Consider the following 235,328-nt stretch of genomic DNA (forward strand, 5'->3'; position numbering starts at 1 on the left):
AGCTATGGCACACAAATAAGAAAGAAGAAGAAAATGGACCTGAATGAAACTTAAAAGTGACCAAGCCTGTTTAAGAATTTCTACAGCAGGAAAGAGAAATGTGTTTCTATTATTTGCACCGGCCTGTAAGTACTGTTTAGTCATTTAGTCGTGTCCGACTCTTCGTGACCCCATGGACCATAGCACGCCAGGCACTCCTGTCTTCCACTGCCTCCCGCAGTTTGGTCAGACTCATGTTGGTGGCTTCGAGAACACTGTCCAACCATCTCGTCCTCTGTCGTCCCCTTCTCCTTGTGCCCTCCATCTTTCCCAACATCAGGGTCTTTTCCAGGGAGTCTTCTCTTCTCATGAGGTGGCCAAAGTCTTGGAGCCTCAGCTTCAGGATCTGTCCTTCCAGTGAGCACTCAGGGCTGATTTCCTTCAGAATGGAGAGGTTTGACTGTCTTGCAGTCCATGGGACTCTCAAGAGTCTCCTCCAGCAACATAATCCAAACCATCAATTCTCCGGCGATAAGCCTTCTTTATGGTCCAGCTCTCACATCCGACTGGACCTAATGGTCAGGGGTCCCTTTACCTTTACCTTTAAGCCTTATTTATGGTCCAGCTCTCACTTCCATACATCACTACGGGGAAAACCCTGGGTATTTTAGGAAGCCAGGAGCATCTGTTTTGTTCTTCTCTGCAAAAGTTGCAGAGCATGTGTCAGGTCTTCGGTCCATCCCGGAAGCACATTCTTAGGAAGCCTCGGGCTTAGGGGTCAGATGTGGCCCTCGAGGCTTCTCAGTCAGGCCCTTGGCACTCTCCCCAGGCCACTCTAGCTTTTCGCCTGACCCGGGGGTGCCCTTGAACTCTGATCATGCCCCTCGCATGTCTGAATGGAGGATGGAGAGGGGTTTGGTTTGGTTTGGAAGAAGCCTTTTTACTGGGTATAGTGGGCGAAGAGATACCAAGGGAAGATAAATGACTGTTTATGTACGCAACAACTGCGGCAAGAATTCTTTTAGCCCCAAAATGGAAACAAGAAGAAGTACCAACGAAAGAAGAGTGGCAGGTGAAGATGATGGACTTTGTGGAACTGGCGAAGCTGACAGGAAAAATCCGAAACCAGCACAATCAAGTATTCCAAAAGGACTGGAGTAAATTTATACGATATCTGAAAGATCATTGTAAGCAATTAACAACACTAGCAGCATTACCCGAAGACTTGTAATGAGAAGTTTTCTACCTTTCTATATTTATTAATTTTTTTAGCTATTTTATCATGCGTGTAAATGGAATTGGAAAACGTACAAAATGCAATGGTATAAAGGTTAATTTTGAAAGCCATGAGGCAGGAGGGAAGGAAGTCGATAACCCCTAAAGAGCCAGGGAGGTAAAGTGGAGTGTAATGATGTGAATGTATATGATTAAATGGAAAATAAATAAAAATTATTTACAGTATATAAAAGAGGAGGACACAACTAAACAACAACAACAACAACAACAACAAAGGAGGATGGAGAGGAATTTGTGCCTAGAAAACCAAGTCACAATGTACATGCCCCACCCACTTTTGCCTCTGGCCCCGCCCACTGCTGCCACATGGCCCTCGGAAGGCGGGATAGAGGGCAATGCGGCCCCCGATCTGGAAAAGATTCCCCTAGCTGAGCAGACCCACCATCCAGCGCAGCGAAAGGAGGCAATAAATCTTGCGCCAGGAATGCCCAGCTGGCGTTTGGGAAAAGTCCCAAATAGTTATCTGAACTATTTATTGTTCGGACTTGTAGTAAAGTCGGCAGGTGGGGAAAGTGGAGTTGAAAAGCAGGTTTTGCAAGAAGACGTCATGGGAGATCTGGGCAACAATTTTGCTTCAGCCGAAAGTTCAGGATCAATCTTGCCCAGCCGTGACCTTCAGCGAGAAGAAAGCATCTCGAAAGACTGGATCGTTGTAGACTATTGCTCAGAACTCTGGAGCGTAAATTCACATCCAGATTTGAAGAAAGAGGTGTGGAGAACTTGGGAATGTTTTCGCACAGGACAGGCAGGGGAACCTTAGAATCATAGAACTCATTATCTATATATAATGAGTTTTTAAAATATTTAGAATAACTTTTTCTTTAAAAACCTGAAGCCTTCCTTTTAGGAATTCCAGGTTCCGAAATCCCAAGGGAACAGAAAAGACTATTTATGTATGTGACCACAGCTGCGCGGATGTTATTGGCTCAGAGATGGAAAGAAGATAAAGTCCCTAGCAGAGAAGAATGGCAGATCGAGTTGATGGATTGTGCTGAAATTGCAAAAATGACAGGGAGAATCAGAAATCAGGAAGACCAAAATTTTAATAAGGAATGGGGGGAATTTATAATTTATCTTAAAAACCATTGTAAACAGTTAAAATTGTTAGTAGGATTGGAATAACACTTGTAGTTTAATGGTGAATTTTTGGACACAAGGGAGAGGTAAAAGATCTCCATTATTATAAAAGATGCAGGATCAAATTATTAACCAAAGGGCCCATAAAGGGGAGGAAGGAAGTTCAGGAGACCCTTGAGAATATTGTTTCTATGTTGTATGTTGGATATATAACTGTAAAATCTTCATCTGAAAAACCAAATAAATAAATTATATATATACCCTGTTTCTCCGAAAATATGACGTAGCCATAAAATAAGCCATAGCAGGATTTTTAAGCATTCAAGGAATATAAGCCATACCCCGAAAATAAGCCATAGTGATAGGCAGTTTAACCTTGTAGGTTAAACTGTACCATACTTAATTAAAAAATAAGACATCCCCTGAAAATAAGACATAGTTGTTGTTTTTTTGAGAAAAAAATTAATATAAGACGGTGTCTTATTTTCGGAGAAACACCCCCCCCCCCTGCAACATCAGCCAGAACTGCTTTAGTTGCAATCTTAGTTTTAAAATGTATTCATTTCTCCCCATAAAATTTATACTCCGTTTGCTTATAAAACATCCCCCCTACAAATAGAATAGAATAAAATAAAATAAATAAAAACTACTCTTTTAAAAGTTCAGAAGATCAGCAATGAACTAAAACAGGTCGAAACACCCACCCACCTTCTACATGTCCGGACAGGCTCCTTGGAGAGGAAGGGAGAAGAAGAAGAAGAAGAAGAAGAAGAAGAAGAAGAAGAAGAAGAAGAAGAAGAAGAAGAAGAAGAAGAAGAAGAAGAAGAAGAAGAAGAAGAAGAAGAAGAAAGGTAAAGGTCCCCTGGACGGTTAAGTCTAGTCAAAGGTGACTATGGGGTTGCAGCGCTCGTCTCGCTTTCAGGCTGAGGGAGCCGATGTTTGTCCACAGACAGCTTTCCGGGTCATGTGGCCAGGGGGACTGAATCACTTCTGGCACACGGAGAAACGTGACGAGTGCCAGAGCGCACAGAAATGCTGTTTACCTTCCCGCCGGAGCGGTACCTATTTATCTACTTGCACTTTGACGTGCTTTCGAACTGCTAGGTTGGCAGGAGCTGGGACTGAGCAACGGGAGCTCACCCCGTCACGGGGATTCGAACTGGCGACCTTCCGATCAGCAAGCCCAAGAGGCTCTGTAGTTTAGACCACAGCGCCAGCCACGTCCCTATTATTATTATTATTATTATTATCATCATCATCATTATTATTATTATTTCTGGTCCTGCTCCTTGGATGTACAGAGCTCAAGCCTGCTCTGTCTGGGGCAGGAGGACTTGTGGATCAACCCAGCCAGGCTGGTATTTTATTCTCTTAACTAGTATCATGAAGCCCGTTAAATTAACGGGTGCTAGAATTAATTAGCAGGGTTCCCCCCCCCGTTGACTCACCCACCGCCATGACCTCAGCCCCTCACTCAGTCCCTTCCCCGCCCCCTGCCCTAGCCACCTGCCTCCTCAGCTTCCTCTCTCCCTCCCCATTTCCCACCCTCTTTTTTCTACTCCTCTTTTTTTTTCTCTCTCTCTCTCTCCCCTCGCTGGTCCCAGTTGCAGCAGCCCTTCCAACCCCCCCCCCGAAATCCACACACACTTCCAGGGACTAATTCCCCATTCCCCTTCGGGTGCGCCCACCCGCCCACTCTCCTGCTTTGCCCCTCAGTAACGGCTAAACAATCCTTCAGCCCAGCAATCGCATCACTCGCGGCTCGCACGCTCTCTCTATCCACCCCCACCTACCCTCCCTTTCCCTTTTGCCGGCACACGCCTGCCTCCTCTCCTTCCCCTCTAACAGAGAAGAAACCAGGAGGAAAGAGAGAGATCCTACCGTAGCGCAGCAGAGGCAAGGGGAAGCCACACACTTTTTTTTGTTTTGTATGGCTGTGTATATGCAAGCATGTAATCTCTCTCACGGTCCTGGTTTATCCCGTCCGAAGTCTCTGCGCTCAAAGTCCCAACGGCTGTCCGTGGGGCACATGCGCAGTAGCGCAATCCCACGGACACAGGGAATACTGGACGCAGAGACACTTGCACTTTATTATATAGGATAATATTGAGAGTTGTCTGGGGGACAGATCCTTTTAAAAACACACAGGCTCAGAGCACACGCTGCTCACCGTCTGTCGATGGTTTGGTAACACTGCTTGATCCAGGTAAAGGAGGGCACCTGGCTGCGAGGAGTGGCTCCACTCAGACACACCAGGATGTAATTCTCGGCGACCATCAGCTCCAGAGTCCCGATGATGTACCTGCGGTTTGAGGCAGGACAGCGACGTCAGAGCCCGTTTCAGAAATGCAATAGATATGATGCTACTACAGCGGTAAGAATGTTACTCGCCCCAAAGTGGAAAGAGGTCCCAGCAAAGGAGGAATGGATACAAAAACTCATGGAATATGCAGAAATGGCGAAACTTACCGGAAGAATAAGAAATCAAGATAAACTTTTTATCAAAGAATGGAAATGTTTTATTGAATCTTTACAGATAAATTGCAGACAGAAAAAAACACTGGCAGGATTATTGTAATAACCTGCAGTTTCAAAAGAGTATATAAAAAAATGAGCAAATTAAACAAATTTGGATATGCAGAAGATATTAAAAAGTAAATTTAAGAAGCCGCAGAAAGAGGGGGAGGAAGTCGAGCATTGAAATGTTGAAATGATTGTAAAATTAATGAAATGTATAAATCTGGAAAGTGTAAATAAAAATGTAAAAAAGAAGAAGCATTTAACCAAGAATCGTAGCATCCCCAGCAGTCCACCGCCCCAGCAACCCTGGCAGAAGCCCTCTTTCCCGCCCAGTTTTGGGGGACCTGGTGGCTCTCACCTGAAGAGATTCTCCATGATGTATGGATAATCTGGGATGGAGCTGTCGGGTAAGTCACATGAGGCGAACATGATTATGGCATTCAGGCCTTCTCCAAAGTAGCCTGGGAGGGAAGAAGGGGAGAGGTTAGCTGGCCGCAGGGCATCCTTTGGGAGGAAGTGATCACCAGCCACACTTTGATTTGTGTCTGCCACACGGTGACGGACAGGTTGGACGCAGAGGAGCGGTGGGAGGAAGCAGCTAGGGAATCTCCAAGGAAAAGAGGCTCAGAGCCCAGGGATTTGCGGTGGGATCAGTGGTCAGAGGGAGAAGACTGGGAAGAGGAGGCGTCAGAAGTTGGAGGGTCAACAGGGGACTCAGTGACATTAGTCAATAAATTGGGCTTTGAATGCATTATAGACATGCAACACCAGATGGCACTGGAGAGCAAAAAAAAATCTAGGCAATTTCCCATAGCGTTTTTTTTGTCATAATGATTTAATTTCTGACTTATTTATAGTGGTTTTTCCCCTGTGTGTAGATCCATCCAGGGTTTAGTGAGCAGGAAGAGGCTGTGGAGGAGAGCAGTGCAGAACCAGAGAACATAGCTGCCAAGTTCTCCCTTTTTTTAAGGGAAATTCCCTTATGCTGAATAGGCTTCCTCGTGAGAAAAGGGAAAACTTGGCAGCTATGCCAGAGAAGGCTGGTGAGAAGGGGGCTGGGCAAGAATCCAGGGAGTCTCCCCCTTCTGCTGTGGCCAACTCCCCTCCACCCTGGTCTCTGAGAACACGCAAAGTAATGAGAAAAGCAGAACAGAGATTAGTTGTGCTCAGTTTGAGACTGCGTGGGGGAAACCCGGGAGAGGAGGAGCCTTTGAAAGGCTGGGACCTCCAGTCCTCGTAACTGGTTCATCAGGGCAAGATGTCTGAGGAAGATGTTGCTGAGACCACTGGGCATGAGCTGTGGTTTGTTTTCTTGAATAAAGAGTCACTGAGTTTTTTGTTGCTGGAAAGGCTTGACAGCTTGTGGCAGAAGCTGTCTAGAAGCAGAAACAGGAGAGACCAAAAGGCAGAAATGAGTCTGGCTGGTGAAAAAGCCAAGGTGTCTCTTCTTCCTGCTGTGATTAGCTCCCCTCCTTCCTGGTCTCCCAGAACCAAGAGAGGCATGAAGTTGAAGGAGCAAAGGCAGGCATGCCGGCGTAGTCTCAGATTGCTTGGGGATAACCCTGGAGGGGATTTAGGCAGCTGTGGGGAGGCGGGGAATCTTCACTCTCGGCATCTGCTTCATAGGGGCAAGGCCTTCCGAGGAAGAGTTGTGCTCACTAGGCCCGGCACTCCTGAGCCCACCTTGTTTCTTCTCCTAAAGAGTTAACGTCACTTAATCCATGTGATTTATTGCTGGCTGGCTCCCTGACACGCCCCCTCAAACCCAGGTTGCCTTTCTTCCCGAGCTGAAAAACCCCAGGATGGGGTAGAAGAAGAGCATAAGAAGAGCCAATGGGGCCAATTTGGTCCAAATGCCACTTAGGACAAACATATCTAGATAGACTGCCTCTGAACCTGAAAGCTCCACAAGAACTTATGAAGAGCCCTGTAGCTGGATCAGGCCAGTAGCCCCTCCAGTCCAGCATCCTGTTCCCACAGTGGTCTACCCCATGCCCCCAAGGGAAACCCGCAAGGAGGACGCAAGCACCACAACTCCAACGCTCCTCACTTGGGTCCCCAGCAGCTGGCATTATTCCTTACCTCCATGAGAGATGACTTTCTTGTAGGGCTCGATGGCACCCAGGTCCACTTTCTGCTCCCGCTCGTCCGTCAGGAAAATCCGCCACTTGCGCCCGTCTTGGCCCTTGATGTCCACCACACGGCCGGTGCAAAACTTCTCGGGCAAGTTGCCATCCAGCCTCCGGGCTCTGGGGAGATCGTCTGTGCACATCGGACAGAGCAGCCGGGGGGGGGGGGGGAGGACCGAATTTGAATCAATGTCAGGCAAAGGATCTGGAAAAGCCTGAGCAGAAGCTGGCCAGCTTATTCGGACAGCGTTTCCCAAACTTCGCAGGGGGTTGGACTAGATGACCATTGGGGGTCCCCGTCCAACTTACAGTTCTATGATTCTATTAGCCTGTTTTCTCCCCCCTCCCCCAGTTTCCTCGGGGCGCAGTCATGTGCGGCAGCCCGTACAGACGCCCGTGAGAGCAGCAGCCCATACGGATGCCTCGCAAGCGGCGCCTATACGGACTGCACACTCCCTTGGCTGCTCTACAGCTGGGAGGAGGCAGGGGCCATCTTGTCACCCCTCCCAGAGTGGCACCCGGGGTGGTCCGCCCCCCCGCCCCCCTTGCTACGCCCCTAGGTGCAGTGGATCCCACAAACAAATCTCTTTCCGTTCTGGCAGACCACCCGTTCCCACGCAGGGCCCACCTCCCTGGGGTATCTGTCTTTGGAGAACCTCAAACTCACACCCCTCACCTTCCCATTCGAACTCGTGCCCGTTCTCAGAGCCCTCCTGGAGCTCGCTGTCGGACGGGGTCTCCAGCTCGTCCACATTGATGTCCAAACTGCCTTCCGGCGTGGCCTCCAGCCCCTCTCCAGATTTCACCGAGCTGAGATCGGGGGCTGGGAGTCGTTTCTTCATACGCCGTCGACCGCAAAGCTCTAGGGTGTTGGGGGCAACTGGTGTGGGGCGGAGGAGAGGAATGGGGGGGGGGAATCAGAGGTCAGAGGCTGGATGCCTGCTTGGCATCCAGAAAGACATTGATTCAATCCCCAGCATTGCCGCTGTAGCTAGGGGTGCAGCTCTCAATTTTGACTTCTCTCCGTTTAATAGAATCATGGAATGATGTTGCCGCAGAGAACTCGACCAGAGGTCATCCAGTTTAACCCCCTGTAATGCACAGCTTTCCAAGTCTAGCTCTTTAGGGCCTCCTACACAGGCTGGCAGCAGCTCTCCAGCCTTTCCCCTAAAAACAATGCAAGATTCTAGTCCTCATGGTTTTAAATAGGGGACACAGGAAGTGTCCATTGGTCCATCCAACTCAGTATTGTCTACACAGACTGGCAGCAGCTCTCGGGGGTTTTGGGCAGGGGGGATAGTCTCAGCCCTAACCAGGAAGATGCCAACGGGGGATTTGAACCCGGGAGCTTCTCAGTGCAAGCAGCTGCTCTAGCACTTAGCTATAGCCCCAACATTTTTGCCCTGAGCTTATCTCCCCTAGTTGGTGGTATTTAGAATTAGATTGTCCCTGTATTTGGAAGACCTACAGTTGTACCTTGGAAGTCGAACGGAATCCGTTCCAGAAGTCCGTTAGACTTCCAAAATGTTTGGAAACCAAAGTGCGGCTTCTGATTGGCTGCGGGAAGCTCCTGCAGCCAATCGGAAGCTGTGGAAGCCCCGTCGGACGTTCGGTTTCCAAAGAACGTTCGCAAGCCGGAACAATTGCTTCCGGGTTTGTGGTGTTCGAGAGCCAAAACGACTGTACTTTGATATCATTGCTAATGCAGAGCTAGGAAGCTAGGAAGGAGGGAAGCAGGGTCTCTGTTTCCACTGGAGGAGAAAATGAAGAATGTGGACCAAATATCCTAGCATCCTGTTATCTCCCCGTGGCCAACCACGTGCCTCCAGGAAGCCCAGAAGCAAATTATGAAAGCTACTCTCTTTGCCCATTTTCTGAGGTAGACTTCCTCCGCATATGGAAGCTCCACCAGACACCAGACTAAACATCAGGTAGGATGTTTAATCTGACGGTAGGAGCCATTCGACAGCAGAGCGGTCTCCCTCGGGAGGTGGCGGACTCTCCTTCACGGTGTTTTTTTAAAAGCAGAGGTCAGATGGCCACCTGAGAGTTAAGATTCCTGCATTGCAGGAGGGTGGACTAGATGGGCCTTGGGGGTCCCTTCCAACTCTTATGATTCTGTGATTTAGGCCCATGGACAGGTCAAACTGAGGCACTGCCACTGAGGTAGGGGGACTAGAGAGGGGCCTCCGCATGCCAGAAGGAAGAGAGGGAATCCAGAAGGGGAGATAGCCCCCCTGCTACCCCAGCAAACCCCAGCAACCACCTGTTGGGTCTCTTACCTGGACTCATTTCTGAACTGGATTCTTCCAGATCCTCCTCAGAGATCTCCTCTGGAAGAGGCCTGCAAGGCAGAAAAGAGAAGGGGCCTCTAAGATAGACTGCTCTTGGGAATGGAGGCTCCGTTCCTCCATCTCCTCCCTGTGACACCTGCCGTCACCTGTGTTTCCCCGGCATGTGGCTTACCGAGGGAATTCATCGTCCTGCCATTCCTCCTTCAGTTCCATGTCCTTGATGTTCACGGCCTCATCGGTGGTGTCTCCCTGTTCGGCAGAAAGAGGTTCTGCGGCTTCCTTCTTAAACCTGCAACAGACAGAGAGAGAGAGAGAGAGAGAGAGAGGGAGAGGGAGAGGGAGAGGGAGAGGGAGAGGGAGAGGGAGAGGGAGAGGGAGAGGGAGAGGGAGATTGGTCAACAGCCTAGTCCGGCAGACATTTAAGCAGAAGTTCCTTTTGGTGCTGATTTCCAAAGAAGCTTGGTAAAAATTGAATGGTGATGGCTGTGACCTTTCGCACCCGGAGCCCCTCTGTCCAAGGACGTCTACAGAGCTTGTCGGGATGTGTGTGAAAAGGGGAGGGTGTCTTTGTGTGAATATTTGTGTGTGTGTGTGTGTGAGTGTGTGTGTGTGAGTGAGAGAGAATGGAGCATTAAGAACTGTTGCGTGTTGGTGTTTCGGTGGATGTGACTATTCATTACGATTATTATTTATTAGATTTATATACCACGTTTCTTATCTGTTTATAGTTTTTATTAAATTTTCTGTTTTACAACTTAGAAAATTCATTTAAAATACCAGTGACTTCCCTTCTTCTCTTTCCATGGTTCATTTTGCATAACATAAACCCCTGCATATTTTATATTAGCTAAACCATTCAGTATTCCATTATTACATCCATCAAAACTTATTTACACTGTTGAATTTATCTTAATTCTGCCCATGTTTTCAAATATACAGTACTGTACCTATTAGGTCCATAAATTACCATATAGCATGTGTTCAACACAAAAAAGCAACAATTTGTTGTTGACAAAGGACAGCTGGGCGTATAAAGGGCCCCATTACCTTCAGTAGCTTAGGGCCTCATCAAACCTAAATCTGGCCCTGACTATACGTAGTTCTTCTCCCCACCCCTCTTTCCTCCCTCTGTTGTTGAATTTCGGGCTCTAGCACCCAGAAGACCTGCTCTTGGGTGCAAAAGCAGTTGCACCTTCTCCCTCTGTCAACAACCCCTGCCTCGGTTTCCCTCCCCTTCCTGCATCGTATCGTGCATTGTAAGCTCCTCGGGGCAGAGACCAGCCTCCTCATTCTCTGCAAACAGCCGCCGTGCAACGCCAGAAATGTTATTTAAAACGACAACAGCGATAATTAATGTCAATAATATTGGCGATGCATTAGAACAAAGCCCAAGCCGTCAGGAATTACCTTTCACGTGAATTTGGCCTCTGGGAGCTACCAGTTCCCCAACTGGGTAACTCAGGAGGTTAAGAACTGGGAAGAGAGAAAGTCTGCTCTGGGTAATCCCCAAAGCTTTCTCGTGCTAAATATTCACCGCAGGGCTGGTTTTGCAGCCGTGCGCCACACCCAGGCGGAGGAGAGGCTGTTTGCTCCCGTAGCAACCTGGCAGATGGATTGGCAGTCTTTGTACAAACTATGCAAAAACCAGCTCTGCGACGGGAGGCGGACCCTGGCACGGCGTTTGAGTTCTTGAGCGCAAGGTGAACCTGAAAGGACAAGCGGCCCTGCTGGATCAGGGCCAAGAGGCCTAGCCATTCAGGAATCCTGTTTCCCACGCTGGCCAATCAGGGAAGACAACAGTCGGCCGAATGCCCAGCCTTCGATCGAGTCGCCTGTTCCCAGGGCCAGGCGATTCAGAGAGGTAGACTGCTCCTGAGAATGGAGGCTCCATTCCGCTAGCAAGGCTTTGTCGCTGACCTCTCTCCTCTTGGTGTTAGAATCATAGAATCGTGGGGTTGGAAGGGGGCACAAGGGTCATCTAAATCCAGCCCCCTGCAATGGAGGAATCTTTCGCCCCTTGAGGTTAAGAGTCTCAGGCTCTGATGCTCTGAGCCATCCTAGCATTTGATAGGTTTCAAAGTTTATTTTATTGTTAAGGATGCAGTCCCTCGACGAAACTGCCCAGGGACAGACCAAACTCTAGGCCACAAGATGTGGGTGGCAACTTGCGACCTACAGAGTTTCACAAGGGGATGAGAGAAATTCACTGACCTGCTGCTGAGATTCCAGATTCAGGGGCAGTCTAGCACTCCTTGTAACTTTCCTAGAGTTGCCTGAGTGTCTGCTGGTAGGCTAGATGGGAGCCTTACTTGGCCGCAAAGATTCCATTTGGACATGGAACCGTAGAGTTGGAAGGGACCTTAAGATATCTGAAAATGGCAATCACATCTCCTCTCTCAGTCTCCTCTTTCCCACACCTGACTCCTTCAAACGTTCCTCATCAGGCTTGCTTCTTCCTGGTTCACCGGGGGAATGCACTAAGCGAAAGTGGCTGCAAAACACCTCATTCCAGATTGGTGATCCGTGTCTCACAGAGCCTCCCAGACATGAATCACGCTCCCCTCCTCCTCCTCCTCCTCTCTGGACAAGTCGAACAGGTCCTAACACATCTGCTCGTTGAAAAGGCAGAGATTTATTCGGCTGACGTTGTGTCCCAGGAACAGTAGCAGCCAGAGAGACAAAATGTGGTTTATTTATGACTTGCAGAGGGAGCGTGGTATCTGTCATAGAGCAATGGAATTGTAGAGTTGGAAGGGACACCTGGGGGTCATCTAGACCAACCCCCTGCAATGCAGGAATCTCAGCTAGATCATGCATGACAGATGGCCATCCAACCTCTGCTTAAAAACCTCCAATGAAGGAGAGCCCACGACTTTCCAAAGGAGCCCATTCCACTATCTAACAGTTCTTACTGTCAGAAAGTTATTCCTGATGTTTAGTCGAAATCTCCTTTCTTGCAACTTGAAGCCATGGGTTCGAGTCCTCCCCTCTGGAGCAGGAGAAAACAAGCTTGTTCCCGCCTCCTTGAGATATTTGAAGATGGCTCTCAGTCTCCTCTTTTCCAGGCTAAACATACCCAGCTCCTTCAACCGTTCCTCATCAGGCTTGGTTTCCAGACCCTTGATCATCTCGGTCGCCCTCCTCTGCACACCTTCCAGCTTGTCGACATCCTTCTTAAATTGCAGTGCCCAGAATTGGACACAGGATTCCACATGTGCCCTGACCGAGGCAGAATAGAACTGGAATATAACTTCCCTTGATCTGGACACTAGACTTCTGTTGATGCAGCCTAGACTAGCATTAGCCTTTTTTACTGCTGCATCACACGGTTGAGCTTGCGGTCTGCTAAAACCACATCACAGCAAAAGGGGAGTCTCATGACACCTTATATTATGGAAGGGGCGGAGAACCTTCTTCAGACCTGAGGGCCGCATTCCCTTTTGAGGACCCTCCCAGAGGCCAAATGTCAGTCATGGGTGGGGCTTAAAGCAACAATGGGCGGAGCACTGGAAGCGAATTTTACTTTAGTATAATAATCTAATTTCTACACAACAATAATTAAAAGTTCAGAAAGTTGAAACAGGAATAGACCAGAAACAGAACTCACATCAACTTTCCAAACATCTGGGTAGGCTTGTCTAAACAGCAATGTTTTTTAGTAGGGCTGGGCGATATATCAATATATCATCCAAAACCAGTTTGAAGTCCATATCGTGATATCAGTTTCATAATTTTTGACCTGGCAATATATTGCAAATCATGACGTATGTCTCCTATGCAAAAATAGGGGGGAAACCAGATTATCGCCCAGCCCTGTTTTTTGGCAGACCCCAAAAAGACTACAGTGAATTCACCTGCTTGATATCAATTGGCAGGGAGTTCCAGAGTTGACACGCTAAACAATCAAATCTTGCAAATGCGGAAGAGGTATTATGTAGCAGCGCCAGTTCCACTGAACCAAGTGGCCCAGGAGGCGTTTAAGGGGTAAGGCGATTTTGTAGGTAAACTGGTCCCAAGTTGCTAAGGGCTTTGTATATTAATAGTGACACCTTTGAACTTGGTTCTCTCCCCATTTCATCCTCGCAAAACAACCCCGAGAGGTAAGTTAGGCTGAGAAGCTGCAACATGACCCAAGGATGCCCCACGACCTTCACGGCCGAGTGAAGATTCGAACTCTGGTCGCCCAGACTGACTCTCTGTCGACCCTACGAAGTGGGCGTTGGTCCCTAAGTCACTTTGGATGGGTCCTAAATGTCGGATGTGGAACATTTATATTCATGGCATCCCAAATTCTGCAGAGCCAGGATTCGGCGTGATGATTAACCCTTTAAGGTGTGGAGCACGAAACACGGACTGAGGACTCCTTCCTGTAACTTGCAGAGCAGTGAATTATTTCCTTTCTTTTGGCCTTCTTTTCTCTGTCACGGTTATAAACCGACCTGAGATCTTGTGACAAAGGACGGTATATATAAATCCAATTAATAATAATAATAATAATAATAATAATAATAATAATAATAATAGAATAATAAAGGCATCTGAGCTAGAGGTGGGCTTATTTTGAACCTCCCTTCGCAATATCACCAAGAACCCCTGTCTTCCAGCTGAGATTTGGAAACTGAACAGGAAAGGGCATAGAAGCATAGGAAGCCAGCTTTTACCTGGCCAGAGCCATTGTTGTCTACTGCACGGACCGGCAGCATCTCTCCCGGGGACATTCCCAAATCTACCCGGCACCTTCTGCATGCAAGGCAGTTTCCCTTGCCCACCGAGTAAGCCCCCCCCCTTATAAAAAACAAAACCAAGCTTTCAGCCACTGAGGTTTTGAGGAAAGGGCTGTTTCAACAGGAGCACGGGAGGATCGAGGTCAGTATTGCCCACACTGGCCAGCAGCAACCCCCCAGGATTTTGGACAGGAGTTTTTTTTATCCCCCAGCCCTACCTGGAGATGCCAGGGGTTAGACCAGGAGCCTTCTGCACTCAGAGCAGGCTCTCTGCCTCTGAGATCCCCTTGCGAATGGGATCGGACTCACCTTTCGGAAGGCAGAGGCGCATCATCTCCAACGTAAGAGCCCATCAGGCCCCACCGCGAGGACTAATTCGAGCCTCGCCTGCTCCTAATAGGAGGTCAAAAACACAAAACAGCAACTCTGGGGTGTTCCAAGATGCCGGCGTACAGCCTGGACTCGTCCCAAACTGGTTTTTCAGCATGATTCAGAAATGGGCGGCTGGGTCCTAATGCCGTCACAGGAGGTAAAAAATAAATAAATTAAAAGTAAGATTTAAGGATGGTGAGAAACAAGGCAATAAGAGCAGTCCTGGTGGCCAAGGGCAGTGGCCTGTCTAGATCAGCTTCCTGTTATCACAGTGACCAAAGAGAATCTGGGTAGACTGCCTCTGGGGGTGGAGGCTCTATAAGTCCCTGTAGCTTCACTTCTCATCGAATCATGGAAGGGACCCTGAGGGTCATCTAGTCCAACCCCCTGCAATGCAGGCATCTCAGCTAAAGTGAGGGCCAGACACTGAGGTCCAGCTCCGAGGGCCGTCTGGCAGTTCCCTCGCTGGGTGCTTTAGGTGAGATTCCTGCATTGCAGGGGGTTGGACTAGATGACCCTCAGGGTTATGGTTACCAGACGCCCCCGTTTCCCGGGGACAGTCCCCGGATTTACAAATCTGTCCCTGGGCAAAATCCGTCCCCGGATTTCATTTAACGTCCCCGGATTTATATTTTAAGTGTTGTAGATTTATTAGTAGGGAATGAATGTTGTGTGACTGGTTCAATGGCACAAGACACGCCATATGGGGACTTCCGGCGAGGCGCCATGGTGGGCGCCACGGCAGCGAGCAGCTCCTGAAGCCAGCCAGAGCCTACTGCTCTACCACGCTGGCTCCGGGCTGTTGAGACTGCCGCTGCTGCTGCTGCCACTGCCAAGGGGGAACCAGGAACGCCCGGCGCATCAACTGGGGGAACCACTCCCCCCCCCCGTGACCCAAATCAAGCAGGGAGCAAGAGTGCCCGGCCTCCCGGCCGACTGCCCAGCGGCAGTCTGGGGCCAGGAAAACCCCGGAGCCGACACAGGGAGAAGGAGGAGGAGAAGGGAGAGAGAGAAAGAAGGAGGAGAAAAAAAGAGGGGAGCCCCAACCTTGCCACGCTGCAGAGGAGGAGAAGTAGGAGAGCACCGTGAGGGCAAGGACACATAGCCAAGCCCATGCGCGAAACCGAGGCTACTCCACGGTGGCTAGCGCTCCAAGAGAGCAGGCCGGGGCCCAGAGGAAGGCTGCGCAACAGAGGAGACTACAGAAGAGAAGATATTACTTCTTTTTTAAGAACAAACAAACAAACTATTTTTAATAACTTTTTTTCTCTTAAAAAAGAAAAGTGTCCCTGCATTCTTTGGGGGAAAATCTGGTAACCTTACTCAGGGTCCTTTCCAACTCTACGATTCTATGATTCTATGAGAAGTGAAGTTACAGGGAACCAGGCAGAAGAGGGCCTTCTTGGTAGTGGCGCCTGTGGAACGCCCTCCTGTCAAATATGAAGGAGATAATCTATATGTCTGATTTTTAGAAGACATCTGAAGGCAGCTCTGTATCAGGAGGTGTTTTTAAATAATAATAATAATAATAATAATAATAATAATAATAATAATTTATTATTTATACCCCACCCATCTGGCTGGGTTTCCCCAGCCACTCTGGGCGACTTCCAACTGAATATTAAAAACAGTACAGCATCAAACATTAAAAGCTTCCCTAAACAGGGCCGCCTTCAGTTGTCTTCTAAAAGTAAAATAGTTACTGATTGCCTTGACATCTGCTGGGAGGGCATTCCACAGGGCGGGTGCCACTACCAAGAAGGCCCTCTGCCTGGTTCCCTGCAACTTCTCGCAACGAGAGAACCGCCAGAAGGCCCTCAGTGCTGGATCTCAGGTTATTACAATAATCCTGCTGTTTTTATCAGTTTGCAATTTATCTGTAAATATTCAATAAACAATTTCCATTCTTTTATAAAAAGTTTATCTGTCTTGTTTCTTTTTCTTCTGGTAAGTTTTGCCAATTAACGTTTTCTGTTTTGTGGTGTTTTTATATTTTGCTGGCGGTAGCCCAGAGTGGCTGCGATACAAATAATCAAATTATTATTATGGTGATGATTAAGCACATTGGAGGAGCACATCAGAGGAGCATCCTGCTCTCACAGCGGCCAAACTCCCCTAAGAAACCTGGGAACCAAGTTTAACCGAACAGCAAATAAAAATCGACCTCTGAAAACATTTTCAGTTCTCGTGCTCTTCAGCAAGTGAAACAGCTGTAGACTTTCCAGCCCCCCACCATATTTTCCAGACAACGTTCAGGCTTGTTGTTGGGGGCTTCTGATGTTATTTACCACAATAGCTAGGAATGGAGCCTCCATAGGCAGTGGGAGTCTACCTGGGATGCCAGACATGGTCTCCATCTTCTCCTGTTTTGTTCCCAACCCTGCCCCCTAGTGTTGGCTCGTGGAGTAGCAGCACTGTCAAGTTTTAAAAGCCCTTTTCCGTCAATAAACGGCTCACTTCTTAGGCAACCTTGTGAAATGTGTGTTTTTATGACTGACATGCCACACATGTATCTGTGTCAGGAGTGTCCATGCTTGGATCCAATTTACACCCCCAGTTCTCGATCCTGCGCATGTTTTGCTCTGTCACGGATCGGGGTGAAAATATCCTCCTGGGGAAAAAACTTTAGCTTCCCTGCATTCCCTAGCAGGAATCTCAAACCTTCACCACTACCTGCACGAGTGGTTAGGAATTCCACAGGTGCAGCTGGCCTCAGCCCTGCACTTCACAGCCAAGAGGAAAAAAAGGGTGTTGTTGTTTTCTTTCTTCGTTCCATTTGTAAACCTGGCCTTTCCTTCCAAGGAACTCGAGGGGGCGTGCATTTTTTTTCCTGCGCCCCCTCCCTGCTTCATCCTCACAACAACCTTGTGAGGTGGGTCAGGCTGAGAGACAGCAGCTGGCCCAAAATCACCCCAGCGAGAGCTTCGTGGCTGAGTGGAGATTTTTGAACCCAGATCTCTCTGGTTGCGATCCAACGCTCACCCACCCTGGTTCTCAAGATCTGATGGATTGATCATGGGGAGGGGGTGGGGTCCTGTTTGATCAGTGAAGGGTGGTGTGTGTGTGTAGGCGGGGCCAAACCAAGTGGTGGGCGGAGCCAGAGCCAAAAGTGGGTGGGCATCCTTTTCTCCCTCCCTCTCTCCTCCATCACCTTTTCTGTCTTCTGTCCTTCTGGTCTCTCTCTCTCTGGCACCGTTTTCCACCCAGAACATCCACCTGCCCTCCGGTGTGATAAGAGCCCACCAAGCAGTTAACATTCACTGAATACAGTGGTGCCTCGCAAGACGAATTTAATTCGTTCTGTGAGTCAATTCGTTTTGTGAAAAATTCGTCTTGCGAATCACGATTTCCCATAGGAATGCATTGAAATTTCTTTTTTTGCCCATAGGAACGCATTAATTAAATTTCAATGCATTCCTATGGGAAACCGCTATTCGCAAGACAAATTTTTCGCAAAATGAATTCGTCTTGCGAGTCACCATCAGATCGCAAGACGCATTCGTCTTGCGAAAAATTCGTCTTGCAGGGCATTTGTCTTGCGAGGTACCACTGTATTTTGACTAATGGGTATATTGAGGATGGATATATAGATTTTTTAAAAATAGGTGTTGTTTTTTTAAAGAAACACAGTATTCCTAGACATCTGATCTCCCAGGAGCTGGCACAGAAATAAAAGACCAGATATATTCTAAAATAGAATGTATATTTGAGAGCAGGTTCTTTGTTGTTTTTATTCATTAGAAAGTGTATTAAATCCATTTCAAACACACTCCACAACAGCATGCTAGAGACACACAGAGGCAGCTGAAGTCTTTGGCCCGCAGTGAACCCCTCCCCAGGCCCAGAATCTTGCACTCCTGGAAGTGACGGTTCAGCTTCGTCTGCAGAGGCTGCCCCGGCACGGAGGCTAAAGGTCTTGTCATACTTTCCCCTCTGGCCTGGTCCAACAGGTCTGGAAGGTTTCCCACAAAAGCCTGCCTGACCTGTTGGACCAGAGGCAACAGTGAGACAAACAGGGTTTGTGTGTCCCGCAGATAGCAATGCCTGTCTCTAATCCCTCTTGAGACAATAGCCGATCTCCAGATCAACAGCTCACTGGACCGTTTTCTTGCCCTGTTTCAACGAGCCTTGGGCTCCATGGACCAAAACTTCCTGCTCTTAACGGCAGATGGAGCCACCTTGGAGCGAACCGGTAGACACGAAACCCTTCCAAAAGCCAGACCTGCCCTGGGACTCCCATTGACACAGGTCTCCCTGCGATCTAGAAAATTATACTTGCGGGCATCTGCTCTGCAATCCTTTGTCTCTAGCCTTTGCCATTAGTGAACCCCATGCTCAAGCTCTGTCTCCCCGAGCCGGAGAAATGCTTTGTCCAACCATCTTCCCGCCCAAAATCCTTTCCCCGCTGCCTCTCATTCTTCCGCATGCAGGACCATGTGGCAGAGAAACATGCTGCACGATGGATTCCCCCACGTGCGTGCATTCGCACGCACAAACACACTCACACACCCCTGCTAGAGATATCCCCCGGATTCAAAGGAGTCCGTTTGGTGTCCGGCATCACTTCTTCCCCGGCTCGTCATCCGTGGAGGAGCGAGCCGCGGCGATGCGGCTGAACTTTTCGAAGACGGCCTCCGCCGACAGTTTGGGGAGTCCGCGGTCGAGGGGGCACTCGTCCACCAGGCTGTTCATCGGCGTGGGGGGCAGCGGGGCGTCATCGTCCGCAGCCAGGTCATCCCCCAGGCGGTGTGGCTTTGCGGGGTCCTTCCTGGGGCCGCCGGCCCCCCGCTCTCGCTCGCAGGTTCCGGCGCCTCGGGGCTCTGGCCTCGTCTTGCTGCACGGGCCTGTGGCCTCGGGCTGCATGGCGGCAGGGGCGAGGCGTTTCCACTCCTGCAGGAAGTCTCGGACGATGGGGAGGACTTTCTTGCGGGAGGCGGTGGTGTTGCCCTGGTGGTAGGCTCGGACGGTGGCGTATGGGCTCTCGAGGGGAGACAGGCTCAGGGAAGGGCTGCTGGAGGCTTCCAAAGCTCGGCAGATCTGTGGAAACAGAAACACAACAGGCCCAAAGGCTTCAACTTCTGATGCCATCTTAGAGCCACGGCTTCCACAGCCTCAGTATCTTAAGGGCTGCCTCTCCCCATACGAACCGACCAGACCCTGTGCTTCTCATCCAAGGCCCTTTTCTATGTTCCCTGTTCTCGAGAGGTTCGGAGGGTGGCAATACGAGAACGGGGCCTTTTCTGCAGTGGCCCCATGTTTGTGGAATGCTCTCCCCAGGAACCTTCATTACATGTTTTCAGGCACCAGGCAAAAACAGTCCTCTTTAGCCAGGCCTTCGGCTGCTAAATAATCTATGGCCTGTTAAAGCTGCAGGGGGAGTGAGGACTGTTATTATGATCATTTTATTAATATGCTGTGTGTTCTTATACTTTGTTTTATATTTTATCATTATGCTCCATAAAATGTGTTCTTAATGTTGTACACTGCCCAGGGATATTTTGATAAAGGGCAGTGTATAAATCAAATCAAATACATCAATAAATCTGCAGCTCCAAGGAGCAGGACCAGAAATAATAATAATAATAATAATAATAATAATAATAATAATAATAACAACAACAACAACAACAACAACAACAACAACAACAACAACAAAACAAGTAATCCACCTCTGTGGCACAGTGTGTGTGTGTGTGTGTGTGTGTGTGTGTGTGTGTGTGTGTGGCTGTTAACCAGAAAGTTGCTGGTGTTTGTTTAATTTTTATTTATGCTTTTCAAGCTTATACATTTCACTAATTTTACAATCATTTTTATCATTTCGAAACTTGACTTCCTCCCCCCTCTTTCTGCGGTTCCTTATTCTGCACATCCAACTTAATTTGCTCTTTTATTCCCCTACTTTAAATATATGCTCTTATAAAACTGCAGGTTATTATAAGAGCATATAATCCTGCCAGTGTTCCTATCTCTTTACAATTTATCTGTAAATATTTAATAAACCATTTCTATTATTTTACGTATAAAAAAGTTTGTTTTCTTGATTTCTTACTCTTCTGGTAAGTTTTGCCATTTCTGCACATTCCATAAGTTTTTGTATCCATTCTTCCTTTGCTGGTTTGAGTCCACCCAGGGCAGGAGATCTGCACTGCAGGGGGATGGACTAGATGCCTCTAGGGCTCCCTTCCAACTTTTGCAATTCTATGATTCTATGATTCTGGCTCGAATCCATCCTTCTATGTCCTGCACACACAGCTGTGTTATGGCTGCTGCTGGGGAATTCCAGGGGAGGAACGGAAACCCTCTTTCGGCTTTCAAGGGTGGCGATACCGCAAGACCAAAACTCACGTGAAAATTACTCTCCTGGGCCTTGCGTGTAACGGCAAAACTGCAGAAAGTAACGACCATTGGCATTGGAGATATTATGATAACGGCACCACCCAAGATCTCTCACGACCCTCCCAGAGCCCGGGAAGCAAGGCGGAGGGTTGAAAACCTCTTTCCACAAAGGGTTTCCCCGCTGCAGCAAGAGGTTTTGTTTTTCAGCCCTTTGCCTTGCTCTCAGGGCTTTGGGAAGGTCTTGTGACATCCCCAACAACCCCGTGAGTTTCCAACACTTTGGTAAGCGAGGCTGTCCTGCCCCCTTTCTATTTATTTATTTTTTCATCGCTGTGCGTGCAGCGGCAATTGTGTGAGTGAAATTACTTGCGTTCCTACTGTACTTATTCAAACCTCGGGTTCCCACACCCCACACCCCCAAGACCAAGACTCAGGGAGGCCTGCGCAAATTAGAACCACGCAGATGAAATACAGAAAACTGAAAAACAATGGTTCAAAAGTTATGAAGCCCTCACAGAATTAAGTGGCCATAGATTTTGGGCTCCTTGATCACTGCAGATGGTGACAGCAGTCACTAAATTAAAAGACGCCTGCTACTTGGGAGAATAGCAATGACAAACCTAGACAGCATCTTAAAAAGCAGAGACATCACCTTGCCAACAAAGGTCCGTATAGTTAAAGCTATGGTTTTCCCAGTAGTGATGTATGGAAGTGAGAGCTGGACCATATAGAAGGCTGATCACTGAAGAATTGATGCTTTTGAATTCTGGTGCTGGAGGAGATTCTTGAGAGTCCCATGGACTGCAAGAAGATCAAACCTATCCATTCTTAAGGAAATCAGCCCTGAGTGCTCACTGGAAGGACAGATCCTGAAGTTGAGGCTCCAATACTTTGGCCACCTCATGAGAAGAGAAGACTCCCTGGAAAAGACCCTGATGTTGGGAAAGATGGAGGGCACAAGGAGAAGGGGACAACAGAGGACGAGATGGTTGGACAGTGTTCTCGAAGTCACCAACAAGAGTCTGACCAAACTGCGGGAGGCAGTGGAAGACAGGAGTGCCTGGCGTGCTCTGGTCCATGGGGTCACAAAGAGTCGGACACGACTAAACGACTAAACAACAACAACAAGATTTTTTAAAAACCAAATCAGTTAACATGCAGGTCACAAAACGGTTGCTCCGTATGCCTTTCGCTGTTTGGATATTGCTGTGCCCGTACGCTTTTGCAAGAGGGCTTTCATAAACCAATATTCAATACTGAAAATAAATGTGGGTTCCACGACGGGAGAAAGGGTTGTGAAAAGGTTAAGGAAATAAAACGAAGCAAGCAAATAGAGAGCCTTAGCTCGGCAGCAGAGCATCTGTTTGGAGTGCAGAAGGCCGTCTGCGGTGGCGCCTCTGCGCAAGGCTGTGAAAGAGGAATGCCAGCCCAGACCAAAGTCCACCTTCTGGCCCCCGTCTGCAGGATGGAGGGGGCTTTTCTCCTACCCGTTGGTCCCACCCTGAGACCCCCAACCACTCACCTCGATCAGAGAGGCACAGGCCGCAAGGATCGGCGCAGAAGGGGGAGCAGAGGCGCTGGAGGCAAGAGAAATCGCCCTAAGCTGGGCTCTCTCTCACACACAGCCGGCGTGGAAGTTTCTAGGACTGTTGATAAGAGCCTCTTATTTTAGTGGGTTTTTTTACAGCCCCTTTTGGAAACACGGAAGTCAGCCGAGGACAGCAGCCCCCAGATGGCGGTGACTCACTCCCGCAAGAGTTGTGGGCTGTCCGCGATGTCAGGCAAATCTAGAAACAGCGGCCGCAGGATCTGAGCCTGCCATCACCATCCGGGGAGAGAGGGAAGTCCTCTCGATGCCAGATTAGCCTTTGCCAATAAAAGGCAGAGAAGGGGGGAGGGGGGTAGGATCAGTCCAAAAATATGCCTCCACAAAGAGGACGGCCCCTTGTCTGATTCTCTACGACCACAAGGTCAACTCTGAGTGGTCAAAAGCCCTTCTTTGGTGCTTTGACGCAGGGTTAGCTCAGATTTTCTGGGCTGAGGGCCAATTCTGTCCTTAGCGTACCCTTTGGGGGCCACGTGACGGCTGCAGGTGTGGCAGAATGTGGCCACATGATGCCACAGGCACTCACCAAATGATCTTTGCAGAATACATGTTGTTTGTTTGTTGCATTTAAACCCCACCTTTTTTCTCACTCCAAGTTGCTCGAGGTTGTGCCCGTGGTTCTCTCCCTCCCCCTTTAATCCCCACAACAACCCTGTGAGGTAGGTTAGGCAGAGAGAAGACAGCGACTCAGCCAAGATCAGAACCAGAGAGCTTCACGGCTGAGTGGGGATTCGAACCCGGGTCTCTGTCCCGGGTTCTAATTCAGAACTCTCATCACTGTGCCACGCTATATCCCGTACAGCAGAGCAGTGGTTGCAAATGCTTCTGCATAAACTAGCATGGCAATTCTTAACAACAACCCTGCAGGGTTGTTCGTTTTGAAGTTGCAATTGCTGGGGGGGGGGGTTAACGGAATTTACGCGGGTCCCAGAGAACCAAAATTTAGCTGGATCCAAGGTTCAAGGAGAATACATGCCAGATCAGGCCAATCCTAGACCAGGATCCTTTTCTCGCAGCAGCCATCCAGCCCAGTACTGTCTGCTCTGACCGGCAGCATCTCTCCTGGGTTTCAGGCAAGAGATAGTTCCCAGCCCTATGTGTGGATGCTGTTGGATATTGGACCGGGGACCTCCTTAGTGCAAAATGAGCGCTCTGCCACATAGCTACAGCTTTTCCCCTAAAACTAAAATTATAAGATTCTAGTCCTCATGGTTCTGAATGCTGATCTAAAGAGCAACGCAGGAAGCTGCTTCCTTCAGACTCAGATCACAGTCCCAGTGGCTCCTCAGGGTTGCAGGCATGATTTTTGCTGCCCAAGGTGGAAATCTTGGGGTTTGAACCTGGGAGACCTTCCCCCTAAAGGTAAAGAGACCCCTGACCATTAGGTCCAGTCGTGACCTACTCTGGGGTTGTGGCGCTCATCTCGCATTATTGGCTGAGGGAGCCGGCGTACAGCTTCCAGGTCATGTGGCCAGCATGACAAAGCCGCTTCTGGCGAACCAGAGCAGCACACAGAAACACCACATTTACCTTCCCGCCGGAGCGGTACCTATTTATCTACTTGCACTTTGAGGTGCTTTCAAACTGCTAGGTGGGCAGGAGCTGGGACCGAGCAATGGGAGCTCACCCCGTCGCAGGGATTCAAACCGCCGACCTTCTGATCGGCAAGCCCTGGGCTCTCTGGCTTAACCCACAGCACCACCTGCGTCCCCCAAATTCTAGCCTGCCTTCTGGTTCCAAAAAGCATTGCACCAACCCACCCCAGAGAGGAAACCCCTGAGCCATACAAATCCCTGACTCTGCGAGGCTCCTTTGACAACCACAAGAAATCTAGCCTTTGGGGTCATCATCGGGCCGGCTCTGTGGAACTCTCTGCCACTAGAGATCCAGCAGGCCAACTTTAAAACACCTGCTGAAAACTTTTCTATTCCAACAGGAGTACATCCTTCCACAATGCTTAATTCATGTCCGTTTTTAACTTTCTAATGGATTTATGGTATGGTTTTATTGCTTTAAACCGCTTTGACATACAGTGGAACCTCGGTTTACGAACACCTCGGTTTACGAATTTTCGGTTTACGAACGCCGCAGATCCATCTGGAACGGATTCATTCACTTTCCATTACTTTCGATAGGAAAGTTCGCTTCAGTTTATGAACGCTTCAGTTTATGAACAGACTTCCGGAACCAATTGTGTTCATAAACCGAGGTACCACTGTATATATTTGTTTATGATATGGTGGTATAAAAGTAATTTTTAAAAAATAAATAAAATGCAAGGAAGGGGCTCTCATGGGTGTGAATTCACCAGACCACAGCACCCTGGGGAAGTTGCAGCCATGACAGTGCAGGGAGAGGTGCCCCCCCAAAAAAATACCAAACCAGTGGGCAACATCAAAGCTATAGCCAGCCTTGCAACCTGCCCAGCCTTGAAGGCCTTTCATTGCCAGAGGTGAAAGCTGTGAGGACTTCCCACTGAAAAGGAAAGAAGGAAAAAACACCCAAAGAAATGGCCTAATTTGTATTCAACGAGGAAGGGCAGAAAGGGAGAAAAAGGCGATTTTTACAGCTGCCTTGTCAAGGACGGAGGCAGGGGGAATTAGCTGCTTTGTGAACCGTGTCCCTCGCTTGTTAGGAGTCCATTAACTTCTCCTGCTTCCTAATAAACTCGTTCCACACTGGGCAGCGTGAAGAGGAAGAACTGCAAAATACACTGAGTAAAAGATAATGGTTTGGGGCCTCTTTCTTTAAACGTACTGCGCAGCAGCAAAGGTTTCCGTTAAAATCGCAAAACCCGCCGAGATATTATTATTATTATTATTATTATTATTATTATTATTATTATTATTATTACTGAAATGAAAAAAGAAGAGCCTGCAGGATGAGGCCCATGGCCCACCTAGGCTAGCATCCTGTTCTCACGGGGGTCAACCAGGGGCCTGTCGGAAACCAGCAAGCAGGATTTGAGCTCAAGAGCAGTTTTCGCCTCCTGCGGTTTCCAGCGACTGGGATTCAGAAGCATCGCTGCCTCTGACTTTGAAGTCATCGCATCATGCCTAGTGGCCATTGCTAGGCCTCTCCTCCACCATAAATTTGCCCTGTCCTCTTTCGAAGCCGCCCAGGTTTCAAAGCCATCCTGTGGGAGGGAGTTCTGCGGGACAACTCAGCACTTCGGAGGGCAGAGATGGATGTCTGCATTGAAGCTATCCTAAAGCCTACATTTATATCCGTTGCGCCGCCCAGTTTTGCCCCTGGCCCCGCCCACCACCAGCACATGGTCTCCGGAAGGCGCCGTCTCCAAAGAGGCATCGCCCCTTGGGAGGGATGGTTTTTGTTTCTTAAACACCCCGAAGGGAATCTCTCTTGCAAGACGATGCTACGGCGGACGGGCTCTCGGCAGCTTAAAAGACGAACAAGTTCGCTGTAGCAGAAGCTTCCGAAGCACAAATGCCTGTCTTTGGCAGGCGGGGAAGTTTTGCGTGTGAGCGAAAAGCGGCTGCGGTTCGGAGCGAAAGGACTTTGGGGGACGGCTGGCTTGGAAGTTGAAATAAATTGAATTCCAACGGTCTGGGCACAAATAGAGACAAGGGTTCCCTCTCCCACTGCCTCCACTGGCTGTGTTATCGCAAGTTACCGATATCACAAACCATCCCTGAGCTTTTCTTCTTGCAACTGAAACATTGCAGAGGGGTTTGTTTCGCTTTTGATTGCTTTTTGAGCGTATTATTCGCAATGTTTGATTCTTCTCTAGCTGGCTGGGTGCGGGTGTGGCTTCCTTCCCCCACCCCAAATGGCTGCATCAACTCACATGCAGATTGAATTAACCAGTTGCTTAACCAGAACTGATTTGATTACTCAGCCAAGGGCTTTTTCTTTCAAGCAGGAGACAGCCCCCAAAGCGTTTCTCCAAATTTAAATGAATAAGTTTTTTCCATAAAATTTATATACCGCTTGTGGGTGGGTTTTTTTTTTGGGGGGGGAACCACCACTAAGTGATTTGCAAAAAGGATAAAACAATGAAATTATCAGAAAAGAGACAGTTAAATACTGGCATTTAAAGCCTTCAGAAATCAGTGCTAGGCTGAAAATGAGATTTCAACGCATGTCAACGTTCTACATGTCTGGATAGGCTTGCTAAGACACCTTGTGGGGGGGAACTAAGCCAACTGAAAAGCATGATTTCAATAACAACAACAACAACAACAACAACAACAACAACAACAACAACAACAACAACAACAACAACAACAACAGGAGAGAATGAGATTTTCCCAGGTTCCTACCACGCTGCCAAATTTTTCAGTTTGAAATACAGGTTGCAGTTTCCTAAACATTTGATGCACTTTGAAAAAATTAAGCCCTCTGAAAATGCTGAGGACTGGGGGCTTGACCTTTTAAAAATAATAATAAGGGAGTGGTATAGTCTCCTAGATTCTTATCACGCTGGCAGATTTTTTTGTATTGAAATTCAGGTTGCAGGTTTGTAAACACGCGTGTAATAATAATAATAATAAACGTTAGTAGTAGGTTGTGCAGGAGAGGAAATTTATCCTAAGCCCTATTGGACACAGCAGCATATTGGCACTGAGCAAATGCATTCAGGGTGTTTCAAAAAGGAGGCGCCTTTGATTCCTGCCAGAACACACAAATGAGCTTTTTCAATACTGGCAGGGAGGAAGAAAGGAGAAAATGGAATCCGTTAACACTCCTCCTTCTTAAAGCTCAGCCTGTGCAAAAAAAAGCAATCAAATCAATACGGAATCAAATTATGCAGGGCTGAGGGATACCCTCCCCCACTGAAAGATGGGGAGTGGGGCAGAGGACAGAGGAAAATGGGGGTGTAAGACAGAAGACGCTCCCCAGAGATCCCACTCACCTTCCGTCAGGCAGGCCGGGGGAAATGTAGTGTGACAACCGAGAGCATGACAGGGCTTTCTCCTGCGCACGTCCTCCCCAGGCTGCCCCCCCTCCACTTAGTTAGCTGGTGATCTCAGAAACCTTTGACCGTGGTTAATGAATGACGACTGCTTTAGGAGACGAGTGCCTGCGTAAACATCCCTCCGCCTTGCCTTGGGAGTCAGCCAAGCGAGGCTCCCTTCTCTCTGGACGGACAGACGGACGGACGGACGGATAAGGAATGTCTCTCCTGCCCCACACATCCCAAGCTATGGCAACTGGGAAGATCTGGGGGAGAAGCAGGCAGGAGGGTGGAGGCTTTGGGGCACTGGGGAAACGTAGTGTGAGAGCTGATGGGGAGGAAGGGAGCCTAGGAAAAGGACAAAGGACTCGCTCAAAATAGCAGGGAATTTTTTGTTCGTGGATGAAAACCTTGCAGGTCTCGACTTCAAACTCTGGAGGAGAAAGGTGGTTTTTGGACCGGTAGCCAATTTTGCAAGGGGGAAGTCCCCCCCATCAACAGTTCAGATCCAGGGGAGGGGTGAATGTTGTGTGTGTGTGTGTGTGGGGGGTAATCTGCTGGTAGCAGGTGGCGCCAAAGGGGGGGTTGTGAAGTGGGGGGGTTGGCGCAGATCAATTGGGAGACCTGATTTCGCATGCTTATTGGGTATCTAGTGTTTACACCATCATAAAGAGGTTTAGAAAAGGAGGGTGGATCCGTAGGAAAGGCGTTCGAGTTAAAATCAATGCATGCCGACGCAGACCCACGTAAAAACTACATGCACCATGAACAAACGTTCATTTCTAAATGCCCCAAGCAAATCAAAGCTATTTTAACACATATAAGAAGAAATAACATTGCACAAACCCCCAATAAAACGATGTAAAACCTAAATTATTTTTTTCGAAAAGCGGGAACGAACATAACATTATGAATCTGCCTAGGCAAGATTACAGCAGCCTCTTTTAAGTAAATAGAATCCCCTATCAATTATTTCAGACAGAAAACGTGGTATTGAGTATCTATCCTGTCAAAAGAGCAGATAAACGATGTGGTTTTACCCCAGCTGGGCTACAGTTCCCATCAGCCCCCTACAGGGCAGCTGTATGGGAGTTGTAGCACAAAAGATCAAGTTGGGGAAGCCTGAATGGACCTCTCCATCTCTCTAAAATTTGTCTCTAAAACCAGTGTGGAAGTCAGAGAGCTCTGTCCGAAACTGCCGCAATTATACGTTTTCCCGAGGCGAGGAACAGAAATCATGCAAGCGAATATGAGCAGAGTTCACTCTTGTCATATATTTCAGTCCATGAGCATTATATAATGACATTACACACTGGCCATCGAAATGCCAGCAACTAGCATTCAAAAACATTCCTGCCTCCGACCGTGGAAGCAGAACACAGCTATTGCAGCTAATAGCCTTCCCCTCCACGAATGTTCCTAATCCTTTTCTAAAGTTATCATTGCCTCCTGTGGCAGCGAGTTCCACAGTTCAACAGAGCACTGGGTGAAGAAGGAATTCGCTTCATCTGTCCTGAATCTCCCAACATTACATAATTCATTCCACAATCGATTATGTTAGTCTCAGCCAAAACAGATAGGTTTTAGTGGAAGCCGGACTGCAGCAGAATGGAAACGGTGGCGACTGCAACTAACGCCAGAGGAGATGGAAATCTCTCCCTCTTTAAACACCCTTGGTTAAAGGCACAGGAGTTCAGAAATAAACGTGACCAGCCTATCACTGAGAAAAGGGGTGAGGCTATCTCTATTCAATGCTTTGTGGGGTCCAATATCCTGAAAATCAACCAAGAGGCCCCCTGCAGCAACCTGTCGTGGTTTCTAGGGAAGGACACGCTATTCTTTATCTCATCCCGACAGGGCGCCATTCGAACTCACCGCTGCCTGGAGTTCCGGGTGCTGGCTGTACACGGCGAGCTGCCTGAACGGCTCGTTCTGCTCGTTGAAGGAGATGGTCATGGCAAGCAAGGCATCGTAGCTCCTTTGCTGGCAGAAAGCGGACAGCTCCTGCTCCAAACCGGGACGGTGCAGGAAGGCCTGAGTGGAGAGGAGGGCGTGAGAAAGATGAGGAGGAGACAACACAGGCACACCTGATATGGTCTCAGAAAGGAGGCTGGCCCCTTCTTGTACTCACCTGTAGGTTCATGTATACAGCGCTGAGCGCAATGACAGCTTCTCCCCCAGAGAGGGCCTTGAGGTCCTTCCTCAGCATCTGGTCTGTGGTGAGTCCTGGGTCATAAAAACATCAGAAGAGCTCTCTAGCTGGACCAGGCCAATGGCCCACTTAGTCCAGCAGCCTGTTCTTGCAGGGGCCAGCCAGATGCCTCGATGGGAAGCCCCTAGGCGGGACCTGCGTTCGAAAACACTCACCCCACCTGTGATTCCTAAGAAATGGTATTCAGAAGCACCCTGCCTCCAGCAATGGGAGCGAGTTCCAGAGTTTAACTTAGCCCTGGCACAAAGAAGGGCTTCCTTTCGCTTGCCCTCAATCTCCCAATATTCAGCTTCAATGGTTGACCCCAAGTTTTACTTTTACAAGAGAGGGAGAGAAACCTTCCCCCCCATCCATGCATGCTCCATCATCTTCTTTATTCGCCTCTTACCCTGTCCCTCCTTACTTGCCTTTCCTCTAAATTAAAAACAGCCCCAAGTGTGTATTTTACCTTTTCTTAGAGGGGAGTTGCTCCACTCCGCCTGCCCCCAACAGTTTGGGTTGCCCTTTTCACAACCGTTCCGGCTCTGCAATATCCATTTCGAGGCAAGACTAAGGAGGACGGTGGGCGGCTCATACCTGAGACTTCAAACTTGGCCCTCTGCAGGGCTTCAAAGATGATGCTTCTCGAGGGCAGATCGGGGAACTTCGACTCCAAAAGGGAAGCGTAATGGGTGTCCTTCGGGGTCACTTTGCCGGCTTCGGGGGACATGTTGACGCAGTCCAGAACGATCGTGCCTGCAGAGTCAAGGAAGAACCAGGATCTAGAGGTGACACACGACAGTCCAATCCGGAAAGAATCTTTTACGTTTGCATGTTTGAAAGACAAGAGGGTGAGAACAGTGGTTCCCAAACTTTGGGGGCCAATCCCCCACCTTGGTTCTAACTCCTACCCATCCCTATTAAAAAAAATTATGCAGAATAGTGGTTTGCACAACCCACTAGGGAGAAGAGTAACACAACAAAATTCAAAACAGTAACAATCAATTGCACATTTATTCAAAATCCAGTTAGAACTACTGTATTCAGTTTAACTTATGCAGCAAAACTGATCCAGTGATGCCAGCTTTTCAAAGTCTGGGAGCCAGTTACACCTCCAGCACCCCCATGCCACTCCATTGCTTCTTTGTGACCCCTAGGTAATCCTACTGGCCCCCCAGGGAGCAGAAACACCCACTTTGGGAACCCCTGGGTTAGAAGACAACTGCTCAAAGGATATCATTCGCTTGCTGATTTAGTAGCAAGCTACCAAGGCTGCAAAGGATTGCTCTCCGAAGAAGGATTCTGTCCAGCTCCAAAGCTGGCTGTCTTAACTAGAACTACAGATGCGGGAGAAATTTGTCAGAACATCAGAAACCTCTGCCGGATCAAGCCAACGACCCATCTAGGCCAGCGTCCTGTTCTCACAGGGGCCAGGTGATGAAAGGAAGATCTGAGAACAAGAGCCCTCTCCCGTCCTGGAGTTTCCAGCAACACGTATTCAGAAGCATTTCTGCTTTCAGCTGTGGAGGCAGAGCGAAGCCAGCATGGCTAGAATCCATTGTTAGCCTTCTCTGCCATGAATTTATCCAATCCTCTTTTCGAGATGGAGCCAAACAACCTCTAGAGCAGGGGTCCCCAAACTAAGGCCCAGGGGCTGGATGCGGCCCAATCACCTTCTAAATCCGCCCCGCGGACGGTCCGGGAATCAGCATGTTTTTACATGAGTAGAATGTGTCCTTTTTATTTAAAATGCATCTCTGGGTTATTTGTGGGGCATAGGAATTCGTTCATATTTTTTTCCAAAATATAGTCCGGCCCCCCACAAGGTCTGAGAAACAGTGGACCGGCCCCCTGCTGAAAAGGTTTGCTGACCCCTGCTCTAGAGGGTGCCAGGGTGCTATGGATTCCCCACATGCCAGCATTTGCCTGCAGTTTTTTTAATAAAAAAAAACTGAGCAACCACTTCCCCTCATGTCGTTGCAAGCCGCTAGCCCTCACCGTGCAAGAGAGCTGCTGTCTGCCTGTCCAAAACCTGCGCCGGGCTCTGCAGGATCCTCTCCGTCACCAGCGTGGCGCACGAGCCCACCAGCTCTGCCGTGACTCTGCAGGGAGGGCCCCTCTCCCGCTCCAGGGGCCGGTGGTCGATCACCTCAACAACCGCCTCCTCCAGCCCCGCATCCCCACTGCAAAACAGGTGAGACGTAGCGCAGTCAATATATGCACCGCAGCATGAGCAGATGCTGGAAGACATTTCAGCTTCGATCGCTGCGCATCCAGTCCTGAGAACATGGCTCACTGCTTGAGTCAAAGCTAGGGCACCACCGGGCATGCTTGCAGGTGCACCACACGGCCAGTAGGGGGAAGCGTTCTATGCGCCACTGTTTGTTGAGGGAGGGGCCAGGTCCAAGGGTGTAGAAACAGCTCGCCTAGTGTCCATGTGCTGCAACTGCATCTACCCCCCCCAAAAAAAAACCATAATTGTGTGGGTCTGTTGGCCAATTCAGTTGTTCTAAGCATAGGGGCTGGATGACAGCCGTCGGGTTTCCCAGGGACCCACAAAGCCTCTGAGCTCCCTCCTTGCCCCCTTGGCCACCCAAATCGCATACTGCTTAAGGAGGAAGTTGGAAGAGTGACGCTCTTTCTCACTTCCTCCTTCAGCTCTATGCGCTTTTCAAGGCATCCGATTAGTTCCACCGGCTCCAGCTTTTACCCAGATCCCTTGGAAAAGTGGTGTGGGTGGGTGGGTTGTGGGTGTGTCCTTTCTCTTTCTATTTCTTGTGGGGTGCTGATGTGGGCGAAGGGGGCGAAGAAGCGACAAAATTGGGGTGCTGTTCAAAAACGCTAATGCGCCCACGGGGGCCTAAAAAAGGTATACCTAAAGGAGCGTCTCCACCCCCATCATTCTGCCTGGACACTGAGGTCCAGTGCTGAGGGCCTTCTGGCAGTTCCCTCACTGCGAGAAGTGCGGTTACAGGGAACCAGGCAGAGGGCCTTCTCAGTAGTGGCACCCGCCCTGTGGAACGCCCTCCCATCAGATGTCAAAGAGAAAAACAACTACCAGACTTTTAGAAGACATCTGAAGGCAGCCCTGTTTAGGGAAGCTTTTAATGTTTAATAGATTTTGTATTTTAATGTTCTGCTGGAAGCCGCCCAGAGTGGCTGGGTATAAATAATAATAATAATTATTATTATTATTATTATTATTATTATTATTATTATTAGTCCTTTGGGTCCCCTACCCTCTCCACTGACCTTGGCAGGACATGGTGATCAACGAGTGTCAGCAAAAGGAGGCCTGCCTGGTGCAAGGTGGCAAGGTCAATCTCATCCCGGAAGACGAGCGAACTCTCCGCGATGCACTGCTCTTTGAGGAGGAAGGTGCTCTCTGTGCGCAGAGGGAATTCTGAGCGGGGGATGTTCAGGACCGGGATGAAGGCTGCCTTCGAGTCCGGGGTGGTCTGCGGGGCGCAATGAAAAGGTACATTAAAATCCAGATCTCTGTTACACGGATAAAATTGCTCATGCTACCCAGTCACTGAGTACCAATAAGAGGCTTGCAGATGTCTCCAAGCAACTGCAGAATTGGATGCCCTTGAACTTTCATTTTGTGGTGGTGGTGGTGGGGGAGAAGCAGGTTTCTAGTCCTTAAGGATATAAAAACAGGCCTGAAATTGCACGAGCAAAGCCCGGGATCAGTCACGAAGTTGTGTTATTTCCTTTTCCTTTTGTTGAATTGCTGGAATACTCTGTTTGTCTTGTTATATGTTAAATGATAAAATGATTTTTAAAAAAAATGAAAAAAGGAAATGTTCAGCGGTTGAGGGGCAATGTCCCTCCCTGTGCTCAGTCTTTTCTTACATAATCCACACCAAATCCAGGTCAGAACACTCTGCACCCGGAGCTGTCACAGGGTTTAGGCACACGGGGCCCGTGGAAAGGAAGCAAAGAGGGCTCTTCAAAGGGGGCAGAGGGAAATGCTCCGAAGGGTGGAAGCAGAAGACCGACCTTTGCAAAGAAGTAAGCAAGGGCCAACGCGGACACCATGGAGTCCAGGTCACAGGCCTCGTTCCCCATCACCACGTGGACCTCCTGGTTCTTCCGGACGTGATCCTACCAATAAAACAAAACAAAGAGGAAATGGGAAAGGAAACACAGAGGTTGAGTGATGGCTTTCCATAGAGAAGGTATAATCCCAGGTAGGGCTGGGAGACTGCTGCCTGAAACCGTGGAGAGCTGCTGCCAGTCAGTGCGGTCAAGCCTGAGCTAGATGGAAGAAGGGTCCAACTCAAGGCTGCTTCCTACGTCTACACATTTTGCAAATGGAGACAAACGGGTGCCCTATGGATCGAGCCCAGGAACGAGAGGTGTGGGGTTACCATTTGCCAGTCAGCGCTGTACTTACGCCCAGAGAAGCCTGTGCAGCCACAGGCCTGCTTCTACAGAAGAAGGTGGTTTCCGGAGGACGAGAGCGCCTGTGGTTTCGGGGGCAAAGGGGGGTGTTCTTGAGGACCTACAACGAAAGTTGTAGCCTTTCAGTGCTGGGTGCTAGGACAAGGGTTGATCCCAATTAGCGAGGGCAGGGTTAAAATCTCCCACTAGGTTGTGAAAACTCAGCGGTTAAGGCCGCGTACACACCAGGCATTGAAAACACACACCTCTCAAAAGAATCCTGGGAACTGTAGTTTGGTCAGATTGATGGGCGCTGTAGCTTTGTGAGGGGTGAGCTACAGTTCCCAGGATTCTTTTGCCTTAGTCTCTTTCTCTCTCTCTCTCTCTCTCTCCTCCTAAGCATATTCCTTCCCTTCCTGCCCTCACCAATAATTTGTGAAAGGGTCACAACTCTGACACAGACACCCCACTATTACAAATGCAAAACCTTTTGCCAATTGTGCAAGAATTATTTATCGTTTATTATTTACATAGATCTACCAAGGTACATTTGTGCGTTGCGGTTGCTACCAGCACCCCAGTGCCCGAGTCTTGTATTTTCCTCCTCCTTTCCCATCCTTGTTTTCCTTTCGTGTTACGCCTTTTAGATAGAAATACCACCAACAGAAACCAGTCTCCGGCAGGAAGCACCTTACACTCTTAAGTTAAGGCGGGGAAAGGGGAACAAACTGAAAGGAAGCTCATCTGTGTTGTGCAGGGCTTAGCGTGTCAGATTAGGACCTGGGAGACCAGGGTTCAAATCCCCCCACTTGGCCATGAAGCCAGATGTGAGTCAATTACTATCCCTCTCAGCCTAACCCACTTCACAGGGTTGTTGTGGGGATTCAGTGAGGAGAGGGAGGAACATGCCAGCCACCTTGAGCTCCTTGGGGAAGAAGGTGGAATATCAGGGCAATAAATAATAAAAGTCAAATGAGTCGGTTCGCCTTCTTTATCTTCCGAGGAGACTGTACTGCAATGGAGGCCGATTCCACGTGCCTCTCCGAATATACGATTCAGATCCAATTGCAAGGTGCAACCACAAATACACACAAGGCCGCTGTGAGGTGCATTTGGGGGTGGGCAGCTGTCAAGAAGCTGGCAAGTGCTTTGCAGAAGCTTTCCCAGTTTAAGCCCATTTTCCTGGCCGCTGGGGAGACCCTGAAAGGTTTCTCTCATCCGCACAACCTAAGAGGCACCAGGCCCCGTTTCCTGGCTACTGCGAAACGCCACGGCCCATTTGCTAAAAAAGCACTCCAACAGATAAGCCGGCCCAAGGTAAACTGATTTCCTCCCAGGAGCAGCCCTAAAAGCGTGCGGATGTGGCTAGGGCGGAGGCAGAGAAAACAGCCGCAGATGGTTGAGATGCAAAAAGGGAAATTAAAATCAAGGAGGGAGAGAGTGGGTTTTTTTAAAAAAAAGAAATCAAACAGGAGAGATAGGCGTCAGCAATTTGTGTAGAACATTACTTGAGGGCCTTGGAGAAACGGCTGCCCTTTTAGAAGCAGATCTCTCTCAAAGCACATTAGTCCAGCGTTATTGCAGCCCATATTGGCTGATGTAGTTCAGCATCTTATTTCTCAGCACGGCCAATTGGATGTCTCCAAAAAGCCTGCAGGGAGGCTGTGAGGAACACCCCCCCCCTCTTGCCCCACTGCTCACACCTTGAATTCAGAGGCACAGTCACCTCAGATATACAGTGGTGCCTCGCTAGATGAATTTAATTCGTTCCATGGGTCTTTTCTTATAACGAAAAATTCATCTAGCGAATCCCATAGGAATGCATTGAAATTTTTTTGAAATTTTTTTTGCCCATAGGAACGCATTAATTGAATTTCAATGCATTCCTATGGGAAACCGTGATTTGCTAGACGAATTTTTCGTAAAACGAATTCGTCTAGCGAGGCAACCTCCGCTCGAAAAATCCTTTTGTTAAGCAGAATTTTCGTTAAGCAGGGCATTCGTTAAGCGAGGCACCACTGTATAAGCTAGGCACACCATGGACTAAGGCAGAGGTTTTTAAACTGTGGTTGCCAACCTAGCGCCCAGATATCTCCGCGTAGTTGCAATCGGACACGCGTCAGTAGCAAAAGGCGCCCGGTGAATTTCAAACGCTGGGTGCAGACGCTGTGGTGGGTGACGGGTTCAGATACCAAGTGTCTCTCGTCTGTAACTTTTCCTTTGCCCCCACCACAAGATGAAGAAAAAGGAAGTGTTAAAAACACCACTTGGGTAGTCCTGGTGATTTAATAACACTCACAAACCAGTAATGAGATTAAAAATAGTAGCAACAGCTCTCTGGGTTTTGCAATGCAGTGCTTCGGCCAAGTCATGTTCACAGAAATGTACCCAGAGCATGTGTTTCACGGCATATACCGGTATCAGTGAGATAAATGCAGGAATCTGGGGCTAAGTCCCTGGTTTTAGATGCCCATTCTAATTTGTGAGTGTGTTTTAGATGCCTCTTCCATAGTGTTTCTCGAACTTGTGTCCCCAGCTGTCGTTGGACTACACCCCCCCATCACCCCTGACCTCTGGTCCTGCTAGCTAGGGATGATGGGAGTTGTAGTCCAACAACAGCTGGGGACCCAAGTTCAAGAAACGGGAACAAGCCTTTGCAAAAACGTGTGTCTTAGGCACGACAGCAATGATGCTTCTCTTACGCAAAACCATTTATTATTACTGAAGCACTGAATATTTTTTTTTGAAGGTTTCTTTTTTAATTGCAAACTGACATAGAAATGTGGAGAACTGAGCTTAAGATGGGGAAAAAATGGAAAACTTGAGAGAAACCAAAATCAACCACGGACATATTTTCCTATTAAAAGCAACCTCTCCAGCAGGAAGGAAATTTTCACAGACACAAACTCCCTCTATTAAAGTTTGTTGGGCTACGGGAGACCAGTCTGAAAATTATTATTATTATTATTATTATTATTTATTGAATTTATGTAAAACGAGGGTGCACTGCAAACAGTGGCAATGAGGAACCTGCTGATGGGGCAGGAAGTCTGCTGATTCAGGGCACGAGGTGATTTATCACCCTATCCGTGGGTTTGGACAGATCCTAGTGATGAAGCGAGAAAGCTCTGCCTGAGCAAAGCTGGACAGTATTTGCGCAAGATTCAGAGAGAGTGCAAAAGGAGGATTTTTTCCGTTTAGAGCAAAGACGACTGAGAGGCGACACGGTAGAAGCTTTGTGAATTTATGCAGGGCATGGAGAAAAGGGACGGAAAGACGTTTTTCTCCCTCTCTCGAAACACCCAATGAAGCTGAATGGTAGAAGATTCCGGACAGATAAAAAGGAATAATTTCTTCACGCAGTGCAGAGTTAAAACTGTGGAACTCCCTCCCGCAAGAGGCAGCAATAATAACCACCAATTTAAGAGCCTAAGAAGAGCCTGCTGGATCAGGCCAGTGGCCCATCTAGTCCAGCATCCTGTTCCCAAAGAAGCTAACCAGGTGCCTGTTGGGAACCAGCAAGCAGGATTCTAGCGCAGGAGCAACTCTCCCTTCCTGGGGTTTCCCAGCAACTGGGATCTAGAAGCATCACGGCCTCCGACAGCCATGGTGGGCTCCTACTCACTGGTGGCTATCCCTTACCAAACTACAGTTCCCATGGTTCTTTGAGAGATGTCATGGCCTTCAAATGGGCTTTATGATGCACGCACACGCTTGGTCACTTTTTCTCCACGCTTTTCTGGCCTAGGCTCCTGGGGCTCTGCTGACTGCCAAAGACTGGTTGCGGTGCTGTTACTGCACTCAACCATCCCGAGAGAAGAATGATTCATGTTTTTAAAATGAAAAAAAATGAAGATACACACAATAAACCGCACAGAAGAGGAGATTGTAAGCACTCAGATGCCACGCTTTGACAATGTGCCCAGCGCAGATGGCTTTTTTCTTACACAAACCAACAAAAGGAAGGGGGGGGGAATAAATTGTTTTGGCAACTGCAAATAAAACAGTGATTGTCAAAAGAAAACGGAGGCGCCACCTGCCCTAGATTTCATCCCGAACATGAGCTCAAGGCAATGGTCCCGATCCCAGGTACTAGCGGTCCTCACTGTGGTTATATGACAGGTTTGGCAAGGCACTTTGCATGTGCTCAGAAACACTCTCATTCCCCCCCCCCATAGAGCATCTTTTTAAAAAAGATGGATTCAGCTGCCTAGGAGTTTTTCTACTTCAATTTCCTTGTTGGAAAGATGCTTCCAGGTCTGAACTTCCATGAGATTGTGAATGTAAGTGGTAACCCAGTGGTAGTTCAGACCAAGGGTTGCCCCAGCTGAGCTTCCTGGCTCACCAGCAGGACATTGTGGATCCCGCCATTTGTCCAGTAATTAATGATAGACTGCCTTTGAAGCTGGAAGTTCCATCTAACTGGATCAATTTTATATACTGTACCGCCTTTCCGTTTATCAGGGCAGGCAGTCCTTTTTCAGGCTGAGGGCCGCATCCTCTCACTAGGAACCTTCTGGGGGCCAAAAAAAGAGAGAGTGCAGCAATGCACTTGACTCTTCTGTACATTTGGCTGCCTTCCAGACACAAGTCAAGAAGCTTCTACATGCACACAGACCTCCATCTGGCAAGCAAGAGGCATGAGCAGAGTTCAAGGACACATTCCAGCCAGGCAGAAACACTCAAGGGAGGGGTGGAGCAGGGCTGGTGAGGGGTGTGGCCTGAGGAGAGTCCTGAGGGCCGGATAGAGAGGCTTGGGGGCCGCATTCATCTGCTTGGCCTGAGGTTCCACATATGCTTGGGGGGGTTGCAGGGTGGCCAAAGACAAAGCCACCAATTGACTGACCTCCCCCCCAATTTGTCTAATCCCTGTCGGATGAGCAGGCTTAATTAAACCTCAAACAGATTTAATTTGTCCTCAAACCGGCTTTCAGCAACTTGGTGCCCTCCAGATGTTGCGTGACTACAACTCCCAACACATCTGGAGGGCACCAAATTGGCACAGACCTCATTAAACAAGCCTCTCATTGTTGTCTGTTCCAGAAAAACAAGTTTTATAAACACTTACAAAACAAAACACCCATTTATTTTTGGACCCCTGAATTTTTTAAAAAACAACCCAACCCTCAGCGCCACTTTTTCTTGTTTTCCTTTTCTAACCCCTTCTCCCAATTACTAGGCTGCTGCTTCTTGACAGAGAATCCTAAAACATCTGTTGGCTTTCTGAAAGCCACCGCAGGCCGGTTCAATCCTCCTTGGAACCGAATCATCGCTTTGAAGAACGCGGTGCAGAGCACGTGGTCTGAGCCTCACCTTACCCTCGGGCAAAGAACCGCTCTTCGTCTCAACAGCAAACTCCCTTTGCAGACATGGAAAGTAACTGGAACTTTTCTTAGCAAAGGACCATCCTCTTTGGGTGGACTGACTGTTGTTGCCCTTTGTCTGTCTCGAGAGACAATGGAGTGCACCTCTGGGGGTGCGAAGTCAAACCGCTGCATTAGCAGCACTGAAGTGACCTCCCCAGGGCGCAAGCTTGGGTAGCGTGTCTGGAGCTCCTGGGTTGCCCAGATAACAAGACCCCCTTAGCCTCGCTGCTACTGTGGTCCAAATGAAACTCTAAACAATCACAGGCAACACACGGCTAATAATGTTCTAACAAAATATTTGTAACGTATTATTTCACAATTCTTAAACAGAAAATACGTTACATCATTGCCAGCTGATGAAGAGTTAACTGTCGAAACAGTTCGTCATCCGGAAAATATGTTCTACGTTTCGAGCATCCATTACCGCAGCACCGTTACAGCACCGTTACAGGATTGTGACTGTTAAAAGGCTTGTTTGCCTCTTTGATACTGATTGACTACATTCTAATTTTGTTCGTGCAATATTGATTGATTGTCATTATTTGTGACTCCATTACATATTTTCTGTTTAAGAATTGTGAAATAATATGTGTGCAACATAGAGGATTTCCTTTGTTACATATCGGTGGTCCAAAGGAAAGCAGAGCAAGATGTTTGGCACCAGCTGGGCTGCAGGAGATACTGGAAGGAGGCATACAAGGCCCCATCCAACCATCTTAGGGACTCCACTCTGGAGTGGTACCTTGGTTCCCGAACGGCTTAGTTGACGAACAAATTGACTTCTGAATGCCACAAACCCAAAGTAAGTGTTCTGGTTTGCGAAGGGTTTTTGGAAGCCGAACATCCGTTTCGGCCATCAGCATTGTTTCCGGGGCCAATCAGAAGCTGCGCTTTGGTTTCTGAACGTTTTGGAAGTCGAATGGACTTTGGGAACAGATTCCGTTCGACTTCCAAGGCACGACTGTACAGACATATATGCACCCCCTGTCCAAAAGGCCTCCGTAGCTCAGGGGTTCAGAGTGCGTGCTGACAGTCCCAGGTTCAACCCCACAATGGCATAACCCTGGAGAGCTGCTGCTGCTGCTGCCGGTCAGTGCGGAAAAACAGGGTTGCCATATTTTGAAGAGTGAAACATAGACACAAAAGAGGACACATTAACTATGGATCGCTATGAAGACTCTACCCAAGAAAAAGATACAGTACATACATATCAGATATAGACATAGCTCAACAACTTTGGGCCAAATAATAATAATGTTTAGATTTTCACTTTTTTAAAATATAGCAACCCTGTTAAGTAATATAATAGGGAAATGTATATGCACACAAATATGGGGGGGGGAGGAATGTATCTACTGTATCTATCTATCTATCTATCTATCTATCTATCTATCTATCTATTTAGGAGCCACCTTGTTTCTGTAATTTTAAGCTGTTTCAAACAGTTTTTAATACTGGTTTTTAATACTGTGTTTCAATTGTTGGGCAGGCAATAAATTGTAATAATAATCTCTTTCTCTCATACATATACGTATATACAGTATATATGATGCTGTAAATATGATGTATACACACACACACACACACACACACACACACACACACACACACACACACACACACACACTATTCCGCACTCAGATACTGTACACATCCCTGCCCAGGGTGACACAATTTCCTCTCATGAGAGCGTCCATGTTAAAAGCAGCATACTGTACAGTATACAGATCTGTATGTGGCGGAGCGGGTACCTGAAGGGCGGCTTTGCGGCCTCCCAGGAAGCTCTCCATGTCCGAGGCGGAGCTGGCGGAGGGGGAGGAGGCCGCCTGGCGGAGCCCGCGAGAGGGAAGGAGGAGGACGGGAAGGGTTGCTCCTCCTCCTCCGTCTCTTCTTTCTGCCGCCGCGGCCTGCTCCCCCTCCCCCGCCAAGCAGGCGTCTTCGCCGGGAAGGAAAACAAATCGAGGGCGGGGATCGCCGCAGGGCCTACATGGGGGCAAATCGTGTCGTGCTTGTGCAACCCAGTCAGATGGGCGGGGTACTAACAACAACATTTATTGCTGCTTTATTTAGAGCAAAGGGACAAGCGAACAACCGAGCGCCCTTCTAGCAGTTAAGAGGGGTTTTTATTTTTAAGGGGCGGGGCACGTCGACCGTGCAGGGGCGCAGGCTGACCCTGACAGGCAGAGTGGCACGTCAGTTAGAGCAGGTTGCGCACGCGCAGAAGAGCACTTGTTCTCTCTTCCGCCCCGCCTCTGTGCCGACAGTTGCTCGAGCTTACTACTCCGCAGGCGGCAGGGCCAGCGTGGCGTAGTGGCCGCGCCGTCGGCGGAAGTGACGAAACCGAGAGGGGGGCAGCCGCCCATCCCGGCAGTCGCGGGTTCGAGTCCCACAGCCCACATTTCTGAACCACTATGGCGTTGTGTAATACGTAAAACTCTTCTAAAGTTTAGACCCGTTGAAATTGGTCTAATTAATGAATTGAGGTTCATTCTGCTTAATAGAGCTCGCTTAGGTGCTTGGCAGGGGGGTGGACTGGAAGGCCCTTGTGGTCTCTTACAACTCTGTGATTCTGTGATTTCAATGGGTCTTGAAACGTCTGAGTAAACGTGAATACTGTGTTCGGGGCTGGGCTGTGTCAGCTCAAGCCAGTTGTAGCTGACAACGCCCTGCTCAGCCTAGACCCACTTAAATTGATGGCATGCCCCTTGTTTTCAATGGGTCTGCTCTTGAGTAGCACTCAGGTGATGTTACAGAGCACCCCATGCATACCCTTACTTCTGAGGAAGCGGGCATAGCAATGCGTTGTAGGAATCTGGTTCTAGCACACTTTACCTGAGAGTAAACCTACTTCTGGTTGCTCTGCAGGGCTGCAATGCAGCACACACACACCCCAACACACAGTGAACATGGTGGGACTTAATTCAGAGTAAACAAAAATAGGAAAGAGCTATCGGCTCACTTGGGGGTGTCAGGGGTGGCAGACCAGACCAGGGGTGGCAGACCAGGCAGGCTTCAAGTCCTCCCTTAGGCTTGAAGCTGACGCCATGTGACCTTGGGCCAGTTATTGGGCCTGTCAGCCTGACCTACCTCCCTGGGTTGTTGTTAGGATAAAATGGAGAGCCATGTTTGGAGGACAGGCAGGGAATAAATGTTGATAAATGCAAAAAGTCCTTCCAGTACACTCATCTGTGCTTTTACCCCGAAGTAAAGTCCACTGAGAAGTACCTGGGAGTCAGCAATCTGAAATGTGGTTTACTGGAGGAAAAAATCCCATTGAACTCAGTGGGATTTGCCTGTATTGGCTGCCCAGATAAATTTGTAAACATCATTCGGCTCCTCCATGATAATATGACAGCAACAATCGCAGATAACAATGGCTCTCAAAGTGAACTATTCATAGTGGGATCAGGTGTTAAACAGGGTTGTTTTATTGCCCCAGCTCTATTCATTATTTTCATTGCCATGATCCTATACTTTGTCGAAGGGAAACTCCCCACCAGAGTATAAATCCTATATCGAACAATGGAAAACTCCTCAATCTGAGCAGGCTGAAAGCAAAGTACGTTTACCGTAACTTCCATCATAGAGCTTCAGTATGTTGATGACAGTCTGAGGATGACCTCCAAACCACCCTAAATATCTTTGCAGAAGCTTACGAAAAACTTGACCTATCACTCAACATCCAAAAAACCAAAGTGCTGTACCAACAAGTACAAAATAACCCCTCTGCATCACCACAAATCCAACTCAGTGATGTAACATTGGAAAACGTCGATCACTTCTCCTACCTAGGCAGTTATCTTTCCACAAGGGCCAACATTGATGCTGAAATCCAGCATCGCCTGAGCTCTGCGAGCGCGGCTTTCTCCCGATTGAAATGCAGAGTGTTTGAGGACCGGGACATTCGCAGGGAAACCAAAATGCTTGTTTACAAAGCTATATACCTGAAGGAGCGTCTCCACCTCCATCGTTCTGCCCGGACACTGAGGTCCAGCTCCGAGGGCCTTCTGGCGGTTCCCTCACTACGAGAAGCCAAGTTACAGGGAACCAGGCAGAGGGCCTTCTCGGTAGTGGCACCCACCCTGTGGAATGCCCTCCCACTAGAGGTCAAAGAGAACAACAATTACCAGACCTTTAGAAGGCATCTCAAGGCAGCTCTGTTTAGGGAAGCTTTTAATGTTTAATGGATTTCTGTATTTTAATGTTTGATGGATTTCTGTATTTTAGAATTTCTGTTTTGTTGGAAGCCGCCCAGAGTGGCTGGGGGAACCCGGCCAGATGGGCGGGGTATAAATAATAAATTATTATTATTATTATTATTATTATTATTATTATTGTACTACCAACCTTACTATATGTTTGTGAAACATGGACCACTTATAAATGCCATCTCCAAATTTTTGCACATCACTTGGGAAGACAGGCGAACTAATATCAGTGTACTGGAAGAAGCAAAGATCACCAGTGTTGAAGCAATGATTCTTCAACATCAACTTTGTTGGACTGGTCGTGTTGTGCGGATGCCTGATTATCATCTTCCAAAGCAACTACTCTATTCCGAACTTAAAAATGGAAAGTGTAATGCTGGTGGTCAACAAGAGAGGTTTAAAGACTGCCTAAAGTATAAACACTGACAACTGGGAAACACTGGCCTGTGAGTGCTCCAGTTGGAGAACAGCCTTTACCAAAGGTGTCATTGGCTTTGAAGACACTCGAACTCAGGACGCAAGGGAGAAACGTGCTAAGAGAAAGGCACGCTTGGCAAATCCACACCGTGATCAACTCCCGCCTGGAAACCAATGTCCCCACTGTGGAAGGACATGTGGATCCAGAATTGGCTTCCACAGTCTCTTATTGTGTCTCTCATTGTTAAAACCATGTTTATGGAAGACAATATTACTCTGCTACGAGTGATCGCCAAAGAAGAAGAAGAAGATATTTCAGTGTCTATGTGCGGCCGCAAATTCAGGAACATATATTCAGAAGGAAGCCTTATGGAAGGCAATGGTACTAGACTAGCCTCTGAATAAACATAAATAAGTCTGGTCTGCCCCAAACTTCCAGCTCTGCCCCTTTAAGACTCTAAACACCCTCCTTTAGAGCTGGCCTTTTGGATTCTAGAACAGAAGGGCTTTCAAATTTCCACAAACAGTAGCATCTCTTTGCCAAGAGAGTGGGTAACATTTTGTAACAAGAAAAAGGAAGGACGACGGGGAAGGCAGCAGGTACTGTACTGAATTAAATATTTCTGGTATCTTATCCTTTCAAAAAATGTTTTTTTCCAAAACATATATTTCAGATGTGACACAATTTGGAAATAAACTTATAAAATGGGGTAGAGCTTTCCCCTATCTCAGCAACCTTTTGACCCATGTGAGGTGTGAGAAAGATGGAAAGAAATTCCTTGGGCGAGGGATCTTAAGCAAATATGCAGATGGGGAGTTCATCCGTTGTGCCTCTGCATGATGTTTGCCCAAGCAGTCTGCTCTGGAAGCGAGTAATTGTGGCCATACCCCTCTATGGGGCGAAATTTGCCCAGTAATTCCTGCAGAGCATACAAGTCTTCAGGGAGGGTGCCTGTTGCCCCTCTCTCTGTGTGTCTCTGTTTCTTTACTTCTTTCCATCCAGCCTCCCACTGGGGAATGAGTCCTCGTGGTCTGTACAGCATCAAGCTCGATTCAATTGCTGTAGGATCGCAGGAGGAATTTCCCTGTCGCCCTTCTGAATGAGTCACTGCCTCCTTGCGACCAGATTCACGCCCCCCAAAGCAAACCTGTCTCTCCCCCTGCACTCCCCCTTTCATGAGAGCAAAGTAACGCCTCCTATTTTAATTTGGAAAATAAGCGCTATCAGACCTTTTTTTAAAAAAACCCATTAGCTGCCAGCAGCTTTGCAAAACACTGCTCTGCTGTCATCTGACCCTAATTCGTCTCCCCTTTCTGGACCCATTGCACAACACCCCTCCAGTGTTGTAAAACCTCCGCCCCAATAGATGTCCCTGTGGGGAGGCGAGAAGGTAAACAAGCCGATGCAAAGTGCCTCTCTTTTCTCTCCGCCAGGTCCTCTCGTCAGCCGAATTGGGGAGAGAAAAAAGAAGGGAAGGGAGAGGAGGAGAGGGAGAAACTTCGTAAGGATCCTAAACGAAGGAAGATTTGCAAAAGGAGAGAGAGACAGAGAGAGAGGCAGGCCTTGGGATGAAAGCCAAAGGAAAGGTGAGCAGATTCCCTTGTCGCTCCACATTTGGATCTGCTTGCTTGATTCAGATCAGGGGGTGTTTACATTAGGATCCAGGAGCGGAGAAGCAGCCAGCCCCCTTGCCCCACAGCCCCACTTTTTCGCCTTCTGCACCCTTCACTTTTTCTCGCAAAGCTTTCCCTAATAACAATTCACCAGCCTTCACAAAACCCCTGTCCTTTTCCCCGTTGCCTTGGACCCTGGCTGGCTGTCCTGGTTGGGTAAGCAGAACAAGGCAGACAGGACTCGACCCACAAAGACCCACCACCCGTCCGGTCCTGGGTGCGAGTTCCTTTGAAAGATGTGTGGGTTCAGACTGGCAGGTCTGGCTTACACAGCTCTGGGGAACTGACCCCCACCCCACCCCAGACTCTTTAACGGGCTGTTAAGCACACACTCCTGGGCCTTAATATTATTTCCATTTATTTAATTTGTTAAGCTGTCTGACTGGCTCGGTGGTGGGCAGAGCATCTGCTTTGCATTCAGAAAGTCCTGGGTTCAATTCCTGGTGGGCCTTAGAGAGTCCCGCGCTCTCAAACTCCGGAGAGATGCGACCAGTCAGCGTAGACAACACTGAACTAAATGGAGCAATTGCTGGCTTGGTAATAAGGAAGCTTTTCTGTGCTCCTATTCAGTCGGCTCTTTATTCGGAATCATGAGGACTAGAATCTTAAGGTTATTCTTAGGGAGCCTTACGTCAGAGATAGATGCAGGAAGTCCAGCCCCCCAGTGGCATCCCCAGGTGGGGTTGGGAGAGGCCCCTGCAACAGAATTGTGTTTTCAGAATCATGAGGACTGGAGTCCTGCTTTATTTTTAAGGGAAAGGCTGTCGCTCAGTGGTGAGAGCATCTGCTTTGCACGCAGAAGGTCCAAGGTCCAGTCCCCATTGGATTCAAACCTGGGGCAACCTAACACTAACCATTTCACTGCACTGCCATTTAGCCCTAGAAATGTATTTATCTGTTTATTTGATTTCTATCCTGTGTTTCCTCCCAAAGGTGCCCCGGGGCAGCCTGCAAAGCATAATTAATGAAATAGTATATAATTAAAGCGCTACAAAACGTAAAGTGGCTAAAGTAGAAATAACAATAATAATATTCAGAATAGAAATGTTGAAGTAGTGAGGAGAGTGCGCAGCCCATAGGTAACCAATGTTCGCTTGCTGGTGCTTCTTTCCTCCTCTCTCCTCCTCCCTTTTTCCTTGTGTGCCGTGTCTTACTACCAATCTTTGTACAGTAAGCCACTCAGCTAAAGGGTGGGGTTAATATGAATAGACTTTGAGGGAACTGGGGGTGGGTGAAGAGTTATCTGTTGCACCTCCAGCTGAAGGTGGATTTGCACCGATCTTGCTCTCCCCTTCACCTCCCTCCTGGGCGTTTGAAACCCAGGTCCCAGTTGTTGCCTGGATCCAACCAGGCTGCAGAGCTAAGCTGTTTCCCCACCCCTAGGACCGGCTTGACAGCTTCCCTCTTGCAAAAACACCCACAACCACCACCCCAAAGCTATGCAACAACCGCAGCAACTGAGCGTTCAGCCGACTGACGGTTGGCCATTCACTTCCCTGATCGGATTGTGTGGGGAGAGGGGAGCAGCTGCCCCTGCCCTCCCCAATTAACCCAGATCTCCGGCTTTCATTTGAAAAGAGAGAGCTATAGCAGATCTGTGCATTTAAAGTACAGTGGTACCTCGGTTTATGAACACAATTGGTTCCGGAAGTCTGTTCATAAACTGAAGCGTTCATAAACTGAAGCGAACTTTCCCATTGAAAGTAATGGAAAGTGAATTAATCCGAAATGTAGGACCTAAGTCCCACCCGGGTATTAGGAGCAATGGAACCACACAAAGAGGCAACATGCCAGGCAGGATACAAGAAGATTTATTTGCTCAGCATATGCTAAGTAAATGGTGCAGTGCACTCAGCTCGCAACCTGCACACAGAATTGTGGATTTTCAATACTTTTATACAGTCAAAAACAGGCCAACACCTTATTTCCTTAACTACAAAAACACATGTTTTCCAAAATGCCAAACTGCCATACGCCCTTCTCCCTTATCTGGTCCTGTGAACCCAGCTTGTACTCCCCTCCTTCTTTACTGGGCGTGTAGAGAAAGGCAGGCATTTGATAACAGTTTGCAAGCTACACGCCCATGGGGCCCCCTGCCTGTGTCTCACTTCATGCCCCTCTATACAATGTGCTGTGTATTTGAATACAAGTATTTTCATATCAATTATGTGTGTCTTAAATAAAAGTACTGGCCCTTCAGTTCCAGATGGGTCCGCGGCGTTCGTAAACCGAAAATTCGTAAACCGAGGTGTTTGTAAACCGAGGTTCCACTGTACATTCAACTCACATCTGAAGCATGTGACTTCCCCTGAGGAATCCTGGGAAGTGTAGTTTCCAACCTCACCAAGCTCCAGTTCCCAGGATTCTTTGGGGGAAGCCACTCTGTGCTTTCCATTTATGGGGCAGAAAGGAAATATTGTTCTGTCCGATAGGAAGAGGAAAGAACGCTTTCAGCTGAGGATGGTGGGCCCTCGGGCAGAAGATATAGAAGCATGATTCGCACCAGCATTGTAAAGAACAGCTTCTATCCATAGGCTGTTAGGCTGCTGAATGAAAAGATAACAACCGGGCAACTGACTTTCGGGTTTGGTGGGTGTGCGTCAGTAAACGAGGGAAATTAAGATGAAGAGAGCTGATTTGGGGTGCTTGTGTAATCTCACTGTATAAAAGTTGTACAAGTGACAATAAAGTATTTCAATTTCAATATGGCCCTCAAGACCTCTCCCTATGGCCTCTGGGGGCACACCCCTCACCTGCCTCGCTTTGCACCCTCCCAGAGTGTCTTCTCCTGCCATAAATATGTCCTTCCACCCTGATCATGCCTTTTACATGTTTGGATGGAGGAAAGGGAGGGAGGGAGGGAGGGAGGGAGAAATTATGTATGGAAGCCAGCCTACTGCGCAAAGGTACTCATGGCTCCACCCACTTTTACCTGTGACCTTGCCCACCCCAGCATGTGGCCCCTGAAAGCCACCCCAATTTCAGACCTTGGAGGTAAAAACATACATGGCTTTTAAATGAAATTCTTCCGTGTGTCCAGGTGGAAAAATCCAGGTGTTTCTCTTACCACCCTCTTCCCCCCCCATCTTTTTTATTGCCAGGATCCTACCGCCCGGCTGATTTAAATTCCCTCTGGCTGAGCCGCTCTCTCTGCAAAGGGAAGCTGTCTACAACCCGCCAAACTCGCTCTAGAGACTGAGCAGCGCATGAGTTGTGTTTGGCGGTGGGGAGAGAAAGTCAATATGCTGGGATGCCTCAGAGCGGAAGGAGAAACTCTGATCAGATGAAAATAAGATAGGGGACTGGCTGCCTCTGTTTGCGGTTGCCCAACCTCAAGGACAACAAAAGGAGGGCGAAGGTTTGAAGCCAGTGGGACAGAGCCCGTCCGACACTTTAGGAAAGGGAATAATAACACGCCCAAATAACCTTTGTCTTCTACATCTGTCTTTGCTTTTTTAAAAAATAACTTTTTTAAAAAAAGAAAAAGTAAAACCGTCCGTGCAGCAAAATCTTTGCATTTTTATCCTATTTTTAACCAGTTTATGGAAATTTACTTATTTTAATTTCATATATATATATAAATAAAGGCGTGGGTTTCCTTGCTTTTTAAAAAAGATTTTTTTGTACAAAAAAGGGGAGAGCCCTCTCTTTTCTCTCTTTTTTCTTTAAAAAAAAGGATATTGAAAGATAATAATCCTTTGTGGATCTAGAAGCGGAGAGATTGAGAGGCGGTCGGCGATTGGGTTTCCTGGGTGTTAAATAATTAATTTTTTAAAGCCGAGCTGGAGAGGAGGTGGCGGAATTGATTTCTTCGTGGCCCTCATGAGAAGGGGGTGAGGGTGGCGAGAGAAAAACCAGCCTGAAAAAAACATTGGTTTCTATTCTCATTTTTATTTCCGCCTCACGTTTTTTCAGTAGTGCCTGACAGCCCCCGAAAACAGCAGACCCCAAATTGTTGTCCCTCCCCCCACACACACTTTTAAGGTCTTTTACGGTAGCTTTTGAAAACGGGAAAGGCAACGTCAAGCAAGATCCGGTTGGGAAACAGGATAAATTAAAATAGGAATCTCTCCCACCCGCTTTTTTAAAAAAGTGTTAACATTTTCTACCATTTGGGAGAAGACAGGGCAGGGCGGGCAGAGGACTTGTACCTAGCAAAAATTGCATTTTGTCGAGGCGACTAGAAATTTGGGAATTGCTTATTGATCCGGAGACAGAGAGAGAGAGCGGAGTTTCCCCTGCCAAACGCCAGAATCAGTTTTCCTCTTGAGAGGCACATTCCAACTTCAGCAGAAAGCGGAAAGGAAGCCTATCATTTGGGACTCGAGCCGACAGCCAGCCAGTTGGCTTGTCCGTGGTGGATGCTTGGGGTTTTATAAGGAAGGCCGCAGGAGGGGCAGCCCCGAATGGAGCCCGGAGTATCTGCAGAACCGTCAGCGAAGGGGGAGAATGAGCCGGCCGAACCCCAAACCACCGAGGCCTCTCAGGAGGAGCAAGGAGTAGAGGACATTGGCGCCATGTGCGGGAAGGTGCCGGCGGCAAACGGGCAAGACCGGGAGGAGGTATCGAGGGCCCCGGCCTGTGAGGAAACCCCCACGGGTGCCGGGAAGGGAGACAAAGGGCAGGAACCCGAATCCCCGGAGTCTGCGGAGGCCGAAAAGCCGGATTCCAAAGAGGGTCCGGGAGAGGAGGAACCGCTGGCGGGCGCTGCCTCTCTGCCAAGCATCCCTGTCTCCAACCCAGCCGATGCGCCTGCCGCCACCGAGCCACCTGGGGAGGCGGCTCCCGAGCCCCGGTCTTCTCCTGCCAGCCACCCCCAGCCGCCCGACTTCTACTGCGTCAAGTGGATCAGCTGGAAAGGGGAGAGGACTCCGGTCATCACGCAGAGCGAGAACGGGCCCTGCCCGCTGCTGGCCATCATGAACATCCTTTTCTTGCAGTGGAAGGTGCGTAGAGCTTCCGGGGTCAGGGGCAGTCTACCTCCGAATGCAGGCGTTTGGAGGGAGGAGGGGGTGCACGGGACAAGGCGGGGTGGTCCTCTTGGCAAAATGTCCTTTATTCTCCTGAATAGCTTCTCTTTTTCTCCCTTTCAGGTGAAACTGCCTCCCCAGAAGGAAGTGATCACTTCCGACGAGCTGATGGCTCACCTCGGTAAGTGGCAGGATGTGGCCGCCATTGTTTTCACATTTCCTGAGGGCTGGGCTTGTCTGTTTCTTTTTTTGGGGGGGGGGGTTCTGGGTACTAGGTAAGGGGCCACCTAATTCCCCCTGCCTGTGTGAAGCTGCCTTTGTACAGAATGAGATCATTTGGTACAGGGGTGGGGAAACTTTTTTTTTGTTTTTCTTTTTTGCTCAAGGGCCACATGCCATTTCTAGGCAAGGTTCAGGGGCCGCGTGCCGCTGGTGGGCGGGACCAGAGGCCAAAGTGGGCGGAGCATCAAAGGGGGCTGCTTACCTTTGCGTGGCCAGCTTTCTTCTCTATGCAGGCTTGTATTCAAGCGAGTTACAGATCTGCCAGAAGGGATGGGCTTAAGTTAGCCCTGTCTTTTAATCACAGCGGGCCTGATCCAGGTCGGACTAGCATTGGACGCAACCCTGAATGTTGGCAGATCCAGGGCAGACGAAAGGAAGTATTTCTTCCCAAAGCGTGTAGCTAAACAGTGGAACTCCCTGCCACCGGAGGCAGTGACGGCCACCAACTTGGATGCCTTTAAAAGAGGATCCGGCGCATTCGTGGAGGAGGAGGGGGCTATTGACAGCCGCTAGCTGTGATGGCCATGCCCTGCCCCCATGTTTAAGGGCCATTGTGCTTCTGAATACCAGCTGCTGGAAACCACAGGAGGGGAGAGTGTCACACTCGTGTCAGCCTTGTGGGCTTCCCATAAAGGGCACCTGGATGTGAGAACAGGAGGCTCTTGGCCTGATCCAGCAGGCTTGTGTTATGTTCTTATGGAGCCTCCAGTGCCAGAGGCAGTCTCTCTAGATTCCTAGGTTACCGGAGGTGTTTTTGAGCACTGTGAGAACAGGAGGCTGGACTGGGTGGGCCCCCTTTGGCCTGATCCAGCAACGGCGCCCTTCTTACTTTCTTAATGGAAAAGGTCTATTTTCTCTTCATGTCAGGTGACTGTCTCCTGTCCATCAAGCCCCAAAAACAGTCGGAAGCACTCCAGCTCAACTTTCAGCAAGTGAGTTCCTTTCTTTCCCACCCCGCTTCTCTCATTCCCTCTCTCCCTTTCTTTCTCTCTCTGCCTTCCCTCCCTTCAGGCCCCCCCAAGGCACTCGGCAGTTTATTGTAATAACCTGCTGAGAACTTTTGCAATCTGCCCTGTGCCCAAAGCTCCCGCTGCAGAGAATACATGCACATTAAAACCAAATAATGGCACACCAAGAAGCGTCTTGCACTTAACCATGTGCTGTCGTAAAAACTGCAGGCGAGGGGAGCCGCCAATTTGCCCCAGCAGCCAGCGGCTGGGATACCAAGGGAGCTGAGTGCTTGGTCAGACCCAGCAGGGCTCCCCTTTGGTGGTAAGGAGTGGAACCTCCACGGGAAGGAGCAGCCTACCTCTGAAAACTGCATTCAGAGGATACGCAAACTGCAGTATGTCCGCCCTCGCTGCGGACGGCTGTCCCGCAGGTTGTTGCTGAAAAGGGGAATGCTGAGTTCCTTGCGGCCTGATCCAGCGAGGGCATAATCGCCTTCTCTGATTAACTCGTTTGTTTATTGGTGGTGTTTCGGCCCTGGCTCCCCCCCCAAAAAAAGAGCGGTATACGTGGTTCTCCCCCTCATTTAATCCCCACAACGACCCTGCGAGGCAGGGTTAGTTCTGAGAGAGACAGCGTCATGCAGCCGTGTGGGTGGATTCGAACCCATGGCCTCCCAGAGCTGAGCTTCCTCATCCCTCCCCACAAATGCAGGCTTTCCCAGCTAGGCATTGTTCCGTCCCCAAATTTCAAAAATACCCAGCATGCCCTTCTTCTCTTCCTCTCCTGCTGCGGGCAGAACGTCAACGACGCCATGACGGTTCTGCCCAAACTCTCCACGGGGCTGGATGTCAACGTGAGGTTCACGGGAGTCTCCGATTTCGAGTATACCCCCGAGTGCATCGTCTTTGACCTTCTCGACATGCCTCTCTATCACGGCTGGTTGGTGGACCCTCAGGTGAGATTCCTTCTCCCCTCTTTCTTCTTTCCACATGCCACCGCTTCCTAGGAGCTGAGCTTGCAAGTCGCCAGCGTCTCAGATGGCGTCTTTGAGAGTTTGCGAGCCGAATCTCTCCAGTTTGAGAAGCGTAAACAGCCAGTGTCAGATTTGCGTATAAGCTAAACAAGCTATAGCTTAGGGCCCCACTCTCTTGGGGGCCCCAAAAAAATTGAAAGGGAAAAAAACACCTGGATGTACATTTCTAAAATACAAGATATAAAACAAATAAAATAATACAGCAACAGTGTTTTGTGCTGTGTAGGCTCCTATTTCGTTATGTGCAAATGGCTTTAGATACCTATTAGGTCCATCAATTACCATATAGCATAAATTCAACACAAAAAACAGCGACAGTTTGTTGCTGGCAAAGGACAGCTGGACATAGAAAGGGCCCCATTACCTTCAGTAGCTGAGGGCCTCATCAAACCAAAATCCGGCCCTGTGTTCAGCAGTCCCCAGCTGTTGGGAAACTGAATCACAATCTGCTGACTGCGAAAATCACCCCTTTCCCCTTTAACCAAAATGAAAGTGAGTCGGTGGGGAAACCAAGCTCCTAGCCCTCAGGGATGGATGTGAAACCCAGTCCGCTTAGAAGGGACATATGTAATTGCAACTTCTAGGCAGTTATTTAATCATTTTCTTTTGGGCAGCTGTTGGGGATTCTTTAGCCGTGACTCCTGCCCTGCAGGGGGTTGGGCTAGATGACCCCTGTGGGATCCCTTTCAGCTCTGCTATTTTATGATTCTTTGGATTTGTATCCCGTCCTCCCTCCCCAAAGAGCCCAGAGAGGCGAGAAGATATACAATTTAAAAAACAAAACAAAGCAAAGGTGTTCTAAAAATGCTCAAAACTTTAAAAACAGTTACAGTTTTTTTAAAAAATTGTATATTTTTAGCAGTGATATTTTTAACTGTAGCTGTTTTTTAAAAGTTACAGGTAGGTAGCCGTGTTGGTCTGAGTCGAAGCAAAATAAAAAAATTCCTTCAGTAGCACCTTAAAGACCAACTAAGTTTATATTTTGGTATGAGCTTTCGTGTGCATGGTATCTGAAGAAGTGTGCATGCACACGAAAGCTCATACCAAAATATAAACTTAGTTGGTCTTTAAGGTGCTACTGAAGGAATTTTTTTATTTTGCTTCGACTCAGACCAACACGGCTACCTACCTGTAACTAGAACTATGGAAGGCACCACATTGAGCCGCATGAAATGGAAGTCCATCAACAGGTATCTGAAGAAGTGTGCATGCACACGAAAGCTCATACCAAAATATAAACTTAGTTGGTCTTTAAGGTGCTACTGAAGGAATTTTTTTGTTTTTTAAAAGTTTTGATCTTGTTTTAGAATGCTGTAACTGTTGTTATATGTTACAGTTAAGACAAAAACCTAAAAACCTAAAAACAAATAGCTATCTCTAGTTATCTCTCGCTTGGACTACTGCAATGCGCTCTACGTGGGGCTACCTTTGAAGGTGACCCGGAAACTACAACTAATCCAGAATGCGGCAGCTAGACTGGTGACTGGGAGCGGCCGCCGAGATCACATAACACCGGTCCTAAAAGACCTACATTGGCTCCCAGTACGTTTCCGAGCACAATTCAAAGTGTTGGTGTTGACCTTTAAAGCCCTAAACGGCCTCGGTCCGGTATACCTGAAGGAGCGTCTCCACCCCCATCGTTCTGCCCGGACACTGAGGTCCAGCTCCGAGGGCCTTCTGGCGGTTCCCTCATTACGAGAAGCCAAGTTACAGGGAACCAGGCAGAGGGCCTTCTCGGTAGTGGCACCCACCCTGTGGAATGCCCTCCCACTAGAGGTCAAAGAGAACAATTACCAGACCTTTAGAAGGCATCTCAAGGCAGCCCTGTTTAGGGAAGCTTTTAATGTTTGATGGATTTCTGTATTTTAGAATTTCTGTTTTTTTGGAAGCCGCCCAGAGTGGCTGGGGGAACCCGGCCAGATGGGCGGGGTATAAATAATAAATTATTATTATTATTATTATTAAGGTAGAGTTAAAAACATCCAGCCAGTGATCTAGGGGTTGCCAGAATCAGTGTTCTTCCACTGCCAAATGTCTGGGTAAACAGGAGTGTTTTCAGACCCATCCTGAAAGGTCATGAGGATGCAGACAAGCGAGGGCAATTCCACATCAAGGGAACCAGCACCAATTGGCCCTGTCCTGGGTCAATGCCAAGCAGGCAGCCCCCAAAGGTGCCACCACCACCCAGGTCCCAACTGCCCATAGAAGGGTCTGAGGTGATTGGTACCAGGGAAGGCACTTTTTACCTAGTGGTTTATCAGCTGATTGACATGGTACTGTGCCCTCCTGAAGCATCAGAGCATTTCAGATGGTGGGGAGGAGTGGGATCTTAATTTTTAAATTTAAATTTCTAAATTTTAATTTTTTAAATTTTAATTTTTAAAATTTAAATTTTTAAAATTTAAAATTTTAAAATTTTAAATTTAATTTTTAAAATTTAAATCTTAAATTTTAAATTTAAATCTTAAATTTTAAATCTAAATTGGGATGCCCTGTGACACCCACCCACCCAGATGTTTTGTTGGACTACAACTCCCATCAACTCCAACCATTGGCCAAGCTAGCTGGGGCTGATGGGAAATGGAGTCCAGTACTACCCTCAGGCCCCCATTCCTGATCTAAGTCTAAGATAATAAGAACCACCACCACGATCTGTTCTACTGGAGCCCAATGGGGCTAATAGATTTATTCATTCCGTTTATGTATCACATTCTTCCTGTCCCTACAAAAAACCACACCAAAATATTGTGGGTTGTTGCACATAAACGTCCTCTGTTCTGACAACAAGCCTGCAAAGTTAGGCTGAGGGATGGGCGTGGGAAAATTGACCTAAGGTCACCCTGGGAGTTTAGTGGCCGAACTGGGATTTGAACCTGCCTCTTGGCTGTTGACACCCCTTGCGCCATCGACTCCCAGACTCCAGTTCAAAACCTGTTTCTGCCCACTCCAGATACCAGAGGTGGCTCAGGCCGTCAGCAAACTGACCTACAACCAGTTGGTGGAGAAGATCATCACCTGCAAACACTCGAGCGACCCTAATCAGGTGACGGAAGGTGAGGCCCGTCTGCCTGGGCTCATTCACACAGTCAAGGTCCAGGGGTTGTTACCTGGAGGTGGGGTTGTCATCAGCCTACGGGTGGAGGCCATTAAATAAGATCTGATTTGTGCTCGCTTCGGCAGCACATATACTAAAATTGGAACGATACAGAGAAGATTAGCATGGCCCCCTGCGCAAGAAAAAAATAAAATAAGATCTGATTTACGGAGACCAGCAGCAGGGCCTGCTTGGTGGTAGTTTCACGCTTCCAGAAACTTGCTTTCCAAGCCTCGTCTCTCATGGTTTTTACCTCAGGAGACCTCCGTGCTTCAGCAAAGGCCTTTTAACCATCTTTGAGCTATTAGACACCTATTTTGAACAACTGTTATACGTAGATACAGTGGAACCTCAGTTGTCGAACGTAATCCATTCTGGAAGATGGTTTGACTTCCAAAACGTTTGACAACCGAGGCCCAATTGCCAGTCGGCAAAATCCATTGAAAAAATGGAGAAACACACTGCGGAAGCCGTCCGACTTCCAAGGCACGTTTGAAAATGGAAGCGTTCACTTCCGGGTCATCGGCGTTCGAAAGCCGAGACGTTTGACTTCTGAAGCGTTCAGCAACTGAGGTTCCACTATGTATTTCTTGTATCATTTACAACAATTGAAATTTTGAATTCTTTTTAACCGTACCTATGGCCCAGTTGCATTATACGGTTGTTGTCCCACGCTGAAGACTCACCTCTTTGAAACTTGAGATACATGCATTGTTATGGCTCTGGGTGTCAGTCTGGGTGACCCCTGTGGTTCGCTTCAAAACCTGTGGTCTTGCAGATAGGACCCTAGAATCTATAGGAGGAAGCTTGCTGAGTTGGTTAGGTCAGTTCCTCAGTCAAGGTCAATGGCTGTAGCCACTCCCCTAAGTCCTTACCATTCACATTTTGAAAAAGCAAGCTCTGTTGCCATAGAGACCAGTGGGTGGGCCTTTCCCCACTTCACCTGGCTAAAGGCCACATTATTCTGGGATGGAGAACAGCCAGGATAAAGGCAGGGCTGTGAGTGTGTAGGTTTGGTGGGAGATACAGAGGCTTGTCTCGCTCTGTGCTGGATGCCCAAACTGTGCTTTGGAGTAAGGAGTTGAAACAGCTGTGGATCCAATTCATCATCAGAGTCAATCGCCATCACGCTTTGCCTGCATTCCGCCTCATCTTTGCTTCTTCTCCTCCCTGCTCCATCGCCACCCCACCTCGCAGGCCTGATAGCAGAGCAGTTCTTGGAGTCCACGGCCTCTCAGCTGACCTACCACGGCCTCTGCGAGCTGACGTCCACAGTCAAGGAAGGCGAGCTGAGCGTCTTCTTCAGGAACAACCACTTCAGCACCATGATCAAGCACAAGGTACCCGCCCCGCAGGGCTGTTGTTTTTAAGAAAGGTGGCCAATGTCTGGGGCTGGGCAGAGGAGGAGGAATGGCAGAGACCGCCTCCCCATCTTGACCCTTCCAGGGAGGAGGAAGAGAAAGACTGTATAGATTTACTGTATAGTATATTTACTGTATAGTATAGCACAGTATAGATTTTAGGGCGTTGAGGGAGGTGGCAGTGCAGAGGCAGATGTGGGGAAAAGTTGGGAAATCATGAGAGGGCCAGAGCAACACCCGGCTGACACGATGTCATTAGAAAGCATTCCAGACCCACCATCTCCCAGAACCCGGCGAGCCTTAAAAGTAGGAGAGCAAAGAGCTCAAAGACAGAGGGCACTTGTCAGCACCCGTAGAAGTGATGGATGAGGAAGTGGTGGGTGGAGATTCACTTGGGACAACGCCGTTATCCAAGAGGCTGGGTTCAATAGCCTCTCTCTGTAAAGATTGAAATAAAAAAGGACCATAAGAAACTTTCCCTTGTCTTTATACTTTCCTGGGCAACTAGCCGGGAGCCGCTGACAGCATCCTGACAGGTGGACAGGTTGTCCTCACAGGGCCACATCCCCTCTCAGGTGCCAGTGGTGGGTGGGGCCAGGGGCACCAGTATTCAGAGGAGCAGGTGTGACTCTGAACTCACCTGTTGCTTATTGCATAGCTGGGATGGGATGTCCACAGCAGCAGGACATTTCTCTCTCTCTCCCTCTATCTCTGCTTCCCGATCCTTCCAGCCCTCCGAGGAGCCAACTTTGCAGGTCTCATAGCGTGTCATGGACTAGTTGGATGCAGAGGAATGGTGGGAGGAACCAGCTCCCCCCCCCCCGGGGAAGAAGGCTCAGAGCCCGGGGATTGGTGGTGGGACGGTGATGGGTGGTGAAAGAGAGAAGAGGGAGAAGACTAGGAGGAGGAGGTGTGAGAAGCAGAAGGGGTAACAGGGTTAAGTGAGCACAGAGAGTCAGTGGCAGAGAGAAGACCAGAATCAGAGTCAGGAGAGGAAGGAGGCCAAGAAGCAGAGATGAGTCAGGCTGGTGAAGAAGCCAGAAGGTCTCCCTTTCCTGCTGCAACAATCTCCCCTCCCTCCTAGTCTCCCAGGTCCAAGAGAGGCATGAAGCGGCAGGAGCAAAGGCAGGCATGCTGGTGGCGTAGTCTCAGATTGCTTGGGGAAAACCTGGAGAGGAGGCGAGTTAGGGAGCTGTGGGAAGGCAGATACCTTCAGCTTCTGCAACTGCCTCATGGGGGCAAGGCCTTCTGAGGAAGAGTTGCTGTGCTCCTTAGGCCTGGCGATCCTGAGCAGACCTTGTTTCTTCTCATAAAGAGTTAACTTCACTTGGTCCGTGTGATTTATTGCTGGCTTGCTCCTGCCATAGATGTGCAGTGGCTCAGAGTCCCATGGGTCAGAAAGAGAGAAACTTAAGAGGCCCAAGTATTCTTTTACACACACACACACACACACACACACACACACACACCAGCTTGGAGCAAAACAAACTGACATTTTTAAGCAGGTCATATGCCGATTTACCACCACCCTGCTTCCAAATTCATCAGAGCCTGTTTGTTTTCTCTCCCCGCTCCCTCTCCAGAGCCACTTATACCTCCTTGTGACGGACCAGGGCTTCCTTCACGAGGAGCAGGTTGCCTGGGAGAGCCTGCACAACGTGGATGGGGACAGCTGCTTCTGCGACGCAGAGTTCCACCTCAGCCACGCCCTGGGCAAGGAGGCAGCCGGCGGTTCCCCGCAGGATCAGCAGCTCAGCCAGAGACAAGTGGACCAGGTGAGAGCAGGGGCAGTCGAGGCAAGACCATGCAGGGTGGGGCGTAAGGGCTGCCCAGGTTCACCCAAACCACGTGAAAGGGGAGGCATTTTAGCCAATGGAAAGCAACCTTCTCACCCTCCATGCTGATTGGAGCTGAGCCGGCCACTGAGGATGGGCTCTGAGGGTCCCTCTGGTGAACTGGGAGAAAGAGGAGTTGTTCTACGTGTTCCCAAGCTGAGCATCTAGGAGCGCTGAAAATGCAAGGTGCTTCTGTTTAGAGAGAATGGTGGCCGGGTTCTGCATGCAAATTTAATAATAATAATAATAATAATAATAGGAATTGTATATAAGAAGACCTTGAAACACTCCACATCATTTTCCTACATATGTACAAAGGAAATAGTATATTTAGCAGAAAGGAAACACACTGAGATCTGCGTCAACCATTGCAATGCATCCCTAATCATCAATATTGCACATCCTGTTAATCATTTGCAGAGATAATGGAGCACTCTGAATCATTTGTGTGCCCTGGAAAGTGTAGATTTAACCTGGTGGATTCTAAAGTGTATGGTGGCCCTCCTAGGCAGGGAGGATCACATAGGGGGCACTAAGAGGCACAGGGGGCAGTAGGGACACGGGAGGTGTAAATAAATATCAGGCTTTAATAAGCTGGTATCACTGGACCAAGTTTCGTCAAATTAATTGAACTAAATAGCTGCAATTGGATCTTGAACAAGTGTGTGATTAGTTGTTGCTATTTCGAATTTTATCGTGTCACTATCTTCCTCAGTGGGTCGTGCAAATGGCTATTCTAAATGATGCTTTTTTATAGCGTAGGGTGAGCTGGAGATGAGCTTATGGAATTAAGGGCCTCCCAGAACGTTTGGGAGCCACTGAAAGGCAGAACCTGGAGATCTGCAGCGATCGTCACAATGCATCACTTATTATTATTATTATTATTAATCACATAATCTTAGCAGGGGGCGTGGCTGTGAATATCATGAAGGCATCCTGCCCTTCTGAATCTGCCACCACGTTCCTGCCCTCCTTGTCTGAGGCCCTGAATGCTCTCTGCTCGGCTCTCTGCACAAGGGACCCCTACAGAAGGGGTGGGGGTCTAGCTGCTGTCCAGGGACCATGTCAGCTTCTCCTGCCGCCCTCTGAAACCAGAGCATAGGAATTCGAAGGAGGTGTGTGTGCCATGCTCTCAGTTCACATCCACCAACTCTTTCTCTCTCCTTCCTTCCTTCTTACATAGGACTACATGATTGCCTTGTCTCTGCAACAGCAGCAAGGGGGCCCTGCTCTCAGCGACTTAGAGCTCGCCCAGCAGCTGCAGCAGGAGGAATATCAGCAGCAGCAGCAGCAGCAGCAACCGCCTGCCGCGGCCCCCCCTGCACAGGTAACATCTCCCCCAACTCCCTCTGCACCCCCAACTCCCACCAACCCCTGTGTAAGCAGCATAGCCAACGGTCAGGGGTAGAGTGAGTTAGACCCCAGCATCATCTGCAGGGCCATAGACCTGCCATAAACCGTTCTATTACAGACCACCAGCTGCTCATGATAAGAGCTGCTGTTTAAGAACAGGTGCCTGGGTTTCCGGGGGATGGGGTGTTCCCTCCCCTTCTCCCTCCCTATCACTTTTTCCTTTTGTGTCGTCCTGCTTGCACAGACTGTCTTGTGCGAATTGCTTGTACACAAACCTCTCTGTTTTCTGCCCTACCAGCCCCAGCCATCACTGGCCTGCATTAATATGCTAAACAGTATACGAACCTGCCCAGCTTCTCTTAAGATTAGCCAGAGATGCCCTGTGCAGAGGCCTGCCATTGAAGTCATCCAACACGGCCTTTAAGGCAGTGGCACCATCCCCATGGGAATTCCCTCCTGTGGGGTGTGTGTCTGGCGCCTTCTGTGGCTGTTTCTAAATGCCCCTAAGAAGCCAGGTAGACTGCCTCTGGACCTGGAGGTTCCATATTATTCAGAGCATCCTGCCTTCCATCAGCAGAGGTATCATAATAAACATCATCATCATCATCATCAAATATATATAATTATAATAAAGGTAAAGGGGCCCCGACCATCAGGTCCAGTCGTGTCCGACTCTGGGGTTGCGGCGCTCATCTCGCTCTATAGGCCGAGGGAGCCGGCGTTTGTCCGCAGACAGCTTCCAGGTCATGTGGCCAGCATGACAAAGCTGCTTCTGGCGAACCAGAGCAGCGCATGGAAACGCCGTTTACCTTCCCGTCGGAGCGGTCCCTATTTATCTACTTGCATTTTGATGTGCTTTTGAACTGCTAGGTGGGCAGGAGCTGGGACCGAACAACAGGAGCTCACCCCATTGCAGGGATTCAAACCGGCGACCTTCTGATCAGCAAGCCCTACACTCTGTGGTTTAACCGACAGCGCCACCTGGGTCCCTATAATTATAATATTATATTATTATTATTTATTATTACACCCTGCCCATCAGCCTGGGTTTCCCCAGCCACTCTGGGCAACTCCCAACAGAATTAAAAGCACAATAAAACATCAGGCATTAAAAACCACCTTCAGGTGTCTTCTAAAAGTCAGATATTTGTTTATTTCCTTGACATCTGATGGGAGGGCATTCCACAGGGTAGGCGCCACTACCGAGAAGGCCCTCTGCCTGGTTCCCTGTAACCTCAATTCTCGCAGTGAGGGAACCGCCAGAAGGCCCTTGGCGCTGGACCTCAGGCTGAACGATGGGGGTGGAGACGCTCCTTCAAGTATACTGGTATAAGACAGGTACCGTATAAAACAGCCATCTATAGCCTTCTCCTTCTCCATGTCCAATTCTCTTTTAAAAACCATCCAGATTGGCTGAGTTCCACAGTTTAACCGCAGGAACAAGGACTTTGTCTTCCCTGAGTCTCCCAGCCTCCCTTGCTTGTGTCCCTATTGATATCCAGTATCACGAGAGAGGGAGGAAATCAAATCTCTATTCCTTAACACGCCCCACTTTCTCCCCTACCCTTCCTTTTAGGGGAGGACTCCACCGCCCTCCCGCTCCTCCGGAGAGCGCAGGCCGCGCCAGAAGCAGGATTCGGACTGCGTCGTCCTGTAACGCAAATCTGCGGGTGGCTCAGAGCACCCGTTTCCCAGCTGACAGAAGTCTGCCGTGGACAAGGACCGCCCTCTTCTATTCGCCTCTTGCTCCCTTTACGTTTTTTTTAAAAAAAGACTGCTGTTTTTAAAAAGTCTCCCCATTCTGGGGCTGAAACCAAAATTAAAAGGGAAAAAAGAGAAACTAACCTTTGGGGGGGCGAAAACCCCAACAAACTCGTCTTCTCCAGAGTCTTTATCTTCTCCTCTCCCCACAAGTGGGGGGCCCAATGGGAACTGATAAGAGAGCAGTTAAGTTGCGGGTGCAGTTGATGGGAGATGATCCTGCCACCTCAGGCAGAGAAGCAAGCCGGACTTTCCTTCTAGAGAAGGCACCCCCAAACTGCGGCCCTCCAGATGTTTTGGCCTACAACTCCCATGATCCCTAGCTAACAGGACCAGTGGTCAGGGATGATGGGAATTGTAGTCCAAAAACATCTGGAGGGCCGAAGTTTGGGGATGCCTGTTCTAGAGCACCCTTGTTGGTGGATGGTAAAAACACCAGGGGGGAATTGAATTCGCTAAACTAGAGCCAAGAAAAACAGCAAAAATATTTGGGGCAGCCGTGATGTGCCCCAAACATTTTGAGGGATGGAGGAGCAGGAACTCCAGTGCGGGGTAGAGATCCAGTATGGTACAGCGGTTAGAGAATTGGTCTAGGACTTGGGAGAACCAGGGTTCAAATCCCCACTCGGCCATGAAGCTCCCTGGGTGTGTCCTTGAGGGCCAGCCTCTGCCTCGTAGGGTAGACAAGAAAACACGCTCCCTTTTAGTGCACAAAGCAAGGAGTCTTCCTGTTCTAAGACTGCTGTATTGTCTCATCATGCCTGGTGGAAAATAAGGAACGCCTCTTTCTAAGTTCCTGCCCCTCACAGTTTTTTGAAAGTTTCCCCATTCTTGTTCTTAACGCCCAATCTGCTGCCTGCTTTAACCAAGGCAATTTCCCAGCCTGTTTTCAAACGATATGAGAGAGTGCAGCCCAACTCAGTTTTTAAAACGGGGAGGTGGGATGGGGTGCCAAATCCTTTTACATCTGCCTCAGGAAGAAAAAAAACACACTCAAGTTATACGCTCAGAGGTACTTTACTTTATTATCACCTACTTCATTTTTAAACAAAGGGTGGTGCTAAATTCGTAGGTCAGGTGGTGGAGAAAAGCTGAGCTTACCAAGACAGAAAGACCTGCAATATATATTAAATTCCACCGTTCCAGGAAAGGGGATGTTGCAGGTTTTGTTGCAGAAAGGCTGATAGGTTATCCTTTGCTGCTGGGATGGATGCGGGGTGGGGTGGGGGCACCTGTGCCCCCTCCCCAGATATTGAGGGACTACAGCTTCCACAAACACTGACTATAGGTGATAGAGTCCAACCACATCTGCAGGGCCACAGATGTTCCAGATTCCGTAAATGTGAATTCAGCACAGGATCCCTGATTGGTTGGTATCGCCCAGTGAAGGAGAAAAAGGCAGCCAGCCGTGTCCCGTGGAGGAACGGTCTCTGCGACTCATGAGCCGTTAATTCCATTTTGCACACACCCACCCCCAGCACAGAAATGGCTGGATGTTCGCAACCAAATTAAACAGTTTATTGGCTCAGCAAGAAAAACGTACAGCACCTCGCTCTTTCTTCTTAAATCATTCCCAGCCCCCCCTCCCCCGAATAGTTCCAGAACCAATCGAGAAGCTAGAAGAAATTAACGCAAATGGAGAATCGAGATCCTCTGAGGGCGACTTCTGGGTGGGACTGCAGGGCCTTCGGGATGAAGAGGAGGTTGGCTGGTGTAAGCGTATGCTTAGTATTCAGAGGTAGACTGCTTTTACACACAGAGGCTCGTCGGCAGAGGGGATAACTTACAGATCTTCTGCTCTGCACAGACCAAGCAAGGCGGTCTGGTAACTGCCGTTCATTTCAGCCTGGTGGAAGATAAAAAAGGATTTTAGAAGGCACAGCCCACCCAGAATTACGCACTTATATTCAAAAGGGGAGATATTCTATTCCCCTCTGCTGACCTGACCATACGCTTATCAGGATCCGGCAGGATCAGACGAAAGGTCTAGCTAAATAAACATCCCATAATGGCCAACCAGATTAATTTCATTTAAAGACATCCCCACTTTTCAGCCAAAAAGGGCTCCCTCCTCTTACACCTCACTTAAGGAAAAAAGACGCAGCACAAAAAGAAAACGAATCAGGAGGGAGGAGGAAATCAGCAAACTCGGGCTCAAGTTCCGAGTTTGCACGCTGTTTCAGGGACCGGCTGGGATGGTAAAGTTCAAGGAGGGGAGGGGCCCAAAGTTGTGATGCTGATGGAGCAACCCTGGACCCCTACTCTTCCTCCATCTCTGTCCACTCCCCACCCGCAGTAGATAAAGCCTGGAGCTCTTACCTGGATGAAGGAGTAGAGAGAAATCCCATAATGCTTCCTGAACTCAGCACGGATACTCAGCAGGTCGGTTTCGCTACGGGAAATCAGGATGCGAGCCAGAGTTCTTGGGCAGGTTCCTGGACCCTTTAAAGAGCAGACAGGTGAGGGTTAGGATATCTTTATATTGTAGGTGTCATAGCAATCTCACAATTTAAGAAAGCGGGTGTGTGTGTGTTAATTTGGTGGGATTATTTGCAAGGCTTTGGCGGAGGGCAAATGGCACCCTTACGGGAGGGGTGTAAAGAGGCATTACCCCCCCCCCAAAAAAATTCCGTTCTTCATCTCGCCATCCGCTGTGACAAAATTACAACTTTCGCAATTAATTACACAAATGACATTGTCATTCCGTTATGCCACCGCGCCAATTTAGGGCACAAAAGGAAACACAGTGTGAATCTAAAGGTTTTCGTATGTGCAATAAATCATGTCTCATTTGCAATCCTAAAGCAACAGCAGAGGAGCCGTTTTGCAGCCAGCCGTGCCCTGACTGCGGCCATTTTGGTGCCCAAAACACTTTATCCAAATTCCTGGAAAAAGGGAAGGATACACTTGTGCGACAGAGCGAAAGATAGAAAGAAGGGTGGATTAATCCTCCTCACCTTAACCGCTTGGTAGAGCTTTGTGGCAAAATAGAGAGGGGTGTTTCTGAGGATGGAGACTGCAAAAGGACATGGATTTAGAATAATAATAATAATAATAATAATAATAATAATAATAATAATAATAATACAGTAATGATAATAAACCAATCGGATGACCAACATGTTCTCATATCGTCTCTGAAAACCATCTTCAGTTATTTGAAGCATACTCATAACAAGCCAATCTTTCTTTTCTAAAATCCCCACCTTTCCGTGTGTCTTTAACCACTGTATCACAGGTAGAAATTCACCAGGTGAGGCCCTCCCCAACATTACACCTTTGTGCTGGAGCAGCTTGACCTGTTGACTTCCTCCTCCTCCTCAGCCAAACAGCTCTGGGTCATGCCCAGTTGGTTATGGGGAAGAAATCCCCCCCCCCCGTGTATTCTCACAACCCACCTTGTAAGGTAGGCTAGGCCAGCCAAGAGAGGCTTGCCCATCCCGTGAGCATTTCTGTCAGGGTTGCTCCGAACTCAGGTTTCTGAGCCGCTACCTATAATCTCAGTTTCTGCTTGTTCCGGGCCAGACCTCGCTACAGAAAACATGAAATTGTCAAGGACGAGAGTGTCCCTGAGCATGTTTGGTGCATTATTTCCGCGCTCCTTTACGGCAGATGAGGCCAGAGTCAAAAGCAGAGAGACTTACACGCCCTGCTCACAAATAGATATCATTCGCATACATAGGATCAGAATTGTAGAGTCGGAAGGGACCCAAGGGTCATCTAGTCCAACCCCCTGCAATGCAGGGATCTCAACTAAAGCATCCATGACAGATGGCCATCTAACTTCTGCTTAAATATCTACAAGGAAGGAGAGTCCACAACCTCCAGAGGGAGACCGTTCCCCTGTCAGAAAGTTATTCCTGATGTTTAGTCGGAATCTCCTTTCCTGTAACTTGAAGCCATTGGTTCAAGTCCTACCTTCCAGAGCTGGAGAAAACAAGTTTGTTCCTTCTTCCATAAGATATTTGAAGATGCCTATCATATCTCCTCTCAGTCTCCTCTTTTCCAGGCTAAACATACCCAGCTCCTTCAACCGTTCCTCATCAGGCTTGGTTTCCAGACCCTTGCTCATCTCGGTCGCCCTCCTCTGCACACCTTCCAGCTTGTCAACATCCTTCTTAAATTGTGGTGCCCAGAATTGGACACAGTATTTCAGGTGGGGTCTGACCAAGATATCCTGGCATTCACACACACACACACACACACACACACACACACACACACACACACAGCAGGACAGATAGAAAGGCTCTGGGGAGCCACATCCAGCCCAAGCCCCCTTACCTACCCAGAGTCAAGCCAGCCTCGAGGGCCTTCCCCTCTAAGTGCTTCTTCATGGCTTCCTCCACCTGGAGCCCAGTCATCTTGTGGTACCAGACGAACACTGTGGGAGTAAGAAAGGATTCAGCCAGACTGTTTCTAAGCATTATACAGAGCCAGGCCATTGGTCTGCCTGGCTTAGTAGTGCCAACACAGACCGACAGGGATCTTTTGAATTTTCAATTCACTGCTCAACACATGATGAGGATTGAGGGAGAATTCCTTACACTCCGAAGGGGTCACTTCGAAAGCAAAATCACTGAAGGGAAGACCCCCTGAATAGCCTATTGGCCCTTGACTCAGGGGCCCATTAGAACGCCGTTTTAGTACATTGCATAGAATGCCAACATGGCTGAACACAGCTCCCCTTCCCAGAAGCAGCAACTGCAAGCATTGCAAACTAGGTCTTGCCTCTGTTTAGATGTCGGGGGCTCCGCTCGGTTAGGATCCTGATCCACTCGCTCCCATCCAACCTGCCTGGGTCGCCGCCTCCGGGACCCACGAGGGCCTGGAAGAACCCACAGACACACACCGTTGAACAAAACAATTGCACAGTTGAAGTAACAACAGCTTCTTTGGGTTGATATATCTGTCGTAACAACTTAATTCAGGGCTCAGTACTCAGCCCAGTGCTGCGTGACCTATTTAAAGCACCAGGCTATGAGCCTACAAGACATGGGGTGTAGAAGCAATGCATGAAATCCCCAGAACATGCGCAGAGTGAAATTGGCACCATCCAGTCACAGAGTAACCTGAGTCTGCTCCTCACATATCTGAGGACTCAGCTACATTAGTAAAGAAACTGCAATTTGAATGCGCTATAAACATGCAACAGATGGCGCCAGAGAGCAGGGAATTTTAAAAAGCGATTTTTCCATAGAGGTGGTTCCCCCCCCCTTTTGTTAAAACGATCTAATTTCTGACTTATTTATAGCAGGGGTCCCTGTGTTTAGCGCTACCTTCAAATTAGGAATAGAACATGTGAGGCCCAGTACCTTTCCCTCTGTCTCAGTATTAAACACGAGTAAGAACAGAGCCTCATTTAAGGAGTGCACCCAGTCTTAATAGAAACTGGGGAGGCCTGAGGCCTTAGCCCCCAAACCTATTAGGTCGTAATTATCTCTGATCCCGTGCAGCCGGTTTTCCCCCAACTCCATCATTATTCATTTAACCTCACACAGCTGGAATGCGAGACAAGGAAGAGCTTTTTATCGGGGCGGTTGTGGAGCTGCCATTTTTAAAATCATGTCATACAGTTTCCCTCATACATACAGAACAGAGCATTTGGTTATGCAAAAGCGTTCCTTATCGCTGTTTCACCATCTATCATAGCATGCACAAATGCACCTCGAATCTGCAGGAGCAGCTAAAATTCCTTAAAGCCATTCGGTCAGCTTGCTGGGAAATTTATGAGAAATTAAATACGGCGGGAGCATGGGCAGAACACATCCTTTGGAAGCTCGAGGAGAGTTCTGTGGCAGGATCAGGCCAAAAAAACCTTGTTGGGTATTCTGATGCATTTGGCCTTTATGAACCATGGGGTTCATTTTCAACGGGACAGAAGATGATCACAACAGGGCTTTCATGGATCAGAGAGATCAGGGGGTCTGAATACGACCCATTTCCAACCTTGGACGTCTCACCTGTGTATCTTGCCGTATCAAGACATAGTCAATGACACCAGAGTACCTTTCCCGTTTGCCCTGGGAGAAAGCAGAAAACCAGGTGTCAATGACATTGGCCATGGGCTGGTAGTCCTTGAGTTACCGTAGATCTGGAATAACTACGCTTTACTCCTCCCATCACAGCCAAAACAACTTAAACTAGCTGTTTCTAAGCCACTCTGCCGATTTCAATGGGCCTAGAGAACGGCCAGTTTAAGTCTCAAACCACACTTCCGCTTTTCACCCGGGAAAACCCGATCCTTAACCGCTGAATCGGAGCAAATGTCAATTGGGTTTTCTTCCAACTGATGTTTGCTCCAATTTAGGGCTTAAACAGCAGGGCAAAGGCGAAACTGCTCGGACCCCTAGTGTCCAATCTCACACTCTTGCTAAGACGCAGGTAATGACCTCATCAAGACCCACATCTTCAACAGAAGCAGAGAGTATTTGGGGGACAAGGCGATGAGGACTAGCCACTTACCCGCTTTTATTTTCAGAGCCACTGTTTTCCGAGAATGTTTTTACAGGTTAGGCACATGAGAAGCGTGAAATTTACCGTGCGCCCCACTTAAAAATATTTGCAATAGGACTCTCACCAGATTTTTTGCTCTTTTCAATGTGCCATTTTAATTGCATGCAGATGAGCTGGCTGGTTTAATTAGCCTGGGGTGAAAACAGCAACTCAGAAACCTGAATCGAAAACAGAGGTGATGGTGGCATGATGTTGCTTTTAGAGAATATATTTGCTCCTCTGCTTGGAAGGCAAGATCCTCTCCTAAAACAGCCCTTCCCAACGCCGATTGCTGTAATTGCATTTTGATAATTTGATTATGTCCACTGTTGTTGTTTTTAAATGACTGCTCAGTTGCTGATTTTTCAATGAATACTTTATACTATTTATGTCACTGCTTAGTTTTATTATTATTATTAAGTGGTACATAAATCTTGCTTATAAGGCCGTCTCACCATCCTGGGGCCTCTCTGGATGTTTCAGACTCAGCCCCATGAGGTAAGTTGTCTTAAACGGTTTTTAATATTGTGTTTTAATATTGGAACCCACCCTGGGACCTTACAGTGAAGGGCAGTAGTAGTAGTAGTAGTAGTAGTAGTAGTAATAATAATAATAATAATAGGCCAAAACGTCTGGAGGGCACCAGGTTGATGCTTTAATACATTAAAATATTTTTAAAATAATAAAAGAAAACCTTAATATGCTTCCTGGTTAATTAAAGGCTTTGTTGGGGGAAATGTGAAACCCCAAATATTTCTGAAGTAAAACAAAGGTCCTTAACCCTTCCTCCTCCATTTTAAAATTTCTTCTTTTTAAAGGTGATTTTGAGAAAAAATATTGCACACAGAATGGCTTTCCCTCTGAAAAGCAGTCTAAATTTGCATCTATAACAGAAACCAGCACGTGTGAATTTTAGGTATGCACTGCCTGTGTCACCCTGGGCCAAATTTAAGCACTTTACAACGTCCCTTTGACTTCACCCCCAAAGACGCACTCCTGCAATTAATCACAGTCTTCCTCTTCTTTTTTAACAACCATAGGACCATCTGTACCAAAGCAAACTCAGCACACGTTTAAAGCCCCCCCTCAAATCCTGAGAACTGTAGTTTTCCCCTGCACAGAGCTACAGTTCTCTAAGAGCCCTTAGCAAACTAGAGTTCCCAGCTGGGCAAAACCAATTGAGGAGGGTGCAAAGCAAGGCTGACCAGGGGCATGGACTGGGGTGAGTCCCTAGAGCCAGGTAGAGAGGGCCAGGTGACCTCATTTGACCCTGGGCAGGAGATTCCCCACCCCTGATCTAAAGACACCCCTAGTCCAGAGTCCTGGGTCTCTGAATGGTCCTCCCCCCCCTTTTACCTTGATCAAGGCATCCAGGAGGCCCTGAAGGAAGCCGCTGGTTCTCGAAGCGATGTCCTTCTCGAGGTCCAAACTGAAATCTAGGCACAGTGGAGGAAACAATTTTGGATTAAAGAGAAATGGTTTTACCCAGATCTGATAGTAAGAGCTGTTCGACAGTGGAACTTGCTGCCAAGGAGTGTGGTGGAGTCTCCTTCTTTGGAGGTCTTTAAGCAGAGGCTTGACAGCCATATGTCAGGAATGCTTTGATGGTGTTTCCTGCTTGGCAGGGGGTTGGACTGGATAGCCCTTGTGGTCTCTTCCAACTCTATGATTCTATGATTTTAGGAGTTAAGCAATGCTATTAGAAAGGTCCATATAGTTAAAGCTATGGTTTTCCCAGTGATGATGTATGGAAGTGAGAGCTGGACCATAAAGAAGGCTGATCGCCGAAGAATTGATGCTTTTGAATTATGGTGCTGGAGGAGACTCTTGAGAGTCCCATGGACTGCAAGAAGATCAAACCTATCCATTCTGAAGGAAATCAGCCCTGAGTGCTCACTGGAAAGACAGATCCTGAAGCTGAGGCTCCAATGCTTTGGCCACCTCATGAGAAGGGAAGACTTTCTGGAAAAGACCCTGATGTTGGGAAAGATGGAGGGCACTAGGAGAAGGGGACGACAGAGGACGAGATGGTTGGACAGTGTTCTCGAAGCTACGAACATGAGTTTGACCAAACTGCGGGAGGCAGTGGAAGACAGGAGTGCCTGTGCCTGGCGTGCTCTGGTCCATGGGGTCACGAAGAGTCGGACACGACTAAACAACTAAACAACAATTAGGATTTTAAGCAAGAACAAAAACTGTGGGACCTATCTCTCTCTTTTCTGTTTTCTGCTGGGTTTTTTTTTAATGACCTCATTTTTATATGCTGACTTGAGTGGCTTGTTTATGTTAGCAGGCTGGTGTCTAAAAGAAGGCTCGGACAAACAAGCAAACAAATAAACAAACACCCCACCTTTAAACACAAGCACATACAAGGCAGCTTACATCAAATAAAAATAATATGAAGTGCTTCTTTAAATAATCAGCTTTACGGGGGGGGGGGAAGTCCATGATACCATCTTGTGGCGGCAAGTTCTCCAGGTTAACGGTGCATTGCGCAGAGGATAACTTGCTTTCCCCCTGTCCCGAAATCTGCAGCCTATCGGCTTAATGCAGGGGTCAGCAAACTTTTTCAGCAGGGGGCCGGTCCATTGTCCCTCAGACCTTGTGGGGGGACGGAGTATATTTTGAAGAAAAAAATGAACGAATTCCTATGCCCTACAGATGCATTTTAAATAAAAGCACTCATTCTACTCATGTAAAAACACACTGATTCCCGGACTGTCCACAGGTCAGATTTAGAAGGCGATTGGGCCGGACCCAGCCTCCAGGCCTTAGTTTGCCTACCCATGGCTTAAAATGATCTGGGGATTCTCAGAAAGCATGAATAATTCTACAATTTCTCCAAACCAGGTATATCCACAACCCTCCACCGTTAGCTGTCCTTTAAAAGGCAGGGTTTAGAAAGTATACCATTTTTAATTTCATTCCTTCTTTACCATGCTTGTAGCAACCCAAGATCTCTCGGAGTTGCTGTCTGGTTCGGGTGGAGAGGATTTCGAAAAGCGTATCTGCCTCCAGGCCCTGGAAAGAGGAAGGGCGTTTGTTGAGTAACCTCCTCCTCAGCAGCTGAAGTGTGGCAACACTTGAAAAGGCGAGGGAGCTCAAGGGCTGCACGAGGGCGGAGAGGAAGAGCCGCTGCGGTCAGCTTCCAAGCTGCTAAGTATTCTTTTATTATTTCATAAAATGCATATATTGATTTGTTTTAATCAAATAAAATGTACACACCCTCAAAGCAGTTTGCAAAAAAAGTTAATGAATAAAGTCAGTCCTAAGAAAAATTCGCAACAGTTATTTAAGATTAAAACTTTAAACAGCAAGAGACTAAAACCAGATTGAAATTCTGGGTAGGCTAAGCAAGCTACCCTCTCCCCTTGCTTTAGGATGGTGCGGGATGGAGGAGGTTGTGGTTGCCTAGCAACCACATCTTGACTCAGTTCCTGGTCCCCATGTAGGACCAGGCGGATGAAACAGCCAAAGACCCGGCAAAGCCATAGTCCAATGCATGAAGCGCCTGCTTTCTTGCATGCAGAGGATCCCGGGTTCAATCTCCGGCATCTCCCTGCTAGAGAGCTGCTGCCAGTCAGTGTAGACAATACTGAGCTAGATGGGCAAGTTGTCTTATAATTAGAAAGCACAAATGGCCTGACTGAGCAAGACAGGGACCGATGGCCGTACCTTCAGGGCCAGGTTGATTTCATGAGCATCAAACTGAGCTGCCGGCTTCAGCAGACCCACGATGACGCCCTCTAGGTGCCCAGAAAAAGCTGCTTCAAGAGTTTTCATAAGGTCCTGAGGAGGGGAAATAGAAATGCTTTAGGAGGAGGATTAAAACCGTTTCTGAACAGTCTTCAAAGGCTACCCCATGCAAAGTGCATTGCAGTGGTCTAAGCTGACTGTTACAAAAGCATGAACTACTATGGTCAGTACATTTCCGAGCACAGTTCAAAGTGTTGGTGCTGACCTTTAAAGCCCTAAACGGCCTCGGCCCAGTATACCTGAAGGAGCGTCTCCACCCCCATTGTACTGCCCGGACACTGAGGTCCAGCGCCAAGGGCCTTCTGGTGGTTCCCTCACTGCGAGAAGCGAAGTTACAGGGAACCAGGCAGAGGGCCTTCTCGGTGGTGGCACCCGCCCTGTGGAATGCCCTCCCATCAGATGTCAAGGAGATAACTAGCTGACTTTTAGAAGAGAACTGAAGGCAGCCCTGTTTAGGGACGTTTTTAATGTCTGATCTTTTATTGTGTTTTTAATATTCTGTTGGGAGCCGCTCAGAGTGACTGGGGAAACCCAGCCAGATGGGTGGGGTATAAATAATATATTATTATTATTATTATTATTATTATTATTATTATTATTATTATTATTATTACTACTACTACTACAACAACTATGGCTGGTAAAGTCAAGATGGGCCAAAGCTGGCAAACTAGCCAGTTTATAGAAAGCAGACACTCAGATGGACATTTGAAGGGTCATATTGAAACCCCCTAATATAGGATTCCCTTCCCCCAATAAAACTCCAGATCTAAGAGGAGTTTGCTCCTTCCCATCCTCACCTGTTTAGTGAAATTCAGGAACTCTTCAGCAATTTGCTGCCTCTGTTCATTGCTCCTGTTAGTCAGTAGGTCAATGACGGTTACATATTTGACACCTGTCACAATGGATAGCAAATTTAGAGGCTAACCACTAAACCGTGGTTCTCTGTATGTGTTCTTCACATATATAAATCGCCCCCCTTGCAATTCTGTAACAGGAGAAGTCACATTTATGAATCAAACATGTATACATAACTGCACACTTTATACAAAAGGGATCTGTTGGTTTGCATCCCACTTTTTCGGCCCGAGTCTCCTACGTGGTGCCATTCGTAAGGTGCCAGGGTTACGGGTTCGAGTCCTGACGTGCATCAATTAAAACTCAGCTGAATGTGACGCTGTCGAGTGGTATAGAGGGCAGCGGCTCGCATTCAGTTCCTTTCTCATTAAGAGATAAAGTTCATTGAGTGACCTTCAGTCAAATCGCTACTTCTGAGGTTAACCCATCTCACAGGGCTGTTCTGTGGATTCGCAAATTACATATATACAGACACACACACACATTGGAAAAAACAGCAAGAACACAACACACGAATGCCACAGCTGTGATTTGTGATTACCTTTCCCACTGACGGCGTCAAGGAGAGCTTGGACATCTTTTTCCACCTCAAAGTTCAGGTGGGGTCTGATAGTCCCCAGAGTGCCCCAAACAGCTGTCTAGAGCAAAATAAGACAAGAGATGGAATGGTCACTGGAAACTCTGAAATCTCCATGATTCAGCGAGTGCCAAGCCAACCACTCACCTTATCCGCAAGGGGCAAGTGCCTGAGGATTTCGTTGACCAAGGATCGTCTCTCGATTCCGTTCACCAGCGACATCTTGCACCCGCAGCTGCCAAATCTGAGCTTTCAAAAACAACAGACGGGGGGGGGCCTGTTATCGCAAGCTAGACAGCACAGAGAGATCCCACTTGATCTCCGTGTCTGAGATGGAGGAATCTTAACACTTACTAACGTTTGAGCATGAGAAAGGTCTGTCGTAAAACTAGCGAAGATGAACGCTGGAAGATTCAGGACAGGTGGAAGAAAGACATTCTTCACGCAGTGCAGAGTTAAACTGCGGAACTCCCTGGCACTGGAGGTGATAATGGCCACCAAGTTGGATGGCTTTAAAAGAGGACTGGGGGGGAAATTCCTGGAGAATACTAGCCGCAATACAGATTTTTAAAAATGACATCTTGCTACCCCTCAAGAGATCCCTTGGGACACCTGCCTAAGGTCTCACTGAGGCGGAATATGGTTTGAGACTAATCCACTTTTGAAAATTTACTCTCCCCCCCCCTCATTTTTGTCTTCAGGATCAGTTTGAAAAATAGTTTGATCAGTTTGAGAAATAGTCCATCATTCCACCTGCCTGCCTTAAACTGAATCCCAGGTCTTAGGTGGGTTGCCAACTTCTTCCCAGCTTTCTAAAGTCGCCTGGCTCCTATGATGTTAAACAGCAGGAATTAAGCAGGTGAGACCTTTTCCCAGAGTGGAGGCGGTGGGTGAAAGCTTCACCCTCCCAGTCTTCTATGCATCAAGCAGCTCACAAAGGCAGAGGAGCAGGATCGGTCTTTAAAAGTTGGCAACTCCCAAATGCGAATCCCTTAAAAAAAAACCACATCTGAGGAACATACCTGGCTGTTTTTTGTGTCTCTCTCCCGGACAGCAGCGAGTGCGTTGTCCTACGTGAGCGGCTGGCAGTGACAGTCACCTCCACCCAGCACCCCGAGGGAGGGCCTCAGCCGACCAGCCCGCGATAAGTGGATGAAGGAAAAACCAGTCCGGTCTGTAGCTCTCAAGCCAAGAAGTCTGTGCCTTTCGCAAGGCAAGCTGCCAAGTATCGTAATTCCTTTCTATCCCTGGCGGGGCTGCAACCAGGAACTTTCGACGGGCTGGTGGGATGGTTCATCAGGAATAACAAACGACGTGCCGTCACCTTCAGAGACGTGAGCCCAAACCTGACAGGTGAGAGAGACACAGGTGATTGGCAGGATGGGTGTCTAAAGTGGAAGAGATCAGCCTCTGGAGAAGATGTCTTTATTTACTTATTTCATGAAATGCAGCCACTGCTTGACTGGGAAAACCCACCAACCAGCCTAAAAGCTGCTTATGGAAAGAATTAAAATTAGGGTTGCCATACATCCGGACATAACCAGGATTTGGCTGTCGGAAACAGTGTCCAGGCGGAAATCACGTATTGACTGGGAAAATCCGGACGTATGGCAACCTAGGGCGGAAGTGAAGGTTTTGGCAAGTTTCCTCAGAAAGCTCAACAACAACTTTGGGCAAAACTGGAAAAAGCTCAACAACTTTTTGATGTCCGGGTTTTCCATTATTATTATTATTATTATTATTATTAATAATATTTTTACAAATCAGTTTCATTTGTTGAGACATTGGTGAGGAGAGGGGAAGGAAAGTAGATGGGGGGAGGATGGGGTGACAATGTTTCTGTTGTGCTTGATAAGTGTGTGGGGTTTTTGTCAGCATCACTTGTGTAGGTTCTCTGTTGTTCCCTTGTTTTCCTTTGGTGGTGAGAGATGTTGGGGTTGGCCTAAGATCATAGGTGTACCCAGCATGGGGCAGGGGGGTGCAGCTGCCCCCCCCCAGAAGGCCAAACCGCGGGCCCGACTAGGGAAGCAAATACCCTGCGCAGGCGCCCCGCTTGTTGACATGGGAGGGGAGGGGGGAGGAAACGCTGCTGGTGCCGCGGCTCCTCGGCGGCGGCTCCTCCTCTCAGCCCGCCCTGCCTACATTTGCACCAATCCCCGCCCACTAAAGCCTTCGTGCCTCCCAATGGAAAGCCCTGCCGGGCGGCAACCTCTCCTGCCTAAGAGTTCTGCTGGGCTGGCAAGCGAAGGAGACGCGGCTCCCTGCATTGGTTGCAGCTGCTGCCGCGCTCTGCCTCCCAGTAGGCTGCACTGCGATCGTCGGCGCCGCGGGCTGGGAATCGCCCCCTTCCCCCCTCCGCACCCCCTACCCCCCCCTGAGTTAGGAGTTGCTACTGAGACTCCTCCTGGGCCGGGAGAGGAAGTGCACCGACAGGAGCCAGTTCAGCCTCGGTGGGCAGAAGCCTGCAAAGGAGGAGTGGGGGGCGGCGCCCGAAGGTGTTGGTCGTGGCTGCTGCAAGGAAGCTGCGTATGGGCGTTTGCACCGGATTGCCGGCGGCAGGAGTAGCCCAGCGGCAGTGACCCTTCCTCACCGCCCCCCACCGCCGGCAATAGGAAAGGAGCTGCCTTGGGGGGCGGCACAGCTCTCCGCTCCCCCTGCGTCCATTGCCCTCTCCGGGCATTGGCTGCTGTTTCCTTCTTTGCAATGCGCCCCCCCCCAGCCGCTCTCCCTTGCTGCCCCTGCCGAGAGAGGGGCGTTGAGGGCGGGGGAGCCGCCGCCGTAGGGTCGCAGCTGGGGGGGGACTCGCTCGCTTGCCTGCGCTGTGCCACCTCACCTTTCCCATCTTTTGCTCCCTTGCGATGGGGAGGCGGCGGTGGCAGCTTCTTCTTCTTCTTTGAGGGTCTCAGCTTGGCGGGGGGTCCCCAGTATCCTCCCAGGCCATGGGGGTGGCCCCCCAGGACTAGCAGACCTCTGAGCTCCTTCCCCATCCCAGATATATAGGGTGGGAACTGGCAAGGCTTCGGGGGGACCTGGAGGAGGGAAAGCGGGGCCCAAAGGGTTTTTTCAGGGGGGTGGCTAGCCGTAAATGGATGGGAGCGGTGTTTTCAGAGCAGGGCCATCTTAAGCATACCTGGCACGGTGGTGGTACGGATCCCTCTGGTGCCCCCACCCTCCCCGTTTCCCGGCGCGGCGGGCGCAGCTCACTGCGTGGCTGCCGCTTGGAGGGCCGGAACCCTGCGCAACCCAGCCTGGGCGTAGGGCCGGCCCTGGGCTAGGGGGTGCTGCCCGCCCATTGTTGTGACGCCCCTGCGTGCGGCGGAGGCGGCCCCAGGCCCGCGCCTCTCCGGAAAGCAGCCTGAAGCCGCTGAACAGCTGAGAGGCGCGCCTGGGGAGGGCGAGAGTTTAGGGGGTTCATTTAGAGGCTGTAGCCGCCGCCGCCGAGTCATCGGGCCCGCTGGCCCTGTAGCCCCGCCCACATTCCCACTTTGTGGCCCCTCCCCTCCCGTGCCTTGGCCCCGCCCCTGAACGACCATGGCTTGCCCCCCCCCCTAGTTTTGATCCTGGGTACGCCCCTGCCTAGGATATGGTTGTTCCTTTGTGTTTGGCTGTGGTGGTCTTTGTTTTGTATGTGAGTGGGGTGGGTGGGTGTTTTGGGTCAAGTTAACCATATTGATTCATATGCTGTTGGTGGATTTTTGTCATTATCTTGTTGGGCTGTGTATGTGATGAAGGGAAACCATACCGGGGTGAAGCCGTCTTCTTCTATTTGTCCCCGTGTCAGTTTCAACTTATTGGTTAATTTTTCTGGTAGGGCTGTTTCCCATACTATTTGGTACCATTGGTCCATGCTTACTCCTGACAGGTCTTTCCAGTGTCTGGTTATGGTGCTTCTGGTTGCTGAGAGTAAGTGGGTTATGAGTTCTTTGTAATGCAGGTGGGCGTTATTGTCCTGGAAGATGTTTAGCAAGGCCAATTCTGGGGTAAATTCTAATGTTTGTTGGGTTATTTTACCTATTTCTCTTATGGTTGTTGTCCAGAATCGTTGGATTTTGGGGCACTCCCACCACATGTGGAAATATGTGCCTGTTGAGGCGCATCCTCTCCAGCATTTTGATGTGGTTCCTGGGCATATTATCGCTAGTTTCTGCGGTGTTAGGTACCACCTGTAGGTGATTTTCAGAGTGAGTTCTTTCCTTTTTGCTGATATGGATTTAAAGGGGGGTTTAGACCACATTCTGGTCCATTGGGTGGGGTTAATCTCAAAGTTTATGTCATCTTCCCATTGTCTTTTGATTGTGTCTAGGGGGTTTGTGGAATTTTGGAGCAGTATTTTATATATTGCAGATACCATCCCTTCGCCGTGTCCCTTTGTCGTTAGGAGGAGGTTTTCCAAGGTTGTTAGAGGCCTAGTTGCTGCTGATTTTACTGCTGGATTGTTTAAGAGGGCATGTAATTGGTGTTGTGCTAACCAGGATATTTGGGTGTCTTCTAGTTTATCCTGTATTTCTTGTGTTGACAGAGGTTTGTCATTTTAATAAAAGTCTGTTAGGCGATATAAGCCTTTGGTCTGCCAGGTTTTTATCTGGAGGTTTTGTGCTGCATGGTGGAATAATGGGTGGTAAATCAGGGGGATTAGTGGGGATGGGGTTGGGGATAGTTTGTCTGTTTCTGTTTTCCATGCTTTGAACATGGTTTGTGTGTACCTATTTAGTGTTGTGGGAATCTTCCTTAGTTTGTTTGGGAGGAATGGGTATGCTGTGGTGCAGATACTTTCGATTGTGTCCCTCTCTAAGTGTATCCATTGTTTTGTCTCGTCTTCCAGTATATATGGGATTATATGTCATATTTGGTTGGCTCTATAATAGGTTTCAATTGGGACCCAGGTGGCGCTGTGGTTAAACCACTGAGCCTAGGGCTTGCTGATCAGAAGGTCGGCAGTTCGAATCCCTGTGACGGGGTGAGCTCCCGTTGCTCGGTCCCAGCTCCTGCCCACCTAGCAGTTCGAAAGCACGTCAAAATGCAAGTAGATAAATAGGAACCGCTACAGCGGGAAGGTAAACGGCGTTTCCATGTGCTGCTCTGGTTTGCCAGAAGCGGCTTTGTCATGCTGGCCACATGACCTGGAAGCTATACGCCGGCTCCCTTGGCCAATAATGCGAGATGAGCGCGCAACCCCAGAGTTGGTCACGACTGGACCTAATGGTCAGGGGTCTCTTTACCTTTTACCTTTATAATAGGTTACTATGTTAGAGATTCCCCATCCTCCTTGTGAGGTGGGGAGGTGCAGGTATTTGGTGCTTATTCTTGGTTTTTTATGTGAGAAGATAAAAGTGTAGTTTTCTCTGCTGCCTGCGAAGTTGGGTTGGGGGGGATCCAGATTGGGTGGGTTTGGAATAAGTAGGTTCGGGTTTTCCCTTTTTGACATACGACTGCCCTATTAAAATGATCCGTGAGAAACGGTTAAGAACAACTATTTAAAACCTTTTCTTTAAAAAGTTAAAATCAGTCGTAAACTGAAAAATGCACACTAACATTTTACGTCTCTGGGCAGGCTTCTCTACACAAAAATGTTGCCAAAGAGAGTATGCAATATTTGTCAATTCCTTCTTCCCCCCCTAAAAACGACATGGAAGTGAGTCATGGGCAACTTACAACGGTCAGAAGCAATGTCTTCAGAATGCGCTGCGCCAGGTGAGACATGAAGGCTGGCAACATCAGCCTTGCCATGTGGGAATCCCTTGCAGATGACCGTAGTGCCTGGAGACAGTCCGCAGTGACCAGAGGAGGAATGGCCACTGGGAGAAGCGTAGAGAGAAGAAACAGCTCCAGCAGCACAACCGGGCACCTTCATCTGCCCCAGCTGCAACAAAGCATGTCTCTCCTGTATCGGTCTCTACAGACACAGCAGGCGCTGTAAACTCTCCAACGGTTTGACTTCACGTCTGAAGGTGCACTCCTCCATTGTCTCGCGAGATAGACAGATGCCAGAACGAGAAGCACAGTTCTCTCGCTTCCTACATTAGGGGTCCCTCCAGGCGTGTTCTTCAACACACCATTGACACAAATAATAGCACATTAGCGGTGGGTCGATACTGGGCCATCCACACAGCAGTCCTCTTTCATATTTGCTCTGCAGTGCTTCTGTAATGTAACCCCGTGACTGCCGTCTGGAGCGGAGCACTTTTGCGGGCAGCTCGGCAAAAGTAGAAGGGAAAATACAGTGGTACCTCAGGTTAAGAACTTAATTTGTTCCGGAGGTCCGTTCTTAACCTGAAACTGTTCTTAACCTGTGGTACCGCTTTAGCTAATGGGGCCTCCCTGTATACTAGGGAAGGTTTTAAATGTTTTATTATGTTTTTATATATGCTGGAAGCTGCCCAGAGTGGCTGGGGCAACCCAGTAAGATGTGTGGAGGTATAAATAGAAAAAAATATCATTATGGAATGGGAGGCCCTATTTCAATCGGAGAAATGTTGCAACGACCTCCTTATGTGGGCTGGGAAGATTGTTCCCATACTGCAGGCAGAAGACTGAGGACACGAGTTAGCAGCGCGCTGAGACGGCCGCAAGGATCAAAACCCAGAACAATAAACATCCTGCAGTGTCCTCAGAAATTTCAGGAGCGATGGTTTGCTTCACCTCAACGCGATGTTGCAAAGTGTTGCATGGCAAAGGGAATTAGGTCAACACTAGCCAGCAGCCACTCAACTTGAGCAAGGATCATCGAAGGGGAAACTGAGGACAGGCTGGGTCTCCCCAAAGAGCCCTCGAACCTCTGTTTAAAAGATAAATAGCATTTTCATTTTTGCATTTACACCTCACATTTTGTGTTCATGGTTCTCCCCACCTCCTTATTCAATCCCCACAACAACCCTGTGAGGTAGTTTAGGCCGAGAGCGAGCAGGTGGCCAAAAGTGGCACACAATGAGCTTGATGGACAGGTTCAGGATTTGAACCCTGGTCTCTCCAAGGTCCTAGTCCCACACTCTAACCATCTCTAACTCTTGCACTGGGATAGATAGATAGAGATTTTTAAAAAGCATCAAAGCACATCAGATAAGCTGGTAGGATGCAGTTAGTCACTAAAACCACATATATACCTATTTCAGCGACAAAATAGAAATAATAATAATAATAATAATAATAATAATAATAATAATAATAATATATTTCTACCCTGCCCATCTGACTGGGTTTCCCCAGCCGCTCTGGGCGGCTTCCAACAAAAGATTAAAAATACATTAAATGCTTATAGCACAAAGTTTCGGCTTCTGCCATCGTCAGTTGCTGTGATCAGATCAATTTCTGCTTTGTAAGCCGCTGTAATACACACACACACAAACACACACACAATTCAATGCCCTCTGGAAGGGATGGGGAGCAAAACGTACAGGTCAAAACTTGCCTAATCATTGTGTTGTGTTTCCACACAGAGAGATCAAGAGAAAAGGTTTATTGTAACTAAACCCAGGGGTGGAGAACCTTCTATTATTATTATTTTTAGCCCGTGGGCTGCATTGGAAGAAGAGAAGATCGTCACCTGGAACCTAGGAAACAATCGCTTGGGTGCCAGACAGGAGTTACAGACGGGTAAATTTAAGCAGAGGTTGGATGGCCATCTGTCAGCAACCCTTTAGCTAGGATTCTAGCCTTGGGTCCCTTCCAACTTTATGCTTCTTTGGCATGACCAGAGGGCATCCCCTTTAGACACCCTTGAGCCATTTCATCAGTTTTGAAGTGTGCAAGGAACATTTTCCCTTTCCCACGAACAGAAAAGCTGACTGACCCTGAGCCGAATCCTTGGTCCATTGAGTGCCATAGTGGCTGCACTGACTGGCAGCAGCTCCCCACGGTTTCAGACAGGGGCGCCAGGGCCGGAGTTTGATGCAGGCCGGCGAGGAAAGAAGCACATCTCTGTTGTCAGTAAAGCTAAACATTTATTCAAGGAAACGGACGTACAACTCGGCCTAGTGGTCTCAGCACACTTCTCGGCAGGTCTTGATCGTATGGATGTTTCCCAAGCAGTCTCAAGCTCTGTCTGGACCATCGAGTTCAGAACTGTCAACCATGACCGGCAGCAACCCTTCGGGGTTTCAAGCAGGGGGTGTTCGCAGTCTGGAGACGCCAAGGATTGAATCCGGACCTCAAGACGCTCTGATTCTGAGCTACAGCCATTACAGCATTAGGAAGAACTTCCTGACAGTAAGAGTTGTTCGACAGTGGAATTTGCTGCCAAGGAGTGTGGTGGAGTCTCCTTCTTTGGAGGTCTTTAAGCGGAGGCTTGACAGCCATTTGTCAGGAATGCTTTGATGGTGTTTCCTGCTTGGCAGGGGGTTGGACTGGATGGCCCTTGTGGTCTCTTCCACCTCTATGATTCTAGGATCTCCCCATTTGGAGAGATGCTGTCCCCCTGTGACTCTGGCCAAACTGAAACTGTAGGACACTTGAATCTCCAGTGCCCGTTTTATAGAGATTTGCGCTCTGATCTTATTCTGCCAATACTCCAAAAATATACTGGAAATTTATTGCCACTCTGTTGCTCCTAGATAACAATCCCAGTATAACACACAAAGTGGGCAGATTTTGTGTAGCAGCCATTAAAATACGACATGCAATGGTGAGCAGTCAGAATTAGTATAACAACGGTCTGTATAGTTAAAACTATGTTTTTCCCAGTAGTGATGTATGGAAGTGAGAGCTGGACCATAAAGAAGGCTGATCGCCGAAGAATTGATGCTTTTGAATTCTGGTGCTGGAGGAGACTCTTGAGAGTCCCATGGACTGCAAGAAGATCAAACCTATCCATTCTGAAGGAAATCAGCCCTGAGTGCTCACTGGAAGGACAGATCCTGAAGCTGAGGCTCCAAGACTTTGGCCACCTCATGAGAAGAAAAGACTCCCTGGAAAAGACCCTGATGTTGGGAAAGATGGAGGGCACAAGGAGAAGGGGACGACAGAGGACAAGATGGTTGGACAGTGTTCTCGAAGCTACTAACATGAGTTTGACCAAACTGCGGGAGGCAGTGGAAGACAGGAGTGCCTGGCATGCTCTGGTCCATGGGGTCACGAAGAGTCGGACACGACTAAACAACTAAACAACATACAACAATTGACCAATAGACACTCCTAGGCCAGAAGGGTTTCCTTTCTGACTGATAAATGTCCACCCAGAACTGTTCTTTCATGTATGTGTGTTTTTATATAATTTTATTTTGCCTTGAGCTTTAAAATTTTGTAATTGGTGTTTTGTTTTGATACTTGTCATTGGCCATAATAAAACGACTTGACTTGACTTGGGTCTCCCCAAAGGAGATCTCGGTTTAAGTACTGCCTCCCTGGTCTGTTTATGGGATTCCAAAAAGGAGCGTTTTTCTCGGAGAGAGGACAGTGGTTTCTGGATGGACCTTTGGTCTGATCCATAAGCTATTTTCTTGGGTTCTTAAGCAAAACAGAATCAAGCAAATTTGGGAAGGAACACCTGTTAGCCTGGATTATTAAACAGAGCCCCTGTGTCCAGTTGCAAGCTTCCAAATGAAGCAGGAGAGCTGGTGTTTCCCTGCCCAACTTGTCAGTTTCCCAGCTACTTCTAGCTGTCCCCTGTTGGAGACAGGGTGCTGGGCTTGGCTAAGCTTTGCTGTGATCCGTAAGTGAGCCGGTTTTACTTTATTACACCTTCCATGCTTATTATCTTCATGCAACAAAGATGGTCCAGGCTGACCGTCGTCTCTTCTCTTCCTTCCACCTGGCGAAATTCAAAAGTCCCTCCCAGAAAAGGAGTCTCTGGAGACACACAAGTAAACATTGCTAGAGTTGCCTGGTTGCATTCCTGCGGTGAATTCCTTTCGAGAACAAGAGCCAGCCCTCCCACATCTCTGGAAGAGGCGAGGTGGAAATTCCTGCGCTGGCCTCCCTTGGAAGAAGCCCTGCTTAATCATTGATCCGAGGGAGCCACTCGGCGGAGTGCAAGGTCTCAAGGCGTTCTCTAGACTGGGAGCCTCTCGGGGCAGAGACCTTGTCATCCTGCGCTGCACAAATGCTTAAGGACGCAGGAGAGCTGCATATTCCTGCATTGCAGGGTTGTTGTTGTTTTGCTTTTGTGCTTGTAGATATAACCGGGCGACTCCTTCGTGGGGCGGGAAGCAGAAGGTAAAAATATTTTAAATGACAATAATGACTCCTGAACCCCAGATATTTTTGCCAATTCCTGCAAATGTACACACGGCCCGAAACCTTGCAGAGCTGCTGCCAGTCAGTGTGGGCAATTCTAGGTAAAGGTAAAGGGACCCCTGACCATTAGGTCCAGTCGTGACCGACTCTGGGGTTGCGCGCTCATCTCGCATTATTGGCCGAGGGAGCCGGCGTATAGCTTCCAGGTCATGTGGCCAGCATGACAAAGCCGCTTCTGGCAAACCAGAGCAGCACATGGAAACGCTGTTTACCTTCCCGCTGTAGCAGTTCCTATTTATCTACTTGCATTTTGATGTGCTTTCGAACTGCTAGGTGGGCAGGAGCTGGGACCGAGCAACGGGAGCTCACCCCGTCACAGGGATTCGAACCGCCGGCCTTCTGATCAGCAAGCCCTAGGCTCAGTGGTTTAACCACAGCGCCACCTGGGTCCCTGTGGGCAATTCTACACTCATTTTAATATTCTTAAAATTTAAATGACTTCCCTCCTTCTCTTTCCCTGTTTCATTTTGCATATCATAAATCCCTGCATATTTTACAAAAACTAAACCATTCAGTATTCCATTATTACACCCATCATAACTTATTTACACCGTTGAATTTATCTTAATGCTGCCAACGTTTGTCAAGTGTACACAATTCCGCCCCCCCCCAAATGTATTCAATAAACTTTCCCCAATCTTCTCTAAATGTATGTTCTCCTTGTTCACTAGAAGTTAAGTCTGGAACTTAACTTCTGTCAGCTTCAGTTGCCATTCTTCTTTGGTTAGGACCTCGCTCGCTTTCCAGAGTGTGGGCAATTCTAATGGCCCGACCCAGTAGAAGACAGCTTCCCATTTTCCTGCCTGCGACAGGCCGTTCTCCAGAACCATGAGGACTAGAACCTTAACTATTCTTTTTAAAGGAAACGCCGTGGCTCAGGGGCAGAGCATCTGCTTTGCATGCAGAAGGTCCCGGGTTCAATCGCCCGACATCTCCATCCAGGTCAGTATTGACTTTAGGCCCTCTGGGGTTCCTCCCTCTCTCTCTCTGCCCCCCAGGACTCTCCCTAGACCACAGCCCTCACCTGTCCTGCTCCACCTTCTCCTGGGGTGCTTTTGACCGAATGGAGGAGCTCTACTAGTTAATTACGGATCGTGCAAGGCAGAAAAACAGCAGGCAAAGTTTGCCTTAGCACTTGGAAGAGCACCACCTGTTGAACTTCAACCTGTTAGGCTGCAGTGATAAAGGCAAAGAGAGAGGGATCCATGAAAGTGTCTCCTCGATAACAGGCCATCAATCGTTTCATCAGCGGGGATACTGGTCAGGAAAAGTCTCCTGAAGGCTAGAAACCTCTCTGTATTACGGTTATAATATACAGTGGGGACATATGTGGATTAAAATGCTAACATTTACATTGTGTTATGACCTTAAATAATTTTTAAATAAAATGATGGATTGATGTTATCCAGATAAATGATTTAGGATGTGTAAAGGTGTTCTAAAGGTTCGCTGAAAAATATGGTGGGACATTTTCTCATGCTTGGTGGACTTGCAAAAAAAAAAAAAGCCAGGAAATATTAGATACAAATACATACATTGATGCAAAATAAAAAAATAAATGGTAACATTCAGTTGAGGGCAGAGCTTTTCCTGCTAGGAATAACGGAATACAATTAGAAAAAGAACATTATTTCAATAAATGATCACAGCAGCGTGATTTTTATATGCACAAAGATGGAAAGATCCACCATTACCCACCGTGCAGTAATAGTTGCTAAAATCATTGGACGTAGTTGACCTTTTTAATCAGAAAAAAAATCCTTGTGAATATTTTCTTCAGACTGGGATCTCCTTATTGCATGAAAAAGAAAATGCAGTTAGGATATCTGGGTTTGTGGACTGAAGAAAATATTGGTTTATATAAAGCAGAATTGTTGGGTGTTCTCTCAGAGTGGATGTTTTGAATACTTCTTTGCATATAGCTGTAGAGAGAGCTATATTTATAGAATCAGAAATTCTTCTCTTCCTCCTTTTGGTTTGTGTTTTTAGTTTTTTATCTTTGTATCTTTTAAAAGTTATTTATATTTGTATCTCTTTTTATCTTTATATATTTTCTTGTCAACTTTAATAAAATTTATCGGCAGAAATAAAAGAATTCTTTCTGTGTTTTGGAATGAGACACCCATCGTGCTTTGGAGGAAACGACGCTAATTATTCTGCTAAAAGGAAAAGACAGCGATTACATCGATACCCCACTTTCCCTTCCGGGAGCTCAGGGTGACATAGGTGGTTCTCTTTCCTCTCCCTCTATTCCTCATTTTATCTTTACAACAACCCTGCAAGGTAGGTTACAGCTGAGAGACTGTGACTGGCCGAAGGTCACACACCCAGCAGGCTTCATGTCTGTGCAGGGTTTTGAACCCTGGTCTGCAAGCTCCTGGTCTGACACTGCAGCAAACAGAAGAAACAGGGTGCAGTTTATATTGCTGAGAGCTCCTGGGAACTGTAGTTTTAGGGAGTGCTGAGAGAGATTTCTGCTCAGAGCACTACAATTCCCTGCTGATAAAGAGAGCCAAGCAGCATGTGCCACCAGGTGGCGCTGTGGGACAGCAGGAAATAAATAGACCCTGGAAGCAACACCTTTAGACTAGTTCTTTATTTATATTATTTTCTCTATCTGTGTATCTGAAGAAGTGTGCATGCACACGAAAGCACATACCAAAATAAAAACTTAGTTGGTCTTTAAGGTGCTTCTGGGAGGAATTTTTTTATTTTGTTACGACTACGTCGAATTTATCTATTATTTATTTATTTATCTATTATCTATTAACTATTATTTTCTCTACGTAGTTACAGGTAGGTAGCCGTGTTGGTCTGACGTAGTCAAAACAAAAAATAAAAAAAATCCTTCCAGTAGCACCTTAGTTAGTCCCTAAGGTGCTACTGGAAGGAATTTTTTTTATTTTTTGTGTCAATTATTTTTTCTGTATTTGCAATACTTTTATATTTTTTAATAAGTTTTATTGATTTTCTTTTCTATCTTTACAAACATCTCATATCAATAACACAAGACTGCGATCTACTTACAGAATTAAAAACTACCAGTGATCTACCCCCTTTCTTGCGGTACAGGTCAAAGTTGTAGAGCTTTTATAGGGAGGGGGAAAGCCCTGTGGGTTTTTTTGGGGGGGGTGCAGGACAAAAAAAATTGAGCATTTTTAGGGGAGCCAAAGTTGTTGAGCTTCTTTGGGGGAGCCAGTGATCTACCACAGATGTCCAGTGATCTACTGGTAGATCACGATCTACCTGTTGGACGTGCCTGTTGTAAAAGATCCAGAGCCTGCTGGCTTTCTGTAAACACTTCTGAAAACAAAACGAGCCTGTGAGTTTCACAGCATTATCCTCAACGGGGTCTCCATATGGTAGAGATGGCCAAACTCAGCCCTCCAGATGTTTTGGGACTACAACTCCCATCATCCCTAGCTAACAGAACCAGTGGCCAGGGATTATGGGAATTGTAGTCCCAAAACAGCTGGAGAGCCAAGTTTGGCCATGCCTGCATATGAGATCCTGGACCGGCGATATTTACACTGTTTCATCAGCCCGTTTGTTTTTGCTGCTGTCAGTCGCGTAACACAACTCGCTGGGTGCACAAGGAGGACTAGCTTCGTGCTTTGGTGCAGCTGGTTGAAAGTCCCTCTTGTCTGAAACTTTGGAGAGCAGCTGGCAGCTAGTGGCGACCTCGCTGAACTAGGTGCAGCAGTGCTCTGACTCATCTTCCTTGTAGTGAGGGGAGGGGGAATCGGGCGTTGCCCCCTTCTTTTTCTGCTCCACCTTCCGGAGGGATGCTGCCAGCCCGTGCAAGCACCACTGCGCTCCATGGACCAAAGCACTCACAAAGCAGAAGTCCGCTTCCTCCGCCACTCCAGACTGAAGCGGCAATCAACCTGGCGCAGCTTAGACACCGGGTGGGGTGAGCTTTGATACCCCCCCCCCAACTTCTTCCCCTCCTCCTTGAGCTGCTGCCAGCCAGTGCCGACAACGCTGATCTACATGGCTCAACGCTCTGACTCGAGCGTCAAGCTGCTAGTCCTCTGGAGCGGCAGTCCAACCAGGGGTCCCTTAGCCACGTGGGGGAGGGGAAAAATTGGGGTCCCCCCTCCCCATTTTCCTCTCCCTCCCTCCAATTTCTTTCCGGAAAGAAAGAAAGAAAGAAAGAAAGAAAGAAAGAAAGAAAGAAAGAAAGAAAGAAAGAAAGAAAGAAAGAAAGAAAGAAAGAAAGAAAGAAAGAAAGAAAGAAAGAAAGAAAGAGTAGAGCCCTCCCTTGGGTAGGAGGGGCTCTATCCGGAATTCGGAAAGAGAGAGAGAGACCAACCCTCCGAGTGACGGGCAGGCCCCTCCCTCCCCCTCCCCCAAAGTGGGACAACCCCTCCCGCACCCTCCCCCGCAAGCAAAGTGGGTGAGTCAGTGGATGGCCAGAGAGATGGATGGAGGGGGAGGGGCAGCGTGGGGACGCGCCGTGCCAGGCTCTGCCCTCGATTGCTAAGGCTTGGCTACCAAAAAAAAGGGGGGGGCGATATCGAATTAATGTTGCCAATGGCTCAGCCCAGCAGCGCGCGGGACTGCTAACCTGATCCGTCCCAGGGCGACGTCATTTCCCCCCCCCAAAAAAAGAAGAAGGCTGCTTTTACTTTTCATTTATTTATTTTCTGCCCATTTCCATCAGCCCCCCCAACAAAAAATTGGATCAAAGGGGAGGAGCAGAAGCAGGAGCGAAAGAGAGCTGCTCCCCCCTCACCTCCCAGCACCACCCCCCCTAAAAAGAGAAGGGGAGATTCCGCAGAGATCTGTGAGACTTCCTCGTGCAAAACGTGAGTGTGCTGGATCTCGGCGCCCCGATGCTTTGCAACAAGTTGGGTTTTCCTCTCCTCCTCCCCCCCCCCCGCTTTCCTTCCATGAGCTTCTCTTCACACCCCACTCAAAAAAAACACCCACCCTCCTCTCTCTTTCCAATCCTTCCCCCCACCCTCCCTTGCTCCGGGTTCAGGAAACTGTGAGCGGAAGGAGGTTTGTGTCATGAGTAACTTTGTGGCTCCCGGGGAGAAGAGCGAGGCTCCTCTTTGCGCGTTTCCATTTCAGCTGCGCTGCGCCTAAGGCGAGTTTATTCCTAACTCTTTTTGGGGGGTTTGTGTGGTTTTTTTGTTTGGTGGGGTGATTTGGGGGGGGCGGCACCATTATTTATCCCCCCTTCCTTTTTTGCCCCAGCTCTTCTCCCGCTTTCTCTGTTCAGTCATGTAAACAGACTATAAACCGGATCGATAGCTTTTCCACGCCGCCGCCACTCCCGGTTTAAAGGAAAAATACTCGTGGGCACTTTCTAGTATGTACGGTATTACTCGCCCTCCTAGGAGACTCGGCTCCATTGATTTCATGGAGTGTTTTTTTTGGGGGGGGGTCTGGTTTCGGATCGTGGCCGAGGCTGCGATCCTCACGCCACTTACTCGGGAGTAAGCCTCAATGGACTTCCGAGTAGGCATGGTCAAGGCCGCTGCAAAAGCTCTGCTTGCTATCCAGATATACTTGCAGTTGACCCACCGCCATTAAGGGCTCACGCATTAATCGCGGGGCGTCTGTACCGCCCTTCGGTATAGCGCATCTGCTCATCTTACCGTGAATTCGGGCTTTTAAGAGAGTGTTTTTGCATCGGGTCGGGTGCGGCCTTTACTCTAGAGTAACCCCGGCTTGTTCTGCGGTTTGGAAAGGGGACTCAACTCCCGACGAAGCCTGCGGGCCCGGCCGGTTTGACCCGGGACTCCAGGAGAGCGCTTACTCGGGAGTAAGCGGGCTCCGGGGCTCAGCGGCCCTGCACCAGGAAGGCCGGGCGGGAGCTCCAGGATCCGGCGGGAGGACGAGTCTGCTCGGAAGGAAGCCCCGCGAGGCTTGACGGCGCTTACTCGCAAGTAAAGTCGCGCGGGATCGGGGCCTCGGAGCTCCGCGCACGGGGCTTTGAATGGCTACACTGTTATTTGGACATGGGGCGGATCCTTTGCTCGGAGCGCCCCTCCCTCGCTCCCTCCCCCGCTTCCCAATGACTACATATCCAGGGATTTTTTTCGGGGGGACGGGGACGGGACCGGCAGGATCGACCCACACTTACATCCACCCCACATTGCACACGGGTCGGATTCACTGCGGGAGGACTAACCCCGGAGGTAATTCTCTTTTCTCTCTCTCGGAAAATTAAGAATTGTTCTTCTCCTTTTTTATTTTAAAAAAAACCCTGTTTCCTCCAGAATCCTATTACTGTATATTGGGGAGTTTCCAGGTCTTTCCTCCTCTCTCCCCCATCTATAGGAATCCCCACCTTATTTCTCCCCCCAAAAAGCCTTTTTGCATCTATAGGAAAAAGTTTGAAAGGTACTTTGTAGAGCTGAACCTTTTTTATTTTCGAGGCAAGTGTGTTTTGGAGGTGCAGGGAGAGAAACGTGTTTATTTCCAGAAAAAAAGGTTTGTCTGACTCACTTATTCCCACTTGGGGAAGGTTTTTCCTCCCCTCTCTGGGCTGTGAGGGGGGAACAGGCTTTGTTTCGAGGCTTTTGGGGGTTCCGGGGAGAACTCCCTTCAAGTAAATGTTCAGCAAAAGTGGGGGGCGGAAGAGGGGGGCAGGACAGGAAGAGTTTGGTGCCCCCACCCTTAAATTTCCACCCTTTATATCTTTGCTAGGTTCCCCCATCTCTCTCTTCTCTCCTGATTTATGGGGCCCATTGTCCCAGCCATAATGCCCCTTTCTCTGACAGCGTTCTCCAAGAATCCCGTGCCTTAGAGCCATGTTTACACATAACCATGCAGAGTTTGGGAGAGGTTCCTGGCCTGCCTCCCCGAAGTGTGTTTCATCACTGTAGGATATAAGTTTATCTTCCTCCAGAGTCTCCCTTCCTTCTCTCTTCTGCTCTTTCCCTTCGATCCAGGAAGTGCCAGACTCCTTTTTTGAGGCCTACACCAAATCTTTGCCACCCTGATATGTGTGTGTGTGTAAATCGAGGGCACCCTGGAACCGGTTAATGATCCTTGATCTGGGTGGAAAAAATGTCCCCTCTTGAATGTGGGCATGGCAGGCCAGTTCCCCCCCCCTCCTTCCTTTCTGTTTGCGAAAGCACAATTGCGGCACCTCGGGTCTGTCCAAACTAAACCGATACTTGTGTTGTTGTTTTCTAAGGCCTGCCCTTCGGGGTTTTCAGAAAGGAGAGCTGTGCATGCTTTTGAATGTGGCACAACTGAACCCAGCCTCTGTTTGCTTTTCTAACTTTGCGAAAGGCTGTCGCTGTGGTGAGGTGAAAAAACAGAAATATTGGTGTGCAACGGCCTTTGCCCAGTTGCCGCGTAGGATTAAATCATAGGGACTAGCATTAAAAAAAATGTTTCTGCTGCATGATTTAAAAACTGCTAGCTTTCAGGCCTGCACAGGCTGAGGCCATAACCTCATTTTTTTATGGTGTGGGGCTGCAATCAGCGGACTCCCATTCAGAGTAGATTGAAATTAACCACATTTATTAACTTCATTAGGTCTACTCTGTGCAGGGGCCTTGGGAATACTTTTTGTTTTGTGCATTTATTTACTTTGGTGAAGGGATCCTTTGGCCCTCCAAGGTGTCGCTGAACTACAGTTCCCATCCTCATGCTTGGTATGCTTGCTGGCGCTGGTGGGAGTTGTAGTTTGGGAGCTTCAGAAGGGCCAAAGTTCCCCCACACCTGGTTTCCTTGAAAGATTTATCCATTGCCTTCTAGGGTAAGTGATTTTGGGGTTTACCATCACTTGCCATTACCGTAGTTACTTGCCATTACTTGCCCTTATTATTGGCAAGCCCGAGCTGTGCACAAAAGTTTCTCTTGTGACCTGTTGCTGATTTCAAAGTTTGGACTACATGGATTCCTAATTTACCTTGATAAGACTGGGCTTTGCCACCCCAGATCCTGGCAGAATTTAGCATGGAAATACAGTAGAAGGTTTCTAGAGCAAGCAGCAAGGGCGAGTAACCCAGTTTTCTAATTGCAGGGACAACTTGTTTGTTTATTTTTTATGCTAGCATGAACTCATCTTCTTATATTGGATTTTACACTGTGTAAATTTCCTTTGGATTTCCTACAATGCAACATTGTATTCTTAAATGTTTCCAAACTGATTTGGTGTGGTTACCCTAGTTATCATAATGGCAAATCCTTATTATATGATTAAGCATCAATTATCCTTTACACAAGAAACCCTCATCTTAAGGAATTAAGTCCTCAATATACCATTTTTATCCACATTCCATATCCATATCAGTCTGATTAATCCTCGTTATCATTGGGTTGGATCCAGCGTTAGTCCTACTCAGAAACTAATAAATGTGCCTAATTACTGTCCATTAATGAGTCTAAGTAGAATTTAGTTAGGTACCACCCATAATGAATAGTCTTTACCATCATAACAATATTTTAATATGCATCTGTCCTTATTTTAGAGAGCAATCCCGTAACAATTACAAATCCATATTACACAATTAATCCTTATTTAGTGGAAATTGCGAGATTATCTTTCTACTCTTACATGTATTCTGCACTCTCAATAAATCCGAAAACCTTTTTCGCTTGAGTCAAACAGCCAGGCATAGCCTCCATATTTTAAGTGAATACCTGGCCATATTCTTAGGTGTCTGTGTTTAGTCCAGACTGTAGGCTGGCTGAATTATTGGCAGCTAGCAGACAATCAATTCTCTGTGACAGGCAGTTGGAAACATTCAGCCTGTCAGCTCTCCGAAAACCAGCCATTGCTTGGCCACACTGTATATCTCTCTGTGTGTGGTGTATGGTCTTTGAGAGGCTGTCAGCAAAGACAACCAAGTATGGGCCATCCATATTCAGAAGAAGGATATACAAAAATATTTTCTGCCTATATACAAAAAAAGGTAAGGCTGTCATCATGCTGCAATTCCCCTAGCCACCAATAGGTGGTTACACTTTGTCTAGTATAAAAGCCTGCCATAATCCTATATAATAAAGTCCAAGTTGTCCCTGCGTCCAAGCTGTCCCGTGTGTCCCTGGGTCACTGCGCATGTCCCCCAGAGACACAGGGATTGGACGGAGGGACAACGGCCAACCGCCGCTCCGCCAACCGCCGCTCCGAAGCCCAGTCTCATGCTGGAGGTGCGCGGTGAGGCGGCGGGGGAAAGAAGCGCCCCCCCGGCAGCCTTGCCGCGCACCGCCGGCATGGGACTGTGCTTCCTCGGCGAACACAAGCAGGCAGACAGCCCGCCTGCTTGCCTTCCCCGAGGAAGCCGAAGCGGCAGCGGGCGCCGAGGGAAGCCGGCTTTGGCTTGGCGGCGGCGGGAAGAAGGGAAGGAATTCCTCCCCTTTTTCCCGCCGCCACTAAGCCAGTCCCCGAGCCGAAGTGCGGCGCGGCGGGGGCTTTTCGCCGTTTGCCTTCCCGGAGCGAAGGGGGAGGCAAACGGCGAAAAGCACCCGCCGCGCCGCACTTCGGCTCGGGGACTGGCTTGGCGTGCGCGGCGAGGCGGCGGGGGGGGGGAGGAGAAGCGCTCCTCCCCCCCCCCGCCGCCTCACCACGCAGCGCTGACATGGGACGGGGCTTCGGAGACCTTCTCCGAAGCCCCGTCTCATGCGGGAGGTGCGCGGCAAGGAGGCGGGGGGGAGAAGCGCTCCTCCCCCCCGCCGCCTCGGCACGCAGCGCCGGCATGAGACGGGGCTTCGGAGACCTCTGAAGCTCCGTCCCATGCCGGCGCTGCACAGAGCAGCGTTCTAGCGCCTGTTTTTAAACGGGCTGAATTCCACTAGTAATAATAATAAGTATACATTGTATTTCAGAAGTTCAGCAGGGAGAGAGAGGGTCCTCCTGTTTGACCTCAAGAGGGACTTCCACAAAACGGCCCACAACACGGAACTGGTGCGTCCGAGCTGAGCTCCAGGGGATCCTCAGCAATGACTCTCCCCAAGGCCCAGGGCCGTCTTTAGCATATGCAGCGCCAGGGTGCAAAAAACTGCCCAGCGCCCCCAATTTTTTGGGGGGGGAGGAGAGGCCAAAGTTGTCATACTTTATTTAGGGGGGCAGCTCAGAGTTGTTCAGCTTTTGGGGGGCACGCAGCTCTCTCCCATGCCGCTGTGGGTGGAGGGAGGGAAGCTGCGTGCCTCGTGTGAGCAGCATGCGACGACCCGCCAATCCCAGGTGCGCAGGAGGACGGAGCCGGCTGGCTGCCTCAGCGCCTGCAGCAGAAAAGCCTGTGGCACTCTGCCTGGCTCTTCAATCCCCTCTTCAATCTCAGCCTGGCGTCCCAGAGAGCCTGGCGCCTGGGTGCCCCGCACCTCTAGCGCCTATGGGTAAGCCGGCCCTGCCAAGGCCTCATATGGTTAAAGCATCCCAAATAATCCAGGGAACTGTAGTTTTCCCCTCACAGAGCTGTGATTCCCAGCGCCCCTGGTGTGGAAGTGATCTTAGGATGGGGCAACTACCGTATGAGGAAACCTTGCGGAACCTGGGTCTTTTTTTTGCTTCAGGGCAAAGGTGAGCAAATGAAGCTGAACGTTGGGAGATTTGGGGCAGATAAAAGGAAGGACTTCCTCATGCAGCGCAGATTTGGACTGCGGAACTCCCTCCCACAGGAGGCATTGGTGGCCACCAACTGGGGTGGCTTTATAGCAGGATTAGACAAATCCCCAGAGGAGCAGAGGGTTATCATTGGCTAGTAGGAAAAGAAGGCTGTTGGGCTCTTCTGACGTTCTCATGGAACCTCCACATCCAGGGGCAGTCTATCTCGATGTCACGGTTCCGAGGGAGATTTGGCCACTGTAAGAACCATAGGCTGGCCTAGGTGGGCCATTGGCCTTATCCAGCAGCCTCTTCTTATGTCTTAGGTGTGGGTGAGTGTTTGGAGAGTTCCCTGCAAAATAAAAAGAGGTGCCTTTAGAGAAGCAGGTGTTTTTTTAAGGAGTTCGTGGCAGATCTACAGTATTGGACATGGGGAATAAATGACAGTATAGTTTTCTTGAGCATACGCGCTGCGCTTTAATGCTCTTAATGGATTCGACTGCAGTTACCTGCTTGCATCTGATCTTGGTTGGGGGAGAGAGGAAAATACCCTAAGGGCAAGTTTCAGAGCTTTTTGTATATGGATTTTTCCACACTCCTAAACCTCCCATCTCTGAAAAAGGCCATTAGCAGGATCCCCCCCCCCCAGGTAAGGCAACTGCAAATGCCTATTATTGGGATTTCACTGATGGCTTGCCTCGATAGCCTACTTTTTCCTTCAAAGAGCATGGTTAATCCCCACAACGACCCTGCAAAGGAGGTGAGGCTGAGAGGGAGAGTCGCTGGGCCCCCAAGCGCTCACGCAACGAGCTTAGTGGCCGAGCTTGAACCCTGGTTCCTCCCAAATGGTGGTCCAGTACTCTAAGCACTACACCACACTGCCTCTCGATGGAGAGGCGCTTGCGTAATCGGCTCAGGTGCTTTGGAGAGCCTCCTCGGCGCAGCATGAGTGCCCTTTGCATCAGGATGAGGGCCCTGTTGAGCCCAGTGATCTGTTTACTCAATCTGTTTTAAGAGACGGGTGTGCATTACTTCAAAATGTGGTCGGCTAGCACTGCGTTGATTGGGGGGGAGGGCTCTGCAGAATGGGGCTCCTTACCTTTGCCTCCCCCCAGTCCTACCTTGACTGCACCTGGCGCTAAAGCCAAGAGCCCTCAGCCACTCTTGGTCGCCAGCTACCAGTCAGTGGCTCTTTGCAAAATTCCCCATTGGAGACAATAGATCTCATTCGGGAGAGTGCTGCTTCTGCGCTTTGGGTCCTCCTTTTGGGGTTCCAGTTGAAGCATGTGTTTGGCCCCTGTGGGAGCAGGATCCTGGGCTAGATGGGCCCCCATTGGCCCGATCCAGCAGCCTCTTTCTATGCCCTTGCATTCTCAGGGCCCTTGCCAGCTTCAAATATGTATTGCCTAATGAAAAACAAATTAGCTTTCTGTTGGCACCACTGAGCAAATGCAAATAAATATTATGGAAGTCGGCTGAGTCTCTTTTTGTTGTGTACAGGTAATTAAGTCTAGCATCCGTTGAGGGAAAAAAGCTTTACATTTTTTGTGCTGGTCTTTGCCAGTTGGCAGCCTCTAGGCAAGATTGATGTGTTCTTGCAGCTCTCTGCCAATAATAATAAATTTAATACATATTATTATAATATTTATTAATATTATTGCTATTATTATTATTAGCTGTAGGAGCGCCTGCAGCTTAGTCACAGGGCATTCTCTTCGCACGCAGACAGTCCCAGGATCAGTCCCTGAAATCTCCAGGCAGGGCAGGGAGAGAGCCATGTTTTCAGACTCATGAGGACTAGAATCTTGCTCTATTTGGAAGAGAAGTGCTGTAGCTCAGTGGTTAGGACACCCGCTTTGCCTGCAGATGGCCCCAGCTTCAACCCCTGGCATCTTCAGGCCCCTTGTCTGCATTCCTGCAAAGCTGCTGCCAGTCAGTGCTGAGCTAGACAGTATCTGGGTCTGACTCGCCCAAAGCCCTTCTCCTCTGTTAGCATTTTAATTCGGCCCTTGATTCAGAACCGTGTTTTTTCTTTTAAGGGGGAGGGCTGTAGTTCAAAGCATCAGCTCTGCATGACAGACGTCTCGGGTAAAAACCCTGGCATTTGCAGGTAAGCCAGAGTTTCCCCCATCCGAAACCCCACAGAGCCGCTGCCAGCCAGTGTTGACAAAACTGAATTAGATGGAGCAATGGTCTGACTCAGTGGGAGGCAGCTCCCCATCCTCCTGTCTCCCCAGTTCTGTGTTTCTAAGGCTCCACCCATCCCTGTGCTACCAACTCTGACTGGCAGCCTCCAGATCTTAATAGGTTTGACCTCTTTGGAACCCATATCGGGATAGCCTGCTGAACTCGATGGCCCTTCAGAAGGGCTCCTCTCCTGTCTGGATAGTGGAGCCTCCATGCCCAAGAGCAGTTGCCCTTAGAAGGCCTGTCGCTGTGGGAAAAGCACCTTCGTATCCTGCTTTTGAGTGCCCCCTTTCAAAACACCTGAGTTGGCTGCTGCGGCGACCAGGCCAACTCATGATAGACGTGCTCCTGTCTTGCTCCCGGGTCTCGAATGCGGGGCTTGCTGTTTAAAAAGCAGGGCTTGCTGTTCAGGAAAGAAATGACCGTACTTTTCCATGTATAAGACTAGGATTATTTACGTGAAAGTAATGCTTAAAAATTGGGGTCGTCTTATACACGGGTAGTGTTGCGGGGGGGGGGGACGGGTGATTGGTTGGTGCTGCGAGCTGGAGATTGTCAGCGGTGGAAGTGAGGGTGATTGGTGGCTATGGCAATGGCCTGTTTTGATTTGCTGTGGGGCAGGCGATGGGCGGCCGCTGGCTGCGAGCGGGTCAGACATTTGGTGGTCTTTTCATTGCGCGTGATAGGAAGCGTTGTTCAGACGGGTGAGTGATTCTCGGCAAACCCCCCCCCCCCGAAAAAAGCACAACAACGCTGGACAATCTCCCCCCATTTTCTTAATTTTGAGTCCCCCAAAATAGAAAGCGTCTTATATACAGGGGCGTCTTATACATGGGGAAATGTGGCAATATATCTGCCGGATCCGTTGAAGCAGTCATCTTTTGGAAAGAGCAGTGGCAAGGACATAATTTCCCCGCCTTCCTGAATTGTGACATGACCATCGAGGGCGGACTCCGGCCCCCTGAACCGAAGGCTTAAAAGATAAAACAAAAGTCAGCTACCCTGCGAGGAGCACCCAACCTCCGCTTGCCGTCCTCTGTTTCTCTCCCCACCCCACTCAAACTCCTTGAAACTTTTTCCCAAGCAGGTTGGCCAATATTTGTCCTGGCAATTGAAACCCTTTTGGGGATTGCTCCATCGGCGTGGGGGTGGGGGAGATAGCTTGGGGGCGGTACGGGTAGAGGCTGCTGTCAGGAATGGTCTCCCTTCCAAAGTTGCTGTGCCCAGCCAGCTGGCACAAGACACGGGAACCTTCAGACACTTTCTTAAACCCACAAGGATCAGCGGCGTGTACCTCTGGAAGATGCAGAGCTGCCAAGACTGAAATGGCTGCTTCTGATTGGCCAAAGTCCCTTCTGGGCCACCTTGCCCCCCCCCAATGGCATGCTGATGGTGGGCGTGGCCAGCGGCGAAAGTGGGCGGGGCAAATGGTTATTTATTTTTAAAAGCTTTTTCATATCGCTCTCTACAGCCCCAGCTGTCACTCTCTAATGGTTTGACTTTATCCCCAAAGGCGAAACTGCTAGAAACTCACAGATATATAAGCCCAGGCATCAAATGCCTCCTTAAACCAGGGTTATAGTCGGCAAAACAGAATGTCTAGTTGCCATTTTTGGGCAAGACTGCTCTAAAGTCATTTTTCAAATGATGCACTGACTGCAATTGGTTCTCAGTTAAACATCCGGCTAGTTCAGATGACAACCTTGAGTTTGATTATGAACTTAAAGAAGAGAAGTCACTTGATCCCGGGAAAGTCCATATATATTGGCCTATTCCGACCTGTTTTTCTTAATGGTGACACAGACCACTCATAATTTAAGAATATTCATCGCAACTGTGAGCAGGGCAATGGGGTGAGTGAAGACAAGCGACAGCAATTGACTAGGAGGCTGTTCTCTGCTCCTGCTCAAGGCTGCACAGAAAAAGCATTTTGGTTCCCGAAATTCATTCCGATTGCGCAGGTAAATGGACAGAATTCTACAGGGCGGGGTATTAGTGTGTGAAAACAATCCAGATCCAACGCTCTCCCAGATGGCGGAGATTTTCGCTTGGTTGCAAGGGGCCGATAGCCAGGTGCAAAATTCACCTGGGGCCTGGTGAATTTCGAACACTGCAAAGGCACTCGCCTCCGTTGTCTGCCAGATTTACGTATAAGCTAAACAAGTTCTAGCTTAGGGCCCCACTCTCTTGGGGGCCCCCCAAAAAATGTAAAGGAAAAAACCACGATGTGTATTTCCAAAATATAAGATAAAAAGCAAATAAAATAAAACCTTTGTACAGCAACTGTGTTTTGTGTTGTGTAGGCTCCTAGGATGTAAGTCATGGGCCCCACCTGCTCCCTAAAATATCACTGCTTTGCTCCTTTCTATATAGAGGGTGCCTACATTCTGCATGTGCAAATGGCTTGAGATACCTATTAGGTCCATAAATTACCATAGAGCATATATTCAACACAAAAAACCAGTGACAATTTGTTGTTGGCAAAGGACAGCTGGGCATATAAAGGGCCCCGTTACCTTCAGTAGCTTAGAGCCTCGTCAAACCTAAATCCGGCCCTGGCCCGGGACAGGCGGATGCCAAAAAGATGATGGAAACGCCTTTGATTGTAAAAAGAAAGAAAGAAAAGAACCCAAAGCAGTAGAAGCACAAATAGGAAAATTTAACGGCAATAAATCAAGACCTTTGAGGAGTTAAAATAGACTAAAAATTAGTCAAAACGTGCATGGGCTTTCTAAGCATCTGGGTAAACATGTGCTTTTGGCAGGTGGCAAAAAATATGTCAATATTACCTTGGGTACGCTAGGTCAGTGCTCAGATGAACCTCCCTGGCCTCCATCTGGGGTGAGTTTGAGGATGGATGCCAGCCTGGCAGAAACCGCCCCGGGTGCAAAACTAGGATGGCAATGGCCTGGCGAGAGAGCTTCAGTGCCCCTGGCGCAGAGGTTTTGCGTGGAGAATAGATTCGTGGTGTAAATACCGTGCTTTGCTGAAGAGGGACATGGCAGTGTGGCACAGTGGTTAGAGTGCCAGACCAGGACCTGGGAGGTCAAGGTTCAAATGCCCAGGGAGCCAAGAAGCTCCCTGAGTGAACTTGGGCCAGCTCCTTGTTCTCAGCCTTACCTACCTCGCAGGGTGGTTGTGTAGATGAAAATGGGGAGAGGGAAAACTATATCTGCCACCTTGAGCTCCTCGGAGGAAGACGAGAGGGGCTGGAAATCAAGTAAGTGCAGAAATAAATAAAATGTGTGGACAGGGTGGGTTTGATTTAAATCACAATTTAAATCACTAGTCAGTAAGATTTGATTTACCATATTTTTCCATGTATAATACCAGGGTTGTTGTTGTTTTTTACCAAAAAATTAGTTTTAAAATTGGGGCTCGTCTTATACACGGGTAGTGCTGAGGGGTGTTTTCTTAATTTGGAGTCCCCCAATATAGGGGGCATCTTATACATGGGGGCATCTTATACACGGGAAAATACGGTAAATCAAATTTCTTTTACAGAAAGACTCATTCTTGCTGGTATAATCTTAATATTTACACAACCAGAGGAAGATTTCGTTTTTGGAATAATACATTTTCAGAGTAGTTTTTACAGTTATATCAAAAATCACTGATTTGGTTATACTCTTAGAAAAATATAGACCGATAACTATGAAATTATTGTGAGGTTTAATAAGTTAACCGTTTATATTTCGGCAACTTTTCTGCTATATCTTTATTGGAAGGAGAAAAATATAATCATTTCCTTAATAACAACTTGAACAATTTATTTGACTAAAACAATAACATTATAGCATATGTATCCATGTTTGTTAACTGATGTGGTTAAACAATTTAAAAAAACTGAGTTTTAGCATGCATGAAAAACTTAAAACAAATCCTTATTTCCTGATCAATAGCCTTTGGACTATCATGTAATTTAAATAGAAAACTATCCTCCAGAAGCATTTTCTTTTAAAAATCCAATTTTAAATTTTTAAATACTTATTTTTTAAATATATTTTTTATAAAATCATTAATTTTTATTCACCCTGGTTTGTGCTCTCTCTCTTCCTTTCCGTGTCTTGCAATATCCAATTAGTGCACCTTTTAAAAAGGCTGGCTCCGCTCGCATTAAGGTGCCTATCATAAAAATGACCTGCTTTTGTTTTTCTGGCAACTTAGCGCCAAATCGGTTGGGGAGAAACAGCCTGCTTTTTTGTACTAAGTCGGTCAGCAAAACTATCTGTGCCTTTAATCTTCCTCTATTTATTTCCCCAACAATAGACAATCCTGCCCTAGTTTCTGAAGTAGGGGAATGTCTGATAAAACGGATCGTCTTTTTCTTTCCTCTCCCCTCCCCTCCCTGCTTTCCTTTCATGCCTGGGTCATTTTGCGGAATGTTCCACTGCGCGCAGGAACCTTTTCCTATCTAGACAGGCTGGATGCGGGTATCAAATTAGCCAGCGTTCTTTGTGACCGTTGGGCATGCGCAAAAAAAGGAAGTTTTATCGCCCTCGGTTTGGCGATTTGGCTCCCAGAGGCCCTGGGGAACACAGGTCTGTTTAAACATTATAAAATGAAATAACAGATTACAGTAAAATATATATCCCTCTCTCCAGAGGGCAAATGGGGACAATTAATTTGTGAAGAGCTTAGTTCTAGGAAACAAGTGGCCCTTCTTTGTAAACAGTGGCATTGTTTAAACCGGGACACTGTGTTGAATTGTATGTTAGCCTGGCTTTGTCTGCCATTAGGATTTTGTTTTGCTGGAATAAAAAATTATTATTATTATTCCGCCTCTCTCGGCCTGAGGCGCTCTCTCTTGCCGTGGCTTCCTGCATTTGAAAAACTGCATTTTAGTGTTGTTGGGTTTTCCCCCCCTTGCAAATATTGAAATGTGCTAAACTGGACCCTTGTCAGAAGCCAGAGATTTTCTTAAAACAGAAAACAAAAAGCAGCATATTATTTGTACTCTGGATAGCATTGGGGTGGTTACGCCTGGGACATGCTCCTTTGTCCGTGCATAGCTCATCGCTGAAATCCTGTAAGTTTGCATACCCCAAATGTTGTGCCCTTGGTTTTTAAAAATACATAAATTCACCCTTGGTACACTTTAATAACACCCCCTCCAGACAGGAATAATACGGCAACAATTTAAGCTAACATCAGAAGAGTGTGGCTGCTGGATTAGGCCACAGGGATGGGCCATTTTTAAAAGATGAGAGCAGCCCGGTACTTGAAGCAGGTGAGATTCCCCCAAGGACCTGGGAATCAAGGTAGACTGCCTCTGGGCCTGGAGGTTCCATAAGAACAATAGTCTCCAGCAACTGTTCAGAGGCATTACTGCCTCCCACCGTGAAGGCAGAGCACAGCCATGGCGCTAGGAGCCATTGATCACTTTATCCCACTCAAGTTGGTGGGCACCACTGCCTCTTGCAGGAGGGAGTTCCGCAGTTTAACTTTGGGGAATTGTCACAGCTGATAAAAGCGGAAGGATGTCCAGACCTTCCACTCTAAATCCACCATTGATGCCCCATTATCGCGCTAGTTACAGATGATGGAATACAACACACACCCAGAAAGGCATTGCCAGCTGCATTTTTTACCCATTTATCCATTTTTTCTCTCTAGCCAATTAGCCGATTAACAATACAGCAAAACACCAGCCCGTTAGTTAACAATCACACCCGCATTTTCCGAGGGGCATAATTTTGCCGCCGGTTGAAAAAGCTATATCGATTGGCGACTTGACTAAAGCAGCTTGGCGCCTTCTGGATGACGTGGCCATTGGCGGGAGTTGTAGTCGAAGCGCTGGTGCTTGCTGATGGGAGTTGTAGTTTGAACTGTCCGACGGGCGCCAGTTAGGAGAAGGCTGGACTTTACTCTGGTGCCTTTCCCGAGGGTGCGACTCGAGTGTTGCAACGTCGTTGCTGCTTCCTCTTTGCTTCCGGCCTTGTGGGTTGGGCAACATCTGAAGGAAGCGTGGCACAACAGCTTCTCGGGCTGCAGCAATTCGTAGCAGTGCGGCTGCACGGGAAAAAGCCTCTGATCGGTCATGCCCTGGAATTGGGGTGCTGTTCGGGGTTTTTGCAGTGGCATAAATGAGTTCTGTTTGGGAAGGGCTTGTAGCTCAATGGGTAGGATGTCTGCTTTGCATGCAGAAGATCTCAAGTTTCAATCACTTGGCACCTGCATGGCCATGCCCATAAGTCAAGAGAAAGTTTTCAGAATCACAACCTTAACACATTGGAGAACTGGGCGCAAGCTAACAAAATGAATTTCAACAGGGGCAAATGTCAGGTTCTGTCCTTAGGCAGGAAGAACCAGCTGTGCCAATATAAGATGGGGGACACCTGGCTTACTAGCAGTTACATGTGAAAAGGATCTAGGAGTCTTGGTGGACCCACAAGCTGAACATGAGTCGACCATGTGATCCATCAGGAAAAACATTTAATGCTGTTCTAGGCTGCATCAACAGAAGTCTAGTGTCAAGATCAAGGGAAGTCATAGTCCTGTTCTATTCAACCTTGGTCAAACCACACCTGGAATCCTGTGTCCAGTTCTGGGCACCACAATTTTAGGAGGATATTGACAAGCTGGAAGGTGTGCAGAGGAGGGCGACCAAGATGATCAAGGGTCTGGAAACCAAGCCTTATGAGGAACGGTTGAAGGAGCTGGGTATGTTTAGCCTGGAAAAGAGGAGACTGAGAGCCATCTTCAAATATCTCAAGGGCTGTCACAGGGAGGCGGGAACAAGCTTGTTTACTCCTGCTCCAGAGGGGAGGACTCGAACCCATGGCTTCAAGTTACAAGAAAGGAGATTCCGACTAAACTTCAGGAAGAACTTTATGGCAGTAAGACCTGTTCAGCCGTGGAATGGTCTCCCTTGGGAGGTGGTGGCCTCTCCTTCCTTGGAGGTTTTAAAGCAGAGGTTGGATGGCCATCTGACCTGGATGCTTTAGTTGAGATGCCTGCATTGCAGGAGGTTAGACTAGATTACCCTAGTCCTCTATGAGGACTAGAATCTTGGTTTATTGGGGGGGGAGGGATTTAGCTCAGCGGTAGGGCATCTGTTTTGCACACATAACGTCCCAGGTTCATTCCCTGACATGTCCAGTTAGGGCTGGGAGAGACTCCATACACCCGAAACCCTTGATAGCTGCTGCCAGTCAGTGTGGATAATACCAAGGTAGATGAACCGACGGTCTGACTGGCTTCCGGGCAGCTTCCTGTGATACTGTTTGGAAAGAGTCACCTAGCAATCGTGGAGCCCTTGCTTTAGCAATGCAGCGATGTCAGCAAACAGAAGTCGGTGTGGTGTGGCAATTAGACTAGGACCTGGGACTCGGAGGCCAGGGTTCGAATCCCCACTCTGCCAGGAAGCTAGCCGGGTGACCTTGGGCCACTCACTGCCTCCCAGTCTAACCTACCTCACAGAGTTGTTGGGGAGATTAAATGAGGAGGGGGAGAGCCGTGTATGCCCCCCCAGCTCCTCTGAGAAAAGGCTGGGATAGAAATAATAATAATAATAATAATAATTTGAGGAGTAGGGCTGTTGCTTAGGGGTAGAGCATGCGAAAGGATCAAACCAGGAAGGGCTGGAAGAGTGCTTTTCCTCCTGAAACCCTGGAGCCATTTGCCAGGCAGGCAGCTTCCAATATTCCTCTTTGAACTGGCCTTTTATTCCGAGCCATGAGGACTAACACCTTACTTTATTTGTTCATTTGCTGCTTTCTACTTCTGTCTTTAAATGGACCTTGTGTGCAAAACCTTGAGGACTAGAATCTTACATTATCTATTGGGGATGAGCTGAATTGCATTCAGTGGGTCCCAAATTCAATCCCCGAAAGCTTGAAATCCTGGAGAGCTGCTGCCAGTCCGTTTGGACAGTCCTGAGCCTTGAAGGACCAATGGTCTGAGACTAGAGAGCATCCTATTTGAATCAGCCCCTTGCTCAAAACCACGAGGACTAGTACCTTACTTAATTTGTAGCGGAGAAGCTATATCATTTTATGTTTTGAACTGCCCTCGAGATCTGTGGCTATAGGGTGGTATACAAATTTAATGAATAATAGTAATAATAAATACATCGTTTAGGGGATGTCCCTTGCCAGAAAGCCCAGAGAGCCTCTGCCGGTCAGTGCAGACAATACTAAGCTAGATGGAGCAGAGGCCGGGCGTGGCATAAGGCAGCAGCTTCACCCTTGTTCCTATGACAAGGTGTTGCCTGGACATCAAACAGGTTGGAGATGTGGCTCAGAGGCTAGAAAGCAGCATTTATGAGAGTCGTTTGCATATCTCGGTTGGGAAGGGCTGGCTGCCAGCCAGAGGCCAGACCAGCTGTGAACTCCCCCACCCCAAGAGCTTTCTGAGGTTCCTTCCTGGCTCCTGGAAAGAGATCCTGTGGCGGAATTTCTCACCCAGCAGCGCAAAGATGTGCAAAGTGTCATCTAGCCCTGGGCGGAAAATTGTTTGAGCTGCTCCTTAATCCTCCCTTGATGCCAAAGCAATCTTAATTCCTTCTGAACGATGCTCGGTTGCACGTTTGTGAAAACAAGACGCAGCCGCCTACAAATAAGCAGGCTTGCATTTCCAGTCTCTTAGTCTGGTTGTAGCTGCTGTTATGAGCAACAAAACCCCAAGCGTCCAGTTGAGCCGGCGCCACTCTCCCCTAGCCCCGCCCTCTTCTAATATTCTTATGGAACTTCCAGCCACAGAGGCAGTCTACCTTGATTCCTACGTTCTTTGGAGCGTTTGGCTGCTGTGAGAACAGGATGCTGGGCAAGATGGGCCATTGACCTGGCCCAGCTTCACGGATTTTCTGATATTCTTGCCAGACTGGGGGTGCTGTCCTCTGTCTGTCTCTAGAGACAATGGAGTGCGTCTCCAGGGGTGAAGTCAAACTGCTGCGTTAGCACAGCCAAAAGGACCTCCCCAGTGCTTTTAATTTGAATTACAAAATTGGGGGGGGGGGCGGACAAAGACTATGACGTGCTCTTTTCAGGGCCTCTAGACAAGTGTGTTGGGGTCCACTTTCTGGGCCCAAGGCCTTATGCAAAGTGGAGTGCCACCACTATGCAAATATATGTTTAAATGTTTAGAAAAATTGGTCCCCCACGTGCATATTTGGGTTAAAGGTGGGTGTTGGGTCTGAAACGTCGGAAGAATGCTGCTCCAAAGGCCTGAATCTGGCCCTGGGAGAATACTATATAGAGTTGGAAGGGACTCCCAAGGATCATCTAGCCCAACCCCCGCAAGGCAGGAATCGTGGCTAAAGAATCCCTGAAAAATGGCCACCCAACCTCTGCTTGAAAACCTAATATAGAGTCCACCAGGTTTCAAGGGAGCCTTTCCACTGTCGGAGCGGCTCTTACCAACAGAAAGTTCTTTCTGATGTTTAGTCGGAATCTCCTTCCTTGTAACTTGGGTTCAAGTCCTACCCTCCCAGAGCAGGAGAAAACAAGCTCGCTCCATCTTCGGTGTGACAGCCCTGGAGATATTTGAAGGTGGCGACAGAGCCTGACAGGAGGTTTTTAAGCAGAAGTTGGATTTCATGGATGCTTTAGTTGAGATCCCTGCATTTCAGGAGGTTGGACTAGATGACCCTTGGGTCCCTTCCAAGTCTATGATTCTAAACTTCTGCCTTGTCTCAGTCTCCTCTTTTCCAGGCCTAGCTTACCCAACTCGCTCAACTGTTCCTCATAAGGCTAGTTTTTTCCGTAACCTTCCCTCCTTCTGTTGACCAGAGCAGAGTTCACCATCCTTAATCCTGAAGCCCAACTTCATGGATTTCTCTAGCACCCTCTGTCTTCAGATCAATCCACCAGGCAACCGGCTTGGCCCGTCTGTTTGACATGTCTGTTTGACATGTGCACGAGGTCTGCCATTCCTGGCGGGGCTCCCATGTTAAGAGAGCGGCTGCAAGTGGCTAGTCCTCAAGAAAGGAGAGCCTAAGCCCCACCTTTGCCCTACCCACCCTGGCTGCAGCCTGGCTCGTAATACGCCTTGTATAGATGCCTTAAGGACACGCAATGCCTGTAAATCTCTGGGCGGATGTTAATAAACGCTCAGTGTTAATAAATTCCCATTCTGCTTATGTTGCAGCCCAATGATGAGCAGAGTCCACTGACTGTGACCTTTGCCTGTCATGTGAGAAGAGAGATTGGGCAAACTCCCATCTGTCTTCCTGCAATCTCGGTCTGCAGTTAACTCCGGTTTATATCCTCTGCTTTCCTGCTTGGAACGGGCTGCTTTTAAAAAAAGATATAGAGTACAAAGAGCCCTTTTAGCTGGAGCGGGTCAGTTGCCCTCCTGCCCCAGCCTCCTGTTCTCTCCGTGGCCAAATGCCCCAAAGAACCTAGGAATCAAAGTAGACTGCTTCTGGGCCTGGAGGTTCCATCAGAACGTGAGAACAGCTCAGCTGGATCAGGCCAGGATCCTGTTCTCATTGGTGCCGTCCATAGCCATTCATTTGCCCAGTCCTCTTTTAAAGCCATCTAGCTTGGTGGCCATGCCTACCTTCCCGTGGGAGGGAGTTCTGCAGTTCAGCTCTGTTCTGTGTGAATAAGTCCTTCCTTTTATCAGTCCCAAACCTTCCAAGGTTCTGTTTCCTTGGATGTCCCTGAGTCCCAGTGTTGTGAGAGAGGGAGGAATATCTCCTCTCTGCCTCTTCTTTGTCTGCTCTCCAAACAAAAAGGTCCCAAACTCTGCCCCCTTTCTTTGGATGGGAGCAATTGGGACCAGCACCGTGTCCAGGCAGAACTTTGCCTTTCCGAACTTGGAATCGCCGCAAACCTCTTTCGAGTCTTGCCCTGGCGGCAAATCTTATCATGTCCAGGGCTTCATATTCAATGTTTTATTGTTTTGGCGCAAAGTCACGTCTGCAGATGTTCCCCTGGCCACCAGCTTTCTCTTGTCTCTCTTTCCCCTGCGCTCTCAACGGTGCATTTCATGTCAGAGAACCGTAGAGTTGGAAGGGACCCCAGGGTCATCTAGTCCAACCCCCTGCAGCGCAGGGATCTTTTGCCCAACGTGGGGCTCTTGAACCCACAACCCTAAGAGTCTCCTGGTACCATTCTCGGTTTTGCCCTTGCCAAACTCTGCGAAGTTCAGCGACTGGGACAAAACTGCATCTTGACCCAGTTGGCGAAAAGTCTGGGTTTTCTTGGATGGTTGAACGGGGTCAAATTCTGCCTGAACTGCTCCAGACCGGTCCTATGTAGGCTGGCAGCGCCATTGATCTGCCTGCGGAGAGGTGGTGTGTCCCTCTCCATTGTAATCTTGGCACCAGGCTTTCCTCTTAATCATAAGTTCTCTATGTTCTTATTTTCTCATTCTCTTATCTTGTCTGGCCTTGCCTTCATTTACTCCTCGGCAAGGGAAGGGACTTGCAACAGGCTTCTTAAGGTGTTGCCACCCATGTTTGAAACTCAGATATATAATCCTATCACCAAATGGCATCTTGAACCCGGGTTTTGTTTGCCGCATTGGAATGTCTAAGCACTGGGTTCCCCTCCTCCCCCGGTGGGGTGATGATGATGATGACTTCTATCCCACTTACATTTTGAAGAACAAATATCAAAGCAGTTTACAAGATATCAAAGCAGTTTACAAGACATCAAAACATCAAATAAATCAATCCAGAACCAAAATAAATTCAAGCTTCCAGGAAAAAACATTTCCACCTCCTTGTCTAAGTGACATTTTGCTTTCCCCATTTTTATTTGCCTCCTTAATTTATAGAGCTGCTCCTGAGCAGAAGTACTCTAGGAAGCCAGGGTGGTGCAGCAGTTAGAGCATCGGACCAGAACCTGGTCCGGGTTCGAATCCCCACTCCGCCATGAAGTTCACTGGGTGACCTTAGAGTCAGTCTCAGCCTCTTTACCAACAACAACAACAACAACAACAACAACAACTTAATTACTTATACACCGGCCATTTGGCTGGGCCTCCCCAGCCACTCTGGGCAGCTCCCAATGGAATATTAAAAACACGATAAAACATCAAACATTAAAAACTTTCCTAAACAGGGCTGCCTTCAGATGTCTTCTAAAAGTCAGATAGTTGTTTATTTCCTTGACATCTGATGGGAAGGCATTCCACAGGGTGGGCGCCACTACCTCTGCCTGGTTCCCTGTAATCTCACTTCTCGCAGGGAGGGAACTGCCAGAAGGCCCTCGGCGCTGGACCTCAGTGTCCGGGCAAAACGATGGGGGTGGAGATGCTCCTTTAGGTATACTGGACCGAGGCCATTTAGGGCTTTCAAGGTCAGCACCAACACTTTGAATTGTGCTCAGAAATGTACTGGGAGCCAAGACCGGTGTTATGTGGTCTTTCAAGACCGGTGTTATGTGGTCTCGGTGGCCACTCCCAGTCACCAGTCTAGCTGCCGGATTCTGGGTTAGTTGTAGTGTCTGGGTCACCTTCAAAGGTAGAGCGTATTGTGGGAGATAACCAGAGCATGCGCCATTCTGGCAAGACCTACCTCACAGGGTCGTTGTAGGGATTCACCGAGGAGCAGGGCTGACCCATGTACTCCTTGGAGAAAAAGGTGGGATGTGAACGCAATAAATAAGATGTTCTGCTTACCTGCTGAGGAAGGCTGGAGGAGCCAGCCGGGTGGAGATGCCACTCACCAACTTGGCACCCAGATATCTCCACGTGGGCGCAAGTGGCCCCGCGCCAGCTGCAAAATGTGCCTGGCTGATTTCCCACACTGGCTGCCAAGAATTGTTTTATTTATTCTAACGAGATTGGCAGAGGGAAATCAAATTCCCAAGTGCTGTGTGTGTGTGTGTGTGTGGCTTGTTTCTTGGAGACTCATGGCACTCTGCATATGCTTAGAGGTACTCTGGTTATTCCTGAGGGCACAAGGTACTTGGGGCATGGAAGGCACGAGTAGGAGAAACCTTTTTCAGCCAGGGAGCGCAGATTCATTGGGATGACGTTCCGCGGGGGCCACGTGTGGTGGTAGGCGGGGCTAAAGGCAATAGCCCCCAGAAATCACATTTCCGGATAATCAGAATACATTTCCAGATAATCAGAAGCACTTGAAAGGCAGCCCAGAGAGGGAGGGTCCTGGGGGCCGGGTAAGGAGGACTGGAGGCCACATTGAACACCGCACACCCCTTGAGGACTTTAACTGGGAAGCCTGTATCCTAAGTCCCCTTGCTTGCTCGGATAGAGGTGTTTGTGCCCAGAGACCCCTGTTTGGTGTCCAACTAAGTTGAAATCAATGGACCAAAGTTAGTTGTGTTGAATGTTTCGCTGTTTCCGGTGAGGCTACTCTCATTGGTTGCAACCCTCCCTGGACAAAGGAAACCCCTGCATGTCTGGCTCCGCCCAGTTTTGCCTCTGGCTCCGCCCACTGCCGGCCCCTGCGGGGGATCCCTGCAAGTCAATGTGGCCCTCGAGCTGTGGGGGAAATGGTGTAGATAGATACACATCACTCTAAATCAGGCACCCCCAACCTTCAGCCCTCCAGATGATTTGGACTACAATTCCCATCATCCCTGACCACTGGTCCTGTTAGCTAGGGATCATGGGATTTGTAGGCCAAAACATCTGGAGGGCCGCAGGTTGGGGATGCCTGCTCTAAATAAAGTCTGTAGAAGGGGAAACTACTTTGACTTTAGTTTCTTTGGCACCATGCATTCAAAGCTCTGCAATGACACTTGGAACAGGCATGGCTTCCCCTCCCCAGGAATTCTGGGAGTTGTAGTTTGTTGAGGATGCTGAGAGCTGTCAGGAGAGAGGAACACCCCCCCAATTCCCTCTCGCAGAACCACAATTCCCAGAACTCCCTGTGAAGAGAGATTGATTGTTAAACCACTCTGGGAATTGTAGCTGCAGCAGAGAAGCGTTGTGGATCCTCTCCTCACAACACTCGGCACCCTTAGCCAAACTTCAGTTCCCAGGATTCTTTGCAGGAGGGGAGCCACGGGCATTTAAATCGGTAACGGAGGGCTTTAAATTCCGTCTCTTCCAGTCGTAAACTGCCTTTCCTCACACTGTTTCTATTTTCTTTATTTCTGCAGGATGTTCCAGACATTATGCAATTACTTTTGGTGGGACCGGCTCTGGTTGCCGTCCAACATCACCTGGGCAGACGTCGAAGTCAGCGATGGCCGCGTGGCCCCAAAGTCCAGCGACTTGTATATCACCATCCCTCTAGCGTTTGTCTTCCTCATCATCAGGCACCTCTTTGAAATGTGAGTATCCTCCATCCCAGAGGAGGAGGATGGTCTGTTTGGGGTAAACCCGGGGTGGGGTGAGAGACAGGGAGCAAGGTCCCCGTGAAGTAGGCTAGGCTGAGGGGCGGGGACTGGCCCCGCAGAGTCAACACCCAGTGAATTTCTGATTGGCTGGAACAAAAAAAGAAAGAGACACTTGTGGAACCTCCAGGTCCAGGGGCAGTCTATCTGGATTCCTCTGTTCTTAGGGGCATTTGGCCAGACCCAATGCACCTTTTCTGTGAAAAGCCGCAACCCTTGCAAACACTTGACCGCTCGCCCTGGGAAGGAGGGCAGCGTGCTTCGGTCGGCATCGCGTGTGGGCGCTGTGGATTCCTCAAGGGTTTGGGGGCAAAGGCGAGACGCTTTTCTCCCTGTGCCCGTATCCCGCGCCAAGTCCCAAGAAAACAATTGGAAGCAAAGCGGGGGGGGGGGGGGAGATAGAGAGAGAGGGCAGCAAGGCTCTGGCATCAGCCTCAACCCAGCCATGGGCCCTTGGCATAATTGTGGCATTGTGTCACCTGCCAGCGGTTGTCTGCGGAGGGGGCGGCAATCCCGATGAAGTCAGCAGGGCCTGCGGACTGGCCTGAGACAGCCAGGCCGGAGAATTAAAGAGCAATTATTTATCACGGTTGACAATTCCCCCCACACACACACACACAGAGGATGGAGACAATCAGAGCATTGTTTGAGAGGGTGGCCTCTGTGTGTATGTTTTTTTTACGGTGTGGCAATGGTGGAGAGAGCATGAGAAGAGTTGCCCCCTAGCTCTAGGATAGGCTCAACAAGGATGGGGGTGGTGGGGGGAGGGCAGGCTGATGGGGGGGATATTGGGGGCTGTGTACCCCCTGCAACAAATCCCTGCAGATCTCCAAAGGCTCAGTTTACGACTGCCTTCCTTGATTCCTCTCGTAAAATTGCCACTTGATTGTAAAGCGGGGAAGCAGGGAACGAGACCCTGAGATTCTCTTGGGTGGAGGAGGGAGACAGTTGGGAACCTTCACGTAATAATCAAAGCCGAAAACCTGAATTAAAACACCTGCAGGCGTTCCACACGCCTGGGTAAGGCCTGCCTGCACAAAGATGTTCAGGTGCCGAAAAGAATTCAGCAAATGAGCCTGCCTGATGTCAACAGGCAGGGAGTTCCAAAGTGTAACGGGATTTCCTACAAATGCAGAGCGAGTATTAGGTGGGACTTGAAACAGTTCTGCAGGTTGGAGTGGCCGGGTGGGTTTATGTGGGGTAAAGAGGTCGGGTGGCCATCTGTCCTGGATGCTTTAGCAGAGATTCCTGCGTACAAGTCTATGAATTGATGCAAGGCCCAGCATCTACTGGGATCCCCAATTCCCTGCCTTGCAGGCAGACTGTCCCAGGTTCAATTTCTGGCATCTTTAGGTGGGACTGTGAATACCACCCCTCCCTGCCTGAAACCCCAAAGAGAAACTGCCAATCAGTGTAGGAAACACTGAGCTAGATGGAGCTCAGTATAAGGCTGCCTCCTGCGTTTGCATTTAATTCAGCCCTTTATGCAGAATGAGGACTAGAATCTTGCTTTCTTCCTAGAAAGAGGGCTGTAGCTCGGTGGCAATGTCCCATGATTGGGCTGGGAAAAGACTCCATGCCCAAAGCCTGCCAACAAGTTAAATGTTAAATCAGTCCTACATTCAGGATCATGAGGACTGGAATCTTAGTACTGTATTGTTTTCAAAGAAGATCCGTAGCTCAGGGGTAGAGCCTCTGCTTTGGATACAGAACAGTTCAGGCTTGATCCCCTTGTCTGAACCACTGGAGAGCTGCTGCCAGTCAGTGTATACAGTCCTGAGCTGGATGCATTCCAGTGGTCAGACTCTTATGAAGCCAGCTTCCTCCATTGCTCCTGCCTCATCTGATGGTTGTGGAGCTCAGACCTTCCTCAAAGGAAGCCCTGATTTGCTGCAGAAGTCCGTAAAATTTAACAGCTGTTTCTGTTTTGGCACGGAAACTGCTGCAGAATCCTAACGTTGTGTGTCTTTTCTTTCATCCCCTCTCTCCCCTTTCTCTTGCTCTTTTCTCCCCCCTAGATACGTGGCAACTCCGCTAGCAGGTCTTTTGAACGTCAAGGAGAAAGTGCGGTTAAAAGCGACTCCGAATCCCGTCCTAGAGAAATTTTATACGACGTCCTGTAAACACCCCAAACAGGTAACTTTGCCGGGGAAGTCATGTTTGAGAGAGGAAGGAAGTGGGGACTCCCGTTGTATCATACATTTAAATACTGTGATACTGCTTTAAACAGCCATGCCTTCCTCTCAAAGAATCCTGGGAACTGTAGTTTGTGATGGGTGCTGAGAGTTGTTAGAAGATTCACATACCGTTACAGAGCTACAATTCCCAGAGCGCTTTAATGATCCATCCCTAATAAGAATAATTTATATCCTTCCTTTTCCCCTGATGGGACTCAAGGCAGCTTACAGATAAAACAAGAACCACTAAAAACATAGAGAACTCTGGGAATTTTAGCTCTGTGAAGGGAACAAAGGTTTCCTCCTCATAGCTCACAGCACCCATGACAAACTACAGCTCCCAGGATTCCCGGTGTGTGTGTGTGTGTATTGTACTGTACTTTAAATGGACAGTATGACAGTGGTAGCGGTCAGGATTTTTCGCAATACGTGAGAGGAGGTTTTCACAGAGGAGACTTGGAAGGTCGCCCTCTACCCGGAGACTGGAAAATGTTTCTCTCAGCTCCCTCATTTAGAGCATTTGTACCCAGTTTTCTTCAGCCAGAAAGGCTTCCAGCGTCCAGTCAATTAAAACTAAACAGTCCCTGTCCACAAGCTTACAATCTTAGAAAAGAAAAAAGACACGGCACACGAGGAAGAAGGGACAGGGAGGGCAGAGGGAAAAACGCGCTCAGGAGCCAATTTTTTAATAGTAGCTCTTGCAGTGACCAGCTGGCACAGAAACAGTCCTGGGTCAGGAGGCCCCTAATGGAGTTGGTCTTCTGCCAGAGCTGATGGTCCGAGCCTCTGGCTTCCCATCTCTCCCACCAAGGCATCCAGATTAAACCTAGCATGTGCCTCTTGAAAAATTAATTGGCTTGTTGCTGGCACCGTGCGGCCTGTGATATCCCACTTTATCACTACCCTAAGGAGTCTCAAAGGGGCTAACATTCTCCTTTCCCTTCCTCCCCCACAACAAACACTCTGTGAGGTGAGTGAGGCTGAGAGACTTCAGAGAAGTATGACTAGCCCAAGGTCACCCAGCAGCTGCATGTGGAGGAGCGGAGACGCGAACCCGGTTCCCCAGATTACGAGTTTACTGCTCCTAACCACTACACCACACTGGCTCTGTGCCAATATGTATTGTGGACATACGCTCTGAGCTCCCAATTGGTGCAGTTAGGCAATTAAGCCTATAAATGAGAGCAAAAAGCTTTCCATCTTCTGCAGGGCTTTGCCAGCTGGCAGCCCCCAGGCCAAATCTGCACCTTCTTGCATCACTGCTGCTTCCGTCTGGATGGAGGTGGGGACAGGCCGTAGCCCATTGGTAGAGCACAGAAAGTCCCAAGTCGCAATGGCATCTCCAGGCAGGGCCGGGAGAAACCTGTTTTTTCAGAAGCAGAAGGACGGGATTCTTCCCCCCTGTTTATTGGAAGACTGTTTTCCCAGAGTGAGGCTCATCCATTGCACTTGGGGGGTGCTCACCCTGCAAGTTCCCTAAATGCATCATCCCAGCAGCAAAATTCGGCTGCAGAAGATCTCTGGTTCAATCCCCCCGGTATTCTTGGCCTGGAAATGTTCCCTTCTTGAGATTCCCAGAGCTCTGGGACACAGTGACCCGAAGCCAACCATATAAAATATAAAAACAGCATCAAAATTTTGGGGGAATCGAAGGGCTCCAAAACTCCGGCATGAAAGCAGCTTGGAAACTGCGTTGGGTCAATTGAGTTCTTCAGCATAAAAAAACTTCTGAGCCAACTTCAGATCAGGAAGTCTTTGCCAGGCTGATGTTGCAACTAGATAAGTCATTTCCCAAAGCAGGAAACCCTCCAGTTGGAAGCTTTCAACAAAACCAGTGGCTTTCCCTGGGAAGAAGGCAAGAGTTCCACGCACTTAGAAACCTAGTGTGTCAAGGTAGAAATGGCAAAGCAAAGCAAATGTTGCTGCCGTCTGCATTTCAATGGCTTTCTTCCCTAAGCTTCTGAATGGCCCCCTCTTTTTCCTTCTTCTACCCCCGCAGGCAGACATCGAGGGCCTCTCAAAGAAAAGCGGCTGCAGCCCCCGGCAGGTCGAGCGCTGGTTCCGCCGGCGGCGCAATCAGGACCGGCCCAGCTTGCTCAAGAAATTTCGGGAGGCCAGGTAGGCCTGCAGCAACATGGTGCAGCTTGGGTGAATAGCTTGCCCCACCCCCATGCACCCTTTCCCATCTGTAAAAGCATCGCTGGATATGGGGTCGGCAGCTGGCTGCCCCAGGCCAGGCTTCCTCAACGCTCTGTGCCCGCCAAAACACTCCAGATCCATTGGAAGTCCAATTCCCAATGCTCCTGACCATTGGGCATGCTGTCCGATGACAGCTGGGTGCCCAGCAACAGCTAGAGGGTGACAAATTCAGGCAGACGGGGTGCCTTTGCGAGATTTAGTAGCCGGAGTCTTCCTTACAACCAATCCAGGGGGTGGCTCTGCCTGCCATTGGCTCTCTGGCTCCCCCTACTGTTTGTCCTATTGCCTCTGGCCCCAACACTCCTGGCAGACGTCAGAGGCACTCTGCACACCCCCAGTGGCACTCTTGACATGCCTGAAAACGTGTGCTTCATTTGCTCAGGGGACGAGAAACAGACTTTGTGCTTCCTTTTCCAGTTGGAGATTCACCTTTTACCTTCTTGCTTTCATTGCTGGCACGGCCGTCATAGCTGACGTGAGTACATTTCCTCCTCAACTTAACGCGGGAAACGTAGTTGCCCTTTCTGCCCGTCCTCTTGACGCTTAACCAGCTCCTGTCTTTTTATCCTTTATCTCCTGAACTTGCAGAAACCTTGGTTCTACAACCTCAGGCTAGTTTGGGAAGGATACCCTACGCAGGTGAGCTAAGTTTTTACGCTGCAACATTTGCTTTTTATATATATCTTCATATACATATAGAAACCTAAGGCTGTCGTCACACAGCCTTTGTTGGGGTGTGTGTGTTGTAGTGCGGCATCACCATCCTGGAGTTGCATGAAATCAGGACGAGGGGAGGATTTAAAAGAGAAATGGCAGTTTCAAATAACAGCAGAGGTTTGAATAAAGCTGGGTGGGGGGACACAGAGTGTCTCTGGGGGTGTGCAGAGAGCTTGAGAGAGCTGTGAGAACGTGGGCCTGATGCAGCTGCGAGGGAACAGCTTGGTGAGGTGTAAAAGAACGGGGTGAGATTGGGGGGGTAGGCAGGCTTCGCAAGCAACTTAAGCAGGGACAACAGCCCTGTGTGTTCATGTGGTGTGTGCATTAGAAATTATATATACCCAACCTTTGGATTTATCTTTTTTTTTAAAAAAAAAAAGACAAATCCACAAGCAATAATAATAATAATAATAATAAATTTATTATTTATACCCTGCCCATCTGGCTGGGTTTCCCCAGCCACTCTGGGCAGCTTCCAACCGAATATTAAAAACAGTACAGCATCAAACATTAAAAACTTCCCTAAACAGGGCCGCCTTCAGTTGTCTTCTAAAAGTAAAATAGTTGCTTATTGCCTTGACATCTGCTGGGAGGGCGTTCCACGGGGCGGGTGCCACTACCAAGAAGGCCCTCTGTCTGCTTCCCTGTAACCTCACTTCTCACAATGAGGGAACCGCCAAAAGGCCCTCGGTGCTGGATCTCAGTGTCCGGAGTGAATGATGGGGGTGGAGACAAGGGGGGGGGTGGCGAAGAAAATATATACAATACACCATGAAACAAGGAGCACATAACTATAAATGGGGGGTGGGGGGCTGGTAGCGAGATCGAGATGACCGAAATCTGCACCAGTGTAGTCAACTGCTTAGAGATATTGTGAAACATCGGGTGGCAAATGCTTTTAAATAAATGAAGGCACAAAAGGAAGGGAGGAATGTGGAGGGCAGAGGAAAAGAAAGCGCTCCAGAAGAACAGGAGAGGTGGTGTCCTTTGGCCTGATTCAGTAGGACATTCCTTGTGTTCTTACGCTTACCTGGGATGGGGAGGACACAACTGGTTTTTTTTAATGTTGGCTGAGAACGCGGAACGGCCTGGCTATATTTGAGGTTTTTTCCCCCCCTTCCTCCTCCAGAACCTGCTGCCGTCCCAGTACTGGTATTACATGATTGAGCTTTCGTTTTACTGGTCCCTGTTGTTCAGCATCGCCTCGGACGTGAAGCGGAAGGTGAGTCGAAGGCTTGGCTCAGGGGGAGCGCAGGCGCCGTCTGACTTTTGCTGCTGCATTTGCAGCCGATCAGTGGAAGCTGATCTTCTTTTTAACAACAAATACATATCCATAAAGAGATGCACATATTATCACTGGAGGTTGATGGCAGCATAAGGTGGAGCGTTATCATTAAACTTCCATGATAGCTAAAATAAAATGGGGGGGGGGGAATATATGAAAGAACCATCGGATTTTAGAGTTGGAAGGGGGCCTGAGGGTCATCCAATCCAACCCCCTGCAACGTGGTACTCGAGAGTTCTGCTTAAACCCTTTGAAATCGAGACACAAGATGAAAAAGCAGTTGAAAGCAACTGGCGCATTCAGAAAAAGAACAGTCTAAACACACACACACACACACACACACACACACACACACACACACAAAACCCCACAAATTTCAGGTTAACAGCATAGAGGCATCAACTCCACCTAGGGTTTCAATGCAGACAGATATAAAATATTCGTACAGTCGTACCTTGGTTTTCAAACAGCCTAGATCTTGAACGTTTTGGCTCCCGAATGCTGCAAACCTGGAAGTGACTGTTCTGGTTTTTGAACTTTCTTTTGGAAGCCGGACATCCGATGGAATTCCAGTTGGCTGCAGGAGCTTCCTGCAGCCAATCACAAGCCTCACCTAGGTTTCCGAACATTTTGGAAGTCGAACGGACTTCCGGAACGGATTCCATTCGACTTCCGAGGTACCACTGTATACTGCTTCTCTGACCATGAATTTTGAGCTCAGAGAAGCTCAGGAGAACACAGGTGTTAAACATTAACAAGCATTGCATTCAGTGTAGTGTTAAAAGCTCAGTAACATATAAACAGAGCAATAAAATGACAACAACAACAACACCACAATTAAATCCAAACTCGTCTCAATTCAGAATTGAAAAAAAACTGGTCTGTAGTAACAGTGATTTAAGTTAACTTCTTGTAAAAAAAAATAGTTGAAACAGCCTTAAAAGATTTCTGGGGAGATGGGTATTTCCCGTTACGCTTTGGCTGATTTTTGCTTTTGGGCAGGACTTCAAGGAACAGGTCATCCACCACGTAGCGACCATCGTCCTGATTAGCTTCTCCTGGTACACCAACTACATCCGGGCCGGGACTCTCATCATGGCCTTGCACGACTCCTCGGACTACTTGCTGGAGGTGAGGGATCGGGACCCCTTCCTCCCTCACAGGGGTGTAACCCGGAGCTCAAGCCCAGAGGTCCGACTCGACTCGGGGACTCTCCCCGTTCTGGACGCCTTGTGCTGCAGTGCGGTCGCTTCTTAAAAACACATAATTAAATGGTGGCATGTCCGGGAAGGGCCTTGGGGCTCAGTGGTTAGAGCACCTGCTTTGCAGGCCAAAGGTCCCAGCAGCATTTCCAGATAGGACTGGGAATATTCTCCGCCTGAAACCCTTAACAGAGCCGCTGCAAGAGCAGTTTGCTTTGAGTTTGTCGGCTGGTTTCTACTCCCTGTCTGTCCTTCCAGGCAGTCAAGGCGGGGAAACACTTAGGGGGTAGAATAGGTCCAGGGAAGCATGTGGTGTGGGGAGAGACTAATGTCAGATTTACGTGTAAGCTACACAAGCTATAGCTTAGGGCCCCACTCTCTTGGGGGCCCCAAAACAATTTAAAGGGGGAAAAATACCTGGACGTACATTTACAAAATATAAGATAAAAACCTAATAAAATAAAACCTACATACAGCAAGAGTGTTTTGTGTTGTGCAGGCTCCTATGATGTAAGCCAAGGGCCCCACCCTAAAATGTCATTGCTTTGCTCATTTCTATATATAGGGTGCCTACATTCTGCATGGACTTTTCAACAATTACTTTGATAAAATACATATTTTGTTATGTGCAAATGGCTTTAGATACCTATTACGTCCATGATTCAACACACACAAAAAAGCGACAATTTGTTGTTGACAAAAGGACAGCTGGACATAAAAAGGGCCCCATTACCGTCAGTTGCTTAGGGCCTCATCAAACTTAAATCCGGCCCTGGGAGAGACCCCCGGGGGACAGGTAGAGGGACCCCCACGGACCGCATCCTGCCCCATGAGGAGATGCTCCACTGTGCTCTTCGTAGCCAGAGCATCTTCCGTCTCTCGCTGCCAGGCCTGTCCCTGAGCTCAGGGCTGCCTGTAAATGTTGCCTCCCCTCCTCTCTTTCTGTGTCTCTGCAGTCAGCGAAAATGTTCAACTACGCAGGCTGGAAGAACATGTCCAACAACATCTTCATCGTCTTCGCCACCATCTTCATCGTCACGCGACTCATCATCCTCCCGTTCTGGTGAGAGTTACGTGCGCAGCGTGTGAGGTTTACCTGTTGAACGTCTGCCTGCCGAGAAGCTGTTGGGAGAGAGAGAATGGGCGCCCGGGGGGGGGAACAGAAGCACAAAAGTGTATAGAGTGGGAAGGGACCCCAAGGGTCAACCAGACCAACCCCCTGCAATACAGGAGTCGCGGCTAATGAATAAATGTGGGCCAGTTCATAGGGGAATATAGTTTGCCAGTTGCTATTAGGCCACACCCATGCTGTTCCTTGAAAGGGCATTTAAAACCCCCAGCTTACCCCAAAGAACCCTGGGAATTGTAGTTTAAGGGCACTGGGAATTGTAGCTCTGTGAGGGGATAAACTACCAGTGTGGTTTCTTCAATCTGATTCCATATGTTGAATTTTATAGGATTCTGCATTGCACCATGGTGTACCCCTTGGAAATGTACCCAGCTTTCTTCGGCTACTATTTCTTCAACCTCATGATGGTGATTTTGCAGTCCCTGCACATATTTTGGGCGTACCTCATTATCCGGATGGCCCAGAAATTCATAACTGGAAAGGCAAGTTGGGCTCTTGTTTTCTTTGTACCCTTCCCCAGTTCGTGTTTTGTCCAGTAGGAGGTATAAGAGAAAACCGACTCTTTACTTGGTGTTTGAGAGAATTGTTGTTGTTTTTTAATAAAAAAACAACCAACCAACCAAGATGGTAACTCTGTTTAAAATATATCTATTTATTGCTGTCCCACTTTTCCTCAAAGGGACTCAAGGTAGCTTACTTACGTGGTTCTGCGACTTTCCATATTCTCCACAACAACCCTGCAAGGTAGGCCAAGCTAAGAGACAGGGACTGCCCCCAGGTCATATCCAGTGAGCTTGATGGCCAAATGGGGATTTTGAACCCTGGTTTCCCTAACCCCAGGGTCGGCAACCTGCGGCCTGTAGGCCACTTCTGGCCCGCCATGATTCCAGTTGGGCCAATGAGGTCTTTTTCTCCATACTGGCCCAGCAGCTGATGCCACACTGGTGAGTGGGGTTGGCTGTGAATGAGCCGGGAGCAGGGGGATTAAACCCTGCCAATTCGGCAAGATTCAGAACAAAAGCCCTTCCTTATTAATTTATTACAGGGTTCAGCAAACTTTTTCAACAGGGGGCCGGTCCACTGTCCCTCAGACCTTGTGGGGGTCGGACTATATTTTGAAGGAAAAAAAATGAACGAATTCCTGTGCCCCACAAATAACCCAGAGATGCATTTTAAATAAAAGGATACATTCTACTCATGTAAAAACACGCTGATTCCTGGACCATCCGCGGGCCGGATTTAGAAGGCGATTGGGCCAGATCCGGCCCCCGGGCCTTAGTTTTCCCACCCATGATTTATTATTTGCTTGGAGCAATTGCATCCAACTCTTCAGTCAAGAAGGCTCCCGCAGTGGGGTGCAGCTTATGTAAAATCAAGACAGTCCCTACCTGAAGGCCTATAGTCTTAAAAAAACCCCACAACAACATACAAGGGCAAAGGTACAAGGAGGGATGAGGAAAAATCAAAACTCAAGCACTAATACTAAGGGCTGAAACTCCCTTTTGGTCATCCCGTAGTGGCAGTTTGAAGTCCCAATTTTGAGCAATGGGATTCTGAATCACCTGACGCCATTACGACATTAGGTGGACGGGCCTACCCACCTGTCAATATTTGGTCACGAGGCCAACCCTGATAAGGACCTGTCCTGTGGAGCCAAAAAAGGGTTCCCCTCCTCTAGCCGCTTTGCTACACTGGGATCTGCATTTTGCACTAAGAAGGAACTGAATCTGTCTCCCTGTGACCCTATTCTTGTAGTCATGAGGGCTAGCAACTTATTTTCATATTTTCCTCTTCCTGGTAATGGAAGCTGAGTTGTGCAGGATGCTAGATTCTGTCGCACCCAGAAGCAATTACTGTGGGTTAGAACTTGGGATTTTATGTGGAAAAGATCTGCTGGATGGCTTATCCTCGACACTTCTGTTATGAGGGAAGCCGTTTTAGGCCAAGAGTGGCTTTTAATTGCTGCAGGCTGCCTGATCTCCCATCAAATTGATTTTAAAAGCTGCTTGTAGGTTTTATTTTGTTCTGCTGCACTTTTAAGTTTCATTGCAAGCCCATCTCAGGCTGCATTCAGGAAAGGCAGGACATGAATAAATTACGGTGAATAAAAGTAACTTGAAAAAAAGAACAGCACCCTTTGGAAAGGTAAATCGGATTCTGAATATTGGTTGAATATTTCTAGTTCCACCTTTCAAAGCGGGAATGCAAAGGGGGGGGGTTAATCTCCAGAATTATGTATTTAAGAAGTTATTTTCAAGAAAAGGCTCTTCCACCAATTGGCCCTTAAGGTAGCTTGCAAGCATCAGAAAATAATAATAATAACCTCGCGGGGAACAGACAGCAGCTAAAAGCAGATGAATGGTTGTTAAAACCTCTGGTGGGTGGGTTGGAACGAGCCTGGTACCTAAAATATTTTAACAACTGCGTCAGAGGAAAGGATTTCCAAAAGCAGGAGTGCTACCAGGGTCAAAACTCTCATCTCTCGGTCACACTTAATTTCCTGCTCCGCTGCCATTGTCTCTTGGTCACACTTACAGTGAGGGGGGGAAAGTATTTGATCCCCTGCTAAATTTGCCCATTCGCCCTCTGACGAAGAAATGCCCAGTCCATAATTTTAATGGTAGGTTTATTGTAGCTGTGAGAGACAGAATAACAACAGGGAAACCCCCAGAAACCCAGAAGACAAAAGTCAGAGATTGATGTGCATTATAACGAGTGAAATAAGTATTTGATCCCTTTGCAAAAGATGACTTAGTACTTGGTGGCAAAACCCTTGTTGGCAATTACAGAGGTCAGATGTTTCTGGTAGGTGGCCACCAGGTTTGCACACATCTCAGGAGGTATTTTGTCTTTACAGATCCTCTCCAAGTCAGTAAGATTTCCAGGCTGATGTGTAGCTACTCAACCCTTCAGCTCCCTCCACAGATTTTCAATGGGATTAAGGCCTGGAGACTGGCTAGGCCACTCCAGGACCTTAATGTGCTTCTTCTTGAACCACTCCTTTGTTGCCTTGGCCATGTGTTTTGGGTCATTGTCGTGTTGGAATACCCATCCTCGACCCATTTTCAATGCTCTGGCTGAGGGAAGGAGATTTGCCGATACATGGTCCCGTCCATCGTCCCTTCGATGCGGTGAAGGTGTCCTGTCCCCTTAGCAGAAAAACACCCCCCAAAGCATACTATGTCCCCCTCCATGTTTGACGGTGGGGATGGTGTTCTTGGGGTCGTAGGCAGCATTCCTCCTCCTCCAAACGCGGCGAGTTGAGTTGATGCCAAAGAGCTTGATTTTGGTCTCATCTGACCACAACACTTTCACCCAGTTCTCCTCTGGGTCATTCAGACGTGCATTGGCAAACTGCAGACGGGCCTGTACATGTGCTGTCTTGAGCAAGGGAAGCTTGCAGGCTCTGCAAGATCTCAGTCCCTCATGGCGTAGTGTGTTACCAACTGTTTTCATGGTGACTATGGTCCCGGCTGCCCTGAGATCATTGACAAGTTCCCCCCATGTAGTTCTGGGCTGCTTCATCACCATTCTCATGATCATTGCAACTCCACGAGATGAGATCTTGCATGGAGCCCCAGACCAAGGGAGGTTGACAGTTATTTTGTGTTTCTTCCATTTGCAAATTATTGCACCAACTGTTGTCGCCTTCTCCCCAAGCTGCTTGGCAATAGTCTTGTAGCCCAGTCCAGCCTTGTGCAGGTCTACAATCTTGTCCCTGACATCCTTGGGCAGCTCTTTGGTCTTGGTCCTGGTGGCTACTTTGGAATCTGCTGGATTGATTGCATCTGACGACAGGTGCCTTTTGTACAGGTACTGTAACGAGCTGGGATGACAGGTAAGACCTCTGCCTTACAGCAGGTGCTTCTAATCTCAGCTCGTTACAGTGAAGATACCAGATAGCCTGATATCTGGCTGGCTGATAGAGGATCAAATACTTATTTCACTCATTATAATGCACATCAATCTCTGACTTTTGTCTTCTGGGTTTTTTCCTGTTGTTATTCTGTCTCTCACAGCTACAATAAACCTACCATTAAAATTATGGACTGGCCATTTATTCGTCAGAGGGCAAACGGGCAAATTTAGCAGGGGATCAAATACTCCCCCCCCCCACTGTAACTTCCTGATCGCCTTAAAAGCTCTACCTAGTGCCGCAGGGAAGTGCCCAAGTCGCTCTCATTTCCTGATCTTTGTTTCTCTCCCCTCCAGGTGGTGGAGGACGAGCGAAGCGATCGTGACGAGACGGACAACACCGGGGAGGAGGAGTTGGAAGAGGAGAGTGCTGCCTCAGTTGCCCCCTCGGCAGCACCCACAAAGAACGGCCCCCTATGCAACGGGCACCCGGTCTTGAACAATAACCACCGGGTGAAAGCCGACTGATCGCTCGATGTCCATTTTCGGTACCCATGCCTCCTCCGCTTCCAGCTTGCAGGGGGGACCCCCGTCTGCCGCCAGAGCCCAGATCTTTATTTTCATTTTTGAAGCCAAAAAACAACAACAACCCTTCCTCCAGGGAGCTGCAGCCGGAAGCACAGCCCCCTGCCTCCCCACCAGCTCCTCTCTCCATCCTTGGCCCCTCCAAGTACCTGAAGAAGCCCTGGATTCATTTCAAGAGGGGACCCCGAGACACTCGCCACTTTTCCTTGGGGCAAAGTTGAGCGGCCCATCTCTCCAGGCAGGAGCTGAGAACTGTGCTCATTTTTCTCTCCCATCATCCTTTAGGGGAAGAACGGCAGAGTGGGGGAGCGTGGTTGCCCTTGACTCTTTGAGCCCCTGCCCGAAATCCATCTTGGAAAGCAGCCCTGAGACCCCTCACATGTTGCCAACCCCACCCCACCCCACCCCACCAATTAGGCACCCAAGAAGGCGGGCAAGCAAAGAGCAACTTATTCTCCCAACCATCTTTCCACCCCAGAAACGTTTTTTTCTTCCAAGCACATTCGAAAGGAACCAACACTTGCGGGGAAAGTACTCCACTTGTCAAGTTTCTAGTCCTCATCGAGGCCTCTTCCCCTTTCCCCATGCCAAAGGCCCTCCTACCTGCAAACATGTCAGGAAAGCTGGGCTCTGCTCTCAAGCCTCCTTTCCCCGACCCCCCAGATCTGCTATATCTTACACCATGGGCCCAAATGTTTTCTTTCCACAAGTAATCCTTTTTGTGTGTGTGTGTGTGAAATATTTTGGGTACAAGCAGGTGGGGTATAGCAGAGGGTAAGATTGCGGGTTCCGCTCCAGTCCCCCTTCGCCGCTTACGAGGACAATCCCTGCGCCTTCGCTCTGCCAGAGTTGGGAAACGGAGTCAAGCAGGCGCCGTCAGTGCGGTGCTATGGTTCCCATCTCCTTTGAGCACATCTACCCACTGTGTCTTGATACCTTCTTAAAAACCAGGCCAGGAGTCCACCACCGGTCCTGCCTTAACTCCAAAGCCTTTCGATATCCATTTTTGGTTATCGTAGAAGCCATATTACTCCTTTGCAAAGACTGGCTCTGTTTTCTTAGCTGCAATGAAACAAACGGTGAGAGGGAGATCGATATATGCATCTTCTAATCCTCAAGGTATGCCCAGTGGGGCCCCCCTCACTTGTAAGGCCCTGGAGTTTTGACCACTGCCTTTACCACCCCCCAGCCCGATAGGAAGAGGTTTTTTAATGGCCAAAAAAAGAAGTATTAAAGAAGTGATTGGATTATGGTGACTCCACAGGGGAGGGAATCACAGGTAGAGGGTTTTATTTTTTGGAGATAATGTTCAGGTGAGATCACGGAGGGAGCAGTTACTCACCTTTTCTTCTGGGTACTTTAGTTTGTTTGGGGGTGGGGGAGATGTTTCGGCAAGCAAATTCAGATAGGTCAAGGATGCCAGCAGGCTGAAAACTCAGTGATGGTCTTTTTTAAAAAAAGCTTTCTCTAAACTGCACCACCTTCCTCCTGCAGAGAATTTAATTCAAGGCACACTACTTCACTTTATTCCCCTGCATTCCTTCTCTTAGGAATGTAATACTTTCCTTTTGCCCCCAATTCCACGATCCTTTTCTTATCCTATAAAAAAAAAACGCACCACCCACAGAGGTACACCCACTTTTCTGTAGTCTACTTGCCTTTCACACTCCCAGAGGGGGAGACGCTCATTTTTGTTTTAATTTATTAGATACGGTTTTTCAAGCACCAAAATGAGAAAAATCTTTTGGCTTCAGCTGGAATAAAAACTCCAGAGAAAGTTTTGAAGAATAGCTGCTCTACCTGTAGGATCAAATTGCAATTATTCTTTCCCTAGCCTAGCCTTAGGGCATTTTTTGGGGGGGGGGGAGATTTACAGAAAGGACCATTAACCTATCTTCAGACCAAAATGTGCAGTTTTTTTAAAGAAAAAAAAGTTAAAATATATTAAAACCTAAATAAGACTAATAAATTTCTGTTAAAAAAATAATTCTGGTGATTGGATTGCCTTTGGGAAAGTTCACACAACAAAGGGTGCTTTTAAATGGCACAACGGTGTTTGCAAACACTTCCAGCATAAATTAGTGGAGCAATTCCTAGTGCCAATCCTGCAGGGGGGGCATGTGGCCATTTGTTTTGGGATTGCTTTGGAAAACAGTTGGGGTGAGACGGGAGAAGCGAAAGATTTACTCCTGTTGACTATGCCTAATGAGAACGTACTTACCTTGGAAGATACTCTGGAACAAATCCAAAAATCGCAGAATGCACTTCTAAAAAGGCTGCTGTCCATTAAAATCTTTATAACTAGCATCGCCTCTACAGCACTGTTAGAATTTAATTATCCAAGTAACTCCTCAAAACCTCTGACCAATGAAGAATGGTTAAAATGCTTATATCTGTCGCCTCACGAACTGGGTACCCCCACCCCCACACCAAGTCTCCAAACCAAAAAGCATCAAGTTGAATTAGTGACCCCAAGCACGAGGAATGGTTCAATTTTTACAGATAAACATGGTCTACTGGATTCTATCCACACGAGAGAATGACACACACTGAAGCATAGTCAACAAAACAGTGGACTGAGTAATCATTCCACAATTGCAGCGGAAACCAACTCGCCAAGATCAGTTGATACGCCAAAAACAGATACAACGTATAGCACACTTACAGTACCTCCCAGAATGATATGCCCATTCGTGGTCTCATCATACGACCATGCGATGGACATGGTTGGAGATACTCCAGCCACCACGACACCCACTATTCCAAACCATAACTTGACCCTTATCTCCTGGAACATTGCAGGATGGGGATCAAAGAGTAAAGACCCCCTCCTCATGGACTTTCTAATTACTTATGACATCATTTTTATCCAAGAATCCTGGTCACTAGGAGAGTTACAACTTGAAAACTACCAATCCTATGTAACACATGCGTCACCAAGCCAAAGAGGAGGAAGACCAAAAGGGGGTAGTGCCTCATTAATTTCAATGCATATACAGGCAAATATTACACAGCTTCCGTACCACGCAGATTGGGTGGTGGCGGTCTACTTGGACATCCACAGCTTTAGGCTGATGTGTATAAATCTTTATCTACCTCCCAACCGATTACATGCACAAGTTGAACAACAATGGAAAGAAGTAGAAGCCTATATTGAATTGTGTCGAAACCTTTACCCGTCAGCAATGATAGTAATAGCAGGGGACCTTAATGCCAGGGTAGGTCAGTGTGATGCAGACCTCTTTACGCACTTCCATCTCTTTCCACTGGATTCGGAAATTATCTCACCACTCCCTCTCAGGTCTTTGGATAAGACCTCTAATCTGGGAGGTTTACATCTCATACAAACGGCAATTAGACAAAATCTACATATTTTAAACGGCTCAGCACAAGGTGATTACCCAGGACAATTTACTTTCTGGTCAGGGCAAAAGCTCTCTGTTATAGACTACTGTGTTATCTCTCAAGAGCTGATTACCCTGATCAATGAGTTTAGAGTAATCCCAAGATCGGAAAGTGATCATTTACCAATAACCCTTCATTGTACTCTACCCCCAAGCCATCCACCATTACAACCCAGACACCGGGCGAGTTTAACGACCGATGCTGGTTACAAAAAAGTCAAGTGGAATGGCCAAAGGAACGCCTTTGCAGCTAATTGGTTTAACTCCAAAGAGAGTGAAAATTGGGCAGAAATAATTCTGAGGAGCTGTTCAGATACGGCGACAAACACATCTAATATGCTAACACTTTATAACAAGACTTCAAGACTTATTTGTAAAACCTTACATATATGTGCCTCAACAAAAGATCCGCTCTAAGAGATGGTTCGATAAAGAATGCATTGAGAAAAAAAAAGTTACTGATTCAAGCTTTCACTGACCACAGGGAAGATCCCTCTGAGCATAAAAAGTATCTTATGATGAAAATAAAAAAAAGCTACAAAAAACTATTGGCAAAGAAAAAACGGTCCGACCTGATGCGGCACTGGCAACAACTAATAGAGGCTACCAAGCACAAAAACCCGTCATTATTCTGGAGGCTAGTCACAGGCTACCCAACACAGGAGATAACACATTTATCATCCTGCATAACAGTATCAACCTGGCAGGAACATTTCCACAACCTGTATGGGGAAGCCAACACTCCTCTACATTCGTTAGATATTTTGGAAGAGCAACTCCAACCATGGCCACCTCCTACGATGGAGAACATGCACTATGACCGTAATAAAGATATTATTATTATTATTACTCCTGTTGGGAGTGAACCAAATTCAGTGGGATACATCCAGCTTTTGCCCGCCCACCCCGGTCTCGGCTTCAATAAGAAGCCACAGTAGGACAGGCTAAAGCGGGGCTGTTCTCCCAAGAGAACTTAGAAATCAAGATAGACTTCCTCTGGACCAGGAGGCTCCGTAAGAACACCAGACGAGCCCTGTGGCCAGCCAGATGCCCCGATGGGAAGCTCGCGATCTGGACCTGAACACAGCAGCAAAACTACACTCACATGCGATTCCCAGCAACTGGTATTGCTGCCACTGGCGCCTGCCTGTCTCAAAGAGACAATGGAGTGCGCCTCCGGGGATGAAGCCAAACCGCCACGCTAGCAGCACCAGTGACCTCTCTGGGATGCAAACCTGGGCAGTGCGCATGGCGGTCCTGGGCCCCCAGACGACAATACACCCCCTCCTCCTCGGCCTCACTGATGTTGTCCAAAGGAAAGCAGAGCAAGACATTTGACACCAGCTTGGTTGCTGGAAGGAGGACCACAAGCAGCCTTAGAGACTCCACATTTGTGTAGGGTTTAGCCCAGCCCCTTTCTCTAGGCTGGGCGGGGAGAAGCCAGGGGGAGGGAGGGAAAGTGAGGGATAGGGAAAGAACGCGTGCGCTGGCGATTCCCAGACCATCCACGGGCCAGATCCAGAAGGCAACTGGGCCTGATCCGGCCCATGGGCCTTTGTTTGCCGACCCATGGTTTAGTCCTTTGCCTTTTCTTCTCCTAAAACTGGGAGTATTCAGAGGCATTTACTGCCTCCCGACAGCAGCGAAGGAGACAGTATTGTCCATGAATTTGTCTTAATGGTTGAAAGCCCTCCACGTTCAGGGTGCCATCGCTGCATCGATCCCTGGCATGTCCAGGTGATTGCAGAGTTGGAAAGGATCCCGATGATTGACTAGTCCAACCCCCTGCAGTGCAGGAATCTGGACCACAGCTGCTTAAACCACTAGCCTCGAAGCACACACGCCCACTGCGCCAGACGCACGGCACTCCACCTTTCTGTCATTTAAACCGCGCTCTGGGAAAAGCCAGCTTTTCTTTTGATAAACCCAGAGAGCTCTCCCCGTCCTTCCAAGGGTCAGATGGAAAGCCCCACGGGAGCCGTATTTGGGCCCTGATCCTGGATCAGCAAAAAAGATCGTTCCCCATAAAAACCTCCATGGTCCTGCCCCACGTTATATTTTCTTTCTTTTTCTTTTTTTAAAAAAGGTTCAGAAGCAGACCAGTCTTTCAAAATCAAGAGTAAACATGGTTTTATTGCTTTACGACGACGAGGGGAGGAGGGGGTCCTCTGCAAAACACCATACACAAAACAATGCCCTCAACAGCATCCGACAACGCGGGGCCAAAAATGATTGAGCCCCCAAACAGAGAACGAGACGTGTGAGAAGTGGGTAAGGGTGGGTCCACTGACCGAAAAGCACTTTTAAAAAATTCATTAAAAAAAATAAATGAAATATGCCCCCCTGCCTAAAAATGGGTGGGTGGGTGGGCAGCGGGAGAAAAAATCTTACAACAAACGTCCACGGCATTCAATTGCACCACAACAGCACAGAAGTTCCTTGCCCTCCACGCTGCCAACTTCGTAGTTATAGTCCCAGGTAAGTTCGGTGCCAGCTCTGATCCTCCTGCAAGAAGGGGAAAAAAGTTTTGAAACAGCAGCTTAGAATCGGGGAGACACTGTGGGTGAACAGCACTGACCCTCAGCCTCTGCTCTCTCACCTGTAAAATGGGCATAATGGGACTCGTGAGACCATGTCGTTATCTAGAGTTCAGCTGCACTTGGCCACTCAGAGTGGCTGGGGAAACCCAGCCAGATGGACGGGGTATAAATATTATTATTATTATTATTATTATTATTATTATTATTATTATTATTATCCGCACCTCAAAAAAAGAGATGATTCTGTAGAGGAGCATAAAGGTTCAGAAAAGGGCTACCAAATGATGAAGGGGAAGAAGCAATTGCCCCATTAAAGAAAGAATACATTTGAGGCTCTCTTTTTTGGTATCGGGTCAGCAAACGTTTTCAGCTGTGGGCCACTGTCCCTCAGACCTTGTGGGAGGCTGGACTATTTGGGGGTGGGGGTGGGGTTGAACAAATTCCTATGCCCCACAAATAACACAGAGATGCATTTTAAATAAAAGCACACATTCTACTCATGTAAGAACACACTGATTCCCGGACCGTCCACGAGCCGGATTTAGAAGGCAATTGGGCCGGATCCGGCTCACGGGCCTTAGTTTGCCAACCCATGGTATAGAGGGGGGGAAAGAGGTGACTTGCTAGTACACGTGGCATGGACAGAGTGGGCACATTAAAGTTTCCATCCCTCTCTCATGACACTAGAAGCTGAAGACTGGAAGAGTAAAGGCAGACAAAAGAAAGCACCTCTTTAGTTGAACTGTGGAACTCCCTCCCACAGGAGGCAGGGATGGCCAACTTTAAAAGAGGGATGTTGATGGCTGCTAGCCATCATGGCTATGCTCTGCCCTTGCAGCCAGAGGCAGTAATGTTCCTTGCTACCAACCATTGACAAATGGAATCCTGGGAACTGCAGTTTGGTGTGGGTGCCAAGTTGTCAAGAGGCACCCCCCACTAGTCCTCTCTCCCAGAGCAGTTTAACTCCCTCCCAGAGCAGGGGTGGAAGGGGGCTTTAAATGCCTGGTGCGGATGCGGCCCAAGGGAAGCTCGACTGAAGAGAGAGAAGCCGGTCTTTTTTGGACAGTGCTTACTTGCTGGCGAAGAAGGCCACCCATGGGAAACGGAGGTCGTGCGTGTCCACAAAGACGTTCTGGACAAAGAGGTTAGGACTGCAGCTATGCTGGAAACAGAAATGAGTGTTAGCCGAAATCAGAAAGGCGTCAAGATATTTTAGAGCTGCTTGTATCTAGCCAAAATGATATTTAAAAGTGTGAAAGTATCATCAACAGAAGTTAACTCAGAAATGGACGTAAAATGCTGGATTTCCTTAGCAGACCACGATACGCCCCCCCCCCCCTTTTTTAAAAAGGTTTCTCTTTTTCTTTTAACAAATGTTAAAACACACAACTGGATGAAGATGTTTATATGCCACCACCAACATAACATAAAAACGGCTAGAAGCTACCACTATATATATGTAAAATAAAAAATAAAATAAAAAATATAAGCATATAAATAAATAAGAAAACTTAACAGCAGCAATTTAAGATTTAACTTTTCAATTTAACTTTTGAAAAGTTAAAGTAGCAGGCAAGAAAAACCCCGTGTCAATTTTCTAAATGTATGGGTAGGCCTGTCAAAAGCCAAGTAAAACACAGATAAAATTAAGCAAGCAACAAGCCCCCCCCCCCAAAACCAACATCTGTTTTTAAAAATAAAGGGATGGGGACACTTGGTAAGCACACAGGGGAGGGGTCAGAATGATGCATTTGAGAATCTCTGATATTTCTGCCACCCCATCTTCTGTTACCCGCTGCAGTAGCAGTAGCATGTCGACATTCCAAAATGAACCCTTGAGGACATTCTGTGACATCACAGCTGCTCAGCCAATGGGAGGAAGTTCCAAAGCGACCAAGCCAAAAATCCAACTACCAGTTGCAAATCTGCTATCTACCATATTTATCTCCCACACCTCAAGCTTTAGGTTTTCAAGGTCTCTTATGACGCATGCAGGAAATCTGTTGTTATTTAGCGTTGGGAGCTGGGAACAAATCAAGGGAGTTTATTTTAGCACAGCTCTCTTTTACAATCCATTGTTTGAGAACAGAAATGCTTATATGAAGCAGTATTTTATGGGAGGGGGGGGGAGGAAACCTAAAAGTTGTTGCTGGTGTGCCTCCCTTAGCCATTGGCAGAGCTGCGGTGATATCACAGGAGGTCAGTGAAAATGAACTGCTGAGCAAGAATTGCCTGTCACGGAATATCCACCAACAGCAGACTCTACAGGGTTAGCAAGAGGCCAGCTTGGACGGAGGAAAAACTCCAGAGTTGTGCGAGAAGGGGGAAATTTAATTTGGCTGTTGGGTAAAGCAGGGAGAATCTCACATTGAGATAGCGGCCCAAGTTGCCTTCAAGTTTGGCGTCGATGATGTAACAGGACTCCTCTCCGTCATAGAACTGCCGCGTGTTCCTCCGGATGGGCACGTTCTCCCCAGATGCCAGGTTGGTCGACTTGATGGCAATGCCATGGGTTGACTTCAGGGCGAAGCCGCGGGTTGACTTGACGGCCACTTGCCTTTTCACGTTTCTCCCTCCTATAGCAGGTAAATGGCAGGGCCTTATTCATGCTGGCACCCCTTAGCAATATTCATTCCCTTCTCAGATGTGGCGGAGGAAGCCAATGGTGGTGGAGCGATTAATGTGGAGGTTTAGGATCAGAGTTTTCCTTCTCCTAGATGGGCTCCCTTCCCAGGTGGATGAACCCCACCTGCCCCCCACTTCCCTCTACAGCAGGTGCAGAAACCGCCTTCTTGACCCTTGGACCCACTCTTGGTCTCAAATCCGCCAGAGCCTATTTTCGTGTGCAGGGGAAGTCCCTAACTCATGGAGGGCTTGAGACCTATCAGCTACCCTCACCCAGTTTGTCAGCCCTGGGGAAGCCGTTTCCTGGGGTGTGGCTGCTGTCTCGTGCCGACAACTTCCAGGAGCCACAGGTGAGAGCTGAGTGCAGGGTGGGGGCCAAAGGTGGACAAACTACCCCAGAAGGAGCATGGCGTGCCCCCCCCACCCGAGGCCCTCCCCCTCCCCTAATGCCCCCCCACACCAAACAAAAAACAAGAACATGATAGAACATCACAATTTCAGCATCAATCATGCAAAATACCGTATTGGCCTGAATATAAGCCTCGCTTCCCCCCCAAATTCCAACCATGAAAAGTTAAAGCGTGGCTTATATTCGCGACCTTACAGTATGTAGCCAGGAGCGCGGGGCAAACAGCGGCCGGAGCGTGGCAAAGCGGTGCCTGCCCTGCACATGGTCCCCCAGCCTCTCCCCCAAGGCCGGGAAGGGAGAGAGAGCAAGGAAGGGGAAAGGTCATAGGGAGGGGCTTATATTTGGGTTTTTTTTTCTTTCTTTCCTCTCCAGTTTTAAAGGTGTGACTTATATTCGGATGCGGCTTATATTCTGGCCATTGCAGTAATTAACAAATCAGCAAAACCATTACAGTGGTACCTCGGGTTGCGGACCCAATCCGCTCCGGGGTGCCATTTGCACCCCGAAAAGTCCGCAACCCAAGTGGCGCTTTTGCGCATGCGCGAAGCGCGCAGAACGCTTCTGCGCGTGCGGCGAAACCCGGAAGTAAACACTTCCGGGTCCGCTGCATTCGCAACCTGGAAAAACGCAACCCGCAGCAGACGCAACATGAGGTATGACTGTACGATGTATAAAACAGTTAACGAAGCGACAAATAAATTTTAAGAAGCTAAGTCGGCTGCCTTAATGGTTGGAAGCAGTGGCGCTTCTGAATCTCAGTTGCTGGAAGCCAGAGGAGGGGAGAAATGGTTTTTGTGCCCGGGTCCTGCTTGCAGCTTCCCATTGAGCCACCGTGAGAACGGTATGCTGGCCCCAGTGGGCTCCGCACCAGCCTCATCCCAGAAGGCTCCCTGTTCTGTTCTTATGTGGCCCCAGTCGCCTCCCCTCTCCCGAAACGCGGCTGCGCTCACCCAGCCTCTTCTTGCCGTCTTGCCCCGGCTCCTCTTCCGACCCAGAGGAGATGGTCTGGATGTCGTCGCTGTCGTTGCCCTGCGCTTGCCTTGAGGTGCCGCGCCCGTTGTCCCCCTCGCTGTCCGTGCTGCTGGAGAGCATCAGCACATCCTGGCGGCGGGAGAGAGAGAAAAATGTGGGTGGGTGGGAGGGAGGGAACGCCTGCAGCTGCCCCTCTCCTTGGCCAGCAAGGAATTCTGTTCTGGGCAGCTCAGTTTAAAGAGGGTATCGACAAGCTGGAGGGTGACCGGTGTGATAAAAGGGTCTGGAAAGCAAGCCTTAGGGGGTAGGTGGGGATGTTTAGCCTGCAAGAGAGGAGATACGAGAGCCATCTTCAAATATCTTAAGGGCTGCCACGTGGAGGATGGAGCAAGATTGTTTTCTGCTGCTCTGGAGGGTAAGTGCTAAAACGCTGCTAAAAGGGAATTTGCGGAATTTGTACTGTTAAAACGGAAAGGGGTCAAACCATCGCAAGAGGTGTTGAAATTTTGGGAGGCTGGATATTTACAATGGAATGGTCTCGGTGGCGGGGTGCACATTTTTATTCTCATTTACTGATGATTATAACTTTGTCAAAATAAATAAATAAAAAATTACCAGTAAATGCACAAAATGAATTAAGAGCAACTCCCCTACAAAGGAAGCTTGCAGCACCCGAAACTTTTTAGAGAAAGGGCAAGGACAAAGTGATGAGACAGGTTTATAAAAGGATGCTGGCGTGGAGAAAATGGGCAGAGCAAAGTTGCTGTTCCCCCTCCCTCTTAACACTAGAAGTCGTGGGCATCCCAACCCAAGAAGCTGAACATCAGAGGGTTCAGGACAGAAAAAAATGACTTCTTCAGGGGGTGAATCGTTAAACTGTGGAACTCACTGCTGCAGGAAGGCAGTGAGGGCCACCAGCTTAGCTGGCTTTAAGAGGATCAGACATATATTCATGGTGGGGAAGGGTGCCAAGGGCTACTAGCTGGGATGGCTATGCTCTGCCTGCACAGCTAATAATAATAATAATAATAATAATAATAATAATAATTTTATTATTTATACCATGCCCATCTGGCCAGGCTTCCTCAGCTACTCTAGGCAGCTCCCAACAGAATATTAAAAACACGATAAAACATCAAGCATTAAAAACTTCCCTAAACAGGGCTGCTTTCAGGTCCCTTGTGCTCGGATCCTGCTTGCAAGTTTTCTGCAGGCATCTGTGAGAACAGGAAGCTGGACCAGATGGCACACTGGCCTGATCCAGAAGGCTCTCCTTATGTTCTTCCTATGTCCCCCAATTGCAGAGGGCTGGACTAGATGAGCCTTAGGACCCCTTCCAACTTGACAATTCCGATTCTATGATTCTGACACAAAGCTTTGTGGAAGGATAACAGCATGCCCACAGTCTTAAAAGCTTTAAGATAATTACACCTGCGGGTACCTGACTGGTCTCGGTGTGCCTCCGGCTCTGAAGCAAGGCCGTCTTGCTGACCGGCCTCCGGACTCCTTCGGGTAACGGCGGGTTTGGATTGTAACCATACAACCTGCCCGCACTGGGTGCCCTGGGGGATGACAGAAGCAGGGTTAGCTGCTCACACAAGGCTTCACTGCAAGATGCCAGCAAGCCGAAACCGCGATATAAACGGACAGCCAATATATGGCCGTGTTTCCAGCACTAATTTTTTTTCAATTTTATTTTATTTACTGTGATGCAAAAGTAATATCCAGTGCAAATAGAAATCAGTCCTCCCTCCTTTCCTTGAACAGCATTTCAGGATTCGCATAGCATTTCTTGAATGCACAATATAGGTTATGTATAAGATACAGAATATTCTATTTAACACAATTTTCAATGTGCTGTAATGCATTATACTAGTCCCCCCGCCTTTGCAGCATTGTTTCAATTTTTTTGTAATTCAGAACAAAAACAAATGACTCCATTAATTGTTTCTTTTTCTCAAGTGTAAGAAGTGAAGGTGTCACCTTAAAACAGAGGTCGGCAACCTAAGGCCCATGCGCCGGTTCCGACCCATGAGCTTCCCGGATCCGGCCCACAGCTGTTCCGTGGATCGGCGTGGGGATTCTGTGTTTTTTTGTTTTTTGTGGCGCCATTTTTTTCCTCACCGCGGGGACAGACTTCTGGGTTGGAAGAGCGCTGGAAATAGCTTGAGTGTGGGCGCACACGCTCCAGCCCACTGAAATGTCTGCCGGGGAGTGGACCGGACCGGCCTCAAAAAACGTTGCAGACCCCTATCTTAAAACATTTCCCTTTTGCTTGGGCATTTGGTCGTTTAAACTGCATGCAGTTGTGGAGAGGAGAAAACACTTGGCTGTTGCCGTTTTAAAGTCGGGATTAACTTTCTGTAAGCTTAATTGTTTGTTTTATGATAGCAGTGTTGTATTTCTGCCATTTCAGAGGACTTTTAGCCACCCTGGGCTCTGGGTCAGGAGGAGGAAGGGTGGAGTGGGAGCAATAAATGAGAAAGAAAAGACCCAGTGTGGGGTAGTGGTTAGAGTGCTGGACTAGGACCAGGGAGAGACCTGGGTTCGAATCCCCTCTCAGCCATGATGCTTCCAGACTGTGACTTTCTCAGCTTAACCTACCTCGCAAGGCTGTTGTAGGGATTAAATGAGGTGAACTTGGACGAAGTGACTGGATCATGTCTGAATGTTCGTCAGATGAGAATGAAAAACAACCCTCCCCGCCCCTAGAAGGCTAGCATGTCAGGGAAAAGAGGTTCCCAAACTATGGTCCCTGGACCACACAGTGGCCTCAAAAGCTTAGCTCCGGCGGTCTGTGGCATACTGCATTAAGCACTCACACTGATTTTTAACTGTGTTTGCACTGCCTGCCGTAATTCTTAAGACTGTATTTTATTGTACAGTGGTACCTTGGTTTACGAACAGTCCTGTTTACGAACTATTCGGTTTATGAACTCCGCAAAACTGGAAGTAGTGTCCCGGTTTGCGAACGTTACCTTGGTCTACGAAAGGAGGACGAAAGGTGGAAGGGCATCAGCGTCGGGAGGCCTCATTAGGGAAAGCGCGCCTCGGCTTAAGAACGGTTTCGGTTTAAGAATGGACTTCAGGAACGGATTAAGTTCGTAAACCGAGGTACCACTGTATTGCAATTAGAATTCTGCAGAATGCAAATGGTAATACAGTACAGGAAATCAAAGCAGCAGTAGAAATACAATTAAACACAGCCTCGCATCTAGCACTTGCTACAAGGGGCAGAAAAGTCCCTCAGTGATATTCCGTTGGTCTGTGGTGAACAAGAGTTTGGGAAACATCTGAGCTATGTCCTTTTGCCCCTGCCCTTGACATGCTAGCTTTCTGCTTGCGGGGAGTTCTTCAGCGGCAGAATGTTCAGAAACACGCCCGACTTTTCCCAGGGCCAAGAAAGACAGAAATCCAGGAGCAGCCAGAGCTGGCCCAAGTTACCCGAAGGAATAGCAGAGCAGAAAGGGGAAAAGAGAACTTACAACAGAGGTTTGCTGTGGTCTTCGGGTTCCTGTGGGAAAGAAGGGCGGAAAAAAAGGATTTACAAGTCTCTGTTATCATTCTTCCCCCCCCTCCCCCAGTTCCTCTTCCTGCTGCTACTGTCACACGTAAAAGCCCCAAATATCTGCACAGGGAGCCGTTCTTGGTAGTTCCTCCTCCTTGAGGATATGGCGGGGGGGGGCAGGAATGGTAACTTGCTTTAAACTGTTTTTAATATTGTGTAAAACAGTGTTTTAATATAATTCTGGTGTTTTAATTGTTGCAACCCACCCTGGGAACTGACTTGATTTGTTTTTATAGAATTTATATGCTGCTTGATTGTAAAAAACAAAACAAAACATTTTTATTGCCAAGGCAAGTCAAAGTGACTTATATAATTTTTAATGCTGATTTTACTATATGTATCAATTCAAAAGACCCTGTGCGTGTATGTGTGTGTGTGTGTGTGTGTGCACAGTGCTTTTTCGGGGGACGACGACCCAGGGGTACACATACCTTTAAACCTTTTGTGAATCTAAGTTTGGCCTCATTGAGGTGCAGTATTTCAATATGAGTAGGGAAATGAGAGTATCCCTAAACATTTAATTAAAAAAATCTCTCTCTCTCTCTCTCTCTCTCTCTGTGTGTGTGTGTGTGTGTGTGTGTATCTCCAAATTAAAACATCCCAGCCACACAAAAAGGCTATAGATAATTAAAAGCCAAAAAAGCCTTATGGAAAAAGAAAGTTTCTTCCTGGCCCCTAAAGATATGTAATGATGGCGCCAGGCGAGCCTCCCTGGGGAGAGCATTCCACAAACCGTGAACCATTGCAGAAAAGGCCCCGTTCTCGTGTTGTCACCCTCTGGACCTCCCATGGAGGGGGCACACAAGAGGGGGCACACAAAGAACGATTAAGACCACAGGGTCTGGGTGGGTTCACATGGGAAGAAGAAGTCCTTAAGGTATTACGATCCTGAGTCACGTAAGACTCTGCAGAACAGGAGACAGGTCCTGTTTACTTTATGCCCAGTACTCTTCCCTACTTTAAAATTACACCACTGGAAGGAGACATGCGTATCTGAGCAAAATCCCCCTTTTCTCCACAAAGCATTTACAGCTCTGAGGTTTCAGGCCATGAAGTCTAATTTTATAGAAGGGAGATTTAAGAAAAATCCCAAGAGATCAGCTCTTTTGAGGTAGCTCCTGGGTAGAGGACACAGCGCACTAGAGGCTGTACTGCAAACTGTCGCAAACACTTAGGCGAAAATACTTAATAAGAGTTGGCCTGCATTGCGGGGGTGGGGTGGGGTGGGGTGGATGAGATGACTCCCAACTCTACAATTCAATGATCTTTAGCTGTGGTTCCTCCCCTCAGCTGTAGGGATAGGTCTGGAAATGTTTGTGATGTTTTAATGCAAGCCCAATTCCCAGCGCAGGATGCTCAACTAAAGATAAGGTCATGCGATCTCCCTCAAGGTTTAAGATTCTGTGCGTTTACTTTGCTCATAGAACCATAGGGCTGGAAGGGTCCCCCCAGCCATCACCTAGCCCACGGGTAGGTAAACTAAGGCCAGGGGGCCGGATCCGGCCCCATCGCCTACTCAATCCAGCCCGCGGACGGTCCGGGAATCAGCATGTTTTTACATGAGTAGAATGTGTCCTTTTATTTAAAATGCATCTCTGGGTTATTTGTGGGGCATAGAAATTCGTCCATTTATGTTTTCAAAATATAGTCTGGCCCCCCACAAGGTCTGAGGGACAGTGGACCGGCACCCTGCTGAAAAAGTTTGCTGACCCCTGATCTAGCGATGCAGGAATCATGGGTTTAGGCAACATGTTTTCTAACGTGACAGTGCGGGCCACCAAAAATCTATCCACGGAACACCGCAGGGGCTGTTTCCTTGCGAGGGGCCGTACCTCTTTCTTCTTCACCTCCAGCCCAAAATTCTCCCGGCCTCCGGGCGCCACCTTCTCGCTGTCTGGGGGCTCGGCCTTTGTGGGCTTCGCCTCGCCCGCCTCATGCACACGAAACGAGGAGCGGCTGTCGTTGTCCTGGAAGCCATCGGCCATGGTGTTGGAGCTGAGCCACGAGGCCACCTTGTTTTTTGAGGTCTCCTCTGAGAGGGGGGGCTTGCACTGGGAGGCCTCGTCGTGGCTGGCCTGCCGGCTGGCCTGCCGCACCAGGCCTGAGTCCTTGGAGGCCGTCTCGGAAAGGCCGTTCTCCCGCTGGCCCCGCGTCTGCCGCCGGGTGGCGTAGCTGCGCCAGACCGAGCTGGTGTTGAAGTCCTCATCCTTGCAGAAGTTGTCGTCCGAGCTCTCCTCGTTGGACTCCTCCTGCTCCTCAGAGCCCGAGTTGTCGTCGTCATCGTCCTTCAGGTTGACGCCACTGCTGTCCGAGGAGCACTTGGCCTCACTCTCGTAGCCCTCCTTGGAGTTCTCCACGCTCTCGATGTGGTCCAGGTTAGCAAAGTACTCGTCGCCCATCTCCAAGCCCTCCTTGTCAGCAAAGTCATCCGTGAGGATTTTCCCTGCGGGACAGCAAGGAGAGAAACAGCGGTGGGGAGGGGGAGGAGGGAGGGAGAGACCCTTAGTTTTCAGTTCGGAACCCAAACCTTTGCAAATTCGTGCCACTCCCGTTAATTGTGAGCTTGCGAGTTCAAGATACAGTACGAAGTTTATAAAGCTGGAAACAGGAAGTTTATAAAAGTACGCACAGAATGGGGGAAGCTTTTTCCTGCCTCGCTTACGACACCAGATCACCAAACCATCTGTCTCGCCTGATCCAAAAATTGGTTTACTTTCCAAGAGCTCCAGATCTTTCTAATATCTTACTGTTCGGCTGTTAGCTGCTCCTGAACTTGTTATAGCCAGACACTGGAGCTCTTAATACGGACCTCTTTGAAGCATTGTTGTTACAGACACGGGGCATCATTCTTATGGATAAACTAACAAAATCTCCAGACTGGAAGAAGATACACAGCTTTTTATACAAGGTGGTTTAATTTTACTGAATATGCTGAATCTATTTCACATGCCTGCTTCTCATGGGACACTGGAACGAGGTATCTGCTTGATTAATTCTCATGTACGGCATCAACCTATGTCTGCATTCCATTGTACTATTCTTTAACACTAACTCTGTACTTCAGGGAGGGGGCTGGCATTATGTTTATTGTTTCTTCAGGCCTGCTATATCTGAAAATCAGTAAAATATGAAGGATGGGGAACACTAAAACTTCTGGACATCCAATGAAGCTGAGTGTTGGAAGATTCGGGACAAATAAAAGAAAGGAATTCTTTTCAAGTAGTGTAAAGTTAAACTATGGAACTCCCTCCCACAGGAGGCAGCAATGGCCACCAACGATGTGGTTTGCACGTTAACACTGAACCGTGGTTTGCTTAGCCCAGGTGAGGTTTATTTGAACCATGGTTTGTTTAGCCCAAGTGTGGCTCATTTGAACCATGGTTTGTTTTCTGCCAGGGAGCCACAATGTGAAGCCACAAGGTGCTGCTAGCTTGTGAGCCACAGCTTATTTCAACCATAGTTTGGCGCTATGTCCAACGCAGTGGCCTTCCTTAATCCGAGTTCTTTTGGCACGTGAACACTGCTCTTCCAGGCGGCTGCCCCACAGAAAGAGAGGCAGAGGCCCCAGGCCCAGCGCCCTATACCTGCGTAGATGCAGACGAAGGAGCCCCTGGCGATGTCGTCCAGGCAGCGGATGCCCCAGCCCTTGTTCTGTGTCTTGAAGAGCTGCAGCCGGACTTGCAGGCCGTGTTGCACCAGGCGGTTCGTGCACATGTTCCGATTGCACTTGCAGCGCTTGTTGCACTCGTAGACGCTGGCAGAGGCCCAGGGAGAAGAGGGGAGAAGATGGAGGGAGGGTCAAGCATTGGAAAGGGTTGCTCGCTGGGCCCAGAGAGTGCGCCTGCCTCACCTATCTTACAACAAGAGATGGCAACGTTCCCAGAGTCAGGAAGCTGCCGATCTCGAGTCAAGCCACTAAGGTCCCTCTAGTGCAGGGGTCAGCAAACTTTTTCAGCAGGAGGCTGGTCCACTGTCCCTCAGACCTTGTGGGGGGCCAGACTATATATATCTTTGGTGAGGGAGGGGGGGAAATAACGAATTCCTGTGCCCCACAAATAACCCAGAGATGCATTTTAAATAAAAGCGCACATTCTACTCATGTAAAAACATGCTGATTCCCGAACCGTCTGCGGACCGGATTTAGAAGGCGATTGGGTCGGATCCAGCCCCCGGGCCTTAGCTTGCCTACCCCCTGCTCTAGTGCCAGTGTTGTCGACCCAGCTCTGCAGGGATTCAGGCAGGGGACATTCCTGGCCCTACCTATAAACACTAGGGACGGGGTCTGGGACCTTCTGCATGCAAGGCTGGTTCTTTGCACTGAGCTACAGTGCAGAGAACCAGCCTTCCTCTAAAAAGAAAGAAAGATTCTAGTCCTCATGCTTCTGAGTGAAAGCTGGTTTGGAGTCCAGCACTGAATGGACTTCCTCGTCAGGCCCAGAGAGTGTGCCTGCTTCACCTTATGGCAATGTTCCCAGAGTCAGGAAGCCGCCTCGTACTCGAGTCAGGCCACTGGGTCCATGTAGGTCGGTCCTCCTGATCTAGTCCTCTTTCGCCAGAGGTATTTAAGCAGACATTAAGCTACCATCAGTCAGGGATGCTGAACCATGACCTGTGCTCATCAGGCAAGGTGGGGGAATCAGGAACCATCATGGGAGCATACAAACAGCATGTAATGTCCGGCCAAAATTTGCTCCCCAGGAATTCCCTCCCCTTGTGGTTCCTGGTTCCTCCCTCTGGTCTGGAACAACAAAAGACAAGTCCCTTCCATCTTCTCGGCAGCCTTTCAGACCACTGGTGACGGCCACCCACCCTCTCCTCTTATGCTACTCCTCTCCAGATTAATACAGGCTCCTTCGCCCATTTCTCATGCAACTAGGGCTTTTCAAAACCACTTCCCATCCTCGCTGCCCTCCTCTGGCCAAGCTTGCAGAGTTGGGTGGTAATTACTGTAAATAAAGCGAAGTTAAAAAAAAAAAAAGCTTACCCTGTGGGGAGACACTCTTCTAGTCTCTTGTACTGGAAGCCGGCGTTTGGGTTGGTCTGGCCCCCCGGGGTGCAGGCAGTCGCTTGGATCGTGAGCTGGTGGCAAGCGCATTTGGACCTGTCAGGAGGGGGGGGGGGAGAAGCGTGGTGCTCAAGTCAGGAAACCAAACCCCTGGCTGTAAGGCCAGGGAGCGCCCCAGGGGTCTTTGCACAGCAGCCCCAGAGCAGTTTGGAATCCCGCCTCCCGTTCAGCTGGAGAACACGGCCAGAACAGCTCTTTGAGAATTGGCGCCCGAGTTCAATTCTGTCCCCCGGCCCCCATCCTTCCATCCCTTTTCCGTTGTGTGTTGGGTATTTAATTTAGACTGTAAGCCCGTGGGCAGAGATTGCCATCTTTTTAACTGATGGCACATAAGTCGCCCTGGGAGCCTTTGCAGCTGAAGAGCAGGGCAGAAACTCTCCAAATTAATTGAAATAAATAAATAGTTATAGTGCAGTCGCATTTATGGATTTAAAAGGTGTCGTGAGTCACTTGAGAGACCTTCCGAGTTGCAAGCAACAAACGAGCCCAATCATAATTATACCTCCACTGCCACAGGTGCTACATAACACCCGCTCCGTGTTTGTTAGAAACCAATCTTTTAGCAGCACCTGCCCTCCGGAACTCCCCGACTATTGATATCAGTCAGGTGCCTGTGCTCTAACCTTTGCCATGACAGCTAAAAAAAATTTCTGTTTAGACAGAGCCCATTCAACCACACAGAACAGGACTCTCCTCATCTGTGATTCTCAGCAGCTGGCAGCACCTACAGCAGCCATTCACTTGCCTTCCGTTCTTAGAACCGTAGAATCGTAGAGTTGGAAGGGACCCCGAGGGTCATCTACTCCAACCCCCTGTAATGCAGGAATATAGGCGGGCCTCGAACACATGACCCTGAGACTAAGAGTTGCATGCCCTACCGACTGAGCAATGCCAGGCTGATGTACGTTTTGATCTGTTCTTGGTTTATTGTTGATTTTTATCTTTTGAATATTTGAAAGACTTGTTTTTCACTAACAATTTCATTATTCTATTCTCTTCGTAAACTGCTTAGGGGTTGTTGGTCTTAAAAACACACACACCATTGAGCAGCATATATATAAACAAACACAGCTGTACCTTGGAAGCCGAATGCCTTCGCTCCTAAACAATTTGGCTCCCGGACGATCGAAACCCGAAAGTGAGTGTTCCGGTTTCCAAACGATTTTCGGAAGCCGAACATCAGGCGCAACTTCCGGTTGGCTGCAGGACGCTCCTGCAGCCAATCGGAAGCCACGCTTGTGTTTTTAAATGGTTCCGGGAGTGGAATGGAGTCCCAGAATGCATTCTGTTCGGAAACCAAGGTTCTACTGTGCAGGCAACAATGGCTCTAGGTGCATCCAACTGACACGCACATATAGCGCCGTCCCCGGAGGTGGCTGGAAGAGGGGGGAACGGGATTACAAACGTGGGGGTCAGGAACACAACCCCCATGCAAAACAAGTCGTTGCTGCAAATAACTGTAGGGCCCTCCAGCTGAAACAGGGTCCTTCCCACCCACCAGCAGGTTTTGGGGAGAAGAGGAAGCCGCTCACTTATCCCGGCACCCGTCCTCACAGTCGCAGCCCACCAGGAAGTCGGCGCCAGTGTTGATGTAGACCCCCTTCCCAGGGATGCGCTCCTTGCTGTAGGCCACCTGGGGCGGGGCGGTGTTGTCAATCTCGTTGACGCAGGAGAGGGGGACGTCCTCCTTGCCCTTGGTGATGTCGGCGATGTAGTAGAAGGGCTTGTAGGGCTGGAACTTGCGGTCCACCAGGACGTAGGGGTCCAGGCAGAACATCTCCAGGAAGAGGAAGTCGCAGTTCGTCTCGAAGAGGTAGCGCTCCACCTCCGCCATGCTGCGCAGGCACAGCCCGCACGGCGTCTTGTAGATGACGTGGAAGCCCGTCTTGCGGTTGATCCGCCGGCGGGCTGTCATGCGGCGGAAGTCGTACAGCAGTGGGACGAGGAGGGGGTTCCGGCTGCGGTGCTGGTCGGTCTGGAAGGGGCGCATCCGGGAGAGGCAGGTGTAGTTGCAGACGTGGGGCAGATAGAAGAGCTTCTCCACGGGCGCCCGGTAGGTGGGGTCGTTGGGCACCCGGTCCATCATGCCGTAGAACTGCGGGGTGGGGCTGCTGGAGGGCTGGGCGCCCGAGAACCTTCCGAGGCGAGAATAGGGGTGGGGTTGGGGAGAGGGGGGCTGGCAGTGAGCACAACAGGTGCAGCTGAGGCAGGATCCGCCCACCCGCCCTCCCTTGCAAGATACCACTGATGCCCCCCACTTTTCAGCTGCCATTGGCCTGCACAAAGCAGAGTTACTAATTTTTTGCTGTCCTTTTATCCTGCTGTTTGTACAAAAAGGGTAAAGGTAAAGGACCCGTGGACAGTTAAGTCCAGTCAAAGGAGACTATGGGGTTGCGGCGCTCATTTCACTTTCAGGCCGAGGGAACCGGCGTTTGTCCACAGACAGCTTTTCCGGGTCATGTGGCCAGCAGGACTAAACCGCTTCTGGCGCAATGGAACACCATGACAGAAACCAGAGCGCACAGAAATGCCGTTTACCTTCCTGCCGCAGCAGTACCTATCTATCTACTTGCAGCGGTGTGCTTTCAAACTGCTAGGTTGGCTGGGACAGAGCAACGGAAGCTCGCCCCATCGCAGGGATTTGAACCGATGCCCTTCTGATCGGCAAGCCCAAGAGGCTCAGTGGTTTAGACCACAGCGCCACCCGCATCCCTTGTTTGTACTAAAAGCCCCTCTGGATCAGGTCAAAGGCCCATCTAGTCCAGCATTCTGTTCTCACGGTGTATTTCTTATTATGCAAGTTGAGGTTCCAGTAGTGTTGGCCCAAAGTTGTTGAGCTTTATTGCAAAATTGACAAGTTCTATACTTCTGACATGGGTTGCCATGCATCCGGATTTTCCCGGACGATTTCCACCCAGACACTGTTTCTGACGGCTGTATTCCAGCTATGTCCAGAAAATCCCAGATGTATGGCAACCCGAGGTTCCAGGCTCTTCCTTTCAAGGAGCACAGAATAAACAACCTGCCTTGTATAGGTCAGGGATTCCCAGTGGGTAGTGCCGCCCCTTGGGGGGGGCGTGAGATTACCAGGGGGGCATTAGGGGGCAAGGGGAGGCAGGGGGCAGATAATGAAAAGCAGGTATCACCTGATCAAGTTAATCTGTTTCCTTGGATTAATCAAACTAAATAGGTTTAACTGGATTCTGAATAAATGTGCAATTAATTGTTGCCATTTTGAACATTATTATTATTATTATCTTCCTAGTGGGTGTTGCAAACCTCTATTCTGCAAACCTCTAATCTGAATACAGTCGTACCACGGAAGTCGAATGGAATCCACATAACACTGGTCCTGAGACATCTACATTGACTCCCAGTATGTTTCCGAGCACAATTCAAAGTGTTGGTGTTGACTTTTAAAGCCCTAAACGGCCTCGGCCCTGTATACCTGAAGGAGCATCTCCACCCCCATTGTTCTGCCCGGACACCAAGGTCCAGCACCGAGGGCCTTCTGGCGGTTCCCTCATTGCGAGAAGTGAGGTTGCAGGGAACCAGACAGAGGGCCTTCTCGGTAGTGGCACCCGCCCTGTGGAATGCCCTTCCATCAGATGTCAAGGAAATAAGCAGCTATCCTATTTTTAAGAGACATCCGAAGGCAGCCCTGTTTAGGGAAGTTTTTAATATTTAATGCTGTATTGCTTTAATATTCGATTGGGAGCAGCCCAGAGTGGCTGGGGAGACTCAGCCAGATGGGTGGGGTACAAATAAATTATTATTATTATTATTATTATTATTATTATTATTATTATTGGAGCCCAAAGTGGGATGGGCAGCCATGTTTGGGAATGGCTGGTTTGGAGTCAGACTGCAGGTGCACCTCACTCCCCCCCGGCCAAGCACTAAACACCTGATAGAAGTGCGGGGGAGCAGAACCTTTCTAGTGTGATACACACACACACACAATAAGGGGGGAAATCATTGCAGTTTGCAGGACCTATACAGCTGAGCAGAGGAAGCAAAGCAAGCATTCCAGTGGCACCAGTGAGCAGGCCAGCAGAACGGGCAAGAGACAGGGCACACGTAGGTTGGCGAGCGATTAATAAAGAGTAGGCTTCCAGGTTCAGACCCTCCTGTTCCTCCTGCCCTGTCCGCCCAGTGCACAGAGACTGGCAGAGTTGCCATGGAGTAGGCAGGACCAGCAAGGGATGGCGATGTGGCTATTTACGTTCCCTGCTGGGCGTGCTTTCAGAACTCTTGACACTCACCGGAACTGCTGGGTCACACCCGTCTTGCCCACGGGAGGCGTTTCGCTCAGGATGGGGGAGGTCGGGGAGGGTGGCCCTGACCCCACCGAACCGGGACGCAAGAACGAAGTGCTCTTCTTCGCCACCTGCTGCTTCTTGGCCTGAGCGAGCTGGCTCTCGAGGCTTCTGCACCGAAAGGAGAGTGAGAGATTCAGTACAAAACTCCCAAGGTAAGGAAGGAGGGAGAAATGGCTGCTGGAGTACGCCGGGCAATTGCTTCTGTCCTAGGACTCCAACTCCCACCATTCCCAGCAAGTGCGAGCAGTTGTTGTGGATGATGGGATTTGGAGTCCAGGGCTGCGGGGGAAGCCCAGCGCCATCCGTTCCAAGGAGTGGTAGCTCCCCAGGGTCTAAAGTAGAAAGACTTCCCTCATCATTCGTGACTTTAGCTTTTTAGCTGGACGCACCGAACCCAAGACTGCCGGCCTGCAGACCTTGGAGCGATGCCACTTTGCCCACCAGCGAACGGAGCAAGCGATAACCCTCCTGGGCTCGCCATTGGGGAGCAATCCTCAGCAACTTACTCCACGTCAATGAACAGGGGCGAAACCGACTGGGGCATCACAACAGTGACTGGCGGAGGAGGTTCCACAGGCTTGAACTGTGAGCTGGTCCCTGTTAAGTCGTGCGTGTACTGGACGACTGGCCCTTTGCTCCGGACGGCCCCTGGAGCGAGAGAGAGAGAGAAGGAAAAGTTTAGGATGGGAGACGAGCTTGGCGACAGAGGAGGGCTAGTCGATTTCACACAGCTGTGTACCAAAATGTGGCTACGTCTTTGTGATATTATTTTTCTTGCTTGGTTGGAAATTGCTTCGGGGAAGGGATGCACAAATTTTACAAACTTAAAGGACACCCTTCCCCTCCTCATTCCCAACAACGGGGGTCACAGGCAATTCTCAGAATGGTGCTCAGAAAGACAGGATGCTGCTGCCTTTACCGACATTCGGGCGGGTCCTCATTTGCCCTCCTAGCTTTTTCTCCAGGGTGGAAGCGGTGGAGGTCTTCATGCTGAACATTGGCTCCAGGCGGGTGGATCCCCGGTAGATCCATTCACAGCGCTTGTCGTCCTGGCCGTGCAGGGAGAGAGAGAAGGCATCGTGGCTCAGTTCCGTTAGGGAGGGTCAGGGGGTTAATGCACACATATTACTTTAGCACCCCCTCGGTCACGGTGGGCTTCTGGTGCCATACACCCTCCTGTCCTGCAGGAGCAGTGTGTCAACACACCCACACCCCAGAAGTCCAGTGGTACAGCACTAATCTTTTGGTCCCACTGGACTTCCTGTGATATGTACCCTCCTGACCTGTAGGGGGAAGTATGTACACAAACACCCACCCCAGCACCCATCTCTTGGTCACACTGGGCTTCTGGTGCGCTACATGCTACTGCCCTGAAGGGGGAGTTTGTACGCGCACACACACACACACACACACACACACACCAGAGGCCCAGCAGATCAGCACTTGCCTCTTGCAATCGCTGGGCTCCTACTGCTGTTCACCCCCGTCGTGTAGGGGAAGCAGGCACAACGAATCTCGCGTCCTGGGAAAGACGCAGAAGGGGCAGCGGACCCCGATTGTATTCCAACAGAGAGATAATCCAAAGCAGGCAAGGAAGGGTGAGCGATACCTTAGCAGATCCTACCAGGAAGAGGATTTTGACCAGGCTCCCATCCACTTCCTCCACGCGGGACTTCCACCAGGTCCCCTCCCACTCAGTTTTGATCAGCTGGCCACTCTTGAGCAAGACCATCGGCCGGTTTGGGTACGCCGTGACATACTCCTCGATGAAATCCCGGCATGAGATGTCTTCTATGTCCTCCCACGGCTTCTTGACTGATGGAAGGAAAACACACAGATCACTTTTTTTTGTTTTAAGGAAGGAATTTAAAAAAGGAATTTTTCCTGCATGGAACACTTTTCAAAATACTTCTCTTGCCTTTCCAGCTTTATCATCCACACAAAGCAACATAAAGGGAGGCTCTCACCTGACACCATCATTGCATGTCTTTAGGTGCCAGGCAAAAAAACTCTTTTTTCATCAGGCCTTTGGCTTTTAATTATCTATATGGCAAGGTTTCCCAAACTTGGTTCCCCAGATCCTTTTGGACTACAATTCCTATTATCCCTGACCAGTGGTCCTGCTGGGAATGATGGGAGTTCTACTTCAAAAAGAGCCGGATACCCAGGCCTTGTTTTGTAGTTTGGATGTTTTAATGCCATATATATACACACACAGTGGTACTTTGGTTTTCGAGCATCTCGGAAGCCGAATGTTTCGGTTTTCGAACGCTGAAAACCCAAAAGTAAATGCTTCCGCTGCATGTTTTCCAATTTTTCTCAATTGAAATTGCCGACCGCCCCTTGCGCCTTGGTTGTCAAATGTTTCGGAAGTCAATGGTCTTCTGGAACGGATTACGTTCGACAACCGAGGTATCACTGTGGATATATATGGGTGCAGTGCTTTTTTTCTATAAAAAAATCTTTAGGGGTACAGTGGTGCCTGGCAAGACAAATTTAATTCGTTCCGTGAGTCAATTTGTTTTGCGAAACATTTGTCTTGCGAATCGCGGTTTCCCATAGGAATGCATTGAAATTTAATTTTAATTAAATTTCAATGCATTCCTATGGGAAACCGCGATTTGCAAGATGAATTTTTCGCAAAATGAATTTGGCTTGAGAGTCACCATCAGATTCGTCTTGCAGGGCATTTGTCTTGCGAGGTACCACTGTACTCTCATTTTCCTATTCATATTGAAATACTGCCCCTCAATGAGGCCAAACTTAAAGATTCACAAAATGTTTAGGGGTATGCGCCCCTCTGCGTCCCTCCAGGAAAAAAACACTGTATGGGGTGGATGGGTGTAGGGGGGTGGATGTATAAAATAATGCTGGTTTTAGCGTATGTGCTTGTTTTTTTTGCTTAAACAGTTGTAAGCCACTTCGAGTTGCCTAGCAAACCTGAGGGATGCAAAGCTGCTACTGTCTTTCCCTTATTGTAATGCTGCTACTTCAGTTAAATGCCATCTCCCTCTACACACACAGTTTTTGCAAAAAGAAGAGGAAAGCCTCGCACCCTCAGAAGGCAGAAAAGACACCGTTTAGATAAATGAACAATCGGACTGAAACAGACGAACTCACGAGGCCTGCAGATCAGGTAAAGCTCTGGCTGGACGACGTAGGAGGCGTAACCATCATCGAAGAAGATGAGGAACCTGGGAGGGAGAGAGGGAGGGAGGGAGAGAGAGAGAGAGAGGCAGCACACACTTAAAAGGCAGGACTCATTCCCAAGCCTTCTAGTTCAATTTCTTTCCTTTAATGCTTTAAATAGTTGTCTTTAACCATTTTTCTCTTACTGGTCATTTCATTGTTTTATTCTTTTTTGCAAACCACTTCCAGGTATTTTGCTGTTGCTGGTTTTTTTTTTACAGTCAAGTGATAAATGCATTTTTGGAAAGAAATACAGTAAGTGTTAGGGGAACAGGGTGCTTGCAAATCCTTCCATACAAAAAAAAACCCCAACCCATATTGCTATGCAAATTAAGACAAACCACCTGGGAGATCTATCTCTGGCAAGCCAGAGTGAACTTCTGCCCACTTCACAAGGTTAGGGTGAGTGACAGGGGTTCCTAATTGCACCTAGCCTAACCGTAGCTTAGCTTCTCTGGATGCAGGCTAGAGGGTGTGTAGTCATACCTTGGTTTTTGAACGCCTTGTGACGTGGGCGTTTTGGCTCCCGAATGCCGCAAACCCACAAGTAAGTGTTTCGGTTTGCAAATGTTCTTTGGAACCCAAACGTCTGACACGGCTTCCGATCAGCTGCAGGAATCTTCCGATCGAAAGCTGTGCCTTGGTTTTCGAACCAATTCCATTCGAGAACCAAGGTACGATTGTATTATCTACCTATTTATTTCATATATTTTTTAGACTGCTTGTGAGGGACAGGGGATATCGCGAAGTCCCTCCCCTCCTGAGTTCAAGCCAATCACCGAGCACAGGGGAAAGCAGAGAGAGTTCCGATTCCAGTGGGGAAGCAGGAAGTCGTGTCCGAGGCTCAGGCAAGGTAGAGGAGCCAGGGTCCCAGGTGGGACAGGAAGGGGCGAATAAGGGAGGGAGACCCATCCCCCCAACGCCAGAACTACGCAGAAAGAGGAGGGGAAAGAGGATGGGTCTGCCAAAGCTTTTGTGTTGGAGAAAGACGCGCCAAAAGCCATTAGGAGGTTCTGAAACCGACTGATCACATCACTCCGTGTAAATAGCAATGACTTTAGCACTGTAAATACGCAGCACCAATAAAAGAATAAAATGCAGAGCTGCGTAGCGTCGTTACTCTGAAGTAGTCCACTCCGGCCACTGTGACACTGCTTGACTGTAAAAATCAAACAAATCTCAAAGTGGTTTACAAAAGAGATAAAAACAATAAAAAATTTCAGTAAGAAAATTAACAGCAATCATTCAAGACTGAAAAACGGGTTAAAACTTGCATCAAACTTTCTAAACATCAGAGCAGGCTTGTCTGAACAAACATGTTTTTTAGCAGGCGCCGAAAAGGAGCACAAGGAAAGCGCCTGCCTGCTGTCAATAGGTGGGGAGTTCCAAAGTGTGGCAGGTAGTCTACCATGCAAAAAAGGTAAAATTGGACATACATTGCTACGCCCACTTATTTACATTCTACATTCCACTTGACTGTAATGAAACCTCAGTGCTGTTTTTTACGAAAAAATAAGGCAAAATAGGGGATTAAAAATCAACGATAAAAATTCACTTAAAAGCAGGTCATTGAAACATTCAGTGGCAAACTTTTTTTAAAAAAAACAACAACCAGAACTTTTCTGTGTCTGGAGAGGCTGGCCCGAACAAAGATGTTTTCTGCAGTCGCCTCTGGCCCCTCCCAACCCCCTGGCATACGGCCCCCCACAAAACTTCCCAGAAGGAAATAGTTCTCCACTGTTGCTAGCCTGTCTCCCGCTTTGGTCCTGCTTCTCTAAATATATCAGAGGCAACGATGCACATTCACGTGTTAACTGGCCGGGAAAGAACTGCAATGGTTTCTTTACAATAAAAAGGAAAAGGTAACCCGCTCTGACCCGCCCACCCCTCACACCTCATCTTGTTCTTGACGTTGGGCGTCTCGGCCACGATCCCGGCGTAGAGCCACATCTGGTTGCCGTCCTTGTACTTAGCCACCACCCGACTCCCAACATGGAGCTTGTCGGCCGAAGGATGGTAGTCGTAGGCAATGTGGTTCCCCGAGAGAAGGCTCTTCCCTTTGTTGTCAAACTTCACCTTGTATTTCTTCCCAGGGCCTGGGAGAGGGCGAAAGGGGGGGGGGTGGCTGAAAAATGGGGTGATCCTCGCTCACAACTTTTTTCCATTCCAGCAGGTCATTACAAATAGGTGTCCCTTTCTAACCTAAGCTTTTTTGGGGGGAAGAGTGTGATTATGGTGTGTTACACCGAGACAGGTGCTAAAGTCCTTAGTCTATTAAAAGTGAAGTGGCTGTTATCAGCGGGTACAGGATAATAATAATAATAATACCTTTATTGACATTGTACAACCTGTGTACAATGAAATTAAATGAGCCTTCCCCCCCTCCCAAAAAAACACTCAATCTCTTATCAAACAACACACCACCTCGCAAGACAATTTCGTTATTTTTTGTTCAACAGCCTAACAACCCACGGATAGAAGCTGTTTTTTAGCCTTTTGGTACGGCTGATTATACTTCTATATCTCCTGCCTGAGGGTAGAAGATTAAAGAGGTGATGGACTTTGCTATTCAAGTAGACAGACCCCCAGATGGCTATATTCCCCCCAAACCCCTCACTTCTTTCCTTATTTCAAAAAATACACACAGCGCTCAGCTTTTTTAAAATGCAACCTCAAAACCGTTTACAAAAAAAGATGGTATGGGATTAGCAATAAGAAAAGTTAACAGCGATAATTTAAGACTTTCAAATAGACTAAAAACAGATTAAAACGTGCATCAGATTTCTAAACTTCTGGGTAGGCTTGTCTAAACAAGGATGCTTGCTGAAGAGAGTAGAGTGAAAGCATCAAAAGGCTGGGAGTTCCAAAGTGTCATTGCTGCCGCCCTAAAAGATCAAGCTCTTACAAATGCAGAACGGGCATTATGTGCTATCTGTAACAGCACCTGCTCTGCCAATCCTGGGCAGAGCCACCCACCTGTCAATCATCTGGCCCTTTTTTGCCCACCTCAATGGTTTTCAGAACCCCCACTCCAAAGGTTGCTTCGCCCTGCGTTTTGAAGAGAGAGGAGCTTCTGCAGATCCGACAGTCGGCGGATCGGCACTGCCCCCAAACACCGTCTCAGGCAAGCCTCACCAACACCTGCCCCCCTCACCTATAGTTATATATTCCAGCTGAGATTAGACGGGCCCACTTGCCTACTGAAGACCTTCCTAATATATCCCAGGAAACATTTTAACTCAATTCTGGTGTTACCAATTTCTGTTTCCGCAGCACTCCTTGCACATCACTTAGTGGCAAGTGCACTTGAGCAAATTTTCTAAGTAAATAAAACAGTGCGATCTTTTGGCCAGCGGGCTGCCACACTCACCCACAGTCTGGATGGCGATCAGGGTGCCCTTGTGCCAGGTCTTTGTCCTCTTCTTCCCCAGGACGCGGTCTCCGACGGACAAGTCTCCCTCGTGGGTGAGCTCGCAGCCGGGACTCACCTGCTGGGATCCTGCAACAGGCGGAGGGGGGAAGGATACTTGAGAACCATTTCCTATAGACCCTCATGCTCCAGTGCAGATCAGGGTCAAAAAGCCTCTGGATCTACAGTGGTACCTCGGACGTTCAGCGGAATCTGTTCCGGAAGTCCATTCGACTTCCAAAACGTTTGGAAACCAAGGCATGGCTTCCGATGGGCGGCAGGAAGCTACTGCAGCCCATCGGAAGCTGCGTCGGACATTCAGGTTCCAAAGAACGTTCGCAAACAGGAATACTCACTTCCGGGTTTGTGGCGTTCAGGAGCCAAAACGTTCGACTCGCAAGGCGTTTGGGATCCAAGGTATGACTGTATTTGCAATTTTGTAGGTCCTCCCCCAAGAGTACCTCTGTCATGCCCACAGAACTGCCAACAGAACACTAGGGAAGATTAAAGGATTGCTTCTTCATTCATCCCAAAACTATCATGTCTACCCTTGTCTCTGCAGCTATCCTTCTGAAATTTGGCAGGGTTCAACGCTCTCTGGAGGGATGACCTTGCTCCAATTCTGGTCAAAGATAAGAAAGTTGAAGACAGATTGAGAGAGAGAGAAGTTACTGCCAGGAACTTGACAATAAACTGCTTGAGCATTTCTGGTTGTACCCCATTATTGTTTACTAAAAAAAAATGCTGCTGTTTTATACCCAGATTGGCAGTTCTTCTATGCAACATTCCTCATGAATTTGGATTCATGTCACCAATCGTAACCAGAGCTGTATTATATTATGTGGTTTTATATATTGATTTTATTCGGTGAACCGCCCTGAGACCCCCTGGGTATAGGGCGGTATATAAATTCAATAAATAATAATAATAACCCTGCAGCCTACAAAGTGCCCCAGACTGAGGAGGCCTCCCCCCCCCCCAAAAAAAAGCCAAATCAGGATCTGAATGAAATCTTCTGGCCAGTATATGCCATGGATGCAAACCAATCGCAAGGTTCCCTTTAGCCACACACACTGGCAAGTGGACTCCAGAGGACTGACCCCAGTGTACACAGATAAAAATGTAGCCTTGAAAAATGTTAGCAGGCGGGCTGCAAGGCTGAAGCCAGCTCACATATTGGACCACTGATATTTCTCGTGCACAACTACCCCTATAAGAATCCAGGCCATCCTTTTTGTTCACAGCGTCCATGAATTTCTGAACGTCCTGCGCAGACTTCCTCATGGCAGCCATGGCTTCCCGAAGCTGCAGACAGAAGGGACAAGCATCTCTTAAGTACCTCCTTTTTAAATTTTCCCCAGGAAAACAAAACGAGCACAGGACTCAAACCCAGAACACCAAGAGGTGAGCTTCTCTCGGCCCGCCATGCCATCTGGATGGTTGGCCATAGAGGGAGAACAGGAGGGCCCTTTTTGGACTAGCAGAGCTGAAGCGGATGATGCTCTTGGGAGTCACAGAAACAGAATTGTAGAGGTTCATCTAGTCCAGAGCTTTCCAAACTGTGTGTCGCGACACGTTAAGTGTGTTGGCTGCAGTGTGTATGCGTGTCGCACAAACGCTCCCTGCACTTCTCCTGGGGCTGAAAAGGCTTGGTTTAACCTCCAGTTTGCTAGTGAAACTGAATCACTGTGTCGCGAAATGATGCAAAACTGAATCACTGTGTCGTGAAATGACGCATGTCCAAAAAGTGTGCCACCAACTTGAAAAGTTTGGAAAGCTCTGATCTAGTCCAACCCCCTGCAATGCAGGAATACACAGCTATCTCCTACAAGGACCAAACCTGCAACCTTGGCATTATCAGCATCCTTCTCTAATGAGCCAGCAATGCCCTTGAAACAAACAACCGATTCTCAATCCTAGCTTGCTGCTCATGTTCAAGGTGACCCCCTTCCCCTGGCAATTTCCCCACCCAGCCAGCTAATTCTCTCCGCTCTAAAACAGCAAACAGAAAAGCACTCAGTGGCAAGGAGTGAAAGTTGGTGGAAATCAGCACAGTAAGGTTCAACCAGTGATCAAACCCCGACACCTCCCCTTTTGTGAACGCACATGCCTCTCCCTTGAACAAAGGGGTGCTGAAACCTTCAGTTCCCAGGACTTGGGCCCCAGGCCCTGAGGGCACCTGCTGAAGCAGGGCAGGATGCAGAAAAACATTTATCTATAAGATCTTGATACTCAAGTGATTTCCCGCCTCCCAAAAAACTCACCAATCTCTGATCCTTTGCCATTTTGTTACTTCCATCTGCTGTAATTATAAAAAGTTTAGATGTAAAAAAAACAACAACCTTACTTCTAGGAAGTATCTATAAGCCTGCCACCCATTTCAGATGAGTTATAATCAATTATTGTGTGTGAGGGGGAATACGCACCCAATTTTTCTGTATACATCCTCCGCCCTCCCCGTTCCGTTTTCCTTTAGTGCTATGTTATTTACATTGTAAGCCTTGGGACAGGGGGTGTCTTTTTACCAATTATTGTAAGCTGTTCTGGGAGCCTTTTTTGGCTGAATAGTGAACTAAAAATGCTTTGTTTATCCATGAATATTGTCGGCTTCCATCTGTCTCAAGAGACAGTGGAGTGTGCCTCTGTGGGTGAAGTCAAACCACTGCATTAGCAGCACTTAAGCCCCGGGCCGCAAGCCTGGGCAATGTCTCTGGAGGTCCTGGGCTGCTCAGATGACAAGCCCCCTACTTCTCAGCCTCGCTGTGGTCCAAAGGAAAGCAAAGCAATGCGTTTGGCACCAGCTTGGCTGCAGGAGTTGCCAGAAGGAGGTGTATAAGGCGCTATCCTACCGTCTCTGGATTTGTGTAGGGTCTACTCCTTAGTCTTTTCGTCCCCCAAAGATACCCCGCAAGACAGCGGAGGTTTAGGATCAGAGTTTTCCTTCTCCTAGATGGGCTACCTTCCCAGGTCGGCGAGCTCCACCTGCCCCTCACTTCCCTCTATGCATATGAAGCATCTCACGGCCTCAGGAACCTTGGGCCCTCCAGATGCTGCCGAACTACAACTCCCATCATCCTTAGCCTTCCAAGCCTAGCTAGGGCTACTGAGAGTCAGTAGTTCAGCCACAGTTGGAGGACCAAAGATTCCCCACACCTGGTCTTTCTTGCTTGACTCCATCAGGCGCCTAACCTGAACCGATGCTCATGACGTCGTCATCATCCTCATCAGGGATCTCGATCACTTCCATGGGCTTGGATGCAGCATCCTCTTCCTCCGAGTCAGTCTCCAGGTATTCCAGGCCCATGTTCGCATATATGTCCTTGACTAGAACTTCACATTCATCCACAGCCCTATTGAGATAGCAAGCAGAAAGAGAGAGAGAGAGAGAGAGAGAGAAAGAGAGAGAAATCGGTGTGGTAGGGTGTCAGACTAGAGTCTAGAGTTACAGGTAGGTAGCCGTGTTGGTCTGACGTAGCCAAAACAAAATAAAAAAAATTCCTTCCAGTAGCACCTTAGGGACCAACTAAGTTTGTCATTGGTATGAGCTGAAGTGTGCCTGCACACAAAAGCTCATACCAATGACAAACTTACCGGTAGTTGGTCTCTAAGGTTCTACTGGAAGGAATTTTTGTAGACTATAGTCCGGAAGACTAGGGTTTGAATCCTCACTCAGCCATGAAGCTCACTGGGTGTAATCTGGGGTGAGTCACTGCCTCTCAGCCTAACCTACCTTACAGGGTTGTTGAGGGGTTTCAATGAGATGGGGGGAAACTATGTACACCACCTCAAGGTGAGACATAAATTCAATAAACAAACAAATAAGCTATTACGGGAGAACCAGCTTGTCAAGGAAACACAGAAGCTTCTCTCACAAATGTTTTAGGTTTGCGGAGGTTTTCTGACCCCCCACTTTACTCCAAACCAAGATGCCCTCAAGGCAGCCTGCCACACACTTAAAACTAATACTCTAACTATGATCAAAAAGGCAACACAGAATCATAGAGGTGGAAGTGACCTGGGGTTCGTCTGATCCAAAACCCTGCAATGCAGAAATATGCAGCTGTCCATTACGGAAATCAAACTTGCAACCTTGGCATTATCAGCACCGTGCTCTAGCCAACTGAGCTAATGAGCATCTAACAAAACAACACCCTTACCTTAAAACTAAGTTAAGAATACGTTGGCAACAGCAAAATACAATAGGAAACAAAAACTCAATAAAACGTTGAGCATAAAATGGGGGGAGAAAATGAGTCTCCAGCTCCCCTTAGCATGGCCAGTATTCACCGGCAGAAGCTTTACACAGGAAATGCATGCATTTCATAGCAATCAAAACAAACCTAAAATGGGGGAACGCTTTCATGCCTCCACACCCCGGCTTGCAACTTACTTTACAGCATTGTCAAGGAGATCGTCCACACGGGCCACTTCCTCCTCCTTCTGCCTCACTCTCTCTGCCACTTCCTCCAGTTGCTTCTTCCGCTGCGTGATGCGCTCCGACTTCGCCAGCTCCTCGTCAATCAGCTGCTTGAGATCATCCAAGGAGATCCCTAGCTCCTCCAATACTTCTTGCTGCAGCTCCATCTCTGGGGACTCTGCCATCATGGCAGAAGCTGAGGTTGTTCAAAAGAAGGAAGCTTTCAAACATGGGCACCCAAAACATTGTTCAGCCCTTCCCCTTCTCTTTAGGTGTTATGCGTGCCTTCCCTACATTGTTCCCAGAAGCATTCAATTTAAAACACTGCCAACCACCTGAAGAGGAAAGCATGTATGTTTATATCTAATAAACTCATATAGGTTGCTTCCCAGGCAAATGGTGCCTCCTGAAGGCGTTTATGAACTATAAACCAGCCATACACAATGAAACCAAGCCAAATGGAATCACATCGACTTATTTCAAATGGTATGTAAAGCCATCACAAACCAAACAACTATAACTCAACCTGCTGGCATCAGGCTATGTGCAGCTTCTGTGTGTGTATGTTATATCTGCTCTCCTAACCCAATCAGGCAATGAGAATGTCAGAAGAGCCAGGCTGCTGGATCAAGCCCAAAACCCATCAAGTCCAGCATCCTATTCTCACAGTAGCCAACTTAATGCCTCTGGAACCCAGCAAGCAGAGCCTAAGGACAAGAACACTCTCCCCACTTGCAGTTCCCAACCCCTGGTATTCAGAAGCATACTGCTTCTAACAATGGAGTGAGACCACAGCTGCTGTAGCTAGTAGCTACGGATAACCTTATTTGCCATGAAGTTGTCCAATTCACTTTTCAAGCCATCCAAGCTGGCATTCACTACCTCTTGTGGAAGCAAATTCCATAGATTCTCTTTGTGAAAAAGTCCTTTCTTTTCACAGGAGATAATAATTCCCACCAACCTGGATGGATTTTTTTTTTAAAAGGACTGGACAAATTCATGGAGGAAGAGAGGTCTATCGGTGGCTACTAGCCATGACGGCTGTGGTCTACCACCACAGTTGGAGGCAGCAATGATTCTGAATACGATTTGCTGGAAACCACTGAGGAGGAAATGTGCTTGCTGGTTTCCCACAGGCATCTGGTTGGCCACTGAGAGAACAGGATGCTAGACTAGATGGGTCAAAGGCCTTCTTATGTTCTTAAATAACTGAAGTTAAAAACCAGAAAATATTTAAAACAATGAACTACATAAAACGCTTATCCCGGAAAATATTAACAACATTCATAGACCCATGTATCCCTCAAATAGAGCTCCCTGTTCTCTTTATGGGATCACATCCCTTTGGAACAGCTCCCACTCTTGTCCCCCCACTAAGGGATCCAGGTATTCTCCACATTCAAGCTATTCATATTCTGCTGCAGGAAGCTTTCCTACCTGGGAAGTTCCTCTGCTCTAAGAGCAATGGTCCCCTGGGCCAGCCCTTTCCTCCCTCACCCCCAATTCCACCTACTCTTACCCCCTCCCAGATGCAACTGCCTTGCCCAGCAAAAACCCCTCTAAGACAGATGCACCCCTATTCAGCCCCTCTCTCATTCAGCTCCCCTCTTTCACACACAAACACCCCACCCATGCCTCCCAAAAAGACACCCACTCCCACGCAGTTGTCGACCATCCCTTCTCAAATCTGGCCTCCCCCTAAACCCCTTTTGCTTTTGGGAGCATGCCAACGTCTTTCCCCAACAACCTGCACCTCTAACAGAAGGGGCCCCCCATGTCAAGCCCTCTCCACAATTTGTAGCCCCCCACCCCAAAGTTCGGTCCGTCCCCCTCACATTTGAAGGCATGCCCCAGTCTCACCATTCAAGACCCCACCCCCAAATTCACCCCCAATCTGCAGCACCCATCCCAAATCCAGCCCCCTGCACCAGTCTTAACATTCAGGCCCCCCAATTCTGCTCCCCCCAATTCAGCCCCTTCCTACTCACTTCCCCTCCCAAATAATAAAGTCCCTCCCCTTGCCTGACAGACAGGCCCCTCACCTTTGTAGCCCCGCTTCCCAAAGCTCCAGCCCTCCTCCATACCTACCTCTCCCCCTCCCCCCTTGAGGGGGCCAAAGAAAAGGGGGGAATTATTTTACTTGGAACCAATTCAGCCTTGAGGAGAGGGCACTTCAGGAAGAACCGGAAGCCCTGTCCACGTGCTTCCGGGGACGGGGCCACTTTGCAATCCCGAGGCTATTTCTTTTAGGCCACACCCACTGAACGGCTTTCCAGTAGCTGTGCGCATGCGTTGTTGGAAGGCGGTTGCCAGGAGGAGATCGCGAAGCTTCTTACGACTACGCATGTGCCTCAGGAAAGAGGCCCCCTCCGCGGTTTGGGCTCAGCGCGCATGCGCGGCGCAACAACGGCACTTGTGGAAGCTGCATAGGGAGGAAGACGGCTACGGATGCTCAATTGGAAAGCAGGAGACGGAAATGCGCATGCGCCATAGGGTATATATTTTTTCTTTTAAAGGGCTAGTAGCCTATTTTTCCTATTTCAAGCCTTAACTGGGATTTCTGCAACTTTTATTGAAAAAATAAAACCCATCCACACAATTCCGTTATGATGATGATGATTTAAGCGGCCCCACCCTCCTTTTCTCCAGGTATCTCAATATGCAAAAAATAAACAGGAAAACATAAATCACTCCAGAAGTGGGACTTTTAGGTAGGAATTTTATTTTATTTTAACATAATAAGGTTTGTTATCGGTGGGTGCGTGAGGTAGATATAAATATACATGCGAGCAGTTTCACACAAAGAGGGAAGCTGTAAATCTGCGGATGAGGGGCAGTATAAAAAATGAATGAATGGATGGATGAATGAATGAATGAAAACCCTTCATGACCAGCAGTCAAAATAATAATTCTCTTCCAAGAGAACCCATTGTGAAGCTCTCCATTCACTCTGCTGCACTTTTCGCAGCATGAGAGTACATTTTGCACATGTTGTTTAGTCGTTTAGTCGTGTCCGACTCTTCGTGACCCCATGGACCATAGCACGCCAGGCACTCCTGTCTTGCACTGCCTCCCGCAGTTTGGTCAAACTCATGTTCGTAGCTTCGAGAACACTGTCCAACCATCTTGTCCTCTGTCGTCCCCTTCTCCTAGTGCCCTCAATCTTTCCCAACATCAGGGTCTTTTCCAAGGATTCTTCTCTTCTCATGAGGTGGCCAAAGTACTTTTATATGCCTGTTGTCTTTGTCCAAAGTACTTTTATATGCCTGTTGTCTTTGTCTTTGTCCATGGAGTTTTCTTGGCAGGGATACTGGAGTGGCTTGCCAGTTCCTTCTCCAGGTGGATCACGTTTAGTCAAAACTCTCCACTATGACCTGTCCATCTTGGGTGGCCCTGCATGGCATAGCTCATAGCTTCTCTGAGTTATTCAAGCCCCTTCGCCACGACAAGGCATTGATCCATGAAGGGGAATTTTGCACATAAGTGAGGGTTTTTCTCTTTCCCCCCCCTCGCTCCCCTTTTGACATGAAAGGAAGAAACCCCAACCGGTATAGCCTAACCTCCTCCCCTCCTCCTGAGCAGGTTTTCTTACAGCACAAGGCGAAGCAAGTTTACTCCAAAGGAAATAAGCATCGTTTCACTTTCCAAGGGGCGGGGGAACTGCAGTGAGGATAACATCAGGGCACTTTTACAGCACAGTGTCGGAGGTCTTGAACTCTGCGCTTGGCATGAATTTGTATCCCAGCCTTCAATCTGGTGCCCTCGAGGTGTTTTGTACTACAACTCCCATCAGCCCACCCAGATAGCATTGCTGTTTTGAACCACAACTCCCAGAAAATAGGGCTGTGCTAATGGATGTCTGGCTTGCTATAAGGCACCATTCCGTGTTCCCATTAAATCTGCCCTTTATTCAGAATCATGAGGCCTGGCCCTTGTGGTCTCTTCCAACTCTGTGATTCTATGATTCTAGGAAACCGTCGCTCCAGGTAGAGCACTTGCTTGACAAGCATACGGTCCCAAAGAATCTAGGAATCTAGATAGGCTGCCTCTGGACCTGGAGGTTCCCCCAAAGAACATCAGAAGATGTTCTCATAGAGGCCAACCAGATGGCTATGGGAAACCTGAGCATAACAGCACCATCTCCCTCTGTGATTTCTAGCAACTGGGATTTGTGGCTCGTAGCCATTGATAACCTTATCATTCATGAATTTGCCCAGTCTCACCAGGTTGACAATCTCACCAGGTTGGCAAAGGCTGCCATATGCTCTCACCACCATCCTCAAAAGGACCGAAACCCTTTCCAAACATTTCAACAAAACTTTAAAATGGAAATCTTTCTCCTAGGCTGCATGCGTATCAGAACTATTTTTCAACTGTTTATACTTTTAGAATAGTTTGTAATAGTTCTACACACACAACGGATTTTAATTGTTTTCATATCAATGAAACCAGGAAAGTGGAACTGTTTTATTCCCTGCAGGCTGTTTTATTCCTGGAGGCTCTTCCTCTCTTGCAAGTAGGTTTTACGATTGTACAGTGGTACCTTGGGTTACAAACTTAATTCATTCCGGAGGTCCGTTCTTAACCCGAAACCGTTCTTAACCTGAGGTACCAGTTTAGCTAATGGGGCCTCCTGCTGCCGCTGCACCGCCAGCACGCAATTTCTGTTCTCATCCTAGTGCAAAGTTCTTAACCCGAGGTACTACTTCCGGGTTAGCGGAGTCTGTAACCCGAAGTGTTTGTAACCCGAAGCGTTTGTAACCTGAGGTACCACTGTATACTGTTTTACAATTGTATACTGTATTTGATTGCAACCCACGCTGGGAATCTGGGAACCAAATCAGTCAGAGGGCAGATGCACGCTGTGCATTTAAAGTACACTCAACACACATTTTTTTAAAAAAACAACAACCACTAATTCCCTCAAAGGATACTGGGAACTGTAGTTTGTCTAGGGGGCTGGAAACTGTAGCTCTGCGAGGAGGAGGAATGGCAGTTTCCTATAATTCTTTGGGAAAGTCGTGCTTTAAATGTCTGGCGTGGATCTGACATCAGACAATGCATTTTGTCCTGAGCTTTTCCACTGCTTCATGGAACAGGGGAGAACTACTCTGAGAATCATAGGATCAAAGGATCCTAGAGTTGGAAAGAATCCAAATGGTCTAGTCCAGCAGTGGAGGAACCAAGAGTAAGGATTAATACTGTTAAGCATCTGCTTTCCTTCCACCCACATTTTCCACCTCCACCTTTTCTGTCCCCATCAGGGGTGCTGCTGCGTGCTGATGGATGCTGTCAATCAAGCTGCTCCTCCTCCCAAGTCGAGGTGGGGATGGCAGTGTAGGGGTCAATGATGAGCTTTGCACAGCGCACCATCATGAGCATCAGGAAGAAGCACATGAGCGAGAGGAAGCCGATGCAGATCCCCTTGTCCACATCCACAAATGTCTCTGGCGTGGGATTTTCCATGGGTCCGATGTGGCAGCCTGCTTCTCACCAGCCGGGCGAAAGCATGTCTGCTCACCTATGGGGAGAGAGAGGCAGGATGGTGTGAGGCAATCTGGGTTCAGACCCCTGGCCGTACATTTTTGTGTGGGGGGGGGGAATCAATGAATTTTAGAATTCCAACCCCTTGCAATGCAGGAATCTTTTGCTAAGTGTGGGCCTCAAACCCATGAAGTGTGCATGCACACGAAAGCTCATACCAAAATAAAAATCTTAGTTGGTCTTTAAGGTGCTACTGAAGGAATTTTTTTATTTTGCCATGACCCTGAAAGTAAGAGTCTCTACCCACAGAGTTGGGATGCAGGTGGCACGGTGGTCTAAACCACGGAGTCTAGGGCTTGCTGATCAGAAGGTTGGTGGTTCAAATCCCTGCAACGGGATGAGCTTCCGTTACTCAGTCCCTGCTCCTGCCCACCTAGCAGTTCGAAAGCACATCAAAGTGCAAGTAGATAAATAGGGTCCGCTCCGGCGGAAGGTAAACGGCGTTTCCGTGCACTGCTCTGGTATGCCAGAAGTGGCTTAGTCATGCTGGCCACATGACCTGGAAGCTGTCTGCGGACAAACATCGGCTCCCTCGGCCTATAGAGCGAGATGAGCGCCGCAACCCCAGAGTCGTTCGTGACTGGACCTAATGGTCAGGGGTGCCTTTACCTTTACCCACCGACCTATCATATTTCAGGCATGTGGGACATGCAGCCATCCAAATGGTGCTGAACTACAACTCCCATCAGCAAGCCAGAAGACAGGGAGGATGGGATATGTAGTTCAGCAACATCTGAAACGCCAAATGACACACCCCCAACCCCTACACTTGTTATCATTAGAATCATAGAAAGAACACCAGGGGCCATTTAATCCAACTGCCCTGTAATGCAGGAAATACACTTTAATCTATTTCATTAAAAATTGTACACCGCTTGATGGTAGAAATGAAACAAACCCCAAAGTTGCTTAGAAAAGAGACAAAACAATAAAAATATTGCTAAGAAGTATTAACAACCATTATTTAAGACCTTCAAAAAGTTAACAATAGATTATAAGAAGATTAAAGCTCAGATCAACTTTCTCAACATCTGGGTAAGCCTGCCTAAACAATAATGTTTTTAGCAGGTGCCAAAAAAAGTACAGTGACAGCACCCGCCTGATGTCAAGAGGCAGGAAGTTCCAAAGTGTAGGAGCTGCTAAAAAATTCCTGACAGATGGCCACCCAAGCTCTGTTTAAAAATCTCCCAAGGAAGGAGAGTCCACCACCTTCTGATTTGATGCAGGTCAGAACCATTTACTTCTAGACTATTGTACTTGCGGAGCCCTATGACAGTGGTGGGTGGGGCCAGAGGCCAAAAGGGGCGGAGCAACACATGTAAATTTCACCTCTGTACTCAAACCTCTCTGTCCTCCAAGTATTATTGTAGTTCAGGGATACAGTCCAAAACACCTAAGAAGGCTGCTAAGCTGGGCTGTCAAGGGGCATGGCTTGCAGAGGGGTGTGGCCTATGGAGAGTCCCAAGGGCCAGATTGAGAGGCCAGGGGGCCACATGAGGCTGAGGTTCACCGCCACTGAAGTGAAAGGAAACAAAGCCATCCCTGTGGAACTGAACAGTGGAGCTACAAGTATTATTGTAGTTCAGGGATACAGTCCAAAACACCTAAGAAGGCTGCTAAGCTGGGCTGTCAAGGGGCATGGCTTGCAGAGGGGTGTGGCCTATGGAGAGTCCCAAGGGCCAGATTGAGAGGCCAGGGGGCCACATGAGGCTGAGGTTCACCGCCACTGAAGTGAAAGGAAACAAAGCCATCCCTGTGGAACTGAACAGTGGAGCTACCTGCAGGCTGCAGACTGGTCAGACTGGAGAAAAATTAGAGGGAAGCAAGAAGGAAATTTGTAGAGGTAGGGCCTTAGGTCATAAGACGCTAAGAAGAGCCTGCTGGATCAGGCCAGGGGCCCATCTAGTCCAGCATCCTGTTCTCAGAGTGGCTGAGCAGGAAACCAGCAAGCAGGATTCTAGCGCAAGAGCCCTCTCTCCCCTTGTATGGATTCCATCACTGCCTCCTGCAGAAGGCAGTTCCATAGTTCAACTATGCACCGAGGATGGCGTACTGAAAGTAAGTTCGTTTATCGAACAAAAGACACCGCAGATGCAGGGGAGACAGAGAAGTCGTACGAAGTCAACCGGATTTGGCTCCTACCGTGCGTTTGGATTCTGACGACACGGAGACGTCCCTTGTAAGTTGGCAAAAGATCTGCTGGTTATCCTCCACAGCTGGTCAGCTCCAGCTCCCCTCTGCTGTAACCCAAAGGTATCATGAATACTTCATCAAGTTGGGGTGGTATCACGTTTCAAACGCTCCCAGTAATGAGAGTGACGTGATCCCTCACCCATTAAATTGTACCCTCAGTCACTCAGCCAGCATATCTTTCCATGTGGGGTTCCTTTTCCTGTACTGCTACCTTGGTTCTCAAACTTAATCTGTTCCGGAAGTCCGTTCCAAAACCAAGGCATGCTTATCCAAAGAAAGTAATGCAGAATGGATTAATCCGTTCCAGACTTTTTAAAAACAACCCTTCAAAACAGCAATTTAACATGAATAACGAGACCATTGACCCATAAAAAGAAAGCAATAAACCATGCACTGCAATCACAAAATCAGTAGCTGAACTGGGTTCCACACCGTCACAAAAACAAAACAAAAAGAGCCGCAAAAACAAAAATGCAAAAATAGCAAAAACAGTCAGACCTCAGCGTAACACTCGAAACGGAAGTGTGGCACTCAAATTAGAGCATGTTCAGCTTCCAAAAAAAGTTCGCAAACCAGAACACTTACTTCCAGGTTTGCAGTGTTTGGGTTTGAAGTTGTTTGAGTACCAAGGCGTTTGAGAACCAAGGGACCACTGTATGGGTGGAGGGGACAGCTGAGAAACAGGCCAAGTTCCTGCCCCACCACCCTGCTCAAGGGTCCTGCATCGCAGGGGGTTGGGCTAGATGACCCTTGGGTTCCCTTACAACTCTACAAGTCTATGATTCTGTCAGTATCATGAGGAGCCAGGCACAACCTTGGAAGGTGGTGAAGGTGTCATTAAGATCAAGGGTGGGGAATCTTTTTTTGCAGGCCGAGGGCAGTAGCACCCTATGACCAGCAACTTTCTGGGGGCCACGTGCCGATGGTGGGTGGAGCGAAAGGTGTGAGTCTTTGTACAGAAGGCTACGTTAGTGCCACATGAAAGTCACAGGTTTTTCTCCGTTCAAGTGAGGAAGAAGCATTGCCACACTTCAAGCACACATTCAGGACAGGCCAAAAGTGCTCTAGGAGGGTGCAGAGCAGAGCCAAAAATGGGTATGGCCTGGAAAGAGTCTCAGAGTGGAGAAAGCCCAGTCTTGAAGTTGCACTTCCCTGATTAAAATGGCATTGCCTCTAAACATGTGCAGAGTGCATTCGGAGCAGCACTGAGGACTTGCTGATGCAACCAAGACTCAGAGGTTGTTATCCTAAGCACGCTGCCTTGAGATAACCACTCCTTTGAGGTTGGCTCAGATGTCATGCTTGTTCCTGTGTACCAGAACTCGCTGCAATGAAAAGGACTGGCAGTAGGAGCTGGACAGATCAAAGAATGAAACCTCTGTGTGATTTCACCTACATTTCATCCAAGCTAGTGCCTACAGGTTAGACTTCAACGAGGCTCCGAAAATAGTTTGCACACACCATGCATTTAAAGCACACACCCCACAATCCTGAGAACCATACCGTAGTTTACCCCACAGCGCTACAGTTCCCAGTACCCTTAAGAAACTACTGCTCTCAGGGTTCTTTGGGGGAACTCCTGTGCTTTAAATGTGGGTCCTCCAGCAGTTAGGACACCAAGCAGCACTTGTATCATCAGCCCAGCTGTAGAACTGGAGAGCTGAAGGGAGCCACGCTCTGGTGTCTACTGCTGACCAGTGCTCACTTTCCTCTTCCTCTTCCCACCCCAGTCTGTTTTCCTTTTGTACTGTGCTAAGATTGCAAGTATCCAGGAAACAGAGCTCCCCCCCTATGTACAGCAGCTAAGAGAGAAAAACAGGCAAGTTTCTCTGTGTTAAATACTACTATTTAATAGTAACAGCTTTAAAATAATACTTTTATCATCGGAATGAATGAATGAAACACGCCCATGACGTCACACCTTGAACCCTGACCTTTTTACAAAATAAAATTAAAAGCCAAGGTAAAGGCATCGTCCCCAGCCCTCCTTTTAATTTTTAAATTAAAACCAGCCCTGCCGATAGTGTCATACCAAAAATAACCTTTCCCGCTGAAGTCACGTCACTCTATGAGGTCACCCGAGATTCCTTCCCCCGCCCTGTCCCTTTAAATAACGTCACTTTGACGTCACCGCATCCCCCTTCCCGACAATGCGCCGCGCGGGGAGCCCCTCCGAACCAGCCTTTTATTTTCCCCCAAGCCCCGCCCCTATATATAAGCTCCGCCCTTCTCTGGCCCCGCCCCGTCATCTGCCTTCGCAGGAGAGGGAGGTGAGGCGAGGCCACGCCCCCTAGGAAGGCCGCGCACCAATGGAAGAGCTCTTTCTCCCCGCCTCCTCGGCCACGCCCCCTCGCGGGGTTCGCCCGGAGCTGGAGCGGCCGCCATCTTGGAATTGACGCTTCGCGAGAGGGGAGAACTGAGGCAGGGGCGGGGGGGGGGGAGTGGAGCGGACTCCCTCTCCTCCTGTCGCCATGGCAACAGCTGCTGCTAACCAGGGTGAGTTGGGGGTAGGCAGAGGCCTGGGCGTCAGGGTGGGGGGGAGGGGGAGGGGACTCACGGTTAGAGGTTGGGGGGCTGGAGTGGCCTTTGGGGAGGTCTGACTGGAGGGTGAAGGGGGTGAGCTGTGGGGAGGGGGCAGCATGAGGAAGGTGGGGGGAGGGCTTGGAGTGACAGGAGGGGAGGGGGCAGAGGGATGGAAGGGGTTAATGAGGGGCTCAGGGGGAGAGGGTTTTTGGGGGTCTCTTCCTTTGGGGAGGAGGAGGAATGGGGGGTGAGTTAGGGGGCTTAGTGGGAGAGGGTTGGGGGGGATTTGGGGGAGGGGAAGGGGAGACGGGGTGTGGGGGGAAAGGGGAAGCACAGGGTAAGGGGAACCTGTGGGGCTCAGAGGTACAGATTTGGGGGCTTTGACTTGCACTTTGGGATAATGGGGAGTTACAGGATGAGGGTGTCTGTGAGCAGCTAGGGGTTATAGATTTAGGACGACTGTAGGTGAATTGTGGGGAATGGGGGGGCTGCATGGAATCATGAGATATGGGGGGAGGCTCAGACTTAGAGGTTTGGGGGAGCTGAAGCAGCCTGAAGCGAATCTGGGGGCCACCCCTGCAGAGTGGAGTTTCTTTGGGAGGGTGGAGAGTGTGTCTTGACTGGGGGTGTGGCCAAAGCATGGGGGAGCATATGGTTAGAAGTGGGGCAGGGGCTTGGGGTGATGGGAAAAATACAGGTAAGAGTGACTTGAGGATGCTGTGGCAGTTGTGGGGTGAGAGGGGTATGGGGTGGCCCAGGGCTTGGAATGACATAAATGAGTTGGTTAATAGGGTTCCCCGGAAATAACACATTTATCGTGAAATCAGCTTTTGGGGATGACAACCCTTTTTTTTTTTGCTGCCGCAGACTTTACCTGGGTACCCCTTTGGAAAAGGTTTAGTTGGAGTTAGGATTTGGGGGGGTAGGGGATAAAGAGTCTTGGCTTGGGGAGGGGGCACTGCCAAAGGGAAACTATCCTTTTCTACTGAAGGAATTTTTTTATTTTACTTCGATCCAGACCAACACGGCTACCTACCTGTATCCTTTTCTTTATTTAAGGATTAATATATGGCCTTTCTCTAAAAATGGAAAGAAAGATACTGTGTATTGACTGATTAAATACACAACATAAGAAAATGTGATGAAATTAAAGATTACATCAGGATCAAACAAATAGAAAAACACACCCTTGGCTGCATGATTTGGGGATGTGGGTGGATGACAAGGGTGACTGGGCCACAGTGCAATTTCTGGAATGCAAGAGCATGGACATTTAGGGAGACACAGGAAGGCGACCTATAGATTCATGCACAGTGGGGGGGGTGTCTGCAAGCCAAAAAATGGCTTGGTTTAACCATGAATGATGGTCCGTTTTCTCCTGTTAGGGGTGCAAAGTGGAGTAGGGCCAGTAGAAGTGAGGGGAGGAAGTTGGAGATAATTGGCACAAAAATCTCACAATGTGCATATAAAACTACAGATTTTCCTCGAGTGTTTCTAGTATATTTCATCGTCTCTGATACATTTAAACACATGGGACTTATAAGCTTTGGGAGGCATGAATTAATCTGAAATATTTGGGTCCTAAGAGGGGGCAGAAAATACCCAGCAGTGTTCTGCAGTGTGCTGAATGTTTAATAGTATGGTGAGGAGGAGAAAATTGTCAATGGCTACTAGCCATGATGGCTTGCCATGCTGAGCCTCTGCTTTTGAAAACCAATTTCTGAAAGCGGGTTTCCCAAAAGAGGCGACTGGGTGGCTGCAGTGAGAACAGGATGCTGGGCTCGATGCAATCTCTTCTTAAGCTCCTTGGGTGACCTTATGCCAGCCTCACCTACCTCACAGGATTGTTGTGAGGATAAGATGGGGAGAACTCAGTAGGCCACCTCGAAGAAGGATGTACATGTAATAAATAAATGTCTGCTGGAGCCTTTGGTTCAGCGTTGGATTTTTGCAACAGCAACTTTAAAGGGGATGTCAGGTGTCTGCAGGAACTGGTCCTCAGACCTACCATAGAGAGCTGTTTGTTTGCCACTTGCCCTGGTTGCCTGCTAACCTTTTGTTGAACCATAAGGGCATCTGCATAAAGTTCATCAGGCAGTTTACATTACTCCAGGCCGTTTCATTTCAGCTGGCAGGTAGCGCTTGAAGGCAGGGACTGCCCCTGGTGTTGCCTGTTGAGATTGGTAGGACGTAAGGCAGGGAGACCAGCAGTAGGTGGTGCTGGAGTGAATTCTAGTTTTGCCTCCTCCCTGTTGAGTTCTACACAAGGGGCAACTCAGACAAAGGAGGAAGCACTGGCAGCAACCAAGAAGGCAGGCAGCTGGCAGAGGTTGGTGAGGCACTGCCCCATTGGCCCAGATGGACCAGCCTCCTCCTCAAGAGCTGGAGACGGTGGTCTTCCCTGTTTCGATGGTGTGTCTTCTCTGAGAATAGATGTGTAGGATGAAGGACATAGGCCTGCTGGGAAATGGTGGTCCTCCCACCGTTGCAGAGGATGGAAGATGGGGAGTCACCAGTGCAGAAACAAAAGGAGAGGACATCACCTTTCAGATATTTTGGACTCTTAACTCCAATTCCTAGAGTGGTTTAGCACTCAGTCCCTCATCACAGGGAGGAATGGTGGGCAGGGATGTCGCCTGACCACTCTCGGTGCTCTTAAGAGTTCCCCTCCTTCAGACGGCTTTTGGTCTTCTGCTTTTTTTTCCCCCCTGCCAGGAAACCTTTCGTTTTCAGCAGACTCCTTCTCCACTGTCAGCTGCAGGCAGAAAATTGATTTTATTTTGTTTTTTCAATTCGTAAAAGGGTTGTAAGGAGCAGAGCTTAGACTGGTATTGCGTCATTGCTGCTCTTTTCCTGACTGCCTTTCTGTTCTGGACAGTCTCTAAAGGCTTTGTACATGAATATGATCTTATTAGCTCTTCGCAAAAAAAACCCACACAAAACCCAGAGAGGAAAGGCAGGGAGATTGAAGCCCCTAAGAGCACTTCAGATGGTTTATGGCTTGTTCTCTGAGTTTTACAGCCTTGTGGTATTAATTAGATCTGGCCTGCCTCAGAGGGAACGGAGTCCTGAGAGAAGCCTGCAGCAGGATTTTAAATTATCTTTGTGGGTATTGTTTCATTCTTTTCCGTGATTGCCGCGGCATAAAACATGCCATGCCCGTGCTGTGCTTTTATTGCTCCAAGAGTTCTTCCATCTGTGGCAGCCCAATTGAGTCAATGGTTTGTTATTTGAGGGGCAAATAAGAATATGAGAAGAGCCTGCTGGATCAGGCCAGTGGCCCATCTAGTCCTGGGTCCTGTTCTCACAGTGGCCAAATGCCCCAAAGAAATTAGGAATTGAGGTAGACTGCCTCTGGACATGGAGGTTTCATAGGAGCATCAGAAGAGGTCAACCAGATGCCCTGATGGGAAGCTCAAAAGGCAGGACCTGAGCACAAGAACTACTCTCTTCTGCTTGTGGTTTCTAGCAACTGGTTTTCAGTAGTGTTGCTGCCTCTAACTGTGGAGACAGAGCCTAGCCTTCTCCTTAATGAATTTGTCTCCAATGGGAGAGAATTCCATAGTTTAACACAGCGCTGCATTAAAAAGTACTTTCTTTTCTGCTTTTCTGCTTCCCTCTTCCCTCTGTTGGGCGTCTGGGGCCAGGAGACTTTGGGGGCTTCCAGATGGGTGTTTCTTGTGGGACGAGTGCTCACCATGCATGCAAACTGGGGTTGTTTTGTTGTTTTGCAGGGTCCAGACCAGGCACCCCCAAACTTCGGCCCTCCAGATGTTTTGGACTACAATTCCCATCTTCCCTGACCACTGGTCTTGTTAGCTAGGGATCATGGGAGTTGTAGGCCAAAACATCTGGAGGGCCGCAGTTTGGGGATGCCTGGTCCAGACGGTGTCATAAAAACAACCCTTCCCCTAAATAAATAAAGACCCTCCAAGGTGACACCCATTGTTGTCTTTTTGTGGGAGCAAAATCCATAATTCTGCACTGTGTGAAGAAGTCTTTCCTTTTGTCTGTCCCAAATCTTTCAGTATTCACACAACCCCAGACTGTGACTAAGTGGGGATGGTGAGTGACTTTGATCCTGACATCGCCTTCTTAAAAGCCAGACACATTTTCCCTTTGAGTTGTGTGTGTTTTCTCTCTGGCCTCCAGTGTGCTTTCTTCAGAGCAATGTGCCAGAAAGTCTGGTACTTCCATCCTGCTGTGTGTGTAGAAGGCTCAGCTCTGGCGATGTGGTGTTTGCCTGGCCAGCCAGCCAGTCAGCAGAGCAACCCAGAGCAGATGTCTGCTGCCCTCTTGGGACGATGCCTCACTTCCCCTCTTGTCTTCCCCCCTCTCCTTCCAGAAATGGCATCGGATGTCCCCTTGCTGGGCTCTGCTTCAGGGACGCCTGGCCCCGACGCGTGTTCTGGAGGGAGCATCGTCCAGAGAGCAAACAAGCGGAGGACAGGGTAAGGGTGGCTCCAGTGGTCACTGCAGGGTGGGGGCTCCCCCCTTCCAACCCAAGGGCTGCATGTAACCTGCTGGGGGCCATGCACCTGTGTTGGGCAGGGCCAGAGGCAAAAGCAAGTTGTTATCATGGATACAACTCTCCCTTTGCGCTATCGGATGCATCCCAGAAGCCAGAAGTTTCTCTTTTTAAGAAAGCTGATTCTTAAATAGCAGATTTAACAAAGAAGAAAGAGACAAAAAATGAAGAGGAGCTTTAAAATAGCAAAAACAATCATCAGCTTTATGTTAATACAATAAACATCAGTACATCCATCTTAAATAAATATATATATAAGTTGCTCTAAGCCAGCCAAAATAAGTATCCCCACGGGATTGATGTGTCTGTAGGAAGTGTGTTCAAATGTAGCCAGGGCTGGTGAGATTCTCAAGGCCATTTCGTAATAGATGGTGGATGTTCATCCTTCTAAGTTTGAAGTTTTAAGCTTCTTAGCTACCATGAAGGCTCACAAATTCCACTTTTGCGGTCCTGCCTTTATTCTCCGTGCTATAGGAATGTAGTTCAAAAGTACATTAACACCTGCAAATATGTTTGCTGGTACAGCAAGCCCACAACCTACACACATTTAACTTGTGTGCATTCAGTTTTGCACATTTTGCAAAAATAAAAATAAAAAGTGTAACGGGCATCTGAGAAAAAAGACTTGGACAATGCCACCCACCATTGAACCCAATGTGCTTTGACTTTAAGTAATTTTTGGCTTCAGGCGCAATCTCTGGAATGTAACTCCTGTGCAAGTTGCAGACTTACTGTACAAAAATTGGTACGGACAGCAGCTTCAGACATTTCTCATACATGCACACACACCTCCCTCCTTCCATGCAAACAGAAGATGACATCACAGTTCAGCAGACCCATCCCAGCCAGGAAGAAACAATTGAAGGCACAAAGCAGGACTATGAGGGGTGTGGCCTATTGGGAGAGGGCGTGGCCTGCAGGAGGGTCTCAGAATCCAGACAGTGAGGCCGGGAGGGCTGCATTTAGGCTTCCCGCCTGTTTTTAGAATTTATTGTTATTTATTGGGAGCATTTGTACCTTGCTCTTCAGCCGAAAAGGTTCTCGGAGTGGCTTACATACTATCCATTAAAACAAGGCAGTCTCTGCCACAGCCTTACAAAAAAGCATGACACACAAGGGGAAAGGGGTGGGAATCAAACTTGGGCACCAATTCTTAAATATCTGCTCTTATAATGACCAAGTGCTGGCACAATTCAGGGGTAGGGTAGGAGCAGGTGCCTGAATGAGCTGGGGAAAGCTGTTGGAATGAGCCTCTTTCTTCCCATCTCTTCCACTGTGGCAAAACCAGCTTGGTGCCTTGCCCCCGATATTGTTGGACTACAATTCCCATCATCCTTTATTGTTAACCTTGCTGGCGTTGGGACTGATGGGAACCGGAGTCCAAGAACAGGTACAGGGCCCCTCTTTTGCTGCCTCTGTGAAGAGTTTTGGGATGAGCTGAGACCAGGCCAGGTGGGAGGAGGTACAGTAAACCCTGTACCTAAATTTCAACATCCTTGGAGCCCTCTTGAGTTTCAAGATTCTGCTCGGCTTTCGTTTTCTTCACCTGCTGTTTGACTTGGGAGTCTGAGGGGGAGATTTGTTGCAGCTGAGGTAACAGTTGTTGTTGCTCTTGTTCTCCAGGCTCGATTTTGATGACGACGGAGAAGGGAACAGCAAATTTCTCAGGTGAGACGGACTTCCAGTGGCAAGGGACTTGGGGACTTGTGCTGAGCCAAAGCGAGAGACGGATCCGTCTTGTGAGAACGCTCATCAGAAAATAGAAGGGAGTGGGACTTGGACCATCTTTTGGGGGCTGTGCAAGAGCTGAGGTCGAATTCCATTCTCTCTGGTATCCCTGATTGTCTGGGATGACTCGTGTCCAGTGCAGGAAGCATCTCCTTCATTTACAGAAGGCTATGCTTTGCCTTAGTGATGCCACTGCATGGCCAAACTTGATAGGCTACGTAGTGCAGCAATATTGTTGTGTCTAGAGGAAGATCCCTGATGAACGTGGCTACGTAGAGCTGCAACATTATAATATCTTAAGAATGATATGTTCAGGCTGGAATGTGTGTGGAGTCTGGCGACCGAGATAATCAAGGGTCTGGAAACCAAGCCTTATGAGGAACGGTTGAGGGAGTTGGGTATGTTTAGCCTGCAGAAAAGAAAACTGAGGGGTGATAAGATAGCCATCTTCACATATCTGAAGGTCTGTCAAATGTAAGATGGAGTAAACTTATTTGCCACTGCTCCAGAGGGTGGGACCCAAAGGTGTGGGTTCAAGTTACAAGATAGGAGATTCCAGCAAAACATCTGGAAGAACTTTCTGAGGGTAAGGGCTATCTGACAGTAGAACGGACTCCTTCAGAAGGTGGTGAGCTATCATCCATTGCAGGTTTTTAAACAAGTTGGGTGGCCTCCTTTAGCTGTGATTCCTACAGTACAGGTGTTTGAACTAGATGACTCTTGGGGTCCCTTCCAACCCCACACATCTATGATTCCATGATCTAGCCTGGGAACCCTGATGAACTAGGCCACGTAGTCCTGCAACACCGTCTCATCCCATATGGGATTCCTGATGAGCTACAGCTCTGAAACAGTCACTGTTCAAAAGCTTAATCTCTTCAAGCCACAGTGTCATTGTCTGTAGGAGATCCAGACTGGCAGGCCTTCTGAGCATGTATTCGATGGTCAGTTAATTGGTTCCATAAAATTTATATACCGCTGGGCCGTAAAAACCTCAAAGCAGTTTACAAAAAGACGGATGAATAAAAATTCACCACCATACTTTCTGTTTCAAAAGAAGGCGACTAAAAGAAAAGGACTGTAGAAAGTGCCCACATAGACCTGAGCTGCTGTATTTGCAAATAAAATATTGCACATAAAACATTTATATTGCAAATAAAAAATAATATTCTTCTAAGAAATTGGAACTCTAATGATCGGGATGAAACAGTCTCCCAAGTCTCAGCAGTTGTGGCCGGGCCATTGTCCAAAGAGGCCCAGTCCGTTCCGTGCTGTTTGAAGTTGCCCTTTTCTTATCTCTTCCTTCTCCCGACTCTTCTCCTAGGTGTGATGATGACCAGCTCCCGAACGACAAGGAGCGGTTTGCTAGGTAAGGCTTCCTCCAGCGCCTCTGCCGTGCAGGAGCCATTGAGGCCCAGGCGCTGTACCATCGACATGTGGCATTCACCTGAACTCCAGGTGGCCTTTCATCCATCTCTGCCCCGGCTCAAAGCATCCCATATGACCCAGCCCTCCTTCCCTCCCTCCCTCTGCGCCTTCTCCCGCCTCCCAATCCCTCCGAAAACTCTGCCTTTGAAACAGCAAAGCAAATAGCCTCTTTCTCGAAATTTGGGATGGGGGGGTTGGCTGGAGTAATTTTCAGTTTGTTTTTAAGCATGGCTAATTAGAAGAATGCAGGTGTTCTTTCAGGGGTGGATGGCGGACTGCAAAGTCAGGGTTTTTAAAGTTATTATTACTTGTTGATTTTTAAACGGCAAAGCTCTCGGAGCAACTTGCTCCTGGGGGGAAAGAGACAGAAGGCAGGCACTGGGTGGGGAATAAGTGGCTGGGGAGAAAGAGAAGGCAAACACCAGGTGGTAAACTGAGGCAGGGGTGGGATAGGAAGCTGGCGAAAGCTTCCCAGAGGGAGAGAGGGCCCTGATGGGAAAGTGAGACATAATTTTTTTTAAAAATTAAATCCTGTGGTTTGTTTGGACCTGCCACACTGTGTCAACAGGCAGGTCAAGGAGTTTGCTCATATCCGGTTGCCTGAGGTCAGGCTGTTCTTTCAATTGAATTGCCTCATACCTGCACCCATCCAGCGACTTCTTTTTAATCCCTAGCCTGCTTCGGAACGGATTGCGTAAACGTCTTAAATTGGAGGGGGGATTTTTCTCCTCCTCCTCCTCCTCCTCCTCCTCCTCCTCCTCCTCTTCTTCTTCTAAGATAGGCATCTCTGCCTCGCTGGCAAGAGAAACTGTTGCCCACAATGGCTTTTAACACTCGCCTGCCTTGCGCAACCCTGGTTCGAAGTGAGGCCATATTGCTGTTTAAAGGTCAAAAGCCGATCTTCTTCCTTCTTCCTTTTTTTTAAAGCTGGGGAGCTCGCCCCCACCATCTGCCTGCTGTTATCTTTTGTGCCTGTCAGATGCAGGAAATCTCTGTAAGGGGCTGAGCTCTGTTGAGTCAGCAGGAGGGGCCGGTCAGCCTGGGCTCTTTTCCCAGATCCAAACCTAACCTCAAAATGCTTTCACTGATGAGTCTGGCTTGCTTCACCAGTTTTCAGCACGGCAAAGAAGTCCTTTGTGGTTTGCCCAGTAACACCAGGGCATAGCCCCACCTCCTGCATCTGGCCTGGTCCAGGAAGGATGAAAACGGAAGTCCAGAACGGTGGCAACTTGCACACATTAAACCTGTGCGGTTTTAACCTTGTGTGGTTGAAGGCCGGCCGGGTGAAATCACGCAAATCAAAAGCATGCAAGGTTCTTCCTGCATAAACAGAGCTAATAAGCTCCCTGACTTGCTTACTGTGCAAGGCCCTCTCACTGCGCCAGCTGTAGAAGCGCGAGATTTCACGAAAACTCAGGATAGCCCCACAAGATTTCGCGAGAGCAACCCAGAGCCAGTGTGCCGAGCAGGCCTTCCCTGGTAAGCAAGGCGAGAGACTGTAAAAGCTCTTTTTGTGCCAGGTTTTCCTGATGTGGAAAGAGCCTATAAACGCTCTGCCTTGCTTGTCGGGCCAGCCCTTCACAACACACCAGCTCCAAAAGCCCTGGGCAGCTGGCGTAGGGATGGCTCCATGGGTTTGAGTATACACGTTACTGTATACACGGGGGGGGGGGGGGAGGAGCTGCTCTGGCACCCAAGTCCTGCTGGCAGCCTTCCCACTCGGGCATCTGGTTGGCCATGATGCTCGACCAAAGGGATCATTAGGCCTGATCCAGCAGCCAGGCTCTTCTGATCTCCCTATGTTCTTCTAATTCATTTCGGTAATTTTTTTGATCTTGCTCCCAGAGTGGCTTACACATCGCTTTTTAACACCTCTTCAATTTCATCTCTCTTTATCGTTTCTGTTATATTTTTTAATTTTGTACTGTAAAAAGTATAACTTTTTTTATAAAAAAAATATCCTTTTTTTAAAAAAGACACAAAAGGAAAAACTGAGTGGGAGGGAGGAGGAAAAAGACAGGCTTGGGTTCAGGTTCTTCATTGCAAGTTGATTACTAGCTGAGATGCAGTGGGAACCAAAAGACGTTGCTGGCACCCAATGCAATATCCCTGCCTCCCCTCATAGCTGTTTGCCTGCTGGGGAAGGCTCCTCACAAGGTTTCTGCTTCTCAGTTCTGGTGGAGATTTCTCTGTTTCCTCCTCCTTCTGACTTCCCAAACCGCTTTGCTGGATTTGCACCAGTCGTTCAGGGGTGGCAGTGGGGCGTTCCTTTTAAAGCTGCAAACCAGGTTTCCTTCCCCCACCAAATCTAGCTTCAAACCCAGTTTTTTTTAAGATTTGAAAGTGGGAAGTGGCAGGGCTTAAAAGGCAGTCTGGATGCTACCACTGCTGTTTTAATTGGATAATTATTTGGGGAAGGTCTGCAGCTTCAGTGGCAGAACACCTGCTTTGCTTGCAGAAGGCCTTCGAAGGTAGGGAGAGGAAAAGATCCTGATCTGAGACCTGGAGAGTCAGGGTGGACAGTGCTGAGTTAGTTGGCCTGACTCTGTATAAGGCAGCTTCCTATGTTCCTGTGTTTTTAGCTGGTCCTTCCTTCAGAACTACGAGGGCTAGAATCTTAGCTTATGCTTATGGAAGCTTTGCATTCAGAAGGTCCCAGGTTCAGTCCCCACTGGGGTATCTCCAGGATAGGGCTTGGGAAAGATTCGCTGCCTAAAACCCTGGAAAGCCACTGTGGCTTGGTGGCCTTTCTTGGATGAACACTTTTAGGCTACTTGTTTTTAACACGTCCTTTATTGTCCAACTATATTTTGTATTTTGTGACATTCACAAGTTGCTTCAGGACTTCTTTGGAAAGAGACAGTCATTATTTTAAAAACTAACAGGAGGCAGTGGTTGAACCAGTTCCACCACAGGTTAAGAATTAAAAGCCTCAGGATTTTTTTCCCTTTTTAAGCCTTCACGCAGTGCTGCAAAACCGTAACTAATAGCCAATCAGTTTCCCCGCTGAGAACTTTCCATTCCATATTATTATTATTAATCATATAAGTATCCCACCTTTTCTTTTTGGGATTTGGGAATGGCGTTCATGAAAGCTTGCCTTTGCACTTCTCAACCCACATGGCTGTGTTTTGGTCACCAGCAAGGCGCTCTGCACACTTTCAGAGGCTCTCTGCCTCTCATGCCTTTGCATGTTGCAAGGGACTAACAGCTCCCCTAGTATTAGAACCAGGTCCTGGGGCTTACATTCTGGTGAGCTGCTCCAGCCTGTGGAACTGGCACTGTTCCAGGTAAATATTTGTTCCACTCTTTTGGTATGGCAGCCCCCACACATTGGAACTCCCTGCTTATTGACACATCAGGCGCCTTTACTGTACTGTTCTTGATGCCTGGTAGAAACATTTTTGTTTAGGCAAAGCCTCTCCAAGTACATAGACTTCTGTGTGTTTTACTCCAGGTTTTAGCTTAGCGCTAAATATACCGTTATTTTCCCCCTGATGCTTTCATTGTTTTATTCTTTTTGTAACATGCTTTGAGATTGAGGTTTAGTACTGTTTGTTTTACAATAATGCTCTCTCTCTCTCTCTAGTGAAATAAAAATAAATATATGCATACATACAGTGTCCTTTGTGGGGTCCTGCTGTACCGCCTGACTCGTCCTTCACTTGCTCCACACTATACTCTGGCCAGACTTTCTCCTCTTCCCTCACCTCTTGTTTTTTCTCTCTCCACCCTCATCCGTTTCTCTAACGCGGTTTGTAAGCCCCTCTGGGCGGAGACCTTTTCCTCTCACGCAGGGTATACAGCACCCAGCCTGCAGCTGGTTCCAAAATGCCAGCAAAGTCATGAAAACCACTTTCTGCTTCTTAGTGCAGATAAATTGGGTCTCCTGTTACACCCCCCCCCATATTTCCTTTCTTTTATTCCCCGTTACTTTAAAATACATTTTTTTCCCTCCCCAGTTTTAGCTTAGCTCACCCCTTTTATTTCCAGGTCTGATGATGAGCAGAGCTCAGCGGATAAGGAAAGACTGGCCAGGTAGGAGAATGGAGATTTGGTTGTGTGTGTTTTTTATTTAAGCATGGCAAAGCAGAGCTCCTTCTCCTCCTCCTCCTCCTCTTCCTCCTCTGTGACACCCCTCCCCGTCCGCCTCCTGTTAATAGTCTCCCTGCCCTCACCCGCTTCCTTCCTTAAATCGAGGTCTTGAACCCAAACACGAGACTTACCTGAAAAATCAGCACCTTTCCCGGTTTGGTTTGATGAGCGGCATGTTTGGCTCTCTTGCAGAAGCAGTGTGGGTGGCAAAATAAGGGCAATGGGTTCAGCAGCTGCATTCAAATGAACCCGGGTTCATTTCACAGTTCCAGGTGGAGCTGCGAATGTTTCATGCCTGAAACCCTGAGGAACGTCAGCAGGTTAGTGTAGACAAGGCAGAGCTGGGCGGAACAAGGGTCTGGCTTGGTAGAAACCCTTCATTCAGAGCCATGAGGACTGGATTCTTACTTTATTTTAGGGTAAGGGCTATAGCTGAGTTTCAGATCATTTGCTTTGCATGCAGAAGGTCCCCGGTATCTCCAGGTAGGACCAGGAATGCCCTCTTAAGTCTTAAATCTTGGAACGCTGTTGCCAAGTCAGTGCCGATGATACTGAGCTGGATGGACCAGCGGCCTGACTCTGTATAAGGCAGCTTTCTTTGTTCCTGCTCTACTGGCTTATGACGAAGCCGGCCTTTGTGAGGGGGTTGGCAGCTGGGATCGCTTATGCCTCATCTGGCTGCCCGATCAACAGGGGCACTTGATGGCAGGCTGGTTTTTTAATGGGGCGACCAAAAGGACCTTGGCTGCCACTCCTTAGCCGAGGTGATCCTCTGTCAAAACTGGGAGGCAGTTATAGAATTGAGTTGGAAGGGACCCCGAGGGTCATCCAGTCCAGCCCCTTGCAATGCAGGAATCGCAGCTAAAGCCTCCATGGCAGATAGCCATCCAACCTTTGCTTAAACACCTCCAAGGAAGGAGAGTCCACAAACTCCAAAGGGAGTCTGTTGCACTGTCAAACAGCTCTTTCTGTCAGAAAGTTCTTCCTGATGTTTAGTCGGAATCTCCTTTCTTGTAACTTGAAGCCATTGCCCTCCAGAGCAGGAGAAAACAAGCTTGTTCTCTCTTCCATGTGACAGCCCTTGAGATATTTGAAGATGCCTAGCATATCTCCTCTCAGGCTCCTCTTATCGCCAGTCCAAAGCCCCTGGCCCCTGGATTGCAATGCTTGGGGTGGGTGGGTGAGAGAGTCATTTAACCTACGTTAACAACAGTGCCACAGGTAGCAGTGGCAAGCGCTTTTAGAATCCTTTTTATTTTTGCAGCTTAAACTTGACTTCCGTGCTTGAGGTGGCACCTGAGTCTGAGCGTGTTGACTCTCTCTCCCTGCACCTACCTGGAAACCTTGAAATTTATTTATTGGTATCGCGCCCTTTCAGTAGAACTTGTGGGATTTCTGTTGGGGCATCTCTGGTTGGCCACTGTGAGAATCAGATGCTGGACTAGGTGGGCCCCCTTTGGCCTGATCCAGCAGCTAGGCTCTTCTGGAACCTCCAGGTCCAGAGTCAGTCTATCTCGCTTCCTAGGGGCATTTGGTGGCTGTGCAGATAGGATGCTGGACAAGACAGGCCCCCACTTTGGCGTGAATCTACAGCTGGACTCTTTTTTTCTTTTACTTCCAAACCGCTCACATCCTAGAAGAGCAAAGTCCCACCCGATGGATTGTGTTGAAGTCTTTCTTTAGGAGTGGGGGGAAGGCTTTCAGATGGCATGCAGTCTACATGGTTTTTTTTGCTGTGGGGTAGTCATAGAGATGGAGCTGGCAAGGTGAAATTTCCCTCTGGGGTGGTTCAGGGGGAAAGGCCACAATCCACAATAGATCCAGCAGATAGCAAGCACAGAGGATTGGTCCAAGCAGGATCGTAATCCTGAACATAACTGAGAGCTAAAAATTTGTCATGTCCAAACTGTAGTGGAAAGCGAGTTGGGATAATGGGAGTATAGAACCTAAGGCAGGTAGAGAGAGAGAACAGCAACAGTTTCTGCAAGGTTGTTTTTCTGTAGCGTGTGTGTGTGTGTGTTACAGCATTTCAGGACAACAAAGAAGGTCTAGAGAAAAGCACCTGTGTCCTCCAGGTGTTCTTGAACTCTCAACGCACATCAGCCCCTGCCAGGCTGACCCAGCGGTCAGGGTTGACGATGACATGGATGGGAGCTGTAGTTCAACAGTTACCTTGGAGAGCCACCCCATTCCCTAGGCGGAAGAAGCCTCCTAGGGCTGCAGCCGTCTCCCTCCCCCTTACGTCAGGTGTGGGGGAACCTCTGGCCCTTTAGATGGACTACAGCTCCCATCATCATGCCTGGCCATTGGCCATGCTTGCTGATGGGAGCTGTAGTTTGGCAACAGACTGGGAGCCGTTGTGGTGCAATGGTCCTTGTTGGACTAAGACCTTGTAGAGACCAGAGTTTGGATCCCCACTTAGCCACGAAGTAAGCACGTAGGCCAACCGCTGCCTCTCTCAGCCTCGCCTACCTCACAGGGTTGTTGTGAGGATAAAGTGGGGAGGGAGGAGAGCCATGCACTGTGAGCTCCTTGGGGTAAAGGAGGTGGGATCTAAGTGCAATCAATAAATCAGCAGTAAATTAACAGCTAGAGGGCCAAAGGTTTCGCCACGCCTGGTTTGGGGGGAGGAGAAGGCTCTTGAGGATCTGAAGGATTTCTTGTCAGGTGTCAAGATTCTCAGCTTTTTGTGTGCGCCCAATTCAACCAAAGCCAAGATCTCCCATGGTTACTCTGCGAGTCGCACTCATGCCAGGCCCCCCAAAGTCTTGTGCAGAGAAGGGATGTAGGGGGGAGCACTGGCAAGGAGTTCTGCAGAGAAGCCCATAAGTCCCCTCTGTGGAAAAGTAACTTCCTTTTTCAGCAAAATAAAAAAATTCCTTCAGTAGCACCTTAAAGACCAACTAAGTTTATATTTTGGTATGAGCTTTCGTGTGCATGCACACTTCTTCAGATATCTGGTATCTGAAGAAGTGTGCATGCACACGAAAGCTCATACCAAAATATAAACTTAGTTGGTCTTTAAGGTGCTACTGAAGGAATTTTTTTATTTTGCTTCGACTCAGACCAACACGGCTACCTACCTGTTCCTTTTTCAGCTTCACTCAGTAGCTTTGTGTATTTGTCCTAGGAAGCATGAGATCTCAGCCAAAGCTTCCCAAAAATTAGTTGTCAAGATGGACAATTCCAAGCCTACTTTTTTCATTAAAGAAGAAAAATACTTTTTCCGTCTTCACTCCACCATCCATCCAGTTCCATCTCCCATTCCATGCTTGCCACACATCAGACTCATTCCGTTGCCTCTAATCTAACCTGGTTTCTTTTTTCCTTGTAGGAAGCCCAGTGTAATCTCTTTTTTTCGAGGGGAGGAGTGTTGGAAGGGAGGGTGGCTTTCACAGTCCAACCTGTGAACATTTCCTTTAAAGTGGCCTGTTACCTCATTGCCATGCCTGAGGGCCTGGTTCACACGTAACACTAAACTGTGGTTTGCTTAATCACAGGTTGACTATGCGTTGCCCCAACAAACTGTGGTTTGCTTCTCCAAAGCTCAGCTTGTTTCTCAGCTACTGAGATCCAGAGGCAGCCTGTCTCGATGCTTAGGGGCCTCTGGCCACCGTGAGAACAGGGTGCCAGACCCCATGGGCCCCCAGTGGCCTGATCTGGCTACAGGGCTCTTCTCATGCTCTCAAACTCTGTGTGCTGTGAGCATCCCAAAGGCACCTAACTGGCTGCCCATTGCCAGAAGCAGAACCCTGCGCCCAATCGTCCTTTTGGCTCCAAGTGCAGTCAAGCTGCTTCTATGGTTGTTCCTGTTTTGAAGCGGACGGAAGTTTCTCTTGCACCTTTCCTTCCCCTGTTGCATGTCCAGCATGAGAGTTTTGCAGCCTCTAACCACGATTCTTGGCCCCGCATCCATTACTTTCCCCCTCCTCCTCTTGTGCGGCTGTGCGCAGGGTTGGCCACTGGAGCCTTGTGAACTAACCGGCCTGCCTCCTTTCGCCCTTCCGCCATCCTGCAGGGAGAACCACAGCGAGATCGAGCGCCGCCGGAGGAACAAGATGACGGCCTACATCACGGAGCTGTCGGATATGGTGCCCACCTGCAGCGCCCTGGCCCGCAAGCCGGACAAGCTCACCATCCTGCGCATGGCCGTCTCGCACATGAAGTCCCTGCGGGGCACCGGGAACACCTCCACCGACGGCACCTACAAGCCCTCCTTCCTCACCGACCAGGTACAGGCGCACCCCCCCCCCCACTTAACGCAGGGGTTACACGTGCAGGGCCTTTGTGTGCATAAGTGGGGAACTCCCTCTAAATGCCCTCTCTGCCGCGATATCTCCAACCCAGAGCAAAAATACTTGATCCAAAAATATCCATAAATAAAATCGAAGCTCTAGGAGGCTGGAGGATGTGTAAAAAAATAGTGGCAGCTGCTGCTGCTGCCGCATCAGCTGTTAGGCGGGGATGCTGAGCAGCCTAAACAAATCCCTGCTGTGCCTCTGGTACCTTTGGGGCTTCCTCCACCCTCCCTGACATCCTCTTTGAGCTCTCCTCGTGTGCCACTAGGACTCTCCGGCTTTCTCTCACTATTTCCGGGTTTGAATTGAATTGGATTCCCCCCCAGTATATATTTGGTCACATGAGAGTCAATCATCCCGGACCGCTGGTCCTGCTACCTAGGGATGATGGGAGCTGCAATCCAACAACGGCTGGGGACCCAAGTTTGAGAAAAACCAGTGAAGGTGTCAGACCAGGACCTGGGAGAGCAGGGTTTGAATCAGCCAGGAAGCTCACTGTGGGGGACCTCTCTCAGCCTCACTTCCCTCGCAGGGTTGCTGCGATGATAAAGTGGAGGAAGAGGGAAACTGTGTTCGCCACCTTGAGGTCCTTGGAAGAAAGGTGGAGTACAAATGTAATAAATGATTTTCCACGTAAGGTTGGGAGAGACTCGCTCTCTCAATCCCCAGAGACCCCTCTGGCTGTCAGTATAGACAGCGCTGGTCTAAGTGGGGAAATCATGGGTTTGGCTTGGGGCAAAGTAGCTTCCAGTGTTCCTATTCAGAGTCATGAGGACTAGAATCTTGAGTTTATTTTCCGGGAGCCATTCCTCGGGGGTAGAGCACAGACTTTGCATGCAAAAGGTCCCAGGTCCAATTGCTGGCCTCTCCAGGTAGGGATGGGAATGCCTGCTGCCAGTCAGTGTGGACACTACTGAGCTTAATGCTCTGCCATCTCTCCCCCTCTCTCTGCAGGAGCTCAAACACTTGATTCTGGAGGCGGCCGACGGGTTCCTCTTCATCGTGTCCTGCGAGACGGGCCGGGTGGTCTACGTCTCCGACTCCGTGACACCCGTCCTGAATCAGCCCCAGTCCCAGTGGTTCGGCAGCACCCTCTATGACCAGGTGCACCCCGACGACGTGGACAAGCTGCGGGAACAGCTCTCCACGTCAGAGAACGCCCTCACGGGTGAGCTCGGCCATCCTGCCACCACCATCCCAGTCAGCGCATGTCCTGTAACTTCCTGCTGAAATCCTGTTAGCATTTCATAACCGTGGATGTCTCAGGGTTTATTCTTTGTCCTGCTTTTTAGCGCAGGAGTGCCCTCCGTTCCACTCAGAATGGCAACAGTGCAGTCACCTTGGGGAAGCAGAACCCAATACCACTTGCTGGAAACCGCAAGAGGGCAGAGTTGCTCTTGAACTCAAATCCTGCTTGCAAGTTTCCCACAGGCACCTGGTTTGCCACTGTGAGAACAGGATGCTGGACTGAATGGGCCGTTGGCCTGATCCAGCTCTTCAGATCTTCCTATCGAACCTCCATGTCCTGATCCAGCAGGGCTCTTCTGAGGTTTTTACGTTGCAGAATACACCTGCTGTTGGGGACTGGCAGTGTGCTGCTGAGGGTGCATTGGCGGGGAGAGGGCTGGAGTCTGGCTTGGGAGAGGCGGTCAATGATCTGTGGGGACCTGTGTCAGCCAGGAGGCAGGAGTCAGAGGCAGGGGAATCTCCAGAGATGGAGGGTAGAGCACAGGATGGGTTGGAAGAAGAGGAGGAAGAGGCAGGTCAGGCAAGTGAAGAACCACTGTCTCCAGAACCAGGAGGGAATTGAAAAGGGAGGAGCAGGGGAAGTTTCCACGCAGGCATAATCTCTGGCTGTGTGCGCACAGCCCATTGGGAGCAGGTACATAAACTGGAGAGGAAGTGATTCCCTGTTGCTGCAACTGCTCCATAGAGCGTAAACCAGAGAATGCTAGTGCATGGTTATTGGGAGCCTTAGAAGCTACAGTGTGTCCACTTTTGACAGTCAATTCTTAACGGCCTGCCATGTGTGCATGCCTTTTGCTGGGGGGTGCAAAAAAAACCCCAACAACCACCTTGAAAATTAGGTTTCTCCTGAGCAGAACTCCCCTCACATTTTTGACTGTGACAATGGCGATTTCCTGTTTCCCAGGTCGCATCCTGGACCTGAAGACGGGGACCGTCAAGAAGGAAGGCCAGCAATCCATGCGGATGTGCATGGGATCCCGGCGGTCTTTCATTTGTCGGATGAGGTAGGATGGGGGTCCTCGGTTCCGAGTACAAAACCCACATGTCATTTCTGCATGAGCTGGACGTAAATAAGGACCGCAAACAAGGAGAAATGTCACGGCCTGCTTGGGATGCAGTGCCAGAGCGTGATTTGGCAAAACATGAGCAGGCCCCAGAGCCCAGGATCACTGGAAACTATATTATACTGAGTCAGACCTTTGGTCCATCTAGACCAGTGCTGTCTACACTGACGGGCAGAGGCTCTCCAGGGTTTCAGGAAGGGGACATTCCCAGCCCTACGTAGAGGATTGAAGCTGGCACTGAGTATGGTTCTGGTTATCTGACCATGTTAATGGGTATTCTAGAGCTGGGGAGAGGGTTAGGGAAGGGCAAATGAAAGGATCCAGAATGCTGCAGGGCTGCAGTAGCTCCTCTAGCAGAATCTATAGCTTTTTAGTTTAGGGGAAAGTGAGAGGGGCAGGCTAAGAGGCCTTGGTGCGATGCAATAGTACACTATGGTGCTTTGGAAGTGTATTATAGCTACCGTATTTACTCGAGTCTAATGCACCATCAAATCTAATACCTCAATTTTCAGAACCGTGAAACCCCAAAAGAAGTATTTGCCGGCAAATGTATATGTGCTAGCCGAATCTAACGTGCACCTTAATTTTCACAACGTAATTTGGCCAAAAAAGGTGAGCATTAGATTCAAGTAAATACGGTAATAAATTCATTGCTGAACTTTCAGAAAAGAAGAGATTGTTCAAGGCCATGTTTCTGTTAAGAAATGTGCAAAGCAACGTAGTATATTAAAAATTTACTTCTACACCACTGGTTCATACCCAGGTCAGGGAACAAACCTTGAAATAAAAATGCAACCCTGAGAAAATCCAAGCAAAGCTTCCAATCGGGCCCCGGTTTATGTAGAAAATCTGTTGCGCAGAAGGACAGCCCCACTAACCACTTGTTCAGCGAACTCCCAAATCTGTATATCAATAGTATTATTATTATTATTTTAAAGCCTCCTGCTGTAAAATATAAATGGATTGGGGAGACTTTGAAATGAGTGTTAATTCACACACTCGTTGCTGCTCTGTGGGTGAGGAGGAAGGAGAGAGTATTATTATTAATACTGTATTCAGTTTGTCAGTTGCCTGATATGTAGCAGTCTCCAGGTGGCTTACAGCAAATTTAAAAACATACAGGGGTGTTAAGTTCTGGGCAGGGGTGGGGTGGGGGGTTCCTGCTCCAGCTTTCTCCCCTTCGGCCTTAAAAGTCCCCAGAAATGGCTAGCTGTCACATTCATAGGCAGCTGCATTGTTTTTGAATAAAAGTTTCTGGAAACCACAGGAGCGGAGAGGGCTCTTGTCCTCAGTTCCTGCTTGTGGGCTTCCCAGAGGCATCCGGTCAGCCACTGTGAGAACAGGATGCTGGACTAGATGGGTCCCTGGCCTGATCCAGCAGACTCTTAGGTTCATGAGCAAAAGCAGCCACAGCATGGCTTTTGGGAGTGCTCCCTGGCCAGGTTGCATGGAAACAAATCTGTGTAGATCTGCTGCAAGGAAGCAGGCGAAGGGCTGTGGGCCAGCTTGGTCCCTAAGTGAAGATACAAACGCCTTGCACGGGGCGGGAGGAACCAGAATCTTTGGGTGAAAATGGAGGTAATGTGAGTTTGTTTCTGTTCTTCGCTCCACAGATGCGGCAACGCCACGGTGGATCCAGTCTCCATGAACCGCCTCAGCTTTATGAGAAACAGGACCCGGTAAAACTGGTTGTTCAGGGAGCCAGGGTTTGGTTGGCTGAGAAGGGGTAGCGAGCAGCCCAATGTTAGCTTCATGTGGCAAAGCGGAGTATTCAAACTCTGATCTTCCACGTCCTAGTCTGATACTCTAACCACTATACAACCGCTGCCTCTCACATTTGTTTAATCAGTGCCAGGGGGTAGAGCTGAGGTTTTTGTTGGCAGGTTGCTTTGCTGAGTGTTCTGGTGGACTCTCATCCCCACCCCACCCCACCCCGCCCCAGTAAGATCAGCAAATGCAACCCTGGCAACATATTTCTATCTGTTCCCTCCTTCCAGGAATGGGTTGGGTGCTGTGAAGGATGGCGAGCCTCATTTTGTCGTGGTCCACTGCACAGGCTACATCAAAGCCTGGCCACCAGCAGGTAACCTCACCTGAATGTCTCATTCTGGAAGACCCCCCTTTTTAATGTTTCTGCTAATTCATTTATTTCCTGCTACTTTGAAGTCCTGTTCTTCTAAAAACCAAGTGTTATAGGTTTTTTTTCAGGGGGTGGGGGTGGGAAGTCTAGACGATGTTCATGGGCCCCTTCCAGGCCTATGATCTTGTATCCAGTGGGTTTAGAGTCTAGTAGAAGAGGCCACTGAACTGCTTAGACAAGTTTCTTCTCAAGATTCCAGTTTCAGCTGGCCACTGAAGTACTGCCATTCACATGTCCAAAGAGTGGGCTTGGTTGGGGGTGTTTTGGCTGATGGTGGAAGCTGGAGACCCAGAGGATTGTCCTGCTCTGTGCTGGATCCAAAGCTACGATTTGATAATCTTGCTGGGAACTTAATGAGGAGGCAATATCTGCTGGAGTTTTAATGCTGTGAGCCCCTCCATCCTATGCTCAGGTTGCATCTATGCATAAATAAAACCATTCATCATAATTTACTCAGATTTTCTTTCCCTTGTTTTAATTTTTCTTCTACATAACTGTCAATTTTCCTTTCTGGGTTTCCTTCACTTCCCTCTTACCCTCATCTTTTGCTTTTTATTCACTAGCAATTTTTACTGCCTCCCTTCCTCTTCCCATCTGTCACTTGTTTTCTCCCTCCTTTCCCATAGCAAGATACCCACTAATTTTACCCCGCAAGCGTTTCCGCACGGAGACCCCCATTTTCAAAGGCTTCCAATTACCCATTGGTTCAGAAGTGTTTCACACAATGCTGGTCCCTCTCCACCTCCACCAAATTTCTCCCACTCTACCAGCCTCATGGGGTCAATAACATATATATATATTTAACCCAATAAGACCAGAACCCACCTTTGGGAAAAGCCTGTCCTGGCTCCGAGCTCAACTCCTCCTTCTTGCCACCCACAGGGGTCTCCCTCCCAGATGATGACCCAGATGCTGGGCAGGGGAGCAAGTTCTGCCTGGTGGCCATCGGCAGGCTGCAGGTGAGTTAGCCTTTCCCTCAAGTCCCAAAAGGACGCGGGCACCAGGTTGTCATCGATTGCTGAGCCTTCTTCGTACCTTATCGCAGCAGGTGTCCTTATCTGAGAGCCTCAAAAGCCGGACCACAATTACTCTCTCCGGTGTTGCTCCAGGGCTTGCCTGAGGCCACTTTCATAGAATCGTAGGAGAGTTGGAAGGGCACCCTAAGGGCCATCTAGTCCAACCCCCTGCAATGCGGGAATCATGGCTAAAGAATTCCCATGAGATGGCCAGTTTGGTGAGCGCATGGCAGAGATTAGGGCCATTTTCCCCAGTCCCTCGCCTCTCCCAGCTCTTAGGGAGAATCCACTGCCGAAGGAGAGCAATAAGAGAAATAATCAGGGGCCTTCTGCAGAGTTTCCTGCCTCCCCTCCCTTGCTGACTCACCGTCTTACAGGGGAAAGGGCTGTCTCTCCTCCAAGCGGGAAGCCCAATCCCTCCTGCCTAGCCCCCTCTCTGTAACCGGCCCCTAACACCGTGGCGTCTCCCTTCCCTTGCAGGTCACGAGCTCGCCCAGCTGTGTGGACATGAACACTGTGTGCCAGCCCACCGAGTTCATCTCGCGGCACAACACCGACTGCCTCTTCACCTTCGTCGACCACCGCTGCGTGGCCACCGTTGGCTACCAGCCGCAGGTGTGGGGAACTGGAGGAGGGGCTTCCCAGTGAGAGCTGGGTGCAAAAGCCCACTTAGTCCAGCATCCTGGACAATATCATTTATATATAAGTGCTGGGGCTAGAATACACCCTTCCTTAACTCCCTTTGTGGCTTGTACAGATCCTGTAAGTTGTCCATTTGTAGAGCGCGCACCTTTCATCACAGTATCTTTGTATAAGCATTTAATCAAGTACAGCAGTCTTTTGTCTATACTTGAGGAGTTCAGCTTATCCCCAGAGTCTTACTCGCGAAATTGAGTCGAACGCAGCTTTCAAATCAATGAAAGCTGTGTATAGCATAAAATGTTCTGGGGACAGTCCCCGGATTTACAAGTCAATCCTCTGACAAAATCCTATCATTCCTACTGAATTTGAAAAGTGTCCCTGGATTCATTGAAAAAAATCTGGTTTTTGCAGGAGCCAGTCATATGCCTCCAGGAAGGTAGGGAGGGAATGCAAGAGCCCTGCCTCACTATTACTCATAAGAACTTAAGATGTGTTTGACTGCTGGGTTGGGCCACAGGGGGGGGGGGCCTCCTGGCCTAGCATCCTGTTCTCACAGTGGTCACTCAGATGCCCCATAGGGGAGCCCACAAGCAGGCCCACATGCAACAGCAACAAAACTCCCCACTTGCTATTCTCAGCAACTGGTATTATTCAGAGATAACCTGCCTTCAACAGTGGCATTCTGACTCCCTCTCTCTCTCCCCCCCCCCCCAAATTAGGAACTCTTGGGAAAGGATATTGTTGACTTCTGCCACCCGGAAGACCACCAGCTTTTGAGGGACAGCTTCCAGCAGGTAAACCGGCCACGAGTCCATGACTGATTCAGGCTGGCATGTGCTCAACAACCCAGCACACACCTCTTGGAAAACACATTTTGAACGCCGTCGGAGCAGGCAGGGGGAGCCTCGGGCCCTCCTGAGGTTGCTGAACTACAACTCCCACCCTGCTCGCTTGGCCACGCTTGCTGTCAGGGCTGGTGGGAGTCGTAGTTCAGCAAGATCCAGAGGTTGCACACATGCCTGCCTTATAGACCAATCCGTTCCCCGGTCTGGAGCCAAACTTCAGGCCATCTTTCCAAAGCCCCGGGAGGGAGGGGAAGCTGGCTTTTCACGACCTTCACAATCCTGCATTCCACCCCATAACCATCAACATCTGCGTAAAATGGAAATAAATACCTGCCAGCTGCAGAAATGCCTTTTCAGCTCAAGGGCCGCAGTCCGTTCTTGGCAACCTTCCGGGGGCCACATGCTGCTGGTGGGTGGGGCCAGTGTCAAAAGTGGGTGGGGCCAAGGACATAAATTTGAGATCTGTAGAATAGATTTTTTTCCTACACACCCACACAGATGCCTCTCTGTCTTCTGTCCACGTGAGCGAAAGGCAGGATCAGAGTTCGAGGAAACATCTCCAGCCAGGCAAAACCACCTTTGGGATGCAAAGCAGGGGTGATGAGAGGCATAGGGGGAATCCCTGCCCCAGGGAAAGCATCTTCCAAAATCCCAGGCAAGGAGGAATTGTAGCCAGTGGTGGTATTACAAGAGGGCAGGCATCTCTTGCACTAGCCCCCTTTGCTGACATTTTTTAGAAAGCTGAAGTGGGGGCTAAGATTGGGAGGTTCCAAAGTGGCGGAGCTTTTGGGGGGGTTCTTCTGATCCTGGGTCTTAGGATAAGCACTGCCCTTTCAGGAACTGGATTTCTTGCGGGGGGGCTTCCTTTCCGCCCCTCTGCTGTGGCTGCTGCTCTTGCCGGCGTAAAACCAAAACAAACCCCCACCCCACCCCCGTTTTTCCAGGTGGTGAAGTTAAAAGGCCAAGTTCTGTCCGTCATGTTCCGTTTCCGGTCCAAGAACCAAGAATGGCTCTGGATGAGAACTAGCTCCTTCACCTTCCAGAACCCCTACTCAGATGAGATAGAGTACATCATCTGTACCAACACCAACGTGAAGTATGTACACGGGGACCCCTTGTGCCACCCCACCCCACACCCCACTGGCAGCAGGGCCTGCTCTTTCGGATGTGTCCTCAAAAGACTTGCAGGGTGGAGAGGGCTTTGCAGTCTCCCCCCCCCCCCAAAAAAACCCCTCCTTAGCGTCATTCCAGCCTCTTTTTAATGCATTATAATAAGTTTCTGCTTCCGGGATGTCAAATCTCCCTAGCCTTTTTTGTTGCTGCTGCTGCTGCTGTTCAGTTGAACCCCAAGACCTACCAGCCAGATGCAAAATTAGGCAGGGCACATTCACTTTTAAATATAACTTTGAAAAGTCACAGCTTCCCTCAAAGAATTGGGGGAAATGTCATTTGTTAAGGGTGCTGGGAGTTGCTAGGACGCCCCTCTATTCCCCTCCCAGAACTACAATTCCCAGAGTTTCATGGGAAAGAGGGGTAAGCCTCTCTGGCTACAGCTCCCAGGATTCTTTCGGGGGAAGGCTCTTTAAAGTCGCATCACTGTGCTTTATATTTGTGGTGTGAATGTGGCCTTTGGGTACCCGATGCTAGTCCTAGCAGAGTGGACTCACTAAAATCAGTGGACAGGCTAACTTAGGTCCCTAGATTTCCATATGTCTGCCCTGACTGGAACTTACGTTAGCTGCTGCCCTTAGTATTAAGGAGCAAGGAGCCTCCAATCCCATTTCTGAGTGTAGGGATTTGTTTCCAGTGCTAGAGGTCACAGCTCTTTTGCACACACACAAAAATCTGCTAACTATGAATTCAGATTTCTTCATTTTAGCTGCCTAACCTAGGTGGAAAAACTTGCTTTTTCTTGCTCTGAGGTCAGAAACCCTTGTTGATCTACTGCAAAATTGCCCCGAGATCTCCCCGCAGATCTCAATCTACCTTCTGCCCTTCCTTTGGTCTATATTATTATTATTATTTATTTATTATTTGTACCCCGCCCATCTGGCTGGGTTTCCCCCGCCACTCTGGGCGGCTTTCAACAAATACCAAAATACATTAAAATATCACAGATTTAAAACTTCCCTAAACAGGGCTGCCTTTAGGTGTTTTCTAAATGTCAGGTAGTTGTTTATCTCCTTGACCTCCAACGGGAGGGCGTTCCACAGGGCGGGCGCCACTACCGAGAAGGCCCTCTGCCTGGTTCCCTGTAGCTTTGCTTCTCACAGTGAGGGAACCGCCAGAAGGCCCTTGGCGCTGGATCTCAGTGTCCGGGCTGAACGATGGGGGTGGAGACGCTCCTTCAGGTATATAGGACTGAGGCCATTTAGGGCTTTAAAGGTCAGCACCAACACTTTGAATTGTGCTCAGAAACGTACCGGGAGCCAATGTAGGTCTCTTAGGACCAGTGTTATGTGGTCTGTCTGCTCTGCGTATCCCCCTCTTTTGCTCTTGATTGGACAGGCTGCTGTGATGTCAGGGAATACACTAGCCTTAATTGGAACAGACCTACAGAACATGACTGCCTTGAAGAACATAAGAAAAGCCTGCTGGACCAGGCCAATGGCCCATTCAGCATCCTGTTCTCGCAGTGGCCAGCCATAGGACCAGATCCACAGCAGGAGATTCATTAGTTTCAGTGGGTCTGCTGCTGAGTAGGACTGGCATGGGATGCGACCAATAATGCCGCCCCCCTCAGCCATCAGGGCACCAACTCTCCTCTTGGTCTGCCCCATATTGTCATGTGGTGTCATTTTCTTGAGTGAATCCATACATTCGCCATCCCCAAATCTGAAACTGGGACACATTTGCAGGCTGAGCTAAAGACTAAGAATAATCTTCAGCTAAGTTTTACTGAGAGTAGACCCATTGAAATGAATGGAACTAAGTTATGTTGATTGATTTCAGTAGCTCTGCTTTGAGTAGTGCCAACATTGGAGACTGCTCTCATTTTTCTGCCCACTGCCCAGCTTTCAGTCTATTTTAAAAATAATTTTGTGGTGTTGTGGAGGGGTGGGTGGCCTCTGAGAGAGGGTTGTGGCAGTCGGCTTGAGTAAGCTTATGCACAATCTTATCTCTGCCCCTTCACTTGGGGGTGGGGAGAACCCCACACACCCATACACTCATCCATCCCATTTCCATATACCAGCTTCAGACGGGGAGCTTCAGAGAAATCAAAGCCAGGTTTTGCATTTATTATGGAGTCGCTTACGTAGAACAGTGTAATGTGTTTTGTTTTGTTTTAAAACTGATTACAATGAAGCTTTAAAAACAAACGCGCCTGAACTTTATCAAAATGCAGATTTAAAACCAACAGATACGTGTAAACAGAATTGTGTGTCTGGGGTAGCGAAAAAGACTTTAGCAGGCACCGAAAACAGCCTTGAGAGGAGGGAGGGGCATAAAGACCCTCTGGCTTACTGGAACGCTCTGAGGGTTGCGATTTGATCCCTCCAATCCCTGACCTTCCCTTCCTCGATGACCCCCCCCAGGAACGCCAGCCAGGAGTCCCGGCCTGCCTTGGCCAATCAGATGCAGCGGCCCCAACTGGGCCCGAACACCAGCCTGCCTTTGGAGATGAGTCCTGCCCAGCTAGCGGCGAGGTAAGCGGGGGGCTGGCTGGAGTCACCCTGTGACCCTTTGCTCTGGGAGGGATGTATCCCAAGGCCCCCTGGGACACATAGGTTTCTGGACACTTTGTAAGCCCTTCTCAGCTCCTCTCCTGGCTCTGTGGTACTTTCCTCAGACCCACGACTGGCTCCTAACCTCTTAACAATGGCTTGCATTTCAGGCAGCAGGCGACGCAGCCAACAGACGTTGACGTGGTCCCTGTCAGGGAAAGCTTAGCCAGTTACGACCACACCCAGGTAAATCGGCAAAGGTTTCAAGAGTTTCCATGGGGACTCGTCCCAGATCCCTGCCCCAAATTGAGACCAGGCAGAGGGCACACACAAACACACCCACCGACACGGATCACTGTGTCCCTCCTTTGGCAGACCACACACTCCACTGGAAGGAACTCCGGGCACTCACCTCTGTGGAGTTGCCAGTCGCCATTGGCGACTAGAGGAGTCGTTCAATACAGGACTGCAGTGGCACGAGAGGAAGAAATGACTTTTTTCCCATAACTCCCCTCTTCAGCCATCCTTCAGCCTGCCCCCTTTGCATGCACACAACTGAAAACATAGATTTTGTGGAGAGGCAATCCAAACAGGATTCTCCCACCCCGTCCATTCTCATTTAAGTGGCACGTTGCAAGATTTATGTTAGTACACACCTAGGTTCCAATCCTTGCTGAGCCATGAAGCTTATTGAGGTGTCCAGGGGCCCAGATGCCATCTCTCAGCCTAACCCACCTCCCAGGGGGTAGCTGTGAGGATACAATTGGAGGGGGGAGTGGCTTGTGGTGCCCTGAACTCTCGGGACAGGGTGGGGGATGGAAATGGAAATAAATCCCTGGGCTAATCACTTACTTAGTTGTGAGTGTGCATGTTGATGCCTGCAGATTGTATCCAGCATTAGTCATACTCAAGAGTAGACTCTCTGCAGTTAATGGGTTTGACTGACCTTAGGCACGTTGATTTCAGAGGATCTACTCAGGAGTAGGATTGAGCTGACTGTGCAACCCTGTGTTTGCTAATCTTCTTCCAGGCTGCCGTTCAACCGGTGGCCACCACAGGCCCGGACCATGGCAAACCTCTGGAGAAAGCAGAGACCCTCTTCAGTCAGGAGCGGGACCATCGCTTCAGTGAAATTTACAGCAGCATCAGCACAGGTGAGGGGGTTGGGGGGTTGGGGGTAATCAGAGCCAGTAATTGGTTACCATGTCGGTCCATCCCCTGGGAGAAAATAAGGAGAAATCTTGGGGGAAGCCAAAGGTCCCAAGTTCAATCCCCAGGGGCATATCCAGGTAGGGCTGGGGACGTCCCACCTCACCTGAAACCTTGGAGAGGCGCTGCCATCTGCGTCAACAGTTCTGGGCAAGATGGGCCCAAGCAGCCTTTTTGCTAGATGGTAGCTTCCTATTAGTTGGATCCAGCATTAGTCCTGCTTAGAGCAGGACCCCTTGAAATTAACAAAGGTGGTGGATTTGTTCCTTATTTAGCTGTTTTCATTTATAAATCCTGCCTTCTCCCCAGGCCGGGACTCAAGGCGACTTACACAAGTTAAAGCGGCACAGAGAAAGTACAAGAAGCTAAAACCATATTTTAAAATAGTTTGTTTAAACTATAATAGAATCAAAATAGTACAAAGACAGATTGAAATATAGATTATAAAAAAGCAGCACGGCAGTGCCAAAAGCCCTTTCCTTAAAAACAGTCATTCCCAAAAGCCTGTCAGAATAAATTTATCTCCATCTGCCATTAGGAAGGGCAAGGAGGGAGCCAGTCTCTCTGAATAAGGCCCATTAGTACCAGTAAGTCTTCGTTGGATACCGCCCAGTATCCCGTTCTTGGGTCGCCAGGTCGGGGCTAACCATGCTTCTCTCTCTCTCTCAATCAGACCAGACGAAGGCCGTCTCTTCTGGCGCTCTGCCTGCCAGCCAGTCCCTCTTCTCCCAGGGAAGCAGTTTCATAGCTCCACGTCCCACCGAGAACTTCAGGTGAGGTCCAAGATACAATCTCAAGACTCCTGTGATTGGCTGAGGTTCTTTTCCAGTTTAGCCCAGCCTCCGCAGTGCAGCGGTTAGAGTGAGTAAGGGTTCAAATCCTCACTCAGCCATCAAGCTCACAGTCTTCCAGCCGAACCTACCTCAAAGTGGGGCGGGGGGACCATATATGCCACCTTGAGCTCCTCAGAAGAAAGGCGAGATAGAAACTGAGCGAACAAATGGAAGAATGAATGGCATGCCAGCTCTCTAGTGCCTCTGCAGCCACACTGGCCTTTCCTCCCTTAACTCTGCCCTCTTCCTCACCTCTGTAGGAGCAGCACGATGGTGCCCCCCGTGAACGTCATTCAGCAGCAGCTGCCCACAGCACCGCATTCAGCCTCAGCGGGGCAGATCCTGGCCCAGATCTCTCGCCACTCCAATCCCGATCAGGTCTCCGGGACCACGTGGGCTTCAGGGACAACACGGACGTCTTTCACAGCCCAGGTAGCTTTTGTCTTTTTCCTACAAACCATATATATGGGCATCCATAGTACGAAGTGGGCTTAGCCACAGTTTTGTGTCGAATAGTCACAAGCTGCCGTGTTTGCTGGAGGAGCTGGAGCTGGGCCTGGTTTAGGAGTACAGTATAGGAAGCTTCTGCCTCATAGAATCATAGAACTGTAGAGTTGGAAGGTACCCCTGGTGGTCATCTAGTCCAACCCCTTGCGATGCAGGAATCTCAACGAGATTGTACATAACAGATGGCCATCCAGCCTCGGCTTAAAAATCTCCAAGGAAGGACATTTTGTTCCTGCAAGGACATAAACTCCAGCTTCCCATAACCTACCAGTTGCTTTTTATTTATCTGCTCACTGTTTAAATTTCTTTGTTGTGCTCTTCTAGCAGGTGGCTTCCCAGGCTGTTAAGACTCGGCCGCCTTCCTTTGCCATGGGCACCTTCCAAGGCACCCCGTCCTCCTTCAGCCCCATGTCGACACAAGGCTCCACAGCTTCGCCAGGCGGGTCTGCCTACCCAAGCCTTGCCAGCCGCAACGCCAGCTTCGGTGAGTGTTCCCCACCGGGTTTGGAAGTTGCAAGCGGGGATCCTTCTGCTCAAGAGGCAGGACTCTGTCGCCATGCAGTTCCTCAGTCTGCATAAGCAACGCTGTGAAATGCTGGGCGTGTATGTTGAGCACAGCGGGAAGGGCCGGAGCTCAACAGAAGAATACCTGCTTTGCTTGCAGAAAGTCCCAGGTTCAATTTCAGGCATCTTCTGCTAGGGCTGTGGAGACCATGCCTGAACATAACAAGAGCCCGCAAGGACTGCCTCTCTCCATATGAACCTACCTGGACCCTGAGATCATCATCTGAGTCCCTTTTTCATATGCCTCCTCTAAGAGAGGTCCAGAGGCTGGCAACATGAGAAGAGGGCCTTTTCTGTACTGGCTCCCCAGTTGTGGAATGCTCTCCCCAGAGAGGCTTACCTGGCACCTTCCTTACATACCTTTAGGTGCCAGGCAAAAGCATTTCCCTTCAACCAAGCCTTTGGCTGATTAATATTCTACATCCTTTTAAATGTGTTTGTCATGGAAACAATCACACAATCAATTCTTCTTCTTTTTTGAAATAATTTTTATTGGTTTTACAAAATAAATCACGATTAACATTTTTCAATAAAAGAAAGGTTTAAAATAAAACAAGATTCTCCCAAATCTTAGGACTGCCCTCCTCCCCTCCGTGGGTGCTTTAAGTATCTTAATCAACTGCATATTAGAGTTCATCCAAATTTCAGTTCTCCAATATGTCCAAAGTCTATATAACATTGCAAGAGTTATTCAAAGCATGCCATCAATCGCACAATCATTTACTGGTTGCCCGGAACAGTATCTTTCAGTCTTCCAACAGGAATACTTTCAAATGCCTCTTGAATATCAATAACAAGGGAGACAGTCGCACCTCACAAGGGAGGGCATCTCCTGTGAATCCACCTGGGATCTACCTTCTGCCCCACTTCTGATTGTTAGACCTCTTTCTGCAGTCCAAAGCAGGGCGTTTCCGCCCACCATCTCCTTCTAAGCCAAACCAGTAAATGTAGACCAAAGTGTGTTATCAAGGGCATGGGGAAAGAACAGTCTGTCTCCTACACTCGGTGCTTACTGCATTTTGTTCCTTTCAAAGCTGCTGGAGAGAGTGGACAGGCCCCAGCCCCGTTCCAGCCCAGGACAGCGGAGGGGGTCGCCGTGTGGTCGCAGTGGCAGGGTCAGCACCACGGACAGAGTCCAAGCGAGTCGCACACCCAGCAGCAGCCGCCAAACCAGTCGGAAGTCTTCCCGGTCAGTCGACCTCCCCTCTGCCACAATTCCAGTAACGTTTCCTCCCCCCCCCCCCATTTTATAAATGGAGGCCAAGATGCCAAGGCTCCTTTTGCTAGGGATCCAAACCAGGATTTAAACCTCCGGCAGCCAACTCTATTTCCCCATCTTTGATTTATTTAAAAGCGCTAATAACCCAAGATGTTGCACTATACTGAGCGATACCGTTGGTCCACCTAACTCAGTATTGTCTACACTGATCGGCAGCAGCTTTAGATCCTCTCACAGCACCCTTAACCAATGACAGTCCCTGCGATTCTTTCTGGGAAGCCATAACTATTAAAGTGGTATAAGGGTGCTTTAAATGTATGATGCAGAAGCGATCTGAGTTAATATAGATAAAAGGTTTTACATAGCACAATTGAGGTTGGGGTTCACTTTAGGGGGCGCTGTTAAATGTTTGCAAGTAGGAAACCCTTCTCCTGCATTCAGGAACCACTTTCTGCCTGTCCTAGAAGATACAGTGCACCCAAGCAACAATAATTCATCCTCATTTTTGAATTCCCTTTCATTTACAGGACATGTTATCCATGCTGGGGGAACAGGGAGCCAGCTACAACAATGAAGAGTTTCCCGAGCTGAACATGTTCCCTCCCTTTTCGGAATAAGGATGGGAAAACAATCCATGCAGATGGCGTAGTTTCCCCCGGCCCTCCATGTAGCGACGCAGGAAGGGAAGAGCATTTGTGACTCCCCACCCATCCTTTCTAACTTCTGTCAAAGACTGCCAAAGCCTTCCTACTTCTGGGAAGCAGAAGCGCTGCAGGCGAGGCGTCACAGAGGGAGTCCGGCTCATTCCCAGCTTGGGTGGAGCCTCCAACGAGGCCACTGTTTCCCTCCTTCCCAGCAGACCTGCCGCAAACCGGTTGCGTTTTGGAGAAAGCTGCGTGTGCAGTCAAAAAGCAGTCACAAGGACTTGGGGAGCCCAATGAGGGGACGATACTCAGTGTGCGATCATCAGGGATTTTTAAAAGCTCAATGGGTGTTTAGGTTTTTTTTTTTAAAAAAAACACCCTACGCCATAACCTTTTATACATATATACATATATATAAATATATCAAAATTGTATTCTTGTTTATACGATGTCAGGGAATGGGGGCAGAATTTGCACCCCGAAATGATGCTTAAAGCGCTGTGTAATTCCGTCACCTGTGAACACCCGAGGCATATAGAGGAACTCGTTGCCGCACACTCGTTTCACTAGCGTCCGCACTCGTGTGTTCAGGTCTTGCACGTTATCTCCCTTGAGCAGTGTTAATGAAATGGAGAAATGGAGGGGTCTGCCTGCCCCCACCCCAACGGTTCACAGTGCTGGGCTAGCAACTTTCTCCCCCACCAGGACTTGGATGCTGTGTATGTCTTTAGGGCATTATGCTCTCCCCATAATGTATAGGGGAACTGGGATGCCAGCCGGCACTAGGAACAACAGGGAAGTTGGGGGTGGGGAGTTGGGGGGCATCGAAGCTGGCTGCAGTTGGCTAGTCAAGGAAAAAGTAGGCATGGCGTGTCCTGAAGGAAGCCTTCAGGTTCCTCTGTTCTCTGGAAACCCAGACAAGCAAGTGTGGTGTTTGCCTTCTGGGATGATGAGACTCAAGGTATCCACCAATGAAGCTGGCCCCGTTCTTCCCATAACGTGTGCAATTAAAAGTGGGCCTTGCTCATTAGCGGAACCCTCTTGGTTTTCTTTTTTCTTGTAATGCTTCAGGATGGGCAACACTTCCAAGCCATAAAAATCATCGGTAGCACAAAAGCTTTTTGTTGTTGTTGCATTGTTGAGGATTTTGGGGTTCACGTGGGTCTCCTTTGTGTCCATCCCTCTCTTAATGTGAAATGGGACAGGGCTGCGATCTTCCCTTGGCGCTCACACAATTCTGGAAACAAGCGGATTTAATCTGAGCAGGTTTCCTGTCCACCTGTTGTTCCTGGTGATGTCTCCCCCCTGCCCTCCTTCAGTGGCAGGGGGGGGGGAGAACACACACACCTGTCTCTCTACCCCAATCCAGGCATCATCCTGCTCACCTGTTCTAGGGGGTGGGGAGTAAGAATTGAGATGAGATGATGGGAACCTTGTTCTGGAGATGTGTGATCGTCATTGAAATGTACTTACATTTGTCATGAAGCCTGAATTCTTGGAATCTACCACTGTCTTCTTTCAGAAATTGCAGTTGAAAGTGGGGTGCACTCCAGGCTTTGGATAGAGAGGAAGACTGTTCCTCTCGTGTTCCAGATGTTATTTATACGATATCGAATAGTGTAACAATGCAGTGCTGTCTTTTCTGAAAAGGAAAAATGAAAGATCAGGATAAATTCTTTTAAAAACCCATGGTGATTCTCATTTCTATCTTGCAAAACTCAGCCATTGTTTGCCAAACCGCAAGGATTGATCTCCCGGTGTCCCAAAAATATGGCACCAACCACTTTGCGATTTAAAAGCAACAATAACTTTTTAGTAATGACTGCAGAATTCAGCATCTGGATAATTTCTACTTCTTTTTTTCTTTTTTGTACTTTTTTTTTTTTAAAAAAAAAAATCAAGTTCCTAGCCCTCATGATGAAGAGGACCAGCTTGATGTCTGTGGGCCCATGTCTCAGAAGCATTTTACTGTTTTTTGTGTCGGCCTTTTGTCCCTTGCCCTGGCTTAACAGAGCAATTATGCAAAATAAACGATATGCCATATGTTTTATTCATGATGTTGTGCTCAGCTTTGATGAGAAAAGAGTTTCTTTTTTCCTGAATTTCAGGTGGTGGGTTTTAAGAATACGGGTATATGGTGTTTCCCCCAGGGACAGATTAACTTGGACCACTGTGCCAGCTCAGGCTGTAGACTTCTTTCTTCAAGAAGACATTGGGATTCAGAATCTCATCAGGCTGTGCTTTGGGGGTCTGTTTCCAGAGGCGGGGCATTGTGGGGGGTGTCAACAGACCAGTACCTCAAAAGCGGTGTGTACCCGACACCTCGAGGATTGAGATCTCCCCCAGCTGTCCTGGAAATGCCATTGGGGATTGAAATTGGGGGCTTCTGCATGCAAGGCAGGTGTTCTGCTGCTGAGCTGCAACCCTTCCCTGTTCCCATGATGCTCCATGACCCACAAGGCACCCTGAGCATGCATGCAATGGGGCACAGGCTGGCAGTAAGAAAGAGACCTTGGCACAGAAGGCAGCATCCATCTCTCCTGCCCAAGAGCCTGAACATTGCCCACCCCAATGCCACTTTACCCATAGTGCACTGCGCTGCAGACCACCACCCCACCAACCTCATCACTGAGCTACTTGCAAAAAACAGAGTAAGATCCCAGTCCTCATGGTTCTTAATGAGAGAGGACAAAGGTTTCTTCTTTTTCTAGCTGACCTGTGAACTGGCAGGGATACTACCGCAGAGCCAGAGAAGCAGGCACGTAGCAATGGATTCAAGCTGCAAGAAAGAAGATTCCACCTAAACATTAGGAAGAACTTCCTGACAGTAAGAACTGTTCGACAGTGGGATTTGCTGCCAAGGAGTGTGGTGGAGTCTCCTCCTTTGGAGGTCTTTAAGCGGAGGCTTGACAGCCATCTGTCAGGAATGCTTTGATGGTGTTTCCTGCTTGGCAGGGGGTTGGACTGGATGGCCCTTGTGGTCTCTTCCAACTCTATGATTCTATGGCTCATTTACATAATAATCCATGGTTCATTACACTGGGTGCTTTCCCCACAACAGCCAGAAACGAGGAGCAGCTTGCCCTGTTTACTGGTACTCCCAGGGTATATTGCTTCTATATCTGGAGGCTCTATTGTGCATAAATAGCTATCAGAAGATCTATGTAAACTCATTTAATCCTTTTTAAATAAGAACCATTACTTCTCTCTCTCGACAGAGAAAAAAAGCGGTTTGACCACACTACATTTAACCTCCAAAGAATCCTGGGAACTCATTTGTTAGGGGTACTGGGAAATGCAGCTACAGTTCCCAGGATTTTTTTTTTGGGGGGAGCCTTAAATGTATGGGGTGTAGGGCAGCCACAACCTTTCTCCTACATGGACACAAACCACGTAGCAGCTGCCTTACACGGAATTGGAAGGGACCCTGTGGCCATGTAGCCCACCCCCTGCAATGCAGGAACTTAGGGATGCCTACTTTGGCTGGCTGGCTGAGGTTCTCTGGGGATTATTTCTAAAACTGGAACTGCCAGCAATTCAATTTGGAGCTGTTCCACACACTCAGCTGGTGCCCTCCCTCAGATCTCTGACGTGGTTACAGCCTTAATGCTCACCTGGCTCAGGTAAACATGCAATGCCATGACGACAGAGCAGCTACAGCAAAAGGCCTCCCAATTCTGCTCCTGGTCCCTAGCTCAGTGTCTTAACCACTACCCCACACTGCCCCAGAGTGTCCCCCAGCCTCCCCCCTGCCATCTCTCAGCCTCCTGCTTCCGCCAGTTGAAGAGTTGAGATGAAATGCAGACCATGCCTGCAAACGATGCTTCTGGCCAGGAGTTAAACCTCTGCCTTTTTTCTTTTCTTTTTACACCACTGGCCTCCGCAAAGCCTGTATCAGAAGTTAAGCTCTGCTTCTCTCACCCCTTTTAAAGTTTCTGCGTCTGTGATGCTGCAGGGTGGCTCTGAAGAGGCCCAGGGACCAGAATAATAATGAGGACAATTTATTTTTCCCCCACAATCTACTGGTGTGCAGAACAGTATATATTGATTTACTTTGGCCTGTCCCAACAGGGAGTGCTCTTGCTTCACTTTCACATTCAGGTGTGTTCTTATTTACACAGGGTTCTAAGAGACCAAAAGGGGTAATCTAGTCCAACCCCTGCCATCATGGCACCTTGAATGGGGCCCAGAAACAAACTGGCAACCAGTGCAGCTGCTTTTAAGATGGGTTATGTGAGATCTAAACGAAATCCCAGCCAGTAGTCTCGCTGCGGCATTTTGGACCAATAGACCAAATCCCCCCCCCCTTTCCTCCACCACCAAATTCAGCCATGAAGCTCTCACAGGGGCAACTTTGGCTCATCCATCACTGCCTCCCATCCTAAGCTACCTCAGAGGGTTGCTGGGAGGATACAGTGCCCCCTCAAGCTATTTGGAGGAAAGGAGGGATACATGTGATATAGTTTCGCAAACTGGTGTGTGTGTGTGTGTGTGTGTGTGTGTGTGTGTGTATACATGTGAGATAGTTTCGCAAACTGGCGTGTGATTTTGTCCCCGAATAAAACCGCTTCATGGCTTGCAGCAAAGCAGTCAGTTCCTCCTATGACCCATTTCCCATTTCTTTTAGGGGGGAGGGAACCCACCACCAGCAGCAATATAGTCATAAGTTTCCCACTTCCTCTTTCCCACCCCCTACTTCAGCTGAAAGGGCTTTTTATAGTTGTGGTGGAGCCAACAGGTGGAGCTTTTGCGCAGCAGAGCAGCAGCCCGGGTTGAATGATCTTCCTGCAGAGGGAAGTACTGTATGCTAGAGGGAAGGGGAAATGGGTCCTGCATTTGCACTAACTAAGCTCTGAAAGAGTAGGGCATCTGAAGGCAGCCCTGTTTAGGGAGGCTTTTAATGTTTAATAGATTACTGTGTTTTATTTTCCTGTTGGAAGCTGCCCAGAGTGGCTGGGGAAACCCAGCCAGATGGACTGGGTATAAATAAATTATTATTATTATTATTATTATTATTATTATTATTATTATTGCTCTGTACGTGCGCATCAGCCAGCACCAACCCCTGCACATCTTTGGGAACTACAATTCCCACTGGCTGGGGCTGACGGGAGCTGTAATTCCACAACAGCAGGAGGCTACTGGGCTGTGGTTTACATTTTACGGAGGGCTGTAAGATCTTATTCTTCTCAGGTTGGGATTCAAGGCAGCTTACAACATTTGCGGACAAAAATACAAAGCAATAAAAACAAGCTAGTTAAAAGCAGTGATTATAATGCATCAGAACACGTTTAGAACTAGGAATTAAAGTACAGCCTGACTTGACAGCAGCCCAGTGATCAGCATCGCCTGCACCTCAGGCTCAATCTAGACACATCAAATAAGCGTTTCAATTAAATGCGTTGCAAACTTTGTATGAGAAATCGGGTTGGCAAAAATGGAACTCCACAGCACCATCTGGCGTTGCAGTGTTAGAATGCATAAGCAATGAATATAAAGTGTTTTTTCTTTGCCAATGTAGCTGAGACCTCTGTTTCCAAAGGTCTGTTTGAACAGGAAGATTTCGCTCAGCCTGCTGGCGGAAAGAGTGAGCGAGGAGGGAGCCAGCCTCAGCCTGGCCTCTCTTGGGAGGGAATTCCACAATATGGAAGCAACCACAGAAAAGGCTCTCTCTTCTGTCATGCTTCTTATGTTGATGGGGTTGAGAGAAGATTGTTAGACTCCAGCTCCTATCAGTGCTGGTGCTCAGGTCCTGCTTCTGGGGTCCCTAATGGGGCACCTGGGTGCCCACGGTGAGAACAGGGGGCCGGACTAGACAGCTACAGTACTCTTCTGGCACCAACAGAGGCAGCCTCAAAGAGGCCATAGCAGTTTGGGAGGTCTTGCGTGACAAAACTTGCTTCCCTGGAAGATCAAACTTCTTGTGATAAAGGAAAGCAATGGCAGAACTTACTAGGGACTCAGCCACATTAGTCAAAAAAACACTTTGAATGTGTTATGAGCATGCAACACCAGATGGCCCAGAAAGCAAACAAATTTTCTATGCAGTTTTTACATAGGTTTTTTTTTTCTTTTGTTATAGCAATTTAATTTCTGACTTACTTATAGCGGGTTTTTCCTGTGTGCTCCACCCCAGGAAGTTGGGACTGGTGCTGTTTGACACAATGTCATCTAACCTCCCTGCAAACAAATTGGAACGAAGGCTCCTGAAATAGTTAACATCGTCTGACATCCCTGCAGACAGATCAGGATGAATGTTTGACAAAGAGGTTGTCTGGAAGTGGCTTTATATGGTCACTGCCAGCTAAGAAGCCTTAATCTAAGGCAGCAACCATTGCTAGACCTTGGCACATCAAATCCTGCCTGTTAATTAATAATTATGCCTTGTGTAATTCTGTCTGCTCTGAAAAATCAACTGCTGCATACCTGGACGGAATATGAAGAGAGGGGTGGTGGTGTAGAAATCTCTGAGTTTTGCATGATTTGAATATAGCCTTGTATGGTAAGTCAGTTCCATGACTTGATAAAGAGGTTGTCTGGAAGTGGCTTTATATGGTCACTGCCAGCTAGGAAGCCTTAATCTAAGGCAGCAACCATTGCTGGACCTTGGCACATCGAATCCCGCCTGTTAATTAATAATTATGCCTTGTGTAATTCTGTCTGCTCTGAAAAATCAACTGCTGCATACCTGGACGGAATATGCTGCTGCCTCTGGCCTGATCTGCAAAAACAAGCAACCCCTGGGCAGCTTCCAGATGTTAGCAAGAGTCATGCATCATGTGAAACGGAACCTATTTTGCACCTGCATCTGCAGGTGGGGATGACTGACATCTTAACTTTCCACATGGTTTCATTGTAAATGAACGCAGGTGTTATTTTCTGCTTCTGAACTTAATCCTGCTTCTGAAATGCATCCCCCAAAGAGATTTGGGCCAACCAAGCTGGTGCTCCCAGTTGTGCTCTACAGCCATGTTGGCCAGGGGTTATGGGAGTTATAGTCCTCAAACATCTGGAGGGCACCACATTGGCAAAGGCTGGATGTAAGCTGTTTGCAGTTAGGCTCTCCTTTGCAAATCAAAACCTCTCTGGTTTGCTGTGCTGCCAGAATTGTGGTTTTCTGCAAAAAAAGCACATTCCTGATGTGAAGCTGGTGACTCAAGACACATCTTTTCATTTAAGATCCCCCACCTCCTGGTTTTCCTTTCTTCCCACCTAAACTTTTTAAAAAGAATTTAATCCAGTTTTGCATACTTAAGCTTGATTTCAGGGGCAGGAGACATTCTTTTCAGCCCACAGGGGCCAGATCCCCTCATAGAGAACCATTCTGGGGTCACTTGCAGTGGAGGGCAGAACCAGGTGCAGGGGTGGGCACGGATGGGAACATAAGTAGGTGGAGTCATGGAACTGACTCTTACCATACAAGGCTATATTCAAATCATGCAAAACTCAGAGATTTCTACACCATCACCGCTCTCTTCATCTTCCGTCCAGGTATGCAAGAAACATTCTAACCATTCAAGGATGCCTTCCAGCCAAGGGAAAACACTCATAGGATCATATACTCATGGAATTGTAGAGTTGGAAAGGAACCCCCAAGGGTCATCTAGAGCCCCCTCCAATGCAGGGTCTCCAGGAGATCAAGGGTGGGGTGTGGTCTGGGGTGAGGGGTGTGGCCTCAGAAGAGTCCTGAGACCACATGTGGCCCCTAAGCCCAAGGATCCCACCCCTATGGGGTATTCATTCATTCATTTTCTAATTTTTGTGTATTGTGTGCTGCCCTCTCCCAAAACATCCATGGTGCCAACACAATATAAACCCCAAGCAGCCATTGTGATCAGGAAAAGCAGTCTGAAATCAAATTATCATTAGCCTGGAGAGGAAAGTAGCATTCCTGGCTTCCACTTCATTTGCTTGGGAGCAAGAACATTTTGTGTTGCTAGATGTGACTCTTGCCTTCTCTGTGTCATGTGGGGCCTTACGAATCTCCAGTTGGAAATTCCGTGTTATTCATACATATACACACATGCACAAGCATTGACTTATGACAATTTTTAACAAATCAATGTGAGCTCAAGGTCAACTGCTCATCACATTCCTGCTGCTGTAGGTTTTGGTGCCCTGTGCCTGCCCCACCCAGAATTTGGACAGGGTGGGGCTGGGAAATGACAAAACCAGCTCCAAATCAATCCCAAAATCTCCTTTTCAAAGCGAGCAGGAGAAACAGCCTTCATTGAGATTCTACTCTTTTATCTCTGCAGCTCTGAACACTCTGAAAAATTGAAGGCAGCTTGCAGAAATATTCGAGAAGGAAAACGCACAATGCTGCTATGCTAAATAGCAGAAACTCAAATAAAGGTGTATGGGTTGTGTCGTACAAGGCCATGATGCTCTGGGGCAGGCAAGCCTTAATTCATTTCTTTATTCTTATGTTTATATACTGTCTTTCCTCCAAGGAGATGCAGGCAGTGGCTGTGGCTCTTTCTCCCTCTCCCCATTTCATCCTCACAACAACCCTGCAAAGTAGGCTAGACTGTGAGACTGGCCCATGGTCACCCAGTAAGAGCTTTGTGGCCGAGTGGGGAGTTGAACCCTGGATTTATCAGGTCCCCCCAGCCTAACACTCTAACCACGGCACCACACTGGCTCTGAGGGACCGCATATCAAAGATTTGCATTGGGTCAAAACAAGCCCAGGCAGATGTTTTACCATTTCGCCCTGCCCACTCACCCCAGCTGCCTGAGCATATTTTTTTCCAAATGGTATGTTCTCAAAACATCCCCCCCCCAATTCCATGAAAAATGAACACAATCCTGGGAAATGATGTTGCTTTGACGCCTTGCTATATCTTATTAAGAACCTAAGAACATAAGACTAGCCTGCTGGATCAGGCCAATGCCCCATCTAGTTCAGCATCCTGTTCCCACAACGGTCAACCAGAAGCCTGTTGGAAACCTGCAAGCAGGACCTGAGCACAAGCATCCTCTCCCCTCCTGTGTTTCCAGCAACTGGTATTCAGAAGTATTCCTGCCTCCAACTATGGAGGCAGAGCATAGCCATCAAGACTGGCAGCCATCAGAAGTCTTCTCCTCCATTAATTTTATCTTCTAATGCTATATAACACCTACATGAAACCACTGAGTGGGGTTATCCAGAGTTTTGGAGCACATTGCCAGCAATATGCTGATGACACACAGCTCTGCTTGTCATTTACATCTGCAGGCGAGGCTGTGGATTTGCTGGACCAGTGTCTTGCCTTGGTGTTGGACCAGATGAGAGCCAACAAACTGGAGTTCAATCCAGATAAGACAGAGGCACTGTTGGCGGGTGGTTCCCTAGACTGGATGGATGGGAGGTGGCCTGCTCTTGATGGGGTCACACTCCCTCTGAAGGAGTAGGGAATGGGATGCAGCTTGGGGGTACTTCTGGATCCATTGCTGTCACCTGAGGTTCAGGTGGCCTCGGTGGCACCGAGTTCCTTCCATCAGCTTGGGTTGATGGCCCAGCTGCGCCCCTATCTACTCCAGTAACCTACTAAATGTGTTATACGTGGGGCTGCCTCTGAAGATGGTTCAAAAACATCGGCTGGTACAGAATTCAGTGGCCAGGTTGTTCACCATAGCAACATAGTTTGAGTATATTGCACCAATCCTAGCCTGACTACACTGGTAGGCAATCAGTTTCCAGGCCCAACTCAAGATGCTGGTGTTGACCGATAAAGTCTTAAAGGGCTTGGGACCGCAATAACTCTAGGTAGACTACCTCTCCCCATATGAACCTACCCAGACCCTGTGATCATCATCAGAGGCCCTTTGTGTTCCTCCCTCCTCCATGAGAGATCTGGAAGGTAGAAACACGAGAACAGGCCTTTTCTACAGTGGGTCCCCTTTTATGAAATGCTCTTCCCAAGGAGGCTCACCTGGCACCCTCATTACATATCTTTAGGCACCATTTCACTTCAACCAGGCACTTGGCTGATTAAACATTCTATAGCTTTTTAAATGTATTTCTGGGAGGGGGGGTTATAAGTCTGTTTTTGTTTTATTATGTATTTTGTATTCTCATTTTGTTTTGTTTTTTTGTGAACTGCCCTGTGATCTTCAGATGAAGGGTGGCATACAAATTAATTAAACAACAATAATAAATATATAATAATAATTTATTTGTCTAATCTTCTTTAAAAGCAATCTAGGTTGGTGGCCATCATTGCCTCCTAAGTTTCAGTTTAACTACCGGTATGTCCTGCATGAAGGACTTCCTACTGTTCCTTTTGCAAAATATGGTTTGTGTTATTTGCAAAGCTAGTTTAATATTTTGAAAGTAACTAGCAAATTTGATACTTATTCTTTATTAGGTTACAGCTAAGCTCTACTCAGAGTAGATCCATATCCATCTACTCTGAGCAGGAGTAGCACTGGATTGGACAGAGTCCGCTTCTAGCCTTCAAAAACTGTCACCAGGCCACATAACCTCTCCTGTTTAAAACTGTTTTTCCCACCCACTTCCCGTCAGAGCTGAAGTTCAGCCAGAGCCAGCTGGAAAAGTGATGTGATCTTTGCCAAAGGATCATGTGAGGAAGTTGATCCTCTTCCCGCAACCAGGCCTCCCCACTCCCAGCCCCCCTCATCCTCTTACCACGGGTCAGTCTGCAAACCTGAGTAAACTTTTCCTGAGACAAACAGCCCAGATTTTCCACCGCCTGGCTAGACTTCCTCAAAACCAGCTCAGCATAAAGCCAAGCAGCCTGCGGGCATTCGTCCACTCAGTTGCAATCTTTGGGTATTTTAAAAAGCAGCTTCTGCCCTGCAGACCTGCCCTTGCAAGAGAACTTCAGTGGCTGAATTTAAACTCAGGTAAGGACAGCTGTAGAAGGGAGGGGGTGACCGGTCTACCAATTTTGGTTTCTGCCTTTTCTGCCTTTTTCAGTCTTCTGCATCATTTCATATATATATATATATATATATATATATATATATATATATATATATATATATATATGTGTGTGTGTGTGTGTGTGTGTGTGTGTGTGTGTGTGTTGCATTTTAGCATTTATCATTTCAACTGATAAACATCTTTTTGCATGCAAATTTTGCCTAATATGCACATTGTTTGCAGGGAATTTGACATAATACATTTAGTTGCCGTTTTCACTAAGCTGCATTTTTATTCATATGCATTCTTATACTCATTTTTGAGACTGGGGTTGCATATCACAGAATTGTAAAGGACTGTGAGGATTATCTAGTCCAACCTGCTGCAGTGAAGGAATATGCAGCTGTCCCTTTCGGAGACTGAACCTGCAAACTGGGCATTATCCACACCATGCTCTAACCGACTGAGCTATCCGGCATCAGAAAACTGCATTGCAAAATGTGGAGATCAGTGAATTTTGAAGGATGGCTGTGTTTCAGTTTGCGTGTTGTTTTGAGAGAAGCACCACTGATGTGGGTTTGCTTTGAAACATGGGTCAAATCAAAGATGTCTCCTCCATCAACTAGATACCCCTTCTAGGCTGGGAAGTGGGTGGGAAAAACTCTATGATTCTATGATCTATGATCCCTTCATCCCTTATTAAGGCTCAAACCTTCCTATAGGGCAGGGGTAGCCTATGTGGGGTCCTCCAGATGCTTCCAGATGACAGCTCCCATCCACCCTAACCATTTGTGGCCGATGGTCAGCGATGGTAATCTAGACTCACATCATCTGGAGGGCAGCACATTGGCCATCACTGCTACAGCCTTGCGGTGGTTTGTCAGTCATCTAAATCAGGCATATAATGGGGGGAGCTTTGGTCCTCTGCAGATGTTGCTGAGAGACTCCCTCTCTGGCAACCTGGAGATCTGCTGCCAGTCAAGAGTCAACAGCACTGAGCTAGATAGACCAAGTGGCCCGACTCAGGATAAGGCAGCTGCTTCTTATGTTCCTCTTTAAATCAACCCTTTCTACAGAACCACGAGGACCAGAATCTTACTTTATTTTGGGGGGTGGGAGAAATAAAAATTCTCTGAAAAATCCCCTTTAGAGGCCCCATCTTGTCTCTAGGAAGGGCTGTGAAAGGCTCCTGTCTGAAGCCCTGAACCTACAGGGTTCCACTGAGATTTAGCTTGCCCCAGTTTTTCGGTTTATTTTTTTTACATCCTACGGAGTTGAACAAAGGTAACCAGATCTTGGTTTGGCTGAAAGCGATGACGTATGGCGCTTTTTAGAGTATTAATGGGAACCAGCTGTGGCGCTGCACGTGACTCTTTTATCTTCCTAGTCCTTTCAAAAGACGGGTTTTGGGGAGAGAGAGAGGGGAAGGGGCTGTGGAAGACAGAAAAATAACTTGTTTTCAGCAGAAGTGCCATCCAGGTAGGTTTTGGGAGGCAGCAGTCCAGGGCCCCACCCGGCAGAATGAGGGGGGACACCAAACTTACCAAGACCAGCTCACTTCTTTTTGAACTCAGCAAACTTTACCAATCTAAAGAGCCGGCCTTTCCTCCATGGAGCTCAGGACAAGCAAACGTAGTTTTACCCAGTCAACACCCCTCCCCGTGTTATACCTTACAACGACCCAGTGAGGTCAGACTGGCAGATGAGGACTAGCCAGAGGTCCCATTTTAAGCTTCCTGGGTGGCTGTCTGGGTTTGATCCTGTGCATCCACATCCTTACTCCCAAATCAGATCCAGCATCCATTAAAAGTGTGTGGCTTCCTGCAAAGGATCCTGGGAACAGGTGTTTGTTCCAGGTGCTGGGGATTGCAGCTCTGTGAGGGCTATGCTACAGTCCCCAGGATTATTTGGGGGAAGGCATGTGCGTTAAATAGATGGTGTGTATGTGAACCGATAATTTCCCCTCTTCCTCGTCCTTGCTCTCCTTTCTCCTGCTCCAGGATGTTGTGGACCACCTTCATATTAGCTGCCCTGTTGCCAATAGCCAAGGCTACTGATGGCTCTCCTGACGGAATGCTGGACTCTCAGTGGGAACTCTGGAAGAAAACCCACAGGAAGGAATATAATGGCAAGGTAGGGGGACTGGGCAGCAAGGCGGGAAGGGGCGCTGGCCCTAGCTGGTTCTCTTCCAAGGCAAGAGCTGCTGGCCTGTCTTGAGGAAGGGCGCCAGCTCAGTGGCAGAACACCTGCTTTGCATGCAGAAGCTCCCTAGTTCAGTCCCTGGCATCCCCACGTAGAGCTGGAAGAGATTCCTGATTTGAAATCCTGGAAAGTCTCCTCAAATCTTTGCGGAACAACTCTAGTGGTTGCAAGATGGGCTGCTCTTTTTTTTTTTTTGGCAGCATTGCAAGGAACAAAGATCTACCTCTCTGCTGAGACATTACCCCACTGCTTGGATCTGCTAGCAACAATTTGTTCACAGAGATGGAATACCTGAAATTGTGCCCTTTGCACACAATAGAAACCCTTTCTGCTCCCTGCAGAACAGCAGGTGGTCAGGAGGGGTCCAGGTGAAACCTGGCTGGGGGCCGCTTCTGGACCAAGGGCCACCAGGGGTTGTCCTGTACATTAAGATATTGGACTAACCTTTTGTCTTTTTGTAACCTACAGATGGATGAGGTCTCCCGGAGGCTTGTATGGGAGAAGAACCTTAAATACATCAACACCCATAATCTGGAATTTTCTCTGGGAAGGCACACTTTTGAATTGGCTATGAACCACCTGGGAGATATGGTAGGTTGTGCTACCGTAGTGGTGGAAATTTGCTGGGGACATCTCTGCAGTGAAATAATCCAAAAGTGAAGATTGGTCACCTTTTAACTTGGGTGGGGGATAGTGGTAACTGCCAATATTTTAGCTGACCAGCCCCCATGCAAAAGGCTGACTTATTTTTACATCCACCTGCCTCCACTGCTAATCCAGCTTCACTTCTGTTACCCTTCCACCACCGCCTTATAAATGTCTCCCTGGCCTTGATTTGGGAAAGCCTAGTAACCTGGGACACCTCTAGAAGTTCTTTTTACAGCACAGGTATGACGATTCATGCTTATGATGAATATCCAGGCTGTGACATGTGATCCTAATTTCAATACTATTTGTACCTGCAAACGTTTGAGGTGGTCACACTGCTTCATTTCCAATCAGTGTGTATCCCTGTAACTTCTTGCTGAAATCCTGTAACTTTTCATACCACTAATGTTCTGGTTATTTTGTTCCCATACCCTTTGTTGCGCTATTAGCCTGTCTGGGCAACAACAGCATTTGGGGGTAATCCTGTTGCGTACTGCTTAAAGTCTACAGAGTTAAGCAGAATATGAATAGTTGTAAAAAATGAAGAATGAAACTCACAGAATACAAATGCATCCATCCACCTTTCGCTCGCTCACTGTTTTTCCTTCTCCAGACCAGTGAAGAAGTTGTTCAGAAGATGACGGGGCTCAAAGTCCCACCCTCACGCAAGCCCACCAACGACACCCTTTACATCCCAGACTGGGAAAAGAGGGTTCCTGATGAAATGGACTACAGAAAGAAAGGCTATGTTACTCCCGTCAAGAATCAGGTGAAAATCATCATCTCCTTTTTTTTGTTTACAGCTCCTTGCTGGGTGGGCCTTAAGTCATACCTGCATGGCTTGTGATGCTGTCTGCTTCTTCCCTTTGGTCCAAGGATCTCACTTTAGAAAAAAGGAGGGCCTTCTTCACACAAAACACACACACACATACTGCACAGCATAGTCAAACTCTGGAATTTGTTCACACAAGAGGTAGTGATAGCACCAACTTGGATGGCTTTAAAAGGAGGATTAGAGAAACTCACAGAGGATTTTTTTAGCTGTTGTGTGTGGGTGGTTGTGTCTTTATTATGCTCTTTCAGAACCATGCCTGGCTCCTTTGGGAGGAAAGACACAAATAATAAGCACAAATAATAATAGTTGTTATTCTGTTTGGGGAGCCATGATAATGACTCCCAAATGATAAAGCTAAGAAGAATTGTTTTTCGGGAGCCATGGTAATGACAACAAAGAGTAATTCTGTTTGGGGAGCAATACTAATGATAATAAAGAAGAATTTGTTTTGAGAGCTGTGGTAATGATAATAGATGCTAATTCTGTTTTTGGGAGCCATGGACTAATCCAATCAGAGATGCAGAAGGCTTATTCACCCTGGAGCACAAGCAAGCCCAAATAGCACACCGTTTTGGGGAAAGGCTGTTTTGATCAAGACTGCTTCTCGTTTTGATTTTATTCCCCCTTCTTTCTTGGCAGGGCCAGTGTGGGTCCTGCTGGGCTTTCAGCTCTGTGGGGGCCTTGGAGGGGCAGCTCAAGAGGAAGACTGGCAAGCTGCAGAACCTCAGCCCGCAGAACCTGGTGGACTGCGTCACCGACAATGACGGCTGCGGGGGCGGCTACATGACCCACGCCTTCGAGTACGTGAAGGAGAACCGAGGCATTGATTCGGACGATTCCTACCCGTACATCGGCCAGGTAATGGGAAACCTGAGCTCCAAACCAAAACTCTGCTGCTCCTCTGCACAATCTGCCGTGCTATGTATTCAACCTCTCCTGTTCATCCACCTTGCAGGATGAAACCTGTATGTATAACCCAACTGGTAAAGCTGCCAAGTGCCGTGGTTACAGGGAGATCCCCGAGGGGAACGAGAAGGCCCTGAAAAGAGCTGTTGCCCGGATAGGCCCCATCGCTGTGGGCATTGATGCCAGCCTGGCCTCCTTCCAGTTCTACAGCCGAGGTAAGAGAGGAATGGACTTCTGCAGCAAGATGGCAAACAAAAATGCATAGATTGGGGAAAAGTCAGCAGAAACGTTGATAGATTCATGGCAATAACATGGAGAAAGGCATATTTGGGGAAATGGCATACCAAACTGTATAAGGCAAAATATTACACAATTGTTTTAAATAATTAACTGCATTTATAAGGAGCTCAAGGCGGCATCTACATGCTTCTTCCTCTCCTCATTTAACCCCCACAACAACTCTGTTGCTGAGGGGGATGCTTAACCCTGGAATTCCATGTCCTAGTAGTATGACACTCAAAGCTTCACAACAACCCTGTGAGGTAGGTTAGGCTGAGAGGCCCAAGGTCACACCCAAGGAGCACCATGTGGCCAAGTGGAAGGATTTGAACCCTGGTCTCTTCCAGGTCCTAGTCCAACAGTTCAACCACTACACTGCACTGGAGAAATGCACAGTACAATTTCGGCAATTTTTTTGCAAGGTGGACTTTTTATTTTAAAACACATACACACTATGCAGGAAAGATCTGCAGTAGCTGAATTTAAGATTGGAAAAAGGAGGCACTAAAACTGACTAATTTGTCCATCCCATTTTGAGAAGAGTTTGCGATAGGCTAAACTGAGTCACACCCTGCCCCTTCTGGTTTCCTTAGGTGTGTATTATGATGAGCAATGCGATGCTGGCAACATCAACCATGCTGTCCTGGCCGTGGGCTACGGGACTCAGAAAGGTACTAAGCACTGGATTGTAAAAAACAGGTATGTATCTGGAGTTTTCTAAAAGTATGTCCAAGAATGGTGGGTCTGAGCAGCTCTAATGGGTGGCTAAGAGACTTTAACTGTGAGGCTGGAAGGAGGACGAACATCCACCATTTATCAGCCAGTAGCCTGAATATCCCCTTGCCCTTTCTATATTTAGACTTGTGGTTTGTTAAGGACTTGCTGGGAATTGTAACTCTGAGGGGGGTAAAATACAGTACCCAGAATCCTTTGAGAGAAAGAATGTGCTTCAAATGTGCTTTAAAGATACAGCGTGTACAGAGCCTCAGTATAAGGCAGATTCCTATGTTTCTTCCACAGTCAGAGGCAGGGATGCTTCTGAATACCAATTGCTGCAAATCACAGGAGGGCTTTTGTACTCAGGTCCTGCTTGTGGATTTCCAACAGGGATCTGGATGGCTGCTGTGAGAACAGGATGCTAGACCATGTCATAGAATTTTAAAAAATGGAGTTGGGGTACCCCAAGAGTCATTTAGTCCAACCCCCTGCAGTACAGGAATCACAGCTAGATCATACATGACAGATGATCTTCCAACCTCTTTTTAAAAACCACCACCACCTTTCATGGGAGTCTGTTCCACTGTCAAACAGCTCTTAACTGTCAGAAAGTTATTCCTGATGTTTAGTCCGCGCTCCATGTGGAAGCCCTTTAGAAATCTAAAGGTGGCTATCACGTCTCCTTTCAGTCACCTCTCAACCAGGCTAAACATAACCAACTCCCTCAGCCGTTCCTCATAAGACTTGGTTTCCAGACCATTGATCAGCCCTCCTCTGAATATGTTCCAGCTTGCCAGGTCCAGAGGCAGTCAGTCTAGATTCCAAGGTTCTTGGGGGCCTTCAGTCACTGTGAGCACAGCTTGCTGGACTAGATGGGCCCCTGATATGCCTGATCCAGCAGCCGGCTCTTTCGTACTTATGGGCAACTCCTGCACATCAAAATTGCATCTCTACACTCCTGACATTCCTAGTTCCAGGCGACTTTGGCTTTTGAAAGCAATCACCACCACTGGCAGGAAATGAACAGATACCCAGAGCAGATGAAACAAAACAGAAGTGACATCTCACCTGCCTGGTTAGCTGAATTTTCTAATGTGTTGGCTGACAGAGAATGTTCATACATGTTCTTACTCTTTTTCTTTCTCTCTCTCTCTCATCCCCATAGCTGGGGGGAAGACTGGGGCAACAAGGGCTACATCCTGATGGCCCGGAATATGGACAACGCCTGCGGGATTGCCAACCTAGCCAGCTTCCCAAAGATGTGACCAGTCCACACATGCACTGCCACACCAGAAGTGGCCCTCATGTCAGCAAATGGCTGGCTTCCTGAGCTGACATTACAGAGCAATAACAAGGGACTTCTGTGAAAGCTGTTTTGCTGCAATGATGTAGGCAGTTGTCTGTGACAGCATATTAAATGGCTTTTTTTTCCTTTTTCTTTTACACAAAATGTCTCTTGGTTTTTCCTCTGCAATAAAAATGGGAAGCTTGCTAATATTAGGAACACATTCTCTCTCTCCCTCAACTTCAATGCCAATACAAAATCCAGCATAGATTAATGCCGATCTTTTTATTGAGCTGATTCTTGGCTCCCAGAATGAAAAATTTCCCAACACGAAAGAGCCAGGGTCTCCACACTTGGGTATTCCTCTTATCCAGGCAAGTGAGAAGCATTTTCAGTGTGTAAGGACACATCCCAGCAGGGCAACAACCTACAAGGGGAGGATGCAAAGCAGGGGCTGATGAGGGGCGTGTGACTTGGTCCCGAGGGCCAGATAGAGAGGGCTGAAGGGCTGTGTTTGCTCACTGCATCGGAGCCTGAGGTTCCACATGTCTGGTGTATGCAAATCAGGGCCTCAGAACATCCTCAAGCAGAGAAAGCAGGAAGAAACACACAGAGTAGATCGCTCAAGCAAGTGAGAAAGGCAACATCCTCCATGAATGGTGAGGTGGATCCCACAGTCAGGAGGATGCAAGATCCAGCAGGTGTGCTAGGTCATATTTTGGGTACGAAGCAGCCCAGCAAGGTCCAGCAATCAAGTAAACAAAGGTGGTCAAGGACAGAACTTTATGGGACCCAGAGAAAGCCCTAGGAGCAGGCAACTTGCTCCAAGCAAGTCTCAACAGAGTCCTTTTTGTGTGCATTATCTGCTTTGGCCAGCAGGGCTAGGGGAGTGTGAGGCCTGGAGGTGAAGAGGAGGTCCTTCAATGAAATCTTGTTTGGGGGCAGCAGTCTCTGGGGCAGGGAGGGGGGCGTGGTCTCAGGTTGACTCAGTCACTGCCACTGGCTTTCTATGTACATACTATATCTGGATCACTGCTACAGCTACAAGTTGGGATCATGATGACAAAGAGGAATTGGGGTCCGGTCCATCTAGCATCCTATTTCCAACTCAAGTCAGCCAGATGCCCCTGGGAAGCCCCCAAAGCAGGGCACAAAGGCACCAGCTGTCACCTGCCATCTGCCTGGTATTCAAGGGTATAGTGCATCTGGACTTGGAGGTTTGATTTCAGTCTTGGCAATCGGCCATGGATTTCCATGAATTTGCTCAACATTTTGGATTTTTGAAAAGAGCCATGTGAACCAGTGGCCACCAACCAGGGTGGGGTGGGGCTAGTTTCCCAAAACTAGCAATGCCTTGCCGTGTGTCAAAGAGCTTTCTTTTGTTCTGAATTTACTAGCAATTAGCTCAGAAGCAGAGCTTCTGCTTTGCATGCAAAAGGTCCAACGTTCAATCCCTGGCATCTCTAGGTGGGGCTGGGGAAATGTCCCACCTGAAACCCCAGAAAGCTACTGCCAGTCACTGAAGACAATGCTGAGCTTGTTGGACAAACCGCCTGACTCAAGCATAAGGCAACTTTCTCAGTTCCTCTTCAAACTGGCCGTTTCTTCAAAACCATGAGGACCAGAATCTTGTTGTTTTTAAAGGAAGGGCTGTAGCTCAGTGGTAGAACACCAGCTTTTCATGCTGAAGGTTCCATATTCAAATCCTTAGGGCTGCACTCCTAAGTGAGATTCAAGTACCAGTCCTGAACATGAGTGGGAAACAAGCATGCCATCCTGTCCTTCACTGCAGGGAGTAAAACTTCTAGACTCGGTCCAACTTGGCCTGGCTTTTTGCAATGTTTATTATTTATTTATTTATTTTAAAAAATAAAATAAAAACTATATCACTATGTCATTTAAAAAGAAACCAAAGTGGTTCACAGCAATGAAACATAAAACCATAAAATAATTTTGTTTTGTTTTGTTTTAAAAAAGAGGCATCTATTAACCATTGTGCAATGGCATATTCTTAATTTCCTGCATAGGCCTGGCAGAATAGAAAAGTTTTCAGCAGGTGTTTAAAAGTTGGCACAGAAGACATCTTGGTTTCTTTTTGTCAAATGAGCCTTGCCAACTTGGGAAATGACCAACAACACTCCTGCAGATGATCTCAGTGATTGAGCTGGGATATATAAGGATTCGGGTGGTCCCTGAGGTTTCCTGGACCTGAATTGTTCAGGCCTTTGCAAGTTAAAACAAGGTCTTTGAACCTTCTGCATGGGTGCAGAAAGCATCAGTGAGCCCAGGAAGAGAAAACTGGCAGCAGCTGGGGCCAGTTTTGGTTCTCCTTTCTGGTGATTACAGGAAGGGCATCAGCTGAATTTTGTTGAGTGCAGTGACTTAGGCCGCTCTCAACTCAAGAGTCAGGCCCCAGTGCATACATGTGGGCGAAAGAGGACCGTTCGCTGTGGCAAGTACCAAAAACCACTTGTTCCCTCAGCCCAGCTGCTTCTGGTATGTACAGCAAAGCCAAATTCGTACAGTCTCTGGGTTCGACGTGAGCCAGCTCTCTCCAAGCCACACTAAAATTAAACCAGTTTATATTTTCATGGCCCACCCAATTTGAGGGACTCCTTCCTGCTTCAGGTTTTGAGGGGGGCTAGAGATCTTTTAGAAAGGCTTCTCCACATTCCAGGAAAGCCAATTGACTCTTTGCCTGACCTCCTGGTTGGTTTCTTTAGCTGTGATTCCTGCACTGCAGGGGATTGGACTAGATGACCATTAGGGGTACCTTCCAACTCTACCATTCTGTGATTATAGGCTTGGGAAGCCTGGCTGAATCAGGTCAAAGTGGGTATAGGTTACTCAGAATCCTGCTTCTCACAGAGGCCAGTCAGATGCCCCCAGAAACCTTACCAGTGTGGCTGAATGCCAATAACCTTCTCTCACTGTCTCTCCCCAACAACTGACATTCAGTGGTAGGCTGCCTCTGGACCTGGAGGCTTCACATAGCCATCATGACTCACAGCTTCCGAGAGATGTCTGCATCCTAAATTTGTGCCATCTGTTTACATCATATCAAACTGGAAGAAGGAAGGCCAAGGAAGAGTCATGGCTCAGTGGAAGAGCACATGGTTTGCAAGCAAAGATTTTGGGTTCAATCCTTGATGCCTCCAGAAAGGGCTGGGAAAACGCCTCATCTGAAACCCTGGGGAGCTGCTGCCAGTCAGTGTTGACAGCACTGAGCTAGATGTGCCAAGGGTCTTATTCAGTATAAGGCAGCTTCCTCTGCTCCTAACAGTTTGACTCAGGGAAGACAGATCTGTTACTGCAAAATAAAAAAATTCCTTCAGTAGCACCTTAAAGACCAACTAAGTTTATATTTTAGTATGAGCTTTCGTGTGCATGCACACTTCTTCAGATCTGTTACTGGTTACTTATACAGTACTAGTAACTTTACTTGCTTTACTCAGATTAGGGAAGGGGGAAGAATTTGGATTGGGTCACATTTTTCGGTGAACTCCCCAGGTCACACTTCCCAAACTTAATACACAAACTGAGATGCACCTGTCCTTCAAAATCTGCCCATCTCCAAATTTTGCTGTGCAGTTCTCCAATCAAAACTGTGTGTATTAGGGAAACGTATCTGCCTACAAATTCAAATATTATTGGGAAATTACTAACAATGCATTGTATTATGGAAAATTGTATTTTAAAAATGTATGTATTAAGAAAAATGCTGACAGATATTAGTGAGGACTTTAAAAACTTGCATTGTAATTGGTGCACAAATAATTGTAAATTAAATTCAATACAGGAAAAAGGAGAGACACTGAGAGGAACTAAAATTGACAGATTCATCCATTTCTAATCTGCCTTGATCCAGATCATATATCCTTCAATGTGTTTCGCAACAGGTTTAAATCTTAATAATATAGACATACATCCAGCAGGGAAAAGCAGCCCAGTTACTGGTTGTGTGAGCACAATCTGTGAAGAGAGAGATGCAGGTGCAGAAAAGAAACGCAGGGCATCCTGTGAAGTGGGGAACCAAGCTAAACTTTCCTTGTTTCATAATCTCCTAGCAAGCCTGAAGATGTAACAAATCAATTCACAGTCATCTTGCATGCTCAGATTGCTCACCATTGTAATGAAAGCAAGGCATTTCCTTTATTGGGGTGGGGAGGCTCATGTGACATTGAGCATAAGAAATCGAAAGTAGCCTTTTTATCACCAGCATGCGGGTGAAGAGGAGCAGTGTTGTTGAAAGGTTCAGACAGAGAACCAACATAAGAAAGGGGCTCCTGGAACGGGAAGGTTTCTTACACCCTGAAGACGAGGTCAAGAGAGAACACCCAGCCTCAGCCTGCTGAAAGACATTCAGGTAGGTATTTATAAGGAGAGACTTGGAAAGAGATTTTTTTCCTCCCCCTTACCGATCTCTTTCAGAGCAATTGAGGAAGTAACTTTATTTTTTCTTTTAGAAAAGGGTGTAGGTCCATAAGAGGGGAGGGGGCCCTCCAAAAGGCTGATATTTAAGAAGTGGTTTAGAAATGCTTTTAAAGAAGTAAAATAGGAGTAACTTTTATTAGGAAAAACAACAACAACAAAAACACCTCCATGCACTAAACTGTGGCCAGCTTTTAGGCACTGCAGAACTCTTTATTGGGCAACATGTTATGGAAAGGGGAGGACTAGTCAGGTGAGGTAGGCAACAAAAGGAAAGTTGGAAAAGGAGGTTAGAGGTTGTTGTTAATTTTATTTAGTACCTGCCCTTCACCCTAAGGTCCTAGGGTTGCTCACAGCAATTTAAAATACAACAATTTATAGCAAATTAATATTTGAGGAATAGAGTGGGTCTGAAAATATACACATAGCCACAAAGGCTGGATATAGACTGAGCTTACAATGAAGACTGCAGGCTATGTTTCTCCCAGGTGCTGAAATACCAGATTAAGAACATAAGAACGACATCCCAATCTCCAAGAGGTGAGAGATTCCAGGGGTTCCAGGTGCTTACCCCAGGTTCACCTCACCCTGGAAGCCACCTGTCTTATTGCCATGACACCATCAACCCTGTTCTTACCAGCTTTCTGTTTTCTGCCTCAGCAGGATGGAACTGTGGGCCTGTGTTTTCCTGGCATTTGCTGCTGCTGCTTCGTCTGCATACTGGGAGAAGGATCCCACACTCAACAGGCACTGGGAGCTTTGGAAGAAAAAGTATGACAAAACATACAAAAATGAGGTATGGGCACAAGCTGTTGGCATTGGAGCTTGGGGTGTAGAAATTCCAGTACTGTCATACCTTGGAAGTCTAACGCCTTGCCAGTTGAACGTTTTGGCTCCTGAACGTTGCAAACCTGGAAGTGATTGTTCCTGTTTGTGAAAATTCTTTGGAACCCGAACGTCCATCACGGCTTCCAATTGACTGCAGGACCTTCCTGCAGCCAATCGGAAGATGCGCCTTGGTTCTCGAACGTTTTGTAAGTCTAACAGACTTCTGGAATGGACTCTGTTTGACTTCTGAGGTACCACTGTAGTTGTAAGCCCCACCAGTTCTAGGAGCAAGCAAGCAGCAGGAAATAAAGAGGTGCCAGAGGGTTGTCTCCAATGCCAGTTCTACTCAGGGCAGACCCACCGAAAGCAATTAACCTAAGTTTCTCATGTCCATTAACGGTAATGAGTCTGAGTAGGACTAGCACTGGATACAACACAGAGATGGACGCCATCAAGGGCTAATTTAGAACTGCTATCCAGAGCCTTTTGAGGACTGAGTCTGAGGAAGATGCTTCAGCAGTTGTGGCCCCACAGTTGGGCAGAGTGAGGCAGTTACCCCCAGTAGCAGACATAGAGGTGGTGATGGTGAGAAGCTCCTGCAAGGTGGTGGGAGGACATACCTGTAGCTGTGTGTGCCACACAACCCACCTAAGATAGACTGCTGCTGTCAGTGTGATAAAGACTATGCAAGTCCAGGTGGCCTCTGTACATGGGATGTAGTGAGGGCACCATCTTGTCTGTCTGTCTGTCCCCATAGACAGGAAAATGTGCTTAGCATAACCAAGTCTGGGTCATATGACTGAGCCCACACAGAAGGCTTTGAAAGCCTTGAGACAGAGTAAAATGTGGAAATGGTTGCAAAGAGTGCCAGGTGAGTAGAAGAGTGATGAAAGGGCAAATGTAGAGGTTCAAGGGGAAAAGAACACCCTGTGATTCCAGGAGTATCAGGCCAGGTCTGCAGCAAGGCCAAGTAGTCAAGGCAGCTGGCGTGAGAGCCGAGATAGTCCTAATGCAAAGGCGGCCCGGTCTGATAATGGAGTAGGGGAGGCAGACTTGGGGCCCTTGAGATGTTGCTACACCCCAGTTCTCACCAGCCCCAGCTGCTAAGATCTGGGGAGGGGGGAGGCACTTGAGTTCCCCATTCCTGTCCTAGAGAATACGAGCAGACATTAAGTAGATATAACAGTTGTTTGATCAGTTAGAAAACTGAAGCAGAGTACAATAAACGGGCACATATCACAATAATAAGTACTGTATAAACTTCTGCAACATCATCCACTATGGGCTGGCTGTGGGCAGAAACCAAAAGGCCCAAAGGACTGGTTCTGTTTGTACAGATAGTAATCAACAACTCTGATGTAGCGGGATACTTAAGGCTCATCCATACTCACCTTTTGCCCTGTGCTTTTGAGGCACAGGTCCACACTTTCCTAGTCTGTGTCTGAGCATTTTCCCTCACCCGCCACTGCTTTCCCCAGGAAAACCTCATCTTTAATGCTGAATCATATGGCAATATTGACCCAAACATCAAATTGTAGGGTGAAAACAGTCCTGTTAGTTTAAATAATAAATACATTTTGGTATGTTTTAATTATTGATAGTTTGCCTTATGACAACCTTAAAATGTTATCATCTTCACATAATCAAACTAAGTGATTTGTGTGATTGCTATGTTATGTTTTGAAATGATGTAGCATTTGGTTCTTATTGGAATGATGTATCCATCAGCATTTTTGTTTTTCTGTCATGTGAGCCACTTCCAGCACATCTATATGAAAAAGTTGCATATACAGTACATTTATAAAATAGCAATGGTAATAATAATAGATAAATTTCCCTTCATAAACAATGTGAGCTTCTGCACTTTTCTTTTCTTTTTTAAGAAAGAGGAAGGAGGTCGACGTATGACTTGGGAAAGGAATCTGCAGTTTATCATGTTGCATAACCTCGAACATTCGCTGGGGTTACATTCCTATGAACTTGGCATGAATCATCTGGGGGATATGGTTAGTAAACAAATGTTTAACATGATTGATGGGCATGTTGGTAATTCTGTCATATTAGAACAAATATGCCACTGATTGAAACCAAATAACTGGAACTGGTTGAATCAACTTCCTGCTGGGATTGAGGAAAACTACAGCAATAAAATTTTGAGACAGGTGGAAAAATTTAATTTCATTTCATTCCTAAACATTTTTAATGTGAAAATAGGGGAGGGGAATCCAATTCATACATAGATTTCAGTATTAACATTTTCATCTTACTGAATGAGGGTGCTTTAGCTGTGTTACAGAGCTGGCACCGAGTAGTAGTTAGATTTAATGACCTTCAAAATCCCTCCCAACTGTAAAATATAGTATGACAGCAAAATTCTGCATATTACTAGGGATGGAGGAGAAATGCAATTCAGTATGCATTTAAAGGCGAATCTATGAAATTCACACCTTCTGAAACAATATGCTAACCAAAACAGGTATCCTCCGAAATCTGCACTTATCCGAATGTTGTCATATAATTCTCCAACCAAACAACGTTTACAAAAATGCATATGTCAGGGGTAAAATGTACTGAGAAAGGAAGATGTGAATGAAAATAACACCAAAGAAATTGTTTGCAAAAATATGTACAGTACTGTAGTAAACAATGCATATAAAAATGTGTTTATTAGGAGGAATTCGATCTAAAATGCTAATGAATTTTTATGAGGATTTTTTTTTTAAAATCACAAATTGCTTGCAAAATGTGAACTGAATTTAATATTGGAAAAATGAGAAACTGAGAGAACCAAAATTGACACGTCCTTCCACCCCTAGCCCTTACGCACCTGAGGGAATGAAGCCCTTGACAGAAAAAATGTGCCCGATTCTTGCTTTTTTATTAAGTGCATCTATGTCCCTTTATGCATCTTATTGAAATCCATGAAAGTTTCTATGCCGTAATAAAATTGGTAGTCTTTAAGTTTGCACAAGACTCTTGGTTGCTTTTGCTGTATGAAGCTATCACCTAACACAGCAACATCTCTGGAATATGTTCCTTCATGTAGACCAGTGAGGAGGTGACTGCTATGTTGACTGGGTTGAAAGTTCCTGACTCGCGCATGCACAATTCAACATATTATGTGTCAAGTCTGGGAGTCCTCCCCGACACTGTAGACTGGAGGGAGAAAGGGTGTGTCACAGATGTTAAGAACCAGGTAAGAGAGCGACTTTCGGCATTTCCAGACCATCACTGTCTTTGGGTGGGATTGAATCACACCTCAGCAAATTCAAATTGTGCAATCAAAGGTGATTGGGAGGACTTGCAAACAACCTGCTTCCAAAAAAGATCAGACTTTTTGCGATAAGGAAAATGATTTGCAAGTGCACTGGAAAGTTCGGGGAAATGCCTGCTACAATGTTGTCTAATCTCGCCACAAACAAATGAGAACGAAGGCTCAATGAACGGGTCGTCTGGAATTTAGCAATTTCTTCCTTTGCAACTGATTCTGATAGCTTCCTCTCCATTTTAGGGTGCATGTGGTGCATGCTGGGCCTTTAGCGCTGTTGGGGCCCTGGAAGGCCAGCTAAAACTCAAAACAGGGAAACTGGTGTCTCTCAGTGCACAAAACCTTGTTGACTGTTCCAGCAAGTATGGAAACCATGGGTGCAATGGAGGCTACATGGACGCTGCCTTCCAGTATATCATAGACAACAAAGGCATTGATTCGGAAGCTTCCTACCCATATGAAGCCAAGGTTTGTATTATTTAATTTAGATTAAATGTAAACATAAAACACTACAGAGTGCATCTGCAGATTTATTTCAGAATATATCCTGTCATGATTGCTAGCAATGCATTAGAGACTGTTGCAAATAAATTACATTTATTGTACTTACTTACAAAGATGTACCTCTTCTAAGATGACCTTTGCTTATTGTATGCGTGTATCATCTGAAACAAAGTTGTTCTTTTTTCTTCTTCAGGAACATGGTTGCATTCACCTGAATATTTGTGTAAATTAAAATCAGTGGCTTAGTTGTCAAATCAGCTAAAATTATTTGACTTATTTAACTAAGATATACGTAGATTAAATATATCTATTACTGTATCGTTCTAACAACATTAAACAGGTCAGCGTAGATCCAGCCCTGGTGTCAGCATTCGTCACCTCTGCACACCTTTTAAAAACTTGCTACCCACAAGGTGGGCCCCTTTGATCTGATCCAGCTTCAGAGCTCTTCTTAAGATCTTATACTGTTAGAGAAACTCATGGAGGCCAAAGAAGCAACTTTTATCTTCTTTTTCTTTCAGAATGGAATGTGTCACTATGACCCTTCTGCACGAGCTGCTACCTGCTCTAAATACGTTACTCTCCCATCTGGAGATGAAGCTGCCCTGAAGGATGCCGTAGCCAATGTTGGCCCTGTATCAGTTGGTATAAATGCAAGTCTAATGTCATTCTTCCTGTTTAAGCGAGGTGAGTTCTACCGTGCTTCCCTGCAAATATACTCTGAATAGACTCATTGGAAATCAAGGGACACAGAGAATTCTGATGGAATAGGAGCTGAAATAGCCAGCTGTTCATAGAATCATAGAGTTGGAAGAGACCACAAGGGCCATCCAGTCCAACCCCCTGCCAACTTATTCCTTTCATGTCTGGAGCGGAAATCCATCCAGTAAATACAAACAGTATTAGCTGTTGTTGTTTTCAGTTTGTGAATGATATACAGTATACAGTAACTGATTATTCTCTCTTCTCCCCCCATCCCCATTTTCATTATATTTTGTTTGCATTGAAATGAATGGTCTTCACATTTACAAGTAAAGTCGCTTTTGTTGGAAGATGAACTGCAGTGGAACTGAAACAGCACTGTGTAAGATGAAAATGGGTGGGCACCAAAATCAGTGCTCTCTTTTGTGCCCATCAAAACTAGCTTAAGTCCACTAATTTCAATGGGTCTACTCTGAGTATGACTTAGTTGGATGCAACCCTCTAAGTTTATTTGGCATGCAAAGAAGCAGAGACTCTTTTGCTACCCCAGTGAGGTCAGCCATTTTGTGCAGGCAAGTTGTTCAGACAGGGCTGGTTGTATGTGTCTGCATGCATGCACACAGAGTAATGGTCTTCTGAAAGCCGCAATTTTACCTTTCCTTCAAGAAATTATTCAATTGGGTGTGATCCTTGGCAATTCCTTGCTGTTCTTTTCATAGACACTTTTCAAGCTTTCCACAACCTTGACCCATTTTTTAATCCCAAACAGCAATGCAGGACCCACTAAGAACAAATAAATTATGCCATGTAACTATTCTTCCCTCTCTTGCTTTTGTGTACCAATCTCCTTTTCTCTCCAGTGCTGATGTGACCTACATTTAGTTGGTCCTGAACCCCACCAACTGAATACCAACAGGCTACATAACTTCCCAGGACAGCTAACTTTTTCTCAAAACTCTCCCTTACCAAAACACCAATGCCAAACTTGGTATGAAGTTAGGTTACTACTCTAGTGTTATTACTTCCTCCCCTCCTCCAATTAATATCACATTATGATTTTACCTTTGCATCTTTGATACCGGCTTCCCCCAATGTTGTTTGCAGAAGGGCTGTATGCAAAAGGTTCCAGGTGCAATCTCTGGCATCTGCAGGTAGGACTGGGACAAACCCCTGCTTGAAGGCCTGGAGAGCTGCTGCCAGTCAGTCTAGATAATAATAAGCTGGATGGAACAATGGTCTGAATTGTTATGAGGCAGCAAAGGCCAAGGGCAACAGCAACCCCAACTATTTCCCCTAGGTTTCCTAACTTAAGCCTGCTCTGTGCCCACAAAGCTAGCCTGGCACTATAGTGGAATATGTTAACAGATAACCACTGCTGAAGTAAGATTCAACTACCAACCTGATCAGATTCTGTACATGGGATCAATGGGTGCCATCTCTTCCTTCTCATTTGGCAGCCCTGAAGGCAGCTTCCTGTATCCTCTTGGTGGACTATAGCACATTTTGTTGACCCTAAACTAGGAGGACTATTTTTCAAGAGCAACTTTCATTTGCTTCAGTTTTAAAAATGTACCATATGCTCATACACACCTGAAAGTGATTCTATATCCTTTTTATGTAGGTGTATATGATGATCCAAAGTGTTCTCAGCATATAAATCATGGAGTTGTCGTAATTGGATATGGAACAGAAGAAGGCAAAGAATATTGGCTTGTGAAGAATAGGTAAGGATACCCTTTAAGGAAGCAGCTGCTAAGCCAGCATTGTAATATCAATGAGTCCACTGCCCATCCATTTTGAGACATTTTCGTCTAAGTATTGTTCTTCAACCTTGGGTGCTCAGTTATTGTCGGGACTCTGTGTTTAGCTAATGGGAGTTTTAGTCCAGCAACATTTTGGGGTCCAAGTTTGAAGAACACTATTCTAAAGCATCTACTGTAATTGGGAAATGAAAGGGGGTTGTGTTCTGAGAAAATGTTATTGTTTTATTCTATTTTGTAAACCATTATGTGGGTTTGGAGGCTTTTTTTTAACAGTTAGGAGGTATGTAAATTTTATGAAATAAATAAAAAAATAAAAGAGGATTAGATAAATTCATGGAGGATAAGGCGATCAGTGGTTTCTCACCACAATGGATATGCACCGCGGCCACAGTTGGAGGCAGAATGATTCTGAATGCCGTTTGCCTCCTGGAAACCACAGGAGGGGAGAGGGCTCGTACTCAGGTCCTGCTTGTGGGTTTCCCAGAAGCACTTGGGTGGCCATTGCGAGAATAGGATGCTGGACTAGATGGGCCACTGGTCTGATCCAGGAGACTCTTGTGTTTTTATGTGGAATCGCCCAGTAGTGTAACGAGGGTGGTGTGACTGGTGTCCCGACACAGCACTGGAAGCATCCGTAACATGAAATATTAAGGCTACATGGTATATGTTGTTCTTATATTCAACTAATAAAATAGTTTTTAAAAAATTCAGATAAGAAATAAAATCATGCCATATATATATCTCATATCTGGCCTCATTTTTGGCTGTAACTTTAACAATTCTTGTTCAATTTCAGTTCAAAATGGCTGGAAGTACGGTAATTTGTGAGATGTAAATAAAAGATGCAGAATTAACAGTGCAAAACACTTTTTTTTAAAAAAAGGCTTCATGATAATTATTTTTAGTTCCTTACTGAGCATCGTAAGACCCTTGAAAAGCCCCTTGTTCACAATGAAAGTGTTAATTATTCTCCTAATGTCTCATTCTCTGTTATTTCAACAGTTGGGGTCCAAGTTTTGGCGATGAAGGATTCATTAAAATTGCAAGGAATCATGGGAATCGCTGTGGCATTGCCAGCCAGTGCTCCTATCCACTAATCTAGAGAGGATTTCCAGCTCACAATGGATTGTTCATCACTGAAAGAACAGCCCATTAGGCAACTAATCTTTAGAGTTTTTTAAAAAATCAAACTGCTCTGTTTTAAGAAGAGTGATTGGTCTCCAAAGGCAAGGTCTTCCTGTCAGCTCCACCGGGTAGATCTGAGACAAGGAGCCAAAATGATGATTTATCCTGGTTTATCTTGGTATTTGCTAAGCAATCCTGGTTTATCTTGGTATTTGCTAAGCACTCCCTGGGCGCTGTGGGGCTTAATCAGTTAATAATGTAATGTCTGTAGTCCTGTTCTGAACAACCCAAGCTTTATGTAATTGCCGGGTAGTACCTATCACTGTTACAACCTCAAGGTATGTTGGAATAAAAGCTGTGTCAGGTAAATACAGAAACAAACAAAAACCTTCTGTGACTCCAGAAATGGCAAGCAAGCCACTTTACAATGATGGATGGGGAATCCTTTGTCAGCCCGAGGGTCACATTTCCTTCTGCATAACCATTAAAGGCCGCATACCAGTAGTGAGCATTGGCAAGAGGCAAAAGTGGGCAGGGCAACACATGCAAATGTTACCTTTGCACAGTAGGCTACAGTTTCTACACTTACATTTCTCCATGATCCTCCATCCAGATAATCAAGAGGCATTATTGCTGTTCAAAGACACATTTGCGGCAAGGCAAAAACACCTGAGGTGCAAAAACAGGGCCAGTGCTTGAGTGTGGCCTGAGGAAAGTTCTGAGGCCCAGAGAAAGGGTTATGGAATACAATACAATAAAACTAATAATTGGTGATTATTTGTTTTTGATGTGGGTTAAAGCCACTTTAGTTGGAACCATCTTGGTGGAAAAGGCAGAAATGTGGATTTATTACATAATTCTGGAGTGGGTGAATAAAATGTCAGCTCAGCAGGAAAGGGTGGCGGCGGCGATGATGATGATTTTAGTTGCATGCAAACAACCTTTCAACCTGGTTGGAATTTACAGTGAGTGGAGAAAAAAGACAGGGAAGATTAGGCAGAGGAAGGGAGTCTGAGCATCTGGAACTCCAAGTAGTGAACATGACCAGAGGCAAAGGTGGGTGGGACAACACATGTCAATATTACTTTTGCACAATAGACTACACTTAACACCTAGGGATGGTGGTGCTGTGGTCTAAGCCACAGAGCCTAGTGCTTGCTGATCAGAAGGTCGGTGGTTCGAATCCCCGCGATGGGGTGAACTCCTGTTCTGTCCCAGCTCCTGCCCACCTACGGTAGCAGTTCAAAAGCACATCAAAGTGGTGGTGTTGTTGTTTAGTCGTTTAGTCATGTCTGACAGATAAATAGGTACCGCTCCAGCAGGAAGGTAAACTGCGTTTCCATGCACTGCTCTGGTTCACCAGAAGCGGCTTTGTCATGCTGGACACATGACCTGGAAGCTGTATGCCGACTCCCTCGGCCTATAGAGCAAGATGAGCGCCACAACCCCAGAGTCGTCCATGACTGGACCTAATGGTCAGGGGTACCTTTACCTAACACCTATCTATCCTCCATCCTGGTGAGGAAGAGGCATTATTGCTGTTCAAAGACATATTTCCAGAAGCAAAAACACCCAAGGTGCAAAAACAGTGAGTTTATGTGGCCTGGGGAAAGTTTTGAGGGCCAGATAAAGAGACTGGAAGGGCCACACCCCTAGCAAAAGTTCATGAAAGAAAATTTTTGCAACCTGGAATCAGGGACGGCTCTACCATTGGGTAAAGTGACTCAAAGTGTTATGAAAGCACAACAAATTGTTGTTTATTATCCTGCATTGCAGGGGATTGGACTAGATGACCCTTGTGGTCCCTCCCAACTCTACAACTCTATTATTCTTGTGGGATTTTCTGCCTCAGGTGCCAGAATATCTTGGCCGACCTTTGGTATCATGCACCTTGACTTGGTATGGAAGGTGCCACTGGCCATTCCACGTCAGGCTGCAAAATATCATGGGCTGTTACTGCCTGGAATTTTTAAGGAATGTGTGTGCATTGCAAAGGTCAAGCTATGTTTCCCAAGGATGTATATAGCTAGTGCCAGCTAATGCCTTCACTTCATTCTGAACATACGACACATTTGCCAGGACATATGTTAAATTCCCAGAGTTGGCCATTGCACAGTGTTAAGGAATAATAAAGTACATTTGAACACCACTGAATAATCACAACCACTCTAGATATATGGAATTCCAGGTTAAACTAAGTTTTAAACAACTTTGACCTCTCGTGCCTCACCGTAAACTCTCCTCTTCATTCAGTATCTCTGAGGAACAGTTATTGGAAAAAAATTTCCTCCTCACATTTGCCATATATCTCTCTACACACAAAAATACCCTAACTCCCTTTTATACTCCCCTGGTTTAGACATTAACCCTGTTCCTTCAAAAATACGTGTGAAAAGACATTCTTTGTGGAGGGCATGGCATGAAAGAGCCGTACTTGACTTTGCCCTGTTTTCAATGTCAGTTTAGCAGAGGAGGAAAGAAGGCAATTGAGGAAATGTTCTCTGAGGATGTGCAGAGTGCTTTTTCCATTCACCAGTGGGAAACTGGCCAACTTGGACACACAGATACAAGGAAGGCCTTATAGCAGGGTCCCCAAACTAAGGCCCGGGGGCCGGATGCGGCCCAATTGCCTTCTAAATCCGGCCCACTGATGGTCCGGGAATCAGCATGTTTTTACATGAGTAGAATGTGTCATTTTATTTAAAATGCATCTCTAGATTATTTGTGGGGCCTGCCTGGTGTTTTTACATGAGTAGAATGTGTCCTTTTATTTAAAATGTATCTCTGGATTATTTGTGGGGCATAGGAATTCGTTCATTTCCCCCCCCAAAATATAGTCTGAGGGACAGTGGACCGGCCCCCTGCTGAAAAAGTTTGCTGACCCCTGCCTTATAGGGTACTCAACCAGCACAGCCCATCTCCTATTCAACTACAGTTGACTTTAGAAATAATTGCTTTCTATAGGGTTGTCTTGAACAGCAATCTGATCTCTAGCTAGGGTGAAAATCATTTGAATTCCGTGCCATGAAAAATGTCACATTCTGATTTCTGTTAAAGGTGGAGGTGCTGCTATGTATTATTTTTTTCTGGCCAGTTTGCAAACTTATTAGCCATGAAGGAGGTTGAGGGCAGCCCCTCTGAGATACATTCCTTCATTGAAATCAATAGTAAAAGTGTACATATATATGTCCTTAAAAGTGTATTTTTCCTTGTATAAGAGGGGGCTGCAGCACCTCTCCACCGAAATAAATATTCTGTGTGCTTTTAAAACCATGCCTGGCGTGAAATTAAAACAGGCTCCGCTTTTCCTGTCATGAAGATGTTAACTGGTTGGGGGAAGCTTCACCCAGAGGAATTTCTGCCTGTCAGACAATTATAGAAAGGTACAGAGCTGGGAGTGGGGAGAAAAAGGTGATACTTCTTTTAAGTGGGACATGGTTTCAAAGAACAATGCCATTTTATACTTACACCCCACTTATTAACTATTTTAGCTATTTAAACTATTTTAAAACAATAATGGGTTGTAGCCAGCTAAAGTTCTACTCGAGTAGAGCCATTGAAATTCATGGAAGCAAGTAAGGTCTATTAAGGTAAAAAACCACCAGATTACAATAGTGATTGGTGGCAATTTGCTTCTGATAGCGTTAAAAGTTACCGTAAGATGGGGACCTCTTGGTGGAAAAAACAAAAGTGTGGCTTTATTAAGTAACTCTGGGGAGGGTGAATAAAATGTCAACTAGGGAAGGAAATAATTGTTGTTGAACAATTCAGTCTGAATAGGATTCGCACTGAGCGACTGAGTTGGGTCGCCTGAGGTGTAAAAAAAAGGCGGGAAAGTTCAGGCGGAGGAGCGTGAAGGGCGACCGTCCGTTAAACCGCCGACGTCGGAGGAGCGAAAAAAGGCGGGAAAGCGGGGAGAGGGGGGCGCGAGGAGCCTTAAAAACCTCCTTTTTGCTGAGAGAAAAGGGGTTTTTGAAAAGCGTGTGGGAATCTCCATGAAATAGTTTAAAAAAACACACCCTACACTCTGTATATATGATGTAAGGGCGTCTGTTTTAAATAATATCCCTGAATGATTTTGATTTAATGTAATGAGTGGTTGTCTGCTTACAAGAAGCACGGCCGTCCTAAATAGCGCCCCCACCCCCACGGCAAAAAAAAAAAAAAGCCCCATCGTGCGCTACATGGCCTGGCTGTTTTTAATCGCCTCAAGTCAGACGTGGTCTCTCGGGAGTGCTTCTCCACCTGAACTTTCCCCCATTCTATTATATATTACTCTCCATCTCTATCGTAAACCTAAGGGCTGCAAATGTCAACTTTCCAGTTGACATTTGCAGCTGGGCTCTTAATGCCCAGAGGTTGGTAGATAATATGCGGGGGGAGGCGAGCCTATACTTTGCTCCCCTCGTTCCTCAAGCTTCAGTGTTGTTTTTCCTCCCTCAGTGGAGTAAATAGCTTTTGGGGGTGGTGGTGGTGAGGGAACAATTTCGATCGGGAAAACTGAAAGTTAGGCGTGGGAAAACTTTGGATCGCTCGATATTTGCTGGACTCCAACTCCCATCACCCCTCGTTTGGCCACGCTTGCTAGGGATGATGGGAGTTGTAGTTCATCAACATCTGGGGCCGGGAGCGTGGGGGAGGGGGCAGCTGCTTCCCACACCTTAACTAACTGAACAATTGCAGCACAGATAGCGTTGTTCTCTCCCCACCCAACATAAATCTTGGCTATGCCCCTGGTGTAAGAGATAATAAGAATGCCCACACGGAAAAGAGGAGCCATGTTCCTCCAGCTAGCCACGGGGGGGGGGGCGGCGGGGGGGGGGTTTAGCTGGTTTTTTTAAAAAATTGTCCTGGGTGAAGTTTCCAGAAGGGCACCAATGAGGCCCGCAGCCTGTGTGCATGTGTATGTAAATGTGTGGGTTGTGTGTGCCATTGCCAAACTGGGTCTTTGACC

The 235,328-nt window shown here is 48.1% G+C and overlaps 10 protein-coding genes and 1 pseudogene across 37 annotated transcripts in view; 6 read left to right on the forward strand and 5 right to left on the reverse strand.

Moving 5' to 3' along the window:
- BNIPL (BCL2 interacting protein like) overlaps positions 1 to 14,488 on the reverse strand; it is a 26,139-nt gene extending 11,651 nt beyond the window's left edge. Inside the window, exons 1-7 of one of the 5 annotated variants that reach the window (XM_088659498.1) lie at positions 14,329 to 14,488; positions 9,468 to 9,584; positions 9,284 to 9,345; positions 7,678 to 7,881; positions 6,955 to 7,134; positions 5,231 to 5,333; positions 4,523 to 4,654 (exon numbers count right to left, since the gene is read on the reverse strand). In XM_088659498.1, coding sequence (XP_088515624.1) covers positions 4,523 to 4,654; positions 5,231 to 5,333; positions 6,955 to 7,134; positions 7,678 to 7,881; positions 9,284 to 9,345; positions 9,468 to 9,584; positions 14,329 to 14,372 — 842 coding nt within the window. In that variant the 5' untranslated portion in view covers positions 14,373 to 14,488. Of the gene's footprint in view, positions 1 to 4,522; positions 4,655 to 5,230; positions 5,334 to 6,954; positions 7,135 to 7,677; positions 7,882 to 9,283; positions 9,346 to 9,467; positions 9,585 to 10,702; positions 10,866 to 11,506; positions 11,645 to 14,328 lie in introns of those variants that run through there. The other 4 variants (XM_088659500.1, XM_088659499.1, XM_035099011.3 and 1 more) reach the window with 4 other exon arrangements.
- A 3,587-nt stretch (positions 14,489 to 18,075) lies between these two features.
- On the reverse strand, positions 18,076 to 42,114 carry PRUNE1 (prune exopolyphosphatase 1). 4 transcript variants are annotated; one of them, XM_035099014.3, is made up of 9 exons: positions 40,949 to 42,114; positions 33,845 to 33,952; positions 33,448 to 33,552; positions 32,695 to 32,900; positions 31,441 to 31,625; positions 30,040 to 30,198; positions 29,383 to 29,477; positions 29,127 to 29,285; positions 18,076 to 19,428 (listed from the first exon to the last, which is right to left on the reverse strand). In XM_035099014.3, exons 1-9 carry the CDS (start codon positions 41,246 to 41,248, stop codon positions 18,952 to 18,954), a joined length of 1,794 nt encoding a protein of 597 aa, XP_034954905.2. In that variant the 5' UTR covers positions 41,249 to 42,114; the 3' UTR covers positions 18,076 to 18,951. The 4 variants fall into 4 exon arrangements, with proteins under 4 accessions (XP_034954905.2, XP_088515627.1, XP_034954906.2 ...); XM_088659501.1 differs by lacking the exon at positions 40,949 to 42,114 and adding an exon at positions 39,940 to 40,599; XM_035099015.3 differs by lacking the exon at positions 33,845 to 33,952.
- Positions 42,115 to 45,101: 2,987 nt separating this feature from the next.
- Positions 45,102 to 62,247, forward strand: MINDY1 (MINDY lysine 48 deubiquitinase 1). Its single transcript, XM_035099016.3, has 10 exons — positions 45,102 to 45,409; positions 48,598 to 50,442; positions 50,590 to 50,647; positions 51,616 to 51,680; positions 52,496 to 52,654; positions 55,683 to 55,785; positions 57,024 to 57,166; positions 58,771 to 58,962; positions 60,206 to 60,349; positions 61,952 to 62,247. Exons 2-10 carry the CDS (start codon positions 49,903 to 49,905, stop codon positions 62,030 to 62,032), a joined length of 1,485 nt encoding a protein of 494 aa, XP_034954907.3. The 5' UTR covers positions 45,102 to 45,409; positions 48,598 to 49,902; the 3' UTR covers positions 62,033 to 62,247.
- Positions 55,897 to 55,994, forward strand: LOC118076625 (U6 spliceosomal RNA; annotated as a pseudogene).
- Positions 62,248 to 63,632: 1,385 nt separating the features above from the next.
- Positions 63,633 to 75,021, reverse strand: ANXA9 (annexin A9). Its single transcript, XM_035099017.3, has 13 exons — positions 74,845 to 75,021; positions 73,970 to 74,071; positions 73,787 to 73,883; positions 73,188 to 73,282; positions 72,307 to 72,420; positions 71,568 to 71,652; positions 69,988 to 70,067; positions 68,100 to 68,159; positions 66,868 to 66,964; positions 66,425 to 66,520; positions 65,094 to 65,152; positions 64,456 to 64,578; positions 63,633 to 63,982 (listed from the first exon to the last, which is right to left on the reverse strand). Exons 2-13 carry the CDS (start codon positions 74,042 to 74,044, stop codon positions 63,920 to 63,922), a joined length of 1,044 nt encoding a protein of 347 aa, XP_034954908.1. The 5' UTR covers positions 74,045 to 74,071; positions 74,845 to 75,021; the 3' UTR covers positions 63,633 to 63,919.
- CERS2 (ceramide synthase 2) lies at positions 74,991 to 126,146 on the forward strand. Of its 4 annotated transcripts, none has more exons than XM_088659512.1 (11): positions 74,991 to 75,175; positions 110,774 to 110,947; positions 113,029 to 113,146; positions 115,187 to 115,305; positions 115,804 to 115,861; positions 115,975 to 116,025; positions 117,233 to 117,325; positions 118,391 to 118,519; positions 119,547 to 119,653; positions 120,048 to 120,201; positions 123,932 to 126,146. In XM_088659512.1, the coding sequence occupies exons 2-11, from the start codon at positions 110,775 to 110,777 to the stop codon at positions 124,100 to 124,102; spliced, it is 1,173 nt and encodes a 390-aa protein (XP_088515638.1). In that variant the 5' UTR covers positions 74,991 to 75,175; position 110,774; the 3' UTR covers positions 124,103 to 126,146. The 4 variants fall into 4 exon arrangements, with proteins under 4 accessions (XP_088515638.1, XP_034953611.1, XP_034953613.1 ...); XM_035097720.3 differs by lacking the exon at positions 74,991 to 75,175 and adding an exon at positions 88,438 to 88,860; XM_035097722.3 differs by lacking the exon at positions 74,991 to 75,175 and adding an exon at positions 88,839 to 89,144.
- A 3,522-nt stretch (positions 126,147 to 129,668) lies between these two features.
- SETDB1 (SET domain bifurcated histone lysine methyltransferase 1) lies at positions 129,669 to 160,345 on the reverse strand. Of its 12 annotated transcripts, none has more exons than XM_088659509.1 (22): positions 160,168 to 160,345; positions 158,053 to 158,275; positions 156,852 to 157,012; positions 155,927 to 155,964; positions 154,871 to 154,967; positions 153,624 to 153,752; positions 152,148 to 152,349; positions 150,185 to 150,258; positions 148,689 to 148,879; positions 147,984 to 148,113; positions 147,571 to 147,712; positions 147,008 to 147,172; positions 144,275 to 144,877; positions 142,662 to 142,778; positions 141,262 to 141,431; positions 139,510 to 140,120; positions 137,595 to 137,623; positions 135,551 to 135,671; positions 134,088 to 134,238; positions 132,471 to 132,679; positions 131,177 to 131,265; positions 129,669 to 130,068 (listed from the first exon to the last, which is right to left on the reverse strand). In XM_088659509.1, exons 2-22 carry the CDS (start codon positions 158,265 to 158,267, stop codon positions 129,951 to 129,953), a joined length of 3,762 nt encoding a protein of 1,253 aa, XP_088515635.1. In that variant the 5' UTR covers positions 158,268 to 158,275; positions 160,168 to 160,345; the 3' UTR covers positions 129,669 to 129,950. The 12 variants fall into 12 exon arrangements, with proteins under 12 accessions (XP_088515635.1, XP_088515636.1, XP_034953609.2 ...); XM_088659510.1 differs by having other exon boundaries at positions 155,927 to 155,961; positions 160,168 to 160,312; XM_035097718.3 differs by having other exon boundaries at positions 148,674 to 148,879; positions 160,168 to 160,312.
- Positions 160,346 to 163,353: 3,008 nt separating this feature from the next.
- CTXND2 (cortexin domain containing 2) lies at positions 163,354 to 163,567 on the reverse strand. Its single transcript, XM_035097767.3, has one exon. The coding sequence runs from the start codon at positions 163,543 to 163,545 to the stop codon at positions 163,372 to 163,374; it is 174 nt and encodes a 57-aa protein (XP_034953658.1). The 5' UTR covers positions 163,546 to 163,567; the 3' UTR covers positions 163,354 to 163,371.
- A 4,599-nt stretch (positions 163,568 to 168,166) lies between these two features.
- ARNT (aryl hydrocarbon receptor nuclear translocator) lies at positions 168,167 to 202,062 on the forward strand. 4 transcript variants are annotated; one of them, XM_035098051.3, is made up of 22 exons: positions 168,167 to 168,312; positions 172,685 to 172,790; positions 174,491 to 174,535; positions 175,920 to 175,964; positions 180,017 to 180,061; positions 184,137 to 184,350; positions 185,371 to 185,584; positions 186,569 to 186,668; positions 188,342 to 188,407; positions 188,726 to 188,811; positions 189,751 to 189,827; positions 190,365 to 190,499; positions 191,246 to 191,320; positions 192,316 to 192,467; positions 194,908 to 195,018; positions 195,207 to 195,282; positions 196,067 to 196,190; positions 196,919 to 197,018; positions 197,339 to 197,510; positions 197,910 to 198,069; positions 199,184 to 199,338; positions 199,896 to 202,062. In XM_035098051.3, exons 1-22 carry the CDS (start codon positions 168,288 to 168,290, stop codon positions 199,983 to 199,985), a joined length of 2,373 nt encoding a protein of 790 aa, XP_034953942.2. In that variant the 5' UTR covers positions 168,167 to 168,287; the 3' UTR covers positions 199,986 to 202,062. The 4 variants fall into 4 exon arrangements, with proteins under 4 accessions (XP_034953942.2, XP_034953943.2, XP_034953944.2 ...); XM_035098052.3 differs by having other exon boundaries at positions 197,913 to 198,069; XM_035098053.3 differs by lacking the exon at positions 180,017 to 180,061.
- Positions 202,063 to 210,768: 8,706 nt separating this feature from the next.
- On the forward strand, positions 210,769 to 217,918 carry CTSK (cathepsin K). 2 transcript variants are annotated; one of them, XM_035099004.3, is made up of 8 exons: positions 210,769 to 210,862; positions 212,882 to 213,014; positions 213,552 to 213,674; positions 214,345 to 214,500; positions 215,206 to 215,424; positions 215,522 to 215,687; positions 216,345 to 216,450; positions 217,634 to 217,918. In XM_035099004.3, the coding sequence occupies exons 2-8, from the start codon at positions 212,883 to 212,885 to the stop codon at positions 217,731 to 217,733; spliced, it is 1,002 nt and encodes a 333-aa protein (XP_034954895.2). In that variant the 5' UTR covers positions 210,769 to 210,862; position 212,882; the 3' UTR covers positions 217,734 to 217,918. The 2 variants fall into 2 exon arrangements, with proteins under 2 accessions (XP_034954895.2, XP_088515435.1); XM_088659309.1 differs by lacking the exon at positions 210,769 to 210,862 and adding an exon at positions 211,961 to 212,360.
- Positions 217,919 to 221,972: 4,054 nt separating this feature from the next.
- On the forward strand, positions 221,973 to 230,761 carry CTSS (cathepsin S). Of its 3 annotated transcripts, none has more exons than XM_035099081.3 (8): positions 221,973 to 222,119; positions 222,845 to 222,980; positions 224,896 to 225,018; positions 226,059 to 226,208; positions 226,524 to 226,748; positions 227,306 to 227,471; positions 229,108 to 229,210; positions 230,252 to 230,761. In XM_035099081.3, exons 2-8 carry the CDS (start codon positions 222,849 to 222,851, stop codon positions 230,349 to 230,351), a joined length of 999 nt encoding a protein of 332 aa, XP_034954972.2. In that variant the 5' UTR covers positions 221,973 to 222,119; positions 222,845 to 222,848; the 3' UTR covers positions 230,352 to 230,761. The 3 variants fall into 3 exon arrangements, with proteins under 3 accessions (XP_034954972.2, XP_034954971.2, XP_088516157.1); XM_035099080.3 differs by having other exon boundaries at positions 222,848 to 222,980; XM_088660031.1 differs by lacking the exon at positions 230,252 to 230,761 and adding an exon at positions 229,382 to 229,442 and having other exon boundaries at positions 222,848 to 222,980.
- The last annotated feature ends 4,567 nt before the right edge of the window (positions 230,762 to 235,328 follow it).

The sequence above is a fragment of the Zootoca vivipara genome, chromosome 16 (assembly GCF_965207765.1).
Source record: "Zootoca vivipara chromosome 16, rZooViv2.hap1.1, whole genome shotgun sequence".
Lineage (NCBI taxonomy): Eukaryota > Metazoa > Chordata > Lepidosauria > Squamata > Lacertidae > Zootoca > Zootoca vivipara.

Coding starts and splice junctions, on each gene's coding strand:
- CERS2 (XM_088659512.1), top strand. CDS start 110,775: ATGTTCCAGACATTATGCAATTACTTTTGGTGGGACCGGCTCTGGTTG. Junction 115,862..115,974: donor GCACGGCCGTCATAGCTGAC/GTGAGTACATTT, acceptor CTGAACTTGCAG/AAACCTTGGTTCTACAACCT. Junction 117,326..118,390: donor CCTCGGACGTGAAGCGGAAG/GTGAGTCGAAGG, acceptor GCTTTTGGGCAG/GACTTCAAGGAACAGGTCAT.
- MINDY1 (XM_035099016.3), top strand. CDS start 49,903: ATGGAGCCCGGAGTATCTGCAGAACCGTCAGCGAAGGGGGAGAATGAG. Junction 51,681..52,495: donor TCCAGCTCAACTTTCAGCAA/GTGAGTTCCTTT, acceptor TGCTGCGGGCAG/AACGTCAACGACGCCATGAC. Junction 55,786..57,023: donor CCCTAATCAGGTGACGGAAG/GTGAGGCCCGTC, acceptor CCCACCTCGCAG/GCCTGATAGCAGAGCAGTTC.
- PRUNE1 (XM_035099014.3), bottom strand. CDS start 41,248: ATGTTGTTGTTAGTACCCCGCCCATCTGACTGGGTTGCACAAGCACGA. Junction 31,626..32,694: donor GATCACCATGTCCTGCCAAG/GTCAGTGGAGAG, acceptor CCTGTTTTGCAG/TGGGGATGCGGGGCTGGAGG. Junction 29,478..30,039: donor GGCCAAGTTTGAAGTCTCAG/GTATGAGCCGCC, acceptor TTTATGACCCAG/GACTCACCACAGACCAGATG.
- ANXA9 (XM_035099017.3), bottom strand. CDS start 74,044: ATGTCGCTGGTGAACGGAATCGAGAGACGATCCTTGGTCAACGAAATC. Junction 73,283..73,786: donor TGACGCCGTCAGTGGGAAAG/GTAATCACAAAT, acceptor CCATTGTGACAG/GTGTCAAATATGTAACCGTC. Junction 72,421..73,187: donor TCCTGAATTTCACTAAACAG/GTGAGGATGGGA, acceptor TCCCCTCCTCAG/GACCTTATGAAAACTCTTGA.
- CTXND2 (XM_035097767.3), bottom strand. CDS start 163,545: ATGGAAAATCCCACGCCAGAGACATTTGTGGATGTGGACAAGGGGATC.
- ARNT (XM_035098051.3), top strand. CDS start 168,288: ATGGCAACAGCTGCTGCTAACCAGG. Junction 172,791..174,490: donor GCAAACAAGCGGAGGACAGG/GTAAGGGTGGCT, acceptor CTTGTTCTCCAG/GCTCGATTTTGATGACGACG. Junction 184,351..185,370: donor CCTCCTTCCTCACCGACCAG/GTACAGGCGCAC, acceptor CTCTCTCTGCAG/GAGCTCAAACACTTGATTCT.
- CTSK (XM_035099004.3), top strand. CDS start 212,883: ATGTTGTGGACCACCTTCATATTAGCTGCCCTGTTGCCAATAGCCAAG. Junction 215,688..216,344: donor CTTCCAGTTCTACAGCCGAG/GTAAGAGAGGAA, acceptor TGGTTTCCTTAG/GTGTGTATTATGATGAGCAA. Junction 216,451..217,633: donor CACTGGATTGTAAAAAACAG/GTATGTATCTGG, acceptor TCATCCCCATAG/CTGGGGGGAAGACTGGGGCA.
- SETDB1 (XM_088659503.1), bottom strand. CDS start 158,267: ATGATGGCAGAGTCCCCAGAGATGGAGCTGCAGCAAGAAGTATTGGAG. Junction 150,259..152,147: donor AACGTCAAGAACAAGATGAG/GTGTGAGGGGTG, acceptor TCTCCCTCCCAG/GTTCCTCATCTTCTTCGATG. Junction 142,779..144,274: donor GAGGACGGGTGCCGGGATAA/GTGAGCGGCTTC, acceptor CCCTCCTGACAG/GTCCAAATGCGCTTGCCACC.
- CTSS (XM_035099081.3), top strand. CDS start 222,849: ATGGAACTGTGGGCCTGTGTTTTCCTGGCATTTGCTGCTGCTGCTTCG. Junction 225,019..226,058: donor TGAATCATCTGGGGGATATG/GTTAGTAAACAA, acceptor TCCTTCATGTAG/ACCAGTGAGGAGGTGACTGC. Junction 227,472..229,107: donor ATTCTTCCTGTTTAAGCGAG/GTGAGTTCTACC, acceptor CTTTTTATGTAG/GTGTATATGATGATCCAAAG.